The 280,487-nt window shown below is 36.9% G+C and overlaps 13 protein-coding genes and 1 long non-coding RNA gene across 18 annotated transcripts; 6 read left to right on the top strand and 8 right to left on the bottom strand.

The window, feature by feature from the left end:
• Window positions 1–42,368: 42,368 nt before the first annotated feature.
• LOC120416835 (chitin deacetylase 1) lies at window positions 42,369–51,849 on the top strand. Of its 2 annotated transcripts, none has more exons than XM_039578722.2 (5): window positions 42,369–42,940; window positions 47,476–47,611; window positions 47,887–48,017; window positions 49,864–50,013; window positions 50,081–51,849. In XM_039578722.2, exons 1-5 carry the CDS (start codon window positions 42,889–42,891, stop codon window positions 51,235–51,237), a joined length of 1,626 nt encoding a protein of 541 aa, XP_039434656.1. In that variant the 5' UTR covers window positions 42,369–42,888; the 3' UTR covers window positions 51,238–51,849. The 2 variants fall into 2 exon arrangements, with proteins under 2 accessions (XP_039434656.1, XP_039434657.1); XM_039578723.2 differs by lacking the exon at window positions 47,887–48,017 and adding an exon at window positions 48,335–48,447 and having other exon boundaries at window positions 42,372–42,940.
• A 6,129-nt stretch (window positions 51,850–57,978) lies between these two features.
• LOC120416844 (40S ribosomal protein S16) lies at window positions 57,979–59,075 on the bottom strand. The gene is made up of 3 exons (XM_039578732.2): window positions 58,967–59,075; window positions 58,840–58,884; window positions 57,979–58,543 (listed from the first exon to the last, which is right to left on the bottom strand). The coding sequence occupies exons 1-3, from the start codon at window positions 58,973–58,975 to the stop codon at window positions 58,151–58,153; spliced, it is 447 nt and encodes a 148-aa protein (XP_039434666.1). The 5' UTR covers window positions 58,976–59,075; the 3' UTR covers window positions 57,979–58,150.
• A 13,628-nt stretch (window positions 59,076–72,703) lies between these two features.
• LOC120416855 (proteasome subunit beta type-7) lies at window positions 72,704–73,851 on the bottom strand. The gene is made up of 2 exons (XM_039578752.2): window positions 73,670–73,851; window positions 72,704–73,586 (listed from the first exon to the last, which is right to left on the bottom strand). Exons 1-2 carry the CDS (start codon window positions 73,735–73,737, stop codon window positions 72,806–72,808), a joined length of 849 nt encoding a protein of 282 aa, XP_039434686.1. The 5' UTR covers window positions 73,738–73,851; the 3' UTR covers window positions 72,704–72,805.
• Window positions 73,852–76,434: 2,583 nt separating this feature from the next.
• On the top strand, window positions 76,435–76,905 carry LOC120416807 (uncharacterized). The gene is made up of 2 exons (XR_005605390.1): window positions 76,435–76,513; window positions 76,581–76,905. It is a non-coding gene; the product is annotated as an uncharacterized LOC120416807 (long non-coding RNA).
• Window positions 76,906–80,150: 3,245 nt separating this feature from the next.
• On the top strand, window positions 80,151–184,370 carry LOC120416813 (phosphatase Herzog). Of its 2 annotated transcripts, none has more exons than XM_039578688.2 (6): window positions 80,151–80,239; window positions 83,614–84,051; window positions 160,836–161,074; window positions 167,619–167,800; window positions 167,862–168,015; window positions 180,841–184,370. In XM_039578688.2, the coding sequence occupies exons 2-6, from the start codon at window positions 83,973–83,975 to the stop codon at window positions 181,063–181,065; spliced, it is 879 nt and encodes a 292-aa protein (XP_039434622.1). In that variant the 5' UTR covers window positions 80,151–80,239; window positions 83,614–83,972; the 3' UTR covers window positions 181,066–184,370. The 2 variants fall into 2 exon arrangements, with proteins under 2 accessions (XP_039434622.1, XP_052564235.1); XM_052708275.1 differs by lacking the exon at window positions 80,151–80,239 and adding an exon at window positions 82,796–83,280.
• Window positions 184,371–187,382: 3,012 nt separating this feature from the next.
• Window positions 187,383–188,483, bottom strand: LOC120416810 (39S ribosomal protein L15, mitochondrial). The gene is made up of 2 exons (XM_039578685.2): window positions 188,270–188,483; window positions 187,383–188,193 (listed from the first exon to the last, which is right to left on the bottom strand). Exons 1-2 carry the CDS (start codon window positions 188,372–188,374, stop codon window positions 187,432–187,434), a joined length of 867 nt encoding a protein of 288 aa, XP_039434619.1. The 5' UTR covers window positions 188,375–188,483; the 3' UTR covers window positions 187,383–187,431.
• Window positions 188,484–192,693: 4,210 nt separating this feature from the next.
• LOC120416809 (alsin homolog) lies at window positions 192,694–215,917 on the top strand. The gene is made up of 7 exons (XM_039578683.2): window positions 192,694–193,828; window positions 200,136–201,686; window positions 211,914–212,484; window positions 212,549–213,301; window positions 214,885–215,064; window positions 215,120–215,265; window positions 215,329–215,917. Exons 1-7 carry the CDS (start codon window positions 193,072–193,074, stop codon window positions 215,586–215,588), a joined length of 4,218 nt encoding a protein of 1,405 aa, XP_039434617.1. The 5' UTR covers window positions 192,694–193,071; the 3' UTR covers window positions 215,589–215,917.
• LOC120416812 (ATPase inhibitor mai-2, mitochondrial-like) lies at window positions 193,959–194,460 on the bottom strand. Its single transcript, XM_039578687.2, has 2 exons — window positions 194,300–194,460; window positions 193,959–194,222 (listed from the first exon to the last, which is right to left on the bottom strand). The coding sequence occupies exons 1-2, from the start codon at window positions 194,347–194,349 to the stop codon at window positions 193,991–193,993; spliced, it is 282 nt and encodes a 93-aa protein (XP_039434621.1). The 5' UTR covers window positions 194,350–194,460; the 3' UTR covers window positions 193,959–193,990.
• Window positions 205,605–206,409, bottom strand: LOC120416811 (uncharacterized). Its single transcript, XM_039578686.2, has 2 exons — window positions 206,019–206,409; window positions 205,605–205,952 (listed from the first exon to the last, which is right to left on the bottom strand). Exons 1-2 carry the CDS (start codon window positions 206,246–206,248, stop codon window positions 205,799–205,801), a joined length of 384 nt encoding a protein of 127 aa, XP_039434620.1. The 5' UTR covers window positions 206,249–206,409; the 3' UTR covers window positions 205,605–205,798.
• Window positions 215,918–219,449: 3,532 nt separating the features above from the next.
• LOC120416808 (protein artichoke) lies at window positions 219,450–240,214 on the bottom strand. 3 transcript variants are annotated; one of them, XM_039578682.2, is made up of 6 exons: window positions 239,642–240,214; window positions 224,344–224,648; window positions 222,036–224,280; window positions 221,594–221,972; window positions 221,218–221,535; window positions 219,450–221,121 (listed from the first exon to the last, which is right to left on the bottom strand). In XM_039578682.2, the coding sequence occupies exons 2-6, from the start codon at window positions 224,511–224,513 to the stop codon at window positions 219,620–219,622; spliced, it is 4,614 nt and encodes a 1,537-aa protein (XP_039434616.1). In that variant the 5' UTR covers window positions 224,514–224,648; window positions 239,642–240,214; the 3' UTR covers window positions 219,450–219,619. The 3 variants fall into 3 exon arrangements, with proteins under 3 accessions (XP_039434616.1, XP_052564230.1, XP_039434615.1); XM_052708270.1 differs by having other exon boundaries at window positions 219,450–221,535; XM_039578681.2 differs by lacking the exon at window positions 239,642–240,214 and having other exon boundaries at window positions 219,450–221,535; window positions 224,344–224,710.
• Window positions 240,215–257,117: 16,903 nt separating this feature from the next.
• Window positions 257,118–261,838, top strand: LOC120416832 (L-threonine 3-dehydrogenase, mitochondrial). Its single transcript, XM_039578718.2, has 3 exons — window positions 257,118–257,680; window positions 260,751–261,275; window positions 261,333–261,838. Exons 1-3 carry the CDS (start codon window positions 257,518–257,520, stop codon window positions 261,743–261,745), a joined length of 1,101 nt encoding a protein of 366 aa, XP_039434652.1. The 5' UTR covers window positions 257,118–257,517; the 3' UTR covers window positions 261,746–261,838.
• LOC120416834 (uncharacterized) lies at window positions 261,771–262,963 on the bottom strand. The gene is made up of 3 exons (XM_039578720.2): window positions 262,515–262,963; window positions 262,186–262,458; window positions 261,771–262,131 (listed from the first exon to the last, which is right to left on the bottom strand). The coding sequence occupies exons 1-3, from the start codon at window positions 262,725–262,727 to the stop codon at window positions 261,850–261,852; spliced, it is 768 nt and encodes a 255-aa protein (XP_039434654.1). The 5' UTR covers window positions 262,728–262,963; the 3' UTR covers window positions 261,771–261,849.
• Window positions 262,964–265,967: 3,004 nt separating this feature from the next.
• On the bottom strand, window positions 265,968–267,032 carry LOC120416833 (caspase-like). The gene is made up of 2 exons (XM_039578719.2): window positions 266,873–267,032; window positions 265,968–266,817 (listed from the first exon to the last, which is right to left on the bottom strand). Exons 1-2 carry the CDS (start codon window positions 266,929–266,931, stop codon window positions 265,980–265,982), a joined length of 897 nt encoding a protein of 298 aa, XP_039434653.1. The 5' UTR covers window positions 266,932–267,032; the 3' UTR covers window positions 265,968–265,979.
• An 11,315-nt stretch (window positions 267,033–278,347) lies between these two features.
• On the top strand, window positions 278,348–279,385 carry LOC120416829 (caspase-1-like). The gene is made up of 2 exons (XM_039578716.2): window positions 278,348–278,468; window positions 278,524–279,385. Exons 1-2 carry the CDS (start codon window positions 278,422–278,424, stop codon window positions 279,362–279,364), a joined length of 888 nt encoding a protein of 295 aa, XP_039434650.2. The 5' UTR covers window positions 278,348–278,421; the 3' UTR covers window positions 279,365–279,385.
• Window positions 279,386–280,487: the final 1,102 nt, after the last annotated feature.

Below are 280,487 nucleotides of genomic sequence, written 5' to 3'. Positions count from 1 at the left end.
TCTCTTTCAGGCTCTGTGTGCTTAACACTCTGAGTGGTATCGTTAGTCTTTCGGCAAACTGAATTTATTATCAAATTTTGATGTGAATAGTTTCAAATATATTTCATTATATTTCACAACTAAGGGGAAATATAACCTTTCTCATGGCATTTCTTTTATCGGCATATCAGCACATTGGTATTACATAACTGCTTACATAAAGTGTTTTTTTACTATCTCAAAGTAATGAATAATAGTATGCAAGTAACTCTCCTTTGATCACTTATCTGAAAATGGTGTTTGTACAGCGGAAAACTGCAAAAGTGCTGCGTATTGGTCAGAAAACTTAGTGTGTTGAAAATGGGTAAATTTCCCCTAAACAAACATTTTTTTTTATTTATTTGGATGAAAAGTTGTTAAAAACTTGTGTACAAAAAAGACATTTTGCAGAATTTATTTCTTCTTACAAGTCTCCGTACAAGTTGGGGTGCTGTCCATATAACAGTTCTGTACCTTGTGAAAGAATTTTCTGAGCTATTGTGTCTTCAGCAAAGTTTAAGTTTACGATCAGATCTATTCCGAAATAAACTAGATTAATTTACCTTGTAAATGTATGACTTGAGACGGATTTGTCAGAACTTAAAATTTTTAGACTCGTTCGGAAGATCTTTCCAACGACGGAATATGGATTCGGACAAAGTTGTCATACAGATAAGTGAGGTCCGGCTTCTTAAAAAGTATATAATTGTTTCTTAAGTGGTCATAACATGAAACAGGGTAGCCAGATGTTCGAAATTATAGACTCGTGTTGAAGGCATTTCGATTACCTATCCAACGATGGGTTGGTTAGGTTAATATCCCTCAAGTGAACATAACTTGAGACAGGGTCGATAGATCTTCGAATATTGTCTTTGGAGAAGTCCTTCAGTTACCTATCCATAAAAACAGTTACCTATCCAACGATGCATAGTAAAATAATTTTCGAGTTTACTTCTGGCCTTCCAAATGAGTCGGAAAACTTCAATATTTGGCAACCCTGTCGCATGTTGTGACCCCTTATGTACTCTATATTGAAACTACATCCGGATTAGGGTGCCCAGAAAAAAATACATCCTGCTCCACTAGCATGGTTATTTTAAGCATGTGTGCTTACGGCAGTAATTTGAAAATGCTCCCTTTAAGTCTGAGTTACTTTAATTCTAGGTAACCGCTACATAGGTAATCCTTGTGGCCCTGCTGGTTATTAAATCAAATCAAAATTTTAAGCATGTGTGCCAATTTTGAGCAAATTTGGTAAAAATTAACTCATTGATGCCCCAGGTCGAAGCTGTTGAAAAATTACTATCATACAATTTTGCACAAAATTGTAGAGCATAAAATTTTCTACGAGAACTTAACTTTTGTCAGTATTTGAATAGAAACAGCACCACCTGCTGATAAAATCGTTGAAAGATTAGTACAGTCCAGACTCGACCATCCGAAGGTTTGTATGGGACTTCAGATAATCGAATCACGAACCAAACAAAATCGTGTTTTTGCCTTCCTCACTGAGGTAAGGCTATAATCCTGCTCGAAAAATGAACTTTTGAAATACAGCTCGTAGACCTATATTCATGTATACCTATCGACTCAGAATCGAAAACTGAACAAATGTCTGTGTGTGTGTGTGTGTGTGTGTGTATGTATGTATGTGTTCAAAATTCTTGCCAAGTTTTCTCAGCACTGGCTGGACTGATTTTGATCAAACCGGTTGCATTCGACTTGGTTTAGGGTCCCATACATCGCTATTGAATTGTTTGAAGTTTCGATAAGTAGTTCAAAAGTTATATATAAAAATGTGTTTTCACATTTATCCGGATCTCACTTAAATGTATGTAAACTATGTCCGGATCCACCATCCGACCCATCGTTGGTTAGGTAATCGAAAAACCTTTCCAACGAATCCAAAACACTGAAGATCTGGCAACCCTGTCTCGAGATATGTCCACTTAAGTGATATTGATGCACTTTTTTGAAGCCGGATCCCACTTAAATGTATGTAAACGATGTCCGGATCCATCATCTGACCAATTGTTGGTTAGGTAATCGAGAGACCTTTCCAACGAGTCCAAAACATTGAAGATCTGGCAACCCTGTCTCGAGAAATGTCCACTTAAGTAATATTTTTGTACTTTTTGGAAGCAGGATCTCACTTAAATGTATGTAAACTATGTCCAGATCCACCATCCGACCCATCCTTGGTTAGGTAATCAAAAACCCTTTCCAACGAGTTCAAAACACTGAAGATCTGGCAACCCTGTCTCGAGATATGTCCACTTAAGTGATATTGATGCACTTTTTTGAAGCCGGATCCCACTTAAATGTATGTAAACTATGTCGGGATCCACCATCCGATCCATCGTTTGTTAGGTTATCGAAATACCTTTCCAACGAGTTCAAAACATTGAAGATCTGGCAACCCTGTTTCGAGATATGGCCACTTAAGTAATATTTATGTACTTTTTGGAAGCCGGATCTCACTTAAATGTATGTAAACTATGTCCGGATCCACCATCCGACCCATCGTTGGTTAGGTTATCAAAAAACCTTTCCAACGAGTCCAAAACATTGAAGATCTGGCAACCCTGTCTCGAGATATGGCCACTTAAGTAATATTTATGTACTTTTTGGAAGCAGGATCTCAATTGAATGTATGCAAACGATGTCCGGATCCATCACCCGACCCATCGTTGGTTAGATAATCGAGAGACCTTTCCAACGAGTCCAAAACATTGAAGATCTGGCAGCCCCGTCTCGAGATATGTCCACTTAAGAAATATGTGTTCAAACCACTCATATTACCCATTGTTGGTAAAAAGTGAGGAAGGCATCAACCGCATAGGTGGATTAAGTTAGTTTTTTTTTTATTTTCTTACTTTTAACATGAAATTTAATTTCGGCGACCCAATTTTAGACAAACCGTCATTTTGGACGCCATCATGGATTTAAAAAAAATCTAAATCACTTTAGGGTAGTTTAGGGGCCATACTTATCCTCAACAATCAAAAATAAGACAACGTAAAAAAATATTTTTTTCGTGATTCGCTTATCCGAACTGAAATTTTGCCAAGGCCTTCGGATAATCGAGTCTGGACTGTATCACCTTTCATTTTTCCGATTTTTCACATACAAATTCCACCCTCGAGTATGAATAGTTAAATGTTGTTAAATTTTGCTCATATTTGGCTTGGAGGCATAACAAAACCCAGGAATCAATATTCAACCTGTGGAGCGAAGTTTTGGAAACCCAAGTCCGGATGCATCATCCGATCTATCGTTGAATAAGTACTCGAAAAATCTTCCAAACGAGCTTGAACTTGAAGACTCTGGCAATCCTGACTGAGTTATGGCTACTCAATTAATAAATTTTTTTTAGGTCTACCCTCAGTTAGACTGCATATCAAAAACCTAGATTTCTACTTACTGGTTTACAAAAAGTTAAAAAAAATTGATAAAAAATACCTAATTTTTTCTTGAGCTCTATTTTTGGTTAAGAATGAGGAAGGTACCAACCACAAAGGTGGATTAGGTTAGTTTTTTGATAACCCTATTGTTACAAAATCTCGATTTTGATATAAATACTTTATAAATGTTTAATAATCTGTTGTGGTTTGGCTATATCTTGAGAAGAGATTTTCTAATCCGTATGGTAAAATTTCGCTATCCGATAATATTGGAGGCTCTTTTTTATCCAAATGCTGATTGAGGTTTTTTTTTTTTTGTTTTTAAACTACTGGAATTTTTATGTATATAGGACTATTTCAAATATTACTTATGTTAGTGGACTCGCTCTTAAATAATAATAGTTATGACATGTATAAAAAAAACTATTTCTCGAAATAAGCCTTAAACGCAAATCAAAAAATCAATTATTGAAACCAAAACTATTCATGGGCAACGGCTCTCAGGTAACTGTAACCACAAAGTGACGCAAATGAACTGGAAATAAGTCAGGCAACCTCAAGCTCAAGTCAACCCATCGACAAAAAACCTGCCTGTCTTTTTCTGCGCAGCACTCCAAGAGTAAGGAGTTGGTGCGCGGTGCCCGCACAGAACGGTTGTTGTTGGTGCATGTTTACAATTGGTGGCATGGTTGTAATATTTATGATAATGCCGATTTGTTAGCACGGCGGCGGTCGGTGGGGGTTGCACAGCACTCTCGGAGTGACGACGACCAATCATTCTTGGCTGCGCGCAGCTGCATTTCGTCGTCCGTTCTTAAGTCACCGGCTTCAGCAGTCTCTCGAACTGTAGTGTGGGTTAATTCCAGGAATGTGATGGCGATTCTGGCTACCAGCAGCCGTCGTGTGATTCGAGTGTGGAATGTGGAATTTGGTCACGGTTGCGGGAATAATTCATTTCTGCGAAATATTTGTAGCTCTGGTTGGGTTGAAAATTCCTGATTCTTGTAAATGTGTTTGGATGTTTTCTAACGTTGAGGTTTAATCTTAGAGACTATAAAATAGGTAGTCGAATGAGTTTAGATACCACTCAAAACCGGAACTCAACAGCAGTAGCTGGCCCACTCACAGGGCTCCACGAAACCGGTTCGAGACCTACTGATAACGCACGGATCCCATCAGAGGTTACGTATCTCTGCGCTGTTAATGGTCTCCATCCCGTCATCGAGGCAGCCCAGCTACCCTACCCAGGTGATAAATTAGCTTCTCCTCCCCACATAAGTTACAGCAGAAAAATCGTTTTCGGTGACATTTCCGACACACAGGTGCGTTCCCTCGATCTCCAACTCCAGCGGCTGTTGTGTGCGTAAACAAAACCTCGTAAAATCAATATTTTTATTATTTATTAACAGGTTTCCAGCAGCGTGTATTACTTCATAATTTTGCAACGCGCGTGTGGATGAGGAATTAATATAAAAAAGAACTAGAGTCGTAAATAACTTTCCCTTTTTACGGGCCACACCCTGTAGACTTCGAGGTTGCTCTCGTAGTTCATGCGAGCGATTCTGCGGGATTTTGTACCCTCTAATAACCCAATCACACAATTTGCTATTTGCTTGTTCTAACGCTGCTAATTCCTCAACTCAAAATCCAACCACTTTTCTAACGTTCCCCTGGCAAGGTTCAGCGACCTGATGAGCTCAGTCCGTACTTGGTAATTCAGTTTTCCGCTCACATCCGCGGTGAGAGGGCTTCCATTGAAACGACGCCTGACGAACGGTCATTAGACATTCCGTGGCAGTCCCAAGATTCAATCGCTCACTGTCTTCATGCTGGCGTTGTTCGGACTGTTCATTTGTTTGCACGACGCTCCAATCAAGTGCACGGTCGTCGATTGTGGAGCTGAAAATAATGAGCAAAACATGACGACAATCACTCTGCCGCGAGAAAGTCCTACCGCAGCGACGGATCCGTCAACCGTTGAAATCAGATCTTGAAGCACGCTTCGGTAAACGTAAACAAACCACACGTCACAACGTACGGAGGACAGGTGAAGTAATTGAACAATCACATTTGGGCACCTTCCGCGTGCGGGTCGTAAAATGGTGCGATGCGATGGGTTGGAAAATTAGCTATAAAATTTAACTGTCTTCGACGGCAGATAGGGTGAAATGCTTCGACTCGATTTTGGACGTGATTGTCTTCTACGTGATAACGACCATCCTTTCGATTAATGGTTTTTTTGGAGGACTTTGATAAACTAGCTTCGAAAGTCACGCGTTGGATTGTGACATCCATTGTTATAGTTATTTCGTGTTTCTAATATTTAGTTAAAATAACGCTAGCAAATATGTTATTTGAAGCACATCTCAAATAACGGATGTACCGTGAGTAAAGCTAAGTGGAATTATTTCATAGCATCTGTACCCAAAATTTGAAATGCTATTTTTCCAAAAGAGTGAACTAAGCTGTCTATTAGAACGATTTCTGCATAGAAGCATGGACAATAGGGTGCCCAGAAAAATGACCCTCTGCTCCACAAGTGGAAAACGGTTTTTTGGTTTATTTTAAGCATCTGTGTCAATTTTGAGCGAAATTGGTTGAGATTAACTCATTGATATCCCAGCCTAAAATTAGCGAAAAATAATTTTTCATGTAAAAATGACTTTTTTAAATCGCCAATAACTTTCCAGGATCGATTTTTAGAGTATGTTGGTACGTTCTACAAAATTTTCAATAAGAAACTCACTATTGGGAATATTTGGTTGGAAGTAGAGCAGTTTTTAGATTTTTTCTCATACAAAGTTCACCTTCGAGTAAATGTTGACTGATTTTGCTCATATTTGGCCCAGAGTCCTTGTAAAGAATTGGTAGCTCCCCCCAAATACACAAATATTATGTTTTTGTGATATGGGTATCAAATGATCGTGAATTTCGACAGTAATAGCATTTCTTTTTCGAAAATACTCAAAATTTTCACATTTATTTTTAAATGCTCAAATTTTATGTCTGTTGGTATCAAATGATCGGGAATTTTTTATAGAATTCAATAAAAAAGTGATTTTATTTTTATACTTTTTTTGTCCAACACAAACCTTCGGGTAATCAAAACTAGATTGTTAAGCAGATTAAAAAAAAATAAAAATAAATCGCAAAACTACGTATTTTAAAAAGCACTCAGATTTTAAGAAACCAATCAATAAAATGTTTTTAAATACGTAGTTTTGTGAAAATTATCTATTTCTATAGGATATTTCCGACCATTAAATTCCCACATTCCAAAATCATAAAATTTGAGAATAGACGGTTTCCACGCGAAATCGACCACTCAAAATCCGGACCATCTCCGATCTTAATAAAACTTGCTGGATCGTTTGTCCTACTCAAATCAACATTTCCTGTGCACTCAGTTTAGTAATTCACAATGGTATTTGAATTTTAGGAATTCTTTTAGTTTTAAATTATTGGTAATAACGTTTAAATTGGAAAAATCATATCTTTCGAAGCAGATGTTCAAAAAATCGATCGAAAGTGTGTTTTAACGAAAATCGTGCGCTCTTTTCAATGAAATTTTTTCCAAAAGCCAAAACTATCATTTTCGATCAAAAAACAGCCAAAAATCAAATTTTCTTCGAAAATCAGGCTGAATACACCCTTTGAATCAAATTTTGCCATTACCATTCGAATGAGCGGACAATTTCCCACTTTTCTTCCATAGACACCAAGTTGGAGCGAAAGCGTTTTCAAGTGGTTTGTAAATAAAAACCTTTTTTCGTTTTATTTTAATTTTTTTTTCCAAACAACTATATTACATGTTTTATGGCAAATTTTGTAAAAGACCCCATTTTTAACCATAAAATAAAGTTCTACTTCCGTGTTTTTGAGTTTTTCCTTGATGTACCAGTTTCAAATACATATAAAAGGAACGAAATAATGACTAAAGATAACCAAAAAAGGTGCACCTTAAAGTAACATTTCCTGAACCAAGTTTCAAAATATTTGCCGGCAGAAATTTCGAATACGGTCAGTTTTAGTGTTTTGAGTAGAAATTAAGGGGAAATCGCATGTAAAATGCGTAGGAAAAGATCAAAGTTTCAATGTTTTAACTCCGAAACATTACTGGTCATGGTTTTAAATTGTACTAACATGTAGCAGAATGATATAAAAACGATTTACAGCATTGACTTAGCCGGATTAAGCCTAAGTCAAGTGACTTAAGTTATTATTTACAAGTTTATACCTTAATATTTAAAAAAAAACTCCTTCATCAAGGAATTTTCAGTCAAAGAAAACTAGATTGCCCAAAAATAACATAAAATGGGGTGACTTTGAGCCAAGGGGTGACAAAAAAAAAGATTAAGCAGATTTGCGTAGCAATATCATCAAATTGCTTTGTGGAAGCATAAATAGACCAAATTAATCCGTCTACAAATAAATAAATTATCATAATATTCAAGCTTATAAAGCAATCTTTATGCATTTGGTGGTACAATGTCACCCCTTGGCTCAAAGTCACCCCATTTTAAGTTATTTTTGGGCAATCTAGTTTTCTTTGACTGAAAATTCCTTGATGTAGGAGTTTTTTTTAAATATTAAGGTATAAACTTGTAAATAATAACTTAAGTCACTTGACTTAGGCTTAATCCGGCTAAGTCAGTGCTGTAAATCGTTTTTATATCATTCTGCTACATTTTAGTACAATTTAAAACCATGACCAGTAATGTTTCGGAGTTAAAACATTGAAACTTTGATCTTTTCCTACGCATTTTACATGCGATTTCCCCTTAATTTCTACTCAAAACACTAAAACTGACCGTATTCGAAATTTCTGCCGGCAAATATTTTGAAACTCGGCCCAGAGGTGCAGAATGGTCCCAGGAACCATGTCCAATCATTGGTTTGGGTGGAAATTTTTTCTTCATAATAACGGTCTGTGGGGGACCCGTGATAACGAATAATCAGCAGTTATTGATATTGACTTTCAAAATGTTGATCTGTGTTATTTGCCAAACATATTTGCCTTCAATAACTCAGCTATTTTTGCCTCAGCAAACGGGACCGCCACATTAAGCCATCAACGCAACGCTCAATTTCCGGACCATTCGCGTCGCGCCAATGAAAACGCGCAAAAAGCATCATAATTCCAAAGATTTACTGGTCCGCACCATCAGTATTCTACGCCTATTCAAAGTGACAGCACGCTACAATCTACAGCTATATTTACCCTGGCATGTCAAGAATCACTCTACGACGACCGCTGGCTGCTTGTAGATATAGAGGTAAAAAGTGTGTGGAATATTAATGCCAAGCCGGGTCGGGCGTTAAACAGTTATAACATCGGACGACGACGACGACGGCACGACTTAATTGCTGCCACTAAGAGCTTCTGCGACCAGGTTGAATAGAATGTACCGGTTCTTCTAGTCTCCTGCAATGTGAGTGTGTACGACGACGCCGTCGACTATCGCTCTAAGTAGAAGTTCTGTCTAGAGCTGGTCACAGCGGTTAAGTACACCACATGAACTAGTTGAACTGGTTTGGGAAAGGATTGTAAAAGGAACATAAGTCGTCGCGGTAGTCGGCAGCAGTAGTAGCTGTAGCGGCAATCACCTGAATTTAATTAATTCTGGTGTGCATGACGATCGAAAGGTATGTGTGCCTTCTAATGGTTCGGCGAGCGATTCGATCGCCACAAAACACTTCCTTGTGGCATTTTTTCGGCTGGCGAACAATTGACAAGGAAGCTCAAAAGCCGATTTATAGCTTGAACTTTTTTTTTAGCTACCCATTCAAGGAGTATCCTTGAAGCCTTCCAATCAACCGAGTTCGGTGGCAAATTTTGCGTTAGCAACTTTTTGCCATTGTCGAAAGGTCAAAGTGTTGCAAATTTCTGGGCACGGACACGTCACCCACCGGTGATGATAATCAATAATCAAACTTGTGTGAAATTACCGCTATTACACCGCGCTCCGCTCCGGCGACGACGTGGTCCAGGTCGTGATCGATCGATGCGCCTTCAAACGGTACATTTCGTAAGCCGCACCGGCGCGAAGGATAAACCTCACGAACTTGACATATAGTTAGCCGCGGAGTTGAAGAAGTGATCTACCGTATAATGGCGCATCAGCAGGGAACCGAGACTTTGGTGTAACGCGATCATGACAAATTAACAGATTGTTACCTTTAGAGCTATCGATCGCGCCCTGGCGGTGCATCGGCAAAAAGTCACATGCCAATGTCGGTTTGGGGTTGGGGTTAAGTGGTGAAGACGACGACGACGATGATGGCGATGATGGGAGCGGGTAATGAATGTGGTTAGGGCACGGTGTGCCACTAATTAATTGCGATTGGGGTGACGATCCCAATGCAATGTGCAAAAGGTGTGTGTTTTGCGCGATGAGTCAATAATGTGTGAAATTGGATGTTTAGTTGATTGGATTGATGAAGGTGGGAATTTTATAGCAAATTGTTGATTAAGTTGGGTAATAACTGACTGTGAACAAATATTTATGGTATAGTGAAATTGTATTTAGCCATTTGTGTCCTTGAAAATACGATCGATATAAGAGGCATACTCGAAAACAAAGAAAAACGTCTTGGGTCATTCTCCGCCAACTCACGCAGCAGTTGCCCCGACATTGTGGTAAAGGGTTACTTTTGTCCATGATCACGAATCCGAGCTCCGTTTTATTAAATCTCGTGCGAAATAATACATGTTTTTCAATAATTTTCAGCCTAAAATGGTGATGAGATGGAAATTTGTTGTCAAAGAGACTTTTGTGCCCGATTTGATGGCGTACTCAAAATTCCGAAAAAAAAAACGTAAATTACATCGAAAAAAACACAAAAAAAGTTTTAATAACTTTGCCATTTTTCGTTACTCAACTGTTAAATTTTTTTTGAAGCATTTCATTTAAAGATAAATTTAAAATACTTTTTGAATCTGCATTATCCCAGAAGAGTAATGTTTTCATTAAGAGCAAAAATTTTCATTTTAAATTTTCGTGCTTTTTCTAACTTTGCAGGGTTATTTTCTAGAGTGTAACAATGTTCTACAAAGTTGTAGAGCTGACAATAACAAAATTTTATTATGTTAACATAACCCGAGCAGACGGAAATAACTTAGGAATAACATTTTTTGTTATTTGAAAATACTAGGCCAATAACACTTTATGTTATTTATAACAAGATTTGTTATTCGTCGTTATGAATTTTGTGTTTATGGATTGTTATTGTAATAACAGACTAATAACACTTTTAGTTATTCTTCGAACAAATCTTTGTTATTATTTTTTGTTATTTTAACAACTAATCCGATCATCCTAATAACAGTCGTAGTTATTCTTCCATAACAAAAAATGTTATTCCAAATTTCTTTTGGCTTTCACCCAATATCAAACCAATAACAAATGTTGTTATGATAACATAAACTTTTATTTAACTCTTAAGCAAAAATGGGTTTTTCAAGAAGATTCCATAACACTTTCTGTTATTTTAACAGTATTTGTTATTGAAATGGCATGAATGTTGTTATTACCGTCTGCCCGGGAAGGGGTTTGCTTGTAACCATCACGAGTTACGGCGATTTTACGATTTTTTTTAAAGTTATTTTTTGCGTTTTTCTTGTTGTTTCGTCGTTCGTGTCTGTCGCTGGTGACAATTAACAGCCATGATCAACGTCGATCAACTTTTTCAAAACTTTTTTTCTTAACATAGCGATAGCTCGTGATGATTAAAAGCAAACCCCTTATGTGTGTATATCTTTTTTTTTGTAATTGTCTGCTCTACAACTTTGTAGAACATTATTACACTCTAGAAAATAACCCTGCAAAGTTGGAAAAACACATTTTTAAACGAATTTTTTTGTTCTAAATGAAAAAAATACTCTTCTTGGTTAATGTAGATTCGAAATGTACTTTGAATTTCCCTTAAAATGACATAGTCCAAAAAAATCTACAGTTGAGTAACGGAAAATGGCAAAATTTAAAAAATACTTTTTCATAGTTTTTTCGATAAAAAATACGTTTTTTCGAAAAAAAAAATACGTTTTTTCGATAAAAAAAATAGTTTTTTCGATAAAAAAAACGTTTTTTCGATAAAAAAAATACGTTTTTTTCGGAATTTCGAGTACGCCATCAAATCGGGCGTCAAATTTTACATAAAAGTCCCTTTGACACAAAATTTCCATCTCATCACCATTTTACGCTGCAAGTTATTGAAAAACATGTATTTTTTCGCATGTTCAAAAATGAAAGGGGTCGTAAAGCCTTTCCGTCACGAGATATCAAAAAACGGACCTCGGATTCGTGCTCAGGGACAAATCGAAGCGGGGTCGGAGCAAATGCTGTGTGAGTTGGCGTAGAATTACTCAATTATAACTTATCATGAGTGCATTTACTCCATTTTTTCTACACAACGCTTTTAAGATATCCGTATTTTGTTATTTCATAAAACTTTGTTCAATAAAAAAAAATTCAATGTTGATTCAATAATTGGAAAATTCAGACCAAGATCAACCTCTCCACAGGCTCTCATTTCATAGAATGGGATTTTCCCCACCAGTTGATGACGGCTTACCACTCATTCAAGTAACCTTCAATGCAAGCAAGTTGCATTCCTTGGCCCATACTAAAAATTTAGCACTATATCACACGTCTCCGATTCGATATAGATGATATAAGTCACCAAGCCGGCTCAACCTTGTCTGACTCACTAATAAATTAATAATGGCTAACTTTAGGAGCGACCTTTTTGCAACTCATGTCACTTTGATCGAGAAACCCTTTCCTGCCAACACTCCCACTTTTTTTGTGCGGTAAAAGGTAGCTCTGCTGTCAACAGGCTGCACCACCCACCCTCTCGATTCAACCAGGGTAAGAAAGGGTGAAACTGCTTTTGTGTGTTTCGTAAAAGGTGAAAGTGTTTCTCGGTGCAACAACTTGTATGCAAAATACGACACCGCGGAGTTTGGACGGACGTGGACTTTGAGGAAAAAGGTAGCAAAAAAAAACGCCGGGCAAATCGCCACCTTTCATCACTTTCTGGGCACGTCTTGGCGGCCACGATGACGCCGGTTATGTGTCGCCTGTGGTTCGGTCTGGCGACGGAACACGGACCACTTAGACGCGCTCACTTTTTCCTGCGTGCGTGGTGATTCAGTCCTGAAGACGTCAGGAGCCAAGTGAAAGGAACGATTGTTTCATTTGGACATTTAGTACACGCCAAGTTGACTTCATTAAGAAAGGTCGTTGCGAAGATCTTGAGCTTTACCAGTTATTCAGGAATCTTGTTAAGTTGCATAAAATTTAAAATATGCTCACCTTGACTACAAATTCGCTTCAGTTGCCTTCCTGGGATGCTTAACCCAATTTCGCGCAAAAAAAAAGTGGTTCATCTTGGCCGTCAGAGACGTCTGCCCGAGACCGCAGACACCAGGCCCGATATCCTTGGATGCGCGTTGCAAGCGGCAGAAGCCTGTTCTGGTGGAGGAGATCATCAGTAGCAGCAGTAGCAGTCGCAATGGCATTAAAATTCGGCGAAAATATCAAGGGCGTCCTGTCTTTGGTGACTCCGACGCGGCACTCATAATTTGGCGTCGGCACAAGATCATCTATCCCTGGGGTGCCCAAAGTACCTGCCGAGGAACTGATTTGAGGACATTGATTTTTAGTAACTTGGAACTATTTCCTGATTCTGATCCTATAAATGGTAGGTTGGTTTTCAAAATGTATTAGAAATTGCAGGGAGGGAGGGGAGGGGGCAAAGGATCTCGATCGAAGCTTTTTTAGTATTGTCCAGACCCAATTATCCGAAGTCCTCGCAATCGACTCACAAAAAAACATTTTCAAAGTGTGATATGTTGGTTTACTTTGCTCATAAGATCCCAAAATACCTCTAGGAAATGGAATGTTCAGAATATTTTCAGAGAATTGAGAATTGAAATTTCGGATAATCTAAACTTCGAACATTCGAATCTGGCCTGTATTTGCCATTTTTGATAATATTGTCTCGAATACGTTGAATATTTTTGCAGAATTAATAAAAATTAACCATAAACTTGGACTTTTTGTTCTATACAAAATTTGCATTTCATGGTCGGTAAATCGACTTTTCTTTGCTTTTTTTTGTTTTAATGAAACTTTGTCCATACATTCCCATTTGTCAAAAGAAGTAATTTTATGTATCTTGAGATGGGATTTTCTGGTCGATTTGGTGTCTTCGGAAAGTTGTAGATTATAATTAGGCTTGTACAAATTTTATTAAAGATTGTTGTCCCTCGGCTCTGGTCGAGGTCAAGGAAGGTAGGGGGGACATAAAATCTAAGTTTTAAAATTTAAGCCTGATTTCATTTTTTTTTTTTTTTTTTTTGCGGAGATTGCAAAATGTTTCATACATCATTAAAGTTAATCTACTCTCAAAAATTTGCAATATATCAATGAATTTATGTAAATATTTTTTTAAACTTTTTTTCGTCTGTGGTCCCAAAATTTCAAAATTTGTAAAAAAAAAAGTTAAAAAGTCTTTTAAACTATTTTACAACTTTTTTTCAATGAAAACACACAAAAACATGAAATAAAATTGGCAATGGCCATACAAGTATTCAGAAAAAAAAGTAAATTTTCGATATCCATGATAGAGACTCCAAAAGACATATTTAAGCTACAGTGCATAATGTTTTGCACCATTATGACTATGGCTCAAAAAACTCCAAAAATATGAAAAATTTCGAAAAAATATTCTTGAAAGCAAAGTAAAAATTTACAATCGAAAACTACTTTACCGATTATTCGATCAAGTGCATCGTTTTGGAGTTATAGTCACTTTAAGGTTATAATTTGCGGAAATTATAATTTTGTTTCGATACTTTATTAAGGAAACTTTCCTTTGGAAATCCACCCCTTTTTTTTAAGCATAGAAAAATCCTTAAATTTTCTCTCTGAGAATATGCAAATTGAACAATTAGTTTCTCAGATACAGTCTCTCAAAGATTTCGAATCGATGAAAATTAGTTTTTCTGTTTTTCTGAATGTCATCTAATTAGCCCATAAATTTCAACTGACTTTATCTTTAAAACTATTGTTTCGATTTTTAATGTTAGAATTGAAACTTTTGTGAAATTTTCTGATTCTTTTCAACAAAATAATTATTTTTTTATTATATTATTAAAATATGAAATGAGGAACAATTTCTATTTGTAGATCATTTCAAAAGTTATGGCAAATTTAAAAATGTTGAAATCATTTTTATTGAATGGTTCAGAAAATATCACCAAACCAAATCGATCAGAAAATCCCATCTCAAGCTACATACCCATCGTGCCAAAATTATAAGGAGACGTGTATGGAAAAAAACAATGATGCGAAATAGCCTTTTCTTACATAGGGAATGTATGGCTAAAGTCTCATCCAAAGGAAAAAAAAACAAACAGACAAACAAACAAATTATAAATCGTGAAACAATTTAGGAAAATCTAGAGGACTAATCACATTCTAATATTTTTTTATTTATCTATATTTTTAGTGAGGTAGTATCCCACATACCTATCAACTTTCAAAGTGATGTAAAGTTATTTTCTTGATAAAAATTGTATTTTTCTACAAACTTCACTAACAAGATCATGTTTGAATATTTATTTCTCCGTGTAAGTAAAACTGTTTGTATTCTTGAAGATATTTCAAATTAAAAATAATCAGAAAATCCAACTGAGCACCTCTGACGCATCCAGACGACCAGGTTGAACTTGAGAAAGGTTCGCGGTTATTCTTGAAAGGACACAGCATCAGCTCACCGATGAAAAGCTGTTTTCAATAAACTATAATGGCACATTACGCGCACATTTCGGTGCGTGCAATGAATGGGAGCACACGATCTTGGACTCTTGATGATTACCAAGGATGTTTTGTAGGTTATGAAAATGGGGACACGCGCGCGCGCGTTCAGGTTTGTTCAGCGTGGTAAAGATCAGCACCTTGACTGAGTGGGATTTTACCGCATCTTGTTCAGTTGTTGTGATTCAGAGTTTTATGAGCACAATTTACCTGAACCCTCGCACATGAATGTATCCCACATGTGACAAGTCAGAGCACACACGGTCGAATATTTCATCGGCCAAACCTTGGAGTGCTGACTTGAGTCGCGAGAACACGCCTAGAAGTAGAAATTCCCGCTAATTTGGATTATTCATCAACATGGCAGCGTTTCCTGTGTGAGTGTACCGTTTGCAAAGGCATTAAATTGCAGATAAATTGGTACAACATGAACTCAGCTTTGCCTGCCGGTTTTACAGATATGAGGGCGTTCGAACACTTAGCTCCCACTTTGGCCATCGTGTACAGTACGGAACAAGACATGTCGAGTTCACTAATTTACGATTATGAGTGATGCATTTATTTTGTCTGGCATGGCCATTAGTAGTCCGAAGGACAGCAGCTTTTTTTCTTTCAATGAAGGAAGTGGAAACTGCCAAACATCACCGGTCTTTTTACCCGTAAAATCACCGTAAGTCTGCGGTTAACCGACCTGAACGCCCTCTGCCAGCGTCGGACCAAAATTTTACTTAATCGTAACCTCTTTCTCTATCTCGCCTCTCTCTCTAGATGAGGTCGCGACCACATTGCCATATTTATATTCGGCCACTTTCGATGAACTGGCCGGCGGCGGTCGTTTCGAAAAATTGCATAATCGAAGCTGTTTCGCCCCTTTGGTTGTTGTGTGTTCGATCGAACACGCCCCAACAGGCCGGTGAGAGGTCCCCGGTGCGTTCATCTCGGTCAGTTATCTGCAGCTTCCAACTCATTGGATGGTGATGTGTGTTGCTTGATGATAATATCGTCATAGAAAGACTTTTATATAAATCTTCACATCAAACTTCATGTTGCTTAACATTAAACATTAAACATTAAACATTAAACATTAAACATTAAACATTAAACATTAAACATTAAACATTAAACATTAAACATTAAACATTAAACATTAAACATTAAACATTAAACATTAAACATTAAACATTAAACATTAAACAAAGCTTGTGTATTTTTATATTAAATCTTTGTAATATCGAATATATCGATGAACAAGTTTTTTTAAAGAGAGGAAAATATGAAAAACAATATTTGAATATTTTGATTTTATATTTTATAAATTTGAATTAGTTCAAAATAAGATACATCTTGAAATTATATAAACTAAGCATTTTGGAATGTGTTATTGTTTTCTGAAATTATCAATAAATGTAGAAAAAAACTGCTTTTGATAAAGTATTTCTTAACCTTTATTCAAATGCTCAAATTTCCCTACAATCAAAATTTCATTACATTTATTTTACTGATTCTATTTTTCGTTTTGAAAATATTTTTTTAAATTTAACTTCTTAAACCTCAATAACATTAAAAAAAGCTGAAAACTTTTAAGACACTTTTCTGTTCGTAATACTGTTAAAAGCATACATTTTTACGTTTAATGTGAGCATTTTTTTAAGTACCATGAAATTGCCGTGAAATTATAATGTTTTTTAATTGGCATGCCACGGAATTTCGATATTTTTGCCTTGAAAAATCACTAGCCCTAAACATCTTCTTTCAAAAATCTTCTACAATTGATTGCAAACTGTTTAAAATACATAGTATAACAATAATTTTTGTATTTTTAATGAAATAGGGCGCTTTTAGACCTTTTACGAATTTTAAATTTTTGGACCACAGGTCGAAAACAAACATAAAACTTTAGGAAGAAACATATTCTCATGAATTCGTGGTTTTTTTTTATTTCAATTTTGATCTTTTTGCTGCACGTGGCAGTTCTGAACATTGAAATTTAAAACAAATCAAAATATTTCTGTAAATGATGTCCATCAAACACTAAGTGGACTGTTGTATACCTTCTTCTATTGCCATTTTGACCGGTATCGGCACATCAGTGCCAAACAAAGGTGATTACACGCGGACGCGTTATGTCGACGCCCAAGTAGCAAGAAAAACATCGCTATTTATTTTGTTGTTGAACAATTGCTGCATAAGTGTTTTTATTCATTAATTATTGAACAAGTGTCAAAAAATTTGGTCAATTGTTCACATTTTGATCAAAAAACCATTGTTCAACATGGCTGTGTAACACAAATGCCAAATCTAGCAACGGATTACGAACAGTTCATTTTGAAGTTTATTCTGACCTCAATGCAACATGCTTGTAGAACTCGAAAAGCAAAATGACATTTGCAGACATGATGTTTCATTTCAGTTTGCTAAACGTGATAACACAGTAGATTTGACCTTTGGCTTCGGCTGGGATTTCTCGTAAACAAGTTGTTTATGTGACGTTCGCGTTCGTGTTCTAAAATTCGAGCAAGGACATGTTGACGAAACAAGCAAGGATAGTTCTAAAAATAGAAACAGCTTATGTTCGAAAGAAGTTTTGGCAAACTGTTAGTGAACTTGGTAAAACCTAGATGACCGCATTCTCTTATTGACGTTTAGGCCTGCTCATCCAACATAACCCCTCGTGGAAAGAAGCAGACGCGCGCCCGGACTAGACATTTGGAGTGATCTTGAGTTCGATACTTGCCCTGAGCATTCTTCATCAAAAGGAAAACTGAAAATGCAGCACCGGGCACCAGCAGCAGTAGTAAAGTAGTAGTAGTAGCAAGCGATGTTAATTAGCACTCAAACATAATTGAAAAACAAAAACCCCAAGAGCATAATTAAGAAATTGAATGATTTTTTATGGTTGATTTTTTTTATTATCCATCATTCATAAATGGCGTATCCCTGTCCAAACTAATAAATTACAAAAAACTGGTAGTTAAATATCGTAAAGCGACATTACTCACAAATAAAGGATTAAATGAAGAAAAAATAACTTTTGAGCGAACACCTTGAACGTATTTTATGAAAAGCCTGTTAAACATTCTTGTCTGCCACGATATGTTCTTGAACGGTTATAAAAACGTTTGCCTAACTCCCTCCTGAATCTTAAAGGCAGAATGTTGCTAAACGGTTCTAACGACGTTATCCAACCCGGTTCAGAATCTTATAGTCAAGAGTTCTTATGACATGTTCAACAAACGTTCTCTATGCAAGTAGGACGTGCGCTGGTAAAACTTAATTAAACCACGCACATTTCTAACGGGTTAAGAGATGTTCAACAACAGAAAAACGTGCGCTTTTTCCAGCGTTCAAGAGTTCTCAGGGACGTTGGGAAAACATAGTAAATGAGTTCAACAACAAGTTCGGAAATCTTTTGGCGAACAAAGTGTGCTACTTGGGCGACGACGTTGTTTTTGACCAACTTGAAAACGAATGTGAAAATAAGCATTTCGCGGAAAACACCTCGCCACGTTTGCTTTGTGTGCTGTAGGAAATGCATGCACCGTGTACAATTTAACCGTTTTTTGTTTCGAGTTGAGGAATTGACCCGCTGGTAACCGGCGATGGTGATGTCAGAGTTATGGATGCGTTGTTTTTTTACTTTGTTCAAAAAACTGTTTGTTATTTGCTGGATTCGAACCCAGCACCAAGTGACACGTTCTTGACCCGACCATGACGATCTTTCGCCCCGATACAATCTCCATACAAATGAAACTGGAAAAATGAAGTCTTAAAATTGCTGGCGGCACCCTCCGCGGAGTGCCAAGGTGGCACAAGAAGTCAATCGAAAAATGATGTTCAAGGTCAGCCGCGAGAAATACCGCAATCTTTCGAATAGATATGCTCCAGTCGAAAAAAAAACAAGTCGCACTTGACACCATCACCGACGACCCCCGCCCAGCCTGCGGTCTGGGGGAGGGCCTTCGAACCGAAAGTTGTACACCACGGGACCAAAACAAGTCAATAGCAATGTCTGAAAACGCGTGCGAACAAAAAAAAAAGCGTTTGATGTTAGGCTAAATTGACAGCATAAATGGAACGCCCTGGGGGCACCAAATGTAAACCGCATTGGAGACCCCCAAAACTAGCTGGTTTTTTGGTTGATACTTTATCAGTTAATAATTTATAGTTATACATCCGTATTTCTTTGTGATTTGTTTTTAATTCTACCATAAGTTTATTAAAATCATTAACACAAGTCGATATTTTTGAAGTTAATGCCAGTAAACGCTTCAGTATCGTAAAGGCAAGTCAAGGTATGATAGATTTGGACTCATTGAACATGTTCCAATCGCCAATAAATAAAATTGATGATTTCGGGTATAACCCCTTTATCTATTAGAGTGTAACAAAAAAGACTTTTTGGCGGACATTCAAGGGTTTGTTCCGGTGGGCATACTAAGCCCAAATCCAAAATATACGCTTGATTCAACGTAACAGGAGCTGGCGCTTTGCATTTGAATTTTAAATGGGATTTAACCCGTAAATATTCGACCGATTTTACGAAAAAAATGCCAAACTTTGAAGGTCTGTAACAGAACCGTGATACTGACGTAGCTTGCTGAAGCCGCAACCAAATGTTTGGTGTCGCTGTTTCGGGATTAACATTTCAGAGGGTCACAAATCAAAATATAATAAATCTTATTATAAATATGAGCACTCTAGCTCAATGGAAAGTGGAACAAATCTGGACACAACTTTTGAACTTTTAAATACCCAAAAAAAATAAAATATCTACAACTAAGGCAAATTTCAATTGAGCCTAAAAAATCTTAAACAGAGCTTAAAATGCTACAAAATGAAGGGTGAAGCATCCCAATTGTTCAAATCTAACGGAAGTTATAAGCATTTAGGAATAGAAATGTTGATTTTCATCCATTTATGCCTACTCTTTAAAAAAAATAAAGTAAAAAAAATAAGAATCTGATCTTGTCGGTTGACGTTTCGTATCGTTGGATATAAACCAAATTTCCAATAAATGTGAATCGGCGATTTTTTTAAATTTTAGTTTAGTAAAGAGTATAAATGGATAAATATAAACATTTTAATACATGTTATTCTGAAATTGGCTCAGGAACTCGAATTTGATAAATCCATCTCCAAAAAATGGGATACCCGAGCAAAAATTTCCACCTGAAACAATTCATCGTAACATTAAGTTTAAAGCTAGATAAAACTCAAATCAACATGCACTGAAATCCCAACCATGGTTATTGCTACCATATTGTGGAGTTAAATTGAGGCAGGCTCCATTGTATTTTGCTAAAAACAAACCGAACAAACTTGATTTGAATAAATTACGTTGTCAATTTTACGATGTCCAGTAGTGCATAGTAATTTAACCCTCCAATACAGAAAAGATGATCATGATCATCATCATGGCCCGCGGGCCAAACGTGGCCCGCGAGGTGATATTTTGTGGCCCGCGGACCCATTTTGAATGATCATGTAAAATGGCCCGTTGACCACTTGTAAAGTGATTTTATACTTTTTCAAAATTAAGGTTTATTTTAAACTGCTAATCTTTATAATTTTTTGTTGAAAAAAAAAAACTTATGATTTATCAATATTCTGATCCCCACTTTAGGATACAAATAATTTGTTCAAAAAAATTATAATTAAAACAATTTCACACGTTGCAATGTGAGTGAAACTAGTAAATATCGTCAAAACTTTCATCAAACATTTTTGGAAATATTTAAAAAACGTTAAAGTTTGACTTAGGTAGAATTCTGTAATTGTTGCAAAAATATAAGTTTTCTTTATTAATTTGCAAGTCATAATGGCCCTTTAATGAACTGACCCTCAAACTTACATTGCACTTCCTCCGGGATTCGAACTCGTTACAGTTGGATAACGAATCTGATTGACTACCAACTGATTCAGGCAGACAAAATGTGGAAATCGGAGGATCAAGTTTGTTGCAAATATTTCGTCAATCAACCCACCCCTCCCCCATTATTAAAAAATTGGCTCGAAAAACCAGGAGCAAAAATATATTTTCAAAAAACTTCAAAACTAAAAAAAAAGAAATTTAAGTGCAATCAGCTGAAATTAATTAAATATACATTCCTTTGCATTTAGAATCATTTGAGCATGTTTGGGTTTATTAAAAATAATTTGAATTTTAGTGAATTTTCGATGAAATAAATGTTGAAATTCTGGCTCTCAACGATTTTTCATTAGCCACACTTAACTTATAGATAAAATTACGCCTTTAGATGAATTGTTTAATTGTTTGGTGACATAACACATTTTCGAAATATAAAAACAAAACTTTTTTTTTATTTGAAAACACAAGTACATTCAGCTAAAAACTTTTTTTTCAAATACCTGAAACAATAAAATCAACAATACCGATAGAAAACCGTTATTTTGTTGTTTCTATTATTTTGAATTGACTTTTTTTAAATAACAGAAATTAAATCTTTTAAATTAAAATAACGTAATTTTTTTAAATAACCTTTTTTTTGTAAATTTGGCCCGCAAGCTCATTTGAGCTTCAATTTTGGCCCGGCCTCCAAAAACTTTGAGCACCCCTGGTCTATTCTATCTGAAAACCGATTTGCCCCGGATAATGGTACACATTTAATTTCATTTTAACTAACAAAACAAAAATAAATAAAAAAAAAAGATTTTCGTCCTTTCGATTTTACGCTCTTTTTGTCATGTTACTCCCCATAATTTTGACACTAGACACCAAAACTTTGGTACTTTTTAGGCTTCAGTGACATTGTATGCAGATGACAGCCGTAGCATCCCCGTGGTCTGTACCGAGCTCCAAGGTGCTCCAAATTTCAATGTTATATATACCAAAAGATGCACAAGGATCTGGCCTACACGCCAATGATGTTGAAAATAAACGCTTCAGTGGCCAAAATGCCTCAAAAAGCGACATTTTTTGAAAAAAATCTTTTTTTACGGGTTAAATCCCATTTTAAATTCAAATGCAAAGCGCCAGCTCCTGTTACGTCCAATCAAGCGTATATTTTGGATTTGGGCTCAATACGCCCACCGGAACAAATCCTTGAATACCCGCCAAAAAGTCATTTTTGTTACATCCTATTATCTATGCTTTTTTAAGTTGATTCCATAGCATATATACCCAAAATTCACAATGTTATTTATTGGCAGGGAATTCACTAAAACTCAATTCTATCGATTGGAGCGTGTTCAGGGAGCCCGAATCTATCATACCTTGAAGATACTGAAGCGTTTACTGTCATCAACTTAAAAAATACGAGTACATAGAAAAAAAATCATGGTAATATTACATCTGGGAAGGGGTACATCTTTTATGTAAGAAAAGGTGTAATTTTACCTCTGAAAATGTGTAATTTTACCACTATTCTGGTGTAATGTCACTTTTTCAGTCTTAATTGAGGTAAAATTACATCATAAAAGAGGTAATATTCAACCTTCTAAAATTACACCTTCCAAAATTACACAATTTTTTGCTGTGTAGTGTAATCTTTTCTCAGAACACCATAAATCAAAGAAATTTATATTAAACTGTCACCACTTGAAGGTTTTTTCTAGACCTTATGCTTCTTTAGAGTTCATCGTACAAAACCCCCATCCGGAAGGTCATCCTCATGAATCTCCTTTCCGTTCGGGAAATTCCAACTCTTGTGATAAAGCATCCTCGCTCGCGAATGCATTCCTAGAACACTAGACCGAGTAATCATATCCAAACTGGGTGGCGGTGGGCCAATAAAAATAAATTACCATCAAGCCACATGATACACGATCCTCGGGCCAGAACCAAGATGTCCCATAAATTGTGCATGATAGCTCTACGTTTGCTGCACGATCGTTTGTTCTCGGAATTCCCTCGAGGGTATCTCGTGAGCCATCGCAACATTGAAGTCGCGCGTTGCAGAACGAGCATCGTCCAACTTGGAGGAATTCGCAAAACATGCGCCGTATAAAGGTGTGATTCGATCGATCATTTGTGCAGCATCTTTCTTTGGACGCGTGCGATACAAGATGTTGTTAATCCTCGTCGCCGACCTGCGTTGATCTCAACCCACGTGTGAAATTGGAGCCTAGTGAAAAGCAGCTCTTTTTTTTGTCTGTCGTGTTCACTTTTTTCACCTCTCTTAGCTGAATAATAAATAGCATTTTAAATGCACCCTCATTCGTCGTATCGATGCCAAGGACGACATCCGCGCCGCGCAGCCAAATCGTTGAACACGTCGAGGAGTTCGTAGAGGTTGATCGGTGCGGTGGTGGTTTGGCTAGTAGAGATGAGCTGCGATCGGCGAAGATCAGCATGATCCGCTCGTAGAAGAAGAGGATGACGGCGATGTTCAAGAGGTTGCCAAGCACTCTTGGAGATGACCAAGACCATCCGCAATAATCATGGTACCGACCAGCACAAGCACCACCGAGGGTAATCGATCTTGCGGGCTCTAGGTTTCCTGGAACTGTTTTGTCGTCTCATGGAGGTTAATTAGTTTTCGTTGCAGTAAACATCGAGAACGCAGTGATCAATTCTTAATTATATCTATCCGAGTCGAGGTAGAGGTAAACATGGTTGACATTGATATTCCACGAGTATCGGACTTTGCGGAGTAGAAACTCGAGGTTGTTTTGATCATGGGAAACGTAATTTGGTTTTGAGAAGAATGACTTGATAAAAATATCGATTATTTTTTTTCTTCATGAAATCAAATATTTTTCAATTGCTACTCATGGTGAATTAAAGTGGTGGCATCCATGCAACGATTACGTGGACGGAATGTTATGCGGATCCCCCTGCAAAATGCCACGGTCAATTGATACTTTATTTGCCTAACGATAACATTCAAGATGACTGCACCACGAATATCGTAACCCTCTTTGCTTCAGGGTAGTGTTGTTGAAATCAAACTTTCTGACCTTGCACTGGGAGACAACTTTTCAGATAAGTCATGGTCTAATTCAAGTGAAAATTGGTGTTAATTTGAGTGTGAGCTTGAATGTGATTGATTTTTGCTTATTTCAAATGTAAGTGGAGGGCCGGTGCAAGATTCGGCAAGCGGTTTTTTCAAGACCATTTCAATAAAAGATTCCTGAAAATTAAAGTTTTTTTTTTCTTTTTTTTTTAATGTTTGACAAAATTAATTAAATTCAATTTCTGGTTTTGACAAAAGTCGAAAATTGTTTCCATGGGACACCAAGGTACAGGAATAGCTGGTTTGAATTGTTTTTTTTAATAATCTCAGTTTTTTTTTTTCTCAAAAATCCAACAAATGATTGGACATCGCAAGCTCACATAAAACTGGAATTTTCATGTACGCAATCGCAGTTATTTTGAGTATTACCACCCATGGCGCCATGGCTAGCTTCCAACATTCAATCTCCCTCTATAAATTACCGCCAACAAATTGCCCGATATGCAAGCATGCATGCCACCTGAGCTTTGATAACATAACACAAACACACACTTTTAATAATCATGATACGATATAAATATGCCGCGATGATGGCACCACCATCGCGCAGCTTTCTTTTCCGAAATGTGATGCATTTTTGTGTGATTATTAGCGCTCACATTTGGTTGCGGATCGCGCCTGGCGCATGAAGAAGAGGTGCACACATCGGTGCCCGTGGGGCCAAGCCACTATCAGTTACATATGGTTATCGCTGATATGGTCTTATGTAGTCAAATGGGTGCACGTAAGGAAATTTTTTTTTGTTTTAATTTGAGCTGCAATGTTTTTTTTCTTTTTTTTCCAAAGACAGCAATTTAAATTTTAAGTCAGAAAATTCGATTTCATTAAAGTACATTTAAATTATGTAACCAGTTTTTTCTTATTGCTGTTATTTATGCATTTTCCCCCTTCTAAACAAATGTAATTTTTTTTTTCGTTTTTGCGAATTACTGAATTGAATTAACTGAGTAAAATCTGCATGGTTTATAAATTAAATTTCATAGAAAAGAGTGCAAATTTTATTTAGGGAAAAAACAAATTTTAGTCCAGATATATTTTCATATTGGAGTGGATTTCAAAGGTATAAAAGATGATATTTTAGATATCTTACATTTATTTGAACTAGGAAATGGTAGTCTTTTGAAAATGACGAAAAATTAAAAATTCACTCGAAAAATGAACTCAGTGTAAATATACCGCATTAAAGACAAAAACTGAACACATGGAAGAATCACAAAAAATAAAGATAATAAAATATGATCCCGACGTGACTTGGTTGTTAAAATACAATAGAATCAACGTATAAATATTTTAAGAACATGAAATCCGTTGCAAGTATTGTTTAAGTTGGTTGTCATTGTTCATGGCCCATTAAGGTCACCCGCTACAGGCACGGACGATAAATCAAAGAAAAACATTAAAAGGAATGTTTCAAAACTTTTTTTTTCGTAAAACCGCGATAAATCATGATAGTTATCAACAAACCCCTTATATTTGTACATCAACTTTTTTGTTTTTGTCAGATTTGAAAAGTGCATTAAATTTCCTACAACAGTTTACAGTTGAGTAACAAAAAAGGCAGAATTGTGAAGCTATTTTTGTTTTTTTATTTTTTCGATAAAAATACTTTTTTTTCGGATGCGTCAAATTTTTTACACCAAATTTCCAAACCATCCAAAAAATACATCTTTTTCGAATGTTCAAAAATTGAAGGTGTCGAGACGAGACATCGAAAAATGAGCTCGGATTCGTGATCAGGAACAAAAAATTTATGGAAACGATGTCCGGATCAATCATACAACCTATCGTTTGATAGGTAGTTGAAAGACCCTTCAAACGAGTTTAAACCTAGATAGACTAAGTTTTCTCTCTATAGCAAACGTTTCCCAAGATGGCACAGAAGCGACAAGATGTTGAAAGACACACAGAGTTTCAACTTTTATGTGTTAAATAGAATAAACTAGTAAAAATTGACTAATTATTAATAATTCGTCCATCAGTTCGCTTTGAAATAGTCATGAAAATTTTGCTATCAATGACTCTGTTTAACTCCAATAAGGTCCACTCAATCAATATTAATCCCTCAAAATAAAATCGATAGCTTTTTAATATCGGTTGAAATCATTTTGTGATAGGTCACATAACAAAATAAGTTAGTATTTTTGCCAAAAAAAATCACCAAGCTATATATTTGCAGAAATATACAACCTCTCAACAAATTCCACAAAAATATTACAGGGCAAAACATTAAATTAATGCTGAAAATAACAATTTTCAAAAACCATGGTTTTGTTAATTTTCTAATAGGCTAGCTCGAAGATTAGTAAAATACTACACAGCAAACAAAGTTTTTGGAAGGTTGAAATTTTGTTCCATAAACATTTTTTTCAAACATCGAAGCTAATTTCTCAACTTGCTGAAAATGCATATGGGACATTTATGCGAACATGGGCAGTAAAGCTACGAAAAAAAACATCTTAGTTACTCCTACAAATTTTAGTAAAAGCTGGATTTTGCAAAAAAAGAAAACACATTACAATACATTACATTTTTTAAGTAAAATGTAATTACAAAATCCGACTCGATCCTGACCAGGTCCCAGCACCGAAAAGGACATAATAAAAATAATTTTATGAAAAAAAATACATTGCATTTTTGTAAAGGTATAAAAAAGACAAATTTGTCATTTATCAATATGAGCAGGTCATTGAGCACCTTACTTAATTTGTTATACTTTTTATTAAAAGGGCGTTGGAAAAAATAATATCCGAATCCATTATGCGACCTTTCGTTGGATATGAATTGAAAAGACCTTTTATGATGAGTCATATGAGTTTTAGATCTGACAACCAAATTCAACACAGAAAAAAATGATGGTAATATTCATCAGGAAATGGTGACAGATTTTGTGTCTAAAAAATGTGTTATATTACAAAATGATGAATTTTCATAAGTTTCTGATGAATACTCATCAGGTTGACATTTTTAGGTAATATTACTCAAAAAAGAGGTAATATTCAACATACCAATTTTTCAACATTCCAAAATTAATCTTATTTTTGTTGTTAAGTTGAAGACCGAATGTTATTATTTTGAGTTAGAATTTCTAAACAAATTTAAATAAGGTCTTAGTCACTTCAAGAAGGATTTGAACAAGTTTTATTTTTGTAATAAGCATTGATTTTCAAAACTAGTAAATATGGTCAATATTTATAATTGTGTTACAAACACAAAAAAAGGTTAATTTTGGAAGGTTGAACATTGTTTGGTTGAATATTACCTCTCTTAATGATTAATTTTACTTTAAAAATGTGTAAAATGTGAACCTGATGAAAATTCATCAGAAACTGATGAATATTACCATAATTTTTTTCTGTGAACTTTTCAACCTTTTACCAACTAAAACAATACAGGCCAAATTGGCTCGATTTTTCATTTTTCAAAAGTATTTCCCTCCGTGCCCTCGCACGCAGCTTTGCACTGTGCTGGAAAGAAAGCGGAAACCAAGGATTCCGGTATCGGTCGGTTGGTCGGTCAGTTGATTACGACGATAGTGAACCAGGCCAAAAGTGCTTCGACTCCCCGCAACACACCAGCCAGCCTGGCCAACTCTCTTGTGACGGAGCCTGCTGCTGCTGCGTCGACATTCCTCGATCACCTGAACCTCCTCCTCCTCCTCCTCCTTTCTCGTGGCTGCCTGTCTGCCTGCGTGTGTGATATTATGCAATGTGATTAATTTAAATGATTACAGCATCGGATATATCTCGTTCGGTGGTGGAACCGGTCACCGGGTCGGGGAGCAAGCGCAGGTGACGGCGTCGACTTCGACGTCGTCGTCGTCGGGCAAATTGGACAGGTCGGTTTAACCCAGTTTTCGGTTTTTGGACGGAATGGTCAGTGCATTTTGTGGTCCAGACGGCCGACAGGGTGTAGCGTGTTACGAGCGTGTATCGCCAACCCACTACTGCTGGCCGGTTGGTTCACGACGTTAGTTACGGTTATTCAGGAGGAGGTCGTTTCTTTAAGGTTATGTCTCCAGACTAAAATAAAATAAATCGGGCTTAAGTCTGAAACTTAAAGTTTTAGAAGAAAAGCAATATCACCTTTTTTCCTGCTGTTTGTCCCATATTTATGTAAGACGCGTAATTCCAATCGAAAACAAATCATAAACAAGCCCATTTCGGTCGATTAGATCAACCACCACGGGTAAGTGCACAAATGACTCCGTGGTTCACCGTTATGGTAATCAATTGGGTAATCGTCGATCAGCATCGGTGTGCGCACCAGTTCGATCTGTAATAATTCACACGCACTGTGTGCGTCCTGTTTTTCTTCTCTCTGCCCGGCTTCATATCTTATCTTGCGTGAAAAACACTTTCTTTCTGGGACCCCTGGTTGGTGGTGTTAGGGTGATCAATTTTTGATTAAAGGCCACAAAAACAAAAGAGTTGAAAGTTCGCCCGAATTTGACCTAATTTTAAATAAAGCCAAATTTGTTTTTTTATCATTAAAAGTTATTTCCATTTTTTTTCGTTTTATTTAATTTTTTAAATGTGTGTAATTATACTCGTTTTTGTAAATAATTTTGCATTTGATTTTTAATCATTTGGTTTTGTGAACAAGTTTGTCCAATTTAAAAAAAATTATTCATTTTTATTCTTCAATTTCTTAACTGATTTTTTGTGATTTTATTGATTTGTCGTAGAAAGATAAAAATATTTTCACAATCAGATCCACTCACTTTTAGGGCATTATTTCGTCAGACCACCCTACAGTTTGGTGGGGGGCTAGGTGATGCATCCGGTGATCACCTCCCAGAGATCACAGCTGAAGGGAGTGGCACACCCCTCGGTCTGGTAATCACTTTTCTTCTTACGTATATCTCTCCAACCCCACAAACACACTCACAGAGGCATACGCATCAGACCCCAATCAGAGGGGCGCGCTTTTCACATAATCGATGTTAATGATCAACAGCAGCAGCAGCCAACCAACCAACATCCAACCAACTTGTAATGTATGTCGCAATAACGCGTTTTTACATCAGTTTTGCCTTCCTTCCCACTGCGGGTGACGTGCCAGCATTTTTTTCTCTTTATTTTTTCATGTTTTCTTCTTCATCATGATGGGCACATTTTCTGATGTTTCAAAAGGGGTTGAGATTGCAACCCCAAAAGCAGCAAATCAGTAGAAAGAAGAAAAAAAAATCAAAACTATTTGGGCCACGAGCGATAAGTTGCAAATTTATTCGCGTTCGTTGCAAAATGTCAAACGATTAGCGAAATAATATCGAAATCAGACTTGAACCAGCAGCCCCAGGCCGACAGGCAGGCAGGCGCATCATGCATATTCAATTTGGAGCCGTTTGAAGATGTTGCCTGATGTTCCATAACACGATACTTTCCGCGGATACTCACACTCCGTCTGGGGGTAGCTAGCAGCAGCAGCAGCAGGTTAGACCGCAAAATTTTCGAGCGAAATGTCACTGCCACCGAACCTAGACACCATTAGCTGGACTACATTTCACTGGAATTTGGTGATAAATTATTAAAGAAAAAAAAAACAGGTGCTGAAAAAATCCTCATGGCGAAGATTTGAATGTTTAGGCACGTTCAAACTTCTGAAACCCTTTTTGGATAATTTTCATTGTAACCGGGGATGCTATTTTTCATTTCATTTATCACTTTGTTACAGCATAATAAATAATGAAAATCCGATAAATAAAACGCAAATCACGATTGAGCTTTCGTTATCGTTATTGAAATACGATAATTCAATCGGAGATAACTAGGGGTAGTGATTTTTCACGGCAAAAATAATGCCAATTTTAAAATTCCAAAATCTGCCTGAAATGAACAAAAAATCAAAGAGTATTCTCTCTGACAAAACTGTGTTATTTAAAATAATTGTGTACAAGAAAGTTACTAAAAAAAGTGAGCAGTTGTTTAAGATACAAACAAAATATTCATGACAATAAATTTATGAGCTCAATTTTGTGAAATTTTGCAGAATTTTCATTAACAGAATTTACAATTCAACTGTCCTTTTTTACTGAGATCTAAGAATTTTAATTTTCTAAAATATCTTTAAAACCAAAAACATCCATAAATATCTTTTAAACAAATCACATACTAAGCGATAAAATCACCGAAAGTAGAACAAGTAAAACAAAAGATTTTTTTTGCTTATGCTTTTCAGCGAAAAATGAATTTGAGTATTTCAAAACAGTTTAGGCAAAATTTCATTTTGAACAGTGTTTTTAACATTTGTTTTTGGAAATTGCACAAAATTAGAAAACATTGCAAATGGCTTAAGAAATGTCTAACTATACAATATAACATTATTTCGATCAAATTTAATAAAAAAATATTTATGACCGATTTTTTAATTTTTTTAATGTTTCTTTGAGTTGTTAATTTGTTAATCTTTATTTTAATAAATTGAATAGGAATTAAAATAGCTAAAACTGCCCTGTGTTCTTCATATTGTTTTATCCCTAGCATGTTACAACAATTTGTGAAACCTATGTTTAGATACACAAGGGAGCAATTTGACAGTCAATTATTTCGAATTTCGCGATATTTCGCGGTATTTATCAAACTTCACGGAAAAGGACGAATGTCACGAATTGCGCGGCTCCCGTGAAATCGCGAAAAAATCTTAGCCCTAGAGATAACCAACGATAACTCATTTGAAATAACCATTTGAAAGGAACTTATTCAAGCAAAATCTTCTCAGACTTTGAAAGCACTTATAAAAATATACTAAAACCATTCTTTTTAAATATTAGTAAAAATAATTAAGTACTCAAACGCATTATCTTAAGAGCGAGTCCACGAACAGGGCATACCCCTTTGTATGGGACGTCGTTTGGACCTCACCAATCTGCCTGAAATTTTCAGGGGTTGTTTGTACATATGAAACTAGCATCTGGCCAAAATATGAGCACTCTAGGTCAACGGGAAGTGGGGCAAATCGGGACACAATGTTTAAAGGTTCAAAAACGTCAAAAATCTTAAAAAGGCTATAACTTAGGCAAAATTCAATTTAATGTCAAAATTCAAAATGCATCTGAAAGGGCTTAAAAAATGCAACAAAATGCAGGGTAGAACATCCCAATTGGTTAAATCTAAAGGGAGTTATTGGCATTTTAGTGAAAAAATAGCATAATTTTCAAACTCAAATAAAAAAGTGTTCCATCCAGATATCAACACGGTTCGACCTGCAGCTTGTAGGGGACATTCGGGACTACCATCTGGGACTGAGAACGCTTTGGGTAAGGCAGTTTAATATATTAATTAGACACTTTTACTTTTAGTGAATTTTTTGGTTGTAAATTTTTGCTCGGGAGACCCCTTAGATCCCATTTTCTGGTGATAATTTCATCATTTTCGTGTTCCTGAGACAATTTCACAATAGAAACATGCATAAAAATGTTTATTTTCATCTATTTTAACCCTTTAAAAAATGAAAGTTAAAAAAAATCTTCGATTCACATTTATTGAAAATCAAGTTCGTTTCCAAGGATACCAGATTACACCAGAAAAAAAGCAGCTTCTTAATTTTTTTTTTACTTTCATTTTTTAAAGGGTTAAAATGGATGAAAATAAACATTTGTATGCATGTTTCTATTGTGAAATTATCTCAGGAACACGAAAATGATGAAATTATCACCACACAGCAAAAAATCCGATGGTAAAATCGCATGCAAAAGCATGCACATCACCTTTGTGAGCAAAAGCATGTAATATTGTATGAGAAAACGTGTACACAAAAAGCATGTACGGATGAAAAAAAAAATATGCACACCCCCAAAAAAAATAATATCATTCTGGTTAGAGTCATATCCAGATTACCAAGTCCGCGCCCTGGCCGTCTAGGCTTTCTCACCGTCTTGTTAAGATTGTGTTCTACGCCGATGTAGCAGTAGGTATCCCGTACGTCGTAAACTGAATTAACTGTGTACGATGTATGGGGCACGTACAGCTACATCGGTATTGATCCAGCTATTTTCAAAGCGGCGAGATAGCCGAGATGGCTGGGGCGCGAACTTGGTAATCTGGATATGACTCTCAACAGATTGATGTAATTTTTAGGGTGTGCAATATTAATTTATTTTTCTTTTGTACAGACTTTTTGTGTACACGTTTTCTCATACAATATTACATGCTTTTGCTCACAAAGGTGATGTGCATGCTTTTGCATGCGATTTTACACAGAAATTTTTTACTGTGCAGAAAATGGGATCTAAGGGGTCTCCCGAGCAAAAATTTACAACCAAAAAATTCACTAAAAGTAAAAGTGTCTATTTAATATATTAAACTGCCTTACCCAAAGCGTTCTCAGTCTCAGATGGTAGTCCCGAATGTCCCCTACAAGCTGCAGGTCGAACCGTGTTGATATCTGGATGGAACACTTTTTTATTTGAGTTTGAAAATTATGCTATTTTTTCACTAAAATGCCAATAACTCCCTTTAGATTTAACCAATTGGGATGTTCTACCCTGCATTTTGTTGCATTTTTTAAGCCCTTTCAGATGCATTTTGAATTTGACATTAAATTGAATTTTGCCTAAGTTATAGCCTTTTTAAGATTTTTGACGTTTTTGAACCTTTAAACATTGTGTCCCGATTTGCCCCACTTCCCGTTGACCTAGAGTGCTCATATTTTGGCCAGATGCTAGTTTCATATGAACAAACAACCCCTGAAAATTTCAGGCAGATTGGTGAGGTCGATGCGAGATGGGTATGCTTTGCTCGTGGACTCGCTCTTAATACCGTATTTATATAAATCGTTTTTTTTTTTTAATTTACCATTTAGCTATCGAACGACGCAAAAGTATGTAGAGATTTCACTTGATTAGAAATTTGACTAAAAAAATCAAATTTCATGAAAAAAACCTGATATTTTTAAAATACTTTATTTTGTAATTTGCAATATGGATATCACAAAACATAAATTTTTATATAAATTTTCAATTAGATTTTAATTTTTATGAATAAAAATCACAAAATACCGATTTATTTTTAAATATGTACTTAAATTTCCATAATTTGAAACACGGGTTGAAAATTTTCATCAACATTTCTTTTTAACATACCCAAATTTGCTTGATTAGAAATATGAGTATCGAAAAACTCAAAATTTGTGTATATTTTCAATAGATTTAAATTTTTACTATAAAAAAAACTTCAATTTTGACCAAATTTAGACAATATGTACTCATATTTGCATTATGGATATCAAACAACACCAAATGTTGCATTATTTTTACTAGATTAAATTTTGTTTAGTACAAAATCCTTAATTTTTGAAATTAGGCTGATAAGAATATTTTTCAAAGTTTTTGTCCCTTAATTCTGGTCAAAGTGACAAATAACAAAATTACTAGCCAGAATTTAAATATTTCAATGAAAAAATTGTAGAAAACTACATTTGCACCCGTACACTTGATTTGCAATCATAAATTAAAAAAAATGTGAGAACAGACGCAAAAAAGCCAGAAAAAAACATTTTGCGGTACTGTACATCGAAAATTCACTAATATATAAATTATATTCGAATAAACCCATACATGCTGAAAATGATTCTGAACGCAGGGGAATGCATTTGCAATTCAGCTGATTGCACTTAACTTTCCATTGAAATTTTACAGGTTTTTGAAAACATATTTTGTTTGCCCTTATTTTTCGGGCTGATTTAAGGAAGAGGGTGACAAATATTGAATTTTTCATAGTTTGCTAAATGAACTAAACCATCTAACTCTACAACTTATCGATTATTTGGGTCACATCATCATCTTCTATGATGAATCCTGACCATTACCCTTCCCTACTAACAAAATCCCAAGTAGAAGTAGTTTTCCGGCACACGCGGGGGTGTGGATATCGTATAGAACCCACCCTTGGTAGCAGCCTGTGCTAACTAACATTCCTGTCCCATCCCCTCGAGATCTACAAACTGATATGGCGGGCGCCGTTGATGGCCAACGACTGTTACCTTTCTGCAGCAGTTCTAGTTTTGATGTTCTTGATGTTTTATCTTTTCAGCGCATTCATGCATGCTGTTGATAAGAGAAACATCACCAGATCGTTGAAGCGTATGATCGGTTGTGCTGACAGGTTATTACGGTCCTGTTCAGCAACGGAGAAGGACAACCATGGGTGGTCTCTCATGCTCAGGCTCATGCTCATGAACTAAACTATCTAACTCTACAGTGAAATTTTTACATTTTTTTATATATTTCAGATTTTTTTTATTTTTTGTGAAAATAAGAGTAGTTTATCCAAAAAGCTCGTTTGTTATCCATAATTCAAACCAATAAAATTTAAGTTTTGTCAAAAGTTTCGTTTATTTTTTGAAAATATTAAATATTTTTTTACTCTAAAAACTCGAATGGTCATTTCATCTATGCACCATTTTGCATTGTATGTTATTTAAAAAATATGACATTTTGTGAACATTGTAGTATTTTACACTTAAAAACTATGATGAAGTGATAATCTATTCAAAAAGTTTAGTCGTTTGATTCCCATAATACAAATAATGAAAATCTGAGTATATTTTTACGATTGCGATTGTCCACGCCCCATCAAAAAATATTTTTTTTTAATATGAACAATTTCCACAGTTGGAGATTTAAAAAAAAAGTGTCCACGTGGTTTATGGATAGTCCCTTAAGGAAGGGCAATTTAAAAGAACATTCCTAAATGTATTATAAAATGCAGCGATTTCAGAGTTAAGAAAAAATAATAACTAAGTAAAGGTTAAAATGGAATAAAAATCTATCTTTGACCATTCAGGATTTTACTTTGTTGAATAGATTTTAAAACTTTTGTAAAATTATGTGTTAAAATAAAAAAAAAATGATTTTAGGTTTATTTTTTACTAAATCGGAAATTGAAAATGTATTAACATTGAATCGAACAGAACATTGCCGCGATATCGTCAGGTGACAAGAAAAGGCTATTGATTTTTAAAACATTCTCAGTACTTCTCGAAAATAACATTGAAATTGAGCATGAAGCATTTTATTAAACTGAAAATCAATTATGTTTAGTAAACTTTCGGTTCGTTACAAAAAAAAATTTCTGTAAAATGATGCTCCATGCTTTTAAACTCATATTCTTGGTTAAAATATGATTATCATACATAAAAATCAAATTTGAAAAATCTGTTGTCAAATCTACGTTGATATTTAAAGAATCATTGGTAAATAAATTTATTCTTTTATATTTCAACTCAAACAAACGCAAGCAGATCTTCGGTTATACTCAACCGGTTTGCATATTTTCCAGCAAGTTCTGTTTAGGCTCTCATTACCCGCTGCACGCCATCCAGCAATAAATCTTGCATTCAACACTGGAACCAAAAAAAGAAACAAGTAACTTCCCCCGAATAAGATTGAAGGTGGCTGCAAAGCTGGTTCAAACAATACTGCCGTGGTTCCAGTGCAAAAAAAAATGGCTAAATTGCAGGTTGTCGGCGCAACTTTCAAAAATTCCTTCGACTAGTGACGAATTGGTGTGGAACCTCTGTAGTTGCTATAGAGCTGTAATTGTAGAATGTGTTCCATTTACTAAAGTGGTGCGTGCCAACGACTTTGTTTAGGAGGAAGGAAGCTCTATAAATTAAGACTAAAAGATTGAATTTCGGAAATTTTCAAATTTCGAGTTGGCCCTCAACCTCTCCACAAAATTCACTTTCGTGTACTTTATTCATATTTTTTGCGACCACCGCAAAAAAACGCCTGCAAAAGCATGAAGTGAAATCATTGCGTAACATTTTTGCGAACCAACCAAAGCCATCGACGGAGAGTTGCCGCCGCCGCCGCCGTGGTGCTCCAAAGAACAACAACAACCAAACACCTCTCGCAGACGGCTCCGTCCAAACTCCGGGGCCGGCCAGACTGGTTTTATGTCACCAGACCGCCGGGCCGAATCCGTGACAAACCTGTCCCACAATTGGCGCAATTTGGCCTGCCTTCGGGGGGTGTGCGTCCCTGCTGACCCCAGCTCCCACCTCCCCCGCTCTTTCCCTTCAGGGTTGTCCCACTTGTGGTGACCCCAAAAAACGGACTCCGTCGACGAGGCCCCAAATCCGCGTTGGACAAAACGACCGCGGGCGAGCAACGGTTCCAGCGGGAGGAGGCCATGCCAAACTTGTAAAACAAATGCGCAGCTTGCCTATTTGTCCAAGGGAAGCAATAAAACTATTTTTTCTAAAAATGCTTTCCGACCATGTGGCGGCAATGGAACTCAAAAGTACCCCCCATTCGAAACCGCTGAAAAACTCAGAACAGACGTACGTCCAGATGGCAGGTGAGTTACGGGCGCCCGTAGTAGGCCGGGCGGTTTTGGGGTGGTGGAATGGGCACTCAACTCTCTTTAAATGGTGAGTGATTTGCCGGTATGCCAGGAGAGAAGAGTACTTTAAGAGGGTGGTGACATTTTGTCCTTTGCCGGTTGGCGTGCACGTGAGCGGTGAGTGTTCGACTCATGCGGGGAATTTTGATAAAATTCAGGTTTTATTTTTGTTGATTGGCATTCGGAGAAGTGATGAGAGAATTAATTTTTTTTTGCATTGCAGGGGTTTGGAAACTAAGAAAAAAAAACGCGTTCCACCATAACAAGTGACTCATGTTGTTCTTAACATAAAGCTTTATAGATTCCGTGAATAAAGTATCTAGTTCAATAACAGGTTCATTCTGACGGATTATGGTCTAGAAAGATCTCCACGCTAATGAATCATACTGGAATCAAGAACATTCTCTTTTCTTCCATGACAATCATTCGATTTGTTTATTATATTTAGTGGTATGTTATAAAAGGCACGGCAAACCTTATATTGCATAAATTTGTAAATATGTTGAAAAATCATGTTGTCTTAGCTACAGGCCTTTAACAATATTTAGAAATTTAAATGTTTTGCTTTCGGCTATTCAAAAATGCGGATAATCTTATTTTCTGTGCAAAGACTTGGTTATTAGTCTATTATTTACTCAAACATCTCCGTTACTTGATAATACGCCAACAGATGAACCGTTTAAACGTTGAGACGATTCTTCACAATTTGTTGATTTTTCGATTTTCGAACTAAAGAAAACATAAAAACAACTTGAAATGTAGGTAATGAAAATCCCGAATCATTCTTTTTAAGATAGGCAAATGCATTTAATTCCTCTATTATCAAACTTGACCTTTCACGGGATTCCCTAACTTATCCATATAAAATCATAATTCCTCGAAATTTCATTTTTTTTCTCTTGTTCAATTCAAACAGACACCATAAACAAACTTATGAATACTCGAAAATGAAAACTATAACGAAAAATTAGCAAAATCGACAAAAGAATATTTTTTAACGGTTTGTCAACAGTTATATGCGAGTCATAGAAAATATCTTAGGTATTTGAAAATGCTCTTCAATGTAATCGAAGTTTGAATAGCGGTAATTCTGAAAAGTTGAAAAGTGAATGGGTTTAATTATATTTTATTTCATTAGCTAAAACTTTGATGGAGCCGTGTATATGACCAAAACAGGAAATTTTTCCAGAACTTGACTGATTTATCTATATATAATACAAGCTCTTCCCGGCAAACTTCGTCCTGCCCTTTTTTGGTTTCCTGACGTTTCTTGCTTGTTTGCTAATTCAGCCTCCTGTGACCAAAATTTGATTTTACGCAGCATTTCCCATACAATCTGCAGATTTTCCGGAATCGGTTCCAGAGTGGCCAAAGTTGTCACTTTTTGGCGTAAGAACCATCCTTGGGTTTATACACAGAAAAAAATCAATTCCCGTAATCGTGAATAAAGTTCACGAATGTGAGATCCACGAAGGAATTTATTCATGAGTATGGTGCATTTGCACTATAAACGTGAATATATTCCTTCGTGGTTCTCACAATCGTGAACTTTATTCACGGTTTCGAGAATTGATTTTTTTTCTGTGTACGAACACAACGCAACAAAGAGCACCTCGATCCGACGCTCCGTATTGAACTGATCCGTGTTCGAACAAAACCGTCGAAATTTTTTATATATATCAAAAAATCAAATTATTCGCTCTACAGCTTTGCCTTGGCGTTCTCGATTGCGAGATTCCTACTCGAAACTAGGTGTCCGAAGGCTTGATTGTTGAGGCAATTGCAAACCTCTTTTTACACCTAAGCTTCCATCCACCCCGGGATTCGAACTGACGACCTTTAGATTGTGAGTCCAACTGCCTACCAGCGACTCCACCGAGGCAGGACCCAGGGAGACGACTCCTACACCTGGACTGAGCTAACGACCTAACCCTCTAGGTTAGACCGGGGCCAACATTTACTTCCCCGTCCGACGGAAGGCGTGATCAGACAAATCTCGTCTCGAAAAATGCCACCGGGACCGTCTGGGATCGAACCCAGGCCGACTGGGTGAGAGGCAACCACGCTTACCCCTACGCCACGGGTCCCGGCTAGATTGGCTAAATCTGGTAAAAAAATTAAGTACTTTTAAATTCTAAACTTAAATACCGCATTATAATTTCTTTAAATGTTGCCCCTTTATGATTATTTCATTTAAAAGTAAGTGAACCTTTAAAAAATATCGCATGCAGAAGCGTGTACATCACCTTTGCGAATAAACACTTAATATTACACAATGCAAGTTATTTTTTTAACAAACGCAAAAAAAAAGTTCCAACCGACTGGATTCAAACCCAGCACCAACAGTGTGTATTATAAGGACTGGCGACGGTTCGGTCATCAGACCGATGAAGAATGGAAAGGATAAACGCAAGATATACGCATATATGAAGTTGACAATTCGGTCATTTCCCATACTAATGAGCTACATATTTCAATAAATTTATTTGCTGTGTAATGAAAACCTGAAATTGGAAAATGTTTGCCTTCGAGAATTTTGAGGTGAAGTGAAATTTGTATAAAGACTTGTATACAAACAAAATAGATACCTTTATTTGGAATTGAGAAAAACCACGGGGAGAGCTTTTTTTTCTTAAAATCACAATAATTTGTGATGGTTACAAGCACACTTAAAATACTTGTAATTGTCTGCTCTAAAAATTTATAACCATTGAAACAGTAATTCCAAATATTCGGATCACTCACAAACTCGAATTACTTTTGCGGTAATTAGAGCGTCAAATTTCCCGCAAAAAATAATTCCCGAAAGTATACATTTTTAATACTTTTTAGAACCAATTTTTGAAAATGCATATAACAAAAATTAAAGAACGTGATAGGATTTTATTCAATTCAATTAACTGTTAATATTAAATTCACAGATGTTTAAAAAATATGTCTAGATTTATTTCTGATAATATTAATTTCTTAAGCATTCATAACTGTAAATAGATCTTGCTTAGTGAAAATAAACGATTACATTTTTGGTAAGGGACCATCCATAAACCACGTGGACACTTTAGGGGAGGGAGGGTGTGGCGATTGTTCACGCTCCGTAAAAAAAAGGTTTTTTTGTATGGACAATTGTCCACGAGGGGGGAGGGGGGTTGGGATTTTCAAAAAAATGTCCACGTGGTTTATAGATGGTCCCTAAGCTTTTTAAAAAATAATTCGTAAAACTTCATCAAACAAAATTTCCCCTTTCCGTAAAAGCAAAATAGCCTTTTTATTACATTTTTGTTTATCAAATTGGATTAAAACTAAATTGGTATCATTAAATATTTCAAATACGATTATGCAAGAAGAATCAGTTCAAAACGTTCAATAGTACTTAAGAAATTACAATTTGAAGTAAAAGTTTATGGAGCGCTGGTTATACCATGGGCGTTTAAGGGATTATTATGAAATAAAAATAAAGACTGATTGTGGAATGATGTTAATTTATCGTATAATTTAAATCATCTGTTTGTGCTATGAGAAGTTATTTTAATGAAAACCATTTGACAAAATACACCATTAAAAAAACAATCAAAACTACTTCGTATTGTTTGAAAAGTGCCCAACGAATGCAAACATATTTTAGAAACTTGCTTCAAATATTCAAACACATTGAGTTGTTTTAAGTAAACAAACACGAGAAGTTAGATTTTTAAGGAAAAACAAAAAAAGCTTTACTATTTTCTTTACCGGATGAATCCAGTATTAACGAAAAACATAATTTCTGAATGATTTTTGTCACATAAACTTTATCTGTCAATGTTAATCTTAATCACACAGAAGCAAGTTTAAGAGACATAAATACTTCTCAACCAAAAATACCTGACATTATTTTTTGATTTATTTAACAGCTTATAAAATTAAACAAACGTATATTTTCTTGAAGTAGTTTAATTTTTTACATGCAGTCAAACAATAAATTGAACCTTACAAGTGTTCTAACTTTGTGGATTTCGTGATTCAATGTTTTTCTTCAAAAATTTAACATTAAAACATAAAAACTAGCAGCCCGGGCAGACGGTAATAACAAAATTCATGCCATTTCAATAACAAATACTGTTAAAATAACAAAAAGTTTTATGGAATAGTCTTGCAAAATCAATTTTTGCATAAGAGTTTAATAACAGTTCGTCAGCTGTGTGCTATCTTGTGACAACGACCATTTAGTACTATTCGAGAAAATCGATTTTTAAAGTTTGATGTTAAATATTTTCAAAACTATAAATGGTAGAGCCAAACTTTTTGAAGCAATCAGTTCGTATACTATCGCTTAACAAACGCTCCAAGTTTCAACTAATTTGGTTACACCAGTTAAAAGATACAGTAAATTATGTAATCAAAAATCTGAAAAGCACGTGTCACAAGTGTGTTTCGAAAGTAAAATTGTACTACGTGTCACAAGTGTGCATAGAATTCCCATACAAACTAAAATAGACTAAAATCAATAGTTTAACCGACTTTATCAGTATATTTTCAAAAACAAAAGATTGCATTGCCTTCAGAAAATATGTATCAACATAAATTTAGCACACTGCTGACGATTTTCCAACAACATGTACGAAGTGTCACAAGTGTGCACGATCATTTTGATGATAAATTGGTCTATGTCACAAGTGTGTATAGCGATATCCGGGAAACGGAAGCGAAAATCCAAAATCGGGTTAAATCATCTTGTAGTGTTTGTTAAGGATAGCAAAACGTCATCATTAACTCATTTTCGACCAAAATGGTCTATGACACAAGATAGCACACAGCTGACGAGTTAATGTTATCATAACAAAATTTGTTATTGGTCTAATATTGGTTGAAAGCCAAAATAACCTGGAAATAACGTTTTTTGTTATGGAACAATAACTCCAACTGTTATTGGGATGATCGGATTAGTTGTTAAAATAACAAAAAAGAATAACAAGGATTTGTTCGAAGAATAACTAAAAGTGTTATTAGTCTGTTATTACAATAACAATCCGATAACAAAAAAATCATAACGGCGAATAACAAAACTTGTTATAAATAGCATAAAATGTTATTGGCCTAGTATTTTCAAATATCAAAAAATGTTATTCCCAAGTTATTTCCGTCTGCTCGGGAGTCGATATCCCTTTAATCAGAAGATCAGATTTTTTGAACATTGGGCGTTCTATTATTTGTTCCGAATATGAGGGATGACTGCACACTCTAAAAAACAAGGTTATTTTTTTTAACAAAGTTACAAAATTACCAAATTTTAAAGTGAAATTATTTGTGCTAAATGAAAAAAAAAATACACTTCTTGGTTAATTCAGATTCGAGTAACGAAAAATGCCAGAAGCAAAAAAGGCATCCAATTTTACATAAGTGCCTTTTTGGCAAAAATTGATTTAATCTTTTTTGTTCAATTTAATGTTTAATATTATATGGAATAATTATTCGATACTTACCAAAGTAAAAGTAACTCGTTTTACAATGATATTTGAAAGTAAAACTCAACATTTTCTTTCGAGGTTCGTCTTCTTTACAAGAGTTGAAGTTCCCCCGTCTCATTTCCATAAGAATTCCGCTCAAGGCGCTCACACCCTCACTCAATTTTGAAGGCATTTTCCGCGTGCAAACGGGGAAGAGGTCACTCACCCGCACACGAAAAAGTGCACTCACCGCGCACATGAAAATGAAAGTGCCGCGCTCAATAAAAACACCCTACAACCCGATCGCAGTGTTCAGTAGCAAAGTCCCGGTGGTGCTATTTCGGTGGCACCTGTGTGTGATTAAATTTAATCACAATTTAGCACTTTTTATTCTAGTCAATTAGCACTAGAGTAGGGAGAGGTGGAGGGTGTGGGTTCAAGAAAATCGCGAGTTTCGGAAACTTCCTGAACACTCACACGATCCCCACCGCTGAGTGAGTGAGTGAGTGAGCGTGAGAGAGTGAGTGGCCACGATCTTGTCGTGATCCGTCACTCACAGGGGAGTAGAGCACTCGCGTGAGTGAGTTGGGCGCGGAGGAGGATCGCCGGCAAAACGCGTACGCCTATATATAAATAGTTGATGGTCTGGTCGGAACGGTTTTAGTGCTCTGTTGGACATTTCGAAGAGGCCCCGTCTAGAAGAGGTGGCCCCCCGTCAGAAAGAACTCTAGCGAGAGAGAGCGAGAGTGAGCGAGTGGCCCACTCCACTGGCCGTTTCCTCCGATCGGAGTAGTTCCAGAGGACCATCCGGAGATTGTTCCGGGGTGTGTTCCGACCGTGTTTGTGTGTGTGTGAGGGAAAGCTTTTCCCGGAACTCGTGTGACTGAAAAGCCTTGGCAAACATGGCGAACGTGATAAAGGTGATCGGTTTTATGTGCTTAATAGTGGCAATCGGTAAGCAGTTTTGTTTTATTTCTTATGCATCGCTAGCTCAGCGTGAAGACCAACGGACAAAGTGGGGGAAGTGAGCGAGAGACCCGCGTTCGAAACCAAAAGTTGAAGTGATCTCGAAAGTGATAATCAAATTCCGCCTTTCGAAACTACTGGTATATTTTGTTTGTTTTTCTCCGTTTCTTCAAACGCTTCTTCAACCTCAAGTCGGAGCCCGAAAGTGATCCAACCGCCCAAGATGTGATATAATATCAGTCCCTCCCTTCCCCCTTAAAATTTGCATCCCTCTTTCACGCCGTGAGCGGCCAGATTATTACGGAATAGCCCACTTTGGAGACATGGCCTTAAAGGCAAGTTTGCGGCCTGAAACTGTGACGAAATCGAAAAAAGCTAAATCTAAACTGCAACACAAGAAAAACGACCGAACGATGAAAGAAAGAAAAAAAAAACTTAGTCTTAAAACCAGTTTTGTTGGTGTCTCTCGGGGAGGCAAAGTGGTTTCAGTGCAGCCAGCAAGGCAGCCAGTTTCGATTTGCATAACTTGGCGCGATCGAGCCTTATATCGAGAGAGGTGCAGCGCAGCTTTTCACTTTTGTTTGGCACTATCATGCCATATTGGTGCATGTTGTTGCTGCTGCACCTCTTTTTCTTGCTGTGTTTAGATTGAACTTCTATGAGAGTGAAGTTGGTCGCATAGCTTGGTTGTTTTGTATGGCAGTTCAGAGAGGAATCCTTGAAACGGATTGCAGCAAATATTTGAACTGAATACTTCTGTCATGGTCGTCTTTTGAGGAATTTATGACACAATTGATGGAAGTTGATGACTGTTTTTTTCCAATTTGTCAATGTGGTTTCCAAAGTTTTTTTTTCCATTTCCAATTAAAATAATTTATTTTTCTATGGTTTAATCTTTTGGGCTCCTAGTCGTAAATGTGAAATATTATGCCAACTTTTCTCACATTGAGTCCAAAAGAGCTACACATATGACAAAATAAGCTTTTCACGTTTACAAAAATAGATGGAAAATAAAAATTTACTCAAAAGACAGTTTTAAGACTATTGCAGCTTGAAAATTTGAATTACCAAATTTTATATGCTAAAGTGAATCTGACGCAGGGTGGCAACTCGAATCCCATTTCCCAACTTTTCCAGAACCTCAAATTTAATGCATTTCTTACTCAAAGATACAAAAAATAAGCATTATCAACCATTGCACAAAAGTTATAAATAAGATCAACAAAAATCAAACTATTGATCATTTTAGTTAAAAAAAATAAACTTAAAAAAAATAAACCATTCGCACGGGCTCCTTATAGCCGGTTTTGATATGTAAACAAGGTTTTTAACTCATTCAGCTTTGAAGGTTCTGGAGCAACATTTGAAAAGGGCACATAAGCATTTTGACAGCTGAAACTTTTTTGCGAATTCTCGGGCTTCGGCGAACTTTTTCACAACATTTGATGTGTCAAACAAAAGCTGGCCTAAACTTTTCAGGTTTTGTAAAATAATTACTTATTGCCTGGGATCTTGCAAAAAAAAGTTCAAGCTTTCAAAATGCTTAAACGCCCATATCAAATGATTGTAGAGAGTTAAGGAGGTATTAGACTATGGCAAACAAACTCGCTATTTTGTGTTTGACAGTTTGCCAAACTCGCAAACAAAGCAAAATGTATGCAGGTTGACGTTTCTGCAAACAAATGCAGGCAATCTGCCAAACTGTCAAAAAGTGTGTTTGATTGCGTATTTGTTTGTTTGTTTGTTTGTCATAGTTTAATACGTCCATTATGGTTTTAAAAAGGGTTATAACAGGCTATACGAAGCTTATGCAAATTGGATATGAACAACAAAATATATTAAAAAATAAAACATACAAATGGATGCACTTATTATTATGACTCGGAGAGAACACATAAACTGTCAGTCTTTAAAAATAATTAAAAGCTCATCAACACTCAACAACTAAATGTTTAATTTTGATCTTTTTTTTTAGATTTTCTAGATTTTGATCTTATTTTTAAAAACAATGTAAATTTGTCGAGTTGTCAGCATTTTAATGATTTATTTTGTTTTCTTTTTCTTTTTTCAATAGTTTTTTGAAATAGATAAGAATAAGATTTTGATACATTTTTTTTGTTTAGAACGAAAAACGTCGCATTATATTTGTCAGTTTAGTTTTTCCGATCAAGAAAAATCAAGCTTTTTCTACATAAATTAACCCAAACTACTTGCAATGACAATATGAATTTAGTGTAACCTTTTAAAATATTTACAATAAAAACAATATTGCCAAACTCAGGTTGAAATCTTTTTAAAATATTCAAGCAACACAATGTGATTAAATTAATCTGAATGATAGTTTAACGCCGGTTATAATCGATGAAATTAAGCTCTTTTTACAAACTATTTTTTCATTAGCTTGTTCTTGTTGAAAGTTTGCTGTTACTTTTAAGGAGCTATTACACTACGGCAAACAAACAAACTCGCATTTTTTGACAGTTTGCCAGTTTGCCTGCTTTGTTTGTTTACCTGGATTTGTTTGTACAAACGTCCGCCTGCATAGATTTTGCCTTGTTTGCGAGTTTGCCGCAAACAAGTTTTTGATTTTGACTAACTGTCAAACACGGAAAAGTGCGTAAATATTGATTTATAAATTTTTAATGATGATCTGTATCAAGTTTTCTAACAAGTATGCTTGAGATTCCCGACTTTTCTCGATTTATTTTTGCGATTTTTGGCAAATTCCAGAATTGATAGGCTACCCTGTTGAAGCTGTAATTTTGTATTTGTAGCTGTGATAGTATAAATAAGTTTTTTTTTTTGTTTGCACAGAACTGAACTTGGAAATTATTGATTTATTGATTTTTTCTGAAACGAACAAATATTAAAAAAAAAATTTGAGATCACTCAGTTGAGCAAAAGATTGATTACATTCATGTCGTTGCCTGTCTTTCAACTGGTATTTTATGCGGCATTGTTGTTATAGAAATCTCAAAACCACAAAACATATAGTTAAAAAAAACTACAAAACATTAAGGAATTAAACCGTTGAAACCATGCAAAATGCTTTCTCTGCTTTGTTTTGGGTTTAATCATAAGAAAATTTTGAGAGAGAAAGAGAAAACTGATAAGCGAGAGAATTCTGTAAAGCCAAGAACTCACTCTCTTGCTTTCGGGCCAGGCTCACTGTTAAAATTTCACCGTAAAGATGATGCGATGAGAAATTTCTCACAGATATTATCATACATTTACGATTATACGCGTTGAATTTGGTTGACTCAGCCAATTATCGAGCATGTTTTTATGTATCGTGTTTGCACAAAATCGCTTAATCAAATTAAATTTAATTTCCCTTACCGACGCATTGGTTTCCACTCTCAAAGTTCCTGGCACATCTCAGAACGTCCACTTCTCAGACCCTCTTCACGGTTCATGGTCAAAGGCATCAACACCTCAATTATGACCACCATTATGTGCCATCACAATGGACCGCTGCGCTGGCAGCTCTACGTGGGTACATGCTAAATCAACACACGTTCTAAATGCAATTTTCCCAGCCACTTTTCCTCCGACGACTAACCATGACCCTTTGTGATTCGTGATTCCCACTCATGTTACCTGTACCGACGGTCAAGCCCCGTCTAGAACCTCATTAATCAGTCTCTCAAGTGACGCAGGATTCTTTGTCCTTCTCGCTCGCACTGGGAGATCATCTCGGCAGATTTACGACCTCATCCCTAAACGCAAACCTTGAAGAGCCGCTTCGTCTCGCACTCTTTGACGTTGATTGATGTCTGATGTCATACCTTAAGTCACTACACGAGTTGTCCTAAGCAAAAAATGAAATAAAGCGATTGCCTGAGGGGTGCGCGCGCGAAAGTGAATTGAGCCTAAGCTCCACTTAAGGATAGGCGAAGGGAAGTTATGTAAAGCCGCGCGACATGCAGCGCAGCTGCCGGCATCAAGAAATTATTCCACTTATTGAGAGATTGCGGAAAAAGAGAAGGTGTTTCGTGTTTTGCGCTTTTTTTGTAGAATGAAACTGGTTTCCAGCGGCGCGATGACTGCATCGATTGCGCCGTGCCAGTTGGAGTGCTTTTCGAAGACTTGCGCGCTGGAAGAATATTAAGCGAGGAACCTTTTTTTTCTGTGGAAATCTCTCGAAAGGTAACCGAACTTGAAAGAGTTCTTAGACTGTTAATTTCTTGAATAAATTTAGGAAGTCAACGTTTGCATTCAAGCGAGGCACTTTTTTAATGTATTAATTAGCGATTGTTACGTGACTTGAGTGTTGGAGTCGTCGCTTCCAAATTTGTACCGGGAAGTAACGGGGTTAAGCAATTCGGCCACACACTATACAAACTATTCAGATTTTGAGGTCAACCCAAAAACACCTCACAGTTTCGTAACACCAATTCGAAGGCGCTATCACTCTCATGTCCAAATGTGGTCAACGTGTCTCGTAACGGTCTTCACTTCGCGAGCTGCCACGTGTTACATAACCTCAAAATAACGATTTCTTCTTTCTTTTCCTCCTTCAGCCGCCGTTGAGTACCGCGTGAAGCGTCAGGATGACGACCAGGACGCGGAGGACAACATCGAGGAGCTGTGCAAGGACCGCCCGGCGGACGAGTACTTCCGTCTGTCCACCGACGGAGATTGCCGCGAAGTCGTGAGGTGAACAAATACCACCAGAATCGAATGAACCGAGTGTGCGTGTGTGCCATGCCGATTTGTGATGCCCCCCCTTCCTGGTCCCTCCGATAAAGATGGTTGGAATCCTCCATTCCGAACCTGGAGTGACCCCCTTTCCCCCTTTGATCCGATTCGAGTTGTTGCAGCGCCATCTATTGAGCAGTAGTGTCGCTACTGGGCAATAGATGGCGCATCGTAAAATTTATTAATTCCGCGTAATTTAACGTTTCTTCTTCCACAATCTGGTAACGCTATAGGTGCGATAACGCTGGCGAAAACGGCATCACACGGCTAGCCAAGGTCCGTTGCCCAACCGGGTTGTACTTTGACACTGAACGTCAAACCTGCGATTGGAAAACGAACGTTAAAAATTGTGATGCACTAGGAAGTAAGTCCGGCACGGTGGACCGGCTCGTGGAGGGACCCCCACAACAATTTATTTTCGTCCCTCCCCGGGATCGGCCACCGGAAGTAACAGACACTAAACCTCTCTTTCTTTCTGTTTCCGTTTTTTGTATGTTTTACCTCCATCGTCTTCTCGATATTTCGATATCGCTTCAACTTAACATTTCTCAACAAAAAAAAACAACCATCTCACACCACCACCACCTCTTCGGCCCCTCCCTCATCGTCGTCGACGTGTTGTATCCAACCCCGCTCCCCTTCGTCGAACAAAAAAAACCCAAAACCTAAAACAAAAAACAGGTGTACCCGTTCCGGACTGAAGCAAATCACTTGCCCGTCCGGCCTAGCCTTCGACATTGAAAAGCAAACTTGCGACTGGAAGGCAAAGGTCAAGTCGTGTGACAAGAAGGAAAGTAAGTGCCCAGCAACGATCCCACTTTCAAACTGTTTGTTAATATTTTTCTTCGGGCCGACGGATGCGGAAATTTAGCGATTAGTTCACACACACCAATGCAAACTACACACCCAGCTTTGTACATATACTTCCGAGTTGCAGCTCTGCACTACGAGGGGTTGAGCTTTTTTGCGAGGTCGGTTCCAACCCTGCGTTTGACAGCTAGCACACCTTCGGCGTTGCGCACCTTGCACGCGACGCACGCATCAAGGTGTCAAACTTTAAAGGTTGCTAGCTGTCAATTGTTGGGTTGGAATTTCCACACATTAAGTTCAACTGCTAGAATCTACGCGGTGGGACGCCTAAAATTTCACATTTTCCTCGGTCGCTTCACAGCCAAGTCGAATGTCAAGTTTTTAAGCGCAATCCACCCGGATTCGTAACACAAACACACAAAGCAAGATGGCAGCTAAAAAAACGCACACGTCAAACAGTATCAGTATTAGCAAGCAGAATGGTTCCGGGATTGCAGCACGATAAAGACGGTTCAGCAAAACGGTCAGCTTCAAGATAGCAAAGTTAGATTGAGACACACACACCAAGACAGATTGACACAACAAACCTAACACAAAATCCCTCCTACTAACCGTACCTCGCTTAGAGATAAATGTTGCTCGCTTTCTACTAACTCTGCCGGTGAAGGAATTGTTATGTGATCCCATTTCATAGCTGTCTAATCGATTGCATAACCCTGCATTCACCAGGCTCTGCCAACTTTTCGAGAAGGTGACGTTTGCTTACCTTAAGCATTGTTTACTTTGATTCGCAAACGTCAAGCTTGTCGAAGTTGACAGAGTCTTCGATCACAATTGAATGAAAATTGAGAAACATCCCAAATCCTCCACAAAACACTTTCACCAAACATACCTTACCAAATCGGGCCTTATGTAACGCGGTACGTCCTCAACAAATCACTTTCTGTTTTCACGTTGACCCTGTACTACCTAAATGTTCTCTTTCACTTCCAAATAATCGGTCACGAAACTGTTAATCAAACACTTGCATAAACTCTCCAGCATGATCTCGTTTGTCTAATACAACTTTTACGAATCACCTTAATTGATCAAAACCTGTCTGTCGATTGAAAATAATCGCACGTACCGCTGCAAACAAACTAATTCCAAACCAGACAACACAGACACGAACGCGTGGCCTCGGTCGCCAAAGATCTTCGAGCTCTCAAGCGTCCTTCCAAATTCCGTACTACACCGTAAACTAGTCCAACATCGAAAACCTACAACACGTTCTACACCACATCTCTCCCCTCTTCAAAAAAAATTAGAATCTCATCCTCTTATCGCTCATGCTAATCCCTTCAAAAGCTTTTACCAAAATCAACAATGTCTAACGATCCCCCTTTGACCTCGTCCCAAAGAACCCCGCAAGGTGCTGCCCATCCTGAAGACGGACGAGCCGATCTGCCCGGAGGGTAAGCTGTCCTGCGGCAACGGCGAGTGCGTCGACAAGGAGCTGTTCTGCAACGGCAAGCCCGACTGCAAGGACGAGTCCGACGAGAATGCGTGTAGTAAGTTAGATGATCCTCGAAAATAAAATTGGGTTATTAAGGTGATCTTGCTTTTCTTTCTGTGTAGCCGTCGAACTGGACCCGAACCGTGCCCCGGACTGTGACACGACGCAGTGCGTGCTGCCGGATTGCTTCTGCTCGGCTGACGGAACGCGGATTCCCGGAGGAATTGAACCGCAGAACGTGCCCCAGATGATCACGATCACGTTCAACGGTGCCGTCAACGTGGACAACATTGACCTGTACGAGGACATCTTCAACGGGCAGCGCCAGAACCCGAACGGCTGCCAGATCCGGGGAACTTACTTTGTGTCGCACAAGTACTCCAACTACTCGGCCATTCAGGACCTGCACCGCAAGGGTCACGAGATCTCGGTGTTTTCGCTGACGCACAAGGACGACCCGAACTACTGGACGCAGGGAACGTACGACGACTGGCTGGCGGAGATGGCCGGAGCGCGGTTGATCATCGAACGGTTCGCCAACATTACGGACGGCTCGATCATCGGAGTTCGTGCGCCGTACCTGCGCGTCGGAGGCAACAAGCAGTTTGAGATGATGGCCGATCAGTTCTTCGTGTACGATGCCTCGATCACCGCTTCGCTGGGACGTGTCCCGATCTGGCCGTACACGCTGTACTTCCGCATGCCGCACAAGTGCAACGGTAACGCCCACAACTGCCCGTCCCGTAGCCACCCCGTCTGGGAAATTGTCATGAACGAGCTGGATCGTCGTGATGACCCGACCTTCGACGAATCCCTTCCCGGTTGCCACATGGTTGACTCTTGCTCCAACATTCAGTCCGGTGAGCAGTTCGGACGTCTTCTGCGTCACAACTTCAACCGCCACTACAATACCAACCGTGCCCCGCTCGGTCTGCACTTCCACGCCTCGTGGCTCAAGTCCAAGAAGGAGTACCGCGAAGAACTGATCAAGTTCATCGAGGAGATGCTCGTCCGCAACGATGTCTTCTTCGTCACCAACCTGCAGGTCATCCAGTGGATGCAGAACCCGACCGAACTGAACGCCCTCCGAGACTTCCAGGAGTGGAAGGAAAAGTGCGACGTCAAGGGACAACCCTACTGCTCCCTGCCCAACGCCTGCCCCCTCACGACCCGCGAACTGCCCGGCGAAACCCTGCGTCTCTTCACCTGCATGGAGTGCCCCAACAACTACCCCTGGATCCTGGACCCCACCGGCGATGGCTTCACCACCAAGAAGTAAGCCCCACCAGAGGGAGTCCGCGGTCTCCACCACCGAAAGTCTGATTTAGTTGTGCGCCGAGAACCGCCCTCAACCAACGGAGCAGAGGCGTCTGTTGTACATAATTCTTACAACCCCTAAACAAAACAATCCCCAAAACCCCTCCCCCCACACTCCTTACCCCCCTCACACCCAAGAAAGCCGCCATTTTCGTTTAGAGAACAATGGGCGATCGAGAGAAAAGAAAAATATTACAAATCAAAACAATCGAATAATTCAACGTGATAACTTAACAATTTGAGAGTGGGAATTTCTCTCTCCGTCAAAAAGAAGAAGAAAAAAAAAACATCAAAAGAGCGCGAGAGAATGCTAGAGCGAGAGCGAGAGAGAGAGCGCGCGAGCGTAAGCGCAAGTGTTTTCCTTTAAGTACTCGTTTTTATTATATTATAAAGTATTTTTTTAAATTAAAACTGCGAAAAGATGATGGAATGAGCAAGTGTGTCGCGCGAAGCAGGACCGGTATAAAGGTTCTGAGCGATTAGCAAGGAGGTCAACATCGGAATGTGCTACAGCGACCACACGCAATTGGAATTATGGAAAAAGCGAAATGTATGAATGCCAATTTTACAATAATCTTGTCACGTGTTATTTTTTACTTTCTTATTCGATGATGACAGCCCAAATGAGCGACTGAGCGAATGAGAACGAAACTAAAGAGTTGAGGAGCGTTTCCCTAACACAGACGCAAGCATTGAGCTTGGACAAAAAAGTCTCATCCTTGATAGTAGTCTACATCAATTAGGGTGGGTAATTTTTTTTCGAAAGTGCTCGGATCCGGCTGGAACACATTTACGAACCCAACAGTCAGTCCTTGTTATAAAACTTTTAAACTACTGCAGAGACGGATCGGGTTTGGAAAGAAAAGACTTTGTATGATGTTCCAAATGGAAAAAGGAACTCGACACACGGTCGCAGCTTTATTTATAGTTTCATTTTCTTTGTTTGTATTGGTGAGTTCCGATTGCTGAAACGTCAACTGACATTTAAGCCTAAATGTCGAGGAATAAGAAAAAAAACGAAGTTGACTTTATAGCTGTCGGCCACCATTGCTAGTACCAACCACTAGTGTCTTCCTTTTTATCTACAAGGACTTCGCCGCCCTGGGCTCCTAAGTGTATGAAAGTATGGCACGGAGCGACGGCGCCGAATACCCATATTTACACAAAGAATTTTAGAGCGTCCGCCGCGGGATTCGAACCGGCGACCTCTGGATTATGAGTCCAGTGCGCGGTCCGATTGGTCCACACGGGCGAGGGATATGACACTTGTTAATATTCCTGAATGGATTTTCCTTAAAATGTACAGAATTTTCTGTTAATTTGAGTCTTCATCCTGAAAAACATCGGTTTCGTGTTTTGTCAATCATACATACTCCAGTAAAGTTTCAATGATCGAATTTGCTTTTTTGTGCAACAACTCATTATCTGATAAGTTCTCATAAAAAGCTGGTTTCGCCTTTATCGGAGTATTTTTCAGTTTTCTCAGGACGGCCTTTGATCTTGCCATGATTCCGTAGGTTCTATGCAAAGAAACACTGATGGCATCTCAAGCAGCATATCAAGCACTTGAAGCTTTACCGTCTTCTTGTTGGTTTCGTCGTTGTTATAGCAATTCAATTGTATGTCGAAAAAATGTGTTTGATGCAATAAATATACCAAATCTTCCCTTCTAGCGATCCTACACAATGGTTTTATTCGAAACTTTATTTTAGGGTTTTCCTTATCGCTGTCGAGCATTTCTACAATGTTTTCCACTAAATCCTTACTCCAGAGCCGCAATTTACCACTCACTCTTTTGCCTTCCTCACTGAGGATACTTGCTCCCTACGCCAGGCTCTTCCGTGTTCGACAGCTACTCCTGCAGGTACGGCTCGCCACTTCCGGCTCGACGCGGCCGTCGGCGAATGCCGCTGGCGCGACTTGGCCAGGGGCAAATGTGAACATACTCATTTAGCGGATACTTGCTCCCGTGCTCTTCCGTGTGCGACTCCACAATTTCTCTACGATTTCCACCAAAAAAATCAATTGAACGAAAATAACCGCACCGCGCTTCCGCGAACAAAAGAAAATCTGACCGGCCACGTTGAAAGAAACCACGTTTTGATGATGTCGCGATTGATTCTAAACATAAACAAATCAATCGTGACGTTTCAAAACGTCAAACCGTACACTCTTGAAAAAGCTACTCAGATTTGGTCTAAAAGTATGAACGGGGCTCAAAAGTTCTGGCACCGCGCCCAAAACCTTGAGTGGCACACTCTTGGGTAAGGCTATAATCCAGTCCTGAAAATGAACTTTTTACAGAAAGCTCGCAGACCCACCTTCATGTATACCTATCGACTCAGAATCGAAAACTGAACAAATGTCTGTCCGTCTGTGTGTATGTGTGTTACCAATAATGTCACTCAGTTTTCTCAGCACTGGCTGAACCGATTTTGGTCAAACCAGTCGCATTCGACTTGGTTTAGGGTCCCATAGATCGAGTTTCAATAAAATTTAAGTTTCGATAAGTAGTTCAAAAGATATGTATAATCCGCATATATCCGGATGTTAGAGAAATGACCTGAAATTTTATATATCGTTGGATAGGTAATCGAAAGGCATTTCTAATGAGTCCAAAACATTCCGAAAACAATAGGGGAGAGTGGGGAGACTTGATCCCCGGGGAGACTTGATCCCAAGCATGTATCTCGTCAGCACGTGGGTAAAACAATTAGCTTGGTTTTAGAAAGTTGTGCGAAATTAACTAAAACTCATTGTAGAAAACAAAGAAAAAAATTAAAAAATGTTTAGATTGAGTTACACACATTTTTCTAAGAAGTGCTGCAAAAAACTTCCAAGAGATCTTTTTTCTTTGTTTTGGTAAGTATAGAAAACACTGAAAAAATATTCAAAAAAATATTTTTTATACATAAATTGTTTGATAAACATATCAACTCCAAAACCCTTACGCATTTGACGTTAAATTTATCGTCATACTATTTTTACAATCAATTGTTTAAAAAAGTGCGTTTAGGGAGACTTGATCCCTGCATTTTTACAGTCACTGGAGTCAACCTCAAGATTTAATAATTTTGATGGGTTTTCGTACATAGTTTCCTTTAGTATAGTTGTACATAACTTACTGCAGTTTGAACCATTTTTCAAAAGTTTTGTGAACAAAAATTACCAGCTTTTGTAAACATGCTCAATTTTTGTCTAAAAAAGAAAATTTTAAGTTTTTTTAATATTTTGCATGCTAAACTTGTTATATTTTGAACACAAACGTACAGGTTTAATGTGAAATTGCTGTAACTTATAGAAAATTAAAAGTTTGGATGAATAATAAACATTTTCTTTAGATTTCTTCAAAATGTTGAAAGGGGGATCAAATTACCCCCAACAGTTTGAAAATGCCGGTTTAAAATATTTTTTTAAAACGCTTGGCATAATTCGAAGAGATTATCTGATTAAATACCCTTATCAGCTAAACATAGTTGAATGTTGAGGCTTTCAATTCATGCAAAAAGTTCATAGTTTTGTGAGAAATTGACAGAGTTATGTGCGATACAAAAAAGGGGATCAAGTCTCCCCACTCTCCCCTACTTTTAAATCAAGACTAACATTTCAAAAGGACGTAATATGGCCCTTTTGAAATAAAACTCTTGATTTTAAAACAATGAAAATATATTTTTCAGAGAGATCGGAAAATTTCACGAATGTTTTATATTTTAACATAAAAAATCAGAGCATTAGTTCCTGAGATATCGATATTAGAAAGTGGTGTGTTGTTTGGGTGAGACTTCGACGGTAACATTTCAAAACGCATCATGTACATTTTGACACTTTCTGGGTTATTACATATTCTGAAAGTACTTCTAATAAGCTACCTATCCACCAAAAATGAGCAAAAGTTACTCCAGTAAAGTCTGTTTAATCATGATTTTAAATAAAGTAAAATAAACAAAATCTCTGCCATCAGCAGTCCCTGTTTATATAGCCCTGTCCAGGGCTTGTGAAATTTCGACATTGTTTGTGATAGCTGACAGAACATTCCAATCGTCTTCACCACGACAACCTGATTTTTAAATTCTGCTTTCGTTCGTTTCACACACAAAGGAATTAGTGCTACGCAAAGTAACTCACGCATTCATTGACTTCCCTCCAGAAGAAAAATCGCCTAGAGAGCGATCGTTTGACATTCTACCGAGATTCCGATCATCTCTCCAATGATAGCAATCATATGATTTCTGTCACCACGCAGCATACACTAGGAAGAGAGAGACAAAAACGAGAGAAAAAGAAAGAGCACGTTGTCTCGTTCGGGCGGCTGCTTGAGTGGTGCTCATTTTTCGTTCGTTTCGTCTTCGTGTTTACGTTCATCGACCGTCGCCAAGCAATGACGGTCATGATAGGCGTTGTGTGTCAGCGATCAAATATCATTTTGGGAAATGATCGCTGACAGAAAGTTCTATCGAATATCGAGCAGTCCCTTTTCAAGCATTGGCCCTGTCAACCTGTCAAATAAAAGACTACATGAACCTCATGACCAAAAAAAAGCATCATGAAAAAAGCGCCATGTACATTCGGCGAAGAAAAACGAATCATAACAAAGCGGTGCACTTTATCAAAATTTCTCTTAAGTACTTTTTGATTGTAAATTCGATTTTACATAGAAAAATTAGCCGGGACCGTGGTGTAGGGGTAAGCGTGATTGCCTCTCACCCAGTCGACCTGGGTTCGATCCCAGACGGTCCCGGTGGCATTTTTCGAGACGAGATTTGTCTGATCACGCCTTCCGTCGGAAGGGAAGTAAATGTTGGCCCCGGACTAACCTAAAAGGTTAGGTAGTTAGCTCAGTCCAGGTGTAGGAGTCGTCTCCCTGGGTCCTGTCTCGGTGGAGTCGCTAGTAGGCAGTTGGACTAACAATCCAAAGGTCAGTCAGAATCCCGGGGTGGATGGAAGCTTAGGTGTAAAAAGTGGTTTGCAATTGCCTCAACAATCAAGCCTTCGAACACCTAGTTTCGAGTAGGAATCTCGCTATCGAGAACGCCAAGGCAATGCTGTAGAGCGAATAATTTGATTTGATTTTTTTTTTATAGAAAAATGAAGTTAAAACATTTTTGCGACCAATTTTTTTAATCAGTATTAATTCAAAAATTCATAACTCGGTCAAAGATTTTTTGCACATTCGTGCTGGTCAATAATTATGGTAAAAAGGTAACGTCATTAGTGTCACATAAAACGATTAAAAAATAAATTTTTAAGTCACATCTGTAAAAAAAAAGTTTTGGAAAAAAAATATCGTACAGATATTCGCCATGCTTGGTGCAGATAATACAGATTTTTGGATCCTCTAATACCGACGAGCATGTGGCAACATTGCACCGGAGTAGTCATCGGGATGGATTGGCCTTATTGAAGCGGTCATTTGAATACAATTTTTTTTTAATCTCTTGCGATGGCTTTCGCTCACCTACAGCATACATCCTAGCTGCGTTGCATCTCGAGTCCGGATTTGTAGCGAAGCCGACCGTTTCTTTCCTGTTTGGTAGCTTACTTCTGCTGGCCACTCACATGTAAATTATTTCAAAGACTTCCTTGGTTTCCGTGGTTACGAAAGATGCTAAGGTATCGGATGTACTGAAGCTGGAAGCACGAGTAAGTACTTCTTTCTTTTTTGTTAGATACAAAGCCTTTTTTCTTCCGGAGCTACTACTGCATCATCAAAAAATGATAGCGCGAGGCGAGGCGACAAGTACCATAAGTGCTTTTCAAAAGCTCGAGAGGCTGTCTCTCCGTAACCGGCGTAAACAAAAGTTGAAATTGAAGATTACAACAAAGAAAAAAAGAAAATGGATGAAAATATCTGCAACGTGTGGAGGATCATACCTAGTAGAAACTACATGTAACATTTTGAAATAAATAAAGCCAACTTCTCGTAATAGTCCATAAGCTCAAGATCAATGATTTCGATTTGCTTGTTGACCATCCAAATCTTTAAAATATAAATGGTTTGTGCCATCCCTGCCATCCACCGTTCCCTTCTAACAATTTCTACTTGTCGAAACTTAATCCCTTTTTCCGTATCTCCACCAAGAAACAGAACCACCAACTCCAGTAACTCAACGTAATCTCCTCGAGGGTGTTTCTGGTCCAAGCACGACAGACAAAAATCCATCACATTTTGGCGCTAAGCTGAAGTAATTTCTTCAAGAGCAGGAATATAAAGTACGCTGATGTACTCGATAACTTCGTGCGATTCCAGTTTTGCATTGTACTCCTCTTTGAACTTCTTTAAGTTGTCAAGCTCGTCTGACTGAGATTTATCCCCATTTATCTCGTAGCAATGCTTCGAAACTAGTTCGGCCACATAATGACGACATGCCAGCGGAAGTAATGGTTTTTTAACAGTTAGGCACTCCAGTGAAGAGCGGCTAGCATGATCAATTTGCATTCCGGGACGAGAAGGAAATTTACTTCCCCATCCGACGAAAGGCGTGAACAGACAAATCTCATCTTGGAAAATCCCGAAGCAAATTTGATAAAAAATGTTCTTAAAACAGGAATAAAACGACTCGACTTATCTAGTCTATCTACACAAATTATCTGAAATTTTTCAAAACAAGCTGAAAAGCGCAACAATCTGTACGAACCTGTTTCGTCCTTAGTGAGAGTGCTTTCGGATGTTAATAGAAGACACGCAACACAACACCGGGGCAAGTTTTTCGTGAATTCTCCTTCCTTTTTAATCCGCACATTTTCTTGTAATGATCTTCCTTATCTGCATAGTCTTAGAATGTACTGACATTCAGTACCAGCCAACCAGAACCGAAACCAGGGCGATACCGAACAGAGTTTCCACACACAGAGTGGGGAGGCCGCCACACCGGGGCTTAACGGTACGACTTCTGGTAGCGAGCACGGGCACCTGGACCTCCGAACTTCTTCGGTTCGCAGCGACGCGGATCGGCAACCAGCAGAGTTCGGTCGTACTGGGTCAGGATGTCCTTGAGCTCCTTGCGGGACGCCTCATCGACGTACTTCTGGTAGAACGACACCAGGGCCTTGGAGATGGCCTGGCGGATGGCGTAGACCTGGGCGACATGACCACCACCGGAAACCCGGATGCGGATGTCGACGCCGGCGAACTTTTCCTTGCCGAGCAGCAGCAGCGGCTCCTGCAGTTTGTACTGGAGGATCTTGGGTTCGATCTGGTCCAGCGGGCGTCCGTTCACGCGGAGCAGGCCCCGGCCGCGCTTGCAGTACGCAACGGCAGTCGCGGTTTTCTGGAAACGAGACGAAATTTGCGAGTTAGCACTTTTTTATGCCGAGTCCACAATTGGACGCTTGACCCTAGCATTGTTTACGGGACGGAGCTAACCTCAATCTTTTTGCACTAATCGTAAATCAACTACTTCAATTATTTATCATGTTGCACTAATCTCACTAAATTGTCCCTGGACCCTCCCGGAAGGTGGTCCTTCTCACAATCCCTCCTCCTCCACCATCTTCCCCTCTAACCACAATCAAATCCGTTTCTCATGCGGGCCAACAAGTTCCACCAAAAATCCCCGATAATTACCTTGCGTCCGAAGACCTGGACGGCGTTGACGGGTTCCTTGCGTGCCTGCAACGAAAAATAACCACAATTAGCATCGTTCCGGGCCGGTTTTACGCCGAAATTCACGAATTTTTGCTCCGACACTCACTTTGGGCATGTTTAGCTCGGTACACAACAAACTAGAAAGAAAGGAAGTCGGCTCGCGTGCGCTGAACTGAAATTGACATGACAGATCGGGCGGAACGTTGACAGCTGACGGATGAGTGTTTCCGGGGGCGAACGAGGGGTGTGATTGTTATGGGTAATGTGTGCACGGTTACGAGAAGATACACACAATTGGGTTAAAACCGTGAAGCTTCGTAAACATTCAAATCATTCAGTTTTCGTCAAAACCGAACCATATCTGAAATAAGTAAATGGGACGTCTGTCAAATTTGAATTAAGTTCACTCAGATTTCTATCGAGAAATAAAAAATAGAGATGTGAGCCGGTAACAAGGGGTTAAACTTTAGCAACTGCGTGAGCAACTGTCATGGTAAACTTCACAGAAGCTCGACAGAAAGTTTAACTCCATATTGCACTTTAAATTTCTCGATAGTCTATAGTCGAAAATTTACTAACATATTAACACCGACGACGTTAAGAGCTAGGTTAAGAGTCTAATTCGTCCACCTTAATTATTGATCGCTTTTACGATTTATACCTGAACAATCTTGAAATTATTCATTCGGATTTTCCTTATTCCTCTCGTTTCATCATTCCCTTGAAATTTTGCTGTTTTATGAGTTCGCTCAGAATTTAAGAATTTAAGAATTTAAGAATCCTCCGTGTACGCACGAGTGCAAGCAGCAGTCAAGTGCTCAGTGCTCCATCGTTTTTTCGAAATTTTTCGCCGTAATTTACCGGGATCAGCCGCGAGTTTGCTCCTGTAGCATGCCAAGGGCCGGCCGTGGCCGTGGCAGTTCGAGTGCGGCCTCGAAAAACCCGCGAAGTTCGTCTACCGGCCGTGTGCAAAAAGGTAAACAAACCAACGCCGCGTCGTCCGCCATCGCGCCGGGGAGTGTGTGCGCCAAAGGATTCGACCCGAAATTATTACACGCTAATTACCGCGTCCAGGATCGCAGCCCTATTAGGCTCCGTTCAGCTACTTTCGGCAATCCGTCGACCGATGGCGCTTCAACATCCGCCAACATTCCCACCAGTAACAAGTTCGCGAGACTGAGTGACGAGGAAAGCAACAACAACAATACCGACGGTAGCACTACCGACGACGACGACGACGATGGTCGTACACGGAAGAAAGTGATTTCGCCAAAAAAAGTAATTACTCCAAAGGAACGACGACCACCACCAATTTTCGTTTTGGACACGTTGGCGGACGATGTTGACGAGCATGTGGAAGGCCTCGTGTACTGCCTCAAAATAGGTAAATCGTCAGTGCAAGTGTTCACATTTGACCAAAAGAACTTCGACCTGGTTGTGGAGAAATTGATGCGTAAAAACTTCAAATTCTACACATTCTACCCCGTGCAGAAGACCGCTGTTAAGATCGTCTTGCAGAGGTACCAAGACCGCCCGACCTCCGTCCTCAAGGAGCACCTCTCGGGTGTCGGAATAACGCCGCGAGACATAAAAGTCCTCTCGCGGAAGACAACAGTCACAGGTACACACACACTGTACCTGTTGTACTTCGATCGCGGCACCGTCAAACTTCAAGACCTGCGGCGGACTAAGGCGTTGGACAAGGGGCAGGAAACTCTAAATATACTTATTGATTTTCAGTGTACTGGCGGTATTTTAGTATACTTGTAAGTATACTTACGAATATTTAACTCCAAGTTCCCACCGCCACTTACTGAACCATGGTTTGACAGCTCGTGAGCCTTGTTGATCCTTTTTTATTTATTTATTTATTTATTTCACCGCCTCCATCTAAAATGCTCAGGCTGTATAATCTTAAAAAACTAACATTAACTTATTCTAGTTTTAAACACAGTTTTGGACACGACATAATCAAAACAAGAGCAGATTTCATTAAATTGACGGAAACAAACATCTAGCGGGTTATTATAACCATCGTCAAATATATGTCTCGGAATCCACAGCAGGGGGCGTTCCCCTCTGAGTCCTTGGCGAGCCGGTTCATTGAAGCGTACGTTGTTGCGGATGCTGCGGCAGTCGATGTTGCCGCGCAGCAGATCGAATACGAAAAGACGCTGCATCAGGGTCCGACGCTCGGCAAGTGACTGCAGCCTAAACAGCAAGCAGCGTCCTTCGTACGATGGCAGGATCAGCGGGTTATTCCATGGCAGCTTGCGCAAGGCAAACCTCACGAAGGCACGCTGGACTCGTTCAATCCGCGCAGCCAGCGTTACGTGGTACGGTGCCCAAACAACCGCAGCATACTCCAGGACGCTCCTGACCAGCGACGCGTACAGCACTTTCAAAGCAAACGGGTCGTCGAAGTGGGCGGTGTTGCGCTTCAGGAAGCCTAGCATCGCAAAAGCCTTTCCAGTTGTCAAAGCGATGTGTTCGTTGAACTTCATTTTACGATCCACGGTCACGCCTAGGTCCCGGATAGAGTTTACACGATCTAAAGGACACCCATCGCCCATCGTGTAGTCAAATCGCAGAGGGTTCCTTGAACGACTGAACGAGATAACCTTGCACTTCTTCACGTGTACCTTCATTCCATTTGACTCGCACCAGTGCAGGAGCGCATTGACGTCCATCTGTAGCGAGCAGCAGTCGACGTTGTTCTTCACCGAGCGGAACAGTTTCAGGTCATCAGCGTACATCAATGTGTTAGAATTTGTAAGCGCACATATTTCGTTCACAAAGAGAATGAAAATGAGTGGGCCGAGGTGGCTGCCTTGTGGGACGCCAGAGGGAATGTCAAATGTGCTGGAACGGGCGATTCGAAGATTGACAAAAGCTTTCCGATTCGTCAGGTACGAAAGCAGCCAGTTGGTGATCCAAGCAGGAAGACCGAGCTTGCGGAGCTTTCGAACGGTGAGTGCGTGAGGTACCTTGTCGAAGGCTTTCTCGAAATCTATGTAGATGGCGTCAACCTGTTCACCGGATTCAAGGGCATTTACAGTTGAGTGTACAAATGTTAGGAGGTTGGTTGTTGTTGAACGTTTCTGCATGAATCCGTGCTGATCATCCGAAATGATCGGACGCACCACCGCGTACAGCCTATCATACACAATCTTCTCCAGAACCTTGGCAAGACAGTTCAGGATCGATATCGGTCGGTAGTTCTCGACTTTCTTGGTGCTCCCTGATTTATGAATCGGAGTGATTGACGCCACTTTCCACATCGCGGGATAAACGCCTTTTCGAAGAGAATCGTTGAAAATCCTCTTAACTGGAACGGTGAGAGAATCAGCACAGGCTTTGATCAGCGACGGTGGAATTCCATCCGGACCTGGTCCTTTAGCTCCGTCCACTCCCGAAAGCGCCTTCAGAGTTTCCTCGTCGTTGAGCACCGGAAGCGGCAGCGGCAGATAGTGAGTTGGTACATATTCAAATTCGTGGTCGCGGGGTGGAATTGCATCAGAACTGTGCACCGACTTGAAGAAATCAGCGAAGAAGTTGGCGGCGATGGCTGGAGATGTTGAGTTCAAATCGCGGTACGAAACGTCTGTTGGAGTTCGATTGGCGTTTTTCCGGCTGTTCACGTAACTCCAAAACTTCGATGGATCGCTCTTTAGACTCCTTTGTGTGTTGTTGATGTAGGATCGAAAGCTTTCTTGGTTCAGCGCGTTGTATTCGTCCTCGATGTTTTGCACCGTCACCTTGTCCCATGCTGTCTTTGATTCCATGTATCGAGATGTTGCCTTGCGTAAGCGGTTTCTGAGCGTTCGTAGTTCATCGTTCCACCACGGCAGCTTGTATCGGTGGCTCATTCGACGGATTTTCTTCGGAACGACTTCGTGTAGGATGGAATTGAGCCTTTCATAGAAGTTTGCAGTAGATTCATCTACCGAGGAAGTGTCAAGCAGAGTGTCCCAGTCCACGGCGGATATTCTCTCGTTCAGGAGGGCATAGTCACACTGGTTGAAATCGAAGATTTCATCTGCATCATCAAGGTCGTCATTGCCACCGTGATCATAATCCAGTTTTAAAAGTATTGGCTTATGATGAGCGTCTGGTTTTAAAAGAGGACATGGATCGATGAGTTCAGCAGCAGTCGCATCACTCACGAATGCCAAGTCAAGAAGATTTCCGTGTGCACTCGCCAGATTGTTGATTTGCAGAAGTCCGCAGGAGAGCATCGATTCCAACAGCAAAACCTCCTGTTCTGCCGATGCGTTGATTGGGAGAAAGCTGTGCGTATCGTCATCAAAGAACCAGGTTAGCGCCGGAAGGTTATAATCGCCGACGACGAGAACCAAATCTCTTACTCCCGCCATGCCGAGAATTTGCTGCACAGCGCCCGTGTGGAGCTGGTACACATCGATGTTACTTGCTGGTCGAATGTAGATACAGCAGATGAAAAGTGCCTGATGTGGTAGAACAATACGGACAGCGATTTGTTCCAGGCTGCCACAGCCCACGAGTTCGACGTCTTTGCAGTTCCGTCCTGTTTTGACCGCAACCAGTACACCTCCCCCGCGTTGAAGTGATGATGTTTCTGCACTTCGGTCGCAACGAAAAATGTCATATCCCGCAGCAAACTCGGAGTTTTTAATCCCCGGTACCAGCCACGTCTCCGTAAAGATGATGACGTCGTAATCACAGGAACTAAGGGCTAACAGCACGGAATTTGTCTTTGTCCTTAAGCCTCGCACGTTTTGATAGTACACATTCAAAAAACCACGCTCTGACGACGCAGAAGCTGGATCAGATGCAGTCAATGCAGCAGGCATGCCGGAATTCGCGGAACCAAGGTCTTCCATAGTGCCGTGGTACACGCACCCCGGTGCAGCAAGAGTTACAAAAGTCGACGGCGGTACAGTAGCGCTGAAATCTGAACGAGCGTCAGGGCTGGTATGAGGCGTGCTGAATTGGTACTTGCCGAAGAGCACCGGTTGAGAGACCCCTCCCCCAACACCGACACCAGCACCAGGACGGCTCTGATGGCTGCAACCAGCTGGACTTCTCGTGCGGTAGCTGAATGAGGACGTGGTGGCGTCGGGCAGGCGAGGGGCTCTCATAATGCTTTCTACGGTGCGTCCTGGCGAAGACTGGATGGCTTGGGCTGGCAGCGGTGAAGCGTTTGCAGTCCGCGTCGAGGTCGACGTGAATGGACAAGATATTGTTTACATTTTCTAGCTTCAGACATTAATGAAAATGATCAATATTGCTTATCACTGCGTAAATCTGGAGACTCAACTGCGACCAATACATCCGGGCTATCCAAATCCGGAAATCGACTTCGCACTTGTAACAAGGATGTTGCTCAACCTCACATTGGCGGCCATAGTCCGCGGTCTCGACTTTGCCGAAGCGGACAAGATCAAGGAGCACGCCGAGATCATCCTTTCGATGGTGAAGAACGACTGCGAAGCTCTGCTCCTGCAAGCTACGTGGCGCCCTGATCCACTCGGAAAAGTGGTCCCTACCGCTGGAACTCTCGACAAAGTACAGTTTCAAAACCAGCGGAGTTATGGCCGCCTGGGAAAAATCTGCCTCCGAGCGGGATGTTGCGAAACGGCATCGAATCTCCGGAAACCAAACTGGCCAGCTATCGGACGGCGTTCCCCCTCAAGCGACCCCCGCGCAGTACTCCCCTGCTGCTGGAAATCATCAGTGTGCTCGAGTCAACGGCACAGGCGCAACCTCCGGAGGCCATCGCGCGTGCCTGCAAGATCAAAAGCTCCAACACTTCGCTCACGAGCAGCGGACGCATAAAAAACAACGCCTCGCTGCACGAACCGGCACCGAATGTGTTCAACACGCTGGCGAATCTCAACCACATTGCGAAAGGAAACTTTACGGACTTCCTCCCGGAGTGGCGCGCACTTAGAATTCGCGATCTGAAGCCGCCACTCCCGGCAACGGATTACCTTCACGGGCTAGATTGCATCATGAGCACGTCGTTCTTCGAAGAGTCCACGTTCTACCTGATCAGCTACGACGCCCACCAAGATACCGTCGCATTCCTGGTCTTCAGCTGCTTCCAGCTATGAAGAACGTCCTCATGCAGCACTAGATTGCTGCAAGTTATTTTTTTTTAATTTGGATTGTTTTTTTTAAATAATGAAAAAACATGAATATTCTGGAGATAAGTCCAGTTTTTAAATATTCAAAATATTATATAAATTTTAGGTTAGACTCGGAAACGGACTATTTGACTACGGCCGTGGTCCTCCTCGAGATGGGTAAGGTGTTTATGTTTGGCCGAATCTTGGCTGCCAAGCATGAAAAGCTCTTCTTCATATAATTGCCTCACATCACCTGTGTGTTCGGCCGGAACACATGATTTGTCCTCATGGAGTCCGTCCGGCAACGAGCGCGCCTTCTAGATGCCGGCCGGCATGCTAGAGCGGCTTTTGCCAGATCGACCCCGATTCATTGGCGTCGTTCATTTTTCGCATGCGGAATGTCCTCCGGTCACATTCCGACTCCGATTCCTGAACGAACATTCAGCTCGGAACACTTTTCACACTCGCTGGCAGGTTAGAAGAAATGGCAGATTTTGTTTGACAGCTACACGTTTATGATGAGATGCTCAAAAGAACACAAGGTGGTTATAGAAAGGAGGGAAAGAATAAGTATACTTACATAATTTAAGTATACTTATTATTATACTTAGTTAAATATTTAGAGTTTCCTGCCCCTTGGCGTTGGACGGTTTTTGGGTAAACTGGCGGTTCTACTCAAAGAACCCGTCGGACGCAGCACAATGCCACCGTTGCCAGAAATTCGGCCACGGCTCGCGGAACTGCAACCTCCCGCCCCGCTGTGTGAAGTGCGGTGAAACACACCTCTCTGAGGCGTGTGCACTGCCGTGCAAGGCGGACCTGGGGGACAAGGCAGAGCAAACCAAGGCGCGCATAAAGTGCGCGAACTGCGGCGGTAACCATACCGGTAATTACCGCGGATGCGTCGCGCGGAAGTCCTACCTCGAGGAGCAGGAAAAGAGGAAGAAGAAAGCAGCAGCGTCCCATCCTCCTCAGCGAAGTACGAGCGCAGCCGTTCCTGCAGCTGGCCAGCGTACGGTTCCAGCGGACAACCCAGCGTTCCCTCCTGGATGGGGGCGGTCGTTTGCGAGCGTGGTCGCTGCCGGTAGCGGCGATGCGACCCAGCAAGGAGTCACCGCGGAAGATCTCTTCACCCTGCCGGAGTTCTTTGCTCTCGCGGGGGAGATGATGACGCGGTTTCGGACCTGCCGTAACAAGGCGGAGCAATTTCTGGCCCTCGGGGAGCTGATGATCAAGCACATCTATAAAGGATAAAAAATTGTGATCTAGTTTTAAGCTTTCTCTATTTCTATCCCCTTTCCCTTGCAATTTTAGTAAGTTTTTTTTTTTCTTATCTTTTTCTTACTTTCGGTAACCCCTTAACTACAAGCAACAATTGTTCCAAAATGGATTATGATGTAACACACAGCTGAAAGGAACTCCAAAACTCTGTTATGTATTTCAAAAGAACTTATTGTATATTGATAATTCACCAATAAAACCGAATTGAATTGAAAATTGAAGAATTTAAGAATTTAAGAATTTAAGAATTTAAGAATTTAAGAATTTAAGAATTTAAGAATTTAAGAATTTAAGAATTTAAGAATTTAAGAATTTAAGAATTTAAGAATTTAAGAATTTAAGAATTTAAGAATTTAAGAATTTAAGAATTTAAGAATTTAAGAATTTCAGAATTTCAGAATTTAAGAATTTCAGAATTTAAGAATTTAAGAATTTAAGAATTTAAGAATTTAAGAATTTAAGAATTTAAGAATTTAAGAATTTAAGAATTTAAGAATTTAAGAATTTAAGAATTTAAGAATTTAAGAATTTAAGAATTTAAGAATTTAAGAATTTAAGAATTTAAGAATTTAAGAATTTAAGAATTTAAGAATTTAAGAATTTAAGAATTTAAGAATTTAAGAATTTAAGAATTTAAGAATTTAAGAATTTAAGAATTTAAGAATTTAAGAATTTAAGAATTAAAGAATTAAAGAATTTAAGAATTTAAGAATTTAAGAATTTTAGAATTTAAGAATTTAAGAATTTTGGAATTTTTGGAATTTTAGAATTTAACAATTTAACAATTTGAGAATTTAAGAATTTAAGAATTTAAGAATTTAAGAATTTAAGAATTTGAGAATTTAAGAATTTAAGAATTTAAGAATTTAAGAATTGAGGAATTTAAGAATTTAAGAATTTAAGAATTTAAGAATTTAAGAATTTAAGAATTTAAGAATTTAAGAATTTAAGAATTTAAGAATTTAAGAATTTAAGAATTTAAGAATTTAAGAATTTAAGAATTTAAGAATTTTGGAATTTAAGAATTTAAGAATTTAAGAATTTAAGAATTTAAGAATTTAAGAATTTAAGAATTTAAGAATTTAAGAATTTAAGAATTTAAGAATTTCAGAATTTAAGAATTTAAGAATTTAAGAATTTAAGAATTTAAGAATTTAAGAATTTAAGAATTTAAGAATTTAGGAATTTAAGAATTTAAGAATTTAAGAATTTAAGAATTTAAGAATTTAAGAATTTAAGAATTTAAGAATTTAAGAATTTAAGAATTTAAGAATTTAAGAATTTAAGAATTTAAGAATTTAAGAATTTAAGAATTTAAGAATTTAAGAATTTAAGAATTTAAGAATTTAAGAATTTAAGAATTTAAGAATTTAAGAATTTAAGAATTTAAGAATTTAAGAATTTAAGAATTTAAGAATTTAAGAATTTAAGAATTTAAGAATTTAAGAATTTAAGAATTTAAGAATTTAAGAATTAAAGAATTTAAGAATTTAAGAATTTAAGAATTTTAGAATTTAAGAATTTAAGAATTTTGGAATTTTAGAATTTTAGAATTTAACAATTTAACAATTTGAGAATTTAAGAATTTAAGAATTTAAGAATTTAAGAATTTGAGAATTTAAGAATTTAAGAATTTAAGAATTTAAGAATTTAAGAATTTTAGAATTTAAGAATTTAAGAATTTTGGAATTTTAGAATTTTAGAATTTAACAATTTAACAATTTGAGAATTTAAGAATTTAAGAATTTAAGAATTTAAGAATTTAAGAATTTGAGAATTTGAGAATTTAAGAATTTAAGAATTTAAGAATTTAAGAATTTAAGAATTTAAGAATTTAAGAATTTAAGAATTTAAGAATTTAAGAATTTAAGAATTTAAGAATTTAAGAATTTAAGAATTTTAGAATTTAAGAATTTAAGAATTTTGGAATTTTAGAATTTTAGAATTTAACAATTTAACAATTTGAGAATTTAAGAATTTAAGAATTTAAGAATTTAAGAATTTAAGAATTTAAGAATTTAAGAATTTGAGAATTTAAGAATTTAAGAATTTAAGAATTGAGGAATTTAAGAATTTAAGAATTTAAGAATTTAAGAATTTAAGAATTTAAGAATTTAAGAATTTAAGAATTTAAGAATTTAAGAATTTAAGAATTTAAGAATTTAAGAATTTAAGAATTTAAGAATTTAAGAATTTAAGAATTTAAGAATTTTTGAATTTAAGAATTTTAGAATTTAAGAATTTAAGAATTTAAGAATTTAAGAATTTAAGAATTTAAGAATTTAAGAATTTGAGAATTTAAGAATTTAAGAATTTAAGAATTTAAGAATTTAAGAATTTAAGAATTTAAGAATTTAAGAATTTAAGAATTTAAGAATTTAAGAATTTAAGAATTTAAGAATTTAAGAATTTAAGAATTTAAGAATTTAAGAATTTAAGAATTTAAGAATTTAGGAATTTAAGAATTTAAGAATTTAAGAATTTAAGAATTTAAGAATTTAAGAATTTAAGAATTTAAGAATTTAAGAATTTAAGAATTTAAGAATTTAAGAATTTAAGAATTTAAGAATTTAAGAATTTAAGAATTTAAGAATTTAAGAATTTAAGAATTTAAGAATTTAAGAATTTAAGAATTTAAGAATTTAAGAATTTAAGAATTTAAGAATTTAAGAATTTAAGAATTTAAGAATTTAAGAATTTAAGAATTTAAGAATTTAAGAATTTAAGAATTTAAGAATTTAAGAATTTAAGAATTTAAGAATTTAAGAATTTAAGAATTTAAGAATTTAAGAATTTAAGAATTTAAGAATTTAAGAATTTAAGAATTTAAGAATTTAAGAATTTAAGAATTTAAGAATTAAAGAATTTAAGAATTTAAGAATTTAAGAATTTAAGAATTTAAGAATTTTAGAATTTAAGAATTTAAGAATTTTGGAATTTTAGAATTTTAGAATTTAACAATTTAACAATTTGAGAATTTAAGAATTTAAGAATTTAAGAATTTGAGAATTTAAGAATTTAAGAATTTAAGAATTTAAGAATTTAAGAATTTAAGAATTTAAGAATTTAAGAATTTTGGAATTTTAGAATTTTAGAATTTTAGAATTTAACAATTTGAGAATTTAAGAATTTAAGAATTTAAGAATTTAAGAATTTGAGAATTTGAGAATTTAAGAATTTAAGAATTTAAGAATTGAGGAATTTAAGAATTTAAGAATTTAAGAATTTAAGAATTTAAGAATTTAAGAATTTAAGAATTTAAGAATTTAAGAATTTAAGAATTTAAGAATTTAAGAATTTAAGAATGAAGCACGTGCTGGTACCCGATTGGAGTAGTAGAAATGGTTTTTAGTGGTAAAAATACATTATAGAAAAAGCAAAAACTGCTCGAATGGAAGTGCTTCATTTATAAATTTAGGAATTAAAAAAAATAAATTAAAAATTTTTGAAATTCAAGAAAAACTTTCAATACATTTGTACCAGCCTTATTTTATAATTTTCTAATATTCAAATTTCATAATATCATTACTCCCGCCCGTGTGGATCAATCGGACCGCGCACTGGACTCACAATCCAGAGGTCGCCGGTTCGAATCCCGCGGCGGGCGCTCTAAAATTCTTTGTGTAAATATGGGTATTCGGCGCCGTCGCTCCGTGCCATACTTTCATACACTTAGGAGCCCAGGGCGGCGAAGTCCTTCGCAATTCGCAATTTTCAGTGTAAGAACGGGCCTTGACCGATCTTATGCACTAGGTTCCCGACGAACACGCACTGCCCTTACACCTACATCTCACCCTTGCTCTGAGTCAGTACGAGCAGCACGCTAGAACACGCTTTGAGTGTTCGTGCCAGGCATGCACACCTTCTTTTCCGGTTACGCATTTTAACTCGGCCGGGGGTGGTACATTACGTAGGGTTTGATGTAAGTATAAGCGCCTAACCATTTATAGTGTGCCTATCAACTTTCAACAAAGCAAAAACTGTTTTATTTTAGTTTGAATTCAAAAACTAATTGTTATTTACTGTGTACTGTTTTCTCCTGAAATCTTTCCTAGTGTTGAGTCGTGTTTATCTGTTGCTATTTCTTTTGTCGCGGTGTTTTGTTACAATGTTTTGGACCTAAGCATGTTATTCAAAAGTTTACCAAAAGTACAATAGTAATATTTGTGTTAATCCTTTAACCATTCCATAAATTGAGTAAGGGCTCAAACCTCACTTGTTTGAAAAAAGGGTGAAGATTGAAAACAATAGACAGTAAAAGAGAATATATTTTATAAAAATCAAGAATCAATAGTAAGAGAATGATGAGCGTATTTTAAAGAATAAAAATGAGAAGCTGGATGTATTAGATGTAAAATTAGACAATAGATAATAAATAGAGATACAAAACAAGCTTAGATTATAGTAATGATAATTTATAGGACAGATAAAGAATTATTCAAATAAATAAATTCGCAATAAAATCAAAAAAGATTAGGCGAATGATAAATAGACTTGATATTACTAGTACATTAAGGAAAAGTATATTTTTAAGGAAAAACAAAACAAAGTTTGTTACAGCCGTATCAATTGGTAAAAAAGAGTGGAAAAGCTTTGAGAGATAAGAGAATCAAAAGTTAGTAAAATAAAAATCAAATGATGGATATTAAACAGAAGAATCAGTGAAGAATTGAGAATCAGTAGAGCAAAATAAAAATAGGAGATAGGTGGTAGCTGAGAATGAAGAGAAGAGAAACCCCGTTGTGCGATGTTTTAGGTACATCCACAGCAGTTGACTCAACATACTGTGAATCAAAACAATACCGTCTACAATCACAAATTACTTCCCTTTCCCACATTGTCGCGCCCCTTTCTTTTAGCCGTCTCGACTCTGACCCGCGGTGGTCAAAGGTTTACGATCCGTTTCCACAGGCCACCAGCTAGGTCATCATGAAAACCAAGCCAACGTGGAGGTAAGAAAATAGGACACTCGCAAGGAACCAGAGCTATACTGTTCTGATCAAGATAATTCGGATGATCTAACAGAACTACGGATGTAGTTAGTTACGCTCCTTCCAGGATGTTCCTTACGTGGACGTCAACCGAAGAGCACGCAACAAGGTCAGTGCCATTGCATGCTCTTAGGTATCAATCCTTGGCCTGCCCAGGGCGGCGAAGTCCTTGTAGATAAAAAGGAAGACACTAGTGGTTAGTACTAGCAATGGTGGCCGACAGCTATAACGTCAACTTCGTTAGTATCATTACTTCATAATTACATAATTTCAAAATTTTATAACTTCAATGTTTCATAACTTCATAATTTCATATTTTCATAACTCCAAAATTTCATAATTCCATAATGTCGTATTTGATAAATTTTAAAATTTTAGTATTTCTAGTTTTAGTTTTTAAGAATTTAAAATTTTCAGTTTTATTATTTAAAATTTTTAAAATTATTCAAGGGAAAAACCACTCTCATTATAGAGCCCTAGGCACCATTGGGCAGCTTTGGGAACGTTTACTGGCACCTTCGGGCACAATCTAGGGCACCTTTTGGCTCATAGCAATCTGAAAATAATCTACGTTACATAGCAATCAGTTTTCAAAAACATGTTGGTCAATTATCTGTCACTGCTCGAAATTTGTTTTTCAAGATGATCGACGAAGTTAAGTTTTTTATCTTTTTAATTTAATGATGTTGCAGGATTATTTCTGGAGCAAGCTTCAAAAACTGTATGGTGATATACAGACGCACCTCAACATAATTTTGAAGAAACAAAATTTGAAGAGCAAGTCACTGGCACGACTGAATCGCGAAAACATTGCGCGAATTGCGTGGAAGCGCAGTTCACTGAAACTAAAATCATTATTGATTCTATATGCCAACTGCACATAACTGTATCAATTGAGCCTGATTTTGAAATAAGAACAGAAAATGCTGCGAAATCATTCAAAAGTGTTGGGTATGTTCTTCCTCTCAGAAGTATACCGTATGTACAACACATTCAGTTGATTGGAGTGACTTTCATTAATAATGATTTAAGAACTTCTAACATTTAACTTGAAGTTTACGTCCGTGTTAGGAAAGCGCATGTTTGGTCTGGAATTTCCTCTAATTAATATTTTAGAAACAAAAATCGTCTGAAAAAAAATTAACCTCTTCTCGCCCAGAGCAAAATCGAGATATTTTACGTTTTTCCTTGCCATTTTTGACAGACTTGACCAAATTGGATGAAATTTAAATTGGAGGTTAACATTGTGCAGAAAAAATGAGTTCATTTCATCCAATAGTTTTCGAGAAATGTTTATTTGAAGTAAAAAATTAGTGGTGCTCTGCTGCAACCGTTGGCGTTAGAGGGTTAAGATTTTGATTTTAGGATGCATTTATCTGCTTTGCCAATCATAAAAATATCATTCTTACATTCTTTGGATAGAAATCTTCAAAACATTTTACTACAAAAACGAAACAAGACTTCCGCTCAAGTTAGCAAAATTTATTGGAAATACCGAAACACAGAATCTGAATTCAGAGCTCTTACAGCCTAAAACATCGCCTTCCCTCGGCATCCTCCGCCCTAAGCCGTATCCATACTCTCGACGCCACCCTCCGGAATCAACGTGCGCACGCACTCGGCCGTAACGTCGATCTTGAAGCTCTTGCTTCCCAGCACGGCCGTCGTTCCGGGCTTGTACTCGTAGTTCAGCGACCGCGTTCCCTTCTTGTTGGCCTCCTCGAACGTCCGCAGATATTGGGCGCCGTCCTTGCGAATCACGCACAGATCAATGTTCGACCCCGATCCCAAATCGTTGAACACACCGGCGGCGATCGCATCCCGAACCAGCTTCTTGCCCTCCTCCTCTTCCATGTCCGGCTTCCAGCGCGACTCAAACACCGACATAGCGGCCAAACTTCCCGAACCCATCGTCGCGTACGGCAGCTTGTCCGTCGAACCGTGCGGATAGATGCAGTAAATGTACGACCCGGTGCTGTCCACTCCGCCGAGAACCAGTGCGGCACTGATGTGGCCCTGGTAACGGAACAGGAACTGCTTCAGCATCGTATTGGCAACCACCACCGGAACCGTACGCCCGGTGTTCAACCGGTGCAGCTCCAAATTCGACGCAATCATGTTCGTGGTCATCTCGGTGTCCGCGGCCGTTCCCGCACCGCAGCAGTACATGTTCTTCGCCAGGTAATGAATCTTCTCGCAGTTCTTGTCCGCCACAATCGGTCCCTCCGTGGCACGGGTGTCCGCACCCAGAATCACACCATCCTTGTAGATGATCCCCACAATGGTGGTTCCGGTCTTGATCATCTTGGGTGCCACAAAGCCCTGCTTCACCAGTTGGGCATTCCTTCCGGAACGGACGAAAAGATGTTAGGTTAGAACCGTCAATCCGCCGTCGGTGACTCGACACAAAAACAAACAAACACTCACCTGCGGCAGTTTTCGAAGCTGAAGCCGGGCGCTTCCAGATCGCGGGCGACATCCGTGGTCAGGGTCATGATGGAACGAATTTACGGCTCAAAATTACTGAAAAATCTCCGACAAAATCTGCGAATTGTTTACGGCCACTGAATTTTGCTGTTTCACGAATGCCGACCGAGTTTGACGTTTGGCGTTTCGAAGCGCGTTGCACGGTAAATTGGAAAGCAGTGATTTTGGGTGAAAAGGGGTTGTCGTAAAATTAGAGATGTAAGGCGATATGATTGATGACAGTCATATTTCAAGGAAAATAACTTAAGTTGGCCAAACTGTAAATAAAAAAACTGTGACTGTTTATGAGGACGACAAATCTTGACTTTTTTTTGATAAGGTCCTATAAACAAATGTAAACATTGAGTGTATCCCGCTTACTCCGATGAACTTTGACATAAGGTATGAAAGGGATACACTCAATGTTTACATTTGTTTATAGGACCTTATCAAAAAAAAGTCAAGAAATATAGATAAAATTTAGGAAAATCTCAAGAGATTATTAAGGCAAAAATAAGTAACTAAGCCAAATCTGAAAACCTTTCGTAAGGTTTAGAGGTCGTTATTAATCGTTGAATTTTGTATGGGAAAATTCCTAGGAAAGTTCTCAAAAATGTATGAGGAAAAACATCGTTTCAGGATTTCGGCAGCTGGTGGCGCAGCTCCCCAAAATTGTAAGATTTAGATTATATTTTTATGTTTTTTATAATTGTCTTGTGTTTAGATTTTAAAACTAAATATTTTTTTGATTTCAGATTTAATGATTTTGAGATTTGTAAATTTTGAGATGTTTGATTTCAGAATTACTAAATTTTTTAAATTTGGTTTTTGATTTTTAAAATTCATTATTATTTGATATTAGATTATTAGATTATTAGATTTGAAGATTTGTAGATTATAAGATTAACTGATTTATCTGATTTTTTTTTTTATTTTTGCATTATAAAATTTTAAGATTTTAGGATTGGTTTTTCAAAATTTAATTTTCTGGTTTTAAAAAATTGAACATTTTACGATTTTTAGATTTTTTGGTAAAATTTTGAAATTTGAAGTTGTCTAGATTTTTTGATTTTTAGATATTTAGATTTTTAGATTTTTAGATTTTTAAATTTTTAGATTTTTAGATTTTTAGATTTTTAGATTTTTAGATTTTTAGATTTTAGATGTTTAGATTTTTAGATTTTTAGATTTTTAGATTTTTAGATTTTTAGATTTTTAGATTTTTAGATTTTTAGATTTTTAGATTTTTAGATTTTTAGATTTTTAGATTTTCAGATTTTCAGATTTTTAGATTTTTAGATTTTTAGATTTTTAGATTTTTAGATTTTTAGATTTTTAGATTTTTAGATTTTTAGATTTTTAGATTTTTAGATTTTAAGATTTTTAGATTTTTAGATTTTTAGATTTTTAGATTTTTAGATTTTTAGATTTTTAGATTTTTAGATTTTTAGATTTTTAGATTTTTAGATTTTCAAATTTTTAGATTTTTAGATTTTTAGATTTTTAGATTTTTAGATTTTTAGATTTTTAGATTTTTAGATTTTTAGATTTTTAGATTTTTAGATTTTTAGATTTTTAGATTTTTAGATTTTTAGATTTTTAGATTTTTAGATTTTTAGATTTTTAGATTTTTAGATTTTTAGATTTTTAGATTTTTAGATTTTTAGATTTTTAGATTTTTAGATTTTTAGATTTTTAGATTTTTAGATTTTTAGATTTTAGATTTTTAGATTTTTAGATTTTTAGATTTTTAGATTTTTAGATTTTTAGATTTTTAGATTTTTAGATTTTTAGATTTTTAGATTTTTAGATTTTTAGATTTTTAGATTTTTACATTTTTAGATTTTTAGATTTTCAGATTTGTGTTATCGATTACACTCAAACCCCGATGGTTTGACAACAACTGTTGTCAAACGAACGGGCTCACTTTTTAGTTTGACACCCCTTTTACACTGAGTTCACACACATTATCAAACGTTTGTTTTGATAGTGTGTGTGAGCACCGTGTAAAAAGTGACAGTTCGTCACTTTTTAGTTTGACTTTGACCAACCAACGGGGTACAAACTAAAAAAGTGTCAAACGAAAAAGTGACCAACCACCGGGGGTTGAGTGTATTCGATTTTAATGTTTTTGATATCTGAGTTTTAATATTTTTAAATTTTGGTATTTTCAGATTTTGAAATTTTAGTATTTTAAGCTTTTATAATAGAAAAACCTCGAGAAAAACTATAGTTTTTAACAAGGGGTAGGACAGTGAGTCACATTGAGCCACATTGAAATTTTTTGAGTAAGATTGAGTAACGAGAGTTACTCAATTTTCATAAAAGACGCAACGAAATTTTGACACTGACATTTGTCATTGATGACAGATGTGATAAAACAAAAACATAAGACAAAGCGAAAGATTGGATTTGAACTGAAAAATTAAGCGAGTTGGACTTATTTGTAATATGTTTGCCTCGGATTACACTCGTGGTAAAAGTGAAATGTTTAGTTTGCATCCGTTCCGACCGAGCCAGCTTCTGGTCATCAACGACATCCTGCCTGGCCTCGGCCGCTTTGTCCTGATTCCTACCGGTGATCAAATCAATCTGCTTGTTACCGACCAAAATGACAAATCACTGCCAGCCCACTCTAATCGTTTAGCGAGCGAAACTCCCTGGACATTCCGGTAGCATGCGTATCCGGCGCGGTGGGTCAGCAGAAAATCTGTCAAGACCAAGACAGATCTCTTCGTCTCATAACCAATCTCACCAGACTACCGGGCAAAATCCGCTTGTGGCTTTACTACAAGAGATGCTGAGGTAATAGCTTTTTAATGTAAGTTTATTTAAGAAATGATCTTGTACCTGCTAACACAATTATTTCCAGACGGAAAATGCAAAATAATGGAGTTTATTTCCCGCACGTCTGTACCGCCTGTTGAAGAAGGACCGCGACCAGAGGAGATACCGGTGCGGGTATCAAGCCAACATTTACCATGCGCAGCGGGAGTCGTTCTAGAAGGATTAGGTGACGATTGCGTTCGAGATCCGGTTGTTCAACTCTACTACGATGTGGCCAATTATAAGGACCAAGCAGCTGGGCAACTTTTCGGACCTTTCCGCTTTTTCTGCTGGCTAGCATGTGCACCAAATTGACAACGAGCAGGAGTTTGATGTTATGTGATAGTGGCATGTCCCTGACGATAATTATATTTTTCAGTATTTGTTTTTCTTTCCCCCACTGAAAAAAACCAACATAGCAAAATCAAATGTTTTTTCACGTGAGCTACTTCAAAAACCAACACGATAACTTCACATGCTTTTCCTTTGACTCTCACATGCTTTTCATTTCAAATGAATGTGAAATTCATTTAGCTCCAGCTGATCATTGGCACACAAACATTCAATCATTTTTGGCATGGTGTTCACGTGAGATTCAAATGAATTTCACCTTGATTTGCCCCAATCGGCTTGTCCTTTGGTTTTGAAGTGTAAGTCACATGAGATTCAAATGAATTTCATTTTGATTTGCTCCAATCGACTTGTCCTTTGATGTCCAAGTGAAATTCACGTTAGTTTCAAATGCTATCGATGACGAAAATTAATTCTAAAGCAAGATGGCAACTTCCGTAAAGTCAGAGCTAGAGCTCTCGCTCCTAATTTTAATTTCTACCCGAAAAAAGTGGTTTTTAATGTATAAAATATTGCTGGATTATTTTTAATAATATGGTAAGAAATTTCTAATGAATTCTTTACAATATTTAATACTAGAAAATTTCTAATATTTCTACAGGTAATCACGGATAGGATAACTTCCGGCGAAATTTTCCAAGACCCCCGTCCAGGCTTGTTCCGGTGCGTGAAAGTGTGAGAGATCCGGTGTGTGGCATAGAAGTCAACTTTCGCTGATCGTCCAGAATGTGCATTTTTTAAAAGTGTGAATCGCTCTCGAAAAAGTGAAGTTTTTGAATAGCACCTAAACTCCCAAGCTCGAGAAAATGGGGGAATTTCCATACAAATTCCCCCTTTTCTCGAGCTTGGGAGTTAAAGTGTTAGTCATGCAAAAGTGTTTGTTAAGTGTTGTTTGAGTTACATAAATAAAGGCAAAAATCAAAAAGATATTAAACGTATTTTTATTTACAATCACAAATATAAAATAAACAAAAAATATGCTACATAAAATCTTCACTTGAAAATGAAAAGAAAATCATTTGATTTTAATGTGCAATCCATTTCTTTCTCATAAATATTTCATGCGATAATCATGTGGGATGACACGTGAGGTTAACGTGTTTTGCATTTGAATTTATAACGTCCCGCGATGACAAATTTCTAAGTGATTTGCTCATGACATTCACATGTAAAGTCGTATGGGGCAGATTCACGTGTGAAACATGTGATATTGCTATGTGACTTTCTTTCAGTGCCGTTCGAAGACCCCCCTCCCCCCTAACCACGTCAGCGAGTCCTGCCTAAGATTATGCACTATATCCCACTGGAGTTAAACTGAACCGAGAACTGAACCATCTCAATTCTGATACTAAGGTGTCGTTGAAATAAAAAAAAAATAGCAGAGCGTTACATTTCGGCATTGATGGTCGGGCTGATCTCACCGATGGGATGATAAAGCAGTGAGTCTCAACTACCTTGGCCATCCGCAGATTCTGGGTAATAACGTTCAGTTGGCCGACGATAATAGCTACGCCGCTGCTAATAAGTGCCCAGCGGAGCAAGTCGGAGTCAAACCATTGTTTTGACCGAATTTAGTTCACGGTTTTGAGGTGGCCCTGATTGTTGGAACATGTTTCGTTCATTAGGGATGCCGATGCGAGAGCACACCTGGTCGCTGTATAAAAGAGTTGGCCAAGCACGGTGTCGTTAGTTTTGGACGAATTCGGCATGCTTCTGGGCCGCTTCAGGTCAATCGTTCCGTAACTGAGGCGATCCTGTTGCAAGGTCATTTCGTTCTTTTTACCTCTTTCCCTCTTGTTGGGGTTCAACGTGAAGCAGGGGGTGCAAGTGGGAAGATCGGAAATCATAAGTTATGGCCAAGTAGAGGATATCGATTAGGTCACAGCGAATGTGAATTTAATGTGGGTGCAAAACATCGGTTAACTGTCCAGTACGAAGTAAGATAAACCCGTCGGGTCAAATCGATTTCGACTAGGTTGATTCTGTCCCCAATCCCAGTTAGGGTTTAACTAGTAAAGGACAATACAGGTTGGGTTTGCTCAGCAGGCACAACTAGACGTTGAGCATTCTAAGGTTCATGGAAATTCGCCTAAGCTGGGAAAGTGCTCTACCCAGCGGGATTTGTTCGAAGAAACTTTGAGGTTAGTACCGAATGGCGTTGAAGCCGCCGTCGGATAGTCTTTTACAAGAGCAAAACCTTGGACCAGGAAGCTACAGCAGGAAGTCTCAGCGGTTCGTGACATGCTAGGTCAAGCTAGCACGAGATGAAAACCTTCGCGTTGTCGGAATATGTAAACGGTGAACGCTCCTTGAGCATCCTCCGCAATGTAATCCGCGCCAGTTTACCACTCCGGAACATTTCTGAAACGACTCCAAAATGTTATCTTTATCTTATTTATTTTTGCCTACATTTTTTAACCAAACTATTTGTTTGTACATAAACACATCTGTCAAAAACAACAACCGTTCAAATATTCCGTAACCAGGCCGAAAATTTATGTTGATGAAAATTGAGTAGCTTTGAGTAACATTGAGTCATTCTGAAAAATTGAGTCACTCAATTACTCACTGTCCTACCCCTTGGTTTTTAATTTTCTTAAGATTTTTAGATTTCCTAAATTTTAAATTTTTAGATTTATTGATTTTTAGGTTTTGTCATATATAATATTTATAATATATATATATTATAAATATTATCTTGAATATTATATTGAAATTTTCCTAGACCGGAACCTTACCATACACCGAGGCATACACTGCTCAAGCCATGACATTGTTATAAATATTGTTTTTTGTTTGGGAAGAAGCAAAGTTGAGCAGAGTTTTTTTTTTTTGAAAAGGTTCTATAAGCTATTGTGTTTTATATGTTTATAGGACCTAATCAAAAAAAGTCTGGAATTGTAAAAGATTTAAAATCAAACTTAATCAAACATCTTTTAAAATTGAATTCAACTCGGCAGCATATAAACATGATATAAACCGTAAGTGACAAACATGAGTTACATTTTTGAATGACAGACTTGATGACAGATTAACGTCGTTGGATTTAATCCTGTTAACTGTTTACTAATTTTTCGGTAACGTCCCGTGTCCCTATTTCAGATTTGTTGTTTGTGCTAGATTTTAATTCAAGCAAAACAACGCTGTTTTTTTTTTTGCAATTCAAAATGCTAACGTTATCTAGGCTCACCCCCAAACTCAACCCGCAATATCGCCTCACATCCCCAACCGGACCGCGATCTGTCACTTTTGATGTTTTGTTGATGTTGACCTTTTTCGATTTGTTGCTTCAGTTCCGAGCAAGATTCCGTACAGAGTGGACGTGTGCCGCTCGCGTTCGTGGTTTTCTATTGTGTATGTGTTTTTTTTCTGAGTGAATTTTAGTGTAGAATTAAGCGCACATTGTTGTGACGGTGGGGATCGTGCATCTCCGGGACGGCTCCCCTTGACCACAAACATTTTACGATTCTCGCGTTTCCGGCCGGACGTGAATCGGGTGTGTGAAATTGCCGTGACGACGTCGCTTTCGGTCGCAAAATTACTATCATCTGTCTCGTGTGCGGGTGTGTGTGCACAAAGCTCGAGTTTTTTTTCACTCCCTCTTCTCGCGCGCCGTGAATTTCGTGCAACAGTGTGGGTGTGAAGATTTTTTTTTATTAATATATTCGCGCGACTTCTCCGCTACCACCCTCTCTGGGGAGACGACGTCGCGCCGGCCGCCACCCCTAGTCCCGATTCACCCCACCCCTGCGATCAACCAACCAACACACACAGCTTAGGCGCGCTCAGCTTACTTGGATGTGTTCCGTTCCGTCCCCGCCACACCTGCCCTGCCGGCCGCCAGACACTTCCAGTTTGGGGGGACCAGCCACAGCCTACTTCCTATCGTACACCACTGGGAGTAACCAATACAAATTGTTGAATGAATCATCGCTGTATGTGTGCACAAAAACGCCTTGCATCACCTCTTCCCCCCGCGGGGAGTAACCTCTCACGGGGGCCCAGTTGGCCGCGGGACCAAAAGTGTGTTGATTTTCCACTTTTGTTCAACTTTTACTTTGCTGCGTCGCGGCATCAAACCGGAGTAGGCGCTGATTTTCGCCCCTCTCTCTTGTTGTCTCGCGGCCGACTTGGTTGCGGTGGGAAGAAGGGAGAACTGGCAGCAGCAGCAGGTGCAGTGTTGCCGGAAGTGGTTGAACTTCCGGGTTATAAAGCATGAATATTTTTGGTCCAATGTCGCTTTAGACAATCTTTTTCACCTGATGATGAATGAGGCCTGCTTAGGCTGGTACGCAGTTCGTAAAACAAGCAATTTAATAATACAAAAAAAATAATGTCTAGAAATCACAATTTATATATTTAAAAAATGAAAATCAAAATTCAAAAAATCTCTAATAAAGTTTTAAAAAAATTCCAAAGTTTCAACAAGAAATAAAAAAAATTAAAAGTGGAAAATTTAATTCAAACATTAAAATAAAATAATTTAAAATTTATTCTATAATTATTCTATAATAAAAAAACTTTAGAACATCAGTAATTCAACTATTTCGTAAGGCTACAAATATAAGTTTCAAAGGAATTATAATTTCTAAATAAAAAAAAACCAAAAAATAAATAAATTCATAAACTTTTAAATCTCAAAAATTTAAAATTAGTTTAAAACAGTTCGTACTATATAGATTCTCCTCAAAATTTCAAATCCAATATTTTTTTTTCTCTAAATTTGATAGTAAATTTGTCTGATTTTATGCAATTTAAAATGGTGACAAAAAATAATAATTTCAGAATTTACTATTTTTACAATTTGAAATTTAAATTTTAAGGAATTAAGAATTTATTATTTTTTTTTGATTTTATGAATTTAAGGATTTAAGAATTTAAGGATTTAAGAATTTTAGTATTTAAGAATTTTAGAATTTTAGACTTTCAGAATTTAAAAATTGAATAATAAAAAATTATGAATTAAAGAATTTAATTTAAGGATTTAAAAATTAACCATTCTAGAATACAGGAATAAAAAAATTAAAGAAATTAAGAATTTAAGATTCTAGGAATTAAATAATTTAAGAATTCAAGAATATGGCAAATGCAGGATTTGCAGACTAAAAAATGAAATAATTTATTTTATTTTATTAATTGATTTTTTTTGGGAGTTTTTAGTTCAGAAATTAAAGTATTTATTTAATTAAATTAATTGATTTGTCTTAGGAATTTTTTTTAGTTCAGAATTTGAAGAATTCAAGAAATTAAGAATTTGATAAATGTAGAATTTGAATACATAAAAATTGAAGATTTTTAAATTTTGAGTTTCAAAATTTTATAGTTAGTAGAGTAGAAAGACTATTTTGAAGTTTTTGAGTTTTTTTTCCTTTAATAATTTTTTCAATTCTTCAATTTTCTAATTTGTTTTTTTTTTTAAGAAATATCAACATATTATTTTCATTTCAATCTATGGATATAAAGCCGACTCGGTCCTAACCAAAACTATGGATATTTTTCCAGGATATATTCTTGATCTTTTAAAAATTTAAACAATCGATGCTTGGAAAATAATCTGGAAGTAAACTTGGACATTTTATTTAAATGTGATGATCAAGGTGATGATTGAATTGTTAAATATGATATACTGAAATATTTTGACTGTAGGATAGTCGCAAAAAACGTTAAAATTACTTCTCAATTTTTGGTACAACATAAATTATGGCATTTCAAAGTATTTTTTCACTCTGTTTCGACATTTCCATATTTATTTGAAATTTGTTGATAACAGAATAAAAGATTCAATCATCAATTGCGCATCTAAACTACAATCATATTGTCTCTTTAAATCATTCGCGACTTCCTATTGGAGATTTCCTCCCCAAACCAATCCATCGATAAATTGCATTCCCATCAGGAACGAACAATCATCACACAAGTGCAGCCCAAACGACGCGCCCTATCAAACGGAGGCAAAAGTATGAAAATAATTCAAGTGTGTTGTCAAGAAGACCGCTGCGATGATTTCATAGCCAAGAAAATAAAACATTCTCTAATCTCGCAATGTAAATCAGCAGCAGCAGCAATACAATGGCAACACTGGCTTTGCTGGTGTTGGTGTCATGTGTGACAGATGGCACCAATACCAAAGAAGGGGGAATTCACGAAAGGAGGCACGAACTTTGCCGAAGTCGTCGTTGTCGGAGTCGGAACTCTCGGATGGTTGGTTGGTCGCAGGCCTGTGTTGATTGACAGAAGCCATCTCTCGGCAGTGAGACGTGTTTTTCTTCTTGCTTGTGTTGCTCAACGAAATTTTTGCGTGGCCTCCGATATCGGTCGCAGTGAGCGGTGACAACTTGTTTCGTTTTTGCCGTTTTCGTTCTGCGCGTTACGTTAGCGATCGTGGTAATCATAAGGTGAATATTCCGTGGAAAGTTGTGAGTCGGTTTCGGGGCAGATTTTGCGGCGAATGTGAGGTTTTTTTTTCTTTCTCGGGAAATTCGAAATCTACCACGGCAGTGTGTGAGTGTGTTGAAACGAGGCTCTCGGCGGTACGGCAGTGTGCGTGGCGATCCGCGTGTAACACAAGAGAAAATTATATACGCGAATCGTGAATCAAGAGGAACGACGGAGAAGAGCGAAAAAAAAGTGGATTTCTTCGCGATCCGGCCGTTTCCAATCGGCACATTTTTGTGATTGGAATTTTATTTATCTTCATATCTGTGTTTTCTTATTCGGCATTTCTGCAGCTTCGTGTGTGTGAGAGTGTTTGCGCTGAAAGTTTTTCTTACCTCGAAAAATCCGCCCGTCCGCCTCCCTCTGGCCCGTGGGCTCCCCGAATTTCGGCAAATCCGGAGAAAGGAGGCAGATTCGAGAGTGTATGTAAATACCGAAGTGAACCTCAAAAGTAGCCAAAACAACAACAACATCAACTCGAAGGAAAAAAAAACTCTTGCTAGAAACACAAACAAAAACATCGGGAGGCTCGTGTTGTGCCAGTTCCGGTGAACGAACTCCTACGACGGCATCAAGTCAGCAGTACCTGATTTTCTAGAGGCGCCCAGGGCAGACCAATTTCCGGAGGGTAGCGTCTGAACCCGATGTTTAAATGGACGCGACTTCCATTATAACGCAAGTTTCGCGCGATGACGAGCAGCAACTGAACAGCAGCTTTCCCGGAGAGAAAGGTAATTCCCATTAAGCTTTTTAAATGTGTTATGTTTCTAGTTTCAGCGACCCTCGCGTTTTGAAGACCGACCTGCCGACCGATGACCTTGGTGTGGGACCTGTTGCAGGGTTGGGCTAGTTGATCTTTGACTCGTAACTTATGTTTAATCGTTGCGTTACTGGATGCTACCAATGTGAAATGGTAACCAAAATGCGCCTTCGAAGCCAAAGTGAACATCTCTTACATCGAATTCTGCGTTACTGGAAGCTACCAAAGTGAAATGATAACCAAAATACGTCTTCAAAGCCAAAGTGATCATCTCTTACATCGAATCCTGGGTGACTGGAAGCTACCAAAGTGAAATGATAACTAACATGCATCTCTTACATCGAATCCTGCGTTACTGGAAGCTACCAAAGTGAAATGATAACCAACAAACATCTCTTACATCGAATCCTGCGTTACTGGAAGCTACCGAAGTGAAATGATAACCAACATACGTCTACAAAGCCAAAGTGATCTTCTCTTACATCAAATCCTGCGTTACTGGAAGCTACCAAAGTGAAATGGTAACCAACAAACATCTCTTACATCGAATCCTGCGTTATTGGAAGCTACCAAAGTGAAATGCTAACCAAAATACGTCTTCAAAGCCTTAGTAATCAACTCTTACATCGAATCCTGCGTTTCTGGAAGCTACCAAAGTGAAATGAAAACCAATTTACATCTCTTGCGTCGAATTCTACATTACTGGAAGCTACCAAAGTGAAATGATAACCAACATACGTCTTCAAAGCCAAAGTAAACATCTCTTACATCGAACCCTGCGTTACTGGAAGCTACCAAAGTGAAATGATAACCACAACACCTCTTGCATCGAATCCTGTGTTACTGAAAGCTAACAAAGTGAAATGGTAACCAACATGCATCTCATACATCGAATCCTGAGATACTGGAAGCTACCAAAGTGGAATGATATCCAACAAACATCTCTTACATCGAATCCTGCGTTATTGGAAGCTACCAAAGTGAAATGATAATCAACATACGTCTTCAAAGCCAAAGTGAACATCTTCAACTTCGAATCCTGCGTTACTGGAATACGTCTTCAAAGCCAAAATGTTAAACTCTTACATCGAATCCAGCGTTACTGGAAGCTGCCAAAGTGAAATGAAAACCAACAAACATCTCTTACATCGAATCCTGCGTAACTGGAAGCTACCAAAGTGAAATGATAATCAACATACGTCTTCAAAGCCAAAGTGAACATCTTCAACTTCGAATCCTGCGTTACTGGAAGCTATCAAAGTGAAATGAAAACCATGATTGGACTTCAAAGTCAAAGTGAACTGCTCTTACATAAAATCATGCGTTACTGAACGCAGCGTTACCAACCGCAGCGTTACTACCTCAGCAATGCGCCCAACGCAAAGTGACCTTCAAATCAATCGACAATCGAACTCGCTGCGGTCTCAATCAGGCCAACCTCAACAATTTGCATCAATTTAGATCGAACCAGCACCTTCGCCGCTTCGTGAACATCCGCCTTCATCCCGTGAACAACAATGACGGCCATTAATTTTCCATTTGAAATCATTTGTCACACACAAATTGCAATCATCGTTGGAGGTGGAGAACCGCAGTCGTTGCATCGACCGACATTCCAGCACGTCATTTAAAGCGCTCGCAACCACAACATCCATATCTGCTGTAACTCTTTTTTGCTGTATTGACATGGCGTTACTACTGGCAAACAATAACTCAGCTGCTGAATACGGTCGCCTCCCAAAACGACATGCAAACGAGACACAGACATGAGAAATTCCGGATTGAAGGGTTCAAGAGGCAACCAGTCGCGCCGATTTCCAACTTGATTTCAATCGGAACAGTAAATATTTCTACTGTGAAGTAATAAGAGAGCAGCGGCGAACAAAAATTACTAGCCGACTGATTCACACACATACACAGTGACAGTCGTTAAACTGCGCCCATCTGACTGTCACCAATACCAGCTTGACAGCTTGCACAAGTTTTGTCGACAAATAAGACCGTCCAGCCGTCGTCGACGGCGTATTTGTTTACGCGATACACATCCAACGTTACTACCACACCGGCGGAGACAATCTAAACATGTGTGCGGAGTTGCCTCGAGAGAAACTCGAAATGTTTTGCCCTTTTGCGTGCGCGCTCGAGTGTGTGTGTGTTGGTGAGCAACAGACAGCATTTCACGGACGTCAACATAGCGAGCTTATTTATATTTATGCCGACTGGTTTCCCTCCCGCTTGAGGTGTCGTGATTGAGAAGGTGCACCTCTTGGAACAACTGACAGCACGAATCGGATCGCGCCCGATCACGTGCACTGTTGACACCAATTGCTGGCAGCACTGCTGCTGAACTCGCGTTTTCTTTCTCTGCGGTTGATTGCGAACATGGATTTTGAGCGACGGGTGAAAGACGAAAGCAGGCTCAACCCCAGACAGAGATACGGCTGCGAAGCTGACGTTTGACGTGGGAGCAGAAGAAAGAAGCAAGCTCGAGCGCACCTGTTACGTGCTCTTCAACGTTGTGCGAGGATGAGATTTGCTGGCAGCACTGCCAACGCATCAAAAGGTGTGGCCAAGTGTGAGACGATCAACTAGTCCACGTATCGCGTGGTTGTCCCGACCTCAAACAATGTCAACGAGTTAGTTTAAATTCAAGCCTTGATACGTGCGCGCCGTTTTCTCCATAAAAGCAATTAACACCTCTGGCCCCCCCTCGAGAGAGCGAGCGTTTCCGGAGTTCTACGCCGTGTCACTGTCGAGGTTAATCCCGCGCCACACCCATCGCACCACCATCTTGGCCGACGAAGCCGTTCATCGCGCAAAATATCAACACTAATCTCCCTTGAGGCGCTCGTGGATTATTAACCTACCAACCTACCTGCTGTCGGCGGCAACCTGTTTGGGGCGAAGTTTTATGAAATATTTTACTAGCTCGGCGGTGTCATGAGTAAAAAGTTTTTCGATCATTTCTGGCAAGACCGCGTAGAAACTTTATCGTTTCCTCAAGTTGGCGAAGCAGTAGCTGTAACAGTAGGCGAGCTAAATTTAGCGGCTTTTGTGGTCCAGACGACGAGCAATTGCAACTTTTTAATGTTTAAATTTGGAGTTCGCCGCGATAAGCAAACCCGATCAAAGGCGCCCAGAAGAAACTTAATTACGCGGCGTTGGTTTGCTCTCTGCAAACGATACCAAAACCAGAAGCGGTCCGCAAACATAATTCGATTGCAATTATGCAGAATGAGCTGGCAAATATTGGCAGCACTGCAACATCAAACGACGCGCGTGGACCTCCTTGCACAAACACTCGGGTAAATTACTCGATGTTGCCAACACGGAATCTAGAATCTCGACCCCCGGTTAAGTGCTTTCGCTTGACTTAATATTTGCCTGCTCTTATCGCGCACTTGTGCTGTGCTGTGCCCCCCTTTTGTTCTGCAAACACCTCGGTGAAGATAGACAGACAGGGCGAGATGGTACTTCCAGACACCCCGGCAGAGTATATAAATTATATAAGGATGGAAAAAAGGAGAGCAGCGGAAAAGCCACGATTAAAAGCGGTGACCGCAGAAAAGGGCTGTGTTTTCCCGCGATTGCTGTGTTGGCGAACCCTCAGGGTCAGCGAAAGAGCTTAATTTTTGGCGGCGGTCGGAATCGATAAAAAAAACATCAGCTGATGTCACTGTTGTCAGCCGGAGCTACTAGTCACGCCATGCGGATGGATTAAGTGCTGTCAGCTGGACGACTAGCCACACGGATTATTTATCTGTGTTGTGCAGTAAGGGGTCGCGAATATCCATCAGATTTTGGTTGTCGAAAATGTCGATGTAAAGTTGAAACTTTGGTAGCACAGAATTGTCTAAAAACAGAGAATCGCTAATCTCACCGTCTTATAAATGCTGTGTTCAACGCCGAAGTACCAGTAGGTTTTCCATACGTCGTATATTGATTTAACTGTATACGATGTATGGGGAACGTACAGCTACATCGGTGTTGATCCAACTAAATTCACAGCGGCGAGATAGCCAAGATGGTTGGGGCGCGGACTTGGTAATCTGGATATGACTCTACCCAGATTGATGTTATTTTTGGGGTGTGCAAAATGTATTTATTTTTCTTTTGTACATGCTTTTTGTGTACACGTTTTCTCATACAATATTACATGCTTTTGCTCACAAAGGTGATGTGCATGCTTTTGCATGCGATTTTACACAGATTTTTTTTGCTGTGTTGGTAGCAGCGCAGAACGACCACATTAAACCTTGAACGTTGGTAGCAAAATGTTGGCTGTATAAAACATTTAGCTGAAGACGTTTCGCCAAATGAGACGTTTAGTCGAATAGACATTCCGCCAATTTTTTTTTTATATTTTTTTTAAATCATGGGAATAGCCATCGATTAATTTTGTTGCAGAAAATATTTTTCAATATTTATGCACTTCCTCTGAATTTTCCCGAACATCAGAAGCAAAACAATACCGATAAATTTTAAATATTAAGGACATTTTTTTCTCCATTGATAATCATTTACAGCAAGTTTGGGTTCGATTAAAAATAATTTGGATGTTAGTACAATTTGGAAGTAAAGCACCGCAAAAATAAATAAATAAATATGAATTATTGTTTCGTTAAATCATAAAACAACTGTCCTGCTATTTAATGCATTTTAAAACCCTTTTCCATTGAAGTATTAAAGCCAAACTTTGAAACATGTTTGCAAAGAAAAAATATTCTCAAAGAATCTCGTTTTTACATCAAAATATTTCAAAGAACTTTTCTCGTTGGAAAGAATCCTAAAACTCAGCAAATTTAATTTGAAGTCAAAAATATTTTGCAAAGAACTGGCGATCAACTGCCAATGTTTGACAAAATTCAGATTTTTTTAGTTCTAGTAGAAAAAAAATGAAAAAGCTCAAATAATCAGTAATTTTTTTAAAGTTTTATTATTTTAATTTTGTAAGCTTTTTTTAACTTCCTTTTTTGATTGCTCCTGCTTACCTTTAAAAAGTGAAAGTTTGAAAAAAATAATAAAACTACGAACTATTAAAAAAATATCAATTCAAATTCAAACAATAAAAAAAAACTAAAATTAAAAAATTCTAAGATTTCTAAAAAATATAATTAAATAGCAAAAACAAATTAATAAACATTATTCAAGAATTTTAAGAATTTTTTTTTGTTGGGTTGTTTACCTTTATTTTTTGTAGTTTTTTTTTTGTTGATCTTTTTAAGTTTTTTTTTTTATTTGGAAAATTAAAAATGGTGAATTGCAATAATTTCCAAAAATTATATGTATTTTTTTTTTCAAAAAAATATTTTTATTGTGTCCTTTTCGGTACTGGGAACTGGTTAGGAACCAAAAATTATAACTAAATAGCTAAAACAAATTAATGAGCATTATTCAAGAGTTCGAAAAAAATATTTTAATAAGTTGTTTTCCTTTACTTTTTTTTGCAATATTTTTTTTATCTTTTTTGCTCTTTTTAATGTTTTTTAAATTTGGAACATCCAACATAAAGTGATTTTATGTGATTAAAAAATATATATATATATATATACATTTTTTTCGGGTTTTTAAAATCCAGATTATTTTGCAAAGAACTGCTGATCAACTGTCATTGTTTGAAATATTTTTTTCTCTGATTACTTTTTCAGGTTTAAAGTTCAAGTTTGTTAAAAACGACTTATTCTTAATTAAAAACTGTAAAAGTTTGAAATTGGTTTTGTTAGAAACATATAAATTTAAAAATGTAAAAACTTAAAAAAACAATAAATCTCTTTGAAATCCATTTTTTTTTATAATTCCAGTGAAATTTCCGTAGTAACAGTTCAACAGGCTGAATCTGCGTTTGTAAACAAATAGTCTATCCCTTTTGCTGAAGTGACAGTTCACGTAAAGTAAGAGGGGGATAGACTGCTTGTTTACAAATGCAGATTCGCCCTATTGAACTGTTACTACGGAAATTTCACTGGAATTTAAAAAAAAATAGATTTCAAAGAGATTTATTGATTTTTTTTTAAGTTTTTACATTTTTAAATTTATATGTTTCTGACAAAACCAATTTCAAACTTTTACAGTTTTTAATTAAGAATAAGTCGTCTTTTACAAACTTGAACTAACGCCCGATATGTCAGCCAACATACTTCTCAGGGCTGTGACAGCTCGAGCTCGATCATTGTTTGCATCAGGACACTGTGACGAGAAGTTCATCATTTTCGAGTTAAATTATATTTTTTTTCACTGGGCCTAGAAATCTTTATAGTCATTATTCCATTTTTTTAATTTTATGGTTTGTTGAACTTTACTTTTTCTGTCTTTGGTAAATTTTTTACATATCTTTTTTGTTTATTTTCTTTTTTTATTATTAAGAATTTGAAAAATATTTTTAGCGAAATTTATTTAGATTTTGTTGAATTTTATAATTATTATTTTTGATGTTTCGATATTTTGTTTTTTTAGATTTTTTCGTTTTTTTTCCGTTTTTGTATTCGTATATTTGAGCACGGATAACGTTCCTTGCTTACTTCAATAAAAAGAGTCAATATCCGAGAGCCCGGTCTATCCGAGGTCCTTTCCAAACATTCCCATTGTTCCAGAACAATGCCAGCAATATTGATTAAACTTAAAAAAAGAGAGGAAGAAACCGACGACCACGTCCACTGACCGACAGTCATTTCATAACTTGGGCCTTCAAGATCCTTGCCTTGAGATAACCTCCCTTTCCCTATTACGGGAAGGGAGGGGGCACTTTCTCTACACCACCAAGGAATTCCTCCGGAAGTTTTGCCGGGAAGTGTACTTCCCCCCGGTGCCACACTTTGCTGACTCTCATTAGGCGAAAGTAGTTCTTTTTTTTTTGCTCTCCTGAAGTTGACTACACGGGCTGGATGCTGGATGTCGACCGGGATGATGCTGATGATGATGATGGTATCGGTGCCGGGATGTTCATTATTATCGTGCCAAGGTAAAATGGATTTCCCGTCGCTTCGCTTCGGTTGCAAGGTAAACTTTTCTTGCGATACATGGCACGAGGAAATATGTAGATGTATTCCAAGATGGGTTGATCCAAGAAACCGGCAGCTTGTCTGTTTTCTTTTTGTGTTGATGTTCTGTCTGCACCAGGTCCTTCGAAGAAATTAAGTTTCAACCGACTAAGGTTACTAGTCCGTATTCGTTCAAGGACCTGTAGACTTCTTTGTCGAGTTGAAGTTGGCAAATCAACCATCTCCAAGGGTAACACTTAACTTTCGTACAGCTTCACACTTCATCGCGTTCTGCCGACGACCCACTGGAAGTCCATTAGTCAATTATCGGATTCCGAGAGATTCGCACTAATTAGGACACTGATTGATTGACTCGGTCTCGGGGGCAGTCTCCGGCAGTCCGGCAAAGTGTGTCAACTTGTCGACAACAAGACTACTGCCGCTACCAACCTCCTCGTCCTCTTCCGATGATGATGATGCCGGTTTGGTATACTTATGTAGTGCTTCCTGCCCCGAGGCATCCAATTTTGCATAAGGTTGTGTATACTCGGGCTTCTGTTTTGATTCCCTCGTCCGCCGCGCCGCTACCACCACCACCACCGATTCTGACCAGGTCTGAACTGGGGTGAGGTAAACAAACATGTTCTACGTCGAACTTTTTTTTCGGGCGACCTTGACCAGACTCAGCTCAGCTGGGTCGAGAGTCGAGAATCATGCATTTTAATAACCTCCTGCCCACTTTGGCCTTCTCGATCCTAACCAAGTCGGGTGGGTCTAGTGCCCAACAACGGTATCTGTGGTACGAGACAGGCGGTGATTCCACGTGGGGTGGTAGAAGTTTAAATGCTTCATTGGATTGTTGAGTTTTGGGAATTGGTAGCGAGCGAGCGCGCCCCAACTGTTTCCGGTTTGTTTGGATGAAAACGTCGCGTCGTCGTCGTCCGGATAACCCGGTGCTTACAGTTCAGTTTATGGAAAACTTTTCGAATTAATTACATGCGAGATTTCGTGGAATGATGAGTTATGTGTGGAGTTGCTGGTCGTGGCTGCGTGTGCTAACGAGGTACGGTTTTAATTGGATGAAATGAATGCACGGTTGAAGTTGTTATTTTGATAAATAACTTCTGTAGAATAAATTCAGCTAGAGTTTAAGGCCAGAACATATACTTATTTAATTCTGTTTTTTTGTATTTCATGAATTTAAGAAATTTTAAACTACTTATCATTTGTGAAGCATGGTTGTAAAAATATCAACCTTTCAGTTCTGAGCGACTACAATCATCATGCCCGAAATCTCATCTCTCAATTTTCGCTTCCCTTCTTCCCGTTGTGAAATTCTCAGCGAAAAGAATTGCCAGTCTCTATCCCGTGCGACATTCTCTTTTACAATCTCATTCACAAAAGCCGCAACAAAACAAAATTTGCCACAAGCGCAAGTCTAACGGGACGTATTGCGTGGTCGGTTACCAATCCCCCTCTCACGTTTTTTCATTGCGGTTTTCTGAGAAAACAAAATAATATTCGGCGAGTGTTCGAACGAGGAAAAGAGAAGAAATGATAGAGAGAGAATGCTCAGGCTGGCAATCACAAGATAACAGAAGAGAAATCACAAGCTGTAGAGACGGTCGTTAAACCTTCTATTTTTTGGTGTAAGAATCATCAAATGATAGTTATTTCTATCACTCATTTACAACACTGATCCGCAGTGATTTTTTCCGAGAACTTCGGATTATCGAGTCTGGACTGTTATTCGAAAAATCTATATAAAAAGAAAAAACTCATATAATTTTACGAATAACAGCAATCTAGGGGAAATATATCCTTTCTAATCAAACACCTATCTTCGTCATATGAAGAGTTTGATGCTCGATTAAAGCTCCAAAAATACTATTTAGGCTATAAACTCACCATCAAAAGCACCGCCTCAAGTAAGCACGCAAATTTATGCCATTTACTGGCCAAAAAGATCAAATTTAATGCACTTTTGATCATAATTTCTATTTTGCGGAACCATTTCTCATCATTTTGGTGGCACACACATCCACACGCAAGATGAGAAGTTAACTGCTTAACGAAAGTCGCCATCAATATCTTTTCAAAGCGCTTCAGATATAAAATGCTTCCAACTACCGGCAACATGTTCTTTTGCACATTAGTTAGTCACTCACTTGAAAAATAATCCCGCAAGATGTAAATAATTTGCAGGCGCCATAAAAAAAAAACAAACGCGCCAAGTCTTTTGACGTTTGAGTTTTGACGACCCATGGGCATTCCAATCGAAGGCTGAAGAAAACCGAGCGAGAAGCGAAGGCAAATAAAGAACAAAGGGTGGCCACCAACACCACCAGCAGCGCCTGTTGGAGTAAGCCAGTGCTGCCAGGAAATTTTCTCTATAAATGTTGCTTTTCGTGAGTGTTCGCTTAAAATTTTATCGATTTTGGCAGCACTAAGCAGACCCAAAAGAGCGCTGGAAGAAGAACTAAGCTGAAAATAGGAAAATGGGCGTGGCCCAACGCACTCGACTGATTAGAATGCATTTGGGAAATATTTTTTTTAAATGCTTGTAAAAGGAATAGCATAACTTTTAATAAAATTGAATATAAACCGAAATGTTCACAAAAAGTTGCTCTACTCGTTGGTGTACTTGGTTTTAGTAAATTTCAAGGAACACTCCAGATTATCCAGCATCATTCAAACACGACCGCTTATTAGGCTTAAAATGGGTATATTTCCCCTATTTACGCTCAAACCGCGTGATATCGTAACCATATCGCATCGTTGGTAGGAAACACATGATATCAATTAGTAAAAATTGAGTGCAACAACTGGGTTTTCGGTCATCGCACCGCAAGTCAATCTGATAATGGCCCTGCTCTGACGCATCTGCTCTGATTACATTTTTGGCCGGTCAACAGCCTCTGTCGGACCTTTTAAACCCCGCTTCGATGGCATTTTTGTAAACGAATTCCGCCGTGATAGAATCAGGAATCCGTTTTCCCATCGTCAAATCGAAGTAAAATTCAATAAACTACAACACAATCAAACAAAGGTTAACTTTTTCCCTGCTGAAAACCCGGCCCAAAATCTAAAATGTCAGCAAAAAAACCCCACACGCCACACAACCGCTCTCGCGGTTCAGGGGTTCACAGAATCGAATCACTTTCACGACTGTCTACTCCGGCAGGCATTCTGACGTTCTCTCATATCTATCTCTGTGGGGAGCCTGGCAGGAGTGGGCGGGACCGAATTTTGCGCTGTGCGAAAAATATTCTGCGTTTTGAGCTGACTTTTAGGCTAGGGTCGAGTGTCAATTGTTGATCATTTTTGACGAGCTACAGAAACAGTCTGATGTTTTGACAGCTTGAATATTTACATGGATCTTAACGGATGATTGGAAAGTATCTCTATCAAACTAACGAGGTTTTACTGTATAGAGTCGATGTTGGATCGCGGAGCAAAAACGGGACAGAACCGCATGTGCGCGAGGTGTCAGACTAAAATTATCTAACACGCACTCACCCACGATAACTTCACAAGTAGGGTAGCGTGTCGTAAGTTCGACCTTAATCCGATATCTACCCGGTCTTGTAGGTCTTAGAACAAAAGTTTCAAGCTACAGCACATAACCTCAAACCGAGATGGGAAGAGTTCATAAACCAGACTCTCTAGGGAGTTGGATGTGCCACTTTTTAGACCGCTGTCAACCAGTTCAGATCGTCAGATCAGTCACACACAGACACTCAAAATTGCCACCGGTGAGATTCAGGTTATGACAAACACGCGCGGGGGACCAAAAAGTGCTGTGTCCTCCAACAGAGGAAAAGTCAATATTGGAGCGATGGATTAACACGGCGAATAAAGGTACGACCGTGAACAGTTTTGACGGTGTGGTATTGGGGGAGAAGTGATCATTCATTTTCGCTCTACGCAGCCGTTCAAGGACATCGGTATTAGAATGATTTGTTTACGCGGCAAAGTCGGGATTAGTCATACGATTTTTGGGGGAAAGCTGGATACTAAAAGGTCTGCAAAGCGTAAAGCTGTTGATTAGATCGATGGTAAACATTTGTCGAATTCTGTAGAGGTACGATATTAATATTTAATTGAAGTAGCACCTCGATGAAAGGTTTGTATTTATGATTTTCACATTTGATAATCAAGACTTAATGACTGAGTTATCGTTTGTATGATTGAGGTCAATGACTTTAGAATTTTTCTTTGCAGATCTACTGAAATCTACTGAAAAATCCTGAGTTATTCTTTATGTCCCGAGCAGGGGTAAATAACACGGGAATAACAAATTTTGGTATTACTTGGGCAAATAACAGGGACCAAAATGTGCCCTTGGTTGCCCAGTAATAGATGGTAAAATACCATGATATCATACCAAAGTCTTGTAAGTGGAGGGGCACAACAATACCAAACCATGTTATCCCGAAGGGTAAAATAATACCTCAAAATAAAACCATTTCAATACCAAGTTGAGGTCTTCTGGATTTTTGAACATTGGTTGAATACCAAAACTTTGTATTGCTATTTATTTTTAGGTATTCCCGCGCCCTTGGAAAATCATATTTTGGTATTCCTGTGGTCTTCCACATACATGATTTTGGTATGATTTCATGGTATTTTACCATCTATTACTGGGCAACCAAGAGCACATTTTGGTCGCTGGTATTTGCACAAGTAATATCAAAATTTGGTATTTTCATACCATTTTTAGTGCAGCAGTTGCAGTTAGTGAAAAAACGGAAATGATCCATATGCAACAGCCAAATCTACTCACCTGATGATTCCATGTTGTTCTTAGTGATATTCTTCACCACATCGAATGCATTTGTCATTGATGAACGGCCTGTGCTTGAAGTTCTTGAAGCTTCTGAAAAATAACAAGATTGAAAAATAAGTGTTATTAAGATGAAACTGGATTGAAATTCACCAAACTTCAATAATCTGACTCGTTTTTTAAGTATTTGGATATCCCGGCTTAGAGAAATTTCAACGATTTAAAAAAATATCTTAGTGGGTATATAAAAAAAATTGAAAATCAGCTTTAACATTTTTGGGTTTCAAGTCATTTTAGCGCAAAATTAATTATCTCGTCAAAATTTATAAAAAATTTCCCATAGTTTCAGAGGAATTTGATGAAACACTTCAATACCAAAATAATACCAAAATGTGGCATCCTGACTTAGAAAATTTTCCACAATTTCAAGTCATTTCTTTAGGGGGTATATCAAAAATGTTTAAAATCAAGTTTGAAATTTCCGATTTTCAATAAAGCCATGCGCTTTGAGACATCATTTTAGTGCAAAATTGATTATTTTGTCAAAATTGGTCAAAATTTTCCCATAGTTTCAGAGGAATTTGATAAAATGTTGTAATACCAAAAGAATACCAAAATTTGGTGTTCGACCATTGACAAATTCTGCAATTTTGCAATATCAAAACAATACCTTAAATTGGTATGATACCACATTTTGCTCTTGCATAATCCTTAAGACAAATTTTAAAGGGTCCAGGAATACCAAAATTTGGTATTGATACCAGAGAAAGGTATTATTACGCATTTCCCTTGTTATTTACCCATGCTCGGGGTTCTGAAAAAAAAATCAATACAAACATTTTAAATATCAAACTGATTTCCCACAAAACAAGGACGCCATCGACAAGCTTTAAATTACATAAATTCCATTCCCAGCATTCCAGAGTTCTAACACCCCAGCTCCTAATCTAAAGCTCTTATCAAAAGCAAATGTACAATAATGAAGTCTAAACGCCTCTACATAAAAGCTCTCGGAATACGATTCGCCAGCGATTCGGTTGAGTCACGCCGCAATTATCACATATTTCTAGTCCGACTGGTGGTGTTTACATTTCCACTCTGTCCCCTGTAACTACATTCCACACACTGCTGGACTCAAACTCTCCCCACATCCCAATCTGATGGAGAAGCACTTTTCCTTCCTACATTGGAGCACGTTTCTTGCTTTGCCTTCATTCACTTTCATCGAGACGACGACGACTTCTTCTATATCGACACATTTGCCACCGGTGTCTATAGGTTGAAACTGACTTTTCCAGTTTTCCATGTTTGTACTTCCTTCTGGCCCAGCTCGTGCTGTTCACATCGATTTCTTTTGAGCCGTTCCCGTACATGCCTAAGTATGTCAATAGAATGCATAAACTATTTAGCCAGCACCACCCTTTTAGTAGTCATGTTGACGAGTGCTTCAGGGTGAAGTATTCAAACAGCACTTTGATTCCACTCTTTCGACGTGTTTGTTGATGCCAGAGGAAGCTCTGGTCACAGTTATGAGCTTTGATTTGCATAAGCTGTTGAGCCTTTTTCGATGATTCGCCAAGGATCGCCAAGTGTGAGAAGCTCCAGTGGAGTCCAGCTTAAGAGCTGTTACCGCATCGATGGCGAGCAGAGCTCGTTCCGTTCATAAATTCTGAACTTTACGATTCGACGACGGCTAGACTGCTAGGGACAGCGTCGATGGAAGTTCGATAATCACGTTTACACAACATCAGTTTGGAAATTTATATCCACTATTGGATTCCAACTAGCGGCGAAAAGGACGAATCAGAACTTGATTACAGACCTGCAAATTCGAGCACTCTACTCACCGGACAGCTTGTTGAAATCAATGACAGTAATAAGGCAGCATCAGCCTACCTCCCAATGTAGTTCCGTGCTTCCATTAGAGAATCACGGTGAGCTCGAGCTCTGTCAATTTGGATTTCGGTGTTAAATCCAACCAGAGACAGCCGCTGATAGCGGCGGATAATTACATTGCGATATTGCTGGCAATTCGATTCGAACTAGAGGATTTTGTAACAGGCACTCTGGCAAAGAGCGTGTTTGTAGCAGACAGTTTGGTAGTCATTTTGTGCACGAAACATGATTTGGGAACAAAGTTTCACTCTGAGTTTTTTTTATTGGTCTGAAATAGATGAGCAATTCTCTCAGATTTCGATCATTCGATTTTTTTTTGTATTTTTTTTTTGTGCCTTCGGTATGCCCAAAGAAGCCATTTTGCATCATTAGTTTGTCCATATAATTTTCCATACAAATTTGGAGGGACCGGCTCCGTGGCTTAATGGTTGCGGCTTCTGCCTCGAATGCAGAAGGTTCAGGGATCAAATCCCGGTCGGTTCCCTTGAAATTTGGAATCAGGAATTGAACTTTGAATATGAACAAAAAACCTTTAAGAATCAGGTGGGATTCGAACTCACACCCTTTGGATTGATGGTCTGGGACGCTAACCAGTCGGCCATCATGGAGTTAATGCTCTAGAACTGAATTGATCCGTAGTGGCGAAATAATGTCACAAGGTATAACATATCAAACCATTATATAACTACTAACACCGTCTCAAAACAGCCCAGGGCCATCTCATATACTCATGAACTGGACGAGGGAGTCGTGGATTGCCTGGCCCGAGTCATCTGCATTACCGATCTATGTCCGTACAATTTCATGAGAAATCGTTAGCCAGAGAAAGGTATTCGCTTCAAAGGTTCTTGAGATATATGGTGGTTACTAACCGAACCGTCTCAGTTGAAATATACTGTGGTCATGGCCAAGTCCTGCCAAGACGGGGGTTCAAATACATACATACATACATACATAATTTTCCATACAAATTTGGCAGCTGTCCTGGCTGATTTGGTGTCTTCGACAAAGTTGTAGGTTTGGATAAGGACTACACTGAAAAAAATGATACACGGTAAAAAAAATTTGGTCTTTTTTAATTTAACTTTTTGTCACTAAAACTTGATTTGCAAAAAAACACTATTTTTTTTTTTCATTTTTTGATATGTTTTAGAGGACATCAAATCGTCAGCTTTGTGCTATCTTGTGACATAGACCATTTTGGTCGAAAATGAGTTAATGATGACGTTTTGCTATACTTAACAAACACTACAAGATGCTTTAACCCGATTTTGGGAACTCGCTTCCGTTTCCCGGATATCGCAATACACACTTGTGACATAGACCAATTTATCATCAAAATGATCGTGCACACTTGTGACACGTCATACATGTTGTTGGAAAATGTGGAAATTTTTTCTTGTTTTTCACAAATTTATGTTGATACACATTTTCTGAAGGCAATGCAATCTTTTGTTTTTGAAAATATACCGATTAAGTCGGTTAAACTATTGATTTAAGTCTATTTTAGTTTGTATGGAAATTCTGTGCACACTTGTGACACGTAGTACAATTTTACTTTCGAAACACACTTGTGACACGTGCTTTTCAGATTTTTGATTACATAATTTACTGTATCTTTTAACTGGTGTAACCAAATCAGTTGAAACTTGGAGCGTTTGTTAAGCGATAGTATACGAACCGATTGCTTCAAAAAGTTTGGCTCTACCATTCATAGTTTTGAAAATATTTATCATCAAACTTTAAAAATCGATTTTCTCGAAAAGTACCAAATGGTCGTTGTCACAAGATAGCACACAGCTGACGAAATGCCAACATTTCCGAAATTTCCAGGTTGTGCAAAAAATCTTTGACCGGGTTATGAATTTTTAATCAACACTGATTTTTTCAAAAAATCGAAATATTGGTCGCAAAAAATTTCAACTTCATTTTTCGATGTAAAATCAAATTTGCAATCAAAAAGTACTTCAGTGAAATTTTGATAAAGTGCACCGTTTTCAAGTTAAAGACATTTTTAGGTAACTTTTTTAAAAATAGTAGCTGTTTTTCATTTTTTTAAAGTCAATGCGCGCGTTTTCCCACTTTTGAAAAAAAAGTTTTGAAATGCTGAGAAAATTTTCTATATTTTGTTTTTTTGAACATTGTAATACGACCCTTAGTTGCAGAGATATTGCCATGCAAAGGTTTAAAAACAGGAAAATTGATGTTTTCCAAGTCTCACCCTAAAAACCCACCATTTTCTATTGTCGATATCTCAGCAATTAATGGTCCGATTTACAATGTCAAAATATGAAACATTCGTGAAATTTTCCGATCTTTTTGAAAATAATATTATTCGAAAATTTTAAATCAAAACTTACATTTCAAAAAGGGTTAAACATTCAATATTACGCTCAATATTATAAAATTAACAAAAAAAAAAAAACGATTTCGTAGAGAATTGCTCAGATGAGAAAACTATAAATAAGCTCAACATTGACCATCCAATAGCAATAGTTGCGATTTTGGAAAAAAATAGTATTTTTTTTTTCAATTGAGCTTGAGTTTAGAGAACATCCATGGTTGTCCACTTCCGTTGCTGAACAGGACCGTAACATCCCATCAGCACAACCCTGTTTCCCTTGTCAACGAATAGGTAACAGTGTCGTTGACCACCAACGGCGCCCGCCATGTCAGTTTGTAGATCTCGGAGGAAGGGACAAGAATGTTTGAAAGTTTTCTTTCAATAGAATCACGTACCCGAAACTTGTCTCCCCAAAATTATGATTTATTTTTTAATTGCTGGTAAAATTGATGATTCCTCACCTCATTCAACAGGCCTTTCTCTCACATTCACACCCTCTCACCTACGGCATCTTTCAATCAAATTAACACTTGACATGCAATGAGCGAGAGATGAAGAGCCTCTGATTGCAGGCCAAACAATTTTCGCTTATTATCTTTTGTACATGCTCCCTCTTGGGTATTTGGATGTTGAAAAGTACCGCCGACCCAAGACCACCCAAACAGTAGTCGGTCGTTCCGGGAAAATCAACTCGCCATTCCGACAGATTATTTTCGAAAACGCACACGTGAGTACGTTCACGCATCTTTTGTTTGGGTTTTCTGAATTTAATTGTGGCTGCGAAGCGCGGGTGGATTGATGTTTGGAAGTGAAAACAAGCATAATACCAATTGTTTAACGGCCACTTCTTCCAACAGTTGGATTGGGCAACAATTGGAGAATCACCCTAGGCTATTTCCAAGATAGTGAAGCCGCCGCTACCGCGGCGCGGGAAAGTGACCGATTAGCCTATATTAGCACTGACACTGGCTTTGGCAGTGTTGCCAGCTTTGGAGCACATATTACTAACTAATTGGCAGCCATTATTGATACTTTTATAGCGCCTATCCGTGGTGTCAACTTTCGAGCTTTTGGATTTTGGCTGTGAGGGACACTTTTCCAATTAGGGTTTTGCAACTTTCGTTTCGATCTGTTTTTGATTCCTTCAAGCGCGTGCAAGCGCGGGAAGTCCATTAAAGGCCTCCGAAGCCGATTGTGTGCGGTCGATTAAAACAAGCTTTGCTGAAAATTGGTTTTGGGAGCTGGCCTCACGAGCACGGTAATTGAACCTTTCAATGTTTATGGCCCAATGAAAGTGTGGGGCTTTTGCGGTCAGAGTCGTGTTGAGTGAGAGTTTGGCCGAAAAAGGGCGATTGGGTTACGGGTTGGTATGGCAGATTGGGAGTTTCGGTGAAAAGTTCAACTGCATCGAAAGATTGAAGGGAAAATTAAGGTGGTTAGAAATTTTCTAACCTAGACCTCTCGTTAGGTTTTTTTTTTTAAATTTTGAACCCGAAATTTAAATATTTTTTAATTGGCAATGAATTCACTAAAAAATAATTCTGTCGATTTTGGCGTGTTCTGGGAGCCCAAATCTATCATACCTTGACGAAACTGAAGCGTTTACTGGTATCAACTTTGAAAATGTTAAGTTATGTTATTAGACCTGTTTTTGGCCAAAGAACTCCAAGCCAAATTTAAAATCTGGAGAACCGGATCTTGCTGGTTTGACGTAGAATCGCTGTATATTTTCATTTGGGCTGTTTTATGTTACTCTTTTTCAAAAAAAAAAATCCCTAGCTTTTTTTGTCTTCTATCAAAAAACGCTCTGGATTTGGTTACATTTCTACAAACATTTTCTTGACTGTTGAGCTGTAATATAGCGTCTTCTGTCCTTTCTTTGCCAATTGAAATGCGACAAATGGTCGAATGGATATAATTTAAAAAGCTTTCTAAGCTTCTTTCTAATTTTAGCATCAGTTTTTAAACACATTTTTAGAATGTTTTGTATTTTTGTTGTTTTTTTCATCGATTTCTTATGACCAAATAAGCTCTTATGAATATTTAGTTTCCTGTACAAGTTCTGATCGATTGAGTTTCTTCGGTAATGTTGTAGGTAGATTGGCTCTTCATAATAAAATGAAAGCACAAAAAAATTACCGACTTTTTAAAAATATGTTTTTATTACAAATACTCGATTTTGAAAAACTTTATCCCCTACGGATTATATTTTTTGATATTTTTTAGTGGACCATAACCTTCAACTTTAGAGACGCAGCGCATGAAGGATGTTTTAGTTTCGGCCAATTTCCGATCTAAACCTAAACAAATAAAAATTCATTTCTGAAAATTTTAGAAAAAAAAAGTTTTTCAGATAATGTCTTTAAAATTTAAGAAATAGTGCCATCCTTGTCAATCTCTGAAATTTTATTCAAATGGCTGAGGAAATTCTCTATGTATTATTTGAACATTATTGTTGAATATAAGAAAAATACATATTTTTAAGTGCTGAATTGGCTCTCATTTTTCAATCGACGATATCTTGGAAGCTATTCGTTTTTCAATGCCTAAATAGGAAACACTTGAAAAATTTATTCTTAAAAGATTTGCATAATTCAAAATTACGACACACATTTCAAAATACAGTCCAGACTCGATTATCCGAAGGTTTGTATAGAACTTCGGATAATCGAATCATGAGTAAAAAAAATCAATTTTTTTTATTTTCTTTTTATCAAATTCGAGTTCTGCGACTCAATTTTAGTCAAAATTTTATATTTGATTGCCATTTTAATAAAAAAATGCATTTTTTCAATATGTTATCACCTTTTTTTTTTCCGCCATCTTGAATTTAAAAATTTTATATAATTTTAGAGTTGTTTACGGTTTATACTTAAGCCCAAGCATCAAAAATATCACAACGAAAAAAATTTTTTTTTGTGGTTCGGTTATCCGAAGATTCAATTATCCGAAGTGAAATTTTCCGAGGCCTTCGGATAACCGAGTCATAAAAAGAAAATCTTTAGATGTTCATCAAGAGAAAAAAACCCGAAGGGAGCATGGCTCTCCTCTCTCGCGCACGAAAGATCGGTAAAAATAATCTAAAAAAATCATCATCTTGATTATTCGGCGGAACATCTTTTTCACTACTACACTTACAAGTGCAACGTCACACGTCGAAAAATGGCCTGAATTACATATTTTTGAGTGGTGCTGACAAGGAAATTCACAAAAAATCATCAGCAGAATGATTTTTTAAAGAAAATTTCGGGAGCGATTTTTTTTGCTTGATTTGCCTCCTCTCTCTTTCGCCGGTGAAGAAAGTTCGCAAGCGAAATTGATTTTTTCGCGATTATTCCATCCCTGGTCTGGACTGTAGGTTATTTCTTATTATATTGCCTTTTTGAGTTGTTAGTGGAGATTTTTGAATTCTGAAACATTTTCAAATTCTATGGTTTTTTATGCAGATAATGGATTTTTGAAAAAGTAGTCTAGTTTGAATTTTGATGGTGATGCACGATTCTGTACCAAAAAATAAATCGATTTATAATTAACTTTTCAATCGCGTCACTTTTGTTAATTATCGATTAAGTGTTTTATTTTACAACTTACGTTTTTTAACACTCCAAAACCCAACCCAACGAAACCAGTGGGAACGGTATCTTCAACTCGCTGGTTCTCGGGCATAACTCAAAAAATTGAAATTCTTAGGTACCTATAGAGATTTGTAACTCAATATGCCTTGAAGTCAAGTCATCACCTTCTACCCATCCATTTCCAGTTTGTTATAAAATGCTCGCAAAATGATTTTGATTGCATATTGAGATGTATCTATTCGTTCGAGAAAACTAGAATTTCTCTTCCCCTCTTCAACAGAAAAAGAGCAACGATTGCGCGCCAAGTCACAAGTTAATTGAATCAAACACAATCAAGCTGATGCCACATAGGAATATGAGGTTGCGAGGGGGGAGGGGTACAATTTGTAATTCATTGTACTCGCTATCTTTATATCCTATCTATCTCAAACTATGTCGTACTCAGTCTTCAGTGGCCTCAGTACCACCGCAACTACGAGAGCGAACCCAACGACGACGACATGTTCAACTGTCAATAAAATTTGAGCCAATTGAAAGCTAAAATGGCAAATACACACACTTTGGTATATTGCTCGTATTATGGGAGTGAAATGAACCGTGTTGCCAGCTTTATAACCTCCCTCGCAGTCGTCGTTGTATGCAACCGGTGTTAGAACGACCAACCAGTGCAGCAAATCGGTTCAGAACTTCCCACCCACATCGTCGACTTGGTCGTATTGCATTATTCACAGCCCATTAGGTATGTGGGAACATATGGGTCGTCGAAAGAGGTGAGATTCGTTACTTTTTGAATAGTGGTTGACAAATTTTCCCTGGAAGTTGTCGTTTGAATAATTGAACTGTTGAACCGTTTGTGCTTAGTAAGATCTGTTAAAGTGACTAATTGCGGTTGACCTACTTGCTTTGTACTGCAAACAATTGCATTTCACAGAACGTCATCTTAAACTTCACTCTTAAATTGTTTTGAACCCAGAGCAACGCTTCATCGTCTATTAGTGGAGATCATATCGCGTTGATCTCAACGACCCTCGCAAAGGGGGGTCGAAGATCAGTTACAATTAACTCCGTGACTAATGCCATTATAACTGACCACTTTGTTCTGGTTAAGAATGCTTCCAGGAGAAGTAGCTCCCCCTTATCGTAATTTGCTTTTTATATAGAAAATAGCTCAAGTGGGGTGCCTTGTTTCGCCATTTGTGATAAGTTCAAACCTCTTAGTAGCATCACTCGGGTCAGTGCTCATGAATAAATCATGGAAAGTTCACACACCCGCTCTGGGAATGGGGAAAAAGGACGCAAATGAGATGATGGTCGAAGATTTCATCTCTGGAGGAGGACCCAAGATCTTATCTGGAATTGCTTCTTCAGCACTCTTCAAATAAAAAAAAAAAAATCAAAATAAAAGCAAGGAAGTGCTTATTGCGCACTGTTGTAAACACTTGAATTAGAGCTGACCGTAATTTTTTGCTCTCTCTCTATCTCTGTTTAATCAGTGTTGTGCCATGATTACTAATTACGTTCTTTTTATTCTCTCCGATTGCTCTTTCTAGGTAAGTCCCCAAACTTGGTGGTGTTGCAGAACGTGACTTCGTGAAAACGTGATTTCAGGCAAGGATGAGTCACATGTGTGCGAGAGGTAAAATCTGCGAGCGGCGGGGATTCAATGAATATCAACGAAATGCAAATTGACCGTTGTTTTATTTGCGTATCAATTTGGGATTCAGATGTGCGATACGCGCTGCTTTGAATGAGGTGTTCCGCTTCAAGGACACCAGCTAGGGTAGCTGCTGTGAATGGAAAATTAAGACAACTTTATTTTTATTGCAGCAAAATTTTTCAAAACAAGATTTCAATCCTTTCGACGCCGTATGAATCATCGTCCAAAGGGTAAACAAAGAGCAACAAAAAAGCAGGTCAAAACTGAACGACGCCAGTCAGCCAGACGACGCACCAACGACCTAATCGGAACGATAGCACATCCTGCCGTCGTCGTCGTCCGGCCTACAAACACCCCGTAATAAAAGCCGTAACCTTCGTAGATAACCCGGCGGCAAGGTAGTCGAGAGTCGAAAACCTTGGTTCCGTTGCTTTCTTCTTCTGCCCGGGCCCCGTATCGTTTCAAGTTCATGTCAAAAGTTGAAGGCAGAGCAGCACCACCAGCTTGAACAAGTGCAATTTGATGCACTCCAATTCATGTTCCGACACACGAAGACTAACCTGGGGTGATAAAAACCAGGCTTCGCACGTGAACACGTCACGCGCGACACGACACACAATAACCGATCAAAGCAAGCTTTTTTCCCGACGACGCTTGCTGGTGTGTCGGTTTTCCCAGGGCAGATTTTCCACGGCTGTCGACGTGCTTGAAAGGTCGAAGCCGATAACCAGGCCATCGGCGTCGGAGTCATACACGATTGTCACGCAAAGCTCTGGCTACTAGATAAAGTGGGAAAAGGGAGCAAAAGCTAAAACACGAAATTTGGAAAACATGTATCTTTTCTATCGTGAATGATTTCAGGAGTAATCTATTCAATAAAGTAAAACAATTAGATTCAATAAATTTTGAAAAGAAACCTCCACAATTATTGTTAAAAAAGGCGCTTTTTAATTCGCCAAAAGTAAATTTTCAACCATTTTTTGAATAACAAACTTCCCCTCTATTTTATGTCAAAATTAGTAAACAGCAATTTTGATTGTCTCTACGTTTTAAATCAACTCAATTGTAAAATTGTGAAGCTGTTAACTGATATAATTGTAAAACAAACAAAAAAACATAAAAAAAAAACACAAAAATAACAGCACATTCTGTAATCTGAAAAAAACACTCAAAAATTATACCAGATAAACGCGTGGTTTTGCCAAAATACAAAAAAATATATTCTGGGCTTTTCTCTTGCTTTTGGCAAACTTTTCCGCATTTTGTTGCTTTTTTCATTTTTGCTTCATTGGTCTCTCCAAAAAATCCACAGAATTTTTTTTTTCCAAAAATTATTTTTGCATGTGAAATTGAATTTGGAATCAATGGTACTTTTGTAATTTTTTGATGAAATGAACCGTTTTCGAGATAACCCACTACTGCTCAATTTTTTTTTTCGATTTTTTATTTTTCCCTTGTTTAAAATGACCTTCTATTTTGAGCAACTTTTGTTATACGCAAAACTTTACTTCTGAGCAGTTCTCTAGGATTTCGGTCATTCGATTTTTTTTGTATTTTTTAATCCGACTGAAACTTTTTTGGTGCCTTCGGTATGCCCAAAGAAGCCATTTTGCATCATTAGTTTGTCCATATAATTTTCCATACAAATTTGGCAGCTGTCCATACAAAAATGATGTATGAAAATTCAAAAATCTGTATCTTTTGAAGGAATTTTTTGATCGATTTGGTGTCTTCGGCAAAGTTGTAGGTATGGATATGGACTACACTGGAAAAAAATAATACACGGTAAAAAAAATTTGGTGATTTTTTTATTTAACTTTTTATCACTAAAACTTGATTTACAAAAAAACACTATTTTTAATTTTTTTTATTTTTTGATATGTTTTAGAGGACATAAAATGCCAACTTTTCAGAAATTTCCAGGTTGTGCAAAAAATCATTGACCGAGTTATGAATTTTTTAATCAATACTGATTTTTTCAAAAAATCGAAATTTCGGTCGTAAAAATTTTTTAACTTCATTTTTCGATGTAAAATCAAATTTGCAATCAAAAAGTACTTAAGTGAAATTTTGATAAAGTGCACCGTTTTCAAGTTATAGCCATATTTAAGTGACTTTTTTAAAAATAGTCGCAGTTTTTCATTTTTTTAAATTAGTGCACATGTTTGCCCAGTTTTGAAAAAAATATTTTTGAAAAGCTGAGAAAATTCTCTATATTTTGCTTCTTCGGACTTTGTTGATACGACCCTTAGTTGCTGAGATATTGCAATGCATAGGTTTAAAAACAGGAAAATTGATGTTTTCTAAGTCTCACCCAAACAACCCACCATTTTCTAATGTCGATATCTCAGCAACTAATGGTCCGATTTACAATGTTAAAATATGAAACATTCGTGAAATTTTCCGATCTTTTCGAAAAAAATATTTTCAAAAATTTTAAATCAAGACTAACATATCAAAAGGGCGTAATATTGAATGTTTGGTCTTTTTGAAATGTTAGTCTTGATTTGAAAATTTTGAAAATATTTTTTTCGAAAAGATCGGAAAATTTCACAAATGTTTCATATTTTAACATTGTAAATCGGACCATTAGTTGCTGAGATATCGACATTAGAAAATGGTGGGTTGTTTGGGTGAGACTTAGAAAACATCAATTTTCCTGTTTTTAAACCTATGCATTGCAATATCTCAGCAACTAAAGGTCGTATCAACAAAGTCCGAAGAAGCAAAATATAGAGAATTTTCTCAGCTTTTCAAAAATATTTTTTTCAAAACTGGGCAAACATGTGCACTAATTTAAAAAAATGAAAAACTGCGACTATTTTCAAAAAAGTCACTTAAATATGGCTATAACTTGAAAACGGTGCACTTTATCAAAATTTCACTAAAGTACTTTTTGATTGCAAATTTGATTTTACATCGAAAAATGAAGTTAAAAAATTTTTACGACCAAAATTTCGATTTTTTGAAAAAATCAGTATTGATTAAAAAATTCATAACTCGGTCAATGATTTTTTGCACAACCTGGAAATTTCTGAAAAGTTGGCATTTTATGTCCTCTAAAACATATCAAAAAATAAAAAAAAATAAAAATAGTGTTTTTTTGTAAATCAAGTTTTAGTGATAAAAAGTTAAATAAAAAAATCACCAAATTTTTTTTACCGTGTATTATTTTTTTCCAGTGTAGTCCATATCCATACCTACAACTTTGCCGAAGACACCAAATCGATCAAAAAATTCCTTCAAAAGATACAGATTTTTGAATTTTCATACATCATTTTTGTATGGACAGCTGCCAAATTTGTATGGAAAATTATATGGACAAACTAATGATGCAAAATGGCTTTTTTGGGCATACCGAAGGCACCAAAAAAGTTTCAGTCGGATTAAAAAATACAAAAATTAAAATTGAAGAAAAAAGACCGATTTCGTAGAGAATTGCTCTTCTATTGTTTTATGTTTTTTCTTGTTTTATTTTTAGTACTTTAATTTGTATTTATTGTGTTTAGTTTATCTTTGCTTTTGGTAGTATTTGGCCTATTCCACCACCTCCTGTCATTATCTTTTGCCTTTCTAATTTTTAAATGTTTTTACAGTCAATTTTGTTTTTTTGCTAGTTTTTCACATTTTCTGCTCTAGAAGCGCACCATTATTATTTAAATTGTAAAACAATGCGTAGAAGCATAGTCTGGGACACTACAAAAATACTGCATACTTCTTTTTACTTAAAATATAGGAAATGTTAGTAAAAGAAAAAACACAGCCAAAGCACTATGGTGCATTGGGTGGCCAAGTTTAAAAAAGTGACCTTCTCCAAATATTTTTTGGTATTTTTTTCTCGAAAGTAAATATTCTAACTAAGAAAAGTACAAATTTCCAAAGCTCTAAGTTTGCTCATTTCGAAGATACGCAAGCTGAAGGTAAAAAAATGGGGTAAAAAGTTAGCTTTTTTTTGTAAAAAAAAGCTCTTTGTTTAATTTTAACTTAGCTCATCTGTTTGAAATATTTTATTAGGACTTTTATGCATCGTTGAAAAGGTTATGAGATAAGCTTTGAAACTATAAATAAGAAAAGTATTGTTCCCAAACCAGAAACTGAAGTTTTCAGTGAAAAACCGGAACATTTTTTTAAAAAGCGTGTTTTTGTTGTTTTTGTTAACTGAGTACTTTTTTGCTAACCGATGCTAAACATGAAACTAAGATCACTTGAAAGATTAGTTCATAATCTAACATTGTTGAAATTTTCAGCTTGCGATTTTTTGCGTTTTCGGAGATATGCCAAATTTGTACGAAAAAACGTTTTAAAAGCTAAAAAATTGTTTGTATGGGAATGGCCCATAGTGCAAAGTTGACCCCTAAAAAATTACATATTTGAAAACATTGGCAAAGTCTCATAAAACAAGTCAAACTTCAAAACAGTCAATTTTCTTATAATTTAAGAGTTCTTCTTTCCAATGCTTTTTAAAGATCAAAAACTGGTTGAACTTTATTTTTATTTTTGGCGATTATTTAGGTTGGGTTGTTGGGTTGTAGAGGGTTAATACCATTTTAGGGTATTATTTTCAGAAAATTAGTCTTTTTCAAATTTTTAAAAATTTTGTTTCATTTTAAAAATTTGTGTCCATCTTTGAAAAAAATGCAAAATGCTGAGAAAATCTCTACAATTTTGATTTTCTAAATGGAGATCTTTTTTCTGGAATTTCAACATCACGACTTACATTTTCAAAGGAATTAAAACTAAAAAAAGCTCTTTTTAAATGTTAGTCTTGGTTTTGAAATTCTGAAAATAGGTTTGAGAAATGAATTTTCAAGGCATTTTCATATTTTATTTATATAATAAAAAAAAATGTTTGTAATGCGACTCATTAGTTTTTGAAAATATTTTTAAATTTCAGAAGGTAATCTAGGCTTAGTGATTTTTCACGCTCGAAAATAGCAAATTTCACGGTTACCTCAATTAATTTTCACGGCGACCTCAATTTCAAAACACCAAATTTCACGCAAATTTCACGGAACGTGGAAAATGTTAAAATAACTCTGAAAATCTTATGTTAAAATCACAGAAACTACTTTTTATGCCTCATTATATATTATTCTTCAATAAACTAAAAAAAATCTTCACTAAATTTGAACGTGACACAAAAAATCTCTCAATTTTCAAAAAAGTTTTAATCTGGTTTATGGATGGGCTTTATTTATATTTTGAAACAAAATGTAGGGCATGCGTATTCTCATTTATTGAACTGCTTTTTTTAATATTCGACTAATAAAGCTAAAAAGTTTTCGCTGATTTGCTTCTGTTTTATCAGTTTACATTTTATTGAATTTCATATCAAAGCAAAATTTAACAATCTTGTCCAGCCAAAATGAGTAAAATAGTTTGAATTTTCTGCGACATTTAGCCCATTCAAAATAACTTTTAACGTTTTCATCTCTCTTTTCAAAAACTAAATTTAAAATCAATAGACAAAAATAATATAATTTGTAACGAAATCGAAATTTTTATTCAAAATTAGAACAGAAAACAAAAAAGGTGGTATTTTTTAACTTTCACGGGAATCATCAACCCAAATCATCAAGTATCGATAAAATTAAACAGGACTTCGAAAAAAAAAATTAAATCAAATGTTTTTAAAAGGTGATTTGAAAGATAAAAATATTCTTCATTTTATTTTGAATAAAACAAAGCTTGATTCTTTTAATTTCTTTTGAAATTATACCTTTCAAATAAAAAAGTAATAAATGTTTTACTACAGCGAATGAAAATATTACTAAATTTAGTTAACTGAAAAATCTGAACAATTCTTCAAATGGTTCATATCAAGCTTTTCAATTGAAAACTAATAAAATTTACTTAAAAAGTCTTTATGGTTGAAATATTTAATATGATCTTATATAAAAAATATATATTAGAGGAAATTGATAAATTTCAAGAATTTCACGAAATCGTCAAAATTCACTAACCCCATATTAGTAATTGAACAAGGGTATTCACTCGCTTAATTCTACAGTAGTTCTTAAGATTATTTGTATTCCTATTTAAGTTTGATAAAATATTTTGAGGAAAATCGTTACAGTTTCACAAAACATGAAATTTCACGGGATTTCTCGGAAAAGCCAAATTTCGCGGATTTCACGCTGTCCGCGAAATCGTGAAATTTCACTAAGCCTAGTAATAACAAATCAAGATCAATCAAAAAAAATGTTTTGATGATACTATTTTATTTTGTTAGTAATTTCTATCAGCAAAAAAGTTTGATGATATGGCAACACTTTCCTTATATATCCTGAGCGTAATTGATCAAACTTTTAAGGTCAATTGTTGTGAATTTGAAAGAATATTACATCCGGTTCCAACTTTTTTTTACACAGTAAATGATTTAGCTAATGTAAAATTATTAAATTAAAAGATAAAAAAATGTCTCAATAACCTTGCTGTGTGATTTTTTTTTAAATGGTTGTGAGCAAAATTATTTCAAATAAAAATGTCTAAATTTCAAAATAATGTTGTTCAACTTATCGGTATTTTTCAGAGGGCAGTCAGTCTGAACAAGAGTTTTTAAAAAAATTGGGAATTTTTTGAAATTTCGAAAACTTTTCTGTTATTTTTTTCATGTTTATAGATTGCTGAATCCATAACTGCAATAACAAGCAATTTAAAAGCTATATCAAAAGTTTTTCCTAGCTAGTTGTATTGAATTGTATTGAAAAGCTCCATCCACAACTTCAAACACGCCTTCCTCCATGTGCACCACACACAAACACAACGGACTCGAATCGAGAATAAAGGATACGACTTCGACTACGATGCTCTCTGTGAACCTCTTCGTCGTTTGTCCTCGCGTGTCGCCTCTATCGTTTTGTGTGTGTAATTGTGTATGTTCGCGTCCTTGTGTGCCGGGTTTAGTTGTTGTTGTTATTGAGCTTTTCAACCGCGCGCGCTTTTTTGCTCTCGGTAATTGTGATTTTACGAGCTATTTCGCTCACAGAATTGAGGAAAATGGAAAAGAAAAAGGTTTCACGTAATATCACCAGCGAACCGCAAAAGTCGTCGTCGTCGTTTGTGGAAAATTCTGAGAAAAATATTATGAAACATTGAAAAAGCCAGACGGCGGTGGGGGCGCTGCAAAGCTTTTGTGGGAAAATAATTGCATTTTGGGGAAGAAACTTCCTGCGTTCCCAAAAAAAAAACTGAAAACATCTGTTGTTTGTTGTTTACTACTAAATGGAGTGAATAATTGAACGGCGTCGTCGTGCGCCAAAAATAGAACCCTCTACACACGTTTGGTTGGTTGTAATTGGTGACGCAGCTGTGGGGATTTTCTTTTGGGGTTTTTACATGTTGTTACTCCTCTGCTTTACAACTTCAGGGGATGAACATACAAAAAGCCGAAAAAACATGCAAAGTAAGAGCTTTCGCGCTTTTATTGTTGTACGCGCTTTTGTTGCTTGCAGGTTGTTTGTTTAAGGTACCCTCTTGTTGGCCCTCTTTTTAAGGGATTTTACGTTTTCTTATAGCTTTTGTCGGTTGTTGCCTCAATGTTGGTATTTGAAGGATTTTTTTATTCTCTTTTTTACAAGAAAATTATTTGGTTGTAAGGAAGCTTTAGTGCTTTGATTACGATTATGAAGAAATTGTCTTATTTTCTCTTTATCGTCATAAAGAATTGAGAAACAGCAATCAGTTTGTCAAATTTTAATAATATTTTCATAATCGTTTTAAAAATAATTCAAGCACTCCAGACTAATCCAAGCCAAAATTAAACTCTCATTCCATGGTTCCATTCTCCAACGCAAAGGACACCCAGCTGGAATTTTCCCTCGTTGAACCAGTTGGTCGCCGTCGACTTTGTTTACTAATCAAATATAAATAATGCAAATTAGCGGCGGTTGGCTGGTTGGTTGGGTGAGATTTCGCATGTTCCCACGCGCGCGCACAAATCCATATTCATAACTTCGTGCGAGATGATCCCGAGATCAAAAGGACTGGACTAGAAGAAGAGGTCTAGCTGAGGGGTAACGCGAACGCGAATTATGACCGCGACCACGTTCGTAATGCATGTTGACACACTCGGCCGCGGCTCGGGGTAATCCGAGAATCTACGTAACACACGTAACTGCAGGTATACCCGCGGAGCCATCAAGCGCTCCGCGGGAATTAACAACGGGTTGTGCAACAGGCTGTGGTCCGGTGCGGTTGTTGAGTAGTACCGACAGCTTAAGGGGGGGAGGGGTTTTGGTGAGTCAGAGGGGATGATTCATCAGCATTTTGATTGGATGGGATGAATCTTGGTTTTGTTGGTGGTGCTGATTGAACAGATTTGTTGTTTGTTCGAAGAATTTGCTGATTTTGTTGATTCCAAACAAATCGTGTCATTTTCTGTCCAGTACGAGCAACTTTAAAATTGTCCACCTTAAATTTCCACTTGGTTGCACCTGGTGCACCTTATCGCGTCCTGAAAATTGTGCAGTTATTCTTCGTGTCTCGACTGCAATAATGTCACTGATGGCACACCATTAGCGTCACGGTGAACTTGGGGCCCTGGGCCCCGGAGGTCAGCTGCTGGTATAATGAATGATGATGGCTAGTTGCAATAAGGAATTCCAGGTTGCGCGCACATTTTCCATTTCTAATATTTCACTTTTGCCAACCTGGGGAACTGTACAGGTTACTACCCCGTGTGATGGCGCTTTTTAACCCTGATCTGCTCAATTCAAGAAGAATAATTTATCATGTTTCCGTTTTCAACAATAAAATGTAACAAATCAGTTTTTTGCTATGTTTGAAAAAAGTCTTTTAAATAAGGCAGATAGCAATGTTTGGGATTTGTATAAGCAGGACTATAGAACTTTTTACATGATTTCAGCTTAGCATTAGAAATCAGTTTGATAACATCGAAAAATTTGATTTGAATAAGGCCGTTGCAAATATCAGGGTGCAAAAACATATTTTTTTAAAAAACTTCTAAATTTCAAAGGCAATAGAATTCTAACCAACTGAAAACAATTAGAAATGCATTTTCCTGCATTAAAAATCATATTTAGCATGTCTGGGATCGATAAAAAATATTTACAATTTTTGTGAAAATCCAATGTACAGCACCGCAAAAAGTTTTTTTTCGGCGAAAAAAAATCTCTTTAATACTTTCATATTTTAAACACTAATGATTGCAAAACAACTGGGCAGGTGTAAAATGCATTTTAAAACACTTTTTTCATTCAAATGTTGAGACCATGGCTTGTAATTTATTTTTTGTTTTTTTTTTGCTCCCCCCCTCGACCCCAACCAGAGTCGAGGGACATAAACTTCAAAAAATATTTGCAACGGCCTAACGAAAGATGTATGGATTTATCTCAAAAAGTGTATAAATAACCACATTGCTGATGTGTGGTTTCACTTTTCAAAATAAATGGATGTATATATACCGTACACTGGTGCTACATTTATTGGATTTCAATTTATTTTTCAAGTATTATTTAAGACTAACGACTTGTCTCAAGATGTATACTTCAAGAACATGTACTGGGGAAGGCCACACAATGTCTATGTTATTTTTCAAAAATGTGTTTGCTTTTTAAAATAGTTTCGTTGAAAAATCAAAAGTAGGAAAATTGTATTGATTACGTCATATGAACGTCTATATAGTAAGGTTATTTTGATACTTCACAAATTCACAAATCAATTGTTTGTTTAACTGTGTTTACCAACATTCAATGAAAACCGAAACCAGCTTTGCAATCCGATCCGATCCGATCATCATTATACTTTGAGCTTATTAAAATAATCCTACTCACAGTAAAAAAAGGTTTAATTTTGAAAGGTTGAAAATTATATGGTTTAATATTTCCTCTTTTTGTGTAATTTTACCTAAAATATGAGTAAAAAAGTTAAAGTTCAACATCTAATCAAAAATCGTCAATAATGCATATGGGACATTTAAGAAAACATGGGCATGTTCGTTGGAAAAATTTGCACGTTACATGCACAGTATAAACCAGGGGTTCCCAACCTTTTGGCCCTGCGAGCCTGATCTGATTTTTCTGAAAAAGTTGCGGGCCGGAACTTATATTTGATAAAAGTTGAAAAAGCAATAATTTTTTTTTAAATTTTTTATGATTGGTTTCTTTTAAAGTAAAAAAATAAAAAAACTAGTGTATTATTTGACTTATTTTAATTTTTGTTTGCTTAAAATTGTTTAGTTATTGTTTTTGACGATTGCAATAAAATACCTTGATATAATTTTTTATAAAAAAAATCATACAAACGAAATTTGGATTCGAATATCCTTCTTGCGTTGTTGTGCACCTTTATTTAAATATTTTAAAATGATTTTAAACATACACAAAATTTCAAAAGTGTAAAAAATATAATAAACTTCATTTTCAATTCATTCTTCTTCGAAATTCAAAGTTTATGAAAAAATATATTTATTGCTCAGTTCTTGACTCATTTTGAGACATTTTTTAATATTTTTTTTTTAATATTTGCAGCTATCTATTTTCAGTATGAATAATTTGCTTTTTTAAGCTTTTTTAAATAAAATCATTATCACTGAAAAGTTGTTCTGGAAAAATACATTAGTTTTTGCTTACTTATTTGTTAAAAAAATAGAAAAAAGAAAAAACTTCAATTTGAAGTAAACACAGTTAAAACTTAAAGAACTTTATTTTTTTTTGTCGGACGTTGGGCAGGCCTGGTATAAACGAATAAACGTGAATTGAATTACACGTTAAGAGATGTAAATTCACATATTTTTGAAGGTAAATTTAATACTTTGTATAGCGTTAAATGTACGTAAAAGAGCTGAAATTTGCAACGATTCATGTATAGATGTAAATTTTATACATTCTATATCAATAACTCTTTATTTACAGTTACATTAAAAGTAAAATTTTCGAAAAGCATATCTCTTTTTTTTTTTTTTTCAAAAAATGGTTTATTTTGGGGACCAAAAAAGAGCAAACATTTTGAGTCACAAAGAAAAAATAATAATGTATAATAAGTTAAATTAAAAATGTCTCCTTTAGAAAGTAATTCTACGTTAATTTTTGTTGAATGAATTAAATTACACGTAAAAAGATGTAAATTTCACTTATTTTTCAAGGTAAATTTAAAATTTTGTATGCCCTAAAATGTACGTAAAAGAGTTCAAATTTACTACGATTCATGAATAGATGTAAATTTTATACATTCTATATCAACAGCTCTTCATTGACAGTTACAAAGAAAGTAAAATTCTCGAAAAGCGTTTCTTTCTTCAAAATTTGGTTTATTTTGGGGACAAAAAAAAAAAAAAAGATAGCCGCAGAGGAGCAATTCTCTGAGATTTCGGTCATTCGATTTTTTTTGTATTTTTTAATCCGGCTAAAACTTTTTTGGTGCCTTCGGTATGCCCAAAGAAGCCATTTTGCATCATTAGTTTGTCCATATAATTTTCCATACAAATTTGGCAGCTGTCCATACAAAAATGATATGTGAAAATTCAAAAATCTGTATCTTTTGAAGGAATTTTTTGATCGATTTGGTGTCTTCGGCAAAGTTGTAGGTATGACTATGGACTACACTGAAAAAAAATTATACACGGTAAAAAAATTTTGGTGATTTTTTATTTAACTTTTTGTCACTAAAACTTGATTTACAAAAAAACACTATTTTTAATTTTTTTTATTTTTTGATATGTTTTAGAGGACATAAAATGCCAACTTTTCAGAAATTTCCAGAATGGGCAAAAAATCTTTGACCGAGTTATGATTTTTTGAATCAATACAGATTTTTTCAAAAAATCGAAATATTGGTCGCAAAAATTTTTCAACTTCATTTTTCGATGGAAAATCGAATTTGCAATCAAAAAGTACTTTAGTGAATTTTTGATAAAGTGCACCGTTTTCAAGTTATAACCATTTTTAGGTAACTTTTTTGAAAATAGTCGCAGTTTTTCATTTTTTAAAAATAGTGCCCATGTTTGCACACCTTTGAAAAAAATATTTTTGAAAAGCTGAGAAAATTCTCTATATTTTGCTTTTCCGGACTTTGTTGATACGACCCTTAGTTGCTGAGATATTGCCATGCAAAGGTTAAAAAACAGGAAAATTGATGTTTTCTAAGTCTCACCCAAACAACCCACCATTTTCTAATGTCGATATTTCAGCAACTATTGGTCCGATTTACAATGTTAAAACATGAAACATTCGTAAAATTTTCCGATCTTTTCGAGAAAATTATTTAAAAAAATGTAAAATCAAGACTAACATTTCAAACGGGCCAAACATTCAATATTACGCCCATTTGAAATGTTAGTCTTGATTTTAAATTTTTGAAAATATTTTTTTCGAAAAGATCGGAAAATTTTACGAATGTTTCATGTTTTAACATTGTAAATCGGACCTATAGTTGCTGAAATATCGACATTAGAAAATGGTGAGTTGTTTGGGTGAGACTTAGAAAACATCAATTTTCCTGTTTTTTAACCTTTGCATGGCAATATCTCAGCCACTATGGGTCGTATCAACAAAGTCCGCAAAAGCAAAATATAGAGAATTTTCTCAGCATTTCAAAAATATTTTTTTCAAAGGTGTGCAAACATGGGCACTATTTTTAAAAAATGAAAAACTGCGACTATTTTCAAAAAAGTTACCTAAAAATGGTTATAACTTGAAAACGGTGCACTTTATCAAAAATTCACTAAAGTACTTTTTGATTGCAAATTCGATTTTCCATCGAAAAATGAAGTTGAAAAATTTTTGCGACCAATATTTCGATTTTTTGAAATAATCTGTATTGATTCAAAAAATCATAACTCGGTCAAAGATTTTTTGCCCATTCTGGAAATTTCTGAAAAGTTGGCATTTTATGTCCTCTAAAACATATCAAAAAATAAAAAAAATTAAAAATAGTGTTTTTTTGCAAATCAAGTTTTAGTGACAAAAGTTAAATAAAAAAATCACTATTTTTTTTACCGTGTATAATTTTTTTTCAGTGTGGTCCATAGTCATACCTACAACTTTGCCGAAGACACCAAATCGATCAAAAAATTCCTTCAAAAGATACAGATTTTTGAATTTTCACATATCATTTTTGTATGGACAGCTGCCAAATTTGTATGGAAAATTATATGGACAAACTAATGATGCAAAATGGCTTCTTTGGGCATACCGAAGGCACCAAAAAAGTTTCAGCCGGATTAAAAAATACAAAAATTAAAATTAAAGAAAAAAGACCGATTTCGTAGAGAACTGCTCAGAGACAAAAAAAAATCGTGGATGAATTAATTATTGAAAAATTCATAATTTTACGAAAATATCGAAAATATACTCTAAGAAAATACACTTTTTTTAAGTTTTAGGCCTTTGGAGATATATCTCATGTAAAATATGAGTATTTTAGATTTTTTGACATAGTGTCCACAATTTTTTTCTAATAGTTGAGAATTTTAATTTTCATTATTTTTGAAAAATCATTAATTAAAAAATAACAATTTTGTGAAATTTGTGGCTCAAAAGTTCCTTTTTTGGGCCTCTTAAAATAACAAACAAAGTAAAAAAAGATAGAAAGTAAAATGTTATTACCGTCTCATAGAAAGTTATTTTAGGTAAATTAATTTAAATAATCCAGCATTGATTAATTTGACCCTTGCAGGCCTAATGGGTCATATATGACCCAAAAATCAAAAAAATCAAAATTACTCTATAATTTTCGTATAGTCATAAGGATCATTTTCCCATCAACTCCAAAAATATTTTTTTGAAAATTCAGGCCTAAATCCAATTTACAATTGATTAATTTAAATAATACCCCAAAAATTACTTGGAAAAATTGGTTAGATTAATACAAGCGATGATTTTTTAAAACATTCAACATTTTTTTTTTTGAATAAAATGTTTGTTGGTGAGTTTAAATTTACAACTGTTTTTGTGTACAAGTAAATTTATATTTTCTACATTCAAAACAGTTTACCAAGAGCTTTTTGGATTACTGGCAAGAATTTTCAACCAAAATTTTATTCAGGCTGTAATTTTCCTAAATTTTAGTTAACACTGGAACGCCCAACGCATGTCCAACTTACACGGACGCCCAAGCCTCCCAAAAAAGGTGGAACGGTAACTTCAACTCGCTGGTTCTCGGGCATTACTCAACCAATTGGGACGATTCTTGTTTCCAGTGATTTGTTAGGATGTCCAGATGATTCTAGAACTTTGCAGAACTTAATTTGGTCAAATCTGTAATTTTTGCGACCAAAAACATCGTTCCAACTTTTTTAAAACGACTGCATCCGCGGAATTTTTGGCGATTTTTTTTTTACACGCGAAAAAAAAAGTTGGAACGATGTTTTTGATCGCAAAAATTACAGATTTGATCAAATTAAGTTCTGCAAAGTTCTAGAATCATCTAGACATCCTAACAAATCACTGAAAAGAAGAATCATCTTGATTGGTTGAGTTATGCCCGAGAATCATTGAGTTGAAATTACCGTTCCAACTTTTTTGGAGCCTTGGGCGTTGGAATGTTAAAAAAGGTGTAATTTCACATTGAAATGGTAAATTTACACCATTTTTGAAGTAAAACAACAAAGCTACATAGCACATCTTTGGAAAACGTACAAAACCCTCCGTCCACTGTACCGATATGCCCCGTGCAACGTGGACTCCGAAGGAACGTGAAAAATTGCCCCCTTTTATAAATAACCCCGCGGAAAGGTGCTACTGCTGCTGGCCAAAGTTGACAGTCTTGTCTTAACGCTATGTACCTACACTGGCTAGGGCTGAAAAATTTGCAATGTTCGTTTTTCCTGCTGGTAGATATATCACCTTTGGGTAATCTTTTCCTCTGCCGGCATGCGATATACGTAACGACGGACGAACAAACGAGGAAATGCAGGGAGGAAAATACCAAGGACGTTTATTTTAGAGAAAAAAAAAGTTGCATTTTGAGTCACATTTGTTTCGAGGCGGCGTGTCGTGTCGAAATATTTGCATAACCGGAAAGCTGAACTGAAGCGACGAGGGGGGTGTTGAACTTGAGCAAGGTTGGTGAAAATTCCTTTTTGAGATTGGCGCGATAAGAATACATTTCAAAGTTTCTATTTTGGATCTCCAAATGTGACTCAACGGAGCAGATTTGTGCTTGAAGTCGGCTGCAATAGCAAAGAAGAATTTTTTTTCCCATTGCTTCTCGTCAAATTGGCACTTGTTTCAGTGCTGGTACCGGTTCGTCTGGTACTCAGTCGATGCCGCTTCTTTCGAAAGCTCTTATCGCGGTTGGCCTTCTCCCGTTGCTTCCATGGCCCAAAAGTACCACTGTTGACCCTCAACTCATCGACTGAGAGAGAGAGAGAGAGAGAGAGAGAGAGAGAGAGAGAGAGAGAGAGTTCAATTGCTCTTTACTCTGTGAATTGATTCATGGCAAAACAGTTAATTTTAAATAAAAGTATTTTTGTTGCTTCTAACGGAAATGATCACTTTGCATTTTTAACAGGGTTGCCAATTTATCTATATTTATGACTCAACGAAAAAGTTGTTCAAATACCTGTCCAACGATGTACCGGAAGCCTTTAAATATACTACATCTAGCCTTAAAAAGTTGTGCAAATTTCACTTAAATATCGATATCTCAGAATTGTGTTGCCAAATGAACATATTTCGTGGCTTGTAGGAAATGTTTATGAAATAACTTATCAAAGGTGGAAAAACTTCAATCTTGATACAAAATTATTCATTATTCTAACAAGTATATAAATTCTACTTATCTTAAAACAGTGTTGCCAAAATGACAAATTTGTATGAGATTTTTCAAATACGTTCACAACGTTGGGAAAGTTTTCTTCTATCAAATTAACAAGAATCGGGTTTTGAAAAATATTCTTATTAAGTACTCATAACTAACACATAACAGTGTTGTCAGATTTCAAAAAAAAAATCCCGGAACCGGTTTTGACAAAATTTATAAAACTCAATTAAGTATGCATAACTTATGACAGTGTTGTCAGATTAATTACAAATATATATGGCCTAAAAACCTTTCAAATATTTTTTCACAGCTGCATAGAAATGTAGTTCTGGAAATCTTTTTCCTATCGAATACATGACATTGTACCAGTTGTTCAGCAGTGCAGTGCTGTCAGATTTTCAATTAAAATATTACCCATCTAAAAGAACACTTTTTAAAGATGTCCAGCAAGGTAGTTCGGAAGTTATTGTTTACCAGACTTTCAAAACAGGAATAGTTTTTTTCAAAATAAATTTCAAGTAAGCATTCCTAACTTTTGCCATTGTTGCCAGATCTTCTGAAAAAAATCGCATTTGAAATGTTCGCTTCAAATGTCTTACTAACTATGCGCTGAAAGATGTTTGCCAAATTTACATAAATTGGCAATAGTGGAAAGTTTAATGAATTCTACCTAATTTCTCATAACTCATGACGGTGTTGCCAGATCTTCAGTAACAACCAGGGATACAAACATTCGCATTTAAACTGTAATTTTAGCTTTGTTAAGCTTTGTAAATCACAAAGTTTAAGCCAAATAACGATACATTTATACAAAGTCAAACACCACAAACAAGTCAAACAAAACGGATCCCACATGAGTGTTGAACTTTGAGAGCCAAGCTTCCCCACACATGACTTCCAACCGAGCCCCTTTTGATGTCGTTCTGGGAAAGTTCACGAGCATTAATTTGGCATCGAAATGTTTAATCCGGACCGACTTCGAAGCTGCCTCTTTTTGGAAATTTCAATTTCAAGTGAAATTGTGCGGTTTTCTTCAGAATGCTCATAATTCCTAACGAGCACAATGATGAACGACTCAAAGTTAAAAGTACTAATCATGGCTTATAGTAGGTGACAAAGATTACCAGGCCAAGGGGGGGGGGGACCCATTAGGGTTGGAGCCCAGTTTAATGACAAAATCCCTCTTCGAGAAAGACAAACACACTCGAGTTCTTCCGCCAGGGTCGAAGTTGTTGTGATACCGGAGTTTGTCGTCGTCACCGTGGTCGTAAAAAAAAGAAGAACCACTCCAGAGAGTTCCTCCGGGAAAGGAGGAAATGCCATTTCCTGATGAGATCTGTCACTCAGTCACCGGCTTGACGTAGTTGTAATGGAATCCGACATCATTCACTGGCCTGGCAAGGTCGTGAAGGTTAAGGTTAGAAAACTATGGTTTTGCTACTTAAGACTTAGTTGACCTTAGTTTTTCAAAAACGATGCCTTTGCATGCCAAGATCTACAAGAATAGGTAGGAATAGAACAACTGACTGTCAAATTTTGAATCGCTCTAACCTAACCTCAAAGGTCTCGCCTTTTGTTTAGGTGTTCTAATTTGTCAGTCGTTTTGTTCCCTGCTAGTCCCGGCCTGGAATGCCTTGTGTTGTGTACAAACAAACAACTCTTCTTCTGACGGAAGACCTTTTCTGTTTGGGGTGCGATTTCGGCTGAGGTGACTATAAAAATTTAACGACTTTTATCTTCTTCCCTCGTTTTTTTTTGGGAGTAGCCAGATGGGGTTCCATGTACCAAGTGTGAACCCAAAACCTCCAGGTCCATAATGACTAAATCAACCGGAATGGACGTAATGAACGGTTCTAAGTAAGTGGAGGTATTTTGGGAAAAATGGACAAGATCAAAGCCAACGTTTTTGGGTATCCAAACACTTCCTGGGTGAACACCCCCACAACTTCAAGGTTTGGGTCAGCACGCTGAACCCTCAAAAATATCCGCTTTCCGAGAGTTTTTCCGGAGCGTGAAAAATCCGAAAAATAAAGAGGCGCCTCTCCTCGGCTATTACGTTAGCAGTGACCTCAACCATCTGTTGTTCCGATCCTGGTCTGGGAAGTAAAATAAACTGACGAGCACCCCGAACCAAACAACACGAAAATAAGCAGCTTCGCTGGCGTTTGGTTCTAAAATTAGTCCGACTACTCTCTGGCGGAGGCACGGAGGGCAAAAATAAACTCTTTTGTTTCGCATAGTTGGCGCGTACGTAAGTAGGGTTAGGGGAGGCTAGTTGGGACTAAGCTGAGTAGTTCTATCCGAACATGACTTCAACAAGTCCAACATTGGTCAGCGGACCCCCTGAAAATCCCCACAATCATTTTCAAGATCCACGCCTGACTTGGTCTACCGAGTGTGTAGACGTCCAAGTCCAAGTTTGAGATCTCTCTGACGGTCACATGATATGCAACACATCATGACGGAATCTCTGGCTCTAGGGGGAGACGTGTGCTTTAAAAATCTGTCCGATGCGGGAAGAAATCCTATACCCCAGATGTCCGCCGGCTTGACGTTCGCAGCGGAGTTCAGTTTTGATACTTGTTTGTTTGGCCAACAAAGCCGGCTCACAGATTCCCTGCCTTAAATCAATTTAAGGGAAAATTTAGGTACAAGAACTTGGCATATCACCAATTTGTCCAACCTTGTACCAGCTGTCAACGAACTAGTCAAGTCTGTTGACACAAGCTACAAATCCATGTAACGTAATCTCCGAAGCATCCCCCAGCAGATTTGAACAACCTCAAGTACAAACCAGGAAACGCGCGACATCTAAAATAATAACAATTACGCGCGCCCCAAACGAGATCACACGGGTATGTGACGGAAATATCTTCCCTCTGCTGTATTCTTCAAGATGATGATGATGATGTGGCGATGTGTCTCTACCCTACATATCCATACAGGCGCTCGGAGATGGCGTTGGAAAATGTCTCTTTAATAAAATTAGATTACAGAGCACGAGAGTGCGGTGATGATCTCTGATGGGTGGCACACTTCGTATTTGGAGCAATATTGCTGTCATTATGGGCATCGTAACCGTCAACTTGGAGTGGTGTCCTAGTTGTCAATGATGTGATAAAATTTACAAAAACAAGAATTATTTTATGGGTTACCTTCAAATTGTTCAATTTAAATTAAAGATAAAAATAATTCTTATATTAAGATAGAAATAGATTTTTTGTTTTTTTTATTTGACATGATCAAAATAAAATTCTGAGCAGTATTCAAGATCGACGTAACGCTCTCATTATCCTTACAAACTATGGAGAAAAACCATCGGCCAAAAAATAAGACAGTTTTTTGAAAAATTCAAAGTGCATCTAATTTTGGAGACCCAAAGGTCATGATTCCCCTCGAATTGAGCATGTGCGTTATTTTTTATTTTTTAAAGGTATGAGTAAGGCTGGTACAATTACTTTAAAATTTTTTGTCTCCCCACCCCCTTCAAAATCGTCTCGAAAAATCGCGGCCAAAAAAAATATTTTTTCTAAAAACTTCGAAATGTCTATGGAAATTCATGTTCAATCAGCTGAAATCAATTTAAAGTGCATTCCCCTGCGTTTAGAATCATTTTCAACAAGTTTGGGTTTATTCAAAAATCTTAAGAATTTTTGAAAAATTTTGATGTACAGTACCGCAAAAATTTTTTTTTGCTTTAATTTTTGATTCCGTCAAATCTTACATTTTTTTCATAACTAATTATTGCAAAACAACTGAACTAGTGTAAATGTTGAGATAATGGCTTGTTTTATGAATATTTGTATTTTTTTAAATATTACGCCCATTTAAAATGCTAGTCTTGAGTTAAAAATTTTAAAAGTATTTTTTTTCGAAAAGATCGGAAAATTTCACGAATGTTTCATGTATTAATATTGAAAATCGGACCATTAGTTGCTGAGATATCGACATTAGAAAATGGTGGGTTGTTTTGGTGAGATTTAGAAAACTTCAATTTTCGCGTTTCTTTTTCTTAAAGCGGCTCTATCTCAGCAACCCGAGGTCCAATCTTCAATGTCACTTAGACAATTTTATATCAAATTTCCTGAACTTTTCAAAAAAAATATGTTTAGAAATGGTCACTCATGGTCACTATTTTTAAAAATTTAAAAACTTCGAATATTTCGCTAAAATAAAACTTTTGTTGGCTATATCTTGAAAACGGAGCCCTTTATCAAAAATTCTGTAAAGTTCTTTTCGATTGCAAATTCAATTTGCATTAAAAAATAATGTCAAATTTGTTTTTGCATGAAACTTCGATTTTTCCAAAAATCACTATTTTTTTTTAAATTCATAACTCGGCGGCAGATTTTTTGACCATGTTTCTCTATGGCTCAAAAGTTGCGGATTTTTGTCCCCTAAAACATATAAAAAAATCTTGAAAATCAAAAAATAAGTACTTTGGGAAAATGAGTTTTATTTAAAAAAAAGTTGATTAAAAAATCTGCAATTTTTTTTCTTCCGTGTACCTTTTTTTTTCTCAAAAGTCCTCAACAATACCTACAACTTTGTCGAAGACACCAAATTGATCAGAAAATTCACTCAAAAGTTACAGCTGTTTGAATATTTACATACCATTTTTATATGGACAGCAGCCAAAATTGTATGGAGACTTGTTAGGGTGAACCAATGACACATTCCAATGACCATTTCCGGTTTTGGTAGAGAATTGCTCATCTGTACAAATTTTGAGCAAAATTGGTTGAGAATAACCCATTGATACCCGAGGCTAAAGTTGGTGAAAAAAATGTTTTTCATACAAAAGTGACTTTTTAAACCGCTAATAACTTTTCGGGATCGAGTTTTACAGCTTTGGTATGTTGTACAAAGTTGTAGAGCATTAAATTTCCAATGAGAATCTCACTTTTGGGAATATTTGGATGGAAGTAGCGCACCGTGCAGGCCAAACAGTAAGAAAATTGGGTTTTCCATACATTTTTTCGATTTTTCCCATACAAACTTTACCTTCGAGTATCAATGGGTAAATGTTGACCGATTTTGCTCATATTTGGCTCAGAGTCCTAAAATAGCTCAAGGAACAATATTCAGCTTGTGGAGCGAGGTTTTGAGAAAAGTCCCATATTCTGGGCACCCTACTGAACAATCATCAAAATATTTTATATTTGCTCCTCAGAATATGTAACACTGCGAAAGAAAAAAACATCACATTTCAATACCATTCCAGATCCTTTTTACAACTCAATAGGCACACAAGCATCTTTTCACTTTTTATACGATAAAAATGCCTCACTTCAGTGCCGGCACGTTACAATGTAAGCTTCCCCATGCCCACTGAATCAAACAGCAATAAAAGCTTTCCTAGGAAAAAGTAGAACGAGTTGTCTACCCCAACGCCACCCTCACTAACACGCTACCGGTTCTGGCCAGGAACCCGGCACACCAGATGACTTTCATCATCACCGTCCCGTCCATGCACTGCTGCTGCCTTCTGCTAGTAATGGATGCTGTTGGAATGTGTCTGGTGCAAATGTTTATTTGCGGTGATAATTTATTGCATTTAATAATTACACATTTTTGTACCCCCCACACAAGAACACACGGCGACTGGTCTGGACCACTGTCAAAGTGGTCTGGCATTCTCGAACCGGAACGGGAACAGTCGGCAGCTGGTGTGCCGCAGGTTTCACTTTTCATTGATTTGATGGGATTTTTTATTCAAGTTGTTCTAAAGTATCATGCGTCTCCATAATTAGTAGCTGCAGTGGAGACGCTCGGTATTTCTCTTGGAAAAGGAATGTCGTTGACATTTAAAGGTAGATGAATTTATAGGTCTTCAGGGTGACGTTTGTTGGTTTACCGCAGTTATAACCCCTCACTTGAAACGTTACTTGTTATTCCGTTCCACCGTGTAATTTGCACTAATTACAGAAAACAACGTGTTCCGCCAGGTTTCCTGTGCCTGCGCTACACTTACGACCATTGATTTTTATAACCCCGTGTGAGCCCTTTACTTTGCAATAAGCTCCAGCAATTTATTTATAAGTTTACCATGCCCGGAATGGTACCGCAACTGCACACACAGAAGGCCCCACTCTTCAAGGTCAGCCCGGCACGCCCCAACGGAACACTATCTTTTTTTGTACTCACAGTTTGAAAAATTAATACCGCATTATGCAAATCGGCCACAAGAAGCATTCCGAGCGACCATCGCCATCAGAAGAAAAAAGAACGTTTAAAAATCACAACACCAGGCCCTTTCGCTCAAGCCCTTGATCCAACTTAGATTGAGCTACCCCTTGGTCGTTGATTTTTTCCCACAGTGCACGTGACACCTTCTCGCGGTTCGACCGGCAAGTGCTTCTGTCACCTTTGAAGACACCGAAAAAAATATTTTCGACAAAATTTATCAACTTCAAAACTTTTTATCGCAGATATTTACGATTTTGCTTTAAATATTCATAAAAATAAAGTTTAATTTTTTTCAGTGTCCCTACTCCCAACGGACTACTTTCCTAGCTCATTGTCACCGGGCTGGTTGTCGTGTTCCGTTTATGTAAATTAAGCTACCACACTCTAGTGTGTCATTGTGAGAGTTGTAACTATATGTTTCGTCCTTTCGTCACTCGACAACATTTAGTCACGTTCTTGTCAAACCAAGAGGGGACTATAACGCTCTGCGATGACCATCCGGCCGAAGAAACTTATCGCCGGTTCGTGCCGGGTCCCCCGGTGGCCATCAAAGGCCGACCATCATCGTTGCCGTTTGGGCGATTGAAATTCATTAACATGGCCGAATGAGTCCGCTCAGGTCATGTCTCCCGTGACTGGCCCGAAATGGGTCGAAAAAACTTTCGATTGTCACGAACGGCTGCGGTCTCGACATCGTAACTTTAAGCTGTCAGATGTGACAGATGGTAACAGGAAGGCTGCTGCTTGATATTTTGAGATATCAAATGAAAGTTTTTTTTTCTCTTATTTCTTTAAAAACGAATAATAAAAAAAACCTTTATAAAATCGAAAAGGGACTGGAAAATAATTTAAAATACCAAATAGGCGAGACATAACGTCTGGAGATTGTACAATAGGCCTAAAACTAACAATAGATAACAAAAACTAAAATAGATAAGTTCATATACAAAAGTACTTGAAGTTAATAAAGTTTTTTTTTATCATATTTTCTGTTTTTTTTTTATTATTTTTACTTGCATTTTTCTTGTTCAGGTAACGTTTGTTTAGAATATTAATTGGCTAATTCTATCAACTTCTATCATTTCTTTTGCTTTTAAGTTTTTTTTTTCATATTTTTTTTTGTCACTTTTTTTATTTATTTAATTGTTTTTTTCAAATTTTCTGCTGAATAATACCATTATCATTTAAATTGTAAAAAAAGCGTAGAGCTATGGTCTAGGAGTCCCGCCCGTGTGGATCAATCGGACCGCGCACTGGCTCACAATCCAGAGGTTGCTGGTTCGAATCCCGCGGCGGGCGCTCTAAAATTCTTTGTGTAAATATGGGTATTCGGCGCCGTCGCTCCGTGCCATACTCTAGTACACTTAGGAGCCCAGGGCGGCGAAGTCCTTGTAGTTAAAAAGGAAGACACTAGTGGTTGGTACTAGCAATGGTGGCCGACAGCTATAAAGTCAACTTCGTTTTTTTTTATGGTCTAGGAGATTACAATAAATACTAAGAAGTATATTTTTACCTTAAAGTATCAATACTATAGATACCTATAAGTTGTTCGAACACTTTGTGCTCAAACTCAACCCAATTACGAGTCATCTCTGCGATACGGCTTTACGCAGTAGGCCTGGCCGCTTTAACGCTTGTGATGTTTCAATGCATTCTAATGCAATGGCGCACTACAAATGTTAATAAATGACAAGAAGAGTGCTAGGCGTCATCTAACCTAAGGCACTCTCCAGGATCCCTTCGAAAGATTGGCTGCGCTAGGGTCTGATTAGATTAGATTAGATTAGATTAGATTAGATTAGATTAGAATACTATAGATACCTATAAGACATATTAGTAATAATGGCGGGGTTGGGTTGTAGAGGGTTAATTACGTGATTGATTAGAGATAATCAAAAATTGTTCTTGTACAGTCATCCCTCATATTCGGAACAGTTTACAGATCGGCCAATGTTCAAAAAATGATAGCAAATCGATAATTGAACTTAATGATTCGCTTTTACCTTCATTTGAAAGCTTTTCTTGCGATCTTTCGAATGATGTATCAAACAACTGCAAATTTTAACTTTTATATCAAGTTTTTGAAGAAAAACTTTGACCCTTGAAATCCACAAATTCGGAACACTTTTTTCTTACGGATGTAAACAAACTTTGGATCTCTCCAGGACTACATATATGTAACAAAATAATGACTCCAAACACTGAAACCAGTGAAACTCAAGATTAGTGATGTTTTATCCATGGTCTGATAACTTATTTTGTGAACATATCAGTTAAATTCAGGTGTTCCACAATTGTGGGAGGCACATAACATTCCACAATCATGGAACAGGCAATTTGAAGGCAGTGTTTTGCTGCTCAAGGTAAAATAGTCTTGAAATGAAGTTTTTTGTTCAAAAAGTACGACTTTTACTAGTGAAATAGCAAGAAAATGTCCAAATAAAGTTCCTAAAAATAGTAGGTTCGAGAGAAAAGCTGCATTTGACAAATTATCACAAAAGTGTTCCGAATTTGTGGGTGTTCCGAATATGTGGGATGACTGTAGCTAAGCTTAGTTAAGTGTATTTTCAAATTTTTATGTTATTTCAACTATGAACAATAAATTGTTAATTCAATTATTTATTTTATTGAATAGCTAATTTGACATTTTGTTCCATGTCTGGAGGCCACACAACACCATTGATCAACATTTGTCTCAGCTCAATCTGCCAAAGAGTTTCCGTTTTGGCACAAACTTTACCGCGACTGGCGGAGGAAAACGTGTCGTAAATCAATTTTAATTATTACTCACGAGACGGAGAACTTCACCTTTATTCAATTTTTTTCTTCTTCTTCTCACTTGACTCAGTCCGAACCGGTATTGTCTCATCGTCGTCGTCGGTGGCGGAAAATCCGTCTGCTATTGTGATAAATTACCGATTGTGTTTTAACGCGCTGGGAAATAGAAAATTCGCGCGCGGTGCCATTTGTGCGAAACCCCATAATTCTCCTCTTTTTTTTTCTCTGGTGCAGCTCGGCTCGTTTGCTTTAATAGCGAAATAACTGGCGCAAATTGAAGGAAAACCCCTCCCCAGTGGGTGGGAAAATGTCTTGTACATATTTTTTTTGCTTCTCATTTCGCTAAAATTAGGATCGTCCGACGTAAACGGAGGAAATTTGTGTACAGGTGTGTGCGGACGGCGGCTGAAGGATGATAATCTTCGAGGTCTTTATGTCTGACCCCGCAAATAGGAATTGTTCGGGCGGGGGTGGAATGCCCCACTCGTAATTTAATTAGCAATAATACCGAACCGATGCGAGGCGGCATGGTGGGGCCTTCATTCATTGGTTAATTAGTGTCAGAGCCAGGACTTGTGGTGTGCTAAATGGAGGAGAGAGAGAGCGGGAAAGATTTATTACTAATTCAGGACCGAACAGATGAACGTAAATTAATAGCCAATTTGGGATGCTGTGCGTCGTCACTTTCAATGTAATCGACTTTGAAACTTTGGTTAGAGGGATATTTCTGAAAAAGACATCTTCTGAATGGGTTCAAAATCCAGCATTCAAATCAATGCTTCGAAAAACAAATCTTATCCTTCTTTGCCATTTTCATAGAAAAAAAAACCAACCACAGTAGATAAGTATGACCCGACATAAAAGTCACTGTCCCCCTGGGCCATCGCGTAGCACTATCACGGTTCAATGAATATCGGTGGACCAGCTCGTGGACGGATGAAAAATAAAATCGGACGACAAAGAGTTCCAGAAATAGCACAAATTGCTGGAAAATTCCCCTTCCATTACATCCGAACCTACCAACCTCCCTTGCCTTCTTCCGCTCTGTCTACAAAACCGCAGGGAATAATGAAAGAAACGGTTCGGATATTGATGGCAATTTTATTAAATTTCTGGTGACAGGTGTTGTTGGCACTAGGGGGGGAAATGAAAAAAAAAAAGTATGAATGTGGCTCAGTTCAGGTGTGAAATTGGTTTGATTACCTTTCAGAATTGAGAACGAAATACCGCTACGAATATCTTTGAGCATGAATGGAGTTATTTTTTTTTTAAATAGGTGAGGGACCATCCATAAACCACGTGGACACTTTTTTTTAATCTCAGACCCCCCTCCCCCCCTCGTGGACAATTTACATACAAAACAAATCTTTTTTGTATGGAGCGTAAACAATCGCTTCCCCAAAACTGTTTTAATATTTTTTTTTTTTTCGATATATTTTTGGGTACAAAAATGGCTTAAGAATGTTTTAACATCATTTTGAATGTAAAGTCAAATTTGCAATCTAAAAGTTCTTAACATTTTTTTTCGATTAAAGGCACTGTTTTCAAGTTCTGAGTGTGCTTTGTGTTGATTTAAGATTATTAAATTCTTTTTTTAAATATTTAAATATTAAAATTTAAATCAATTAGCTGGACTTCCAAAATAAAATAAAAAAAAATTAATTTTTTTTTTATTTCCTTTTGTGAGGAGTACTTTTTTAATAGTTTAGAAAAATCGCTAATTTTTCAAAAATGTATTACTCCCTGAAAACGTGTTCATTATTTTTTTTAAATTTTGGAAATTTCATACTCACAACTCAAAAAATATAAAAATGAAATTTGATGAAATCTGCCAATTTCGTTGAGAATTATTGCTCATTTTATTGTCAATTATTGTTTTATAATTTTGTATCAGTTTTTTTTTTCATTTTAAGGTTTAAATTTTTTAGGATTTTGTTACTTGTCAAACAATTAACTGAATTTAGGCCAATGCTAATCCATTGCATTCCCCCTCCTCCCTCGCTTTTTCAAAAACTCCTGAAAAAAAAGCAAAAGGGAAAAAAACTATTAAAGAAAATCTTAATTTTGTAAAATTTTCATACCCTCTACTGCCCAAATTTTTTATCGATTTTTTTTTATTTTTCCCGTGTTCAGGAGGTCATTTTGACCAACTTTTGTTCTACGAAAAACTTTACTTCTCTTGTTTTATGTTTTTCTTTTCTCATTTTTAGTATTTTGATTTGCATTTATCTTGTTTAGTTTATGTTTGTTTTTGGTAGTATTTGGCCTATTCTACCACCTCCTATCATTACATTTTGCCTATCTATTTTTCATGTTATTACAGTCACTTTTTTAATTTTTTGCTTGTTTTTCTGCTATAAAATGGCACCATCTTTATTTAAATTGTAAAAAAAATGCGTTGAGGCATATTCTGGGACACTACAAAAATTACTGCATACTTCTTTTTACTTAAAATATAGGAAATATAGCCGAAGTTGACCTTTAAAAAATTACATTTTTAGAAATATTGGCAAAGTCACATAAAACAAGTAAAACTTCCAACCCATAAATTTTCTAAAATTTTAAGAGTTCTTCTTCCTAATGCTTTTTAAACATAAAAATTGATTGATTGAATTGATTTTCAGATCGAAGCCCGTTTAAAGGCGGGGTAAGGTTGTACAGGGTTCAATTCCTCGCAAATTTTTATATTTTGAAACAAAAATGCATCTTTCAACATTTTGATTTTTTTTTTAAATTTGTGATCATTGATCAAAAAAAGATAAAAACCTTTAAAAAATATATTTTCATGAATTTTTTGGTAGATGCATGACTGTAATAATAAATAAAGCATCAAACTTCCGAAAAAACAGGGACAAAAAAGAATTACTACTGATAACATAAATTTTCATTACAAGAACTTGAACGATTGATCGTAAACTATTTGAAATCATCGCAAAACGTAAATTTTGGTATTTTTAATTTAATGCACTGTTAAACTTTTTGCAAATTTTGAAATTTGGGACCACAGGACAACAAACATATTTTAATAAATTATTTGATATTTGGCAATTTTTTGGTAGAAGAATAACTGTAATAAAGTTAATACTTTTTTAAAGTTATTCTTCAACACAAAAAAGCCAAATATCAGTCAATTTATTAAAATATTTTTGTGGTCCTGTGGTCCAAAATTTTGAAATTTGCTAAATTTGCATTTTGTGATACTTTTTCCTTTAATGTTTGAAATTTGGGATTGAAATTTGAATTTTTTGAGCCGAGGGACAAAAACTTTAAATAAAATTTGTACCAGAAAAAATCAAGTCAAATTTTGATCGATTTATTTGTAATGTGGTCAAAATATTCTCTTTCAAAGATAACCAGCCCTTTTTTCTTAATTTTACCCAAAACATGATTGTGATATGTTTAACTTTTGCCACATGCAAATATGATTTCACAGTAAAAAATAATGTAAATTTGGAAGCTGTAATTTTGGAAGGTTGAATATTACCTCTTTTATGATGTAATTTTACCTCAATTTAGACTGAAAAAGTGACATTACACCAGAAAAGTTGTAAAATTACACATTTTCAGAGGTAAAATTACACATTTTTTCTGACATAAAAGATGTACCCCTTCCCAGATGTAATATTACCCTAATATTTTTTTCTGTGTTGCCTTTTGGTCTGTCGAAATCATTTTTCCTATTCATTTTTAAAAAGCATTAAGAACGCTTCTGGTTTAACAAATTTCTTGCAAATAAATAATTAAAAAGTCCAATTTAATCCTCAAACGGCATACTGATGGTGTTCGTAAAGAATTCTACAATAATACTGAAAATTAAAAATAGGTTTCGAACAGCATCCCAGATTTTTTTTCCAAATTCTATTTTTTTGTCATACTCAGTTGCGATAACTATAAATCAAATTTCATATTGTTTTAGCCAGAATATTTATTTCATAAAAGCCAGAAATTGTTGTGAGAATATAAATTAAAGATTTGAAGTCAATATAAGTCAACCAAAAAGTCAGGTTCTAAAAATGGAGAATTGTTTATCATGTCAACTTTACCCTGGCTTGATCAAAATACAGATAGAACTTCCAGTTCACGTGCGTCACGCCAGCTCATGAACGATTTGTTTCCAATCAAGCGTTTGGCCTCCATCTTCCGGATATCGTCATCACGGAGAAGCCATTTACCATCCCTGATGTCTGGAGTACAGAGATCCTTCAGGTGTAGTATACCAGCAACGCAAATAATGTTTGTGTCTATATGTGAGCAAGAGATATTATCGCTGGGACGTGATCCTATTAGAATGTGGACCATTTGAAGGAGTATGAGGGGGAAGCTGGGACATAACACGTGTAGCTTGTTATCACTGGGTGGTAATTGATTAAAGTTCTCCGTTGTACTTGGAGCAGGATTTTCTATAAATACTATCAATTAATTTGGCATTCATCACAGGTGTAACTTGTTTTCCCACAGCACACACAATCACACACCGACGCCAGAGTTGCATTTATCAAAAGGGATCTAAAATTAATTAAATATTGTTGGTCACCGGCACGCTGCTTTGCATTCAAAGTGGTGCAACTATTGCAGTATCGCACAGAACCTACAACTCTACCCACCTGCACCCAGCGAAGTCATGCATACTGATGATCATCAATTATAAATACCACGGAATGCTAAATCCGTGCGTCCACGACCTTGGCATTATGAGGTTTGAACTGTGTGTTACATTGTATATTTTAGTATAACTCTTCCTGGGTGCCGCGTATACCAACCGCCTAGAGGTGTTTGTATTATTGCATTGAAAATCATAAATCCCACCACCCTCAGACGTAGTCTGGCTTTTGACTTCCTAGCAAACGTCGTCCGTGACCACGCGGGCCACGGTTGTAAAAATATACAGCGCCACGTGGAATTGATCGCACGAACGTGCTGCTCCTCTACAACAGGGGAAATTTTGCTCCTTCCCCTGACCGCGCAAGATGGATCTTTGTCCGGGTTGTCGTACAAGCTTGTGGAATCCATGTAAAACTATCCCGTTGGTAATTAATTATAATTTTAGCTTGAAAGAGGGTGCTATTTTTAGTCTGAACCGCTATTTTTTTGCCGCGCTTTTTTTTACTAACTTTCACAAAGTTTGGGCGCTTAGGAAGTGACAACAGATTTACTGGATGACGTGACGCGGCTGGAGCAGTCTGTTGACAGCCGGGGAATACGTCGGGGAGTTTTAGGTTGGGGAAAGGGGGGGGAAGTGATTTTGGACACGTGCTCCCTACTACTGTTCACTCAGGTAGGACCAAGTTGCAGGTGAGTGCGGACGCGCGCTTTGCTTTGGCTAATTGGAGGCAATTAATCTTGTTGATGGAGGTGGAGGTGGCGGCGAACTGCTCGTTCCAGGTTGTGGGCACGTGGCTTCCAATATATATGTATTTTGAGAACTCTGCTGCCATGTTTGGCGTGCAGTTAATTTGTGATGATAAATCAAAAGTTTCAGGAGCACAGAAACACAAACAGAAATACGTGTGGGCTCCTTAAGGTTTGGTGAAATTACGCTGAGGTGAAACTGTGATGATGTGTTTTATTGATAATGAGTTACATTTGATCCTTGAAATAATCAATGATTTGTTTGCGTAAACTTATCCTTTGCATGATATACCAACATCTCTGCAGTATAGTTGTGAACATTGAGCCAAATTCTCTTACAAATTTAGCAAAACATTTCATACAAGCTTCATGTTTTTCAATGTTGTCGGATATTATACTTATTTGACCTAATTTTTGGTCCCCTACTTTGCAAGCAAGGTTTTGAAAATTTCATCAGTTTCTACTGTAAAATTACACATTTTTTCCTACAAAAAATCTGTTTCGACCGAATGCGCAGATCAAAATAAATGTGTAATTTTAACTCTGAAACTGGGTCACTTTTCATCATTTAGATGTAATTTGGCTTTTTTACACATTAATTTTAGTGAAATAGCATGAAAAAGAGGTACACATTTTCAACTGGCCATTTTTTATTATATATCTGTGTAAAACGCTAAAAAAAACTTTTTTGGTTGTTTATGCTTAGAATAGAATTTTCAGAAAATTACTCTATTTTTGCCGATTTTAAAATTGCCTTTTTTTTACAAAAATAAAATAGTTTTCCATAGTCCATATTTTTGCATTTTTTGATTTTTTTTTATTTTTTAGGGGACAGAAAACCGCAACTATTGAGCGTTAGAGAAGGTTGGCCAAAAATTTTGTCAATTAGTTAGGATTTTTTTTGGAAAAAATAGGATTTTTTTTCAAGATTTTTTGATAATGTTTTCAAGATATAGTCACTTTAAGTTTAATTTTTACTGAAAAATTCTCATTTTCAGTTTTTTTAAAAGTGTCCATGATTGTCTGTTCGTTAAAATTTGTATTTTCGAAAAGTTGAGATTAATTAAATTGCCTAAGAGACATTGAAGATTGGAGCTCTGGTTGCTGAAATACAGTGAATAAAAGAAAGAGATACAAGAAAATGTATGTGCTTAAAATCTCATCCAAACAGCCTTTTATTTTCTAGGACCGATATCTCAGAAGTCATATTTTCAATGTTAGAAAATGAAACATTTGTAAAATTTTCTGATCTCTTTGAAAAACATATTTTTAAAATTTTGGAATCAAGACTGACATTTTAAAAAAGGTAAAAAATGCAATATAACGCCCATTTGAAAGGTTAGAGTTGATACCAAAATTCTAAAATATTTTTTTTTAAATCAGAAAATTTCACAAATTTTTAATTTTGAATTGTATATTACAAAAATTAAAGTGGCCAGCCCTATTGCGTTGTGTTTACCGCAGTGACGATTTTGAGAACGAATCACATTTCACAAAATCTACAACGGAAGAAGAATGCGTAGACATACCGTACTAAACGCTTCAGTTTGTAGTTTTATGTGCTGAGCAGTTATCTAGATTTTTGCAAATTATTTCGAGGTTTTTAATTTATTTATTTTCATTTGGACGATACTTTGAAGACATTTTTATAATGAGTTTTTCGACACAAGTCTCCATACAATTTTGCCGGCTGGTCATTCAAGATGAGTACGTAAATATATGAAAATCTGTATCTTGAGATGAAAATTTCTGATCGATTTCGTGTCTACGGCAAAAATGCAGAATTTAATTTAAAAAATAGTTCTCTCTTAAAAAATTACCGATTTCTACATTTTACATTTATCACTAAAATTTGAATTCCTTAAATACGTTTTTTAATTTTCAATTTTTTGTAAGTTTTTTGTGACTCAAAAATATTATTTGGGCCAAATCTTGTTCCAGGAACATATTTTTTTTTAAATGTAGTTTTTGAAAAATGTGATTAAAAAATTTCATCCAATCATTTTTAATAGCTAAATCAAATTTGTAATCGAAAAGTACAAATTTTAAATTTTTGATAAAGTGCACCGTTAAAAAGTTTTTGACACTACTAAGTTATAATTTTCTCTATGAGACTTTGATAATCGGACAATAAATTTCTGAGATACAGTCTTTCAAAGAATTCGAATCGATGAAAATTAGTTTTTCGAAATGTCACCTAATTAGCCTGTAATTTTCAACTGACGATACCTGAGCAATAGGGTGCCCAGAAAAAATGACCCCCTGCTCCACAAGCGGAAACGGTTTTTTGGGTTATTTTAAGCATCTGTGTAATTTTTGAGCGAAATTGGATGAGATTAACCCATTGATACCCGAGCCTAAAGTTGGCGAAAAAAATGTTTTTCATACAAAAATATTTTTTTTTAAATCGCTAATAACTTTTTGGGATCGAGTTTTAATGCTTTGGTATGTTCTACAAAGTTGTAGAGCATTAAATTTTCAATAAGAATCTCACTTTTGGGAATATTATGATGGAAGTAGCGCACCATGCAGACCAAACCGTAAGAAACGTGGGTTTACCATACATTTTTTCGATTTTTCCCACACAAACTTCACCTCCGAGTATCAATGGGTAAATGATGACCGATTTTGCTCATATTTGGCCCAGAGTCCTGAAATAGGTCAAGGAACAATATTCAGTTTGTGGAGCGAGGTTTTGAGAAAAAGTTCCATATTCTGGGCACACTACTGAGTAACTATTGATTCGATTTCCAATGTTAAAAAAATTGGGGATTTTTTTTTAATCTTTTCAATAAACATAATTTCTTAATTTTAAAATCTGGTCTTTAAAAAAGGAAAATTATATATTTGTCTTCAAATAGACAATTTTCCTCATTCCAAATATTTAAAAAAAAATCTTTAATTTATGCTGTAAAAGGAACAAACTCTCCGGAGTTGAAAAATTCGCAATCTAGTAGGATGGAGTAAATAGCTTTAGTAAATCTTAAAGTGAAATTTAAATATTTTCAAGTGGATTCAATTCTGCTAAAGTATTTTCGGTAATGATCCAAATCGCGTCCCTCCTTCAAAGAAAAAGCCACTTCCGGTCCCATCCCCCACCATACAACTTTCCAAAAGAGTCCCTCTGGCAAACCGACAATTGAGTTACCCATCAACTTTCTCCATTTTTCGGGTGAAGAAGACGTCCATCGCCATCATCCATCATTTTACGGCCCCCGGAGAAAACTGAAAGTTTCCGGTTCCGTTCGCTCCGTGGCGTGCATATTCAAAAAGGTAACTCTTTAGGCCGGTTTTTCGGTTGAGAAGAGACACCAGTGACAGAGTTGTCTTTCCCCTTGTTGCTGGAGGTGTGGGATTGGAAATGATTAATTTCCCTCCACACTCAGTCGGTCACACATGTGTGCCCCCCCAGACGCTGTCAACCAAGTGACAAGTGGTAGCTTATCTCATTTGATGGTTTTCAATTTCCTTAGGACCGGTCACGTGGTCCCCAAGTTGGCCACTTGTTTGGCCAGCAGTGCATTCTGGGGGTAATTAATTTTCTGGTCCTATCAAAATATCAAAACAAGCTGGCAGGCTGAATTCCGGGAAATTTAATTAAATTCTCTACCTGGAAATGTGGCTGCCATCAGCTGATCTGTCAAGGTGAATTCCGCAGAATTTGACGTTAATTTCCATCTCTAAGTCTCTTGCCGAATGTCAAGACGATGAACTTCTTTCATGAACCTGCTTCGAACAAGGAATTCCCATCAGGGGAAAATTATTATGCCGAAGAAAAATATCCTTTTCCACAAGCCTGCACCGTCTCGTGTTCCGTGTTCACAGTTGGGTGAACACATTGCCGTCGCGGAAAATGCGATCCGGCGTCGGGAATTAGGCCGGCTCGGTGTTCCTGGAAGAGGAAAAAAAGGGATCCGGCCCATGATTACCCGTCGATTGGGAGGATGGGGATTGTTCCCTGGCAACCGTCCCCGACCAACACTTTGTGAAAATGCCTCAAGGTCTTCTTCATTTCCGGTTCCGTGAAGAGCAAATTTTATGCAGGAAGAGGGAAATTTGGATGGGGACGAGGGGGGTTGGATCATGATTTACTATACGGTGAAAAGTTAATCGACATGGTGAACAATATCTTATAAATTAGAGCATTTTTTTCGCCAATAAATAAATTATGTAATCAATAGCATAGAAGAAAGTGAGCAAGAAAATTTCTATAAAAAGCTTTCCAAATTAATTCTTTTTATAATTATAATCTTCAAAGTTAAGTAAATCCTCTTTACTTCAATGTTTATTTCAGTAGTTTTCAAAACTGTAAATTTGAGAAGCCGTTTTTTATTCTAGTTATTTTTGGCAATCTTTGCTGCCAATTTAAGTATGACTGTCCATTATGATGTTTTGTCATTTCTGAATAATGCAGTCTTAACAACATTGTAAAACCCGACAAGAATTCTAGATTCAATTTTCAAAACGTCCTCTCTGCATAGGAAACCCATGACTCATAGGTTGTTTTGAAAATTTACCCTAGATTTTTTTTCTATGGATTCTGAAAAAAAAACTTAGAGTAGCCTAACAATATTATCGCCCCATTTTTATTTTATTGTTTGATTGTAATGGTTTTTTGTTAAGTGTGTAAAAAGTGAAATTCAACATAAACATTAAATTGCACATATGTTTTGGCCACAATTATTTCATAACAGATTTTGTGCCAATCTTTTTAATTCTAATTCAGAAACTGGTGCAATTTTCATCAGTGTCTGTTAATTTTAACTTTTTTTAACATTATTTTAAGTAAAATTACTCATAAAAGAAGGAATATTCAACCTTTCATTTTTTTGTAATAAGCATGATAAATTAATTGCATAAACATGTCATTGCATATCTAGTGCGACGGTTAGACAAGTATTCGTGTATTTTAATTTAGGATAAAAAAAAACCTTCGAAATTTTTCTTCTTTTCATAGTCGTCATAAATGCAGATTTATCTCACTAATCCTACCATACGAATTTGTGTGCAATGAGACTGTTTTGCTACTATTTGTTCTTATGGGACGATATTAGTAGCTTATTTTTTTAAATTTAATTTCAAATCCATAGAACAAAAAGTCGCATTTGTTTGGTCCGAATAATTCAAAAGAATTAAATATCTCATGTAACAGCAATTTATTTATGCACAGCAAAAAATCCGATGGTAAAATCGCATGCAAAAGCATGCACATCACCTTCGTCAAAATAAACATTTAATATTACACACAGCATGTACATTTTTTGCAAACACAAAAAAAAAGATGCAACCGACGGGATTCAAACCCAGCACCAACAGTAAGGACTGGCGCCATAGCCCACTCGGCCATCAGACCGATGAAAAGCTGTAAAGATAAACGCATATATGAGCTTGACATTTCGGTCAAGTAGGTTTCCCATACTGATGGGCTACAAATTTCAGGGTGTAAAATCACATAAAATTGCATAAGGGTAATTCTCTACCAACTCACACGAAATCGGGAAAAGTTGCCCCGACCCCTCTTCGATTTGCGTGAAACTTTGTCCTAAGGGGTAACTTTTGTCCCTGATCACGAATCCGAGGTCCGTTTTTTGATATCTCGTGACGGAGGGGCGGTACGACCCCTTCCATTTTTGAACATGCGAAAAAAGAGGTGTTTTTCAATAATTTGCAGCCTGAAACGGTGATGAGATAGAAATTTGGTGTCAAAGGGACTTTTATGTAAAATTAGACGCCCGATTTGATGGCGTACTCAGAATTCCGAAAAAACGTATTTTTCATCGAAAAAAACACTAAAAAAGTTTTAAAAATTCTCCCATTTTCCGTTACTCGACTGTAAAAAATTTTGGAACATGTCATTTTATGGGAAATTTAATGTACTTTTCGAATCTACATTGTCCCAGAAGGGTCATTTTTTCATTTAGAACAAAATTTTTCATTTTAAAATTTCGTGTTTTTTCTAACTTTGCAGGGTTATTTTTTAGAGTGTAACAATGTTCTACAAAGTTGTAGAGCAGACAATTACAAAAATTTTAATATATATACATAAGGGGTTTGCTTATAAACATCACAAGTTATCGCGATTTTACGAAAAAAAGTTTTGAAAAAGTTACTTTTTGCGTTTTTCTTTGTTTCGTCGTCCGTGTCTGTCGCGGGTGACCATGAACGGCCATGATCGATGACGACCAACTTTTTTAAAACTTTTTTTCGTAAAATCGTGATAACTTGTGATGTTTATAAGCAAAACCCTTATGTATATATATTAAAATTTTTGTAATTGTCTGCTCTACAACTTTGTAGAACATTGTTACACTCTAAAAAATAACCCTGCAAAGTTAGAAAAAACACGAAATTTTAAAATGAAAAATTTTGTTCTAAATGAAAAAATGACCCTTCTGGGACAATGTAGATTCGAAAAGTACATTAAATTTCCCATAAAATGACATGTTCTAAAAATTTTTACAGTCGAGTAACGGAAAATGGGAGAATTTTTAAAACTTTTTTAGTGTTTTTTTCGATGAAAAATACGTTTTTTCGGAATTCTGAGTACGCCATCAAATCGGGCGTCTAATTTTACATAAAAGTCCCTTTGACACCAAATTTCTATCTCATCACCGTTTCAGGCTGCAAATTATTGAAAAACACCTCTTTTTTCGCATGTTCAAAAATGGAAGGGGTCGTACCGCCCCTCCGTCACGAGATATCAAAAAACGGACCTCGGATTCGTGATCAGGGACAAAAGTTACCCCTTAGGACAAAGTTTCACGCAAATCGAAGAGGGGTCGGGGCAACTGCTGTGTGAGTTGGCGGAGAATTACCCATAAAATAATGCAATATTTATTTTACACCCAGGTCTTTTACACGCAGCTGGATTACTACTTTTTTAGCTGTGTGGGCAACAATTTCCAATTTATCAGAAAAAAACCAACTGATCAGTATTCAAATATTTTTTGGGAAATAATATTTTTTAGAAACTTTAATTTTAGACTTATGTCTTCTAAAAACCTTCAACCAAACTGAATTGAAATAAATAAATCGAAATAAGTTCAACCTTTCAGCGCTCGTATAAAAAACTCATACTTTTCGGTACTCCTTTTGATTTTGACGGCATATAACATTCAAGTGGGGAAATATACGATTAACTTTTAGTACAAATTTTCAAGGGTGTTTACAAGAATGGAAAAAAATGAATTCAGAACTTGCAAAAACTAGATTTTAGTAAAAAACATGTTTTCATAAATTCATAGAAATTTTGCTAATTTTCGGTAGTAGCTGTAAACATGATAAAAGCATTTTGGAATACCTTTGCTTAAATTCTTGAAAAATAGGCTTGAAATCGGAATTTATTTTGCTCCTTCTCGACCTACACCAAGGCCGAGGGACAAAAACTTTAAATAAAATTGAAAATTGAAATAACTGAAAATAAATAAAAAGATAATAGAGCAATTCCAGCTCAAATCAGAAATAAATATTAAAACAAGTCAAATAAAAAAGCTGACAAAGGCAAACTTAAGAGAAATTAGAAGAGCTTTCAAGTAAATTTTTTTTTCGAGACTGAAAAATCAAGTCTGTCATATAGAAATTGCCAAAAAAAGCTATTTTTTCAACATTTTTATTTTTAAAGCCGCTGTATCTTAATAAGCATTGGACATAGATCAATGGTCAATATGGAGACTTTAATGTAAAATTGTCTGGAAAATCGATTTCCTCTATCGGTTTTTGAAAATTGACCACTTTAAAAAAACATTTATAGTAAATGAAAAATCGTGACTTCACCCTAAAATTTAACTTTAAAACTCAAAAATTCAAAGATCTCATAGAAGTGGCTTGTATTTTTCATTCAGTATTTTTTTTTTAGAATGCCCGTCCACTTTCCTACAAGTTTGTCTTTGACCACTTTTTGGTAGGATGCAACGGCTTTCAGATACAGTAATTTATGAATTACAAAATACAAAAATATTTAAATAACTTACGCCCTTCTCAAATGTCATTTTCGAGTACAATTGGCTCCATATACACAAAAATGGCTTATATAGGCCATGTCTACAAAGTTTCATTGAAATCGGAGATGGTCGGGTGCAAAAGTATCAGATAAATTCCTGATTTGAGCTGGAATTGCTAAATTTTTAATTTTACTCAAATCATAATTTTGCACCACAAGTCGCCACCCTGTCCCATTTCCTTGGGAAAACGGCGACAGTAGCAGATGCACACGTGGGGTGTGGTGCGTTTCCCTGGCCGTCGTAATTTATGAAAATTATATTCACAGCGCGCGAAAAGTGAAATCACCTTCCAGCTATTTCACACGACGACGAATCTCTCGACACCCACCCACGCTTTTATGCGCTAAACATTAAAGTTCTCCTTTCTTCCACGCTGTTTCCCGAGGGAGCAAAAGCTTTTTACAATTACTTTACCCGCTTCGACAAAAGGCATTACTTTAATGGGATGCGTAAAAAATGCATCACTTCCTCATAAACTTTTCACGAAGTCACGGCTTTATCGCGGAACCGATAAAAATATTAACACACCCTCTCGGCAGTAAGATTTTATTCACTAACTGGCGGTTTTTCTCTCTCTTTCTATTTTCTTTCCAGGTTCGTAACCACAAAAGTTTATCGACGTTAAGGATATCTCCGTGCACTGATGGGGAAGGTCCTGCTGAAGAGTTCTCCTGCTGATGCGGCGGTGGCAGCCGCGCCACTTCGTTAATCTTTGATTGAGTTTTTGGAGTCAGTTTTTTGGGAGGTAAAGGGGAAGAACGTTAGCTCTGACTAAAATTTATGGGGTAAACATTTTTATGATTTTTGCCAAATTTATCCATTTTTGTTTATTTTTTAAAGATTTTCAATATGAATTCAAAATGTTTTTATTCGTAATTTTGAGTAGAAACATGAAATTACCTTCCTCTACCCTAAAAGAAGAAGTCCAACCGCGCAGTGAATGAACGTAAGATGCCTGCGGTGGCGGCAGCGGTTCTGGGTCTTTTTGGTTGGCTAAATAATGCAGCATTCAATTAGGCGGGATTTTACTGAATGGATCCGCAGCAGAGGTGAACGGAGGGGGTCAGATTGAAGTGCATTCCAGCGGAAGTTTTATTGCACAACGAGGCCGGTTGAGCTTTTATTGCGTAATTTGGGGTTGAGGTTTTTGGGTTGAGAGTTGTTTATAATTTCTTGGTTAGCTGTAAAAAGGGTTAAAATATTCATGATGACCGAGATTTAGGTCGATCGAAAAAAAATCATTAAAAAATGAATGGGCTGGGATATTCGAAGAAATATCATCAGCTTTTAAATTGACAATATTTTATTTTCTTCAAATTTGATCCCTCTTCCCCTCTCGATTTAAGAAGACTCTGCTCAGCAAAAAACGCGAAATCAGCACTCTATTCATTACTTCTTAACTCAACCAGCAACTATTTTTTTCTCCAGTCGAAATGTACTCTCGAAAAAAAAATCTTCGTATCCAATTTACAACTTATTGAAATCTCGTCGTACTTTCTAGCGCTGTCATCGAATCTCCACGGCAACGTTTCGCACTCACTTTTCTCCCCGAAAAAAAGAAAACTCAACGAGACGTAATCTTTCACTCTGGCGAGGGGGCAGCTTCCCCGGGCGTAATCAAATCAGACCCACTCTTCGTGATATAAATCAAAAGATCAGTCATGCAGTGCAAAAGTGATGACGAATTGTCGACTGTTTTGAGTCATTTTTTGTTTGGCTGAATTATATTTTTCATAACAACTTTTTGTGAAATATGTCAAAGTTGAAAAGGTGAGACTTCAAGCTGTGAGAGGTTGATGAACCTAACATAAGCTTTTCATAAAGTGCTTTCCAATTCAGGATAAATTTAGAACGAACCTAAATCTACACAAGCTTGTCGTCACAGTTGTGGAGGGGGGGGGATGTACTTTGCAATTTAATTAAACCTGGCCTGAACAAACGTTAAAAAGGACACCCGCGACGCCACACCGTCGACCTTGCTGAACTTCCGACGACCTGGTGGACATCCGGTGAGGTGAAATCACAAGTAAGAGTGATATCGTTTAAACACAGGGTCAGAGGGACGGCGATCCTTAATGAGCATAATAAATTGGATCATCTTAAAAGTGGTGCTTTTTGATGTTTTTTTGGTTGTAATCCAAAGCATAATGAAAAAATAATGTTCTGAAATGCAAATTAACAAGATTATTTTAATATTTCAATAATTTTGATTTTGATCAGAATAATGAAATCATGAAAATTATCTATTTGTAGACCTTTTCAATAGTAAAGAATAATTTTAAAATTCTGAAATTATTTTGATTGAAAATTAAACATGAAAACCAGACCAATAGTCAGTTGAAAATTACAGGATGATTAGGTGACACTTAGAAAAAATCATTGTAATCGATTCGAACTCGTTGTGAGGCTGTATCTCAGAAACTAATTGCCCCCCGATTTCCAAAGTTCTACAGAGTAAATTGTAGGGAATTTCCTCTGTTCTTTTCTTGCCCGATTTTCAAAGTTCTACAGAGTAAATTTTAGGGAATTTTCTCAGCTGCTCACAAAAAAAATCTTGGGTGTTTTTCTTTCGAAAAATAATTTTAAAATGCAAAAAAAACGAAAAGAAATAGAAAATTTATACATTAAAGAAGCTATGAAATGAAATATTGCTTTAAAAATTAATTTTTAATAATATTTTTGTCCAACTTTTTGATATTTTTCAAAAAAAAGGTTTTTTCAAAAAATCATATCTCCTAAACCAGATTTTTCATCGAATTAAATTTTTATTGAAAGATGGTTAAATAAAAAAATCCATGTACTAGTTTTTTTTCAACTTTACCGAAGACACCAAATCGATTAGAAAATCCCTTTTCAAGATAGATACAGAATTTCATACATTTACATACCTCCAAACTTGTACGGAGATTAGTATGGAAAAAAAAACAAATTATGCAAAATTACTTCATTAGACATAGGGAATGCATGGACAAAGTTTTATCCAAATCAAAATTATGGAAAGACAAAAATTGCAAAAAAAATGGGAATTTGTAGAGAACTACTCTGCTGCTTTTTGTTGTTTTTTTTTGTCAGATTATTCAAAGCTTAAAGAAACAAGAATGTTTTCAAATGAAAATTACCAAGATTTTTTTTATTTCTACTTAGGCCGTTGCAAATATTTTTTGAAGTGTATGTCCCTCGACGTTGACCAAAGTCGAGGGGGGGCAAAAAAATAAAATAAAAATATGAAAATTGACATTACGAGCCATGGTTTCAACATTTTAATGAAAAAAGTATTTTAAAAGGCATTATACACCTGTCCAGTTGTTTCACCATCATTAGTTTCCAAAATATCTATTGACGAAAATTTTATTTTTTGGGGGCGACATATTTGCAAAGGCCTTAAATTATAAAAAAAATATGTGAATTTCATAAATTTTCTGTATTATGAAATTTTCATATTTTCTACATGATTGTAACCCTTTAACAAGCTTTAATTTTTAAAGTGCCTTCCCAACATCAAACAGACGATGTCGAAGCTGTGCTTCACAACTTCTTTGTCTTCTTTGGCCGGATTTCACGTCATCAAGGCACTATAAACATCCGCGAAAACAAAGCATCACATTCACACTGCTTTTCCCGTGCGGCACTTTTGGCCCAGTGCCACCCCGAGCGGGACTGGCTGCAGTGTGGAAGCAAACCAGACTACCGTCAGGGCACTTGACAATAATGGTTTTAGAGCAGAAAGTTGGAAAAGAGAAGGGTTGAGCTTTAAACTGAACTGCTAACAAAATTAAAGGTTTTGGATCTGTTTGTCTATGAAGGGAATTTTATTTCCAAACCAAAAACAATACCAAATAAACCTTCCCAAAAATATCCGGAAACACACACGTGAGTTCAACGTCCTTCCACAGAGTTGAAACGAAACAACAACAAAAAAAAAACTCCAACCTGTCCTACTTTCAAAACTCCACCAACACGTGGCGGCGACGAATGAAAACTTCCCACCGTTGATTCCTGGCTCGTTTGACAAATTGTTTCCCCCTCCTTGGTCGCCCCCTTCTGTTTTCCCCCTTCTTGGTGAGGGGGAAAAACTCGCCTGGCAACTCCCCTCCAAAACAACTCCCGGGGTCGTTGAACCTGACGACGACTCGCCGCCTGGATGATTCTAGGTTAGGAACATATCCTTCCTTGTTGGTTGGTGCGGCAATGTTTCTTGGAAGTCATTCAACCATTTTGCTGTCGACAACCGTCCTGTCAACTTGGGTGCCAATTTGTGTCAGCCAGAGCAACAATTGCGAATTCGGGAGGGATAATCCACTTTAGGGGGGAATAGCTAGAGGCAGTATACTGCCAAAAGTTGCTAATTAGTTTTTTTTTAAAATTTGAAGTATAAATTTTCCAGTGTCTGATAATTAAAAACTTTTAAATTTCAAATAATCTATTACAGATATCCTTATTTCTATGTAACAAAATTCCCAATGCATATTTCACTGTGTACCATTGCTCCAAATTGCTCCAAATAGTCACTCGTGCATGGTTCATACGAAAACCCTCGATGGACTTGGACATCGATACATGGGGAAGCCTTGTCGACCAGCCAGCCAGACGCGCTAATGTGTGATAATTGGAAAGTTTGGGGAATTGCTATCGCACGAGAATCGTGTTGGCACGTCAGTTTTGTTTTCTACTGTTATGAGCTCCGGATTTTGGGACCGGAAGTTTGCTTTTTCGGAATGTTATGCGTGATGCTAAAAAGTTGATTGAAAGTCATTGCAATGCTTTGGTTGTAATTTTATGTGTGTTGTATGCATAATAAAAAAGATTTTTTAAACATATTTTTCTTATCATCGCTTAGAATTCTTTTTCGACATTCAAACGAGGGTTTTTTTACGTTTACACCAAAATTGAGCATAACAAAAAAAATTTGTATTTTGAGTTTGGCAACTGAAATCAAGCATCACTACACCCAAAATTCAGAGTCGAGATAATCGTTCTCTCAAAATTTATTGAGCGATCAGTGCCAAAATCGATAGAATAATAGTACCAACTCACACCATCATAACAAATGAGTTCATTCGTTAGTTGAATCAATAAATCTCCAACAAGTGTCATACATCGACTTCTGACTTTTCCTTGGTCACCAAGCTGTGGTGGCCGAGGCAGCTTAGTCATTGGATTGGTTTGTCAAATGTCTCTGGTACGATTCCCGTTGTCGACACTTTTGGTTTTTTGTTTGACGGATGAACTTTTTTTGCAAATGAACCTCGAGAGAATAGTTCTATCGCCCATCTCGAGCTGTGTTCTCTGCGTCCGTGAATGGTACCACTATTCTCTCGACTCGAGACCATCATTCTCTCGGACTAGCGCTGCCAGTTTTGGGTGTAGTTATTAGCATTTTCACAATAAATATTGTTTTTTTAAGGTCTAACCCCAATATACCAGGAGTATTTTTTTTAAAAAGGATCTTTAAAAAATCTCTGGATATGCTTTTTTCAAGTGTTTGTCTCAATATTTTAGAAAAAATATATTTTTCTTGATATTTTTCAAAAGTCTGCCCCTATCGAGAAATTATGGAAAGAAGGAATAATTCTGAACACTTGAATATGAACGAAAAAATTCATTAGCTCGCGGCGGGGTTCGATCCCCCGTCCTTTGGGTCAGCAGACAAAAATGCTAACCACCAGACCATCGAGGCTTAGTTGTCTAGAAGGATTAAGAATGCTATAAGAATCCAAGAAACTTGATTGGAATCTGTGTGAACCTAAGAACAGGAAAATGCAATATTGAATGCAAGTTGAATTCAAGGACACTGGTTGCATAATTGTTAGGCGAATATTGAACTTTCAACACGACCAGAATTCACCACAAAAAGCTTGGTGAACCGAATTGGAAAGCTTCCAAAAATGAATCCAAGAACATACGAAGAATTAAGGACTATAAATAGATTTGACCGGCCGCATCACTTACCACGGTGAATCCTGGCTTCACACCCATCTTACTAACACCCTCAAACCTCACGTGATACTTTGTCGAAGACGCAGCTGATTTAGCGGTCTTCATCACTCAAGTATCGGACTAAAATTCCTATCCACTTCCCCCGTGTCTTACCACTGGTCGTGGCCGGCGCTGTGATTGGCTAGCATGATAGGGACATTTGAAAGTTGCGAAGTGGTGATGATTGGTTCCTACTCTTCATCTGTGGTCCACGGAGCAATTCTTGGAGGTCCTGGTCAATAACAGAGTAGCAACTACGGGTAGACACCAATGCTATGCTATATTTTTCAAAAGTCTGTAAAAACTCCAATTCAAAAAAACATGCAAAACAATGTAAGTGGATAATTCTCCGCCAACTCACACAAATTGCCCCGACCCCTCTTTGATTTGCGTGAAACTTTGTCCTAAGGGGTAACTTTTGTCCCTGATCACGAATCCGAGGTCCGTTTTTTGATATCTCGTGACGGAGGGGCGGTACGACCCCCTCCATTTTTGAACATGCGAAAAAAGAGGTGTTTTTCAATAATTTGCAGCCTGAAACGGTGATGAGATAGAAATTTGGTGTCAAAGGGACTTTTATGTAAAATTAGACGCCCGATTTGATGGCGTACTCAGAATTCCGAAAAAATGTATTTTTCATCGAAAAAAACACTAAAAAAGTTTTAACAATTCTCCCATTTTCCGTTACTCGACTGTAAAAATTTTTGGAACATGTCATTTTATGGGAAATTTAATGTACTTTTCGAATCCACATTGACCCAGAAGGGTCATTTTTTCATTTAGAACAAACTTTTTCATTTTAAAATTTCGTGTTTTTTCTAACTTTGCAGGGTTATTTTTTAGAGTGTAACAATGTTCAACAAAGTTGTAGAACAGCTATCGCGATTTTACGAAAAAAAAGTTTGGAAAAAATTGGTCGTCGTCGATCATGGCCGTTCATCGCCACCCGCGTCAGACACGGACGACGAAACAAAGAGAAACGCAAAAAGTAACTTTTTCAAAACATTTTTTCGTAAAATCGCGATAACTCGTCATGTTTGTAAGCAAACCCCTTATGTCTATACATCAAAATTTTTGTTATTGTCTGCTCTACAACTTTGTAGAACATTGTTACACTCTAAAAAATAACCCTGCAAAGTTAGAAAAAACACGAAATTTTAAATGAAAATTTTTGTTCTAAATGAAAAAATGACCCTTCTGGGTCAATGTAGATTTGAAAAGAACATTAAATTTCCCATAAAATGACATGTTCCAAAAAATTTTACAGTCGAGTAACGGAAAATGGGAGAATTTTTAAAACTTTTTTAGTGTTTTTTTCGATGAAAAATACGTTTTATCGGGATTCTGAGTATGCCATCAAATCGGGCGTCTAATTTTACATAAAAGTCCCGAAACGAAACTATTGGCACTACGCCCCCCGGGGCATGGCCTTCCTCTAACGTGGGATTTCTGCTCCAGCGCCTCTGACGAGACAGGAGAAACCGGGACCGACGTTTTACTTCACCATCCGATAGAAGCTCAGTGGATAAGGCGGGAATCGAACCCGCGTCTCATAGCATCATCGGGATCGGCAGCCATAAAAGTCCCTTTGACACCAAATTTCGATCTCATCACCGTTTCAGGCTGCAAATTATTGAAAAACACCTCTTTTTTCGCATGTTCAAAAATGGAAGGGGTCGTACCGCCCCACCGTCACCGATTTTTCATTGAAAACTGTAGTCAAAATTCAAAATCTTGAAAAGTTTTGATTGAGATTTTTATTTTTTACCAATAATTTTTTTTTTCTAAAAATCATAAATTCAAAAATACGGATTTCGGAAAATTTATTTTTTGTTAAAAAAATGAATTAAAAAGCGGCGAACGGTATCAATATTAATCAAAATAAATTTTATTTTTTGATTGCAAATGCAAATTTAAGAAAATTTAGCAGGCTTGGTATGTTTTTCATGCTTTAACAAAATGCCACAGGTTGTTGCTCTTTAAACAAAAACTAACTGGGCCACAAAACTTTCCAAACAAAATTTATGCCTCAAAACAGCTCATATATTCATTGGCAAACAATAACCGACAAAATCGTCGTTAATTAGCTTACCAACAAGCCACATAATTTACATACTTTGGAATAATTTTCCTCCCCCCCACCCAAAAACACACACACATAAACAAAACACACTCATCCCGGAGGAGGCCATATCATGCTCGAACTGCTGGAAAAGGACTAATTTAGCCATAGAAGGGAGAGTCGAGTACGCTTTCCCCCGTTCCTTACCGCTTTGAACCTCATCGAACCGTTAAGGATATGCAAATTGGCATCTTTTGAATGGGAAAACGATTTGTCGGGTTTGTTGGGGGGAACAACCCCAATCAGAGAGATAAAGCGAACGACCCTGAAACCGGCAATCAATTTTGCGTGTGCTTTTTTTACCCAGAATTGAGGAAAACCCCCCGGAAAGTGGGATCGAAATGAAATACTTCAATGAGTTGAGGAACCTCGATTGGCTTTCCAATTCTCAAATCGTCTTTTGAAATCGAAGCAAATCCTTCAGTTGAAGTGATAAAAGGAAATCACCTTTCAACCGATAAATCAATCAAAACCGCTTAAATTTGATTATTTGCAAATCCCTGCGTAACCAGGTCAAGCTGGGAAAAAAGGGTCGTCGGGCTCTCGGAATCAATGAATCGAGACAAATTCCATCAGCTCTGGCTCACTGGAAGCGTAATCAGCTGGTGGTGAGTGGAGTGACACTCTTAGCGGGAGTCGATCCGGATTTTCTGCTGAAGCTTGTTGAAAGAGAGCTTGTTTCAAAATTAAAAGTCTTTGATCAGAATGAAATTTACATTTTAATATTTTTAAAAAAGAATTGTTGCAAAGTTTTAAAATCGAATCTACACAGCAAAAAAAAAAAGTGTAAATTTGGAAGGTGTAAATTTAGAAGGTTGAATATTACCTCTTTTATGATGTAATTTTACCTCTATTTAGACTGAAAATGCGACATTACACCAGAATAGTGGTAAAATTACACATTTTCAGAGGTAAAATTACACATTTTTTCTGACATAAAAGATGTACCCCTTTCCAGATTAATATTACCATGATTTTTTTTCTGTGTAGTTGAGGCAAAAAAATCTGAAAAAAGTCGAGCAAAAAATGGCCTGGCCAGACCGGCAATTCGAGGCACCTGTTGCCGTCATTCAGCCGGCTCAAAACGCCTACGTCACTGTGTTGTCCAAGCTGGCAAAAAAAAAACTAAAAATATCCCAAAAAGGCAACCTTATCTCGTTCCGTCAGGAAGTTTTCCACCAGCTTAGAAGGCCTCTCCCGCCAAGAGTATGAATGAAAACTTCGCCGTCTTATCGATTTTTTTCCACCACATTTTCCTCGATTTTCCCTTGAATTTTCCTCCCGCAAGCAACATCGAATTCGATACAAAAGGGGTGATGGAAAAAGATGTCATTACTACGTCGAGAAAAACTAAGACACAAAAAAAGCTTCGACTTTCACTCTTTTGATGAAGGGAGAGTAGCTTTTTGTCCGCCCTCCCGAAACTCCCGGAGGTGGAAAATCTAATAGACATCGGTTCCGCCGCTGACGAGGGTGTGATGCCGGCAAAGTCCTGCGGACACCATCGCGAAAATGTTGGCGAAATAGAATTTGTGCCTTTTTGTTGGTGGATTTTGAAAGCACTTTGAATTGAAGGTTGGTTTGAATTTTTTTTAAAGTTACAAAAATTACATCTAAGTTTTTTTATTTCTTTCAAAATGTCATGTAATTAAAAAAAAATGTTATGAATTGTGTCAAATATTTTTCTACACAAACCCCACCGTGAAATCCGACAGCAAAGTGATTCTCCACAAGTCCTAAAAGTTGATAATGATGAGCTTGATACTTTGGCCATTTTTCCCCCGCCTGTCCTTTCGCTGTTCGATGACGGCGGTTTGTGGCAAAAAACGAGCTGAAAATAGATCAGCAAATAGTCTCTGTCACAATTTCGGACGTTTTTCCTTCAACATTTTTTGCTGTTCCTTCTCGCAGATATCGATACACGCGTTAAACTAGATCCGGACAGATGGCTTCCCCGCCACTTTGGATGAAGGTGGTGAAAAGTTAGAAGTGAGCAAATTTGAGTTTGCACAACTCACACTTCCTAGAAGCAACCATTTTCATCAGAGCAGAAGGCGGGAAAACTTTCACGAACGATCATCAGTGTTGTGGTTTTGTTGTCGGATGCTGCTGCTGGAGGGAGGGCTCTGCGAAGATTGAGTGAGGATTTTGTTGAACTTGATAGGCCAATCGAGTGTTTATAGGCTTGTTTGTTGTGGGGCTTGTTGATTTTGCTTGAAAAGCGTCATCACCTTGGGCATCACTCATGTTTAGAACTCTTACAAACAAGAAACACTTTTTGATTTTAGCCTTATTTATTTTTAAGGCAACTTTTTGTGACCTTACTTTTTTTGAGGAAATTAAAAAAAATCAAACTTTTTAAACAGATATAATGAAAATTTTATGTAAATGTTTTTTTGCGTCAATATTTTGTTGATCACTTGCATTCCTGTCCAGAATATGACAATGCTTTTATCATGGCCGATTCACCTAATGAAAAATACATGAAAAGCTTTTTCATTACTTTTTTTTAATCCAATGGTTTCCAATCTCTAAGCTGGTCTGGATTTATGACTTTGCAATAATTCGATGCGGTCATTTTAGAAAATTTTAGGAATATATGGCTTGAAATTTAAATAATTACAAAGTGAATTCTAATTTTTGACTATCTGATTTCAAAATTAGTTTGATATTAGTGAAGTTGTGTTGTACTATACCTTAAATATTTGTTTTTTTTACAAAATAATATTTTCTCATCAACATTGTCAATGCATTTTAGGAAACTAATAGTTTTATTTTGTTGATGGTTTTTGACAATTTCTAAATGACAGACTTGATTTTTCAGTCTCGCAAATATTTTTACCGGAAAGCTCGTCCAATTTCCCATGAGATTGTATTTGACCACTTTTCAAAATTACTCGTTTTTATGATGATTTAAGCTAATTTACTATCCAGGTTACTATCATTCACTGAACTACACTGAAAAAATATTCTGTTTTCAGTTATGATTATGAATATATCTGTCAGCCCATACTTCCAATTGAAATGTGGTGAAAGGCAATCTTATGGGAAATTTGACGAGCTTTCCGGTAAAAATATTTACGAGACTGAAAAATCAAAGTCTGTCATTTAGAAAACCATTTTTTTGAGTGAGTTGCTCCATCCTGCATTTTTCGTGAGTCTTTTTGCATTTTGAACGAAAAAAAAAATCGTGGGCTCACCTTCATATTTTCATTTTAAACTTAAAAATAAAAAAATCTCATAAAGGTGGCGTGTATTTTTCTTTCAGTGTACTTTTTGATACGATGCAACGGCTTCGATATACAGCAATATTTAAATTACGAATTACAGAAATATTTTAAACACTTAGGACCTTCTCAAATGTAATTACCGAGTGATACTGGCTCCATATACACAAAAATTGCTTATTCTATTAAACATTACTAGATAAAAAAATATATTGTAATTTCGTGTTATATTTGAAAGGTTTCTGTTTTTCTATCAAAAGGAAAATAATGGTGTTTTAAAGAAGCATTCAAAAAAATAAATAAATATTCGTGTGCTTTTCTAGCATTACTAAATAGATTTAGTTTAGATATCAAATATTAAACGAAAGTTTATGGGATTTAATCGGCTAATTTGTCGACATAGTCTTTTAGCAATTCTCCCAAAAATGAGCAAATTTCTTTCAAACTTAATTTTTGTATTTTTTTAATGAAATTTTGTGTGTACCTTATTATGATCAAATAAGACATTTTGCATAATTAGTTCCTCCCTGCAAGTCTCCATACAATTTTGGCAGTTGTCGATAAAAAAGTAAGTAAGTAAATCTTTCCCAGTTCCTGAGGGGAACACCCGTGAAGAGTATCGGGGCGGCATTTACAAAGCGGATTCAGTGGCAGTTTTTCACTCAACTAATGTTAACATGTTTAGGTTAATGTTAACATTCCATAGGTCGCTTCCCTAAGGTGTCGCGATAAGGTCCAGTTTGTGACGATACACTACCTTCCCTTTACTAAGCAATCGAATCCAGAAGATAAAAAAGGCTATTAAAATATTTAAAAATCTGTGCTTTTCTGATAAATTTGGTTTGTTGAAAAAGTTGTTGATATTGCTTAGGACTTCTCAGAAGAAATAAATACACTCTTAGTTTTTTTAATTCATTTTTTCATACAATGAAATTAAATTTCGCAAAGTAACCATTTTTGAAAAAAAAATATTTTTGGATACGTTTAAGATGACAAAAAATTGCATATTTGACCTAAGGCATAAGTTGGTTGAAATTCATTTTGAAGTACTGCCATCTTTTTTGAAAAAATCTTAACTTTTGAAATGGTAGAAAAAAGCCGATTTTTTTTTAATTTTTTTTTAGATGAAAATTTTTATTTGCAATCCAAAAGTAGTTGACATAAAATTTCATTTCCGTTTTCAAGTTATAGCCACATATTTTTATTTTTCTGAAAACGAGTATTTCGTACAGATTTAAATACATTAAAATACATTGAAGATTGGACCAAAGCAAAGGTTGATCTAAGTGACGATAACTTAGCAAATATGCGTCTGATTTTCAAATCAAAAAATTAAACTATAGTAATTTCTTACGTTCTTTCAGGAAAACAATATTTTAAGTTTTAAATCAACCTTGACATTTGATATGATCAAAAATAAATGTTTTAAGACCTTTTCAAGGTTGAGTTGATTTTCATATCTTTTTTTTCTAAATCTTAAAAATGCTACAGGTCGCTACAACTATTGTTTTTGAGTGTAGGGAAGGTAAAAAATGATTTTTTTAAAAGATTTTTAACAAAAAATAATTTACAAAACGCATTACACACGATTCACGAATATAGATAGTTATCGAGCAGTTTCATGTCAAATAGGGAATCGGTTGTACCGGACCCTCTCCGATTTCAATGAAACTTTGTAGACATGTTATCCTACGCTTAACCTTTCAAATATAACACGAAATTACAATACATTTTTTTATCTATTAATGTTTAGTAGAATATCAGATGGAGATTTATCACTGATTTTTTAAAATGAATATTTATTTTTTTTATAGTTTTCATATCTCTTGCATCAATGTTAAAGTTTACGCAAGATATGACCCAGAAAAGTAACACGTATTTAAATGTCTCAATATAAAAATTTCAATTTGCCTACAAAATATCTCGAACGGCGCCAAAGTAGAAACAAGAGGAAACAAGCTACCCAAAGCTAAAATCATAACCCGAAAACCTGCCTCCAAACATCTTCCACGTCCTTTCGAGTCCCGACAGAGCTCGAATGCAAGGTGCCACCATCATCAACCAGCAACACCCGTCTTCCTGTAAGTTTACATCAGCAAAAAAAGAACACCTTGCAGGCTCTTCCTCAGCCCGATAACATGACCTTTATCTAATATTTATTCTGTCTCGGCGCTTGTTAGCATCATCGCGTGCCTCCCATAATGTGGTGGTTGTCTTCTGTTTGAGGTTAGGGTTAGTTAGGTGCTTTCTGTAAGGGAAGTTGCTCCTGGATGTAGGCAACCCCAACACACCCTATTGTCTTCTGCTGATTGACTGTACTAGCGGTAAGCCATATTCCAGCAAATGACGAAGGTCTATTTTTAGCGGCATTTTCGCGCCAACCTAGTTCAAAGACTTGGTGGTGGTACACAGAACAGCAGAGTATCATAAGCTGAGGTCGGACCCAAGGTTTCCAATTCTATCCAACCAACAACCCATCCAAGCGCTAGAGCATGGCTCTTCCGGGAATAAACGCAAAATATAACACACGTGTGTGTGTGCGGGGGCGTGAAATATGCCCCGATATACATTACCCCAATCAATGTCACCCAATGGAGAGAAGGTGCGTTGGGGCTATGTCGGTCCTGTAGGAACCCCCCGGAAGGATCTCTCCCAGGAGGGATTTGCTTGCGTCGGAATGGAAGGCATATCGGATACCTGTTTTTATTCTGACGAGGACAATGCTAATCCGGATATTTTGCGCATGAAGGAATTTGTTTTCGAAAGAGAAAATCTTCCATTCTTGAAGCAGCAACTTTGAATCTATTTTAAATTGAAAATATTCCTTATCAAATGCTGTCATAACGATTTGCCGTTGCTTGTGATAAGACCAAGTGCAAACTTTGTTATCTGAACTGCATACCGTGTAATTTGGTATCGGACATGGGGTCGTTCTTCAACCTGGAAAGAAACACTCCTCGCTGTAGCATTTAGGGTAATTTGTATCTTTTTGTAAGAATGAAGCGGAAAAGCTCTTATCAAAACCAACAAATTCCTGCTTCAAGGGTATCAAATCGGGCAGCATGTTTGAGTGGCAAAATTTGTTGCACAAAGATACCACAACACACCATATCTAATCAGCAAAAAGATCACGTTTCTGTGCGAAGGGAAAAACCCAACCCACCCATCACAGATTGGGAATCAAACAGAGGAATTGCATCACTTACGATTTCGAGGTTGTAACTGTGAATGTGTGTTTTATATTCGGAGAAATAAAAGTTATTCTAGCACGTCGAGAGAGCTTTCTGGAGGAAGAAGAGCACTTCTGGTTACATAAATAAACTAATTGGAATCGATATCTTCTGAATCGTAATATTTTCCCAGTGTAAAAAAGTTCAAGTTGCGATTGACGTTATTTCATTTGTGTTATTCTAAACTAGTCATCATTTACTATCATTTGAACCGATTTGTAATGTTTAAAAATGAAATGTTATTTTCAAATCTTTTGAAGAAAATAATAATTTTTTTAAATTTAGCCTAGCATATTAAAACGGCTACAAAAACCATTTTGACTCTTTCAAATGTTAGGCTTAATTTTGAGATTTTGAATACATTTGTTTTCCCAAAGAATGACAATTTTAACAGTTATTTGATTTATTCCCAAGTAACATTTTAGGCTTTATCAAGGCTGTCACAACCGCTTTAAAACCTATCAGCCAAAACCAACATTAAAACCACTAAGTCGTAACAGCCTCCCCAGAACCCCGATAAACCTCTGTTAAAACCCAAAAGGACCTCCGCAAAAGGTTGTCACGGCCTATTTATAAAACCTACATAGGAGTTCAAGGCTTTAACATTGAATCCTAACAACCTCCTCAAAGCCTTAATAAAACCTTTGTTAAAACCCAGTTAGGAGTTATGGAAAATGACATTTCATACGTCTTCAAAGTTTTATGCCAGACAGATTTTATTCTGGAAAAAATAGTCTTTGTCTTGCCAAATGATTTAATGGAGATGGTTTGCCAAAAAAGGCGATGATGAAACAATATATATTGGAGGTAATTATAATAATTTGAAAGATTATTTCTCGCAGTTGCTGACTTAAGTTCAGCTGTGGTTAAAATTTTATCGATAAATGTGGGGATGATAGAGCAAAAAAAATCAACTCGCTTCATCAAAAACAATTCTTTTGTAATTACAATATTTAGTCAAACCAATATTTTTTCCAGTTTTTTTGAAAAAAATGTTCAACAAATTTTTGAACGTCGATGGCGAGTTATGTCAGAAATTCATAAATCCCAAGTAAAATTTTTTTCCAGGAGTTCTACAAGAGCTCTTCAAGATAGCTACAGCATAGCAGTTTGGACCGCGGTAGGATCAAACTCTCTTCAAGTACTCTTCCAAACTCCTGAAGAAGTTTTGAAGAGAATTTTATCCCACCGCGGTCCAAACTGCTATGCTGTAGCTATCTTGAAGAGCTCTTGTAGAACTCCTGGAAAAAAATGTTACTTGGGATGTGTGTTTTCATCAAATGCTTATCAAATTTATTGCTTTTTCAATTTTTTCTACCGAGATGGCGGTCAATCACAATCAATCAAACCACGCGTTTATCGCCATATTTATGCATTGCTATTTGGCCGTGTTAAACACTTTTTTAAGGGAGCTTATGGTTTTAAGTAAGCTTTATGCATGCCTAAAGGCAATTGACAGCTACAACACCCTTGGTTTTAAAGAAGCATGAGATAAAACCATTAGGCATGACATTGCCATCGGGTTTTCAAGACTCTCTTAAAACATTCATAAAACCTTAATAAAAGCCATTTGGCTTTTATTGCCAACAGGTTTTACGTCCGAGGCATAAAATCTTCTTAGAACCTTTAAATCAGCTCATGCTTATTTGTTGCTGTAAAAGCCAACATAAAACTTACAAGCAATCAAGATGCTACCATAAAACCTCAATAAAACTAGGTGGTGGCTAGTTGGTTTAAAAATGTTACTTGGGTTATCATTGAAAATTGGTCCTTTAAAAAAATATTTTTTTCTAATTTTTTATTCTTTGCATTGCCGTATTTTAGCAATTATTTGTCCGATATTCAAAGTCTTGAAATAAAAATTGTACAGATTTTTTTTTTAGCTTTTGAACAAAACACTATTTTCAGAAATGAACAAACATGGGCACTACTTAAAAAAAAATCAAAAATATACCACTTTTGTCAAATGTCTTTATCTTCAAAACTGCGCGTTTTATCGAAAATGATGTTTAAGTATTTTTCGATTGCAAGTTTAATTTTGACCTTCAAAATGACTTTGGTTTTCTTTTTCAATATCATTGAACAATAATTCGAATATAATCAATTCAAAAAATGTTTGTCTGGGGCTCAAAAATTGTATTTTTTTTGTGCATAAAATGAATAATAATTTGAAATACGGAATTTGTTAAAAAGGTAAGTAAAGGAATTGGTAAAATTATTTTAAATTTTACTTTTTTCATAATTATCCTCATCATAACCTACAACTTTGCTGAAGACATCAAATCGATCAGAAAATCCATTCTCGAGATTTTCGAATATTTAAATAGGTATTATTTTTGTATTGACAGCTGTCAAAATTGTATAAAAATTCAATGAACGAAAGAATGATGCAAAGTGTTTCTCCCAAACCAAAAAATATGGAAATTAAAATTTTATAAATAGGTCGATTTCGTAGAGATTTGCTTTTTGGTTTTGAACAATTTCAAGACTTTTTAATATATCTTTCAAATACTTGTTGTTTACTCAACTGAAAATCGTTTTTACCTCCGGATCTTCGTCCAATTCAGTCCGCATTTTAATCAAGCCCGGTGAAGCCACCAGAATAAATAAACTAATCAAGGTATACATACAATTTTTTCTCTTGATGCTGCCAGACCAGACAAGACCTGCTGTACTGCTGCTGCTGGTTTGGTTTTGGTGGTCTGGCAGACACGTGCTGCAGTGGCCGACTCTTTGGGAAGCCATGGCCGCCGGTCGGTATCCGATTCCGTATGATTAACGCGAAAAGAGACTTCATTTTCCCTTAGCCCCAGAGGAGAGTTTTCTCCCGAAAGAGTGGGGGCGACGGAGAATAACCCCAGTTTGTTTATGGTGATGATGATATGTTTACTAATTTTAGCTTTTTTTATTTCTCTCGACTTTCCAGTGAACAATGTAGATAGGCTAAAACCGCCCCGGCGGGGCTTCTTCGAGACCATCTTCTGCTGCTGGCGGAACGCGCGGACCAAAACCAACCAGAATGGCACCCCGATCGACGGTTCCATCACGCCCCCGCCGATCCAGGGCCAGCCCCGGTATCTGCTGCCACAGATCCGACACTCGGATATGCACAAAAAGTGCATGGTGATAGACTTAGACGAAACACTAGTGCATAGCAGTTTTAAGGTGAGTTTGGCTTAAGTTAGAAATTTAAAACTTTTCCCACAAAATTAGCGTCATTTTAAATTAGAAATAATTTCACCAGGGGAAACTTTCTCCCCCGGACCAGTGTTGCCATTGTCATTAATTATCCCTGAATTCCTACGACGTCCTTGGCCAGTAACGGCCAGGATTGCCTTACTCTGGACTGTGAAACTACGTTTTAAAAGTTTTTAAAATGCAGTTAAAAAGACCTTGGCCAGAGAGGAGACGACTCCCTCGTCGACTTCCCTGCTGGAAAGGAAAGTTTATTTATTTCACGCTACTCCTGTTGATGCATCATGCAGTCTGGTCGGAAATGTTTAGTCGGGGTAGGGTAGAATACAGAGTGCGGAAACTTTTCCTTGTTGGCTGCACTTTTACGCGGCGCTGCCTGTGGGAGAAAGAGAGTTCTATAATGGCTGCGATGCAGCCAGTGGCTTTGGCTGGGTGAACTTGGACTTGAAAGGATTCCCCGGACCTTGGCCTTACTCTGCGCAGTGGAAATCGATTACCTTTTGCGGGGGGGTTGTTTTGAGTAGAAGGTTTCCGGTACAAAAAATAAATAAATTTGTTTTTTTAAACCCATGCTCAATTCACTCTCAAAACTTAACTATCGCTTTAATGTTTACAATAATTTTAGCAACACGTCAGTTGGAAAAAAGATAGATAATTTTAGAATCAAAGGTGGCAGAAAAAGCAAAAAAGAAGAATAACATAAAGCGACATTTTTGAAGTTAATGTCAGTAAACGCCTCTGTTTCATCAAGGTATGATGGATTTTAGGCTTCCTGAACGTGTTGCAATCGGCAGAAAAATTAAAAAAAACTAAATATTGACCTTTAAAAAGTTAAACTTGATTTACAAATATTTGTATCGAAGTGATCAGAAAATAATAATGATAATTCTAAGATATTTTAACCTGAATAAGAGACGATTTTTGTTGACACACAGAACACCTAATTTTACTGTTAGTTTTTCCATAAGATGCTATACCTATGTAAACATTGGTCCAATCTGTTTTGAATGGAAACTGTCCACAAAGGGGGGGGGGGGGGGGGGGGGGGGTTGAGATTTTTAAAAAAAAGTATCCACGTGGTTTATGGATGGTCCCTTATGTTTTTTTTAAAATTATGTTTTTTTTGGAAAAAATAGAAATTTCAGTAGATTTTTTTTTACTTTAGTTTTTAATGTAAAATCAAATTTGCAATCGAAAAGTACTTCACAATTTTTGTATGAAGTGTATAATTTTCAAGTAAAGCCACCTAAAGTTAAATTTTACATGATAATTTCCAGTTTTTCCATGTTGTCCATATTTCCATGATTGTTGTCTATTTTTGCAAATGAGCAATTCTCTGAGATTTCGATCATTCGTTTTTTTTTGTATTTTTTAATACGGCTGAAATTTTTTGATAGCATCATTAGTTTGTCCATATAATTTTCCATACAAATTTGGCAGCTGTCCATACAAAAATGACATGTGAAAATTCAAAAATCTGCATCTTTTGAAGGAATTTTTTGATCGATTTGGTGTCTTCGGCAAAGTTGTAGGTATGGATAAGGACAACACTTAAAAAAAGTTATACACGTTAAATTTTTTTGGTGATTTTAAATTTTAGTTTTTGTCACTAAAACTTGAGATGCAAAAAACACTATTTTTAATTTTTTTTATTTTCTGATTTGTTTTACGGGTCATCAAATGCCAACTTTTCAGAAATTTCCAACACGGGCAAAAAATCTTTGATCGAGTTATGAATTCAATACTGATTTAAAAAAAAAAATGAAATACCGGTCACAAAAATTTTTCAACTTCATTATTCGATGTAAAATTTTAGGCTTTATCAAAGCTGTCACAACCGCTATAAAACCTATCAGCCAAAACTAACATTAAAATCACCTAGTCATAACAGCCTCGCCAGAACACCGATAAACCTCACTTAAAACCCAAAAGGACCTCCGTAGAAGGTTGTCACGGCCTATTTATAAAACCTACAAAGGAGTTAAAGGCTTTACAACTGAATCCTAACAACATCCTCAAAGCCTTGATAAAACCGTTGTTAAAACCTAGTCAAGAGTTAAGGAAAAATAACATTTCATACGTCTTCAATCGTCTTAAAAAGGTATTATTTTGGCAAAAAATAAGTCTTTGTCTTGCCAAATGAGAAAATGGAGATGGTTTGCAAAAATGTCGATGATAAATAAAAGATATTGGAGGTAATCAAAATAATTTGATTCAGCTGCGGTTGAAATTTCATTGATAAATGTAGGGGAGATAGATCCAAAAAAAATCAACTCGCTTCATAAAAAATCATTATTTTGTAATCATAGTAATTATGTTAAAAAATATTTTATTGCAATTCTTTGAAAAAAATGTTCAAATTATTTTTAAACATCTATCGCTATATTAATTATATCAGAAATTCAGCATAAATGAGTGTTTTCGTCAAATTTAAATCAAATTTCTCAGTTCTCTATTTTTTCAACCAAGATGGCGGTCAATCACATTCTATCAGAACAGCGTTTAGCGCCATATTCATGCACTGCTAATTGGCCGCGTTAATAGCTTTTTCAGGAGCTTGTGGTTTTAAGTAAGCTTTTTGCATGCCTAATGGCACTTGACAGCTAAAACACCCTTGGTTTTAAAGAAGCATGCGATAAAACCGTTTGGCATGACATTGCCATTGGGTTTTCAAGACTCTTAAAACTTTCATAAAACCTTATTGAAAGCCATTTAGCTTTTATTGTCACAAGGTTTTATGTCCGAGGCATAAAACCCAGTTAGAACCTATTAATTAGCTCTTGCTTATTGGTTGCGGTGAATGCCCAAATAAAACTATTAAGCAATCAAGATGCTACCATAAAACCTTAATAAAACTAGGTGGTGGCTAGTTGGTTTAAAAATGTTTTGGGCGTTTTCAAGTTAACCCTCTACAACCCAACCCCGCCTTTAGACGGGCTTCGATTTAAAAAATCGCCAAAAATCAATTTTTCAACCAATTTTTGATCTTAAAAAGCATTGGAAAGAAGAACTCTTAAATTTTTTGAAAATTTATGGGTTGGAAGTTTTACTTGTTTTATGTGACTTTGCCAATGTTTTAAAAAATGTAATTTTTTTAGAGGTCAACTTTAGCAGTGTTTTTTACTAACATTTCTTATATTTTAAGTAAAAAGAAGTATGCAGTAATTTTTCTAGTGCCCCAGACTATGACTTTACACATTTATTTACAATTTAAATGATAATGGTGCCATTTTATAGCAGAAAATGTGAAAAACATGCAAAAAATTGAAAAAGTTACTGTAAAAACATGAAAAAATTAGATAGGCAAAATGTAATTATAGGAGGTGGTAGAGTAGGCCAAATACTACCAAAAACAAATATAAACTAAGCAAGATAAAAGCAGATTAAAATACTAAAAATGAAACAACAAAAACATAAAACAAGAGAAGTAAAGTTTTTCGTAGAACAAAAGTTGCTCAAAATGACCTCCTGAACACGGGAAAAATAAAAATTTTCGAAAAAAAAATTGGGCAGTAGAGGGTTAAAGCCATTTTTTCGTAACTTTTTTAAAAATGGTCGCAGTTATTCATTTTTTTAAATTAGTGCCCATGTTTGCCCACTTTTGAAAAAAATATGTTTGAAAAGCTGAGAACTTCTCTATCAAAGCTGTCTCACCCAAACAACCCAACATTTTCTAATGTCAATATCTCAGCAACTAATAAAAAAAAAAGAGCAACTAATGGTTCGATTTAAAATGTTAAAATATGAAACATTCGTGAAATTTTGTGATCTTTTTGAAAAAAAAATATTTTCATTTTTTTTTAATTGAGACCAACATTTCAAATGGGCAAAACATGCAATATTACGCCTTTTTGAAGTGTTAGTCTTGATTTAAAAAAAATTGAAAGCATTAAAAAAAAAGATTTCGCTTATTTTTACCAAAGCTATGTTTTGACGCCCAATTTTTAATAATTAAACTACCTTTTTTAGCATTTGCTCTCACCGCTATAAAAGGTATATAATTCACTCTACAATGTTTTCTAAACCAGGAAAAATTCTCTAACAAACTACCACCGAACTCCCCGCTTTTAGTTCTCACTAGCAAGTGGAACGACGAAAATTGCCACTTGGCCATCCTCACAAGAGTGTAGGTACAATTTGCATCGGGCTGCAGTCATCAGTCGTCGCAGTGGCAGAGTGTGTGGTCGCCATAAGTGGACGTAATTACTTGTCTCGCGTGCAGCGTGCTCAAACAGCCGCAGCAGCAAAAAGCCAAACTGCCGCAATCAAACTGCAATCAGCGAGCAACACCACCACCACCACGATACCCACCTGGTCACTGGAATTGGATATGAAAATGACCACGAGAAGTGTGGGTTGCTGCGATTAATGCTGATGGGATTTAAATTAGAATTGCTGAACGCTTTGAAGTTCAAAGTGACTTTTGAGAAAGAAACTAGAAAATTATTTTGAAAGACCATGCTTTTCCTTCAAATTAAGCAAAATGTGGAAACGCATGGTAACGTCATGATTCGAAATCCGGACACTTAGTAGCATATCATTTTCGTTATAGCTGACAAAAAATCATGTAATAAGTTGGAAATGAAGAAATATCATCAGGATGTAGTATTAACAGTCAGTTTTAAGAGAATGCATGCAAAATATGTCTTTTCTAACAATTTTTCATCAGAATTTTAAAATGAAAATGATTTGTTGTGCTTCGAATCCCGGACACTGATAAAAGCTGAATCGAAATCCGGACACTTTTGCTTCGAATTCCGGACACCCGTTTTTGCTAATGAATCGCACAAATTTGGACTGAAATGTTAGTTAATGGCATTCTTTAGGTCTCAAATAAGCTGTTAACATCAAAACAATCGACATTTTACATAAAAATTTGCTAGAATTTAAGGAAATCAAAACCATAAATTTCTGCTTTGCCTTCCCGCTGCTTCGGACGCCTATGAAATATTTCACGTGAAATGTTTCGCAATTTTGGTAATCTTATAATTTTATTTTATTTAATTGTTTTCACATTAACTACAGCGTTCAAACAAACTTTAAATGAAAGTTGATATTAGAATTCATCAAATAACACAGTTTTGACATCCATAATGCGAACTTATATCCAAATAATTGATAAAACAAGATGAGGTGTCCGGGTTTCGAAGCGTCCGGGAATTCGAATCATGACGTTACTTGACACAAACACAAATATTTTGAGTGCAAACTTTCAGTTTGAGTTGCTGGTACAGCTGAACAAAATATTGAAGCTGTGTAGCCACACAAGTTCCTAGTTCGCCAAACAAACAAACATGTTGGTCGTTGGATATTCTGGCTTCAGCAGGATAATGAAATGTGGAACTAAATAGCTTTTACTCTCGGGTTTTTTGGTTATAATTCATGGGAAGTGGATTAAAATCTAGAGTACAGAACAGAAAGTGGAAAAAAGCTTCATTCGATTTTTGCGAAATGTTATCCTTTAATTGTTTGAAACAAAAAACAAGAAACAAGAAACAAGAAACAAGAAACAAGAAACAAGAAACAAGAAACAAGAAACAAGAAACAAGAAACAAGAAACAAGAAACAAGAAACAAGAAACAAGAAACAAGAAACAAGAAACAAGAAACAAGAAACAAGAAACAAGAAACAAGAAACAAGAAACAAGAAACAAGAAACAAGAAACAAGAAACAAGAAACAAGAAACAATATTAATCAAAAAATAAAGTTAAAAATCGCGATTCAATTATTTGAAGTTTGTTTTAAAAAACTTTCGGATAATCGAACTTCTGATAATAGAAACTTTGTATAGTTAAATCTAGACTAAACTATTTCCAATATCCGTACTCATTTGTACAAGCAACAGATAATAAGATATTCAAGTTCGTGTCACCATGGCGGTGCCAACGTTCCGCCACGGCTCCGTTACGGATAGCTGTCCATCTCAATGATGCAAGACGCTCTTTTCCTATCCGTGTCGTCGGCGCTGCTGTCGTTCGGAAACCAAACCCGGTTTTCTCATTATACCAAAGCTCACACGCGAATGCACCCTCTATAACCGGCGGTGCTGGTGTAACCTATTCCGTAATGCTGCTTGCCAAAACAAGTCTTCCGTAACGAGAACCTTCTCCGTCTGTTGGCCGCACTAGCCTAGCAGTTACAACAGGAGGGAAAACAATATGACATCATAATTGCCTAATGTAATTATCCTGGAACAACCTGGTCCTGGACTCTCGTCACAAACGTGTCGTCCGTTGACGGCAAAACTTTTGCGGCTGTTTTCATGCGATTAACGCTTTGTTGTCCATGTTATTGTGGAGGGACTAGACATATTGACGTCACTTTTCTAATCCTTTCCCCTCTCGTTATGTCTGCTCGTTAGACATAATGAGCTTCCTTTGTTGGTTCAGTTCAATTTTAAATGCATTCTTAACAGTGGGTTGAGTCGCGACGTGCCACCCAAAGAGCATGAGTTCAAATCTCGCTCGAAGCAACTTTTTCTAACAAACTTTTTTTTTGGTCTTCCTTTTTCCAGCCAATTCCAAACGCCGATTTCATAGTGCCAGTTGAGATAGACGGAACCGTGCATCAGGTGTACGTCCTGAAGCGGCCCCACGTCGACGAGTTCCTGAGGAAGATGGGCGAGCTGTACGAGTGCGTGCTGTTCACGGCGTCGCTCGCCAAGTACGCCGACCCGGTGGCGGATTTGTTGGACCAGTAAGTATTCTCGGTGAAAATAAAATTTTGATAGTTAAACATTTATTTTCGTATTTTCCAGGTGGAACGTATTCCGGGCGCGGTTATTCCGAGAGTCGTGCGTCTTTCACATGGGCAACTACGTGAAGGATCTGAACAAGCTCGGGCGAGACCTGCAGAAGATAGTTATTGTTGATAATTCACCCGCTAGTTATATTTTCCACCCGGATAATGCTGTAAGTTGATAATTTTTTTAAAGTACACGATTCTAAGTTTTTTTTCTATTGCAATTTTGGTCTGGATTATAAAATTAAAGTTAGAAACTTTTCAAACTAAAACAAACGTCACTTAATCCACAATAAGGCTCAAAATCCCGAAATTTTGAGGTTATTTTACAAACGGATGTGCGACAAAAGAACGAAAGACATAAGGTCGAAGGCCAAAAGGTTGAAAGACATAAGGTCCTATTATATAAATGGTCGATACTGGACAAAACGTCTAAAGAACAAAAGGTCGAATATGAAAAAAATTAGACAAAAATAATAATTATAATATGTTGTGAATATTATTACAAAAAACACATCTTTTTGAACATATGCAGAAATATATATTTTTTTTTTGTAGAATTCAATTTCATACAAACAATTTATTTTTTTGGTTTCTTTATCCATTTTTTTAATAATAAGCAGTATATTCTTGATTGGTCTAAAATATTATGAGTTCATCTATTCTTTCAAACATGAGCAGTTCTTTTAAAAAATCGTTCTTTTAAAATATTTTGTAAGTTTTTCCATTCTTTAAAACAAACTTTTCTTGATGGTTGGAATGTGTATATTTTCGTTATTAAAAACAACATATTCTTGATAGCCGTAATACAACCTTGATTATAGTAATATTTTGGTGAGTTTTTCCATTCTTCAAACATGGGCAGACCTTAAAAAAAAGTCCGAGAATTTACATTTATTCTTGTAATATTTCGAGAGTTATTTTTTCATTCTATAATTTTTCTTTAGCTTTTAAAAAAATGATTTGCGAGTTTTTGCATTCTTTTAAACGTTTTTTTTTTTCTTGAGGATTTGAAAGTTTATTTCTTATTGTTTTTAAAAACAACCGGTTCTTGATAGTCGTAGTTTTTCTATTCTTTCAAAAATGAGCAGTTCTTTTCAGCAGGTCTTCTAAAGACTTCTAATATATATACAGCAATTCCCCACGAAAACAGCATGGAAAAAAACAAAAGTGCTCGGATCGGGCTCAAAATTTTTCTGGGGGTTCCCTGGCCGAAATAATTAGACCCGTATTTTTTTGTTTGACCATTAGGGTGACCTACGCCGTGTTAGGGTGGTCTGAAAAAAGGCCATTTTCGTCGATTTTCGCAAAAACCACTTTTTTCGAAAAATCATAACTCCTCGCCATTTTAACCGATTTCAATTGTCTTAAACGCAAATGAAAGGTGATAAGTTGGCCTTTCAAAGAAAAATAGTAAGAAGTTTCAAAAATCTAGCCTAACATATGAAAAGGGCGTATGAAACTTTAAAATGCCGTTTTGGCGGTGTCTGGACCAAAGAGCCTATGTCTGGAAATATTTTTATCGGATTCCCCGGACATTTTTACATAACATACTAAAAAATGGGAGGAGTTCATTAACAGGATTCCGAGATATGATTTTTTGAAAATAAAATCCGTGTTTTTTGACGCGCCGCGCGCAAAAACCGGAGAATGACGAAATTGGCAAAAAATCAACTTTTTTCACTAAAACTGCGATAACTTTAAAATTTCAGCGATGACCTATAGATGTTTGGGTACCAAAATTTTCGTAATTAAAAGACGCAACTTTTGGTACCCTAACATCTATGGGTCATCGCTGAAATTTTGAAGTTATCGCAGTTTTAGTGAAAAAAGTTGATTTTTTGCCAATTTCGTCATTCTCCGGTTTTTGCGCGCGGCGCGTCAAAAAACACGGATTTTATTTTCAAAAAATCATATCTCGGAATCCTGTTAATGAACTCCTCCCATTTTTTAGTATATTATGTAAAAATGTCCGGGGAATCCGATAAAAATATTTCCAGACATAGGCTCTTTGGTCCAGACACCGCCAAAACGGCATTTTAAAGTTTCATACGCCCTTTTCATATGTTAGGCTAGATTTTTGAAACTTCTTACTATTTTTCTTTGAAAGGCCAACTTATCACCTTTCATTTGCGTATAAGACAATTGAAATCGGTTAAAATGGCGAGGAGTTATGATTTTTCGAAAAAAGTGGTTTTTGCGAAAATCGACGAAAATGGCCTTTTTTCAGACCACCCTAACACGGCGTAGGTCACCCTAATGGTCAAACAAAAAAATACGGGTCTAATTATTTCGGCCAGGGAACCCCCAGAAAAATTTTGAGCCCGATCCGAGCACTTTTGTTTTTTTCCATGCTGTTTTCGTGGGGAATATATATATATATATATATATATATATATATATATATATATATATATATATATAAATATATATATATATATATATATATATATATATATATATATATATAATATATATATATATATATATATATATATATATATATATATATATATATATATATATATATACAGCAATTCCCCACGAAAACAGCATGGAAAAAAACAAAAGTGCTCGGATCGGGCTCAAAATTTTTCTGGGGGTTCCCTGGCCGAAATAATTAGACCCGTATTTTTTTGTTTGGCCATTAGGGTGACCTACGCCGTGTTAGGGTGGTCTGAAATATGGCCATTTTCGTCGATTTTCGCAAAAACCACTTTTTTCGAAAAATCATAACTCCTCGCCATTTTAACCGATTTCAATTGTCTTATACGCAAATGAAAGGTGATAAGTCGGCCTTTCAAAGAAAAATAGTAAGAAGTTTCAAAAATCTAGCCTAACTTATGAAAAGGGCGTATGAAACTTTAAAATGCCGTTTTGACGGTGTCTGGACCAAAGAGCCTATGTCTGGAAATATTTTTATTGGATTCCCCGGACATTTTTACATAACATACTAAAAAATGGGAGGAGTTCATTAACAGGATTCCGAGATATGATTTTTTGAAAATAAAATCCGTGTTTTGTGACGCGCCGCGCGCAAAAACCGGAGAATGACGAAATTGGCAAAAAAACAACTTTTTTCACTAAAACTGCGATAACTTTAAAATTTCAGCGATGACCTATAGATGTCTGGGTACCAAAATTTTTGTAATTAAAAGACGCAACTTTTGGTACCCAAACATCTATAGGTCATCGCTGAAATTTTAAAGTTATCGCAGTTTTAGTGAAAAAAGTTGTTTTTTTGCCAATTTCGTCATTCTCCGGTTTTTGCGCGCGGCGCGTCAAAAAACACGGATTTTATTTTCAAAAAATCATATCTCGGAATCCTGTTAATGAACTCCTCCCATTTTTTAGTATGTTATGTAAAAATGTCCGGGGAATCCAATAAAAATATTTCCAGACATAGGCTCTTTGGTCCAGACACCGTCAAAACGGCATTTTAAAGTTTCATACGCCCTTTTCATAAGTTAGGCTAGATTTTTGAAACTTCTTACTATTTTTCTTTGAAAGGCCGACTTATCACCTTTCATTTGCGTATAAGACAATTGAAATCGGTTAAAATGGCGAGGAGTTATGATTTTTCGAAAAAAGTGGTTTTTGCGAAAATCGACGAAAATGGCCATATTTCAGACCACCCTAACACGGCGTAGGTCACCCTAATGGCCAAACAAAAAAATACGGGTCTAATTATTTCGGCCAGGGAACCCCCAGAAAAATTTTGAGCCCGATCCGAGCACTTTTGTTTTTTTCCATGCTGTTTTCATTCATTCATTCATTCGGGCTCAAAATTTTTCTGGGGGTTCCCTGGTCGAAATAATTAGACCCGTATTTTTTTGTTTGGCCATAAGGGTGACCTGCGCCGTGTTAGGGTGGTGCGAAAAATGGCCATTTTCGTCGATTTTCGCAAAAACACTTTTTTTCGAAAAATCATAACTCCCCGCCATTTCAACCGATTTTAGCTGTCTTATACGCAAATGAAAGGTAATAAGTTGGCCTTTCAAAGAAAAATAGTAAGAAGTTTCAAAAATCTAGCCTAACATTTGAAAAGGTCGTATGAAACTTTAAAATGCCGTTTTGACGGTGTCTGGACCAAAGAGCCTATGTCTGGAAATATTTTTATCGGATTCCTCGGATAATTTTACTAAGAATGGGAGGAGTTCATTAACAGGATTCCGAGATATGATTTTTTGAAAATAAAATCCGGGTTTTTCGACGCGCCGCGCGCGAAAACGGGAGATTGACGAAATTGGCAAAAAATCAACTTTTTTCACTAAAACTGCGATAACTTTAAAATTTCAGCGATGACCTATACATGTCTGGGTACCAAAATTTTCGTAATTAAAAGACGCAACTTTTGGTACCCAGACATCTATAGGTCATCGCTGAAATTTTAAGTTATCGCAGTTTTAGTGAAAAAAGTTGATTTTTTGCCAATTTCGTCATTCTCCGGTTTTTGCGCGCGGCGCGTCGAAAAACACGGATTTTATTTTCAAAAAATCAGATCTCGGAATCCTGTTAATGAACTCCTCCCATTTTTTAGTATGTTATGTAAAAATGTCCGGGGAATCCGATAAAAATATTTCCAGACATAAGCTCTTTGGTCCAGACACCGTCAAAACGGCATTTTAAAGTTTCATACGCACTTTTCATATGTTAGGCTAGATTTTCCAAACTTTTTACTATTTTTCATTGAAAGGCCAACTTATCACCTTTCATTTGCGTATAAGACAGATGAAATCGGTTAAAATGGCGAGGAGTTATGATTTTTCGAAAAAAGTGGTTTTTGCGAAAATCGACGAAAATGGCCATTTTTCAGACCACCCTAACACGGCGTAGGTCACCCTAATGGCCAAACAAAAAAATACGGGTCTAATTATTTCGGCCAGGGAACCCCCAGAAAAATGTTGAGCCCGATCCGAGCACTTTTGTTTTTTTCCATGCTGTTTTCGTGGGGAATTGCTGTATATATAACTTATATATATTATATTTATATATATATTATATATATATATATATATATATATATATATATATATATATATATATATATATTTTATAAACAACTTATACATGATTGTCGTAATATTTTTGGAGTTTTGCCATTCTTTCAAACATGAGTAGTTCTTTTAAAAAAAGTGAATTCTGAACTGTGTTGTATTTTTTTTTTGTTTTTAAAAATTATCTTTTTTTGGTAGTCCAAATATTTTTGCGAGTTTTTTCCAAAAAGATCCGATTATTTTGTAAGCCTTATTTTTATTTTTTAAACAATCTTTTTTGATTGTCGTCATATTTTTGTATGTTTTTCTAACATGGGCAATTCTGTAAAAAAAAGTCCTACTATTAAACTTTTTTTATTGAGGTTATATTTTATGTGAGTTTTTTTGTCAAGTCGTTTTTTAAATATTTTGTGAATGATGAGCAGTTCTTTTTAAAAAAAGAGTCCAATTTGTAAAATATATTGTGAGCCCAGCGCACCGCACCGCCAATTGATCCACACAGGTAAGTCGTTTTCTTATGTTTCTTTTGGATTTCAAAAAAGCAATTGGGACTTGTCAAAGATAGTTTATTTTTAGAGATGCTGTTTTTTCATTCTTTGCAACATGATCAGTTTTTTTTAATTTGAGTTCTAATTTTTTTTAAAGTTTATGTTGCAAATATTCTTTCCAAAAAACCTTTGAATTTTAATGAAAACAGAACTGAATTTACCTGAAAACTGTTAAAAGTACCTTTGTAAGCTGTATTTCAATATTTATGCAGGTTCATATTCAAATATTTAATTTCGCATTTTTTTAAATCGACCTTTTGCCCATTCGACCTTCTAGCATTCGCCCTTTTGTCCATTTGACCTTATGTCTTTCGACTTTTTGTCATACATTCGTTAAAAAACACCCTTTTTATCGGGTAAATTTTCTTTTTTTATTGTAACTCTTGAACAACTTTATTAAACTTTATGATTTTCAATACCAAGCTATAGGATCCAAAACTGGATCGAATGGAACGAATCCTGACAAAATTCGTTCAGCCAAATTTATGAAAAATCAAGATCAAGAAATGGTATAAATGAAGGTTGGTCTAGGAGGTCTAATTAAAAGTTCGTTTTTCGAGTGATTTTTTTGCCTTTTCTCGGTGACAAGACAAAAAAAAACAGTTATGAAAACTTAAATTTTTAAACATGGAAAGAACTAAACGAATCTTTAAAACAAGAATTTTCCCCAATGAACCATCTGCCAGCACTTAAGCTTCAACCATAAGGAAGTGAAAACCAGAAAGAGTAGTCACTTTAATCCCAGTTGAAACACAAACCATAAAAGAAAGAAAAAACGACGATACAGTCACTACAACCAGCCACTTTATGGGTGAGACGTTTTTACGATTTCCCAAGTCTCGGATTTCCACCCAAACTAATGCCTTCGAAAGTAGAAAGAAGGGTTGCGGTGCGGTGGGATCTGATTTCGCGCGCGACATTACACGACACATTCACACCCCCGACGGACGCCCTCCTGGAAGATAGTGTTGTCTGGGAATAAGCCCTGGCACGCGAATTAGTCACGAAATCGATGGTGAGTTCGATTTTTTTGGGGGGAAATTAAATGATGTGTGGCAGCTCAGAACTGACTTTGCCTCTCTCCTTTTTCGGCAATAAAACTAAATTTATGACTGTTTGCCCTCCCTCTCTCTTGAGTGTGTTTTCCAATGTCGATATCCTTCTGATTCTCGTTTGGTGGCGTGTGTGCACGGCTTAAAAGGACGATAAAGTGAGTCATCACGGCCGGTTGATTTTCTTCGGTGGCAAAGAAAGGAAAAAAATAAAGGACTGCGAGAGGGTGTGTGTAGTTTGTAGTTTTGCGGTGAAATTTGTTTTGCTCGTGAGGACTTTGAGGCACCACATGGGTTGTTCTGGGTTTGAGCGCCGTTTTGGGTGAATTATTAATGTTTGATGCATCGATGATGGCATGTTTGCTTGGAGATTAGGAGAAATAACGTAGTTTTTAGATATTCGCAACCTTTTTTGGAAAAATATAATGCAACTTTTATTCTACGAAAAAAATAACTTTTCTTATTTTATGCTATAAGAACCATTTTTATTTTTTTTTTTTGCATATCTTGTCAAGTTTTTCTAATTATTAGGGAAAATTGTACAACCTGAAGTTATGAATGAATAAAAAAAAATCAAATTTAAGCATTTTGTTATCTTATGACCAGTGGCCCATATCGTAATATTAAGTGGAAAATTATTTTGCCGAATGATGGTAAAAATTTGGAGATTTGGTGTTTTCGAAAAAAAAATCTCAAAATGTCAAAATCTAAGCTTGCTATGACTATTTTTATCAAAAGCATTAGAGCAAACTCTCTTATCGGAACGTTTGGTACGGTTTGTCCACGCATCCTTCCTCCCTTGTAGATTCTGTGAAATGTGATCCGTTCGTAGAATCCTCTCTGCGAAAAACACAACGCAGTAGGGCTGGCTGTTTTATTTTTTGCAATACATTTTCGGGCGTTCTAGGATGTACTTCAATGATTGATACTGACAAGAAAATGGCTGTGGGCTAGGATGCCCAGAAAAAATGACCCCCTGCTCCACAAGCGGCAGATGATTTTGGTTATTTTAAGCATATGTGTAAATTTCGAGCTAAATTTGTTTGATACTCGAGCCTAAAGATGGTGAAAATTGTTTTTTTCGCGCAAAAATGACATTTTTAAATCGCTAATAACTTTTCAGGATCGAGTTTTACAGCTTTGGCATGTTCTACAAAGTTGTAGAACATTAAATTTCCAATGAGAATCTCACTTTTGAGAATATTTGGATGAAAGTAGCGTGCCCTGCAGACAAAACCGTAAGAAAACTGGGGTTTTCATACATTTTTCCGATTTTTTTCCATACAAAATTTACTGTAGAGTATCAATGGGTAAATGTTGACCGATTTTGCTCATATTTCTCCCAGAGTCCTCAAATAGGTCAAGAACAATAATCAGCTTGTGGAGCGAGGTTTTGAGAAAAAGTCCCATTTTCTGGGCACCCTACTGTGGGCGTAATTTAACCCTACACAGTAAAGAATTGTGTGAATTTGAAATTTGATACCATCCGCTCTCGGTGGTCCCTTTGATATCGACACAGGAAAGAGAGTTCACTGTATTAACGTGAATTAACTTTTTTTTGTGTTTCAACAAAATTCAAGATTTCAGGAATTGACTTTTTTCAATACAGCGTATATTTTTTGTATTTTAAATTATGAAAAAAAAATAATTTCATGTAAAAAAATAGTTAAAGAAAATAACAAATAATGAGTAAAATGTTACTCATAAAACAATACATTTTTGCAATTCCGCTGTAAAACTGTCAACTTTTCCTGTCCTTCTGCAGAAACAAAACGGCCTACTATTCCCTACCAAAAATAACAGAATAGAAAATAAATACCTTTCAATACTAGTGCCGAAAAGTTCTACTTTTCAGAACTGAAATGGGTGCTGAAAAATTGAAGTTTTCAACACTAGTATCGAAAAGTAACATTTTTCGTTGGATAAATGTACGACTCATGCTGAAAAAAACTGCTTGTTGTAACTTGTTGCATAAACTACTATTGTGGGATATTTATCCATTTTGCTTTTAAATAAATTTTATGATTTTTAAGTAGAATTAGATATTTGTTTTTAGCAACTCTCAGATTTTTTATGAAACAAGCTCCACTGTGGCTTTCTAATAGTTACCATTTATTTAAAAAAGCCAACAATTGCAGCACTTGTTCACATAGCCAAGTATTTAGAATTACATTTAAGCAAATAGTTTTGGTTTATATTCAAATGTCCTTCTTTTTTGGTTTTTTATCATTTTGAAAAATTGTCCTCCATTTTCATGAGCTTTATCTGGTAACAGTAGTCCTAAGCACTTTTAGAATTCTAAATATACAAACATTTTTGTTTCTGAAAATATCATGTTGAATTAAAGAGTCAGAATTTATAGTCATTTTAAGGAAAAACAAAGCAATTTTAAAACTCAATTATCTCGAAAAAGCGTGAGCCTAATTTTATAGGTTGCATTTTAAAAGGAAAGAAGCAATACAAACGCTGAAAAAAAATCAGTAGTGTTTTTCTGTAAACTCGAGATATCTTCATTTGGAAATGTCTAATTTTTAAAGGAAAAGTGTATAGGGCCACCCTAAATTCGAAAATTGTCCAACTATATGTGTTTCCACGTAATTTTGGCCGTTGAACAAGTTGCAGAAAAAAGTTTTTTTTTTTAATTTTAAGTTTGATATTCAACGAGGTTCACCGAGTTTGAAAAATACGACGGGTGCTGAATACATTTTTTTTTGCAATTTTGGAAAACACCCTTTAAAATGTTTGTAAATGTTTTTTTGCCGTCAAGATAATTGTCAAAACAGTATCGAAAAGCATTACTTTTTGAAACAAATAAAAATATTTTAGGCAATGAAAAGTAAGCCATTTTGTCGTTCAAGGTGAAGTTTCTGAACGGAATAGTAAAAAAAATAGAATTTTTTTAAAATCGAGATTCGTCTGGAGGCAGAGTTTGGTTGTAGAGAGTTAAATTATTTCTATCGTTTCATAAATATTTTGTTTTTTTTTTTCACGGAAAAAAACATTTCAGCATAGGAAAAAACTTTGTAAAACATTAGTAACCTTCAAACGATTTCCAAACCTCCCCAAACACTATCGCTCACATTTGATCTTCCAACATAAATAAAGAAAACATGCACGCAAACACCGCGTCCACAAAGGATACCTTTCCTTTCCAGGGAAAACTCGAACCCTTTTTTTCGCAACCTTCTGACTCACTGCACCCATCCCGACGATTATGGTGATCGCCATCATCATCATTTTCCCCCCTCCTGCCGTCCAGACACTTTCCAGGAAGTGCAAAAAAAATCCCCTCGACTTTCACGTTCGTGTTTCATTTTTTGAAAGAAATGCTCGAAATGTGACTTGAATACCAAATTTTCTGTGTTGATTTACGTGCGGAATTTGTGCGAGGGTGGGTTCGTAGAATGAACCTCCTGTTTAATATTTAATTTGATTCGAATTAACGAATTGCTTGTGATCTGGTTGGGATTTAATATGCTCGTCGCGACTTTTTGGGGGGGAAAATAGTCAACTTTCCAAGTTGCAATCAGTGTTTATAGTAACGAAGAAAGTGAGGGGTTGTCTGAGTCAGACTTTACTCGCCAAATCATCCCCTAGTTGTCAACCTTGAATTGCAGTGGAAAGACGTCGTTCCCATCCCGAAAATGTCTTGCGAATGTTTCTGCTTTATGATTTTTCCCCTGGTGTTGACGATGGATTCTTTGTGGCTGCCGGGGACACCAATGTTGTTTGGTTTGACTCTGGACGATGAAGGATAGATTGCAGAGTACAGTCATCCCACATATTCGGAACACCCACAAATTCGGAACACTTTTGCGATAATTTGTCAATAGCAATCCAAATGCATCTTTTCTGTCGACCCTACTATTTTTAGGACCTTTATTTGGACATTCTCTTGCTATTTAATTAATAAAAGTAGTACTTTTAAAACAAAAAAACTGCATTTCGAGACGATTTTATTCAGAGCAGCAAAACACTGCCTCCAAATTGCCTGTTCCATAATCGTGGGATGTTATTGTGCCTCCCACAATTGAGGAACACCTGAATTTAACTGATATTTTCACAAAAAACGTTATCAGACCATTCATAAAACATTACTAAGCATGAGTTTTATTGGTTTTAGAATGTGAAGTCATTATTTTATAAAAAATATGTACCCCTGGAGAGAAAAAAAAGTTTGTTTACATCGTAAGAAAAAAGTGTTCCGAATTTGTGGATTTCAAGGGTCAGAGTATTTCTTCAAAAACTTGATATAAAAGTTAAAATTTGCAGTTGTTCGATACAGCATTTGAAAGATCGCAAGAAAAGCTTTCAAATGAAGGTAAAAGCGAGTCATTAAGTTCAATTATCGATTTTCTATGATTTTTTGAACATCGGCCGATCTGTAAACTGTTCCGAATATGAGGGATGACTGTACAACATCAGTTTCAATCCCTGTGGCCTTGATTTTTATTTTGCTAGGGGAAGACCCACGGAGAGCGCGCACTTGTTTTCCACGAACAAAGCGCAGTAAAAATTCCCGGAAAAGCGAGCGATATTTTACTAGAAAGGTTAACAGCCACGTCAAGGACTGTTTTGAACTGTTTCGGAGAAAAATCTCATCAAAAATTTAGCATTTATGAAATGTTTCCAGATTATTTCGAGCAAAAACAATTCTCGAGTAACTTTTCAAAATAATCCTGGTGCTATGGATTTTCCGTGCAGAATTTCCTTTTTACCTGATAAATAGTTGATTATCAAGGTTATTCGATAAAATTATCGTCGGACGATAACGATAATGGTTATCGAGTTTTTTGGAAAATACATAAATTTTCACAAATTACCGTTTTTTTTTCTAAAATACTCAAATTTTCAAAATATGGAACATGGGTATCAAACGAAGCGAATGCTTTTTCAATTTATTAGAGTATTTTTTTAAATACTAAAATTTTTACAAAATACCGTATTTTATCGAAAATTATTAAAATTTTCAAAATTTTCAATATGGGTATCAAACGAAGCGAAATTTTGTATTTTTCTTTCATTTTATTTAAGTATTTTTGTAAGATACTAAAATTTTCACAAAATACGGTATTTTTTCGAAAATTCTCTTATTTTAATAATTTGCAATATGGGTATCAAAATAAGCGAAATTTTGTATGCTTTTTCACTTTATTGGAGTTTTTTTTTTTTGAAAAAACTAAAACTTTCACAAAATAGCGTATTTTTTTGAAAAAATCTCATATTTTCAAAATTTGCAATATGAGTATCAAACGAATCAAAAGTTTTTATGCTTTAATGCTATACTTCATATGCTTCTTATCATAAAACAAAATTTGCGTCGTTTGACACCCATATTGCATATTTTGAAAATTTGAGTACTTTCGAAACAATACGGTATGTTGTGTTTTTTTATTTTCCAAAAAAGAAAACTTTGCTAATGTGAAAAAGCAATCCAAATCTCGCTTCGTTTGATACCCATATTGCATATTCTGAAAATTTGAGCATTTTCGAAAAAAAAGGTTACCTGTCATTTTTTTATTATTATACAATAACTCCAATAAAATGAGACAAGCATGCCAAATTTCGCTTGTTTTGATACCCATATTGCATATATTTAAAATTTGAGTATTTTCGAAAAATACGGTAATTTGTGAAAATTTTAGTATTTTCCAAAAGTAAAAAAAAAACTCTAATAAAGTTAAAAAACATACAAAATTTTGCTCCGTTTGATACCCATATTGCATATTTTGATAATTTGAGTATTTCAGAACAATACGGTAATTTGGGAAATTTTTTGTATTTTCCAAAAAACTTAATAAATTGAAAAAGCATACATCATTTCGCTTCGTTGGATACCCATATTGCAAATTATGAAAATTTGAGTACTTTCGAAAAAATACGGTATTTTGTGAACAATTTGGTCCAGTTTTCAAGATATAGTGACCATGAGTGACTATCTCATAGAATATTTTATTCGGTTCAGAAAATTTTCAAGCATTCAATATTACGCCCTTTTGAAATATTGTTTTCGTAAAAAATGGAAAATGTCACGAATGTTTTATTTTATAACATTGAAAATCGGACCATTAGTTGCTGAGACATCGGCATTAGCAAATGTGCAAATGGGTTAGACTTAGGAAACTTCAATTTTCCTTTTTCTTTTTCTTCAGGTATTAGAAAACGGTTTTCCGGTTGTTGTTGAGAATTGCTCAAGTAACTAAAAATATAAATAAAAAAACCTCATAAAGATACAGAAACTGTAAAAAATGAATACAGAATCAGAAGACATGTTTTCGATTAACTAAATTTGATAAATTTTGCACCTGAGTTATTTTTTGGAATGATTTTCCATTTTCAATAAGTTGTTTATCTCAAAAACAGTTTTCTAAAATTTGTTTTTCCTTGTATAATTCCAGGTGCCAGTGAAGTCGTGGTTCGACGACGCCTCCGACTCGGAGCTGCTCGATCTGATTCCGCTGTTCGAGAAGCTCAGCAAGGTCGACTCGGTGTACACCGTGCTGTGCAACTCGAGCTCCCAGTCCCAGCTGCAGTCGCCGCAGCAGCACCAGCAACTGCAGCAGCAGCAGCAGCATCAGCAATCGCCGCTCACCCAGGTGGCCCAGGACGTGAACAACACGTAACATTGGCAACACATGTTCATCAACATCGTATGATTAATTTAACGTGCATGTTTTTATCAGTTGGTTATTCTTTATGATTAGTTTTTTTTTGGTTTTAAAGCGTTTTAAATTAACTAAGATTAATTGTAACACACAGATACACAGAGAAACACACACCGGTATAGGATCGCGAAACAACTCCTAAAACAATTTGGAAAAACGTGCAACATGTGGAGAGGTTAGGCGATTGTGTAAGTCCTTTTTTTACACATACACACACAAACACACCCGCAAGAGAAAAGCACACAGATTAGTGAAAATTCGAGGAAAAGCTAGTTTTATCTAATGTACCACGCAGTTAGTCGTATGTTAGTATTGCATGAGCGAGCGAGCGCGCCATTGAGCTGAGCAAAGTTTAGTTATTCAAATTATAAATATTTGCTTGTCGAAAAATACGCTTCAAACAAGGTACTGTTATTGGTTTTTTCTTAACTTATTTTCAAAACGACCACTCGAGCAAAGACGCCAACGAGAAAAGGTGCCATTTTGCCCCGGTTGATCCCTTTTTAGAATGGTGAGACAGAAACAAAAAACTAAAAATCAGCCAAACGTGATAAGTGCAACACATGTATATCACCGTACATATCACCACTGGAAATTTTACAGCACTCAAAGTGGCGAAACTATCAGCAGAACTTTTAAAAAATACAAGCAAGGGTTTAGGAATTAGTGAGGGGGTCTCACGGGGCAAAATGGGCACCTGATCGCACTAGTCCAGCAGCGCCGAAATTGCGCATGGAATTGAATCACACAATCTTTAGATAGCGGAAAGTCGTTGCACCAACGGAGCTCGTAATCAAACAAAATCAAACTCAAAACAAAATAAACGTGGCGATCCGAACTCAAAACTAAACCTAAAAAAACGATGTGAATTGATGTTGAAATTGACACACTACACACTCACACTGCTGTTTGCTAACTATTTACTTCTACTACCTCTACACCGAGAAAAAAAGAAAAACACTCACACTAATAGGTAACAAATCAAAACTACAAAAGTAGGGCAGAATCCCGCGCTCGACAAACATTTTCCAACGTGTTCGGTCCAATTTTTCACCTTTGAAACACTTTTTGATAAGAGGATAAGCGAAGGAGAAGCTAGCGTGTCGATTTTCCCTTGCTTTTTGACTTTCTTTCAAACTCGTTGAAGCAATTTCACGGCGAAAAGGATTTGCGAAGTTGCAAAATCTGCTGCGTTGCTTTTTTTTGTTTACAATGCGTACTCGCGGATTTCCTTCTGGTTGCGTGGCTTCGCCACGATTCAGCTTCCGTAATGTCACTATCGCGATGATTTTTCCGTCAAACTGTTCCGATGAGCGAAAAAAAAACACGTGCTTGCGCTTGTCCCTGCGATGTCCGTTTGACGTTTCGTGCAAGAAAATTTTCCAAACGTCAAGAGAGAGCGCCTGTCAGCGCGTTTGTGTTGGTCTTGCACAGTGGGTTAAATTCATGTTTATTTTTGGTCAAAATTCATATCGGTTTATTTTTTTTTCGGCAAAGTTGACAGTTTTTGTGTTTTGACAAATACTTTTCGTATGAAATTGTCTTCGAACTGAAAAATTACCAGCAACGGAAGGGAGAGGCGCATCCACACATAAACACACACACAGATTGTTGCATTTGTAGCTTTTTAGGGACGTTCATAAATGTTTCGTTTGTTTTCAATTGTGTTGTTCATCGAGTCGCCAACAAGTTGTCCCCATCGCTGGAAAGTACTCACCCCCTGCAGGAAAGTGCGCGTAGTGTTTGTACGAAAAAGAAAGCCGATTTTTGATACATATGAATGTGGGCAAAACTATAGAGACAAAATCTTGTGTGTACCGTTGTAAGTAAGGAATAAGCAAGCTAAAATGAAGAAAACAATAATCGCGTGTGCGCTCAGAAATTAGAAATCACACGCTGTACCAGGAAATTTGAGGAATGTAAAGAAAGGAAGGAACAAAGTATATATTTTTATATACCGTAATAAAAGAAGAAAACAAAAACGTTAAATGATAAAAACAATGTAATCTAGAGCAAGTGTAATAACGTAATAAAACACACTAAACTAATACAATACTTGATAAGCTAAATTATACAAAGCAGCCACACACACACAAAAGAGGAAAAATCATAATGTATTTTAAAAACAACAACAAAAGAAAGATGAACAAATTTATCTGTGAAATTTGTACCATATTAGCGATTTGATACTGCAGCAAACACACACAAACACGGCAAGTTACACCCAAAACAAAACCAAGCAACACGCAGATTTAAAACAATAACACAGACACACACACACAGTCGAACAATAGTTTTTTGTATGAATCTTTGTGAAAACGCGAGCGAAAGCGTAGAAACGCACGAGAGCGAGAGAGAGCGAGCGGTGAGGCGTGAAGTGAAACAAACAAAAAAAGATGAATCAAATAGAATTGTAATAAAATACCTTCATGGAACACATTTTCATAAAAAAAACAAACATTTAAAAAAAGGCCGTTTTCTTACTTGTTTGGCGTGTGACAGGTTGTGTGCGAGCGAGAGAGAGAGCGCGAATTTTGTGTGAACGCGATCTTAGAACAATTTTTGAATGAGAGAGCAAGCGGAAAAGCAATCACAATAATTTTGGGTTTTGTTTGTTTTTAGTTTTTTTTTTCTATTTTCGTCACCCGCTAAGTTTAAGAATTTAACAAAACTATAATTTGAAATTGAAGAAGTGGAAAAGGAATTTGCACAAAGTGTAGACTTTCAAACGAGGGGAAAACATTTTGCTAACAAAACCAAAATTTACAAAAAAAATGAAATTGAATCGACCACCCCCTCCGGAATGGAATGTACTTTTCATAAATCTAGTTTCTATCGTTTAATTTTAGGCAGAGAAAAAAAATATTATAAAAGTAGACCCCTTTTTTCGATTTGATTGCATGTGTTTAGGACTTTTTTTGTTTGTTTGTAAATTGGCAAAAAAATGCTCATAAATTGTCGCTTAAAATAAAAATTAAAAAAATTAAGAAGTTTAAAGCAGAAGCGACAGTTTGTGTGCTTTTTAACTAGATTTTCGTTTTTATTCGTACAGAATTGGTCTGTGAGAGAAGATGCAACTAAACAAAACAATAAAACGTGTAGGATAATTTTGCAGGACGCAGCGAGCAGTGGTAAAATCAAGATTGCAAAGAATCAAATATTATTTTATTATTTTTTTATTTTTATTTAAGCATTTATGTATTTAAGCACAACAGAAATTATGAGAAAAATGAGTTATAATATATTTCATTTAATTAGTAAGATTTTTTGTGTTTGTTATTTTTGTTTGTTTTTCAGTTGTTCCAGAAATATTAGAAACTCAAACAAAACTTTTCAGCAGTGAAATATCACAGTCCTGTATGAGATTCTTTATATATTTTTTGTGTCTTCGGCAAAGTTGTAGGTATAGATCCTTATCCTACACTGAAAAAATATACAACGGTTAAACATTTTTTGGTGATTTTTAATTTCACTTTTTGTCACTAAAACTTGATTTGCAAAAAAACACTATTTTTAATTTTTCAAATTTGCTATCAAAAAGTACTTCAGTGAATTTTTGATGAAGTGCACCGTTTTTGGGTAACTTTTTTAAAAGTAGTAGCAGTTAATTTTTTTTTAAATTAGTGCCCATGTTTGCCTACTTTTTGAAAAAATATTTGTGAAAGGCTGAGAAAATTCTCTATATTTTACCTTTTTGAACTTGATACGACCCTTAGTTGCTGAGATATTGCCATGCAAAGATTTAAAAACAGGAAAATTGATGTTTTCTAAGTCTCACCCAAACATCCCATCATTTTTTAATGTCGATATCTCAGCAACTAATGGTTCGATTTTCAATGTTAAAATATGAAACAATCGTAAAATTTTCTGATCTTTTCGAAAAAAATATTTTCAGGGCCAAACATTCAATATTACGCCCTTTTGAAATGTTAGTCTTAATTTAAAAAAATAAATATTTTTTTCAAAAAGATCAAAAAATTTACGAATGTTATTTTAACATTGGTTGCATCAAATCAAATGTGTCGAGAGTCAGTTTTGCCTTCCTCACCTCAATGAGGAAAGGCTATAAAATCACTCGAAAAATGAACTTCTTTATTCGACCTCGTAGACCCACCTTCACGTATACCTATCGACTCAGAATCAAATTCTGACACCGAAAAATATGCACACGATTATCTCCGGACTGGCTGAACCGATTTGGACCGTTTTGGTCTCATTCGATCCGTCTTGGGGTCCCACAAGACCCTAGTTAATATTATGCAATTTAGAAAAGTACTTCAAAAGTTATGCTAAAAAAACGATTTCAGCTAAACTTCGAAAGATTGTAAAAAGGGTGGTTTTTGTAAGAAAACCCGTCATGCTATATATTTTTAGAAAGGTATTTGAAAGACCTTTCCAACGCGTCCAAAAGATTGAAGATCTGACAACCCCATCAAAAGTTATGAGCACTTAAGTGTTATTTATACACTTTTTTGAGGCCGGATCTCAAATATTTTGATGAAAAAGTTGTCGGGATCTATCATGCGACCAATCGTTGGATATATAATCAAAAGACCTTTCCAACGAGCCCAAAAGATTGAAAATCTGACAACCCTATCAAAAAATATAAGTACTTTAGTGTTTTTAATACACTTTTTTTGAGGCCTGATCTCAGTTTTTTTTTGATAAAAATAAGTGTTATTTATACGCTGTGTAGTGTATTTACTTTATGAATGTGAGGAAGGCATATACCACCTTAAGGTGGATTAAGAACGTTTTTTTTTTAATTAAGTTCTCTGAATTTTGAGCTTTTTGTATTATCCAAATTTGTTAAGCGTATTATGAAGAAAAATTACATAAAAAATAAATAAATTATAGCCATTAAATTTAATATCATTCAAATTTGTTTTTTTTTTATTAATTAATTTGCATTTTATCCCTTTTCAAATGTCAGTCTTGATTTTTTTTTTGTGTTAACTCAAAAATCGTTTCCTGTTTCTTTTACTTTTTGTGACTGTATTTCAGTAACCAGAGGTCCAATCTATCAAAGTTTGTCGGACAAATTTTTAGCAAATTTTTATGATTGATTCAAGTACCCTCCGATTTAAAATTAAATGAGCCATCTTCTATTAGACAATCATAAGTGATAGAAAGAATTCGAATGGCATTTCATTGCTAACATGCATTTCAGATTTCCCTATCACGGACGTGAACTATAAGTACTAACTATTGTATTCAAAACACACGCTTGCTTAACTTACTTTTTACGGTTGCTAAAATTGTGACAAGTCAGAAAAGAATTTTGCATTTTTAACGGTTTATCGGCAAAAAACATTATTCGAGTTTCAAACGGACAAAATATCAGGAGAGTAACAGCATTGATATATCAATCAGAGAACCATCGATATAAGGGTCTCACTCAGTGTTTGCGATTGTCAAGTCTACGAATCTGGTAATTTTTGTGTTTGACGTTTTTTAAAAACGAGCCACGGCAAATTTGCTGACAAGGAGGTGAAGGGAATGAGGCGTGTATACATAAATAACTGGATAAAAATAGAATTCAGTCTGGAGCTAGTAACGACAAATGGGGTTTCGAATTTTGTCTGAAAGAAAAGTAAATGTTGGTGAAAAATCACGACAGGAGGTAATGGAACTTCTAAAGAAACTATTTCCTTCTGTTTTAAGAACATTGGGGAAAGCGTCTGGATCGCACCTTCCGTGAATGGAACACATTAGGATCTCATTGAGATTGACACAAAATTGAAAGAACTTTGCTTGGAACGATTGCCTGAGCTGGAATTGTTGTTCGTATATCAAACATATGAAGTCAGCTGTGGCATTTATGAACCACATCTCGACAAAAAATCGCAAGCGGAATTATTTAGGTTTTAGATGACGGGTGAATGTCACTAAACAGCGAAAGATATTTTTTCGTATCATGTTCGTAGAAACAAGAAACAATGTGCAGCTTTTGCGGAATTGAGATCGGTATGGAAATACATCGATGTCAAACATGTAGACTAAGGACGGGCACGAAGCGTGTGATAATTATTTCGAAGAGTTTGCTGACAGACAAGTGCCGTGCTTGAAGTTTACGTCCGTGTTCGGGACGTGTATTAACGATGATCAATTTCAACTCCTCACACCTTTCAGCGAAACTCACTTCTAATAGACGCTTTCCCTACTAGATAACCCAAACAAAATTCGAATTTCAAATACTGAAAGATCTTACCTGTTCAAAACTCCTTGTTCCACGACTTTCTTTCCGAATTAATCACAATAAGCCTCCGTTTAAGTTTAAATCCATCTAATCCAACTCATTTTCAAACGTCCCAACATTCAACTTCACTCGCCTCCCTTCGCCTTCACGATGGCCCGATCCTTCAAACTCACCACCCAGCCCGGGTTCAACCCGTGGAAAATCTGCCGCGGGTCCTTGCACTGCGTCAACATCTCGTACTGCGGATCGTCCTCAATCTTGGGCAGCTCGTAGCCGTACTTTTGCGCCAGCACCAACCTCTCCTTGCTAATCTCCTCCGGATCCGCCAAATAGCCCCGATTCTTCGCGTCCGTATAGTAATCGATCGCGTCCTGCGGCGGCAACATCCTCCTCGGAATCGGAACGCCCTTTTCGAACCACTTGCGGGGATTCACCACCGCAAACAGACTGTGCGGATCGTAATAGGCGGTCCGGATGACGCCTCCGTTGCGCTCGATGGCCGCAATGACCAGTTCGGGCGCGTGCTGGACCTCGATGTTGAGCTTCGCCCGGAACTCGTCCGCACCCTCGTCCGTCAGCTGGACGCCGTAATGCAGCTGGTCCGGCCGAATCTGGAACAGGCCCGTGTTGCAGATCGTAGTCAAATCAATCGGCCCGCTCGCGTCGATCCGGTTCGTGTCGATCAGCTTCTGCAGCTGGTGCAAACTGATCGGCGGATATTCCCGCTTCAGGTGGTGGCCCTTGTAGTACGGTTCGTAACCGAAGCGCAGATAAAACGGAGTATTTCCCGTTTCGTAACCCAGTCGCATGTAGTTCTGACGCTGGCCGGAACCCTTGTTGCCTGCACCGTGCTTGTCACCGCCGTGTTGAGCGCGGCCACGCTTTTGCTACAACAATCCCAAAAAAAAAAACAACCCGGATTACATAAACCAAACTCCAGCAAGGAAAGCGAATAAAACTTACCGGTTGCTTCGAGTTTGGATTGTCCCGGATGTTGCCGATGGAGACTCGGGGCAGGGTTCGTAGCATCTGGAGCGCCTTTTCCGTTGTGTGCTTAATTTTAGACATTTTTGGGACACTGTTTCACCTGTTTTATGGATAAAAATTGCGAATCGTGAAATTGAATAACAAAACACGCGACCGGGCTTGAGTGCTCTGTTTTGATTTTGGCCCCAAGATTGACAGTTCTGTTCATGCAGGGCTGTGCAAAAGGGTGTAGAGAAAACGGGGTTTTGAAAATGTGTAGAGATTTGAACAGTGGAAGCAATTGATTTAAATTTGAACAAAAATAATGAAAGGAGCAGAAAATTACAAAAAATCATGCAGTGCGGGCAACCCACTGTGGATGAAGAAAAGCTTGAAAAAAATAGAAGAAAAGCCTCAAGAAATTTCTTGGATGGCCCACCTCTTACTCACAAACAGTTTTTGTAGCATGGAAGATTTACGAGCAGATATCCAGCGTTTATTTTGAAAAGGACCAATAAACTATTGTCTTTCATATGTTTATAGGACCTAATAGAAAAAACTCTAGATATCTTGTAATTGATTGTTTATTTGTGACGAGAGCCTGTTAGCACTGACGAACTGACGTGCCACCCCATACATATTTTTGAGAAAATTCTGACCGCAAATTCTCCAGCGAACACCAACTCCATCTACCTTCAGGTTCGCTGAACTAATTCTCTCTCCCACACGTGTTTTTGATATTGTGACTATGCTTCAATTTGTAATCTGCGTCGTTTCAAAAAAGTATGCGCTCAGAACGATTTTGGAGCGCGCTGTTCGTTTCGGCGAAAGCGTGTGTCAGTTTATGCTGACTTCAACAATACATTGCATGTAAACATTGGCGCGAAGCGAGAAAAGAGAGCTAGTGAAGAGAGGGAAGAGAGAAAAATCGGTTGACAGATTGTTCGCTAGAAGCAAAAATGCCAAACAAGAAGAAGACAATTGCGGTCAAAAGTGGTTCGCTCGTGGCACGTCAGTTCGTCAGTGCTGTTAGTTTACAACTTTTTATCAGGTTATCAGGTCTTTCGATAATTCGTCGTTGTGTTTTGAGAGTGTCCTTTAATCTCAACTCTTCTTCCGTGTATACCCATCCTTATCTCTCGTATCTTATCTCAAGGCGCTCTTACAAATCCTATGTCGAGTTTATCAATCAGATCGCAGAATTTCCGTTGAGGGTACTGGAACCATTTGCTACACCCTTACCAAAAATCATGATTTTTTGAGTTCCAAATCCCACTTTTCATACGATTTTTTCAGTTCAACCCATATAACCATTTTTATGGTTGTAGTACCTGAACTCAAAAAATCGTATGAAAAGTGGGATTTGGAACTCAAAAAATCATGATTTTTGGTAAGGGTGTATTCCACACGCATATGAGCACATAGGGTTAAACCGACGACGTTAAACCGCGCCCAGATTCGCGTTACTTTTGATCACATTTATCATATGCGGCCGAAAGTGATCCCATGCGAATGTGTACCGATAATGAAGATGGCCGACCATCATAACGTGCTCTTCGTCACAGTACTATCGTGGGTCACTTCTACTAGTCACTCTCATTGAAAATATTAAAAGAACATAAATTTTTCATTGAAAACAAAAAAAATCATAAATAAAAAAACTGATTTAAAAATTCTAAAATAAATAGTTTGAAAATCAAAGGTTCTTAAATTTTAAATACCACGATATTAGAAATTCAGCGATTAAAAAGGTAAAATTAACAATATTTGCGGCTTTTAAATCTAAAACAATATCAGCTATTAAAAAAATAAAAAATAAACATAAACCAATAATTTTAACAATTCAAAATAAAAAAAAACTTAAATTGAAAAATTACACTTATTACACTCATTACACTTAACCTGGGTGCTGAATAGTCGTTCGCAAAGCTGCCTCAATTTTGAACTGTCAAAGCGGAACCAATTTACTGTTCTCAAAATGCTCCCAAGAAATAGCAAGTATTGTAATCGATCAATAATTTATTTTGTCAGGAATTAAAAAAAAAGTGGATTTAGTCTATGAACAAAACACGCGCGAATTTTGTCAGCGAAAAGTCTAAAATCAACAGATCCAAAATGTATCAAAACAAGTCACTTCAGCAGCAAAAAAAATGTCACGCTTGAGCTTGAACATAGCCTTCTACCTCGCCTTCTACTTTGTTTATGTTTACAGCAGTAGTGCAGTTGTATTAGTGAGGAGTAGTGGGGACCATTCAAAAATCACGTTACGCATTATGTCTTTTCAGCACCCAGCACTTAACTTATTCAAAAGTTCATAATACATCAATAATTTTTTTTTTAATTTACAAACCTAAAATTCTAAAATAAAAAGTAATTTATAATAAACAAAATCAAAATAACTAAAACTTCACAAATATGTAAATATTTTTTAAATCACACATCAATAATTTAAAGTGCATAGATCCAAAACTAAAAAAAATACAACAGTTCAAAAAACTCAAAAATCAGCAATTCCAAAATTAAATAAATTAACGGCTGTAATATTTAAAAACCAGACAGTTTAGAAAAAAATAAATTTAAAGAAATAAAATCCAAAAATTGAAACTAAAAAATATATAAAAATAATAAATTATAAAAAAGTAGAGTACAATATACATCAATTACAAAAATTACAAAATCAGAAATTAAAAAAAATATTTTATTTAAAAATTTAAAAAGTAATGGTTCAAAAATATTAAGTTCTTGAATTTAAAATCCAAAAAAAAAATACAAGAATTTAAAAATAATAATTCAAGAATTATAAAACATCTAGCCAGGGTAGGTAAACCATCACCATCGCACTATCATTGATGCATATTTCGGTGCGTTCCTCGTCTCTTAAAATTTCTCTTCTCTTTCGCAGCCGAGTGATGGTCGGCTTGCTATCGCGAATATTGAAAGCCCAACGAACCGATGAGAAATACCGTATCGCTGGCTCCGATGGAAGTATCGTTCCAACCGGAGAGACACGCACACGAAATTGCTGTATACATACACTGGAGCTCACGCACACAAATGAACTCATTTCTACAGGGCTTACGGGCGAGAGAATTTCACGATTGCTCTTTCTCTTGCTTTTTGAGCGAGGGGACTGGCCGTGTGAGAGATTTTTTTCCGTCTTACGCATCGGTTTGTTCGTTGCTCGCTATTTCATCGGCGTCGTTTTCTCTTCGCTCTCTTGATGCAGTTTTGGGAGAGCGCCGAAAATTTGATGATTTGAGCGAGGGACGATATTTAAAAGCCCTCGCCATCGGCGAGGAAACGAGAAAATACCATCCCTGCATCTAGCATTCAAAAAATATAAAACTTGTTTAGGGCCAATACGCACCTCCCAAGAAAAAGGGTCAAGAAATGGCTTTACGAACAGCAGAACAAAGGAGAGGAACGATTTCTTGAGGCTTTTTTTCATCGTCTTTGGCTTACTTTCACTACCGCTGCTTCCGAAGTGCGTATAGGTTAGAAAATCCAACAATTAAAAAAAACTAAAATTAAAAATAATCCAGAACGAAAAAACAGGATCCTCGGATTAATGTTTAAAAAATCAGTTATTTATAAAGTTTAACATACATGAATGATGTATTTTTATTTTTTTAATTAAAAAACTCAAAAAAATTAAAAGTACAACAATTTAACAATTTTAACAATTGAATTTAATAATATTTTAAAACAAAAATATAGAAAAAAACTGAAATATTGTAATAAAAAATTTATGGTTTAACAATTAAAAAAACGCACATATTTAAACATAAAAAACAAGAAAATTTTTTTTCTTAAATTTAAAAATGCACAGAATTTTTCAGTTTTTTTTCGGCACGTCGGCAGCGTAAATCTCTCATGTTGATGTCGAGGGTTTTTTAAGGTTCAATAAACAAAAATTCAATTTTTGTGTTTTTTTTTTGTTTTTGAACAACTGCCTTGTGTCAGAGGTTAAAAACTAAAATCTTGAGTTTTTTTTTAAAAAGGTCCAATAAACCAAATTTACAGTTTTTGCTTTCAAGGTGTTTTTGAAACCGCCTTGAGTCAGGGGTATTAAAAAACACCCAAAAAGTAAAAAACTAAAAATTTGGTTTATTGGACCATTTAAAAAAAATTCCAGAAATGGTTTTTAAAGGACTAAAAAAACCAAAATAAATTTCCAGAGTTTTTTTTGAAAAGGACCAATAAACCATTGTCTTTCATATGTTTATAGGACCTTATCAAAAAAAACTCTAGATTTGAGCAAAATTGAAAATGAATTTTTTCACAAGGGCATTCACAGTGGAACCGTTGTGTAGAGTTCCATCCCACCCCTGCTGGGACTTTTGACATTTCGTTGGGCAAGCGAAAACCAACCACAAAACAAAATCCAAAACAAAACATGCTGGTACTGTTGTTGTTGCTGGAGTTGGTGACTCTTCCTTTATCAACATCGGATTCTTACGTCGTCGTCGTCGCGAATTTAATTTTAATCAATTTATTCGCTGTCGCAAAAAGATGTTTGCCAAAATTTGCTGATTAGGAGCTCAGATTTGTGCGTTATCAGTGTGCTATTTTCGTGAGTTCTGAAGGCGCAAAAAAAAAATTGGCAAGGAGTGTCCTCTCTGCAAAAAGTGACTTAAGCCAATTATCGATTGTGTAAACAAAACAAGTTAAATTTCGGATTAATATTTGCTGCTGCAAAACCTCGAAGGAAGCAGCTGATCTTTGTTCGATCCCTTCGCGCAAGAAAGAAGCAATGACTTGGTTGTGAGAGGTTGGTCAAGCGAGACGAAACATCCAGAATGATTTCCGCGTTCGCCGAGCTGGACGAGGCCAGTCGGGTGGCCATCACGGTGGAAGATCCGGAACAGCGTCCGCTGGGTTGGGTCAGCAAGTTGCGCGTTTGCGGGGAGTATCACCTGCTGTTGAATGTCCGCGGGGAGTTGTTTTTGGGCGAGTATCGGGCGAAGGAACGGTCGATCGAGTTCCGGTTGCTGCGGGAAGACGTGGCGGATTACGACACCGAGGGGAACCGGGTTTACGTGGTGACTGGGAGCGGGGGAGTGGTGCTGCAGGGGAAGAACGGGTCGATTGGGGAGTGGACGCGACTGTTCGAGGAGAGTGGAGTCGTGTTTGAGAAGATTTGCTGCAACAATAACGGATTGCTGTTGACCAGCGGGGATGGGACGGAATTGTACGCGCAGGGGGAGTTTGGCAGCTTGCTCAAGTTTGAGGCACTTACTGAAGTGGAGGAATTGGCCGGAGAAAACGTCGTGCAGATATCTGCCGGAATTGACTTTGTGATCTTGGCTTGTCAGAAAACGCGGAAAGTCGTTACGGATGTGAAGAAGGATCCTTTTTACGACCAGTATTGTCTGCGGGAGGACACTGATGTCTATCATCACTGGAAAAATCTGTACAAGGATTGTGGTGATCGGTTCAAGCAGGATATTGGACCGATCCGGGATGCGATCTGCAATGTAAATGTGGATAGAATGCAGGTTTACGGCCAGATGATCCACGAAACCGGTGTGGCCAGCTTTGGGAAGGTCAACAAAGGTAAGTTACATTGGATATAGAAAAAGTTTTACAATATAAGTTGTTCAAATAGTAGAAATCAGCATATTGGATAGAATCTGTTAATAAAATATGAAAATTTCCCTTAAATTAACAAGAAAAACTACCATCATTTTACATTCCCACCACTTTCTTTATTGAGATTCACTTCTTGGCACCTCCGCCCACCTGAGCTGCTTTGCTTCCCTCCCCAGTTTCAGTCTTTGATTTCTGCAACTTTGCCAGCTGCTCCCGCTGCTGCTTGTAAAAGTATTCCTCCTCGTGGGCCGCCTCCATCTTGCCGAAGGCACCGCCGGCCTCCCGGATGGATCCACCACCGCCACCTCCCTTGCCGGCACCGGCTCCCAAATCTCCAACCTGGCTCATTTTTGCGATTCTGTCGAAGAAAAACACCGGCAATTACATAACAAAGTTATTTGTTGAATTTACTAAAAAGTCAGCCAAAATTCTCACCTAATTCCACTTGGATAGAGACGAGTGGCGTTTCGCTGGATGGAAAACATCTGATTGATCAGCTTCCTAGCACCGGGGACAAGTTTTTATAGAAGAAAATATTCTACGTCGTACCTATGAAGCGATGTGACTCAAAGCGGTGCGAAAACAATAATGATGAAAACGGAGCAGTGAATCGTGAAAGTCAGTGAGAAAGAGCGTTATTTTTAGCTTCGAAGTCGTTCAGTGAGTGTGAGTAGGCGATGAGCTGTTTTTGTAGTTTGTTTTTGGTTGCTTTCCTCTTTGGGCTGAAGCGAATTTGCAAGATGGGCTATCTACAATCACTTAGCTTAGAACATCTAAGTAAAGTAGTTACTTAGGAAAGTACGCAACTTACGGCCGTCATCCACAATCAACTTAGAAATTTTGCTGGGCTGATATACGTTGCTATGCAGTTGTTTGTTTACCTTTGATATTGAAACGTCAACTTACCGTAGATTTTGAAATTTTTCAAACCATACGTCAGTTTTTAATTTGATTACTTTTCCATTGTAGAAGCTCGGCTTCATTTCCATTGATTCAAATTCCTAAGCTAAGTGAAATTTTCTAAGCTAAGTGATTGTAGATAGGCCATAAGCAAGTGAGAAGTTGAGAAGTCGAGCCAAACATTTCATTAGGCCGATGCAAATATTTAAAAAAGTTTTTGTCCCTCGGCCCTGGCCAAGGTCAAGGGGGGGGGGGGGGCAAAAAAATAAAAAAATATAAAAATTTAAATAACAAGCCATAGTCTTCACATTTCAATGAAAAAAGTGTTTTAAAATGCATTTTACACTAGTTCAGTCGTTTTGCAATCATTAGTTTTCAAAAAATCTAAGATCTGACAAAAACAAAAATTGTATCGAAAAAAAAGATTTTGCATCGAAAATTTTCAAAAAATCTTAAGATTTTTAACAAACCCAAACATGCTAAAAATGATTTTAAACGCAGGAGAATGTATTTTAATTTTATTTCAGCTGGTTGCACTTGAATTTTCATTGAAATTTTGAAGTTTATTGTAAAAATATTTTTTTTGCCCCCTGATTTTTCGGGCCAATTTCGAAGGGGGGGGTGACAAAAACTTTTAAAAATATTTGTACCAGCCTTAGGGCACAAAAGCAAAAACCGCGATTCGAGAAAATCGATTGCAAAAAATGGACAACTTGTTTCAATTCCTATTTAAAAAATAAGCTTGACTGATGGTATTTTTACTGATGATTCGATAAAACACATCATTATCCTCAACTCTGCTTTACTGCTTCTTAATTTATGTTGATTTTCACAATAAAACTCATAATTTTAAAAAATCTCGTTATTAGGCCCTTTTAGCTTTCCAACTGCTGTTCATAATGGGCCCTTTCTAAATGCAATTTCGAAGAAAACTAAAAGGGCACTAAAGCGCTGTCACCGGATTGTTGTTTTGAATGATGTTTATGGGACCTTTTGTTCAGTTAGAAATAATGAGGAATTCAGGGAACATTATGTTAATTAGTGATGTTTTGTGATCGAATGGTGAGAATAAGGCATGTGAAACATAAAAATTCTTCAAAAGTGCACTGAACAGCATCCGCGGGACCGTATTAAATATTGTGTTTCGACGAAGTTTTTTTCTGCAGAAATCCTTGGTGAAACGTAAACCAAACGTTGTTTTGAAGTGAATTAGTGTTAAGAATGTATGAAAAGTTCACTTTATATCATAGAAAGTTCCTCAACTACGAAAAACTAACGAAAAATAAAAGGGCACAATTGAACTTTTTTTCTGGTTCGGAGTGAACATTGTTATGGGCCCTTTTGTGTTTTTGATTTTTTCAATAGGAAATTGTTTGTTATCAATCTGATTCTTGGAGGGCATGTAGGGAGTGTACTAATGAATGGAATAGTGGAATAATCCCGAATGTTTACGTTTTGGTTTTGTGCCCTAATGAAATGTTTGGCTCGTAAATGTTGCACTCACTTTGTTTATGTTTGTGGAATTGATATGAGCCGTTCTCTGTGACTTCGAAGAAGATTGTTTTTTGTATGTTTTTCTATACAAAAAGATTATGAAAATATTCAAAAGTCTTCGATAAATGTAAAAGACTTTTCTGAAGATAAAAATAACACACGCAAAGTATAATTTTTGTTTCACCCTCTAGATGCTCACCCTCAAGAAGGTCACCCTCCTATTAGTATTTTGTATTTTGTATTTTATTTAGTATTTTGAAATTGAAAAACTGGTATTTTTAATCGTATTTTGCGAAAAATTGTGTATTTTACAACAAAACTATAATTATGTGATAATACCTAAATGCAAAATTTCGCATCGTTCAATACCCATATTGCGAATTATATTTTTTGTGTTTACGAAAAATGTGGTTATTTCTAACAATTGAATAGTTTTTCAAAAACACTTGAATAAATTGAACATGTAAAATTTGCTGGCTAATTTTGCTCAGGCGTGGATTTCGCGCTTCTGGCAATTTTGATAAATAAAATAATTGAGAGAGCTAGAATTACTTTCAGGTTATCAAGAAAAATATTATTAGGAATTCTATTTCTTAGAAGTGAAACAAAATCTTCCGAAAGTGTTTGTTTATATTTTCTGAACAATTAAGACACATCGAAATAATCTTCAAGAAGAGATTATTTGTTAAAATGGATTGTTCAGGATTAATTTATAACAACATTCAACACATTTTTTAACTTCTGCTTTCCGGCTCTGAATATTTAATTTCTTTTGAATGTTGAGTAATGTTTTTTTCCCTTGTTTATTGTTTATTTCATACTGGATACATTCAATTATTAATCTTGTGAATCGTATTTCAAACTTTTCCCGAAAACATAACCATTAAGATGTAACAAAAATAATTATTGGGGCTTATTCCGGTGGGCGTACTGTGCTCAAATCCCAAATTTGAGCTTGATTCAGATTCTTGCTCTCCGCCTTTAAATTTTAGATGGAATTTAACCCGTAGAAACATTTTTTTTCTAAATTTAAGTATTCTTCAGAAAATACCTAAAGTCGAACATTCAAAAATTAAAGCTCTAACATTGAAAATTCTGGAATTCATTAATTCAAAGCTCTTTGATTTTTTTTTATAGTTTTGTAATTTCAAAAATTCTGATTTTTTTATATTCAACAAGTCAAATTTTAAAATTTGAAAAATCTGGAATTTTACCTCCAAAAAATAGGAATTCAAAAATTTGCAAATTAAAAAAAATCAAAATTTAAAAGGCCAAAATAGAAAAAAATCATTAAAATTGAAAATTAAAAACAATAAAAAAAAACAAAAATTGAATTTCTGTAATTCTTAAATCATAAAATTTGTATCTTCCTAATATCTAAAATTCTTAAACTCTAAAATTCTTATTTTTTTCTAAATTTAAGCAAAGATAAAAACATTCAAAAATGAAAGCCAAACATCGAAAATTCTAAATTTCTGAAATTCAAAAGTTGATTTTTATAGTTTTGTAAATTCGAAAATTCAGAATTTTTATAGTTTTGTTAATTCGAAAGTTTAGATTTTTTAATATTCAACAATTCAAATTTAAAAAAATCTGGAATTTTTACTCCAAAAATTAAGGAATTCAAAAATTTTAAAATAAAAAAATCAAAATTTAAAAGGCCAAAATAAAAAAAAATATTAAAATTGAAAATTAAAAGCAATCAAGAGAACAAAAATTTAATTTCTGTGATTCTTGAATTATAAATTTTTTATTTTCTTAATTTCTAAAATACTTATTTTTTTCTAAATTTAAGCATTCTTGAGGAAAAATGAAAAAAAAAGATAAAAACATTCAAAAATGAAAGCCCAACATCGAAATTCTAAATTTCTGAAATTCAAAACTTTTTGATTTTTATAGTTTTGTAAATTCGAAAATTCAGAAGTTTTATAGTTTTGTAAATTCGAAAATTCTGAATTTTTATAGTTTTGTAAATTTGAAAACTCCGATTTTTTAATATTCAACAATTCAAATTTTAAAATTTAAAAAATCTGGAATTTTAACTCCAAAAATTTAGGAATTCAAAAATTTGAAAATTAAAAAAAAATCAAAATTTAAAAGGACAAAATAAATTCAAAATCATTCAAATTAAAAATTAAAACAATGAAGAGAACAAAAATTTTCTGAAATTCTTAAATTAAATTTTTTTTATCTTCTTAATTTCAAAAATTCTTAAATTCTAAAATTCTTATTTTTTTTCTAAATTCAAGCATTGTTGAGGAAAAATGAAAAAAGATCAAAACATTCAAGAATGAAAGCCAAAAATCGAAAATTCTAAATTTCTGAAATTCAAAACTTTTTGATTTTTATAGTTTTGTAAATTTGAAAATTCAGAATTTTTATAATTATGTAAATTCGAAAATCATAATTTTTATAGTTTTGTAAATTCGAAAATTCAGATTTTTAAATATTCAACAATTCAAATCTTAAAATTTAAAAAAATCTGGAATTTTGACTTCAAAAATTTAGGAATTCAAAAAATTCAAATTTAAAAATTTAATTTCTGTAATTCCTAAATTATAAAATTCTTAACTTCATAATTTCTTAAAATCTAACATTCCTAAACTTCTAAATTCCTAGATTCCTGAATTCCAAAGTCCTAAATTCATAGATTCCTGAATTCTGGGCCTTCTGAAAAAGAACTGCAGAACTCTCAAATTCTGGATCATTCAAAAAATGAAAAAACTTCAGAATTCGTAAATTCTTGTCATTTTTGTGATTACAGAAATTTTGATAATTTTGGAGCATTTTTGGAGTCATATTTAAGGTTAGATTAATTTTGAGAAGAAAATAATATGAATTTCGTGTTTAGAATATTTCTTAAGTGACACTTTGGCGAGGATCATGGAGTACGAAGAACTGTATTTAAATTTTCAAATCTCAAGATTTATAAAATTTATAAAAAAATGAATTTTGATTTTATTTAGTTTTTATGTCTAAATTTCTGAATGTTTTAATTTCGATTTTTGATTTTTTGTTTTGCATATAAAATTAAAAGAGTAAAAATAAATTCAAAAATTGCTTCATTTTAAACTCATATTGCGAGTTAGGAAATTTCTAGTATTTTCGCAAAAATACGGTATTGGATAAATATTTTAGTATTTTATAAAAAAATTATAACAAAGCAAAAATGCATAGAAAATATTGTTGCGTTTGATACCCACATTGCGAATTATGAAAGTTTGAGTATTTCCAAAAATATAATATTTTGTATTTCGCAAAAATATTTTTTTGAGTATTTATAATTGATACCTACCTATAGTATACTACATTATCAAAAAATCCCTCTTAGTGAAAGCATTGAAAATTTATCAGTTTTAGAAAGATTTGAAATCGAAATAACGATAACAATAGATTATTAAAAACAATCAAGAGAACAAAAATTTAATTTTTGTAATTCTTAAATAATAAAATTCTTAACTTCTTAAATTCTTAATTTCTTAAATTCTTAATTTCTTAAATTTCTAAATTCCTAGATTCTTAAATTCCTGAATTCCAGAGTCCTAAATTCCTAAATTCTTAGGCGAGGATCATCGAGTACGAACTGTATTCAAATTTTGAAATCCCTAGATTTTCAAGATTTATAAAATTTATTATTTTTTTGAATTTAAATTTTATTTACTTTTATATCTAAATTTCTGAATGTTTTAATTTCTATTTTTGATTTCCTGTTTTGCAAAAAAAATATTTGCCCATAGAATTTACTGCGTTTCAAGATTCTGCGTTCTGAGATTCGGCCTAATGAGGCTATTCTGGATTTATTCACCAGCGACTAAAACGAATGAAACTCACTTCATCGAAAACTAATTCAAAAAATCCTTTCTCCCCCCCATTCCAGGCCAACTCGGCACCAGCGACCACATCCGGCGCGACAAGATCGTCCACCTGCAGCAGCTGTTTAACGTGGCGAAAATCACGACCTGCTGCGACTACTCGGCCGCGCTAACCGTCGACGGCAGCCTGTACCTGTGGGGTGACACCGCCGCCAAGAACCAGGCCACGCTGGACACGAACCTGGCGCTGGCCTCGCTCAGTGCCAGCTCGCCGACGCTGTTTGGCCGGTTCCGGCAGGTGCTGGACGTTTGCAGTGGGAATTTCTCGACCTATGTGGTGACGTCGGATTTGCGGATTCACGATCTGCGGTCGGACGAGCGGAGTTTGGCGTACGAGGTGGGGGATCGGGGGAAGTTGCGGGGGTGGGAGGTTGAGCACTTGGAGGACGTTCCGTTGGTGGTGGCGAGTGACAGCTTGATTGTGGTGAACCACTTGCCGATCAATCGGGACGCGTTGCGGGTTTACGGGAAGGAACAGCAGACGATTCAGGCGTTGCTGAAGCACTTCCGGGAGAATGGACTGGGCGGGATTCCGAAGAAGGCGTTGAATGTGGTGTCGACGCACTACTTTTACCGATCTTGCACGAGGTTGTTCTATCTGCTGTTGCTCAATTTGAGATCGTTGCGCGCGTTTCTGTTTGAGAACGATTTGAAGCGGATTATGACCGTGATGTTGCACGAAGAGATGCTCTTCCTGTACCGGAGGATTGTCAAGTGCTACTGTAACAGCGACTGCCTCGGGTTGATGAGCGAGCCGGAGCAGAAGCTGCTCCGGATATACCTGGACAACGTCAAGAACTACATCGAGCTGATTGAGCTGCTCGTCAACGCAAACAAATCGCTTGAAGAACCGGTCGAGAACCGACTGCTCAACGCCAAAAGCGAGTGGCTCAAGTTCTTCAATGAAGAGGTCACCGAAGAAATGGGCAAACTCGTCAAGATTACCAAAGAGTTTTGGCTCAACGAAGAGAACTTCCGGTGGCAATCTCTCAAAGAGTCGCACCGTCGTGTGATCCTTGATTCCGCCGAAGTTCCGCTCAAATTCCTCGACGTCAACATCTTCTCCTCCTCCCCGCGGATCGTCCTCTTCTCCGACGTGCTCTGCTACCTATCCGGCGTCCAAATAATCGAATACCCGCTGAACCTTATCTGGGTCTCAACCGAAATCAAAGACGCCCTCAAGACCCGCCACAAGGAAAAGCTCCGCTTCCTCATCAACATCATCACCCCGGAGGAGGTCCTCCGCTGCTACACGCTCAACTCCGCCGACAAGCTGGTCTGGCTCAACAGCCTCAAAACCCAAATGATGCGCGTCCTCCAGCGGGACGCCACCGCCAAGCAACCCGTGTACCGGTGCAGTCGCTACCGGTTCGGCGAACGGCACGCCAAATTCGGTGGCTCCCAGTACGAGGGCATCTGGAAGATGGGACTCATCGACGGCGTCGGCGAACTTTCCGCCAAAGAGCGCACCTACCGTGGGGAGCTGTACCGCGGGGACATCACCGGCTACGGGTGCCTCCAGCGCACCCTGTACGGCATCGGAACCATTTACGAGGGTAAGTAAAACACAAGCGTTTGCTAGTTTTCCATCAAATCAGTTTTATTTGGAATCGTTCAATCGTAAAATCCGCGATTCCGGAGCCGCATCCGGTGGTCGAAGCGCATGTGGCCGTACAGGAAGCAAAGTGGGACTTTCGGGGCCGGGTAGCTGCACGGATAGTAGCAAGGTCCGCAAGGGGATGGGTCGCAACAGGGCGAACACGGTCCACAGCCGGTGCCGCAGATGGTGGGGAGGGTTCCGCTGGGGTACATGGCGAGAAGGTTCTTTTTTTGCTATTTTGTTTCAATGAAAAATTTGGAAACGTCAACTCGTGACAAAAAGTGGATTTTTAATGAGTTTTTTGAATGATGGCATGCTATGATCCAGGCATAACATTTCAAGAGTTTTTTTTGATTAGGTCCTATAAACATATGAAAGACAATAGTTTATTGGTCCTTTTCAAAAAAAACTCTGGATTTGTTTTGTAATTCTGTCGTGAAACTACTTACTTTTCCTGTCATTCTTGAACGACGAAGCCTTCTTTTCTGTACCAAAAATAACAGAATCGAAAAGCAACACTTTTCAAAATAAATGCTGTGAAGTTCTCCTTTTCAGCACTGAAATGGGTGTTACACTTTCCAACATTTTTTTGATTTAAACGATTTATTGACAAAATACATGAAAATTTGAATTAAAATTTCACTCAATGGGTGTTTTTCGGAATTGCAAAAATTGTTGTATGGAACTCGTTGCAAAACTTGATTTTTTCAGCACTCTACTATTATAAAACTTAAAACCGCGCGCCATGCCAAGGGCAAATTTTTTATTATTTCGCTTTTTTTAATTGTTTGTCGTGATTTTGAAATTCTGAAAATATTTATTTCAATGAGATGAGATTTTTTTTGGCCATTTCCCACTGAGAATTTTGGCTTGAGCCTCGAGTCGATCTGGCTCGAGATCGAGCCTGAATCGAGTCGAGGCTCGAGCAAAAATTCTCAATGGGTTGTCACATTCTGCTATTCAGTCTCAGGGTAACCACTCAAATCCCATTTTCAAATTAACGACTTTAACCCGACTTTTCCAGAACCTCAAATAATAAGCATTTCTTACCTAAAGAATGATTAAACACCAAAACCAGTTTAAGAAAAAAAGTTAATATCAATTATTAAACAAATTTTCGAAATAAATTCTAAAATTACATTATTGACAGTTCTAGTAAGAATAGAAACTTTATAATAAATTAAAAAAATTGGAGTAAATTTTGATATTTTTTTTTTGAAGCAATGTAGATTTGTCGAGTTGTCAGTATTTAAAAGATCCGTCTTCAGCGTTGACATTGGGTCTAGAGGGAGTTGAGATTTGATCATACAGAAATTGTATAAAATGTATGACCCAATCTCGCCCCAGACTCAATGTCACTCCTGATGACGGTAATTTTTTTTTTTCAATCAATAATCCAGTTTTTAGTGTTTGAAGTGACAAATTTCTTAACCATTATTGTAATAACATAAACAAAATATTCTCTTCTTCTTGTTCAAATATTTCAAATAGTCTTTTTTCATATTATGATACATTAAAAAGTTTTTAAGTTTTTTCATAACGAAAAACGATTGAATTGTTTGATAAATGAAATTCAAGCTATATCTATAGTAACGTAGTTATATTAGTTTTTTTTAATAATCAAACATTTGTAAAAAATGATAACTTGATAAAGTTAGGTTAACATTGAAAAATATTTACCAAAAAAAAAAAAAAACAATTGGGTACTAAACTGCCCATGTTCGCATAAATGTCCCATATGCAAAAACAGCAAGCTGAGAAAAACGCATTTCAAGTTTGTCCCACACATAAGGCTACGTGTTAAGTTTTCACGAAAAAACTGGATTTCCTCCTGATTTCTAGAACAAAGTACTGGATGTTGTAGGCTTTTCGGAAAGAGCACACGATTTTGAACCAAACTGCATCAATAACTCAAAAACGATGAAAATGCATATGGGACATTTATGCGATCAGGGGCAGTAAAGCCCTATGTCAATTTTTATGTACAACGGTAAAAAACACGATCAAAAACCATTTCTGATCACTTTTTTTCATTTTAATGCAAAAAAAAAAAATTGACGAGACAACATTTTTTCGATGGATCAACTCTTGACTTTTTTTTGATAAGGTCCTATAAACAAATGTAAACATTGAGTGTATCCCTTTCACACCTTATGTCAAAGTCCATCGGAGTAAGCGGGATACACTCAATGTTTACATTTGTTTATAGGACCTTATCAAAAAAAAGTCAAGAACTATGGTCCCCTTGGAACGAGCTGTCAAGTAGGACCTTTTCTGTCAAGAAGGACCGCGAGGTTAATTTTTCAAAATTGATTTAAAAATCCATTTTAAACCCTTTGTGGTCGTACAAAGGGTCATTGTACTCAGAAAAATAAGCTTTATCGCTGTAAACAATAATATCAGCAATCTAAGCTTCATTTTAGGACCCAATTGCTAAACTAAAGTTGAAATCGTTTTTTTTTTTCAAATCTTGAAGCAATTTAAAAAAATTAAAATGAATCAAAATTGTACGGTGGTCATAATTGTTGAAATTAATCTCTATTTTCCTAATTTTTTACCCTTAGCTTTGTCTTACCTTTTGTTTGTTGAACTTAATCAAACATAAATAAAAGTTATATGATTCATAAAAAATATTATGAAAATCTGTGTCAAGTGCATGCCATCATAATAATCCAATATTTATTAGAATTTTAACGCATTCAATAGCCTTTTCATTCTAATGTAGTTTTAAATAGTGAAACAAATCTTAAATTTAAAGTTAAGTGCTAAAGACAAGTTTAGTGAAATAAGTTTGAAAATTGTACAAAATAGTACAAAGTTATTCAAGAGTTAGAAAATAATTTTCAAACAAATATACTTTAGATTCCCGACTTCTCGTAAAAAAAAAATCACTAATTCGCTAACTTCCGCCTTTTCCCTGGCTATTCTCGACTTTTTCCAACTTTCCCGATTTCCCACCCTATTCAGTTTTCTGGCAATAATGATTTTCAGGCTTATGACATTTTCTGGCATATAAAATTTCTGCTTTTTGAGCTTTTCTGGCTTTTGGCCCATTCTGGACAAAATAGTTTTACTTGGTATTGAAACATTGAATGTTTAAATTAAATGAAATTTTCAGTGTTTTCAAAATGCAAAGATTTTGCAAGCAAAATGAGCGCTTCCCAAACACGGACGGGAATGTCAAGGTTTTCTGGCAAACAACAGTCTTAGTAGTGACATTCAGAGGAATGTTTATTTTGCATTCGTTTGTATCCATGTTGGGATTGTTGAATGACTTTTGTTTTCTATGTTATTTAACAGGATTTGACCGGTACGTCGATTCCGACGCAGATCCACAAATGTGATCGCAAATCCTGAAATTGAAAAAAAAATGCAAAATAATCATCAACAGTGACACTTTGTGTATATGGGAAGCCAAGTACGACGTCCAACCTTATGAAAGGTCCAAGTGTTTCGAACCTCTAAGTCTCCAGAGCTACGAAAACCCGGACCGGAGACTGGACACATGAACAACATGCACATATGCTAACTAGAGGAGCGTTCGAGAATGAGGTCGAAATGGAACGCGGGACAAGGGACGGGAAGTGAGAGCAACTCCGCAGAGATGGGCAGTCCTCACCTCCTTAATCTGAATATCCTAACTGTCCGGTCATCGTAAATTAAGTACTTGATATTCCCGTCCGTGTTCGGGAAGCGATAAAATGAAACAGAAATCGTGCCAATTCGTTTTGTTGGAAGGAAGATTTGGTCCGGATTTTTTTTTAATGGCACCCCATTACCTTCAAGTAAGACGTAACAACATTTTTTCCTGGATTCGTTGACCAATATCTCAATCTGCATAGTTCAATCAGCTTTGGCTGACCGGTTCTAGATATCTAGTTGGAAATGATTTTTATTAGTATCTCAAAAATCTCACTAAAACTGATTACATAGCAGATCGTTTCGGGATTTAACAATTAACTTGTTTAATTAAGCACACACACAGATAACTTATCACTGGAACTTATTTCGAACGCGTTTAATGATGAATATCGCATAAAATAGTCATTTTACGTCTTCCCCATCACATCACATTTGCTCCCGGCAGTTGGGACACTTCTGGTTCGGCACCCACGGCGCGATACAATTGTCATGGAAGAGGTGTCCGCACCGCAGCTTTATCGGTCGGCTGTCCGCTCCGTCCTCTTCCTCGATTTTCTCCATGCAAATCGAACATACAACGCTAGAATGGATGATGTAATAAAGGGGATTAATCATTCTGAAATCAAGACTGCACCTAAATTCTTACTCATCGTCGGAACTGTATCCCTGCCACTGCGATCCGGTGGCCTTGGCTCGGGAAGATCTACGGCCACCGCCGGACGGCCTCGTCGGTTGGCTTCTGCCGGAACCACTGCCACCAGGAGGATACTGGTGGGGTCGGTTCTGGGTCTGGCTGACGACGGCGTAGATTCCGAACGCGACGGCCACCCCGACGACCAGCGAAGTGACCACGCCGAAAATGGCCTGCAGGGACATGGCGCTTCTGCGTCGTAGATAATTCCTCACCAGGAACGAATAATGGCACTTTTCATTGCACGGCTGCTGCTGCTGCTCGGCTTTGGTCTGTTTTGGTGTAGAATTTGCGAACGAAAATAGAAACGCCAACTGTGTGGAGCAGCGGGAGCGATTGATGGATGAGAAGCATGAAAGCAGAAACACGCGTTGACGTTTTGCGATGTTTGCTTTGAGTTTTTCGTTTCTTGCTGTGGCTGTCATCGGCGGGAAGACACTCAAAGAAAATGCAGAACATTGACTTGCTTTATTAAATTAAATGTTGTTCTTAATGTTTTTTTTAAATTAATAAACTTTTATGATCGCCTGGCATTTAAATTTTAATTTCTAGCTAATACATTTGACTAGTTTTTGTCTATTGTCTTCAATCATTTGGCGCTCTTCTATGGTTTCTTGCTCAAAATTCCATACGACACCTGGGACATCTTCCATTCTGGAGCCAGTCTTCAACACACCTTGCGTGGAATCGATGGCCGCACGGCAAATTTCTGGAGCTGTAGCCCGACAGTTCCTCGTTGCACATATCGCAATGAAACTCCGGAGCGCGTCGAGAAGAAGAAGGAGAAGGCCTTCTAGATTCACCATTCGTGTGGGATAGCGCCCTATGCCGGTGATATGAGCTGTAAGCTCCCCCTACGCCCAACATCACACCGATGAGCACTGCGGCCAGTTTTAAAATGCCGTCTAGGGCCATAGTAAATGGACGAAATTATTGGAAATCAGGGAAGAATAAGTAACTTAATGTCGAACTGCTTAAAAAAACACATAAAACGATAAGGAGGTTGGCGTTGACTTAGAGATTAAATTCATAGTGTACACTCAGAGAATTATTGAATCGAGATGTTGTAAAGGCAAACAACTTTTTTAAACTGTTTGATTATTTTATTGAAATGTCGATAGATCACGGCCGATCCACGATAGATCAACAAAATAATAAAAAAGCGTATTTGCAACAGCCTTATGTCTTTTTAACAAAAAATTTGTAACACTGATTGTGCAAAATGTCGATAGGTTTTTTAAAGATAATGCATAAATATTGTAAAACACCTATAAAAAGGTTAAATTAATCACTTTTAGTTATTTTACATCTATTTTCATACAAAATTTAGGTTAACATTTCAAGTTAAGGCCGTTGCAAATATTTTTCAAAGCTTATGTCGCCCCCCCCCCTTTCCCCTTCCCCTTCCCCTTCCCTTCAAAATGGGTCCGAAAAAACGAATGTATGACAAAAGGTCGAATGGACAAAAGGTCGAATGGACAAAAGGTCGAATAGACAAAAGGTCGAAAATGGGGAAAAGTACGAATTTTCTAAATATTAAAAAAAAAACTTTTGATGTGAGCCTAAACGCAAAAAATATTGAAAAGCACTGAAAGGTATTTTGAACGGGTTTCATCATCTCACTAGTATATTCTTTAAAATTTAGAGGTCTTCTGATTATTGCCCCTGGATTGTTGGAGACTTTTGAAAGTGGGGAGGGGTGTAGGGTTTATCTGTGAAAATATAAATAATGTTGATCGAAATTTGTAATATATAAAGCTATTTTTGAAGTTAAATTTCTTTGAAAATCTAATGTGACCATAAAGGATAGATTGAAAAAGGATAAAAATCTTGCAATTAAGAAACAAGACTTTTTCATTTTTCGGAACTGTTTATATTTGAAAGAACGGAAAAGTCACTGAAATATTCCAATCATAATTTTTTAAAAGTTGTTTTTTTGTTAGTTTTTATTTTTAGATTATACAAAAATTGGAATATTTTAGTGACTTTTAAAAGTTGTATTTTTAAAAAAAGACCGCTCAAACTTTTGAAGGGATGGAAAAAATCACAAAAGCATTTCGACAATTAAGAATAGGTTTTAAAAAATAAAATAAAAATTTAAAAAATATTTTAGAAGTCGAACTTTTTTTTTCTGAGGAATGTTTGAATAAATGAAAAAAAAAAACTCACAAAATTATTATGAATGTCTAGAAAAGCTCGGGTGAGTTTTCAAAAAGCCGTAAAAACCACCGTGACCTCTGACACTAAATTTCATTTATTTTTAGTTTGGGGCACTTGAGGACAATCTTAAGCATTTTTGATATTGGTTTTTCGTAAGTAGGTCGAATACCGATCCAAAAAGGACTTTGTTTACCAATGGCTCTTACGGCTTTTTGAAAACTAATCCGAGATAGGTTCTTTTAAATAAAATAAAAACTCAAAACATATTTTAGAAGTCGATTTTTTTGAAGAACTGTTCATATTTGAAAGAATGGAATAACTCTCAAAAATATTACAAAATATTATCACAAAACCTTTATTTTACAGAATTGTTAACTTAAAAAAAATGTTTGGAAATTATTGTGTTTATTTGAATAAAAAGGTTCAAACCCAATGAAAAAACAAAAAAAATCATGTAAGAAGGTATTTTTTCAATAAAGCTAAAACGTTTTCGCTGATATGCTTCATTTTATTGATTTTCATATCAAAGCAAGATTTAACAATCTTGTCCAGCCAAAATGAGGTAAATAATTTGAATTTCTTGCGACATTTAACACATTAAAAATAATTTTAAAGGTTTCATCTCCCTATTCAAATATAAATTTTCAATCAAAATGCAAAAATAATATATTTGTAACGACAATGAAATTTTTATTCAAAATGAAATTTTGAGCAAGTTTTTTTTATTATTTTTCTTGCTCTTGTTAGTGCTTTAGTCATAGAAATAATTGTTCCAAAATGGATTATAATGCAACACACAGCTGAAAGGAACTCCAAAACTGAATTTCAAAAGAACTTGATTATTCACCAATGAAACCGAATTGAATTGAAAAAAAAATCAAAATGAAAACAAAAACAAAATAGTAGTTTTTTTAAAACTTTTACGGGAATTATCCACCCAAATAATCAAATATCGTTAAAATAAAACAAGACTCAGAAATATCTGAAATGTTTTTAAAAGTTAATTTCAAAGATAAAAAATACCCTTCATTTTAATTTGAATAAAACAAAGCTTGAATCATTAAATTTCTTATGAAACTATACCTTTCAAATAAACTAGTAGTAAAATTTTTATTCCAGCGAATGAAAATATTACTAAACTCACCTAAAGTAACCATCACAACGTCCTTCCTTAATCTGATACAAAGTGTTATACTAACAAACTATCGTTTCCAAGAAATTACAAATTACAAATTACTAAACTTAGTTAGTTTTAAAAAAATAATTAAAAATTGGAACGATTCTTCAAATGGTTCATATCAAGTTGTAAACTGATAAAATTAACTTAAATAGTATGTATTGATGAAATAATTATTTTGCTGTTATTTAAAAAAAAAGAAATGATTTGATAAATTTCACGAATTTCACGCCGTCCACGAAATCGTCAAAAATCACTAACCCTGTGTTAGTAATCAAACAAGGGTATTCACTCGCTTAATTTTACAGTACTCCATAAGATTATTTTTATACTTATTTGAGTTTGGTAAATCATTTTGAGAAAAATCGTTACAGTTTCACACAAACAAAAAAATTCACGGGATTTCGCAGAAAAAGCCAAATTTTACGGATTTCACGGTGTCCGCGAAATCGTGAAATTTCATTAACCCTATTTATTATTATCTTCATATATTTCTTTTTTTAAACATTTGACCTTTTGTCCTTTGGACATATTTTCAATTCGACCTTATGTTTTCGATCTTTTGGCATTCGACATTTTGTCCATTCGACCTTATGTCTTTCGACCATTTGTCGCACATCTCGAACAATCAGGGGGCATCATTTGAATGAAAATGACATTGAAAATAGAAATTTAATCAGACGAAAACAATTTAAAATAACTTTTTCACATTGATAATCATGTTTCAAAAACTTTTTTTCTCTGGTAAAAATAAAATTTCGGCAATACTTAGAAATTTTGGGAACTTATGATTGCAAAACAACTGGACAGGTGTATAATGCATATTAAAACCCTTTTTTTCTTCATTCATATGTTGACACCGTGACCTGTAATATCAATTTTGAACTGTTTTGGTTGATACAAAAAGGGTAATTATTTACATAGTTATGAATGCTCCGCTCACACTGCAGTTTTTTCAAACAGTTCAAGAAATTTGTCATTAGGTGGCAGCACCCAAATGCTTTAGACAAAGCTGTTGAAAGGATTTTATGAGGAAGGCAACAGTCACCTTTTGGTGGATTAAGCAACGTTACTTTTTAAGGGGAATTCATTCGGCAAGACAGTTATCTCGTTTATACGAAGACCAACCAAGTAAGGTGTTGTCTTCTTATTCTAAAATTGTTGAACTTACGGACAGAATCCTGAAATAATTTGATTATAAAAATTGACAAATTCAAGCTGACATACAGCCATCCCTCATATTCGGAACAGTTTACAGATCTGCCAATGTTCAACAAATCATACAAAATCGATAATTGAACGTAATGATTTGCATTTTTCTTCATGTCGTCGCCGTCGTGCTAACTTGTCGTACGTGCATTTTGAGCCAAATTGAGTTAAGAACGCCATTTTGTGCAGCTCACAATGCCTCACCTTTTGACCTTCACAGAACCCCAAAATTCGATTTCAATCCTGAGATATTCAATAAAAACCAAAAAAGCTCCGCGGATTTTTGTCACTTTTCATATGAAAGAAGTTTCAATCTCGTCGTGCTATCTTGTCACTCCCTGAAAATTTATGTAAGTGCGACAATTGGCCAAAGGGATTTCAGGTCAGGATGCGTTTGACGCACGTACAAGTTAGACTACCGTAAACATTTGTAATTATAACTCGGGACTCCAGCAACCAACTTCAACCAAACTTTGGGACAATGCAAATAATAGTCAGCCAAACAAAACGTGTTTGTTATTGTTTACATTGCGTGCTCTCGTTTTTGTTTATTCAAGGTCAAACATTAAAACGCGTTTTTTTCGGAACGTCGAAATGGCGGGTGCGACATGATAGCACGACGACGTCGATGTGAAAGCTTTTCTTGCGATCTTTCGATTGATGTATAGACTTGCTGTAATTTTTTACGTTTTATATAAAGTTTTTAAAGAAAAACATTGACCCTTGAAATCCACAAATTCGGAACACTTTTTTCTTACGATGTAAACAAACTTGTTTTTCTCTCCAGAAGTACATATTTTTAACAAAAAAATGACTTCACACTCTGAAACCAATAAAACTCAAGCTTAGTAATGTTTTAAACATGGTCTGTTTACTTTTTTGTAAAAATATCAATTAAATTCAAGTGTTCCACAATTGTGGGAGGCACAATAACATCCCACAATCATGGAACAGGCAATTTGGAGGCAGTGTTTTGCTGCTCTGGATAAAATAGTCTTGAAATTAGGTTTTTTGTTCAAAAAGTACTTTTTTACTAGTGAAATAGCAAGAGAATGTCCAAATAAAGGTCCTAAAAATAACAGGGACGACAGAAAAGTTGCATTTTGCATCCTATTGACAAATTACTACAAAAGTGTTCCGAATTTGTGGGTGTTCCGAATATGTGGGATGACTGTACATCGATTTTTGGGAATTGAGCAATCGGTTAATTTTGCAAAATAAGTTGCTAAAATAGTGAAAATCAGCAAATTGGATGGAAATAGGGCTATTAACGCTAAATCATTTTCGTGCTTTCCCATTTCCAGGAGACTTTTTCGAGGGCAAATTCGACGGATACGGAAAGCTGAAATCCTCCACCGTGCCCGCTGCGCAGTACTTCAAGTATCGCGGCTACTTCCGGGCAGACAAGTACAACGGCTTCGGCACGCTGCTCACCAACTCGTACCAGTACAACGGAGACTTTGTGAACGACCTGAAGGAGGGTTTCGGCGTGGTCGATGACATCGAGAACGGGGTCAAGTACATTGGAATGTTTGCGAACGATCGCAAGTTTGGAAACGGAATCCTGATCACCACGAATGGAACCTACTACGCGGGACTTTTTGCGAACGACACGCTGTCCAACTCGGCCGGGGGATTGGCGATTTTTCCGAGCGGGATCTACTACAAGGGCGAGCTGACCATTGAGGGGCCCTGCGGGAAGGGAGTGTTTTACTACCCGGAGAAGGAGATTGGCGCGGAGACGTTCGAGCTGGACGACACGAACGTCCAGATGAGTGGCCACACGATGACGGGGACGTTTGCGGGCACGTGGGACAGCGTTAGGATCTCGAACGGGTCGATGGCGATGGATCAGCGGTTCAATAAGGTGCCAGTGTGAGTAAAATCTTGGAATTTTGTTTTGTGATTGGTTGAATTAATTTAGGATTGTTTTATTTAGATTGGACTTGAAGATCAACGCTGAACGCAAATGGTCCACCATCTTCAGCTGCTTCCATCAGTCCGTATTTGGAACGTCAGACCTTGCGAAACTTCGTTCGATGGACGTCAAAAAGATCTGGAACAAAGTGGCGATCTACATCACGCGAGCCAAGCGAAAAGAGCAGCTCAAGATGAACAACTTTGAAGTGAAGCTCTCTGAATTTGACGATCAATCGGCGGCTCAAATCTGCCAAAGCGGATTCAGATTAACACATCTTTCGACAACTTCCCTGAGGTCAAGCTTTTCCGATTCCAAGATCTCACTCATCACAAACCCAACTCAGAATGGAAGCTCCAACGATTCCGCAATGGACAACATCTCCATGAGAAGCTTCACCTCGATGGTGTCCCGAGAGTACGACGACGAGTTCATGCTGAATCCAACCAGCGGTGATCGAAGTCGTGGTTCGCCGTTCCGCGACCTGGAAATCATTCCGGATTTCTGCATCAGCACCATCGACGGGCCAAGTTTGCAGCTGCTGCGAGACTATCTGACTGAGGCGTTCCGGAACACACACCACCCGTTGCACCAGCTGTTTGACAAACTGTCCAACTGTTTCTACTCGACGTACAGCTGCTGGAAGTTTACGCCGAACTCGATACTGTGCGAGCCGGCAATGAACGAGTGGATTTCGATTGTGAGCAGAATTTACACGTTGGTGCTGACGGTGATGTTTCCGGCGCTGCCGAAGGATTCCGCCATCGTTGACGGGTGAGTTGTCTTGGAGTCTCTAAAATCACATTTTTTTACAAAAAAAAAGCGGACATGCCTAATGCGATGCATTAGCCGCAAAGGCAAATTCTGTGAACGGAACACATTACCCAAAATTAACATGAGAGGAAGGATGCGTGGACATACCGTTATGAATTAAAGAATTAAAGAATTAAAGAATTAAAGAATTAAAGAATTAAAGAATTAAAGAATTAAAGAATTAAAGAATTAAAGAATTAAAGAATTAAAGAATTAAAGAATTAAAGAATTAAAGAATTTACTGAATTTACTGAATTTACTGAATTTACTGAATTTACTGAATTTACTGAATTTACTGAATTTACTGAATTTACTGAATTTACTGAATTTACTGAATTTACTGAATTTACTGAATTTACTGAATTTACTGAATTTACTGAATTTACTGAATTTACTGAATTTACTGAATTTACTGAATTTACTGAATTTACTGAATTTACTGAATTTACTGAATTTACTGAATTTACTGAATTTACTGAATTTACTGAATTTACTGAATTTACTGAATTTACTGAATTTACTGAATTTACTGAATTTACTGAATTTACTGAATTTACTGAATTTACTGAATTTACTGAATTTACTGAATTTACTGAATTTACTGAATTTACTGAATTTACTGAATTTACTGAATTTACTGAATTTACTGAATTTACTGAATTTACTGAATTTACTGAATTTACTGAATTTACTGAATTTACTGAATTTACTGAATTTACTAAATTTACTGAATTCACTGACTTTACTGAATTCACTGAATTTACTGAATCTACTGAATTTACTGAATTTACTGAATTTACTGAATTTACTGAATTTACTGAATTTGCTGAATTTACTGAATTTACTGAATTTACTGAATTTACTGAATTTACTAAATTTACTGAATTTACTGAATTTACTGAATTTACTGAATTTACTGAATTTACTGAATTTACTGAATTTACTGAATTTACTGAATTTACTGAATTTACTGAATTTACTGAATTTACTGAATTTACTGAATTTACTGAATTTACCGAATTTACTGAATTTACTGAATTTACAGAATTTACAGAATTTACAGAATTTACAGAATTTACAGAATTTACAGAATTTACAGAATTTACAGAATTTACAGAATTTACAGAATTTACAGAATTTACAGAATTTACAGAATTTACAGAATTTACAGAATTTACAGAATTTACAGAATTTACAGAATTTACAGAATTTACAGAATTTACAGAATTTACAGAATTTACAAAATTTACAAAATTTACAGAATTTACAGAATTTACAGAATTTACAGAATTTACAGAATTTACAGAATTTACAGAATTTACAGAATTTACAGAATTTACAGAATTTACCGAAATTAAAGAATTTACCGAAATTACAGAATTTACTGAAATTACAGAATTTACCGCATTTACCGAATTTACAGAATTCATAGATTTTACCAAATTTACCGAATTTGCAGAATTACAGACTTAAAAAATTACATAATAACAGAGTTACAAAATTCAAAATCACAGAATTTAATAATTTGTTTTTTTTTCCTTCAGTGAACTATTGTCGTACCAAACGCTGCTGTATCCAATCCTGATGACTCAGGGGATCTACTCGGCACTGTTTGTGCTGTACGCGAGCAAGTGCTGCAAAAATGATGAAGTCTACCGCCAGCGGATTCTGATTTGCGAGAAGAAAACCGACGAAAATCTTATTCAGCTGTTGGACATCAATCGGTTTGGATTTCATAAAATAGTTTTTTGAATTATAAATTAATTGAAATCATTTCAGAGACCTAATTCCAATCATCAAGAGCTCCCGCTACCAGGAAGCAATCGACAGCTTGAATCTTTTCAAGGAAAAGTGCTGTCCCAGTGAAATGATGAAACATATCAACGAGGCGTTTACTTTAGTGGACGTTGCCAGCAAAGAGCAGGGTAGGTTTCCTCTAAACTTTCTAATCAATTTCACCACAACCTTCAACCTCCCCACACGAGCAGACTCGGACATTGCGGCGGACAGCTTGCTCGAGCTGGTCATCCTGCTCATCATCAAGGCGACCATTCCCCAGCTCGGGGCGGAAATCAGCCTGCTCGAGGATCTCATGCAGAACGACGTAAACGACGCGAGCCTGAGCTTCCACAGCAGCACGCAGAACGATTACTGTCTGACGACGCTCAAGGCGTCCTACCAGCATATCATCAGCGATAACTTTTTCGTGAACAAGATCTACGATGGTGCTGGCGGAGGCGGGACGTAGGTGAGTAAGTAGTACGAGTAGTACTCGCAACCTGGTTTACCTCATCATACCAACCTGTTTCCGGTTCTGTGATTTGTGCACCATTCCAATGTCGTGCGGGTTTTTCTCCGTTGTGAGCTTTAAGTCGATCTCTAGATTACGAAAAAGTTGAGTTTTTAACGTATAATTCCAAATCAAAGTAGCAATATTAGTATCGAAAGCATTATCCAAATTATTTGGTGTAAATAAATGTCGCTGTAACATAGGCTTAAAGTTCTTGTTAGATTTTTCGCTGTTTAAAGTTTGTTGATTAATCATCCAGTGTTGGAGAAAATTAAAGATTTATTGGCCTAAAACAATTTTTTTTGGTGTCTGAGACATATCTGAAAGCCATAATATGTCGTATGTCTAGGAATAGCGGAAAAAGATTTTATTTGTATTTTTTTTATTTGGCCTAAACTTTGTGGGAACCTTCCCTATGCCCTGACCAAAGAAGGCCATTTTGTGTTATTGCTCCACATACAATTTTGGCAGCAGTCCATACAAAAAAGGAACATACGAAGTTGACTTTATAGCTGTCGGCCACCATTGCTAGTACCAACCACTAGTGTCTTCCTTTTTAACTACAAGGACTTCGCCGCCCTGGGCTCCTAAGTGTACTAGAGTATGGCACGGAGCGACGGCGCCGAATACCCATATTTACACAAAGAATTTTAGAGCGCCCGCCGCGGGATTCGAACCAGCAACCTCTGGATTGTGAGCCAGTGCACGGTCCGATTGATTCACACGGTCGTCATAAAAAAAAAAAGGAACATACATTTTCGAAAATTCCTGCAAAAGATACAGATTTTTTTTGGATGAACTTTCTGATCGATTTGGTGTCTTCGACAAAGTTGTAGATATTTGGCTAATGAAAAAACTGTTATCTTAGTATTTTTTTGTGTTTTTTTTTTGACATTTTTAAATCTATGACTTGATTTTTCAATCTCAAAAATACTATTTGCGTCATTTAAAAAAAATTAAACCACTGTATCTTTATAAGGATTTGACGAACAATGGTCCATATGGAGACGTGGTTGGACGCGAACAAGCAAAATCACTCACGGTGTCCTCAGGGCAAGAGAATCTCATTTCGACAGTAACCTCCAATAACTCCGAAAAAAGTTTGACAAAGCTGTAAAACAGGGCAGTTTAAATACATGTTAAATTTCGAATCGTTTGATACCCCCAATGCAAATCATAAATATTTGAGTATTTTCGAAAAAATACGGTATTTTGTGAAAATTTTAGTACTTCATTCAAAAAACTCTAAAACAGTTAAATACGTGCAAAATTTTGAATCGTTTGATACCCATATTGCGAATCATAAAAAATTGAGTATTTTTGAAAAAATACGGTATTTTTTGAAAATTTTAGTACTTCATTCAAAAAACTCTAAAACAGTTAAATACGTGCAAAATTTTGAATCGTTTGAAACCCATATTGCGAATCATAAAAATAAAAAAATATCGAGAAAATACAGTATTTGTGAAAATTTTAGTATTTCATTCAAAAAATTTAAAACAGTCAAAATACATGCTAAATTTCAAATCGTTTTATACCCATATTGCGAATTATAAAAATTTTAGTATTTTCGAGAAAATACGGTGTTTTTTTTTTAAACTTGAGTATTTCATTCAAAAAACTTTAAAACAGTTAAAATAAAAGCAAAATTTCGAATCGTTTGATACCCATATTGCGAATCATAAATATTTGAGTATTTTTTAGTAAATACGGTATTTTGTGAAAATTTTAGTATTTTATTCATAAAACTCTAAAACAGTTAAAATGCTTGCAAGATTTTGAATCGTTTGATACCCATATTGCGAATCATAAAACATTTGAGTATTTTTGAGAAAATACGGTGTTTTTTTTAAACTTGAGTATTTCGCTTCGCTTCGCTAGGAGACGGTGATTTTAGCGGATTGCAGACTGGATTTTCGCCATGTGATGTGATGATTGTCTAAGCCCAAGTTGCCTAGGAATCGATAATTGGGAATAGAACCAATTCCACCTGAACCAGATTCTCACCACCATGGCAGCCGTCCATTGCCGGCCGCTCCCATCTCCACCGCGCACCAGGGACAAGGAAAGGGAATTGGAAGACGGGAAGTGTTGATGCTCCACTTTTTTAAGAGTATTAAGGGAAAATCTCCACGGTATCCTCAAGTAAGTTTCGCTTGGAGTTGGACGGTTTTTTGGGAAGGTGAATGGTCTGAGGAGCCACCCTAGGCGAGTGGTAACGACCGTTGGCATTGTTGTTCGAATTCTTCGTGTGTTCTCATTTCTAATGGGAATGCTTTCAATTCTTCTCATCTCTTTTTGGATGAATTCTAGCAGTCGCCCAGGCTATTTATAGCGAGGTAATGTAGGTTCATTTCAAATGCGCCTGCATGCATGCAATGCAATGCATTCTTGTATGTTCTGATATTCAACTTGCATTCAACTTTATTCTCGTCCGTTTCTTGGATTCAACTATATCAGTCTAAGTCCTACTAAAGCTACTAATGCTCCACGGTAAAGTGGAAAGCATTTTGCTTGTCAATCCTAAGGACAGGGGATCGAACCCCGCCGTGAGCTGAAGTTTTTTTCATTAATTCCAAATTCAATGAGTCCAGAACTTTCTCGTTGGGAGCAGATGGGTATCGAACCCAGAACCATTCGCTTATAAAGCGAACATCGTAACCATTCAGCCACGACCGCTCCTTTTTTTAAACTTGAGTATTTCATTTAAAAAACTTTAAAACAGTTAAAATAAAAGCAAAATTTCGAATCGTTTGATACCCATATTGCGAATCATAAATATTTGAGTATTTTTTAGTAAATACGGTATTTTGTGAAAATTTTAGTATTTTATTCATAAAACTCTAAAACAGTTAAAATGCTTGCAAGATTTTGAATCGTTTGATACCCATATTGCGAATCATAAAACATTTAGTATTTTTGAGAAAATACCGTATTTTTTGAAAATTTGAGTATTTCATTCAAAAAACTCTAAAACAGTTTAAATACATGCAGAATTTCAAATCGTTTGATACTATTATTGCGATTTATAAAAATTTGTGTATTTTTGAGAAAATACGGTATCTTGTGAAAATTTGAGTATTTCCTTCAAAAACTCTTTAACAGTTTAAATACATGCAAATTTTCGAATCGTTTGACACCCATATTGCAAATTATAAAAAATTTGAGTACTTGAAAAAAAAACAGTATTTTGTGATTTTTTAAAAGTATTTATACTTTGAAACTTACCCTATTATATAAATAATATAAATAAGAGGAAGCTTGAAAATTCAACATAATTTGGCTGGTTTTAGTTTTTAGAAATTTTAGAATTTTAGAAATTTATTAAATATAAGTTATCGTTCGTTATCGTCGATAAAATTGTCGCCGATAGAATTATCGAGGTTCGATAACGATAAAGATAGATTAGAAACTTTCTTGGTACCATGCAATTTGAACACTTTGTTCGTGGTTCCCATTTACATGAACGCATGTTCACGATTTTGAGAACTCTTTTTACTCCGTGTAGGCAACTTGGGCTTAGACAATCATCACATCACATGGCGAAATCCAGTCTGCAATCCGCTAAAATTACCGTCTCCTAGCGAGGCGAGTTTGTCATTTTTCAGAGTTTTATTCAATCTAATTCGAAAGGCCAAAGGGACCTAAGCTTGATCCTAAAAAGTTATAAGCGATTTTTAAAAGTTATTTTTGCTAGAGATTTTATGTTTTATACATTTTTAGTATATTAAATCGCAATTTAACCATTATATATTGTAAATAATTGCCTGAAATGGTGATAAAATGTTTCACAAAAGGAAAAATAAACTCATAATATCTTAAAACTACAACTATTATACAACTTTATTCAAAGGATTCTTGAAATCTTTTTACACATGGATGGAATTCATAAGGCGCTCCACTTAACTTATATCACTGCTGCTTCGACTGATTGTGTTTTCACTGTTCAATCTTCAAACTCCGCTCTGGTGCACAACTTCTCTTACTCACTAAATCATAAAACATCTTCTCCAAATGGTTCCGACGGCGGCCATCCCCAACACAACCAACGCCAAGCTTTGCCCTCCTCTGCCAGCACCACTCTTGAACGAGTTCAGCCCCGGCTCAAACTCGTCGTAGATCGGCGTCCGGTTGTACGTCGCATAGTACCAGTCCATGTCTTCGCGCTTCCGAATCTCGTTCCCGCCGATCGGATGGTTGTGGTGATGCTGGGCCAGGTCCGCGATGCTCTGCGTGACAAAGTCACCCCCGTCGGGTTGGTACTTGGCCAGGCCGGTTCGGTGCGTTCCGGGTGAGTATTCGTCCCCGCGGGGGGAACTTCCGACGAATGGGGTTACGGTGGAGGAGGGGGCTGCCACCTTTACGATGGTTGATTTTCCCGGGGGTCGTTTTGCGGATCCAGCTCCGCTGGGGACGTTGTTTTGGGCGGTGGTTCCCGAGGAGGATACCAGCGCTGAGAGGGAACTTGGCGAGTGGTTGACCGCGTCGTAGAATTCGCTGGATGGGGCACGGGTCAACTCTCGGACCACGGTTGGTTCGTTCTTGTGCAGTGTGTATGGTTTGTTGTAGTCCGGTTGGGGTCCGGCAGTGGTGGCCGTTCCAAGTTCTATCGATAACCGGGTCGTAATGTCGCTGTCTTCGTACTTGGGAGGATCGCGGTACGGAGGAGCCTGATCTTGCTCGATCTGATCTTCGGTATCTTCCTCATCTTCTTCGTCTTCGTCTTCTTCCATTTCCGAATTGCGCGGAGTGCTGTGAGTTCCCGTTGGATTGGGTCGCTCGGTGACCTCCAAGCGGTTTGTACTGTCCTTGTTCGATTCTCCGGTCTTCTTTGGTGGAGGAGGCGTCTGCACCGGATCTCCGTACGTTATTCCGTCCACGAAGTAGGGAGCGTGATGGGATGGTTTGATCGTGGCCTTGAATTGGTTCTTCTGAAGATAGCTGTTGGTATCGGACACTAGAGAGACACGATCCCGGAACTCGTCGGGCCACCGTCCCGGGCCGGAGATGTTCTGCTTGATGATCTTCACCGTGGGATCTGTGATTGGTGAGAATCCACCTTCACTACCAGGGATCACAGGGGTGAATCCACCCTTTTGGATGTCTGGCTTTTGGAAGGACGTATGGAAGTACGGTCTGTAGAACAGGTTGTTGTCGTTTGACGCTCCAGGGTTCTTTTCCTGGTTGTCTTCCGAGTTCTTCGGAGGTATCGCTATGTCGTGGCGATCTTCGTTCTTGAATATGGAAGTGATCGAAGGTTCGCCAGGTCGATACACCTGAACACGACCCGTTCCACGAGTTCCGGCATTCGCTCGGTTGTTGGAACTTCTTCCCGATCCCCCAAACATCTTCCCAATGTTCAAGCTAGGTATCGGTACTCCGAAGAACGTGAACGGAGAATTGTTCTGCACCTGCGGTGGCACCTGATTAAACTTGTTATTGTTGAAGTCGATGAAGTTCTGGGTAAAGTTGTGCCGACCCGGGGGCTCTCCTGAAAAGGAGGTAGCAGATCCATTAGTCCGTCCCACCAGGTTACTGTCGTTCAGCGCATTGGGATAGTCAATGTACTGGTTGGAGAAGTACTCACTTTCCACCGGTAAGGGTGCAACGGCCACACCCGGCACGATACCCGGCGCAGGTCCCGGCGGAAGCGCTTCGTAGTTCTCCGACTCGCAGTCGTCAAAGTCCGCCGCCCGTAGGAACACATCTCCGTGATCGTTGGTTAGCGGGAATTGCTCGTCCGGACCGGTTCCCGTTCTGGCATCCGATTGGCACTCGTTCCGCGAGAGTCGCATATCCATCAACATCTTTCCGTCCCGGCAGCGCGGTCCCGGGTAGAGATTCCTGGTCTCCTGCAGCCAAGCCAGGTACCACAGCATGTCGCAGTTGCAGTCCAGTGGGTTACCTAAGAAGACAAGAACCCTTTTAGAATCTCAATACGTCACCTAGCAAAGACTACCCACCATCAACATCCAGTATCGCAATGTTGCTCCTCAAGTTGCGGAATATCAGCTCCGGCACACGCGACATCCGATTGTTCCGAATGCTGAGCACCCGCAGCCGCGGCATCGTCGCAAACGGTTCGCCCTGGATGCCGCAGATCTTGTTATCGTCCAGCTTCAGCTCCACCAGCCAGTCCAGTCCGCGCAGCGGGTTCGGCGTAATCCGGCGGATAAAGTTACCGGACAGGTCGAGCACCTCCAGGTTCCGTACGCTGCGCAGCCCGACGCTGTCCAGACTGCGGAACTGGTTGGCGGACAGGTTCAGGTAGACGATCGAAGGCGACCGGTAGAAGGTGTGCGGCGAGATGAGCTGCAGGTTGTTCTGCTGGAGGTGGACGGCCTGTGTTGGGGTGAATGATCGGTTAGGAATCGTTTTTTGAGATATTTGAGAAAAAAAACATACCTGAAGATTGGGAAGATCCTCAAACACTCGATCCTTCAAATCGGTCAATCGGTTGTCCGCTAGCACCAACTCTTGCAGCTCCGGTAGGTTTCTCAGCGATCCGTGGTCCAAAGTCGTCAGCTCATTGCTCGACAGATCCATGTACTGAAGAAGTGGTAGATTCCTGAGCGATCCCTGATGCAGTTGGTTCACCTTATTGTTCGAAACTTTGAGCTCTTCCAAGTTTCTCCACGATCCCAGCACCGTCGGCGTCAGTTCCGTCAACTGATTGAAGCTGACGTCAATTTCTCGAAGCTCGGATAGTCCGGAAAGCGATTCTGGTAGCTCCCTCAACTTATTTCCGGACAAGTCCAGAACCTGCAGCGATCTACTGTTGCGGAACGCCTTCGACGAAATCTCAACGATACTGTTCCGCGAAGCATCGAATCGCTCCAGGTTCCCGTTGCTATCGAGCAGATTGTCAACCAACACTTCAATACGGTTTCCCTGCAGGTTGAGATCGCGAAGGTTCTCCAGCGGAGCGAGCGATCGTTCGTGCAGGGCAAGTAGGCGGTTATCCTGCAGGTTCAGCACTTCCAGTCGGTTCAACCCGGTTAGGCTGCCTTCGTCGATGCTCTGCAGTTGGTTACGAGCCATGCTGAGGATGCGCATCTGGGGTGTCGTCTGGAAGGATCCCTTTGCCACGCGGGTCAGTAGGTTACCACTGATGTCCAGCATGCGGAGTGCGGGGAGATCGAGCGAGTTGGTTGGGTTTTGGGGGAAGTTGGCGATCTGGTTTTGTTGTAGGTTGATCCGTTCGATCGCGATCGGGAGTCCTGGAATGATCTCCTGCAGTTTGTTGTTGCCAGCGTCGATCTCGAACATGTGGTTCAGGTCGCGGAAGGTCGCTGGGTGGATCAGGCTGAGCTCGTTGAAGGAGATGTTGACGGTCTCGAGCATTGGGGTGTGCGTGAAGGCAGCTGGATCGAGGATGCTGAGGGAGTTGCCACTGATGTCGAATCTTCGCAGGGAAGGGACGCCGACGAGCAGGGTTGGATCCACTCGGCGGAAGTTGTTGTACGAGATGTCGATTCCCTTTAGTCCGGGGAGGTTCCAGAAGGGCATCGGTAGCAGGTCGGTTAGAGAGTTGTTGCTTAGGCGGAGTTCGCGAAGGCCGGGCATGGCCATGAAGGCGTCTCGCTCGATCATACGGATTCGGTTGTTGTTCAGGTATAGTTGTTCTAAGGTTCCGTGACCTCGTAGGGCACCGAATGGAATGGATTCCAGCTTGTTGTAGCTTAAATCGAGGAATCGTAGCATAGGTAAAGCGTCTAGCAGAGATCGAAGTTCTTCAACGCGTCCGATTTCATTCTGGTGCAGGTGAATCACCTCAACTCCACTTCCGGATGCTTGCAGGAACGACTCCGGATGGACTCTCCGGAGATAGTTGTTCTCCAAGTGCACCAGCTTTAGACTTGGAGTCCTGTGGAATGCTCCGTGGTAGATCTCAGTGATTGTATTATCGTTCAGATACAGTTCCTTCAACGAAGGAAGATCAACGAAACTGGCTTCGTTCAGTTTGGATATCACATTACGATCGATCTTCAAAATTGACAAGTTTGGAATGTCTTTCACCGCTCTACCAATCATTCCGGCGTCGGCGATCTTGTTACCACTAAGCTGTAGTGTCTTCAAGTTGGGCAGTCCTACGAACGCCCTCAAGTGGACCCAATCGATCCCATTCTCGGCGAGATTGATCAAGTTCAACTTGGGGAGGTCGTTGAACAGTCCACCCTCCAGTCGAGTCAGAGTACGACTCCCGGCGATGTTCACCGTCTCCAGGTTCTTCAAATCCCGGAAACTCTGCGGCGAAACCTCGATCAACGAGGAACTCTGAACACTGACGTATCTCAACTTGGGTAAGCCGGAAAAGTCCGGCAAACGCTTCAAGCTGTCACTCTGAATCGTTACGGCTTCCAGCTTCCGTAGACCGACCAGACTATCGGCAGGCAGGCTGCGTAAATTACGTTCCACGATAAAAACCTCGACGAGACTTTTGTCCAGATCGTTGAGCCACCCATTGGAGACCCGCTCGAGCCCGTTGTGTCGGAGCATCAACCGTAGAATGTTCAACGGTGCGAAGGTCCTTCCCGGCAGTGACGGTAGGAAGTTGTTCTCCAGGATCAGCTCGTCAATGGGCCGGTTGATGGCCTTGGAGACCGCTTTCAGCCCGGTCAGAACTCGCGGGAGATCGCTGTGCGAACACCTGAAAAGAAATTCAATGTTTTCGATAGACCAAGATCACAAACCCCCCACAGAAAAACCTCACCATATCTGAATCTCGCTGGCCCGTTGCGAACATCGGCACGGCAGGATGATGTCCTGCGGTGGACAGATCGTGTCCCGTTGGCCGTACGCCCGGTGTGATCCCACGATGGCAAGTAGTACGAAAAGGGCCAACACCACGTGGTGCCGCCGTCGCTTGATGATTTCCGCCATTTTTGACGGACACACTACTAGTACTGTTTGGCTATCCGAATTTATCGTTTAACGAAGAATCACTTTTCATTTTCCGCACTTTCTTCGCGTTCGGTTTCGGTTCAGTGTTCATATCTTTTGCATCACCACGCGCAGCTGGAAACAATGCAGCGGTACTAAAGCGTTAATTGGACGCGATTTATAATGATCATTAAAGAGAACATTTTTTTGGTGGTTTTTGAAGATGTTTGTGGTTGCTACACGGGTCGAGTAGTTCATTAAAAGATTAGATTTCTATGTCATTGTGTATGCAAATGTAAGCTTTGTTTGGTTAGTTGGATGCTTTTTAATGATCCAATCTGACTTTTTTACTCCTTTTTCAACATGATTTAGATCATAATGAATTTGCAATGATTTAAAAAAAATGAAATTACTCTTTTTACTATTCCATTTTTTAAAACTAAAGAGTTTTTTTTTGTGTTTTGCCGAATATAGAAAATGTATAATTTTTTTTTTTTTAAATATGTTTATTCAGATTTTCTCTTCCATGTACATTCATTCAGTTAAAATATTATTGAGTGTCCAATCACAATCGATGACTTTTCACCTCAATTTTAAATACTAGCAATTTTCATTTATTCATGAAATATTGTAGCTTTCGCTATTCAGTGATTTCAAATGTAGGAGGTCCTACATGTACAAAAGGGAAAAGGGATACCTTAAAACTAACTTATAAACTATATAAAAAGCGGAAAAATGTATAAAAATAAGTTTATCTATTAACTCTGCTTAGCATACAAAGTAGACACTTCTTAGCATTTCCATAAAAATCTGCTACTGTAGTGCTCCCTAAACAACGCCACCCTTAGTCACCTGGCCAGAGCTCAAGTCGCAATCTTTGAGAGCCCAAGCAGGTGCGCGCGCGCGGGATTTACGCTTGAGTGACTCCGAAATTCTTTCGGAATCGTCTATTCAAATCTACCACCAATTGATTCACTTTTTTCTTCCTCTCAGCCCAAGAAGCAACACCACCGCCAATTGAAACGGATTCTGTTTGCTTTGGTCCACTGACCGGCTGAAAAATGGCCAATGATGCACTGCACATTGTTCTTGCGTAACCTCGCTGGTCCGTCACACTAGCGAGAGATATCCGCGAGATTCCGCGGAGACCTCCAAACCGGGCACGGTTTGTTGCCCCGTGCCCAAGCCCGTCGGGTGTAATGGTCTGAAGGTTAAGCCCGACTCCGCGGAATGGTTTCACTTGCACTCTTTTTCTCACCCACCCGTGATGAGTGGACGGTTCCAGAGTCAGCGCCTTTTCTTCTCTAAACCGCCGCCGCCCAAAGAAGAGCCACCGAAAACGAGTTATGTAACGACCGTGAAAATGTGGTGTTGATCAACTGACCATTAAATTAGCGGATTTTCCCTTTGTGTGCACTAAACGCACTCACGTGTGTGTGTTGTTTTTGTTAGTGGGTCCTATTTTAATTTGGTTATTGTTAGGCTTGGAGAGTTCGGAAGATTCACTTTTAATTTAGATAAAAGTAGCAAAACGCAAGGTAGCCAAAATATACCTGTTTAAAACATATTTATAGTAAATACAACGCAGAGTTGATTATCCGAAGCTTCGATCGTCCAATATTTCGATTATCCGATATGGAGTTTTTTTTTTAAAGATCCAATAAACCAAATTTTTAATTTTTGCTTATTAAGTTTTTATAAAACCATCTTGAGCCAGGGGTATTCAAAAACACCCAAAAAGCAAAAATGAAAATAAAAATTGTAGAAATGAACTTCAGATACTCGTTAATAATCGATTATTGTTAAAGCCTTTGTCCCCGAAAAATTCTCACAAAAAAGCTAGAAAAAAACATAAATGTTTGCTAACAGTTTTAGCAAACGTTTATGTTTTTTTCTAGCTTTTTTTGCGAGAATTTTTCGAGGACAAAGGCTTTAACAATAATCGATTTTTTTTCAAATTACATTTGAATAACATTTAAAAATGTTAAAAAAATAGTTACACGACTTGGATTCTTTACCGTTTTTTTTTTTTACAAATTCTTAAGATTTTTAACCGCAAAACAAATTCAAACCAGATAAAAATAATCGAACATGATTTCTTAGATATTTTGAAATATTTAGCAGCAAATTAAATTAAATAATGTTTAAACAATGATTTTTCACCTTTTATATAACATAACATAAAATGAAAAATAAAACTGTAGAATATTTATTTTAACGTTTAGAAATTTTTATAAAGAACTTTGATATTTGATATTTTATTATAAGTTTTTCATTACTTTTCAAGGCTGCATTGTTACAAGTTATCTTTCTGAACCAAACATGTGAGGGCTTATAATTTATTGTTCAGTTTCAATTTTTACCAAAAGCAGGCAAGTTTGATTTTTTTAATGTCAGGGTTTTCTGATCAATACTTGGTGTCTTTTTAAATCTAATCTTTTTCAATTAACAATTTTTCATATATTTTTTTTTTAATTTTTGTGATGTACGGCAGTTTCTGGTTTGCTTCTTTATTAAAAAAATAATCGTCACATTCTAGTAATGCACGAGCCACAAAGGTTTCAAAGGGTCATTTTTATGCCGAATTGCTGAACGTTCTAAAAAAATACAGACAGGTCAAAATCATCACTTCTTCAAAAAACTTTTTCGTAAAATTCTGGTAATTCGTAAAGATAATTCGTTTTTTTTTGTATTTTTTAATCCGGCTGAAACTTTTTTGGTGCCTTCGGTATGCCCAAAGAAGCCATTTTGCATCATTAGTTTGTCCATATTATTTTCCTTACAAATTTGGTAGCTGTCCATACAAAAATGATATATGAAAATTCAAAAATCTGTATCTTTTGAAGGAATTTTTTGATCGATTTTGTGTCTTCGGCAAAGTTGTAGGCATGGATAAGGACTACACTGAAAAAAATGATACACGGTATGAAATTTTTAATTTCACTTTTTGTCGCTTTAACTTGACTTGCAAAAAAAAACACTATTTTTATTTTTTATGAATATGATATGTTTTAGGGGACGTTAAATGCCAACTTTTCAGAAATTTCCAGAATGGGCAAAAAATCTTTGACCGAGTTATGATTTTGGTCGCAAAAATTTTTCAACTTGATTTTTCGATGTAAAATCAAATTTGCAATCAAAAAGTACTAAAGTGAAATTTTGAAAAAGTGCGTCAATTTCAAGTTATAGCCTTTTTTGAAAATAGTCACAGTTATTCATTTTTTTATTTTTAATTGGTGCCCATGTTTGCCCACATTTGAAAAACATATTTTTGAAAAGTTGAGAAATTTGTCTATATTTTGCTTTTTGAAACCTTGTTGATACGACCCAAAGGTGCTGAGATATTGCCCTGCAAAGATTTGAAAAACAGTAAAATTGATGTTTTCTAAGTCTCACCCAAACAACCAACCATTTTCTAATGTCGATATCTCAGCAACTAATGGTCCGATTTTCAATGTTAAAATATGAAATTTTCCGATCTTATCGAAAACAATATTTTCTTTTTTTTTAATCAAGACTAAAATTTTAAAAGGGCGTAATATTGAATGTGTGGCCCTTTTGAAATGTTAGTCTTGATTAAAAATTCAGAATTCTGATTAGAAATTTTCACGAATGTGAATGGCAATATCTCAGCATCTATCGTATCAACAAAGTTGAAAAAAGCAAAATATAGAGAAATTTCTCAGCTTTTCATAAATATTTTTTTCGAATGTGGGCAAACATGGGCACTAATTTTGAAAAAAATAATAATAACTGCGACTATTTTTAAAGAAGTTTCCTAAAAATGGCTGTAACTTGAAAACAGTGCACTTTGTCAAAATTTCACAAAAGTAGTTTTTGATTGAAAATTCGATTTTACATTGAAAAATGAAGTTGAATTTTTTTTGCGACCAATATTTCGATTTAAAACAAAAAATTGATTCAAAAAATTAATACTAATTTTGGTATATTTTAGCGTAACGGACTTTATGGATGAAGCCCTGGGTTATTGCAGATACGAAATGTACATTAAAGTTCCCATAAAACAACAAACACAATTAGATTATTAAACCGAATTCGTTGGTTGAAAAATCGGTAAATTATCGATCGGTAAACCATCTGTCAAAAAGAACAAAATTTTACCGATTTTCGGTTGTACGATGAACAATGATGAACTTAATTACCGAATTTTGGTATGTTTTTACCGAATTCGGTTATTTTCAGTTTACCGCACTGTTGTACAGTACACTGTCGTTCTACGCATAATTGTCCCATGTCAGTTTTGGACGATTTTGACTTTATGACATTTTTAAGTTTAGTTTGATGTGTAGTTTAAGAAAAACACATAAAATCTGGTACTTTGTTCGGAAACTCATTAAAAACAACACCCAGTCTGTTTGTCTCATCGTTAAACTTCTACGCATAATTGTCCCACCAAGTATTTTAATACACGGAATCATTAGTTTTACGAAGCATTATGTCTTGTTTACCTAGCAAGAGAATCACAAATAAGGATGATAACCTGCTAACTGGGGCGATTAGGGACACATAGGGCGAATAGGAACCCACGGGACAATTATGCGTAGAAACACAGAAATCGGTCGAAAAATATCAATCGCGTTTTTCTCAGTTGCACTTTTTTGAACATGGGACAATTATGCGTAGCACGGCAGTACAGCAGTTGAAAATTCGGTAAACTTTACCGAATTCGGTAGGAAAATCTAAGTGTGTATCTCTCGACCGTTGACAGTTGAGTAACGGGAAATGGCAGGGATTAAAAAACAATTTTTAACGTTTTTCGATGAAGAATACGGTTTTTGAAATTTTGTGAACGGCATCAAATTGGGTACCTAATTTTTAGATAAAAATTCCCTCAGACTCCAAATTTCTTTCTCTTACCGTTCCAAGCTACATATCGCTGGAAAAAGTATCTTTGTAAAAATCCAGAATAAATAAAAGGGGTCGAACCCCCTCACCATCACGAGATCTCTAAAACGGACCTCGGATTCGTGATCAGGGACAAAAGTTACCCCTCAGAACAAAGTTTCACGCAAATCATAGAGGGGTCGGGGCAACTGCTGTGTGAGTTGGCGAAGAATGACTCATAGCTTAAAAATACAATTTAAACAAAAAACAATAAATGAAATGAAAATTTCGTATCGTTCCGTATAGTTTTGGAGATCTTGAAAATTTGTATTTAAATTTTCCGATAAAACATCAGTTTTCCTAATAATTATGTTGCCAGTTTCATTTTCATAATCCGCATTTTAAAATGAAAGTCGACAAAAAAGGTTACTTTTACTCCCGCGTGTCAAATTCACTAAAGATTGTTTTTGGGCTCCTAGCATGTCACAGTTTTTTGTTGTGCAAGAGGCAGGGAAACCTAAAAGAAAATAGGGATAAGCACCCGAGCGTGTTAATGCGCGCGAAGCTTTGGATGTTTTTATTATTTTACTCCGAGAGGCAAACTTCACGCAAAGTGTAGGAGCAGCAGCACTGACTGTCTTGAATGATAGAATCAGGTCTCGGGTGCAACGTCCGTTACGATAGTTTCGTTCGAAACGGAGAACTATTGAAAAGAAGCTACCACACAATTGAATGAAAGCGCAAGTGAGGAAACTTTCACTGAATATCTTGTGTTTTTTTGTATCAATGAATGATGTGATTCAACGTGATGAGTGAAACATAATTCAATTTACGAGAATCGCCAACAATTAGTGTCAATAGCCATAACTGGATGTTAAACTGTTAAATTGTCCCATCCAAATTGAATGACTCTATTGGTTCCGCTCTGATTCGGCGCTTTATCAACTAATGCGTGCAACGCACATTTGCAATTCAGCACGCAGTTCACTTATCAGAAGTGGACGAGAGACGCTCTCCTTCAGAGTAACAGCAAAAAACTATTTCGCCAAACCTCAACAAATCTCCCATCAGCGTTGAGATTTGTAACGTTGAGCAAATCTAGCGAAATTAAAGAGCCATGCAATGTGTTTTTTGTCTTCTTTTTTCTTCACGGATTTTACGGTTATCACTATTAGATACGCCTTGTGTGACAGTTTTTTCGTTGCTCTTTTTGTAGGTAAATATGCTGCCACACGCGTTAAAGGGGGGATCATTTGATTCCCCAGACTGGAAGAAGTAAGGCACCCAGTTTTAAGTTTGTTTTTTAGGTTTTGCGTAAATGTAAATCGACGTGATGTTAATTGATGGTGAATTTGAGTTTGCATTGAATTTGTCGAAAAAAAAAAAAAAAAAAAAAACAAATAGAGTGTTGATATTTAATGTTTTGTAAAAAATACTTATGAGTCCACCAACTCACACAGCAGTTGCCCCGACCCCTCCTCGATTTGCGTGAAACTTTGTCGTAAGGGGTAACCAAACCAAAAAAGTTTTGAAAAAGTTACTTTTTGCGTTTCTCTTTGTTTCGTCGTCCGTTTCTGTGGCGGGTGACGATGAACGGCCATGATCGACGACGACTAACTTTTTCAAAACTTTTTTTTTTTCGTAAAATCGCGATAACTCGTGATGTTTATAAGCAAACCCCTTATGTTTATATATCAATTTTTTTGTAATTGTCTGCTCTACAACTTTGTAGAACATTATTACACTCTAAAAAATAACCCTGCAAAGTTAGAAAAAACACGAAATTTTAAAATTAAAAATTTTGTTCTAAATGAAAAAATTACCCTTCTGGGTCAATGTAGATTCGAAAAGTACATTAAATTTCCCTTAAAATGAAATGTTCCAAATTTGTTTACAGTCAAGTAACGGAAAATGGTAGAGTTTTTGAAACTTTTTTAGTGTTTTTTTCGATGAAAAATACGTTTTTTTCGGAATTTTGAGTACGCCATCAAATCGGGCGTCTAATTTTACATAAAAGTCCTTTTGACACCAAATTTCTATCTCATCACCGTTTCAGGCTGCAAATTATTGAAAAACACCTCTTTTTTACCGCCCCTCCGTCACGAGATATCAAAAAACGGACCTAAGATTCGTGATCAGGGACAAAAGTTACCTCTTCGTGTGAGTTGGTAGAGAATGACCCTTATAAATTTTCAACTTTTCATTAGAGAATTTTTTTTTTAATTTTTTGTGAGACTATTTCGTAGTTCATTGTAAAACATTGTATGGCTTTTGTTATTTTTTGACATTGCTGTTTTGAAATTCAGTATATTCAATTTTATTTTTAAATTCATCGGATCAGAATTTTAGGATAGTTAGACAGGGCCAAAAGGTTGGGCACCCCTGTTAACCCTCTGCAGCTCAAGCCCGCCTCTAGACGAGCTTCGATCTAAAAACCAAATTTTAATCTTTTAAGAGCATTGGAAATAGAAACTTTTAAAATATTTGAAATTTTAGGGTTTGAAGTTTGACATGTTTTATGTGACTTTGTGTTTATGTTTATGTTTAAAAAATATCATTTTTTTACTAACCTTTCCTATATTTTAAGAGAAAAGAAGGTTGCGTTCATTTTTGTAGTTTCCAAGAATTTGCCTCTACGCATTTTTTCTTTACGACTCAAATGATAATGGTGCCATTCTATAGCAGAAAATGTGAAAAACAAGCAAAAATTGAAAAAGTGACTGTAAAAACATGAAGAAAAAAGAAAGGCAAAATGTAATGATAGGAGGTGGTAGAATAAGTCTAATACTCTCAGAAACAAACAAAAACTAAAGAAGATAAGTGCAAATTTAAATACTTAAAATAAAACATGAAAAAATAAAACGAGAGAAGTCAAGTTTTTCGTAGAACAAAAGTTGGTCAAAATGACCTACTAAACACGGGAAAAAAAATTGAAAAAATTTGGGCAGTAGAAGGTTAAATTGTTATTATGCCGAAAATAGACATGTGCAGAGAATATGTTTGTGTTTTCAAAAGTGCATTGCTCCATTAAATTTCATTCTCGAAATATGAATTTTAAAAAAATCTCATCTATTTGTTTTAACCTGGTTTCCAAGGACACTCATGTAATTTAATTAATAATTATTATTACATTAATAATTACAATAAAAATTATTTTAAATAAAACTTTTATATTTTTGAATCTTTTATTTTGATGCCTTTTTTATTTTATTTTATGCATATCAAAAATAACTGAATGAGAAAATAGTTGAAGCTACAAAACAAACCATTTATTTAGACCACATTAGGCCGTTGCAAATATTTTTCAAAGTTTATGTCGCCCCCTCCCCACTCCCCCCTTCAAAGTTGGCCTGAATAATCAGGGGGCAAAAAAAATATTTTTTCGAAAAACTTCAAAATTTTAATGAAAATTTAAGTTTAATCAACTGAAAACCAGTTAAAATGCATTTTCCCGCGTTTATAATCATATTTAGCATGTTTGAACTCCTTTGAAAACATTTTAAATTTTCATGAAATACCAATGTACAGTCCCACGAAAAGTTTTTTTTTTGCGAAAAAAAAAATTCCGTCAATACCTCGATATTTTTAAAACTAATGATTGGAAAGCAACTGTACGCCTGTAAAATGCATTTTAAAACACTTTTTTCATCCAAATGTTGAAACCTAGGCTTGTAATTTCAATTTTTATATTTTTTTTATTTTTTTGCCCCCCCCCTCGACTTTGGTCAGAGCCGAGGGACATAAACTTCAAAAAATATTTGCAACGGCCTCATACAAAATTCAAATTTTCTAAGAACAGACTTAGTATGATAACTTGATAAATAATAATTGAAGTGTCTGGATGACTATTTTTTATAACTCATTTAAAATTATTTTAATTTTATAAATTTATGAAGCCTTATCAAGCCTGAATATCACCAAAAAAGTCGATTTTTTTAATTTAGCAATTTTAGTACTACAACTATTTTTTTTCATGTTTAGAAAAGATACTGACAAAAATGAACGTGAATTGACTTTCTAATCAAATTTCCAATAACTTTTCAAATACTTCTCAAAATAAATAATATTTTAATCATCCCAAAACCATATTTCTGATTCCACTGAACAATGGGTTGTAAAATGAGATTTGTGTATTGAAAGTTGACCCTTCCTTATTACTTTAATTACAGAATTTATCAAAACGGATGCAATTTTAAGAGATGGCAGATACAAATTTAACACAATGCAGTGTAGGTTGCATTCTATGATTTATTTTTAATTATGATCTTTTTTTGAATCTCCTCAACAAACAGAAGCATCAGAACATTTTTGATGGTGCAATTTCCTTCATAAAAATTAATTTAATTTTTTATGAAATCATCCGCCCAGCCACGAGTTCCTTATTCACTTTCGTGTTCGAAACCATCAAAACGCGATTTCGAGTTTCCTCCGCAAACAATGGTCGTCGAAACCACACCGCCCCCCTCTCAGTGCAGTGACGTTCGAGCCTTGAGCCGAGATTTCATCATTTCCTAGTTCATATCCAAAACGAATAAACCGAACGCATGCTACCCGCCGTCGGTTGCAGTTATGGATCTATGAAAATCATAACCAACCATGTTGTTTGGTTGGTTGGTTAAACTTGTCGCAATACTTCCTCGCGGTGCGGTCACTTCCACCCTGTCTGACTATACGTTTGACTGCAGACCTTTTGTGCATTATTTATAATTTTATTAGTGCGCCAGACGAACTGTGATGAGGTTGCAAAATTATGACCACAAAACGCTTAAGGTGCGTGGTCCTACGCTCCACGTGACTCAAACACAAACACGTTTCGGGTGCAAGGGTTCGCCGTTTTAAAGATCCAAGTAGTCGTGTGAGGGATTATGTAAAGCTCTGCAGACCCGGCAAAAACCTTTATCGCAAGAAATCTTCTCGCGGATTGCTTTGATGGGGCCAGACGAACACTGTTGTTATTGTGCTTGCTGCTACGACTTCTGCCGGCACTAGTCTCATTTTAGGAGCTCGTATTATTTTTCACGCTTCAGGAGCTTTCCGGCTTAGCAATACCACTTAGTTGGGTATTTGGCGACGAGGCGAACAGATGATTAGGACGTCTTATATGGTATAGGAGAGGGACATAGTAAGTGGGGGTATTAGGGGGAAGGATGGGGAGTAAGTAGAGGATGGAGAAGTTTGGTTTGAGGGTTGCGTAGGTTAAGTAATTTTAGGAGGGGTTGTTGAGGGTGGGGTGGGGGGGGGGAGTTTTTTTTTTTTTTTTGGTTGGTTTGAACGGGGGAATTTGGTGGAGTGGGATTTGGGGGGTAGGGATTTGCATTGATGAGGGGGTTTTTGGGTTTTGTGGGGATTGGGATTGGGGCAGTTTTAGGGAGTAAGGGAGTGGGGGGGAGTGGGGGGAGAACGTGTTGTGGGGTTGGTGTATTGTTGGAGGGCGAGAGGATTGTGGGGGTGGGGGGGGTTTTTTTGGGGTGGTAAGGGGTATGGGGGTGAGGAGGATTTGGGGGTGGGATGAGGGGTTTTTTGTGGGTAGTAGTTTTTTTTTTTTTTATGATAGTAGGGTGGGAAGGGGTTTGTGGGGAATTTGGGGGGTGGGATGAAAAATTAAAAGAAGGGTTGGGCCGGAGATTTTTTGATATTGGCAGGGATGATTTGGGGGGGGTTATTTTGTGGGGGTTTTGGGTGTATGGGTTGTTGTGTGGCGTTATGCTGAGGTAGTCGAGTGGGTTTTTATTTTGGGTTTGGTTGGGGGAGGAGGTTGGTATGGGAGATTGGTGGGACGGGATGTAGTGGGGGGGGGTGTTTGGGGGGTTTAAGTACACTGTGAAAATTTTTTTGGTGGCATTCGGTATTTTGCCTCTAAAGAAGCCATTTCCCACCTGCATCATGAGTTTGTCGCCGTGCTATAGTTAATTTTTCCATGGTCCAGGTAAGCTCTATTTTTTGGTATCTAGTAGTCATCTCTCCGCAGCGCTGCATATACATAGAAAATGATGTGGTGCCGTGCATGAAAATTCAAAAATCTGTATCTTTTGAAGGAATTTTTTGATCGATTTGGTGTCTTCGGCAAAGTTGTAGGTATGGATACGGACTACACTGGGAAAAAACAATACATGGTAAAAAAAATTTGGTGATTTTTTTATTTAACTTTTTATCACTAAAACTTGATTTACAAAAAAACACTATTTTTATTTATTTTTTTATATGTTTTAGAGGACATAAAATGCCAACTTTTCAGAAATTTCCAGGTTTTGCAAAAAATCATTGACCGAGTTATGAATTTTTTAATCAATAGGGTAGCGTAGTCATCAATGAGACACTTTTGGTTTTCAACTTTCAAAGATTTTTCTCATTTTTTCATCCGCATGTTTTAATGAGCTTTTTGTTGCATTTTCTTTATTTTAATGTGTTCTAACATTGACCAAAATATGAGATCGATCCGACCTACAGCCAGAGTTATTCAACTGTCTCATTGTAGACGCACTTGGCAGGAACAATGAGACAGGTGGGGAACAATGAGACACTCTATAAAAATCAAAACTTTTCGAGCTAAACATCATGTTTTTGTGTTGTATCATTGCAGGTGACTTGGCTTGAACATTTTAAAGCAATTTTGCCAACTTGAAACTTTAATTAACAAAAGTTATACTAAAAAGTATCTAAATTTTGTAAAATCCATATATTCATACAAAATAACTTTATATTTTTTAATGAAATGAAGTTTAAACTCAATAAATATGCCAAAAATCACTTTAAATTCATGTTTTGAAAGATTTCCAAAGATTTTGAAAAGTTTAATGAAGAAAAATCAAAGTGTCTCATTGTTACCCATGGGCTGAAAAGAGTGGGGAACAATGAGACAGCCCTGGATTCTGGGTATATTCTTAATTTTGGTCAAAACTGATGAAAGGACATTGTAGCCCAACTCATTCCCTATGAATAGTCGAAAGAAATCTGAAGAAAAAATAGTTTTTGTGTTAATGGCAGCCTATGAGCGAATATGTAATTTTTGTCCATAATTTACTTTTACACCCCAGAATCAAACATTTATGAATAACTTTGCAAGGAAGCGTCCATAACCAAAGCCACTATTATGGCAAACATGTATCAAGTAGACACACCTTTCCCCAAAATATGAGCCTGATTGGTTGAAACTACGACTTGTTAGAGCCATTTTATCATTGTTCCCCGTGTCTGTTTTTGAAGTCATATTCGAGTTCAGCGACCCCAAATTAGTGTAATTTGCTTCTTGATATCAAAAATAAACACCTTTTTTGAAATCGTATCTTGACTATAGTGCAGAACACACATACTGGCAGCACGGCACAGCAACGGGAGAGTTTTCGTCGCATTCGCCGCTCGCGCTGAGAGCGACAATAACGTAAACAAAAAAGCGAAAAAACCGCCCCGCCGGCCTGACCTCAAGCCTTAATAACTACCCTACCCTACTGATTTTTTCAAAAAATCGAAATATTGGTCGTAAAAAATTTTCAACTTCATTTTTCGATGTAAAATCAAATTTGCAATCAAAAAGTACTTTAGTGGAATTTTGATAAAGTGCACCGTTTTCAAGTTATAGCCATATTTAAGTGACTTTTTTGAAAATAGTCGCAGTTTTTCATTTTTTTAAATTAGTGCACATGTTTGCCCAGTTTTGAAAAAAATATTTTTGAAAAGCTGAGAAAATTCTCTATATTTTGCTTTTTCGGACTTTGTTGATACGACCCTTAGTTGCTGAGAAATTGCCATGCAAAGGTTTAAAAACAGGAAAATTGATGTTTTCTAAGTCTCACCCAAACAACCCACCATTTTCTAATGTCGATATCTCAGCAACTAATGGTCCGATTTACAATGATAAAATATGAAACATTCGTGAAATTTTCCGATCTTTTCGAAAAAAATATTTTCAAAAATTTTAAATCAAGACTAACATATCAAAAGGGCGTAATATTGAATGTTTGGTCTTTTTGAAATGTTAGTCTTGATTTGAAAATTTTGAAAATATTTTTTTCGAAAAGATCGGAAAATTTCACAAATGTTTCATATATTAACATTGAAAATCGGACCATTAGTTGCTGAGATATTGACGATAGAAAATGGTGGGTGTTTTGGGTGAGACTTAGAAAACATCAATTTTCCTGTTTTTAAACCTTTGCATTGCAATATCTCAGCAACTAAGGGTCGTATCAACAAAGTCCGAAAAAGCAAAATATAGAGAATTTTCTCAGCTTTTCAAAAATATTTTTTTCAAAACTGGGCAAACATGTGCACTAATTTAAAAAAATGAAAAACTGCGACTATTTTCAAAAAAGTCACTTAAATATGGCTATAACTTGAAAACGGTGCACTTTATCAAAATTTCACTAAAGTACTTTTTGATTGCAAATTTGATTTTACATCGAAAAATGAAGTTGAAAAATTTTTACGACCAAAATTTCGTTTTTTTGAAAAAATCAGTATTGATTAAAAAATTCATAACTCGGTCAATGATTATTTGCACAACCTGGAAATTTCTGAAAAGTTGGCATTTTATGTCCTCTAAAACATGTCAAAAAAAAAAATAGTGTTTTTTTGTAAATCAAGTTTTAGTGATAAAAAGTTAAATTAAAAAATCACCAAATTTTTTTTACCGTGTATTATTTTTTTCCAGTGTAGTCCATATCCATACCTACAACTTTGCCGAAGACACCAAATCGATCAAAAAATTCCTTCAAAAGATACAGATTTTTGAATTTTCATACATCATTTTTGTATGGACATCTGCCAAATTTGTATGGAAAATTATATGGACAAACTAATGATGCAAAATGGCTTCTTTGGGCATACCGAAGGCACCAAAAAAGTTTCAGTCGGATTAAAAAATACAAAAATTAAAATTGAAGAAAAAAGACCGATTTCGTAGAGAATTGCTCTGCGTTGTTAATTATATTTAGCATGTTTGAGCTCGATATGTTTAATCGAGCTTTGTAAAATTCGTAAACTCATGATTGCAAAAAACTGCGTTGGGTGTTAAAAAGCACTTTGGAACACCTTTTTCATTCAAATATTTGCCTGTGATTTAATTTTTAATTTTTTTTTTGATAGATGTTCAAAAAATTTCTTATAGTTTTTTTTAACTTAGTTGATTAGGAACTGAAATAAAGCTTCTTAAATTTAAAATCTGTGAGAACTATTGAAAGTATTGTAATTTTTTTTGGATTTTTCAAATAATTACTTTTTTGGGAAATTAACTTCTACTCATAAATAAATTGAATTTTTTGTGTGTAACTTTTTTCGATCAAAAGAATTAATTCTAGAGTAATTTTTCAAAAAAACCTATGAGTCATGGGTTTCCTATGCATATAGGACCTTTTGAAAATTTAATTTAGAATTATAACTTGCCGATTTTTTTTGGTGACAATTCGATCCGAAAATCTCTTTTTAAGGTACGATTGTTGAATATTCACATGCCCTTTCTGTATGTTGTTGTTTAGGCTGGAACAAATTTTAATAAAGTTAAGTTTAATAAAGTTACTAAAATATTACAAAGTTACAAAAATATTACAAAGTTACAAACATTACAATTGTGAATAACTTTGTAATATTTTGTAATTTTGTTCTAAATAGATTCTGATGATGGCCGAAAGGAGAAAAGTAGGCCAAAACGTAAGAAAAAAACGTTTAAAAATTGTGTTCTTATTCGCCGAAAAATATCAATCTAAACAAAGAAAGCAAAAATAATCGGCGATCAAAAATTGATTTTTTTTAGGATTTGCATTGTGTATTTGGGTTTCAAAATTTGTCCTTGAAAAATATGTTTTTTTTTTCGGATTTGCAATGTTGATTAATGTTATTTGATATTTAAAATTAATCAATTCTGTCGTTTTTTTTATTCTATCTGATTTGTATTGTTAATGGGTTATTGCAAAACATTTTTATACTGTGATAACTTTACTATATATAATTTTCTAAGACATTTAACAATTATTCAGAGTCAGTACCATAACTGGTCTGCTCAGCGTTTTTTTTTTTGTCAAACTCTCATTGTTTTGATCCGTCAAACCCACTCAATAACAGCTTTGCGTAACTCGCCCTCTTAATCTTCAATTTCCACCCAACCCAACTTCAACCACCCCAATCCAATCATCATCAATCACTTTTTGATGCTGCCGGCATCCGAATAAATTGCACATGGGTGTCACTTTCACTTGTTTTTATTTTTCGCTTTTCCAAATTTTATCCGCCCATCCTAAATTCATCGATTAATAGCCCCTCGATTGCTTCATTTCGCCACAGCTGCGAGCTACCTTTTGTACGGCGTTCGTCGAACTTCCCTCACTTGCTGGTGGGTTCGTTGATTCGATCGCTGAAGCTGTTTTTAATTCGCCTATCAGATTCACCTTGCAGGTCTAGTTGGTTCGTTCAGGAGTTAATCTTCTTCGAAATGGTCACTATCACTAAACGGTCGTAAATCTGCCAAAATCTTCTCGGTTTTTTTTTCGGCGAATCTCCAATGATCAAATCTTCGCCGCCATGGAAAAACGGACACGGCTCACGGATTTTTCCATCAGTTTTCACTCTCTTTCGGGGTTCGGTCACTGCTGCGCCTTCACTTTCGTCTTCGACCACCTCTCACATGGTTGAGCCTTCTTATTTTTCGGTGGCGAGTTTCCACCAACCAACCGATTTTTCACCAATACACTGAGCCAAATTTCGTCAGCAATTTGTTGCGAAAAATGACGACGCGGTCGCGAATAAATTTTATCCAACTTTTTTTTTCTTTTCGTAACCGTCACTCTTCACTCTACAAAAAAAAAACAGGCAGTCCTCGCCGCTTGGCTGGCTATATGTGCAATAGGCAGAGTTTTTCTTTCACGAGAAAAGCCGCACGCGATGTACGGAGGAAAACCGCCCAACAACCGTTCGCAAGGAGATCCGAGGCTCGACTGATGTGGCACGTGCCAGGCGACGAACGTTTTTGGGCGGTTGAAGTCTCTTCTTCATGTGTTTGTAGACGACGACGAAGAGAGCCAGCTGCCCGAAGAGTGAGTTTTCCCGCTTCGAGAGGGTTTTCCAACCAACAATCGTTCGTGGTACTCGTTGTGCTGTATTGTTGGTAGGTGTAGGAGCTTAAGGTGGATACGTGCGATGCTGTGTCGTAATACGTAATAGAGGGCGCGTTTGCTGAGCCGTGAATCTACTACGATGTGGATGTTTGGCTTAAAAGTTATTTTGGAAGGTTTTTGAATGTGTGACATTTTTTAACAATTGAATTGATTAATTGATTTGGTCTTGAAAAATAAGATCACATCTCTTCTAAAATTTCAAACAGAGCCTATGAATGTATGTAACCATTTTTATGAGAAAAATAGTGCTATTTGTTAGTATTAGCTATTTTGAAGGTTATTTTGTAGGTATTTTCCTTTAGTAGATTTACTCGATTATATAAGCACCAGAAAACTCTGATCCCAACTTTGAATTAATCAGCCGTTGGAAGGTAGTCCACATCTTTGCTTAAGATAGTAAAAAATGAAATGTTAGTGACGATTTTTGCTCAACAAAATCAATAGTATTCTATTCTTATCTCAGATAGCTATTATCGAAGCACCGCCAGCGGGGTTGACATTTGTTCTGGGGTTGTAATTGGGCTATAAAAATTCATGTAAATTTTATATGACCTAAATTTACCTCCCCTGGATTCAAAGCAAATTCAAAAATACAAAATATTAAAAAAGGATTTTTTTATTATTTTGTAATCTTTTGGAAGTAACACTACAGTTTTCATGTCTTAACACTTGTAGCCCCAACGGGCTCAAAAAAGTTGGAAATGCATTTTCACCGGCTCATACAACCCTTGAAAAAAAAGTTGGAAATGCCTTTTTCATTGTAACTTAGGGTAGACGCATCTGTTTTGGATCTACCTTGTTGTAGGTGATTCTTGACATCCTTCCGGATCGAATGCAACAAGAATAATCCAAATCGGTTGAGTTTTCGCCGAGATACAGCCGGATGAAGTTGCATTTCCAACTTTTTTGACCCCCTTGGTGCTTCGCGTAAGTTTTGACCCCGTTGGTGCTACAAGTGTTAAGCAGTGATCAGTCTAATGCATTTTTGGGACATTTGAAACTTTTTTTAAATATAATTTTTTGAAACAACAGAAGCGAAACTTTTGGAGAAACAATATTTTTACGAATAAATGCTAAAAAGCTATTTTTTGCAGAGATGCAGAATAAAAAAATCAAATTGCTTTTAAAATTTTAAAACAAAAGTTATCAATTCAATTTTTAAACATAAATACAATTTTGCTTTAATAATAATTCAAATATCAATATCAATGATACCTTTTTCCAAAAGTTTAACGTCTTTTTCCAATCTGTGATCCGGAAATTCAAAATTTGTTAATAGCCTATAGCACCCTATTTGATTAAAAGTACAAAACATGATGTTATGGATTTTAAATAGTTTGTAATCGATTTTACTTGTTGGTATATGTCAATGAAAATTTCAATATTTAGTGCGGATTGCCCCTTGATTTCTGAGGATATTTTGAAGGGAAGACAAACATTTGAAATAAAATTAGCATTGGCCTAGGCTGCATCGCTGAAATTTTGAAGTTATCGCAGTTTTAGTGAAAAAGGTTGATTTTTCCCGCTTTGTCTTTTTTCATTTCGGTCATATTCCGGAATCCTGTCAATGAACTTTTCCCATTTTTGGGTACGTTGGGTAAAATTTTCTGAGGAATACTATAAAAACAGTTTCAGACACTTTCTTTGATTCAGACACCGTCAAAACGTCAACTGAAATTTTCATATGACTTTTTAAAATTTTATGCTGTATTTTTTAAATTTCAAATGGTTTTTCCTTGAAAGTGGGTTGAGGATGCAAATAAAATTGAATGTCTTTAACGTGTTTGCAAAAATAAAAAAATTTCGGATACTTTCTTATCAATCTTTCATGTTTTCACATGAAAAAATGATAAGTTCTCAAACATACTTCAAAAAGATTTTTTTTAGGAAATCTGGAATTTTTCTTGCAGTTTGTCGATCATGACCATTTTCATTTATAATTTTCATGTTGCTTTCGTTAAATCTCAACTGGTCTTTAAAAAATACTTTTGAGATATGTTTTGGTGAGTTTTCGATTTAATTTTTTTAAAACGTTGGTGTGGATGTTCAAACAAGAACAATTAAAAGTATTTTTTTCTCATTTTAAAAATCTGTAAATTTATATTTTTGTTAACAAACAGTTATTTCAATAAATAATAAAAATAATAAAATGAAACTCAAAAAATAATGTTGTAAGATTGAATTCTGTCAAACACTAAAATATTTTTTTTTAAATTTGTTTATTTTTGTTGTAATCTTTCTATCATTAACAAAACCGTTTTTTCATTCTTGAAAATAAAATAATTAATATTTTTCATTCAGTTCTTTTTTTAAATTCATCTGTCATTAATTTCTTCTCAATTATTTTAGGTTGATTCAGACAAATTAAAAAGAACAAAGAAATCATTTTATTTCGCGATCACAAGTTCAAAATTTTCATGATTTTATTTAAAACATCAATTTGTTATCAAACAGTTTAGAATAAAGGAAGGGGGAATGCAGTTTTGCAAATCAGCCAAGGGAGGAATGCAACGTAAAAGGTTGAGAACCACTGAACTAGAATGTAAATCAGATGATTTAAGTGTGTTCTGGGAGTTTTATTTCTACAGAACGTGACGAGAAATCAACAGAGATTATACAAAATAGAAATCTAAATTATTTTTCAAACATCAAATAATCAAATAATTACACAGACCAACAAAATTTCGGCGCAGGCTTAACTCGATGGGAAGAATGCAGTTTGTGGTCCCCAGAAGCACGTGCACTTATATTTAGACAGGGCCGAATGGTTGTTCTTCAAATTTTGTATGGGGACCATCCACAAACCACGTGGACAATTTTTCGGTAATCTCAACCCCCCCCCCCTCGTGGACAATTGTCCATAGAAAAAAAATCTTTTTTGTATGAAGCGTGGACAATCGCCATACCCCCCCACCCTAAAGTGTCCACGTGGTTTATGGATGGTCCCATGGAGGATTAGTGCTATTCGGTTCTCCTACATATTGCATGGAATTTTTAATTGTATGCAAGAGCGACGAACCGCCTTAATTCTCCATACAAACTTTGGAGAAAAACTAGTCGGCCCTGTCTAAATATTTTAGAAAAATTCAAAGTCAGGTGTTTCTGGGGACCCTAAAAGTCATGCTTCCCCTAGAGTTGAGCCTGCGCAGTCATTTTTTGTAAATTTTTTTTGTGGGTCAGTGTTATTTAACAATGCTTTTTTTTGTTTTTTTTTGTAAGTAAGTTTTTTGAAGTCACTAGTGTAATATTTTAAGTTTTAACTTTTAAATTGCAATCGTTGTCTTGTATACAGCGTCAATTACTATAAAATTAAGGAAATACCTATTTCCTGGCCCCCCGTCACAATGGAATTTTGCATGCAATTTTACCCAGGCGACTCTTCTATTCAAATAAGTTTCTTATTTTTTTCCTCACCAACTTCACGCCTAATACCATTCAACACCTTCGCCAAAAGTGTCGCCATTGTGTCTGTTTTTTTACAACTTCCAAGAAGGAAGGCCAATTCATGCGATCGCCCTAAGACTAAGCCTAAGCCCGCGACTCGGCAAGACGGTGGTCTCAAATTAAGCGCACTTGTCATGTGTGCACCGGTGCGTTGCGCATAGAAAAGCGACACATTTGTCGCATTGTTCTCACTTTTAGTATTTTCCTAGTTGCCTCCGTGGTCCAAGGTGTTTAAAGCCAGCCAACAATTGGGATTGAAGGAAGCTTACTAATTGCGTCTTTGAATGGGTGAAATTGAGTCCTTCTTCAGTCGTGTGATGGTGGCCAAACTTGCAAGTGGCGGAGTGTAACGACCTCAAAATCACACTATTATTCAGCGCAAGTATGCAAAACCAACTAAACTTAAAACCGTCTTTCAAAAGTCGCCTCGCCTTTTGTCATCGGCTAATTGGGCGTCCCTAAGTAGCAGCAGCTTGAGCCGAACGTCCAAGGTCCACCGCCGAATGGCAAAGTGGCAGCGGCGAACCCAAAGTCATGCCTAATAAATTTACTTCTGACATTGACGGACGAACGAACGATCGATCGATCACGCTGCAGAAATGAAAACCCATTGTAGGGTGGAAAATGGAAAATAGTATCACTGCCCTGTGATGGCGATGATGCAACCGATCACTGACAGTGCGAAAAATCGCCTGCATCTTTCGCATAAATTTTCCATACACCACCACAACTACAAGTATACTCACATGTACGCGATTGGTAGATTGCATTGTAACAAAAGGTACCTGAATGAAAAAATTTGATTGGAAATGGCCGTGAGCTATCAATTGATTAAGCTATCGATTTCAAGCCGATGCAATAAATCAGTGGTCGACTCATGAATGGGAAATTAATCGAATTAAGTCATTCAATTGTTGAGGGTAACAGCCATGGCATTGTCAACTTGACAATGGCAATCGGATTAAGAAAGGTAATTGCAATCGGAATCTGACAACTAACATGCATAGGAAATTGTACGTAACATATTTAAATTCGATATGGTTTAGTTCTTTTTCTAATTCGTTCCCAATTAAATTGGTTTAATCTTTGTTTAGATCATATGAAGATTGTATAACGAAAGGGTGGTCAATTATACTTAACAGGCTCACAAATAAATAGATTTTTGAGAATATCTCACTAGCTTGGACTTCACACTGATATTCGACAGTATTTATCAAAGATTTGTCATGACCTTCAATTAGGCTAGATTTTCAAACTCAGAAAACATTGTTGTCTTATATTTCCCGATAAAAAGTCACGATATTTTCCGAGATGCAATTGTACTGATTAAGGGCACATCTGAACTTTTTTCTATTAGGTCCTAGAAAAAACGAAACGAAGTTGACTTCATAGCTGTCGGCCACCATTGCTAGTACCAACCACTAGTGTCTTCCTTTTTATCTACAAGGACTTCACCGCCCTGGGCTCCTAAGTTTATTAAAATATGGCACGGAGCGACGGCGCCGAATACCCATATTTACACAAAGAATTTTAGAGCTCCCGCCGCGGGATTCGAACCGGCGACCTCTGGATTGTGAGTCCAGTGCGCGGTCCGATTGATCCACACGCATTGATCCACAGCAAATGTAAATATTGAAAAAGAAAATTCTTTCTGAGCAAATCTCTACGAAATCGGCCGATTTCGTGCATTTTATTTTTTCAAACTTGTTGAGGGCCATCCAAAGAAGCCATTTTGTGTAATTGGTTCACCAATTCAAGGCTCCAACAATGTTGGCATCCATACAAAAATGAAACGTAAATATTCGAAACCAGTATTTTTTTGAAGGAATTTTCTGTTCGGTTTGGTGTCATTTGCAAAAATGTAAGTCTTCATCTATACTTTTTACAAAAAAATGGTACACGAAAAAAAAAATCCCGATTTTTTCAATAAATACTTTTTTTAAAATCAGTTCCCAAAAAATCAGTATTTAAAAAAAAATTATACTGTGGTGACTGCGATTGTCCATTTCCGATTTTTTTTTTCGAATAGTTTAGAAAATTTCCAACAAAATTGCCAAAGAGACTTTGAAGATTGGATCTGTGGTTGCTGAAATACAGTGAATAATAGAAAAAAGAAACGAGAAAATTGAAACAGCCCCCATTTTCTCATGCAGAATGCAAAATGCAGAAATTTGTATGACCCAATCTCACTCAGAGACCCAATGTAACCCCCTGATGACAGTAGCTTTCCTTTTTAAATGTTAGTTTGATTTTTCTACCCAACATTTTTTATCAGACATTAAAATTTCGAGCTACGGAGTCCTCAAATTATAAATTGTAGAAATTCCGCATCCGACTCCAACTCCATATCCGGCTTCTGAAGAATCAGCGATTCCGATTTCGACTTCAATAAAAAAAAAATATTGGAAATTAGTTGCCTCCGACTCTGACTTCGTCTTCTGACTTAATGCTTCAAAATAATGAATATTATGTTTTTTTTTGCCTTTCTTACTAAAGAAAGGTATAGGTTTTACTTTAAGCCAGGACGTCATTTCCATCTTCGTAAATATGTCGATTCAGCATGAATTTTAATCGGAAAAATCGTCAAAAAATCACACTGCATCGATTTTCGACGCTCTATCGATTCACCTTGACAGAACTCGTCTATCTCCAACCCTCGAATTTTGAGAAAATAAATTCCGTGGAGGTCGAGTGATGTTCGTATGTGGTAAAATTTTGCAAAATTTTGTGTCGCGCCGTTCTCAGCTCCCATATATCCGATTTCGATTCTTCTAAATGCAGATGAAAGCTAGTGTGCTGAACCTGGGCGAGTTGCCGCGCAAATTTCGAAATATCCATCTGTTTTCGGATGCGGCCAGACTTTTCAACAAAATACACAGTTTTCAAATGAAAATATTTTCAAATTTTTCCATTTTCATATCTTTTATTTATCTCAAAAATTGCATTTTTCGGGCCCTACAACCTCCCAAATTTTCATCCAGATTCATAATATGGTTCTGGAGTTAGAGCCGTTTGATTGACCTACCATAAGAAAAAAAAATCCCTAAAAAAAGGTAAAAGCCCACCTGGTGACCTTCGCCAACATTTTTCATTTCTGATTTTATTCAAAATTTCTTGCTACATTCATAGCACAGACCATGAGTGAGCATCTGAAACAAATTCGACATCGATCGGCAATCCCGATCAATTTTTAGAACGATTTACTTTTTGCCTTTCTTACTAAAGAAAGGTATAGGTTTTACTTTAAGCCAGGACGTCATTTCCATCTTCGTAAATATGTCGATTCAGCATGAATTTTAATCGGAAAAATCGTCAAAAAATCACACTGCATCGATTTTCGACGCTTCGTCGCCAAGTCGACAAGTTGTCAAGTTGAGCTTCGAATACTGGCGCGAGAATGCTGGCGCATATATTTGCTGGCTCGTTTTATACTCGTTTGTAGTAGCTTGTCTACCGATGTTTCCTACAACATGTAAGATATCGTAGCTTTTCGGTTTCTTTTGCTCTGTCCTTTTTTGCATAACTGTCCAATGTTTATGCAAAAACTTTTGTGACATAGGACATTCATCCGGCTACAATCAATTTGTTTCCCGTGCGCTCCTAAAATCGCCTAAATGTAGACTTCATTTTCGTAATTTTATTTAACAAAGTTCATTGGATTCCGATAGGAGCTTTCCAAGCTTTCATCGTTTATATCGTTTTCAAAGTTTTCAATGCTGGCGATGCCAATGGCTTTCTACCTAAGGTACTCGTGATTGAGTGTGTAGTGGTGCGGTTGTAAAAATAGCTATCTCTGACTCTGTCACATTCGTAGAAGCTGAATGGCTATCTTCCCTGCACCGTGCGGCACACGCGGTTCACTTATACCTCGGTTTTTCTTTGCGCCTACCGCGGTGTGCGTTGTCACTGGCACATGTGAAGCTTTCTATGCTCGCGTTTGTCATAAACGCTTGTTTGATTAAGAATATGTACAATTAAAAATATTCTTTTGGTGAAAATGGCGTTTTTTGTTTCTTTTGGAAATCATATCATTTATAATACTTTGCTTTCATCATAAGACTTTCTTCTTCTTCTAAACAAAGTCAATGTTATGAATTGAAAGAAGTTCTACCATCGTTATATTCTTTAGTAAGAAAGGCTCTATCTCACCCCAGGTGGGATTAAATCGGGTTTTTTATATATATATTCTATGAAATTAAATTTAAACCATCCGGAAATCATGTACACCGAAAAAAAAGTTGTATTTTGGAAGGTTGAAAATTTGTTTGGTTGAATATTTTCCTCTTTTTTGAGTAATTTTACCTAAATAATGAGTTAAAATGTAAAGCTGATCAAAATTCACCAAAAACTGATGAAAATTTACCAGTTCCAGATGAAATATGATACTTTTTTTTTGACGCAAAATCTGTCACTTGTTACCACATGATGTATTTTTCCTGTTAAATAAATTATTGACTAAAAAAATTGAAAGTGAGAAGAGAAAATACTTGTTATATGCAACATAGTTTCTGTTGACGTAGGGAATGGATTGACAATGTTTCGACCAAATAAAAAAATACAAAATAAAAATCGCGATTGTTATTTTTGAATATCTAGAAAGAGAATTAATCCTTACTTATTAGGGTCATTTCAACAAGTTTTTGTCACCTCCTTCAAAAATTTTCCCAAAAATCAGGGGGCATAAAAAGTAAATATTGACTTAACTTTTAATTTTCAGTGAAGAACTTAAAAATTAAGGAAAAGAAATATTTTCATATATAAAAAAAAAAACGAAGTTGACTTTATAGCTGTCGGCCACCATTGCTAGTACCAACCACTAGTGTCTTCCTTTTTATCTGCAAGGACTTCGCCGCCCTGGGCTCCTAAGTGTATGAAAGTATGGCACGGAGCGACGGCGCCGAATACCCATATTTACACAAAGAATTTTAGAGCGCCCGCCGCAGGATTCGAACCGGCGACCTCTGGATTGGAGTCCAGTGCGCGGTCCGATTGATCCACACGGGCGGGTCAGATATATTTATGAATATTTTGCAATATTTGGATAGTACCAAAACAGTAATATGTATAAAGTATTTTGTGATACTTTTTGTTTCGATATTCGGCTTGAAATTTGAAATTAAATTTTTTGCCTCCTTTTTGGCCTAGAAAAAATAGCTTACTCAAAAGACAATCTCAACAAAACAATTTTTTTATTAATTTGTTGGTTTACTGCTTGCAGCACAATCGAACGAATAATGTGTTAAAAAGTGTCACTTATAGTTTAGTCATAGTGTATCATGATGTCAGATCTCTGGCACGTTTTTTTTAAATTTATTGTATCTGAAAACTCGTCTATTTCATTTTTTTTAACCTTCTTGTTTATTTATTCCTAAAGGGTAGAATTTGGGTGCTGAATAGTGGTTCGCAAAACGGCCTCAATTTTGAACTGTCAAAGTGGAACCAATTTACTTTTCGCCAAAAGTAGAGAGTATTGTGATCGATAATTAAAAATTCTTTATTTTATTTTGCAAGAATGAAATTTTTTTGGCTTTTGAGAACCAGGGGTTGAATTCAAGAGACCTTAAGAAAGTTGAAGGCGAGATCTATTTTTTTATAATTATGAATGGAAGTTGTTTATGGAGTCGATGCGGTTGTATCCATCCAGAAGCTTTCTCTATCGTTTGATTCCGTTTGAAAACCTGGTTTAGTGAAAATCCTTTCTGTTTGTTGGATCAGCTTCGCCAGAATTAGCGATGTTTTTTTCGCTAGATCAGGAAGAGCTGCAGTATTTCAAAATCAGCCAGGGAATTTATCTGCGAAATCACAGAATGACACTCTCGCCGCAGATCTTCGTTCACCGGAAAAAATAGAAATCACTTCTAAACGATCGAAACGATCGACAATTTTCCAGCAAAAAAATGTCAAAAACTAGACAAAATAAAACACATACTACTGATTATAAAACAGCTCATTTACGCACGTTACGCATTCTCTCTATTCATCACCCAGGGTAGAACATTTGAGTTTTTGGCACACAGAAATTTTGATTTTAAGCAAAAGGTTGTCATCTTTCTTTTTCTGATGTATGTACTTCCCCTACAGTTTGGTGATTTACAAGTTCAATCAAGTCAATAACACATGAATAGCATCACTTCCGTAAGCTCATATTTGTTCTCTGGGTTTCCCCGTAAGTCATAAAACCAACTGAATTTACCAATATTTTTTTAGATTAGGTACCAAAAATTTGCACATCGCTGGAAATAATGAAATGATTTTTATTTTTTTGTTTTTCTTATAAAAATTAATTAACAACATAAACAGTTGGAATAAATCGATAAATCGTCTAAGACAACAGAGACAGTTCAAATGAACTCCTGTGACTTCCATCCAAATTCAGTGACCCGAGCAAATCAGTGCATTCCACCACTTTTTTTCGGTCCCAATCTGATGTAACCAGTCAGACTCCCTCACGACATAAACGGTATGACTAAAGCCCGGTAGGAAGTTCAACGAATGACATTGGCCGTCAAAACTGACTCCGTCCAACGGTGATGTCAGTTATGGGAAAAAAAGACAGAAGCTATTTTATTTTCATCTATTTCTGGGTATTATTTTTGGAGCTAAAACGGCCAGCCCACGACAAAGGCAAACAATAAGAAGATGAAAGGAGGAAGAATGGACTAGATTGTTGTTTGTGGTGTGAATATGCGGTGTGAACAGATTTGACCAGACAACAACTTGGTTAGCTTAACGACGCGGGTTCGGCGCTGATTACGATCATCCGGAACGCTGCGACGCACAATTCACGTGCGCAAATTGGACATGAGCTGACCGTCGGTTGGCGCATGCGTAGTAGGGTTCGTTTTTGACACACCCCCAAAAGTGATTCGGATTTTTTTAAGGGTAAGCTATCAATTTCTGTAACGGTTTCACCAACCGTAACGTGCCGTAACCTTGCCCTGGATGACCCACTTAAGGTCTAATTACGATCAATTCAAGTATTGTTTCCTCTCAGTTCAGAGGCCAGACCGTCATCTTGATTGCATCAACATTCAACGCGAAACATCTTAAACCGATCATCGAGATGGAAAATCGTTCGAACATGTATGTCATTCAAATCGTGGCTCATATTGCTGTTGCAACTGTTGCGCACAGAGAGAAGAGTCGGACAATTTTCCACCGATGCAGCACTTTTCGCAGTTTGTATTGCATTGTCTTTTGCAAACCATTACTTAACATAACGCGTCGTTGTCGTCACCACCAAAGGGGGTAGTAGCGTTTTCCTTCCTAATCTTCGTAGTCGTCGTCGTTCTACGGAAGAGTCTAAGGTTAGGAAAACGGTTTCGAGCGGTGATCATAAGGTAGCGATAGTTTTGTAGCCACCGCACCACCCTCCGAAGAATGGTAATTTTGCCTTTGGTAACCGTTTATCAAAACGTTTCATGTATCGTATCGGCACCTTGCGGGAGGAAATTACTGCAATTTGAATGTTGCCGGAGAGGTTGTGTAAACATCATTGCGTTGAAATGCAGCTGAGCTGAGCTTTGGATAAGGAGGCCTTGGATATTTTGTAGGACTTTATAACCTTTGGTCAAAACAAAGAAACAAGAGATTTTGGAGACTTTATTTAACAATGAGATGAATTTTGAGTTTTAAAAGACCTTGAAAACCTGGAAGCAATCAAAATATTCAGAGACTTTGATGACTTCGAGACTTTGTAGACTTTGGAAACTTTGTAGGATTCCAAGACTTGAAGAAATTAAGAGTTTGGAGACATTGGGGACTTAAATGAATTTTGAAAATTAGACTTTGTCAAATTATGTAGACTATTATAAATTGTAGCATTCTATGGATTTAGAAGACTTAATAGTTTTCAGGGAATTTAGATACCTTGAAGAAACTATCATCTCCGGAGTCTTTGTAGACATTGGAAACATTGTATGATTCTGCAAAATTTGTTACTGTGTAGTTATTGAAAACTTTGGAGACTTTTCATGTATCTGACGAACTTTCTAGAATGTTAAAATTTGTTAATTTTATAGTACTAAATAGACACTTTGTAGATTTTGAAGACGTTTACTTTTTTGGAGATTATGAACTATGGGAAATCTTGAAGATTTTCAAGATTTTGACTATAACTTAAAAGACTGAAGGATTTATGATACTTTGGAAACTTATAAGAATCGAAAAAATTGGAGACTTTAAATTGTTAAGCCATTTTACGGTTTTTGCAACAGCTTATACAAAAAATCTGAGTATTTTGGAACCTTTAAAGACCTTTGTAGTAAATCCACAGGAATTCAAACCTTGGAAACAAAAATATCCTTAGACATATTTTTTAAATCTCACTTTTTAGATAAGTTGATCTTGGGCTAAGCTGTTAGAATATTTGAAGGAATGCGCAGAGCAGAATTAAAAAAAATTAGAATATATTCAAACTTCTTGTTGCGTGAATCCTTTAAAAACACGTGCTTGCCATTACGTAGTAACCTCCTGAAAAATGCAACATCATCCGATATTTTTAATTTTTTCTTCCTCCTTTGATATCAAACCTGTTTCGCTGGGATCGTCTGCCAAAATCCCGCGAGGTCACTCGAAATTGTGTGCACACTTTTCTTTGTGCTGCAGTCCGTTGGCGAGAACAGGTTTCAAATTCTGTCCACTCTGCGAACACCTTCGTCGGAGAGGCAAAAAGGATCGTACGTCATCAATTTACTGTGTCGTTGTCGTTGCGGTTGTCGATGTCTGCGGAAATTATTATTCAAGTTCAGATTCCTGAGAACTTCGGATAGTGGGTGAACAGTATTTAAAATTTGGCCAAATTTGTTTTATCATTTCTTCAACAAATGAAATCATTTTGTTTAGATATTGATAAAAATACTGTTTGGAAAAAATAATTAGTTTGAATGTTTCTGATAAATCCAACCGGTTTAATTTTTTCTTTGCAAAAAAACACCTAAGTTAATAACAGCGTTCACCCCCTTTCAAACCGACTATCAAATCGATCAGCAGTAAAACGACTTGCTGGGGGCCCGTCTCTTGCGTTAATATCGTGTATATCGCCGACTTGCAAGTTCTGGGGCTATCGAGTTGTGTAGCAACAGTGTGGCGCAGCACGTGAATCCGTTCTAACTAAACTCTTTCAACGACTTCCAGCGGTGGTGGCGTTGCGATGGTCGTCGAGCTCTGCTATCACTAACGGCTCGCAACAACTTGTTCGATGACGGTGAGTCAATTTGAGATTTCTTAGGAGTAGTTATCTAGATTATTGCCATCTTTTTGTTTTTTGTTTTGTTTTTTACACACATATCTATTGGTCAGAATTGCAGTGTCTCATAAAAATTACAATCGAAAAGGCTATATTTTTATTATGAATCTAATGTTACCGAAAAGATTCAATTCCTACTCAAAACAAGTTTTTTTATAAACCCTCTTCGATATGAATGAAACTTTCTAGCCATTTTGTGTATATGCAGCCAGTGGCACTCGAGAATGACATTTGAGAAGGACGTAAGTTATATAAGTATTATTGTTTCTTGTTGATTAGTTATAACCGTCTTGAATTTTTTTAATTAATTGTTTCGAAAATAGATTTTTGGACATTTTTAACATTTTACATAAATAAAAACAAATAAAAAGAATACGTCATCGCTTTGAATTTCAAGTTGATGGGAAATATTTGAAAAAAAAATACAATTTTTTTTTAAACTTTGAATTTTTCTACAATGTCAATTTATAAATATTTTATGTACTAAAATATTTTTTCATCTGCTAAATTGACTTTTGAAAATTTTTGAACATTTTCCATCAATTATATGCATTATTATGGCGAAATATATGGAAAAACAGTTCACACTCGATTTTCCGAAGGCCTTGGCAAAATTACACTTCGGGTAATCGAAACTTCGGATAATCGAATTACGAAAAATCTATTTTTTTCCGCTGTCTTATTTTTGATTGTTGAGGTTAAGTATGATCCCTAAACTACTCTAAAGTGATTTAGATTTTTTAAATCCAAAAATGGTCAAAATGGTGGTGATTAAATATTGAAAAAATGCATTTTTGAGTTTAGGGAGTCGTGGATTGCCTGGCCCAAGTCATCTGCATTACCGATCTATGGCTGTACAATTTCAGAAGAAATCGTTAGCAAGAGAAAGGTATTTCGCTTCAAAGGTTCTTGAGATATATGGTGGTTACTAACCGAACCGTCTCAGTTGAAATATACTGTGGTCATGGCCAAGTCCTGCCAAGACGGGGGTTCAAATACATCATACATACATACAAAAAATAAATTTTTGAGTTTAATTGGCAATCAAATATTCAAATTTGACTTATATGGGGTCGCAGCACTCGAATTTGATGTTAAAAAAAGATAATAAAAAAATACGAAAATTTTACTTTTGTTCATGATTCGATTATCCGAAGTTCCATACATGCTTTCGGATAATCGAACTTCGGATAATCGAAACTTTGGATAATCGAGGCTTCGGATAATCGGATACAGTCCAGTAGTAGCAGCTATTTTAAACAGTTTTTGTTGCTCTCGCTTAATTGATTGAAATTAACTGAATTTATTTCATCGAATGATTGTAATTGAATAGTTTTGTAGTTGTAAGGATGTCCAAAACTCGGACTTTTGTCAATAGTTAAGAAAATTGCATTTGATTAGTACAACAAATAAACATGAATTGAATTGAATTGAATTATTTGAAAAATACGTAAATTTCTTTAAAACATGTTTTTTGCATTATTTTGCCCTAAAATATTTTAAACTACTTGATATTTCTGAAAAAAATATCATTTCAATACATTTTCATACATACAGAAGCATAGACCAGTTCATAAAATTTCAAGACATTGCACAGTGGGAAAAAAGGGCATGATTTCACGCAAACCATCGATTGATATACACCAAAAGCTTCGTTTTTGCACCAGGAACAATAATCCGATGAAAAATCGCACTGCACGGACCGGTGGCCGGAGTACAGGCCACCGGAAAAATCCGGATTTTTGGAAAATAGTATCAGATTTATCCAATTGTGAACTGATACGCTTTCTTCTACCGTGAATAGTCATGTAGAACAATCCTAGAATAATATTAAAAACCATAGGACACATCGGAACCGGTTCCACCGATCTCCGGTGGCCACATCCGGAACCGTAGTGGAAAACAGCATAAACTAGTCGTGCGACGTATTAAACTTCTTGATTTTGGATGGAGAGTATTTTTAAGATGTATTTTTGCTTCTGTCATCGGTTCCCAGGTTCTCCGGTGGCTACATCCGTATATCATATTTGGCAAATTCCTGAAACAACTCTTGCGACATATAAAACTTCTTGTTTTTAAAAGAGGTGTGTATAACTCATGTCCCCATCCAAAATCAAGAAGTTTGATACGTCGCATGCCTGGTTAACACCGTTACCTAATGCGGTTCCGGATGTGGCCACTGGAGATCGGTGGAACCGGTTCCGATGTGTCCAATGGTATTTAGTATTATTCCAGGATTGTTTTGCATGACTATTCATGGTAGAAGAAAGCGTATCAGTTGACAATTGGATAAATCTGATACTTTTTCCTTAAATCCGGATCTTCTGGTGGCCTGTACTCCGGCCACCGGTCCGTGCAGTGCGATTTTTCATCGGATTATTGTTCCTGGTGCAAAAACGAAGCTTTTGGTGTAAAGCAATCGATGTTTTGCGAGAAATCATGTTGCGGTAATTTTTTGAGCCCTTTTTTCCCACTGTGCATTGTACAAAAACTTGGAAAAAACTTCTGAATGATCAAAAAGGGTTAAACCTTCGCATAAAATTTTTAGTTCTTAGAGAAAAAAATATAAGTATTTAAATTTCTTTGAATCTTAATTTTAACTGTGAACCTTGATTTTTATATTTTGCACCCAATGAATATTTTTATGTAGGGGAAGGTGGGGCAAGTGCAATAAGCTAAGGAAATGCTCGTTTAAACTAATTAAAAATCATCAATCATCTTTCTACAGGTCTTGACTAAGACTTTGTAGACAAAACAAGTTTAAAAAAAAAATGTTTTGCACCATAAAAAAAGATTTTAAACTTATTGATTTTCAGTACGTTCTGCTCAACTAATGGGGCAAGACGAACATCCCGATGGGACAAGAGGAACAATGCATGAAACAGCATGTAAATTTGCAAGCAATTGAACTGTTATCACTTAGACATTTGACATTTGTTAGAAAGTATTCAAACGTTTCTTCAATTTGTAGATGAAATAAAAATGTTTTACAAGTAATTTGATCGTTTTTTCGAAAAAAAATTATTAAGAAGATAAATGGTAAATTTTCAAAATATTTCTTTTTTTTGTATGGATTTTTTTTTATCAGATTTAAATAATTTATTTCCCAATAAAATTTGTAGTTGTAGCAATTCGTATTTTAAACTTGCCTTACCTGAACTATGTTTCTTAAAAGTATTGAATTTCTTTGATAAATATTTAATTTTGATATTTTGCACTTAGGCCGTTCCAAATATTTTTTAAGCTTATGTTGCCGATTTTTTGTAAAATAAAAAAAAGTACAGCACAAAGTATTTTTTTGCGAAAAATAAGATCCAGATTTTATCAATTTCCAATAAGGTTAATACAAATATTTGTTCAATGCAAATATTTTCTTTGTTTAAAACTTAGATTTTTTGAAAACTAATGATTGCAAACTGGCTGTATTGCTGTATAATGCATTTTCCATGCCTTTTTGCATTGAAATGTTGAAATCCTGGCTTGTTTTTATTTTTTTATATTTTCTAGATTTAAATCTAATAAAATAAAATAAATCAGGGTCAAAACTTCTTTTTGAATTGTAATATTTTTTTATTTTTTTCCTAGTGAAATCTTCAAAGATTTATAACTTTTTAAAATTTTAATGTTTTATTTTCGAGGTTTTACTCAAATTTCTTGATTTATTTTCACCTTATACGGTAAAAAAAAAACTTGTTTAAAAACATTTATATTTATGTAACAACTTTTTTTATGAATAGATTAATTCTTGATTTTAAAGATGACATATATGGGAAAGAATGAAACTATATCATTCAAATTCAGATAATTTTCTTAAAAGCCTGTAAACGTTTATTAACATTTACTTCACAATCAACCCACCGCTTTCAGAACATTTATCATCGCGCAGCGAAATTTCGATCAAACTTGGCGAAATTGGTCGAGCGCGCGCTCGCGCATGATATCCGAACCTGAACCGCTCCTGCTGGAACCAGTGGTTGATTAGCGCTTGAACTGGACGGTCCAGCACACATTCTTCTCGCCAGAGCAAACTTGGACGTAGGTCCTTCAATCTTGAACTCCCCTCTCTCTTTCTCTGGCGCGCGTAATTTTAGCCTTTCTCGAGGAAGCTATTTTTGTCCGGAAAAACTCTACGGCTTCCCGCGACACATCTGGTGAAACCATCCCCTCAACAATCCCCTAATTTTAGGAGTGCCAATCACTTGTCAATCGATATCTCGCGCGGGGGGAAATCTTCGTGACCGCGGAAAAACTCGCCGCGCGAAAATTATCAGTTAGAAGTTCGCGGGTTGGCTGATCGGTCAGACGGACTAGCGCGAGTACCTTAAGGTGTTTGTTAAGCAGTGGAGTTTAGTGAAAAGTACAAAAAATGATCCTGAAGAAGCTGCTAACCGGAAGTGGGAGTGTCGTCGGGTTGGTGCGACAACTTGGGGGAAGTGGCGTCACGACGACGACAACGGTTGTGAGGACCAGCCAACAGCAGCGATTCTTTTCCATCGGGAAGAAAAGCAGTCCCAAGATATTGATCACAGGTGAGTTTGATATATGGGTCACGTGCGAGGTTCCCCAGGGAACTGTGACCTCGTTGTGGAGCGTTGTTAATCGTGTAATGTAACAGCCTTAATAGGGTTATACAAATGTAGAAAGTTATTAAAAGTTAAAACATTCCAGCCAATCTTGAGTTATTGGTTGACTTTGAAGTTTTATAGCCAGTGAAGGTCTACGACTCTATTTGGCGACCCCAGCGCTGATGTAATTTAATTTATTTCAATTGAGAATGATTCTCGAGCGCACCATGCTGGCCAGAGGGATGTGGTTGAACTGTCACTGAAGTGTTGTTTCTAAGCAATAGTGTATACGAGAATATGTATGCAAATTGTCGATCTTGACCGCGTGGAAGGCACGATAGACCTTAGAACTGGATACTAGGCGGGGAGGAAGACTGGGACTAGATTGTTGTTGCTAGCCTTCAATTAACTTAAAGATTTATTAGATTGGACTTGAGAAGTAGTTGTCTGTTATGTTTTAGGAAGTGATCGAATTGATTTTTTTTAAAGATATCTACAGGGTGCCAAAAATTGTTATAACTTGAATAAAAATATCCCAAAACTACAACAAAAAATCAATTTGAAATGCCTTTTCATCTGTGAATGAGAGTAAACGTATTTGATTAAGGTTTACCTGAACTTGTTTTGAGTTTATTCTTGATATCGTTTTAGATCTAATGCAACGAGAATCATTAAAGTTGTAATTTCAATAGCCAAAACATTTTGTTTTTTAAGTTGCTTTATTTTAAACTGAACGCATACAAAAAAGATATTAAATCAAGAAAACAAATCCAGAAGACGATTGTGAACTTGATCAATAAATATGCTATGTTTTAGAAAGTTGGGCGAAATTGACTCAAACTCACTGTAGAACACAAAAATAAAAAAATAAATTCTCGATTAAATTTTCAAAAGGCCCTATCTGCATAGGAAACCCATGAGGGATATGTTGTTTTGAAAATTTAATCTAGAATTAAGTTTATACATTTTCAAAAAATTGCTGAAAAAACATTCAACAGATTTTTTATTGCAAACTCTGGGATTTCACTGAATTTCACTTTAACTATGGGAATATTTTGACCAATTTTTATCAAGGATCACTATTTTGTACAAGATATGTGGACTTTATACCAAATCTTTTTTTAAAAGTAAAAATTTTTAAAGTTGATTTTTTAAATATGTATATTAGACTGTAACAAAAATGACTTTTTGGCGGGCATTCAAGGGTTTTTTTTCCGGTGGGCGTATTGAGCCCAAATCCAAAATAGCTTGATCGGACGTAACAGGAGCTGGCGCTTTGCATTTGAATTTTAAATGGGATTTAACCCGCAAAAAAAATTCAAAAAGGTCACTTTTTGAGGCATATAGAGCTTTATGACGTTTCGCGTACGCACACTAGCGCACCATTTGGTTTTGCTGGCTGACAAAATTTAAGCTCACTTTATTTTCTTGTACGTACACGCAATACTTACGCACATAGAATGCTCTATTGGCCAATGATGCGTTTATTTTTATCACTGGCGTGTAGGCCAGATCCTTGCGCATGTTTTGGTATATATAACATTGAAGTTTTGAGCATCCTAGAGCTCGGTACAGGCCTTCAAAGTTTGGCATTTTTTCGAAAAATCGGCCCCAGCAAAAAAGATATGCGTCGCGCCCCGCGACGCCCTAGACGCCATTTGATTTTGTTGGGGTCAATTTTTCGAAAAAAATTCAAACTTTGAAGGTTTGTACCGAGCTTCAGGGTGCTCCAAATTTCAATGTTACATAAACCAAAAGATGCGCAAGGATCTGGCCTACACGCCAGTAATGTTGAAAATAAACGCTTCAGTGGCCAATATGCCTCAAAAAGTGACCTTTTTGAAAAAAATCCTTTTTTTTACGGGTTAAATCCCATTTAAAATTCAAATGCAAAGCGCCAGCTCCTGTTACGTCCAATCAAGAAAATCAACAATTTGTTTCGAGAATTTCCTAAGTGTCTATGACTCTTTTTTTATAATTATTGTACGATTAGTTCCTAACTGAACTCGGTCGTTACAAACGACCGTCGAAATAGGCGGCGGGTCAGATGCGAAATTGAAAATGTCAAAACCTCTCCTACCTTACTTCGTCTTTCCATCCAGTCGCAGCTTTGTTGACAAATACACGGAGCACTTGTTCGCATGATGGCGGCATTGAGCCAGAACCAGGAATGATCATATAATAAAAAAATCGAAACATTTTTCAAGAAAGATAATATTTTTCCAACATGATAAAAATATTGCAAGAATCTATTTATTCCAACATGATAAAAATATTGCAAGAATCTATTTATGATGTTAGAGAAGTGATTAGAGATAACATTTGTCAGCCATAACTTTTCTTTGAATTGAACTTTTTCACACCAATTGGGCACCCCTAGGCCTATCCACGACCGTTTCCAACGGCCGCGAGAAGATGCTAGAAAATCCATCTAAATCCACAATATTTATTTGAACATTATTTTGGCCATGAAATGTGGTCTTTGTGCAAAAACTTTTTTCAAAGGTTAAAATTTTCAAAGTTGATTTTTTTAATTATTGATATTGGAATATTGTTTTAATTATTGGCATATCAATAATTAAAAGAATCCAACAATTTGATCGAAAATGTTGTACGAAATATTTTATTAATGTTTTTATCGCTAGAACATTCAAACATTCTGGTTATTTACTCACCTGGACTTTTTTTTAACTCGTGATGTTCTTAAGCAAACTCCTTGTGTTTATATATCAATTTTTTTGTAATTGTCTGCTGTAAAACTTTGTAGAACATTGTTACACTCTAAAAAATAACCCTGCAACCTTAGAAAAAACACGAAATTTTAAAATGAAAATTTTTGTTCTAAAGGAAAAAATGACCCTTCTGGGTTAATGTAGATTCGAAAAGTACATTAATTAATAATGACAAGAAAGGACTTGGGGCGTATTCTAACCGCAAGTTCTTCCAGGATGCTTTCTTCGGACTGGCTGCGCTTGTGTTCGATTAGATTAGATTAGATTTAACGTTTTTATTACACTTTCTTTGTCTTCAAAAGGCGGACTCGGCCAGCTGGGGACGGAGTGCGCGAAGCTGCTGCGCGGCACCTACGGCGAGGACAGCGTCATCCTGTCCGACATCATCAAACCGAGCGAGGAGATCGTCAACAGCGGGCCGTACATCTTTGCCGATATTTTAGACTTTAAGGGCCTGCAGAAGATCGTGGTCGATCACCGGGTCGACTGGATCATCCACTTTTCCGCCCTGTTGAGTGCCATCGGCGAGCAGAACGTCCCGCTGGCCGTGCGCGTCAACATCGAGGGCCTGCACAACGTGATCGAGCTGGCCAAGCAGTACAAACTGAGGGTGTTCGTGCCGAGTACGATCGGAGCGTTCGGGCCGGACAGCCCGCGCAATCCGACGCCAAATGTGACCATCCAGCGCCCGCGGACGATTTACGGAGTGTCGAAGGTGCACGCAGAGTTGATTGGGGAGTATTATCACCATAAGTTCGGGCTGGACTTTCGCTGTTTGCGGTTTCCGGGAGTCATCTCGAGCGATCCGCCGGGCGGTGGCACCACTGGTAAGATTTTTTGAGATTCAGTGAGAATTACAGATTATGAGAGGTCTTTTCTTGTAGACTACGCCGTGGCGATCTTCTTCGAGGCGCTCAAATCGGGCAAATACGAGTGCTACCTCAAGCCGGACACGCGGCTGCCGATGATGTACATTGACGACTGTTTGCGGTCGCTGCACGAGTTCATGACCGCACCGGAGGAGAAGCTAGAGCGCCGGGTGTACAACGTGACGGCCATGTCCTTTACGCCGGAGGAGCTGGTCAACGAGCTGGCGAAGCATATTCCAGAGATCCACGTGAGCTACCGGCCCGACTCGCGCCAGGCCATCGCAGACTCGTGGCCACAGGTCTTTGACGACCAGGACGCGCGCCGTGACTGGGGCTGGCAGCATCAGTACGACTTGGAGAAGCTGGTCAGCCTCATGGTCAAAGATGTGCGGGAGAATTACGTGAACAAGGGACTAAGCAATGTTTGAAATCGGAATTACCCGTACACACGCGCATGTTCATACCTTTCAACTTTATTACTTGTATGCAATCTTGAATAAAAGTGCTCTTTCGAAATATTCCACGAATCGTTTCATGGCTTGCTTTGCTTACGCGCGTGGGCTGATTTAAGCCAATTTTCGCACTTATTTTTCGATTCCTCAATCTGGTTCCACGGAACTTCATCCCGGGTCAGCCAATCGAAGCGCCGATCGTCGTACAGGTTGTAGTAATTGTTGGACATCGGAAAACCATTCTCCACCGAAACGGCATCCAACATACGCCACACGCCAGAGAGTGAATCGTTGTCCGGACCAGCGAAAGATTCCTCCGAGGCAGCTCGCCGGGGACGACGTTCCTTCTTCTTCTGGGCTTCCTAGAATAATACAAACTATTATATTTATTTCTCAAATTACCAATTCAGCCATACCTTCCGCTTCTTCTCCTCCACGTGGTACGTCAAATCGCACTGCTTCAGCAAATCGTCAATAAATTCGCGAAACTTTGGGCTAAACTGCCCAGGGTCGTGCAGAAGCATCAACTCATCCTCGGTGGAATCCCGCTCACCCTCATCTACGATAAAAGGAGGCTCTTCTTCCTCCAGCCCGTCCCTCTTCTCTGCCATCATTTCGTCGTAAACCTTGCGAAACTCCGGCGTGAATTGGTTCAGCAGAATCTCATCCCCTTCGTCGTCACCTGGTTTCTGAATATCACAAAATATTTTTAAATTCTTACAAACGAAATGAACACCCAATAAACCTTCGTCCTCTGGTCCAGCAAAATGTAAGATTCGTCCAGGTCGGAAAACGGTTCCGACAGGGCGCTGTACTCGGACCCGTGCTCGTCCTGAGTGCCGCCGCACCCCAGCTTGGGCATTTCCGACTCCGACAGTGGGCGCAGAATGTCCAAGATGTTGTCGGAGAAGCGCTTCCGGATCAGTGGATCCTCGCTGGTGTTTTCGTAACCGTCCATTACGAAGTTAATTTAATATCTAAAGAAAATAGCTTGCAAGTGAATCAAGTTCTAAAACTTCCGACTTGGACGGGTGTTGGATCGATACTGGAGCCAATGGTTAACTTGGTATCCAGGAAGGGAAAACACGTGGTAAACTTGACATTGGTGGAGTGCGGCGTGCTCCAGTTATTGTCGTGTCCATAACGACCGTTATTCAACGTGGGCTGATATTTTTTTGTGCTTTTTCTAAATATGATAAAGCATTATTCTACACATTGAATTCATCTATTTTAAATTACTGAGAAAAAATCACATATTTTCAAACTTTTCAAATTTAAAATCTTATCAATACTGTTTGAGCTGTTTGGAAAAAGTGGTCCAAATGAATAACACTGAAAAAACCATACATTTTTTTAAACTATCTACAACGAAAGGTATGAAAAAAAAAAATCTATTATAATATTCTGAATCTGCACAAGAGAAAAATCGCGAATAAGACAGCTTCACAATAAAAAAAAATGTATAACTATTTTATTTTCGACTGCTTCTTTCGAATCATTTAAAAATTTAAAAATTTCCTGAAAACTTTAGGAGAAGAAATATTTTTTTGTATCGAAAAAAAAATGAAAAAATTTATTCCCTGGGCTTTGTCATAATGAGTGTCATAGGTTTGATGCTTGTTTGGAAAAGAGTATGACTTGATTCGATGTGGAATTAAAATCGAAGTGTTCAGTATATTGCTGAAGCTTCCATTTTTACACATGGACACCACTTCATGCTGCGAGAACCCACTTTGGCGCAGTCTCAGGGCTTAATCGATGGCCGGTAAGCTGTCATCGAGACAAGGAGGTTCTCCGATAGTGGAAATATCACATTTGTACAATGAACCGCTACATATGTGATTTTTCCCTATCTTGATGTGGGTGTCAGGTTAGGATGCGGGTTTTTAAAAAAATTAGTTTTTGTAGAATTTAGGATTTTAACTATAAATATCAACTTTTAATACTTTCCTTTAGTTATTTAGGGACAAAATTAGTAACAGTGAATTCAGTAATTCTATCAGAATCGGTGATTTTCATTCAGGTAGCATACAAACCATTTTGATTTGTCAAAATTTCCGTAGAGTCTCGATCAATCAATAGTGAAATGATAGCGGACTAAGTTCGTTGATCTGTTGAACTAACGGTTGCCGGATTATGATTGTATCGACCATTGTTGCGAATCGAGGATCTACTGGAATTCTGACGATCAAATGGTCGTCTCTATTTCAATTCACGACTTGTAAAATATGAACTGTTATTAATTATTTTTTTTTGTTTTTTTTAAAAAGAAGTCAGACAGGTTTTACAAGAAACGTTTTTTTGGCTATTAATTAAAATGTCGGGGATTTGAGATAAGAGTAGCTTTCGGATAGCTTGCTTTAAATCTTGTATTCAATTCAAGTTAGGTAGTTATCCGCAAATGAAAATATGGACTTATATGAATAATTGAACATTTTGGACTTATGAATAACACACAGCTGTGCATTTATTCTAGAGTCAGATCCATACAGCGTCAGTGTTTATTTGGTCGAAGTGTACTAATTCATTGGCAGATCTGATTCTAGTTGTAATGTACGACAAGACTACGGACGTGACAGGACGAGGGCCCAGTTTAGAGGTTTCGACATCAACGATGTGCGGCTGGATCACTCTCCCAAAAAAAAAAAAAAAAAAAAAAATACAATAGCCAAATTTGTAATGAGGAACCATTGACAGAAAATTAAATTGTGTTTAATTGATATCCGAAAGCCAAACCTAACCTAAAAATCTACTGATGGTCGAATAAACAGCGGGTTAATTAATATCAATAAATAAAACATCAAAAATCTGATTGTTTTTATGAAAATCATGGCTTAAAGATGCGAGTTTTTGTCCCTTAACCCTTTCAGGCCTGAGGGGTTGAAATAATATCTAAGAAATATCAAAATTTCCCCAACTAGCCTATAATTTTCGTATAGTCCATAGAATTATTTTCCCGTCATAAACAATTTTTTTTAATTCGGGCCTGAAAGGAAATTTAAAAAAACTTTTTTCACAAATGATTTTTGGTAAAAAAAGGGTTTTTACAAAATTGGCGAATAACATATTTACTGTGTTTTTATCTTTGTCTGAATAGTCCTCATTAATAGCTTCAACTTTGCCAAAGACACTAAATCAATAAAAAAAATCCTTCAAAAGATTGTGTGGATAATTGCCAAAATTGATTAGACACTTCAATGGGTACCAATGACCCAAATGGCTTTTTTAGTCATAAAGAAGCCCCCCTAAAAGTTTGAACCAAATTAAAAAAAATACAAATGAAATCCTTTTTCGGAGCTCGGGAAGATTTGCTCATATGAAATAACTAATAGATAGTGGTCATTCAACAAAAAAAAAAAAAGATGAATCCTGCTGAAATTTTAGTTGGCAGATTGTTTTTTTTATATTGAATTACATTATATGTTAAAATGCTCATAAAAAATGATTCATGTTGAATAATTTGGACAATTTGAATTTTATCAAAAACGAAGATTGATCATAAATATAATGTCATATATGTGTCACCATCGATATACAAGTTTGACAACATTCCATATCGTCTGCCAAATCTTCTTACCAGGTCACTTCAACACAACAACCAATAAGTAAACAACGCAGTTATCTGTTCGGCAGGGGTAGTGCCATACATAAGTCACAAGCTGTTGACTGCCGTTATTCAATTTAACCATACATTTGAGTAATTATTGCTGTAACAGGAACTGATAGATGTTGAGTTTCTTTTAACAAAATGATTAATCATAATATTTGGACACAGTTTCGCATTATAATTGTTATAGAGGAGAAAAGAAACTCGCGACAAAATTTTGAGGCTAGGAATTTTGACAGGTATGATTTTCATAAAGTATTCGCCTCCTTTTCTCTCCCATCAGAAAACTGGGGACAAGGTAGCTGTCAAACTAGGCCAAAATGTTAAAGTCACTCACAAAATGAACTTTGAGTGATTTGAGTTCATTTCTGACGTCACGATTTTCTCCTCTATTGCACAAATAATTTTTTGAACACCTTTTTAATTCATTTTAATGGTTACTATTCATAAAAAAAACTGACAGTAGTGACAGTGATTATCGTTTCGTACTCACGTTTCTAAGTTCATCGAACGAATACTACCAAGCTGTTATCAATCGCCTATCACACCTTCCGTGTGTTCGTCCACATGCTGAATCACTTCAGGTGAAAACTTATCTATCCTTTATTCTATTGCAGTCACTACTTTGCTTTTTGTTTTCTTTGTAAAGTAAAAGGTTTTTGTCAACATCGATATTAGACAAGGCATCTGCTTCATGGCGTCCATTTTCTCATTGTTGGGCACGAACGATTGATACTCGAAGGCCGTCCGCCGGGCCACACCGGTCAACAGCGTCAACAGATCACGAACCCGCCCGTTCTCCTTGAACTCCCTGCACATCGACTGAATGAACCACGAGCCTTGTTTTGGGTTACGCCACGAGTAGTGCCCATCGTACGTGGAGTACATCACCAGAAGATCCGCCATCGCTGGAATCGAGTACGACACTTGCTCCTTCTTTGAGTCGACCATGTCTTTGGGTCCGTCCGTCTTGAGCGTGACTCCTTCATCAAACTCCTCTCCACGACAAGCTTGGATGAAAAACATCTTGGGCTTACCAATCAACGAAGGGCAGGCGTTCCCGACAAAGTTCTTCCACAGCGCGTCCACATTGTACTTGCTGTCCCTGGCGTACAGAACTCCCTCTTCACCGTGAGACATTACGACCACCACCAGGCAGTCGCTGTCCGAGTGATCCTCTAGAGACCACTTCTTCAGCGTCTCCAGTACCTCCTTCCGACTCAAATCTTCGTACACGTGCACGTTAAAGTCCAATTCGTACAACGCGGTGCAAATGTCATCCCGATCCTTGTCCGTTCCGTTCCGCTTGGCCATCGCCGTAAAGTTCATGTGGCTAAACACCAGCGCCTGGCCGCGGCGTCCATTCGTCGTATCGTAGTACTCCTCCAAAGTAGGCCGTGAGACGGGCTTCTCTTTGGCGGCAGGTCGAGATGAGTTTGATCTGAAAACACGCATCAATCTAGTAGGCTGGTCTTTCTTGCTTCATAGCATCTTACTTGTTCCCAAATCCCAAAACATCCAATTCATCCGCACTCTTGGATCCGTCAGTGTCCATTGCGACTTTCTTGCTTCAATACGATCTGATTTTCACCTCAATCAATTCAATACTGAATTTCCGACGTTCAAACGCGCTACCTCGGCGGAGAAAGAAATCGAAACTGAGACCAACTGATAAGCTGCTGGTGCACAGTTAAGCGTGATATCGCGTTTATCGCGCATCAAGTTCAAAGATAACGAACGTTGTTCTGTGTGTACATAACGACGGTTTAAAAAACGTCATTTTACTATAAATATATCACACACTCTAATCTTCACGACCCCGTTTTTTTCTTCTTAACAAGAACTCATAGTAAACAAATGTTCTTGGTATGAATCATGGTGTAGTTATGTAAAGTTCAAATGGTCTGCAAATGAAAGGAAGTGATGTCATTTGTATGTTTAGCCTGATAATGTTATATAAATAAGTGGTTTCAATTTCATTTCAAAATAATTTTTCACGGCGCAAAAATCAAAATTTCGCGCCATGACATTGAAAAAAATTAGAATTTAATGACATTCTAAAAATTACTTGAAAAAATAGAAATATTAAATCATAAGCCATGGAATCTTCCCTTCCCAGTTGTTTTACAATCATTAGTTTTCAATATATCTAAGGCCGTTGCAAATATTTTTCAAAGTTTAGTTCACAAAACAACTGTTATCATTCCAAATAAGGAGTATTTTGCAAAGGTCCAATAAACAAAAAAAAAACTGTTTTTTTATGTTTTTGAAAACCATCAAGTTGGTCATTCAACGTGGTCTAAAAACATCAAAAAAGCAAATAAAAAAGGAATTTTGTTTTTTTTTACTTTTTCAACAGAAACTTCAGTAATTGATTTTTTTAACTGTTTTTGTGTACTCCACGAACTGAAACTAAAAAAAATACTTGAGACGACCCAAGATATTTTTTTTCAAAGTTATTGTAACAAGGTATTTCATTGAAATTGACCGAAACAATTACATTTAATTTAATACAAGCTAAAGTTTTAATGAATCAAATAAACACATTATTTTTCGTTTTTCTTACTTTTAACATCCTATTCGAGTTCTGCGACTCAATTTGTGTGTGGATGCTTACCTGTTAGATTACCAAATGCATTTTCTCAATATTTCATTTTGTCCACTATCTTAGGTTATAAAATTCCAAATCACTTGAGAGCTTTTTTGGGTCATACTTGATTTCAACAATCCAAAATAAGAAACGATTTTTTTTTCTTGATTCGAATTTTGATAATTATAATTCGAAGCCTAATTATCCGAGAACTTTGGATAATATTGGCTGGATTGTATAAGTTTGTAAAAAAAATGACTTTTCTACTGATATTGAGAGGTTTGTTCGAGTAGTCCGCCTCGGCTCTCTAACCTACAGTAGGATTTCAAGATATTTTCATAAAAAGTGCGCCTTTTTTTCTGAAAAAGTTAAAAATGAAACGCAGTGTGCAAATTGTACGATTAATAATTTTATTTTTATTTATAAAGACATGTTGAAAGAGAAACTGTTTAATTTAAAAAATTTAACTTATGCGGACCTTCTAGCTCTTATTTCGATGGTCGTTCAGAGGCAACAACCCAAATATGAGTTTGAATAGACGCAACAATATCAACAGTGGAGTTGTTGGAATTTAACCCGTGAAGTTCTAACTTTCAAAAATTGCACATTAGCAATTTCTGAGAACTGTTGAAAGATGATGAGTTTGATATTTAAAATACGCCATATATTTCTTTAAATTATTTTCACGGGTTGCGACTTTTTAAGATCACATTTGGGATTTGAGCTTGGTATGTTCACTGAATCAAACCAATAAGCTTCCGCAATAAAGTAATTTTGTTTTATCCTTGTTTGCATTTTAATTTCCGTTTTCGCTTTCTTTTTTTTCGTAAAAGTGGAACGATTTTGTCAGCATTGACAATATGCAAGGCACTTGTACTGGATTATTATTAGGCTCCGAAAATTTGTACCCAAAGACAGTTCTACGAATAACTCTGGTCAGAAGCGTCAAAAGTTCTCGATTCTGATTATTGTCATTCAGCTCCTTACAAAGCGACTGGATAAAACACGATCGTTTTTCGATATCTTTCCATGAATTCTCACCATTGTACATGATTAGCAAATCCGCCCATGTTGGAATAAAATATGATGTTTTTGAATTGGCATTATCACAATCGATCTTTGGTTTGATAGCATGGTCGTTTGATGATTTAGATTTTTTTCCGTTCGGCGGACACGTCTGCACGAAAAATAATTTTGGTTTCCCGATAAGCGAAGGACACGCGTTGCCGACAAAGTACTTGTGAAGAGCTTTCGGTTCGTATTGTTGATCTTTTGCATAGATAAATCCCTTTTCGCCGTAAGACATCACGACCACCACGAGGCTATCACTATTGACGTGATGCTTAGAGCGTCCAATTTCCCGTCCCGGGAAAAAAATTCCCGGGAATTCCCGGGATTTCCCGAAAAAAAAGATTTCCCGTTTCCCGGGAAATTTGTAAATTTCCCGGGAATTCCCGAAATTCAAGCGGAAGTATACATTTTCTTACATTTTTTTAACTATTTTTTTAAAAAAAATCTCTTAAAAAATAATAAATAAACAAACTCGACATGATTTTGTTTAATTAAATGTGTTGTTTGGTTTATATATAATTAATCAGATCATCAGAAATTATGATATCAGATTTATTTCTGATAATATTAATTATTGAAGCAACTGGAAATAGATCTTGCTTAATGAGTATTAAATTATAACAATTAGGTAATGTTTTAATAGATTGATGTTATTTCATCAAAACAATGTTAACTTCTTACCTCCAAATTAAAATTGAGATTTTTTTACGTTTTTGTTTACCATGATCAATGAGATGAAAATCGAATTTGTGCAAAAAGAATTAATTCAATTGGTTGAATACCTAGTACTAAAGAAATTATAATTTGAAGTAAAAGAATTATGGAGCACTGGTGCAACTACAGGTGTTAGAGGGTGTGAAAAAAAAAATAGAAGACTTTTTGTGGAATGATGTTAATTTATCGTATAATTTGAATCATGTTGCATAACAATAAAAAAATCATTGAAAAATTACTTTCTATTGTTTGTTCTCAAAAAATGCAAAAATATATTCAAAGCTTACTTAAAATATCTGAAACATTGAGTTGTTTCGAGTAAAACCAACACTAAAAAGCTTTACCATTTGTTCAAGAGCTGAAACCAGTATTTGTCATGAAAAACGTAATTTTTGCATGTTTTTTTTCTCATTTCAATAAACTGGTCACAGAGGCAAGTTTAAAAGTAATTTTATGATTGTGGATTATGGATTAATTTTACTCACAGTTTTGATAAAAAAATATTTCTCATCAAAAAATACCAAAACACATTTTCTTGTAGTCGAATGATTTTTTACATGCAGTCAAGCTGTTAATTGATCTTCACACTCATTTAAACCATTAATAGTGATGTCCTATACAATTTTGTTGCATAATATTAATTAAAACCAAGATCATAACAATTTTCAATAAATTTAAAATTTCCCGGGAATTCCCGGGATTTCCCGGGAAATTGGCTGAAAATTTCCCGTTTCCCGGGAAATTAGTAACCCCGGGAAATTGGACGCTCTAGTGATGCTCTTCTCTAGACCACTCCTTCAAGGTTTTTATAACATGCCTCCTCTTCAAGTCGACAAATACTTTCACATCGAATGACAGCTTTTCCAATGCATCGCATATGTTGGCACGATCTTTTTCAGCGCCATCCCGCTTAGGAAACGACGAAAACTCAATGTTGCAGAACACCAAAGCTAGCCCGCGGTACTTATTGGTCGTGTCGTAAACATCATATCGCTTCTCTAAAGAAGGTCGAGATTCGAGCCTTTCTTCGGTGACCGGTTTCGGTGAGATTTCCCTGGGGGGAAAAAATCTTTTTAAAAAAATGAAAATTTGAACTGAATGGATTACGGCTTAGTAGATTCACCCTTCATTTGATGCTTGAATGGATTTTTGATTTAAGTTAACTTGGGAAACTCGATTTTTGACATCTTTTCGGGAATAATATTAAGTGGTTACATACATGTAAAAAATCACAAAATTTCATATTACAGAAAATTTATTAAATCCATTAAAAAGATGATTTTCAATAACTCCTGAAAGCTTCATGAAGATATTTCATTATTATACTGAGTGAGAGACGATTTAAATTTGAAATGTTTCCATGCGCAAAGCGAACTGTCAAACTTTGTGAGCGTTTTGCCTTCCTCACTGAGGTAAGGCTATAATCCTGCTCTAAAAATGAACTTTGTATAAAAACGTCGTAGACCCACCTTCATGTATACATATCGACTCAGAATCGAAAACTGAACAAATGTCTGTGTGTATGTGTTTTTTTTTTTTTTTTTTTTTACAAGGTCGGAATCTGCTATCAGACACCTGAGAATTCATTTCTCAGGTAGTGTGGGGTTGGGAAAACAAAAGGAGTTTTCCCGACCCACTAAACCAGTCCTTGAACGCCGTGCCCTTTTCCCCCGGGACCACCTTTCGGTATAACTTCGGGGGGAGGCGTTGCATTTTCTGCACTAGTCTACTTACAGGATCCATGCCGGGTGCTAGAACCATTTCCTGTTCTACATACATATGAGTCCATGCGAGGGTTTAACCGCGCCCAAGAATCGCGTTGCTTTTGATCGGTTAGTCATATGCAGCCCTCTCCTTGGACCATCGAGACGTGTACCGATTTGGTAGAGCCAACCGTCATAACGTGCTCTCCTTCACAGCCACACTCGTGGGTTCTCGACTCCTGTGACCATCGAGACGTGTACCGATTTGGTAGAGCCGACCATCATAACGTGCTCTCCTTCACAGCCACACTCGTGGGTTTTCGACTAGGCTTCTAGTCGTTCCTCCTCTGGTCGTCTCTCCATTTGCGCTGGAGAGCCGAAGTGATCTGCGTCACCGCTCCGACGACCGCATTCCACTTGGCGATGTCGCTGCACATTCTTCGCACCACATTATCCGGGCTGGTGTCTGCTCCGATAATGGCCAGCATTTCGCTTCGCGCTGCCTCGAAGCGAGGGCAGCTGAACACCACGTGCTCCGGTGTTTCCTCGCAATCGACGCAGTCCGGACAGAGAGGAGACTCTGCATGTCCGAACCTGTGCAGGTACTTCCTGAAGCAGCCATGGCCCGACAGGAACTGCGTGAGGTGGAAGGTGACCTCTCCATGCCTTCTGCTCACCCACGTGGATACGGACGGAATAAGCCGATGCGTCCATCTGCCTTTCTCCGTGGTGTCCCACTCACGTTGCCACCTTGCCAGCGATTCGGCTTTCGCAGCTTCCCGGATACCTCTCGTGCCTCTCCGGGTGTAGCGCACGGTGTCCTCCTCCAGTGTGATGCCGATGGGGATCATTCCGGCTATAACGCCAACCGCTTCCGACGAAATGGTCCTGTACGCGCTTGCAACCCGCATGGCCATCAGTCTCTGCGTTCTGTCGAGCAGCGCTCGATTTCGCTTCGTCCCCAGCGCCGTCCACCATACCGGTCCGCCGTACCTAAGTATGGACGTCGCGACACTTGCCAAGAGGCGGCGCCTACTGCTCCTGGGTCCAGCGTTGTTCGGCATAATCCTCGACAGTGCCATGATCGCCTTAGCCGCCTTCTCGCAGGCGTAATCGACGTGGCTGTTGAAGTTCAGCCGGTCATCCACCATCACCCCGAGGTACTTGAGCGCTCTCTTCGAGTGCACTACGTGTTCCCCAACTTGTATCTGGGCCTGCTGCACCTTCTTGTGGTTACTAACCAGAACCATCTCCGTCTTTTGGTGAGCGATCCGCAGCTTCACCTCGAGCATCCAGTTCTCGATCATTGCGATTGCCTCCATAGCCAGCACTTCGACCTCCTCGACATTTTCGCCGGTTACCGTCAGCACTATGTCGTCTGCAAAGCCAACAATCTCTACGCCGTTGGGTAGCCCCAGTGTCAACACTCCGTCATACATTCCGTTCCACAGTGCTGAACCCAGAATGGATCCCTGCGGAACTCCCGCGGTAACAACAACGGTTTTTTGTCCATCGGCAGTGTCGTAGACCAGCACGCGGTTCTCGAAGTAGCTCTTCAAGATCATGCACAAATAGTCAGGCACCTTCATTTTGTGCAGCGCTGCTGCTATGGCCGCCCAGCTCGCACTGTTGAACGCGTTCTTGACGTCAATCGTGACTATTGCGCAGCAGCGGTTCCCCCTGCGTTTTTTCCTCCGCGCTTCGTCGGCTTTCTCGACCACTTTCCGGATGGCGTCCACCGTGGATCTCCCTTTACGGAAGCCGAACTGCCTCGCTGCTAAGCCATGCTCGCTCTCCGTGTACCTGGTCAGCCGGTTAAGGATGATCCGTTCCAGAAGCTTTCCGAGGGTGTCCAGCAAACATATAGGCCTATACGATGATGGGTCCCCCGGTGGTTTGCCTGGCTTCGGCAGCAACACGAGCTTTTGAACCTTCCACGGGTCGGGGAAGTGTCCTTCGTCCAGGCATTTCTGCAGGACTGTTCGAAACCTATCCGGGAATGCTTGAACCGCCGATTTCAGGGCGAAATTCGGGATTCCATCCGGGCCGGGAGCTTTCTTCACCTTCAATCTCTTCGCTACTGCCACAAGTTCTTCGTTGGTGATCAGATGACCTTCGGCGTTGCTACCCCCTTCGTCGTTGTACGGTGTAGGAGGCCATGTCGTTGGGTCATGTCTTGGGAAGAGCCCTTCCACAATGACCTTCAGCTTGTCGGGACACGTTTCAGCCACCATCGATGGGCCTCTGATCTTCGCCATCGCGACACGATATGCGCTCCCCCAAGGGTTCGCATCAGCGTCTTGGCATAACTCCTTGAAGCAGTTTGTCTTGCTGCATTTGATCGCTTTCTTGAGCGCGGCCTTTGCAGACCGGTACTCCTCTCTGCGCTCCTCTCTAGTTGCTTCGGATCTTGCTCTCTGGACTCGTCTTCTGGCGCTGAGGCAACTTGCCCGAAGGGTACCGAGTTCTTCATTCCACCAGTAAGCTGGACGACGACAGTTCCTTGGCTCCAGTCTCCGCGGCATGGTTGTGTCGCATGCTGTCACCAGTTGTGCTGTTAGCACGTCGGCACTCAAGTCTTGGGGACCATCACACCAATGGAGCGCTTCCACGAAGAGACCCTCGTCGAAGTACTGCAGCTTCCATTTCCTTCCGTAGGACCGGCTGCTCCTATCTGGTACAGGGGCTCGTCTCCCGATGCTGTACCGGATCGCTTGGTGATCGCTATGGGTATAGTCCTCACTCACCCTCCAGTTCATGTCGGCCGCCAGTCGCGGACTACAGAACGTAACGTCGATAATGGACTCACGACCGTCTTTGCGGAAGGTACTGCTGGTTCCGCGATTCGCCAGCCTAACGTCTAGCTTTGCCAGAGCTTCCATTAGGCTATGCCCCCTAGCATTGGTGCATCTGCTACCCCACTCGACCGCCCACGCGTTGAAGTCGCCTCCGATAACGATCGGGCTTCGTCCGATCAGTTCATCGGTCAGACTATCCAGCATCTGCTGAAACTGCTCCAAGGTCCATCTTGGGGGAGCATAGCAGCTACAGAAGAAGGTTCCGTTTACTTTGGCGATCACGAATCCTTCAAACGCCCTCGAGACCACTTCCTGTATGGGGTACCGCCCCATCACGTGTATCGCCGCCATTCTTGCTGTATCCGCGGCCCAGTTTCCGTTGTCGTGAGGAACTCGGTACGGTTCTGCAATAATTGCCACGTCACACCCCGTCTCCGCGGTCGACTGCCACAGCAGTTGCTGTGCAGTGTCGCAGTGATTGAGGTTCACCTGGGACACCTCCACTACTTTTTGCCCGAGGCCAGCTTCTTGTACACCGGGCAATTAAAGCCACCCGTCGCATGGCTATTGCCATCGCCTTCTTTACAGAGCACGCACTTCGGCTTATTTTTGCAGTCTCTTGCCATGTGGCCTTCTCTACCACATCTTCTGCAACTGTTGGTTCGATCGGGACCGTCGCAATTTCTCGCCTGGTGGCCGAAACCCATACAGCGGAAACACCTCGTCATCTGCTGGGTCACTCGAGGAACAGGCCTCAGTGGGCACACCGACCACCCTACTTTGACCTTGCCGGCTTCCAGCAGCTTAGACGCCGAAGGCGTCGATAGTCGGACCGACGCAATTTGCGTGCCGCCGTAGGCTTTCCTCAACCGGATTGCCATCGGTGTCGTGCGGTCATCCAGAAGAACGATCAGCGCATCTTCTAGCTCTTCCTCCGTCGTGATCTCGTCCAGGTTCCTGCACTCAATCGTTGTCTCCGGCGATAGCGCCCTTACCTTCGACTCGTAGCCTACGGCTTTCTCGACGAGGGACTTAAAAGCTGAGCTCTTGACCGCGGGGTCATTCTTCAGCTCAAAAAGCATCGCTCCGGTCTGTGTGCGCCTGGTTTTAACCACGTTCTCGCCAAGCTCCTTGAGTTCCGGATCGGTTCGTACTTTCCGGAGGAGGTCTGCGTACGAAACACCTTCCTTCACCTCGACCACCAAAGCCTCGCCTTTGTTACGCTCCCTGCGAAACTTGGGGTTTTGGGTGTCCTCGTTCTGCTTCCCTTTTTTCTTCCGCTTCTTTTTCTTGACCTTCTCCCATTCCTCCTTCCCTGGGTCTGGTTCTGGCTCCTTCGCTGGGTCCGGACTGTCTCCATTCCCCTGCTTCTGCTTCTTTGCGTCCTCCTCCTCTCCAGGCGTTTCCCTGTCCCTTTTAGAGCCTGGGCCGGGCGGCGTTTTCGGTTCTTTCTCCCGTAGCGCTTCCTCCTCCAGTTTTGCGTTCAGCGTTTCTTCGGCTCTTTCAGCTCTGAGCTTCAGTGAATTCCGCGTCACCACCAGCGAGCTGTTTTCGCGCTCTGCGGCATTCATGGCTGCCTTGACTCCATTCACCATCTGCTTGATTCTGGTGTGGACGTTGTTTTTGTCCTTGATGAAATCAAAGAGTTCGTTAACCCTCCTTCTGACCTCCTGCAACGCGGTCCTTCCGAGCAGGACTCCGTCCTGAGGGGTACTGCCGGCGAAGTTCAACAAGGATGACTTGGGAGTCTCCTCTCCAATTACTCCTATCTGCTGACTCGAAGCAGCCGCCTGGTTCAACACTGGGGATCTCAACACCTTCCCGCTTCCACGGAACGCGCTCGCCACCCCGCCTGTTGTGTCGCCGCCGTTTGACTCGCCTCCTGCCATTTCGACGTTTGCGTCCTCTTCTACCTCCGTGTTTTCCGATGCTTGGGGCGCATCGGGACCCTTTTGTTGGTTTGTTTCACTTGTCTTCATTTTGAATCCCACGAGTCGCTAGGGAAATACGGTCCGCTGCGCCAGTGCCCTGCCGTGACGCAGTAAGGGCAAATTACGTGTGGGGTTCGCCCCTGTGCCCCACAGGCTCCGTTATCGACTGGGAATTTGTTGAACCCCCCCAGCCATGCATCCCTCGACACGGGTCGCGTCACATCTTGGATTCGGGGTTTGGTGAGGTTTTGGGCTAAAACACTTATAGCGGCGTTCGATCGCTTGACAGAGGTGTTTACGGACCCATGTGGTTTTTTTTTCGAAGAAATTAAACAGAGCCCTTGTTCAATTCCGCCACGTCCTAGACATCCTCCCGCTGCTGGTCCGCGTGTGTATGTGTGTGTGTGTGTGTGTGTGTGTATGTGTGTGTGTGTGTGTGTATGTATGTATGTGACCAACAAACTAGCTCATGTTTCTCGGCACTGGCTGAACCGATTTGACCCGAACCTGTTGCATTCGACTTGGTTTAGGGTCCCATAGATCGAGTTTTATACAGATTGAAGTTTCGATAAGTAGTTCAAAAGTTATGTATAAAAATGCATTTTCACATATATCCGGATCTCACTTAAATGTATGTAAACTATGTCTGGATTTACTATCCGACCCATCATTGGTTAGGTTATTAAAAGACCTTTTCAACGAGTCCAAAACATTGGAGATCTGGCAACCCTGTCTCGAGATATTGCCACTTAAGTGATATTTATGTACTTTTTGGAAGCCGGATCTCACTTAAATGTATGTAAACTATGTCCGGGTCCATCATCCGACCCATTGTTGGTTAGGTAATCAAAAGAACTTTCAAATGAGTCCAAAACATTGAAGATCTGGCAACCCTGTCTCGAGATATGGCCCCTTAAGTGATATTGATGTACTTTTTGGAAGCCGGATCTCACTTAAATGTATGTAAACTATGTCCGGATCCACCATCCGACCCATCGTTGGTTAGATTATCAAAAGACCTTTCCAATGAGTCCAAAACAACTCTGTATCGAGTTATTACCACTCAAGTTATATCTGTGTACTTATTTTTCTGGATCTAAAAAAAAAGCTGAAGTATGTGTCCAAACCGCTCATATTACACATTGTTGGTAAAAAGTGAGGAAGGCATCAACCACATAGGTGGATCAAGTTAGTTTTTCTCTGAACATCGAGTTGATTTACGGGTGCCACGATATCTCAACACTGCTTTGACCAAATCGGCTAAAAATGTTGAAACTGTTGACTTCAAAAAGCTATATCTCGGTAATGATTCAACTAAATTTCTTCAAATTTATTTTGTTAATAGATGAAAATGTACATTTTAATGCCCTGGAAACCGATTTTGAAAAAAGTTGAAGTGTTTGCTCCTACCAATTTCTGACATTTTTGCCGATTTACATGTATGCAACCCCTTAAGAACTCACGATATACTTATTTATCTCTTTTTCAATATGTTGTTTTCAAAACTATTCGTGTAATTCGGCTGTTGTGCAAATTTACTATATTTAATAGTTCAAAATACCACCCATTAAACATTAACGCTATGAGCTCAAATTTTCAGAGGAACTTCTGAGTACAATATTATGCAATATAATATGCATCTTACCTTTCTTCAAAAAAGTGAAAAATATCCAGCTTATCCGTATTATTCGATCCGTCCATTATAGTTAATTTGATTGATTGTAATCCGGTTTGATCCTCAGTCAAATCGACACTGAATTTCAAACCAAACATATTTCAAGATAACATACTTCACCGGATGAGAAAGAATAAAAAGGGGCAAACTGATAATATTCGCACATACCATGTTGGTTCAGTTTAATTATGCTGATGCACTGAACCCTCAACTAACGCTCCTGAGTGCAAATCTAGGGAGCACTTTTGCCTTCCTTACTAAGGAAAGGCTGTAATCTTGCTTGAAAAATTGACTTTTTATTAAAACTTTGTAGACCAACTTTTTTGTATTCGACCCACTTTTATCTATAAAAAAAATATGTGAGGGAGGAAGGCATCAACTACGTAGGAGGGTTGAGTCGGTTTTTATAAATGTATTTCTGGGGCAAAATAAGCAAGCCAGTTTATCAATTATTACTCATCCAGAATACGAGGAAGAAGTGACTGCTTGGGATAAACTTCGTGGAGAAGCTCAGTACGAACTAGAGTGAGGCAACAAGCAGATCGGATTATTCTTTGGCAACCATGGACAACGGATTCAAAAGTACGAACCATCGAGATGGATGTAACATGTAAGACTTAGAGAACGAAAAGATCGCAGCATTTTATATTTAATGTATTTTTTAGATCAAAAGTTTCCGAGCCAGTGCCGGTGGCATCTGAAAATCTAGAGTACTCTCCTTCAGAGGAGTTTTACAATACGACTCATAAGTATCGAGGAGTTGCGTTGGTGTTTAACCATGAAAATTTTTCGAAGGAATCCTGGCGCGAAGGCACCAACAAAGATCGGGATGATATAGTACAAGTATTGAAAGATCTTAAATTTAGTGTTTTTGTGCATAATGACCTCAAAAAAGCGGAAGTGTTGGAGACACTGGAGAAGTGGTCCAAGAAAGACCATACAGATTGTGACTGCCTCATGATAGTCATTATGACTCATGGAGACAAGGAATTGTGTGCTAGTGATGTATCTTACCCCGTGGATTCGCTGTGGGCAAATTTTGTTGGAAACAAGTGCCCCTCGTTGGTTGGAAAGCCTAAGATTTTCTTCATCCAAGCGTGTCGAGGAACAGCAGTGGACGATGGAGTAAAGTACAAACGGACCCATGGGCGTGTACGACTAAGTGACCAGATGGATGGAAGAAACTTTAAAGAGTTGAACTCGAGCCCGCCAATGGCGGATCTTTTGATGATGTACTCAACGTATGAGGGTTTTTACTCATTTCGAAATAAAGAAAAGGGCTCGTGGTTCATCCAGTCGCTTTGTAAAGAACTGAGTGAAGAAGCAAGCGAACGTGATCTTTTGACACTACTGACCGATGTTTCTCGAAGAATAGCATACGAGTACCAATCAAGTCACAAAGAGGAAAAGTTTGACAACAAGAAGCAGATGCCTTGCGTTGTTTCCAAGCTGACCAAGGTATTCTACTTTACGGAGAAAACAGAATGTAAACTTTTCGAAGAGTGAAACAATTACTTACATTACAAAGATGTGGTAGAACCATTATTTGAATAAATAATAATTTAAGATCTAGAAAATTAATGCTGTATTTTTTCAAAGTTGCCTACAATCCGAAGAAAAAACAGATGCGATCATGCCTTATTCATAAATTCAATTTTTATATACAGTCCAGACTCGATTATCCGTAGGCCTATAGGAAAAAATCACTTCAGAAAATCGAGTCACAATTTTTTGTTGTTATCTTATTTTTGATTATCAAGCTTGAGTGTGACCTCTACACTACTGTGACTATGCATTTTTATGTACAAGGTAGCCGTCTGAAATGGCGGTTATAAAATATTAAGAAAGTGCATTTGATAATTAAAATTGGCAATCTCACTTTAATTTGACTAAGATGAGGTCGCAAAACTTGAATTTGATGTAAAAAGTAAGTAATTTTGTATCCAATTCTGCAAAAATCGTGCCATTTCGATTTGTTTTAAGGCTCTGAAAGGTATCATTCCCGGTCGGCCATGTTTGTTTTAGAAAAACATTCAAATCTTGATTCAGAATGTATCTATAAAAAAAGGGTTTCTTTGTGTTGTTTGTAGAAGCGTTTCAAATATCGTGATTCATTTCAATTTACTATTTCGGGACCCTAAATTATTAACCACCACTGCCGCTCCAATCTAGTCCGTCCCATATGTAAAAAGTTAGTGCAGAGATAACGCTGTGAGAAGACCAAAAAAAGTTACCCCATTTTTCTCATTCTAAGCCAATAATTTCTATATAATTTTTCATACAGTTATTTCAATATCAGTTCAAAAAACACCAATATCATAAATTTGATTTAAAAATCTAGCAATTTAGAGGTAAGTTTATAGAATTTTAAACAAGAGACCGACTTGACTTTATTTGTCCATAAATAAAGGTAGGCTTGGACATTTACACTAGAGGTTCAACCTGGTACAACCGTCATTTCCAGGTTTGTTTTGGTAAATTTCAAGTAAGTAATGATCACCAAATGATAAAAATGAGTTTATTTCAGATTTTGATAGAATTCCTAGATGTTACAGAAACGACATCAAAAATTGTTAAAATACTACAGAGTCAAGTAACATGTGACTGCAAATCTCAACTGCTAAACCCT

The sequence above is a fragment of the Culex pipiens genome, chromosome 2, assembly GCF_016801865.2.
Source record: "Culex pipiens pallens isolate TS chromosome 2, TS_CPP_V2, whole genome shotgun sequence".
NCBI classification, from domain to species: domain Eukaryota; kingdom Metazoa; phylum Arthropoda; class Insecta; order Diptera; family Culicidae; genus Culex; species Culex pipiens.
The sequence above is the reverse complement of the archived record's forward strand: the minus strand, read 5'-3'. Positions and strand labels throughout refer to the sequence as shown.

What these genes read in the sequence shown, in the direction of transcription:
- LOC120416835 (XM_039578722.2), top strand. Translation starts at nt 42,889, where the DNA reads ATGGCGAACGTGATAAAGGTGATCGGTTTTATGTGCTTAATAGTGGCA. An exon ending in GTGCTTAATAGTGGCAATCG is followed by an intron (nt 42,941 to 47,475) that starts GTAAGCAGTTTT and finishes TTCCTCCTTCAG; the next exon opens with CCGCCGTTGAGTACCGCGTG. An exon ending in GATTGCCGCGAAGTCGTGAG is followed by an intron (nt 47,612 to 47,886) that starts GTGAACAAATAC and finishes GTAACGCTATAG; the next exon opens with GTGCGATAACGCTGGCGAAA.
- LOC120416844 (XM_039578732.2), bottom strand. An exon ending in TCCAGGTCTTCGGACGCAAG is followed by an intron (nt 58,544 to 58,839) that starts GTAATTATCGGG and finishes TCTCGTTTCCAG; the next exon opens with AAAACCGCGACTGCCGTTGC.
- LOC120416855 (XM_039578752.2), bottom strand. Translation starts at nt 73,737, where the DNA reads ATGACCCTGACCACGGATGTCGCCCGCGATCTGGAAGCGCCCGGCTTC. An exon ending in AGCTTCGAAAACTGCCGCAG is followed by an intron (nt 73,587 to 73,669) that starts GTGAGTGTTTGT and finishes CCGTTCCGGAAG; the next exon opens with GAATGCCCAACTGGTGAAGC.
- LOC120416813 (XM_039578688.2), top strand. Translation starts at nt 83,973, where the DNA reads ATGGACGCGACTTCCATTATAACGCAAGTTTCGCGCGATGACGAGCAG. An exon ending in TAGTGCATAGCAGTTTTAAG is followed by an intron (nt 161,075 to 167,618) that starts GTGAGTTTGGCT and finishes TCCTTTTTCCAG; the next exon opens with CCAATTCCAAACGCCGATTT. An exon ending in TTTTCCACCCGGATAATGCT is followed by an intron (nt 168,016 to 180,840) that starts GTAAGTTGATAA and finishes GTATAATTCCAG; the next exon opens with GTGCCAGTGAAGTCGTGGTT.
- LOC120416810 (XM_039578685.2), bottom strand. Translation starts at nt 188,374, where the DNA reads ATGTCTAAAATTAAGCACACAACGGAAAAGGCGCTCCAGATGCTACGA. An exon ending in ATCCAAACTCGAAGCAACCG is followed by an intron (nt 188,194 to 188,269) that starts GTAAGTTTTATT and finishes GGATTGTTGTAG; the next exon opens with CAAAAGCGTGGCCGCGCTCA.
- LOC120416809 (XM_039578683.2), top strand. Translation starts at nt 193,072, where the DNA reads ATGATTTCCGCGTTCGCCGAGCTGGACGAGGCCAGTCGGGTGGCCATC. An exon ending in CATCGGAACCATTTACGAGG is followed by an intron (nt 201,687 to 211,913) that starts GTAAGTAAAACA and finishes TCCCATTTCCAG; the next exon opens with GAGACTTTTTCGAGGGCAAA. An exon ending in CAGCTGTTGGACATCAATCG is followed by an intron (nt 215,065 to 215,119) that starts GTTTGGATTTCA and finishes AAATCATTTCAG; the next exon opens with AGACCTAATTCCAATCATCA.
- LOC120416812 (XM_039578687.2), bottom strand. Translation starts at nt 194,349, where the DNA reads ATGTTTTCCATCCAGCGAAACGCCACTCGTCTCTATCCAAGTGGAATT. An exon ending in CTCTATCCAAGTGGAATTAG is followed by an intron (nt 194,223 to 194,299) that starts GTGAGAATTTTG and finishes TTTCTTCGACAG; the next exon opens with AATCGCAAAAATGAGCCAGG.
- LOC120416811 (XM_039578686.2), bottom strand. Translation starts at nt 206,248, where the DNA reads ATGTCCCTGCAGGCCATTTTCGGCGTGGTCACTTCGCTGGTCGTCGGG. An exon ending in GGATACAGTTCCGACGATGA is followed by an intron (nt 205,953 to 206,018) that starts GTAAGAATTTAG and finishes CATCCATTCTAG; the next exon opens with CGTTGTATGTTCGATTTGCA.
- LOC120416808 (XM_052708270.1), bottom strand. Translation starts at nt 224,513, where the DNA reads ATGGCGGAAATCATCAAGCGACGGCGGCACCACGTGGTGTTGGCCCTT. An exon ending in GCCAGCGAGATTCAGATATG is followed by an intron (nt 224,281 to 224,343) that starts GTGAGGTTTTTC and finishes ATTTCTTTTCAG; the next exon opens with GTGTTCGCACAGCGATCTCC. An exon ending in TGCGATACTGGATGTTGATG is followed by an intron (nt 221,536 to 221,593) that starts GTGGGTAGTCTT and finishes TTGTCTTCTTAG; the next exon opens with GTAACCCACTGGACTGCAAC.
- LOC120416832 (XM_039578718.2), top strand. Translation starts at nt 257,518, where the DNA reads ATGATCCTGAAGAAGCTGCTAACCGGAAGTGGGAGTGTCGTCGGGTTG. An exon ending in TCCCAAGATATTGATCACAG is followed by an intron (nt 257,681 to 260,750) that starts GTGAGTTTGATA and finishes TGTCTTCAAAAG; the next exon opens with GCGGACTCGGCCAGCTGGGG. An exon ending in GCCGGGCGGTGGCACCACTG is followed by an intron (nt 261,276 to 261,332) that starts GTAAGATTTTTT and finishes CTTTTCTTGTAG; the next exon opens with ACTACGCCGTGGCGATCTTC.
- LOC120416834 (XM_039578720.2), bottom strand. Translation starts at nt 262,727, where the DNA reads ATGGACGGTTACGAAAACACCAGCGAGGATCCACTGATCCGGAAGCGC. An exon ending in TGCTGGACCAGAGGACGAAG is followed by an intron (nt 262,459 to 262,514) that starts GTTTATTGGGTG and finishes TGTGATATTCAG; the next exon opens with AAACCAGGTGACGACGAAGG. An exon ending in TGGAGGAGAAGAAGCGGAAG is followed by an intron (nt 262,132 to 262,185) that starts GTATGGCTGAAT and finishes GTATTATTCTAG; the next exon opens with GAAGCCCAGAAGAAGAAGGA.
- LOC120416833 (XM_039578719.2), bottom strand. Translation starts at nt 266,931, where the DNA reads ATGGACACTGACGGATCCAAGAGTGCGGATGAATTGGATGTTTTGGGA. An exon ending in GTTTTGGGATTTGGGAACAA is followed by an intron (nt 266,818 to 266,872) that starts GTAAGATGCTAT and finishes GCGTGTTTTCAG; the next exon opens with ATCAAACTCATCTCGACCTG.
- LOC120416829 (XM_039578716.2), top strand. Translation starts at nt 278,422, where the DNA reads ATGGACAACGGATTCAAAAGTACGAACCATCGAGATGGATGTAACAT. An exon ending in CATCGAGATGGATGTAACAT is followed by an intron (nt 278,469 to 278,523) that starts GTAAGACTTAGA and finishes TGTATTTTTTAG; the next exon opens with ATCAAAAGTTTCCGAGCCAG.